At 46.8% G+C, this 288358-nt stretch overlaps 6 protein-coding genes and 1 long non-coding RNA gene across 15 annotated transcripts; 4 read left to right on the forward strand and 3 right to left on the reverse strand.

Annotated features, from left to right (window-relative positions):
* Positions 1 to 511: 511 nt before the first annotated feature.
* Positions 512 to 12639, reverse strand: LOC149357319 (astacin-like metalloprotease toxin 5). The gene is made up of 6 exons (XM_089577906.1): positions 12539 to 12639; positions 10653 to 10719; positions 7656 to 7728; positions 6954 to 7071; positions 3241 to 3416; positions 512 to 738 (listed from the first exon to the last, which is right to left on the reverse strand). The coding sequence occupies exons 1-6, from the start codon at positions 12637 to 12639 to the stop codon at positions 512 to 514; spliced, it is 762 nt and encodes a 253-aa protein (XP_089434032.1).
* An 8443-nt stretch (positions 12640 to 21082) lies between these two features.
* LOC149357320 (uncharacterized) lies at positions 21083 to 44207 on the reverse strand. 5 transcript variants are annotated; one of them, XM_089584539.1, is made up of 11 exons: positions 44124 to 44207; positions 42518 to 42604; positions 42366 to 42438; positions 41148 to 41192; positions 38912 to 39031; positions 35515 to 35604; positions 34962 to 34994; positions 33989 to 34094; positions 24850 to 25071; positions 24128 to 24252; positions 21083 to 21268 (listed from the first exon to the last, which is right to left on the reverse strand). In XM_089584539.1, exons 2-11 carry the CDS (start codon positions 42569 to 42571, stop codon positions 21111 to 21113), a joined length of 1026 nt encoding a protein of 341 aa, XP_089440665.1. In that variant the 5' UTR covers positions 42572 to 42604; positions 44124 to 44207; the 3' UTR covers positions 21083 to 21110. The 5 variants fall into 5 exon arrangements, with proteins under 5 accessions (XP_089440665.1, XP_089440662.1, XP_089440663.1 ...); XM_089584536.1 differs by lacking the exon at positions 41148 to 41192 and having other exon boundaries at positions 44124 to 44206; XM_089584537.1 differs by lacking the exon at positions 35515 to 35604 and having other exon boundaries at positions 44124 to 44206.
* Positions 44208 to 48117: 3910 nt separating this feature from the next.
* On the forward strand, positions 48118 to 131072 carry LOC149357321 (uncharacterized). Of its 5 annotated transcripts, XM_089584540.1 has the most exons (9): positions 48137 to 48493; positions 49899 to 49934; positions 69491 to 69542; positions 102479 to 102502; positions 103777 to 103902; positions 111374 to 111505; positions 122382 to 122481; positions 123920 to 123993; positions 130823 to 131072. In XM_089584540.1, the coding sequence occupies exons 1-9, from the start codon at positions 48484 to 48486 to the stop codon at positions 130926 to 130928; spliced, it is 660 nt and encodes a 219-aa protein (XP_089440666.1). In that variant the 5' UTR covers positions 48137 to 48483; the 3' UTR covers positions 130929 to 131072. The 5 variants fall into 5 exon arrangements, with proteins under 5 accessions (XP_089440670.1, XP_089440668.1, XP_089440666.1 ...); XM_089584544.1 differs by lacking the exon at positions 111374 to 111505 and having other exon boundaries at positions 48118 to 48493; XM_089584541.1 differs by lacking the exon at positions 49899 to 49934 and having other exon boundaries at positions 48141 to 48493.
* A 15879-nt stretch (positions 131073 to 146951) lies between these two features.
* Positions 146952 to 149719, forward strand: LOC149357322 (uncharacterized). Its single transcript, XR_016289899.1, has 3 exons — positions 146952 to 147567; positions 148285 to 148369; positions 149430 to 149719. It is a non-coding gene; the product is annotated as an uncharacterized LOC149357322 (long non-coding RNA).
* Positions 149720 to 171589: 21870 nt separating this feature from the next.
* Positions 171590 to 173626, forward strand: LOC149357323 (uncharacterized). The gene is made up of 3 exons (XM_089577907.1): positions 171590 to 171862; positions 172571 to 172697; positions 173169 to 173626. The coding sequence occupies exons 1-3, from the start codon at positions 171591 to 171593 to the stop codon at positions 173565 to 173567; spliced, it is 798 nt and encodes a 265-aa protein (XP_089434033.1). The 5' UTR covers position 171590; the 3' UTR covers positions 173568 to 173626.
* Positions 173627 to 188926: 15300 nt separating this feature from the next.
* LOC149357324 (uncharacterized) lies at positions 188927 to 204062 on the forward strand. The gene is made up of 2 exons (XM_089576563.1): positions 188927 to 189655; positions 204027 to 204062. Exons 1-2 carry the CDS (start codon positions 188927 to 188929, stop codon positions 204060 to 204062), a joined length of 765 nt encoding a protein of 254 aa, XP_089432689.1.
* Positions 204063 to 212339: 8277 nt separating this feature from the next.
* LOC149357325 (regulator of G protein signaling 8-like) lies at positions 212340 to 216902 on the reverse strand. Its single transcript, XM_089577908.1, has 5 exons — positions 216846 to 216902; positions 214673 to 214743; positions 213850 to 213965; positions 213129 to 213292; positions 212340 to 212676 (listed from the first exon to the last, which is right to left on the reverse strand). Exons 1-5 carry the CDS (start codon positions 216900 to 216902, stop codon positions 212500 to 212502), a joined length of 585 nt encoding a protein of 194 aa, XP_089434034.1. The 3' UTR covers positions 212340 to 212499.
* Positions 216903 to 288358: the final 71456 nt, after the last annotated feature.

The following is a 288358-nucleotide window of genomic DNA, read 5'->3' on the forward strand; positions in this document are numbered from 1 at the left end:
GATGAAAATTAGGCTGACGTGAAAATATATGTTTAATTTGGTGAACTTTGCCTACGTTTAAAAGGAGTGCCATACGTCGTGCGATGGCGAACAAGAGTGACTCTTTCTTCCGCTTCCTATTATAGAGCCGCGACAATGTCCGTCAACCTTTTCGAGAATAAACCGACACTCTTCTTATTTTCGTTTCAACATTTTAATGTATCGATGCGGTGTGTAAATAGCATGGGCGGAAAAAAGGCCGAAAGGTGTCGGGGGGCGGGGGGGGGGGGGGGGATGCAGCGCTCATAAAATTTCGGGGTGTGTTCTGACATCGAACCCCCCCCCCCCCCCGGCTACGCCCTGCTTCCCGAACAATCTTTTGGGGTCAATCACTAATTTAACTGCCACCTGCCACGGTTGGCAGTTTGCTCACAATACAAATATACCATATTTCAGTGTTTAGATGATGCAGGCCAGGTACACATCAAATTTATAGAATAAGTTATTGCTTTCATCTCATGCAGGTGTAATGTCACTTGCGACATTTGTACAGGATTTTGATGCGCCGAACATCGCTGGGACTGAGTCCCTTCTTCTGGTGGACCTCTGCCAGGAGTTTTCCGTCCTTGGTCAGCATGGTTGCCAGGCCTGGGGCGCGGGAGAAGGACTCCGAGCCGTACAGCATGACCGATTGTTTGTCAAATGCTGTGATCAGTCGGTTCTTACTCGGCTGCAGCTTGTCGAAGTTGTACAGTTCGCCTGCATGTTGAAGGAAAGTTGTAGCTATGAAGAAGAAAGAACTGACTCTTCCTCTGCTTTGCTGAAAAACAATGTATTTTTCACACGACCCACTCAAAACGTGGCCAGTGCTCTACGGCATACTAAATTATACGAAGAATCTCTCATGCGCGTTGTACTAGATTACGCTATACTAACCTGGAACCATCACAAGCAGTGAAATGTCATCATATTTGAGACCGTCCGTCCGAGAATAGGGCATCTGTTTTATTTGTCGTCGATATGATTACGAATTCTCGAAGTCATTAGTCATAACTTCGTAACTTCACTGAGCATAATTTCGCTCGCTGAATGCCGGTACAACAAATGTCTTTGAAATTTATTCTTTGCATTAACTATTCATCTTGTTGCTTTCCAGTTACGAGTACGTCACCCTCGCTAAACAATCATAAACCAGGATATATCACGGGCTTAACGTGAAACCTGTTGATGTACTATCAGCGTCAAATGAAACGCGAACAAAACACCTGAAACGCGAGAACAAAAAATCAAGCATATTAGAGGCTGGTGATGAAATACAGGCGCGGGCTATTAACATTTCAGAACAGCGGTCTTTTCGGCTTCGATGAGAAAATCAACTGCTCATGTATTTTGCCTCCCTAGTATAATACCTGCGAGTTGTGCTGTTCGCGTTTCAATTGGCTTGTTCGCGTTTCAATTGACGCTGATCGTACGTACGCACGAAGACTTTCAAATACGGTTTTTGCCTTCACATTGTCGGATGTCGGAACTCACTGTCAGGCACTGCTGGCTCCTTTCCGCTGAACGAATTAATCTATGCGCCTGCAGCTAGTGTCTTTCCGTTCTCTGTAACTTGCATGTCGAGCATTCTTGGGCAAAAAAAAAAATTGAGTACTGGAAACCTGTAAGGTACTGGTTTAGAAATATATAAAATAATGGTCCATTCTTCCGATATGTAGCAAAATCTTTCTTCTATAGTGATTCCATCGCTCGAATCGAGCAGTCAAGACTGCCACCGGAAACCAATCAGGAACGCTTTTGACGTTAGCGAAAACATTAATAGAATAAAAACTAAAAGCCTGCCGACGGGAGATCAGCGGTTATATTGATTGTCACAGTGAAACCTTACAATATAAGAAAAAATTGCGCTCATAAACTTTTTCCCGTTCAAAAATGTTTTTGTCCAGAATTGTTCGGTATGATTATTACATTTTCGCTTTGGTTTGTTGGTGTTTAACGTCCCGAAGCAACTCAGACTATAAGGGAGGCCGTAGTGAAGGGCTCCGGAAATTTCGACAACCTGAGGTCCTTTAACGTGCACTGACATCGCACAGCACACGGGCCTCTAGAATTTCGCCTTCATCGAAATTCAGCCGCCACGGCCGGGATCGAACCCGCGCCTTTCGGGCAGCCGAGCGCCGTAACCACTGAGCCACCGCGGCGGGTATTTTCGCTTTGGTGTATCCATTTACTATGCATTGTCTCTTCCATAACTCCTGTTTAATAACGTCCTTAGGCTACAGTATGTACAATAATTAACTCAAAATAAGGAAGTTTTATTATTTGCAACCGACTGGCGCAGCAGTCCGTACCTTTTCCGCACATTGTTTCAGTAAAAATGACGAGCAACCAACTCGCGCCCGTCAACATGCCACCTTAAAGCACACAGCGACTTCGACAGAGAGTGATTTGGGAGGCTGAACGACGCAGTTTTAGTGACTGGGTAGTTCCGACACGAAAACAGAAAATGGAGGTTATCAAATGAGATCGCGTGTAACAGGCACGCCGGTAAAATTATGGCACTTCAAGAGCTTCGCCGACATTTCGCAAGCCATATGTTAGCCTCCCTTTCTCAGCCCCTTTAAACCGCTTGTTGTGCTTTGTTTGAAAACACTGCCTAGACAGTGTTTTCAAACATTGCAAGCTTCCACTGTTTACCATGCGCTGGGATCCAGATGTGTTCTTTTCCTTAGTGTGATCGTCACTGTTAACCTCGCGACGCTCTTCGAGCGTCGCGAGGTAGCGAGGTAGAGCTGCAAGAAACTTTTCACGAGAACACGCGTCCCGTAATATTTTTACCACGATAGCGCAAACCATTAAAACTCCTTTCTGGGCGAGTTGGTACATTCTGATTCTAGAAAAAAAAAGCAGCGCTGACACATGCAACTCCAGTTTTGACGTTTGGATTTTAATGTGTTGCTTGCTCACGCGTGCGTTCTTCGATGCTGTTGGTATCATCCCCGACTGTGCCGCTCCCATATCCTTTTCCCATCTGTCCCTTGCCTTTATAAGGTGTTCTCCTTCCATCAATAAAATTCAGCAGACAGTCAGCGCTTGCGTCTAGCATTTCGTCTCTCGTTCTGTGGTTGCATGTGTTAGCGCTAGCACAAACCAGCTCGCCCCCTACCGGGACTTACAGGCGCTGTTTACGCGTCAACCACGGCCACACCACACGCTTCTGGACAACCACAGAGCTGTAGTGATGCGAAATAATGTCCGTACCTTTCGCCACGTTCTGCGGGAAGATGTCCACGAACTGGTCCCTGTCGGATCGCGTGTGCTCGTGGAAGAAGCCCACGGCGTGCAGCAGCTCGTGTAGAATTATGCCTTTGTAGTAGCAGCCGGAGCCCAGGGACAGCCTCTGCTCTCCACCCTGGCGGCCGATGAGCGAGGAGCAGCTGCGTACCACAGTTAAGGGCGGCTGTCGTTCACATCGCACCGGTCACTTTTTGGAGCGAAGGCAGTGAGGGTTAAGCTTTCATATCAGGCTTGAGCAAAATGCTGGCCGAGTCGACGGAGTATCCGTATAGCTAAGAGCGTGAGACATGATGAAAACTATACGCTCAGTAGAAACGGGCGAGAGAGCACGAGTTGTGGTTGACCTTCGTGCGTCATGTACAGTATTTGCTCGTACATTGGTCGATACGTCTTGTAGGTCGACCTTCTGAATCTGGGAACCGGTAAAAATCGGGAAAAAATTGTGGTCGATTTGCGTAGTTCGGTCAAATGCGACTTAGGCTTTCACTTCGGTTCCGCTGTTCAGATCCAGTGTTCACGGATGGCGGTTGTTCGGATATCGATATTGGGTTAATGCCCACGTATGCGGGATTGGTCATTCTCTATTTTACATTCGTAGGTCCCTGAGAGTTGAGAGTCATTATACCACTCCTGGCGCAGTCCCGGTGCGCCATTGCCCTGCGATGGCAGGTGCTGCTATCGGTGGGGCTTGTGAGACCTATAGGTTGCTCATTAATTGAACTGCCACGTGCCACGGTAGGCAGTATATATATATATATATATATATATATATATATATATATATATATATCAAAAAGGATTTCTTGGACGCTGATTAATCAATATCAGATCAATATCAATTTTTGGTCACTTAATCAGATATATATATATATATATATATATATATATATATATATATATATATATATACTACGATGAAAAAACTTGCTCGACTGCTGATAACATAAGGAAAGAGTTGAAGTACACTTCTTAGAGAAACATTTATTTACCGACGGTTTCGGACGGTGGACCGTCCTTCATCAGGGACGGTCCACCGTCCGAAACCGTCGGTAAATAAATGTTTCTCTCTAAGAAGTGTACTTCAACTCTTTCCTTATATATATATATATATATATATATATATATATATATATATATATATATATATATATATATATACATATATATATATATATGCACACTGCATACCGTGGCACGTGGCAGTTCAATTAACGTGCAACCTGGGTCTCACAACCCCACCGATAGCAGCACCTGCCATCGCAGGGCAATGGCGCACCGGGACTGTGCCATGAGTCACGTCGTCGTGTCGTGAAAATAATGAAAGAGTACTCAAGGATTTTCTGTAGAATATATTCTCCACAGGGGCAGCGGTACCGTTTTTCTCGTAGCTGTGAAGGCAGGCCTGCACAATGCCGCTTCAATCCCGCATACTTTTAACGAAATGCTTACAGGGGAAGCGGGTTCCAGCTTTCTAGTGGCGTATTAGTACCTTCTAAAAAACGCAGCTGCACCCATTTTTTCCCGCAGCTGCACATTTATATACCAGGTGTCCCAGCTAAATGTAACCAAACTTTTAAAAAAGGCGAAGTGTCCTAGTCCAGTGAAACCAACTGAGGGTTGTTCATAGTCGCGTGGCCTAGTCTTGAATATTTTTTTTCGCTCTTCAAAGTTAAATAATTAGTAAGTTTAATTAGCTAACTTTTAAATTATTGACTTCAGGAAGAAAGTGTGAATGAAAAAGTTTTAGATCGCCTCGAAAAACCGATAGTAGTGCTGTTTCCGTCAAGTTACGATTTACGTAGCTTCATTTATTGGCCTTAAAAGAAAGTTATCACGTGACCAGCTGCTCGCTCACTTCTCTGCCCCAATGTGCACCCTAAGTCTCATCGAGGAGAGGACTTAAGATAAACCGGTTTTTATTCTTTAAGGCGCGTCTTTGGATGTTGAAGTGGCACAGTTGGCATGTGGAAGCTTTTTCTTATTGTGCGGGTTATGGTTAAAGGCGGGTAAAAAAGCTACTTTATGTAAATATTACTTTGCTGCAAATGTCTCAGTAAGCTGTTTCTCAAAGCGATCTACAACTTTTCCATTTACACTTTGTTCCTCACGTCAATAATTAAAAAGTTAGTCAAGTAAGCTTAACTAATTAGTCAGCCTTAAAGAACGAAAAAAATACTGCAGACTACGTCACACGACTCTAACAACCCTCATTTGATATATATATATATATATATATATATATATATATATATATATATATATATATATATATATATATATATATATATATATATATATATATATATATATAAGATAATGTCACCAGAACATGAAAAACATAAGATTTAATTCACGACGTTTCGGCTGGAGAACCAGCCTTTTTCGAATATATATATATATATATATATATATATAAATGTGTAGCTGCGGGAAAAAATGGGTGCAGCTGCGTTTTTTAGAAGGTACTAATACGCCACTAGAAAGCTGGAACCCCGCTTCCCCTGTAATCATTTCGTTAAAAGTATGCGGGATTGAAGCGGCATTGTGCAGGCCTCCTTCACAGCTACGAGAACAACGGTACCGCTGCCCCTGTGGAGAATATATTCTACAGAAAATCCTTGAGTACTCTTTCATTATTTTCACGACACATTTTTTCAGACTGCTGCGAAGTGCTTGTTAGCATTAAGGCATACAAAGTCTCACTATCAAGAGAGTGCCTTCACCTGTCTCATCAGTGACATGTGCCTGTAGCGATTCACAATGTATAGGTGATTTTGGTTCCCTTTAGTCAGCTCATCGCCATCGCAAATTGCAATAGAGGACGAAGCCTTCTCCCATTCGCCTTCCATACGCCTCCGCGGCTGCCTTTAGGGCACATTTTCTAGTCGCATCTCATCGTTTAGGTCGTAGTCGCCCTAGGCTGCCTTTCGCATTTCTTTGAATCCGCTCGTTTACCCGAAGACATCACCGATAAATCTGGCGTCCGCAATGCATATCCTACCAAGCTGCTCGGTTTGAACTCAGATAGGATAAAAGCTGCTCCTTTCTTTCCCCCTCTGAACACAATCACGACAATCTTCCGCAAAAAATCTTCCCCGTTCTTCTTATACTTAATTAGTGTTCAGAAAATTTCAGAAAAATATGGCGTAGTCAAGCTTTTCTGTTTACATCAAATTTTTGACCCTCAAACAACCGATAGCAGTATAGATAGGTTACACGTTCCACTAGTATTTTTAAGTTGTTCCTTCGATTCAAAATGCCTCCAAAATGAACGAGTCTATTTTTATTGCCTTACCAGTTCCCCTCTCCTGCTCTGATCCACTTCGACTAATTAGCCTTGACATGCGTAGTCATTGACACTTTCGCTACCTAACTTTCAATCGACAACCTATTTTCCAGCGCCACGATGTTGAATGACAGCGTAGTTTTTTTTCAAGTTATTTTAAGATGAAATCGTTACTAGCCCCCATTAGAGGAAATTCTGCCAGCGACCGTCGTTGTTGAGGCCTAGAGATGGTCCCAAAAAGATGGCTTCGGAACAGCCGTCGTCTAGCCACTGAAGCGGCGAGTGCGACCATAGCATGCACAACAGATACCACCATTGATAGCTGTTGTCGCGGTAACGCCACGCAGCGTTTTTCTCTAGGCCGCGAAGAGAAATCGACAGTCGTTCTCACGCTGATCCCCTGTAGATTAAGACGTAGTCGTCGTCTTCCTGAGTGCGGTTCACGAAGCGCAGGCAGCTGACGGCTTCAATCGACGCCATTGCGCTCCGAATGAGGTGTGCTTTCTTGGCTGCCGATAAAAAGACGCGAAATGTAATAACGACATGGCGATTCATTTGAGAAAGAAAACACTTGTGAAGGTCGCTCTTTAACGCCTTCTGCAAAGTAAAGGAGATTTTATATATAAGGGAAATTTGACTGCTGTGAGAGCGCTGCGTAGCGAGAAATCGCAGCTAGCGAGCTGGGGCATGGTGATTGATACAGGGAACATGATGCAACCAACCCAAAGTCGCGCACACCCACCCACAAATGCACACAGCGCCGACACCGTGACAACACGAAAACAAGTTTCCCTTGTTGTTTCTTGTTGTTTCTTGTGATTTCGTGTGTGAGTGTGTGTGTGTGTGTGTTGTGTGTGTGTGTGCGCGTGTGTGTGTGCGTGCGTGTGTGTGTGTGTGTGTGTGTGTGTGTGTGTGTGTGTGTGCGTGCGTGCGCGCGCGCGCGCGTGCGTGCGTGCGTGCGTGCGTGCGTGCCATCCTTCATGCTGCACATCGGTCATCCCGTCCTAGCCACAGGCCCAAGCCTCCGTGCAAATTTACCTGACTACATGCACATTTTCACATATTATGACACCTCGCTGGCATGCTCACTCACCTAAACTCCTGTGGATGGTGTAAGGAATGTCACCTTCAGGCCACAGCTTCGCCGCTTCGGGAACCGCAGCCCGCTGCACAAACGTGCAAACAGTTGTAAGGCTATACTATAATAAAAGTCACGGCATTTCGGCTTGCAAATCGTAGAGCATGAGCGACAGACGTTGCCGCAAAAGTCGCTCATATGAGTGAACTAGATTTTGCAGTAGTATTGTTACGGACTAGAAGACGTCGAAAGGGGCAATGGCCCGCCAGCCATTAACCATATCATTCACATCTGTCACGTGGTTCTATTATTCGGCTTTTCTTCACATACAAGTATATTCACAAAGTTTAATTTCGTGCACACAAGGATAATGAGCGGAAGTTTACTGAAAGTTGCCAAATTCGTTTAACCGCCTTACACATAAGAGCAAGCGCCCCCACTAGCGGAAGTTGCACGCACAAACGGTTCAGAATCCAAGAGCGCAGACTGGGGAGGGTGGGAACGCATACGATTCGATGCCGCTCATATAAAAGTGATATCGTCAGTGTAGAATTGCATGCACGTAAGTGGGGGTGAGGGCAAATAAACGATACCTCAGAGTTGGAAATACCATCCCTTTGAGCTTTTTCCTCATTGATATTGCGTTTGTGTACAGTAGAGGCGAAACAATGCAACACCCGCGTACTGTCGTCAAGTTGAGGTGCAAGTTAGGTGGTTAAAGGAATGCCGAGAACTGCACCCATTTTTTTAGTAAAAGTCGATTGTATGGATCTTTCTAGCTATGCTTACCATACAAAGATTTTTTTTGCACAGTCCATATAGACTGTCCATAGACTTCTGCCTACAAAGTATATATACTTTCTATAGAGAAATCCTATAGACTAGTCTATACACAATCCAACTTCTGCAGACTGAAGACGATCTACAGATTTATGGCCATACACTTTTGGTAGACTTTTTTTTGCTTGAAGGAAATGATGAGCGCTAAAAACCATGGAAAAAGGACTAACACACAGGACGAAGCGCTTTCTAACAACTGTTTTAATCTCAAAAGGAACATGACTATATACACACATTTGACGTCATATCATGCACAGATGAGGGTGGAACGCACGCGCTGACAAGACTGAAAATGAAAAAAGGAAAAACATGTAAAAACTACGCGCGCTTACAACAGCCGAAGATTGCTATTCTTGAGATATGTTAATTCAGTTCCCCCTAACATCACCGAAGGGGAGCTGACGCATTGCTTATCCGGAGCAACGTGCATTGCGAAAGCTTCGATAATTTCTCTTTCCCGTCTGTTTCGAGCCCTACCTATAACCTTGGTGTTTTTTAGCAGTGGTATGCATTTACAGTGTGCACAATGAGGTGCCAGATTCCAGGATTTTGCAATTTGTTCACATAATCTTTCGTGTTCCCGGAGCCTCTTGTTAAGGCATCTGCTCGTTTGCCCAACATAAGTTTCTTTGGCAGCTGAGCGGAATGCTGTAAATGACGTTTTCGTCACACTTTACATAGGTGTTTTCGTGTTTGATATTGCACCCAGGCTTCTTTTTGTGGTCTTCAGTCTCGTTGACCTTTTTGCACAATCCAATGAGCTTATTGGGAGCTGAGAAAACCACCTGGACTCCGTACTTGTTGGCTGCCCTCCTTATTCCGTGGGAGAACATACGGCATCACGGCAGGGCGTCCCTCGTAGCTCGTTTTCTTAGTTTTGTGGGACCCAGTAACTTCTCTTAGTAAGCTTTCTGCAATGCTGCAAAGTAACTGCTCCGGATAACCGCTCTCCTTCAATCGGGAGACCTTTTGGTCTGCGCTGTGAATTAACAAGTGGCGGCAAGATTTTTTTACAGCTAGTTTCAGGCAAGACGTAGCTACAGCTCGCTTTACAATTCTGGAATTACCGGAGTCAAACCGCAGCAGCGGTTTTTCTGCTCTAGGCTTGTAAGCCCAGCAAGTGTGATTGTCACAGCAAGTCACCAGCAGGTCTAGGAATCTAATCTAACTGTCCTTTGGGGTTTCAGAAATGAACTTGAGGGCAGGAAAAGCTATGTTCCATTCATTAAGAATGCTTTCCACGTTTATAGAATCAATTGGGCTGTTGGGAAGGCTCGCTCGCTCTCACACACACACACACACACACACACACACACACACACACACACACACACACACACACACACACACACACACACACACACACACACACACACACACACCCACACCCACACACCCACACACACACACACACACACACACACACACACACACACACACACACACACACACATGCGTGTGTGTTTAAATCTCGGAAAAACAAAGATATCGGTTTTTAATTGGTCTAATGAAATCAAAACTTATTTTTCTTTCCGCAAGGCACGAGGATGGAGCTGCCGCAAAAAGCTTCTGTTACCAGCAGCTTGACGAGGTGACGGCCCCAACTCGTCACAGCAACACAGGCGAAATGCGAAAATTCTCATTCACGAAATAACAAAAGAACAGCAAAAATATGTGTCATAAGAAAATAGCATTCACAGCTTCACATCAAGAGAAGGAAAAGCATCAGGCTCTATACAGGGCATTGGCGCACTGCATTAACCCTGTTACAAAAAAATTGTGGAAATATCTATATATTTGGCAGAAAAATCATGATGCAGTCACGGAGAGGCAACTGAAAAATTGCGCGGCCATCATGAATGGAAGTGCGGCTTGTGAATTTTGAAAATGGTTTCTGAATAGTTGTTTTCTGCTTTGCTGTCCATTAAGATGCCTAAGGTATTGCGTGAAGAACTCGAAACATCAACAGAAATTAAAAGCGATGGCAAGCCTTTGAGGTTGCGGGGTCCGTTCATTCGTGAAGTTTATCACGTTTTCCAATTTCGCGTCATCTCGAGCATTTCCGGCCCTAAACGTGCGAGTTAGTGGCAGACACACGTGGGTCACGTGTTCACCTATTTATTCCAGCAACACTGAACCCCCGGCGAGTAAAAAGATAGAGAGGCGGCTCACGTCTTCCGAGGCCACTTCAGGCAGCGCAATGTCGCCTTCGAAAAGCCCCTGCGCTTCCAAGATGCGGCTGCCTGCGTCAGAAGAAACAACCGTCAGCAAAGGGACGTCCTCAGTTTCTTCCCTTCCGAGGCGTGCGTCTCAGCAGTAGGCAGTTCGACGGCCCTCTTGAACCGCAGGAACACCGGCACTGAATTTCTTCGCATGAGTTATTCCTTTACAACAGCGTTATACCATTTTACAGCCTGCTCGACAGGTTCTCCAAATCGTGCTTTTGTTCCACAGTCACAACAGTCACGTATCCTCGTCGGACACGAGGAAAAAGTCCGGTTTTCTAGCGTTAGTCCAAACATACTTCCCAAGTCTCTGTGTTCCCAGCATGTTCCCATGAACGAACACAAAATATTTTGCAGCTAGAGGTTGATCTGTTTCATCTCTACAACCTTCCTCCGCGGTCTGTGCTACGGCTCTCTGTGCCTTCAGAAACTTGCAACGAAGTCTTATGACGCATATCTCAAAATATGCGCACGCGACAATATATACAGGGTCTGTTCTGAAAGTAGTAGGACTGGTTTTTTCCTGGGTGAACGGGCGGACGAGAGGTGGTCTGCGCGTGCAGGATCGTTGAAGGGGGATATTGGGAATGCTGGGGAAAATCGGCAGTCGGCTCTCGGCCGTTGATGAGAGGAGGTCGCTTGTACTGTGAACCCCTGTCGAAACGTCTCGTCACGCAGAATCATCGAGCGTTTACTGGATCAGCGATACGTGATAAAATTTTGAGTAAATCTTGGTAAAACGGGCAAAGAGACTCACAACATGATTAAGGAGGCCTACGGTGACGCTTCCATGGATAGATAAGGGGTTTTTGAGTGGCACAAGCTGTTCCGAGAGGTAAGGAAAGAGTGGAGGAAGACGACCGCTCCAGACGCTCTTCAACCAACAAGACGAACGAAAATGTTTATCGAGTGAAAAATTTACTCAACAGTGATCGTAGAATGAGTATCAGAAAGATTGCTGATGACTTGAGCATTCCTCAAACCCAAGTTTGTGAGATCGTCACAGAAAACTTATCCATGAGGAAAGCGTGCGCGAAGTTGGTGCCGGGAGTGTTGTCAGAGGAGGAAAAGGCCAACCGGTAGGATCTTCTTCATCATGTTAATGGGGAACCCGATTTTTTGCCCAGCACAAGGCGGCAACGCTGCCTCAGCCCCCCCTACAGTCTCGACTTGGCCCCGGCAGACTTTTTTCTATTCCCGAGAATAAAATCGACGCTCAAGGGGAAACATCACGGATCGGTAGAGGTGGTTCAACAGGCCGTGACGAGGGAGCTAAACAGCATTACGGTCCAGGGGTTGCTGGAGGCGTACGAAAACTGTAAAACTCATTGGCAGCAGCGTGTAGGTGAAATATTGTAATCGTTTGTACTATTCTCTTGAATAAATTTTGTTTAAAAAAATGAGTCCTACTACTTTCAGAACAGACCATGTAAATCAAAATTACACATTATCTCGCAGTGAAGCGCGAAAAAAAGTTAACAAGAAAAGCTATTTAGCCACTGGATGCTGCAAGCTGTTTGAGACGAAGGAACCAACTTGGAGGGCTGCTCATACTGGGCCCCATTGCTGCACCACTCTTGAAAAGACGGCTACGTGGGAGCACAGTGAGTATATACTCTGCGACTTCCAATCGCACTTGAGCAGCAAAGTTTCCACGTTTCTTGAAAACGCCGCAATACACAGACGTACATTGAAATCTGTGGGGTTTTACTATATAGCAATGACTGCAGGGAGTTGCCGAGATAAGTTTAATTCTTCACCGTCAAGCGTGCAACCTTTTCTTCTGTACGCTCAGCTGGAACACCCTAGCTGTGTATTAGGCAGGGAAACAACTCGCCTTCATGCGTCTGATGAGTGGAGGGAGCTGCCAGAACCTGCCACGCCAGTGACGTCAGGAAGAGGAAGTGAACCCACGATGCCGGCTGGAAAAGCATGCTGCAAATACTGGGCTTTAGACCCTGAAGAATAAACCGTTTCCGTCGTGCCGCACCTCTCGCAAGGTAGTCTGCGCACGTTCTTGGCAGCCTTCGGACAGGGCATTTATATACAGGGCAGCCAAGTTCATTCATGTCGGACATTATTCACCGCATTTCTTTTTTTTCTTTTTCGTGATTACGGCGACTGCAATAACTATCAATGCAATGAAACCTGGTGCCGTTCACCTCGCATGTCCCAGTGTGCAGTGTGACGGAGCCGGTTATCAACAATAGCACAATGGACAATGCATTGACGCTTCGAGCCGTTCGCACCGCATGGAGCAATACACAGTGGTAAAGAGTCGAGGAGCCTGATAATGAGAGAGACAGAGATATAAAGGCATATTATTGAATTGCACTGATAACCGGCTCTGCATGCAGGTTTTTCAACTCAAGAACTTTAATCGTACCAATATGAGATCGATACAGGACGCTACGCGGGCAGATATGCCCGCGTAGCATTTGATAAAGTGCCACATAATAAATTGTAACAGAAACTTTACGACATGGGAATAAATAGCAGACTTATCGAGTTCATTGGGGGTTACCTAGAAAACAGGTATCAGTACGTCCAAGTTGACAAGTACTGCTCGGAGGCACTGCAGGTGACATCAGGGGTACCACAAGGCTCGGTTCTGGGACCGATTTTATTCCTTATTTATGTTAATGATATCGTGAAAGTCATACACAGTGATGTTAAGATAAAGCTTTTCGCATATGACTGCGTTCTTTACACCTCGGTTAAATGTGCAACTGACCAAATTAAACTTAACAAAGCCCTTGCTGACGTTTCAGGTTGGTGCGCAAAGTGGAACATGTTTTTAAATGCTGATAAGTGCTTAGTCCTCCGCATATACAGGAACAAAACCGTTTTACAACATTCTTATTCTGTAAATGGCACTGCACTTAAGGAATCACCGTCTGTTAAATACCTCGGAGTTACTATTACACACAATCTGAGTTGGGGTTTTCATATTAATACAGTCTGCACCAAAGCCTTTAAATCTCTCTGGTTTATTAGACGCAAGCTTTCAAAAGCCCCCATGCACGTGAAACTAGCAGCCTATAAAGCGTTGGTCCGGCCATGTCTGGAGTATGCCTCGTGTCTATGGGACCCTTACACAAAGAAAAATATTTCCAAATTAGAAAGGGTTCAAAGAACCGCGGCCAGATTCATTTGCAATAAATATAAACGCACTGACAGCGTGACAGAAATGATTGATTATCTTGGTCTCGACACACTACGAGCGAGGCGTTCCGAATGCAGATTAAAATACTTGTATTTAATATATAACAATATAATAGGCATCAACAATCATAATTTCATTACCCCTCACACACTCCGCACAAGCTCGCGTTTTGATAACGGGAAAATGATTCGGGAATATAGCCCCCTGAACGATACCTTTAAGTACTCATTTTTTCCGAGAACCATACGCGCTTGAAATAAATTGCCTAGGAATACTGTCGACAGCCCCAGTGCGCAAGAGTTCGTTACAAACCTGAAAATGTTGGGGCGAAGTTGTACTTGCATCCTTGTATTGTTTCTTGTATTCGTGTATTCTTGATTCTTGTATTCGTGTATTCTTGATTCTTGTATTTGTTTTTTTTTGTGTCCACTCCTGCTTGGAGTCAGGCGACTCTGCAGTATTCCCAAATAAGTAAATAAATATGCAGTGTTATCCTCAAAGGTCAGTGGCATCGTGTGTCTGTCGTTCCTTCGTATGTTCCTTCGCGCTGTTTCTTCCTTTTAAATTTCAGTGGCACAGAGTCTGGTTGGATGGGGTTCCATTCTCAAGTGACCGGAAAGTTGCTCCTTTCTTCCTTGCTTGCACGAAGAAGGAACCAACATGGCTTGATGTGTATAGGCATGTCTACAGGCTTGATTTTCGAGCAATGTGCACCTAATGATGGTGTACACTCTAAACACGAATAAGCCTGTATTGCGGCAAAAAAAAAGCAGTAAGCTGTCCTCTGGTGCACTCTATTTTAGGGGCACGCAGGATATGTTGCCCAAGTCCAGGGGTAGGTTTTGTGGGCGATTCCTCTGCGCGGGGACGCACAGGCAGTGACTCGAGGCAGGTCTTTGTACAAAAAGGTTTTATCTCACAATGCAAGGGGGTCGGTCGTCGTTGGGGCAGCGGGGTCAGGTGGTCCTCTGGCAGGGAACACTCACAGTTGGCAACGGAGACAGATTCCATCTTCAAAACATGTCTAGCAGTTACAAAGGTTTTAACCCATGTTTCGACCTCCTTTATTTGCTAGCTCTAAAATCGTTGGTGCCGTGTTTAAAAGCTTCCTTCTATTGCCATACCCGCATCCAGTTACCATGATTTTCGGTGGGAATATGCCTCGTTTCCAAGCACTCCGTACATTTATTGTGACCGAAATCTACCCGGGGACTTGGGGAAGCATACCTTGCCCCTAAAAGGGATGTTCTAGAAGACAGCTTACTCCCTTTTAACTCCTATATGGGCTTATTTGAGTTTGGATCTTTGTGGCGCCTCTGATTGGTCAGAGAGCTCCATTGCAAATGCGTCACAGAAACGACGTAACCATGCTCATTTTTCGCAGGCGGTTTGAATGTGAAAAAGCTTCGGGACTTTCATTCATTTGCGATTTTATCAGCAACGCAGCCACCTTTCCACGCACAAAAAACATCGGTAGTGTTCCCGAGGAGAAATCTATCCGTCTTGTCTATTTTGATATTTCCCTCTAGTGTCCCTTTAAAGGGCAACTGGGGCGTCTTGTCTACCTATTCAGATTTTATTGAAGATTCTATGTACGTTCTCCTGTTTTTTTTTTGTTCTTTGTGCCATATTTCGCAGCGGGGCGGTATTTGGTTGCTGCGAAAACGAATTTTAAAATTTCCCATTTCGTGGCCTCAATCAGGTAGATTCCTGCTTACATCCCTGCGTGTGTGACATCACTGGACGCACGGCCGTCGATATTCGCCCTGCGTTTGCTGAAGGAGAAAATTTCGAGCTTGCGTTTGGTCATTTCAGTCAAATAATGACTCAAGCTCTCACTTACAGTCGCTAGTTTGGCCAGTCAACGCGCACACGATAGGCTTTGTGACAGTACTCGTGACGTCTTAGGACTGCCTGTCGTGACGTCATTGTTTGGTCAAAACCCAGTTTCAGTTTCCTGGTTTTTGCTATATTTAAATCTTCTACTTGGTATCCTGAAAAACGCTTTTTTTCTACTGGAGCGAGGGGACTCTATGAGAAATATGATGTGATTATCCACTAAAATGTTTAAAAAGCCCTCATAGTTAGCCTTTAGCTTTCCAAAGCGACTCAGTAAGCTATGAAGGATGCAGTTATTTAATTATATGAGTGAGGAAGAGAAATGTAGATGACAGGAAGTAACAAACGCATGACAGACACAACGCTTTTGCCAGAAAAGGGTATAGCTAAACATAGTGAATATTATGGAGATGCTGTTTTATGCAGCGAAGTGAGTGACGTTACATCCGGCTAAATATCATTTAATTTTTACGTAACGATTTTTCCACTGGGATTACAAATTTCGGCAGTGATATATTAATAGTGGTACAGGAGTCCAAGCGAATTCATTCCCTTACTAAAAGCGGGGAAAAAAATGAATGCTACTCAGTGCGGAACGAATATATTCTTTAAGCGGTGATGACTGCTTATCATCTGGAAGGTCTGGATTCCGCTAAGATGTACAGGGTCACCCGCTTTTAGCTTGAACGCGAGAGCGGCATGGCTGCGCTCTTCACGGCGCCAGTGTATCCATCACATGTGTGCGTCAGAGGAAGCGAGGAGTGGCGGGCGACGAGGAGCACTAGCAGCCCCGGGTCCCTCTACGCCTGCGCCACTTAGCCTCCATGCGTGGCCGTGTCCGTCCGAAGAGCGCAGCCACACCTCTCGCGTGCTCAAGCTATAGGATGGACGGCCCTGCGCAGTAAAACGATGTATCTATGTTAGTGTATTGCCTACTAATAGCGTCACGTGGTTGATGACAACGTCATAGACAGAGAGAAGAAGAGTGCGTTAATGAACTCTTTATTGGGCTCGCTTGTGCCAAAAAAAGAGTTAAACTCGGTGGCGGCGGCGATAGCGGTCGTCAAAAAACAGAATCACCGCCGCTCTCGGCCGCCTGCCCTCCATTGAAACCTTCGGAAGGGCTTTCGAGATGAGGCGCTGAAAGAACCTACAACAGTTTGGAATATGCAAGTATAGCTGCGCAGCGCTACAAGCTTTCCAGGTAAGTCTGGTCGTATCCATCGTCACAAAGCGATAGAGCCGCGTGCAGGCGGCTTTGAGCACAAACAAACAAACAAACAAACAAACAAGCATTACATAGCTTCTTGACATCACCCCCCTCAAATAAGCATTGACCCAATGCTTAAAAATGAAACGAAATGTAGCGAAAATAAACCCGCTAAGGCTAACAATAGCGTATCAGCGAGCGTAATGAAACAACTAAAATACACGCTGAAAATGCAAAAAGTAGTGCCCATCAAGCGTGTGATAGCGTTTCAAACGCACAACATGCGCCACTTCTGGGCGTGCGCGGCGCCGCTGCGATGACGTCGCTCCATCGGCAACGACTTCGTAGTCGAGTTCATCTATTCGTATAAGAATTTTGTAAGGTCCGAAATAACAGTTTTTTGCTAAAGCCTCGACGGCGGTTTGGTGTCCACACCAAGACTGTTACCTGGATTGTACTCTGCGTCGCGTTGTCGTATAGCGTCGGCCTCGCTGGAATGCTGGTCTTCGATCCGTAGCCGGGCAAGACGTCGGGCTTCTTCTGCGCGCTGAAGGTATAGGCGGCGACGTGGAGGTTCTCTTCTTCGGCGACTTTTGGGAGCATGGCGTCGAGCGTGGTTGTTGCTTACGCGCCGTGGAGAAGCCGAAAAGGAGCTATCTGGGCGGTCTCATCTACTGCGGGGTTGTAGGCGAAGACGATGTAGGTGAGGACGACATCCCATGTCTTGTGTTTCGCGTCAACATACATGTCTGCGATGGCCTTGTTCAAGCGCTCCGTGAGGTTGTTTGCCTGGGGATGGTACGCGGTCCTCCTCTGGCGGCTTGTTTGACTGTAGCGCAGGATGATCCGAGTTAGCTCGGCTGTAAACGCTGTTCACCTGTCCGCTATGAGTACGTAGGGGCCCCGTGTCGCCCTTCTCGCGAAGACCCGGTCGCCGATGGTCGGCAGACTATAAAATAAAGTTTTGTCGGCACCGCAGGCATCGAATCATGTGACACTGCGAAGACATCTGGCCATCTGTCGCGTTGGTGTCGTTGTCGGCCTAGTGTGACAGCTTGGTCTGCCGATCGGTCTGCCTGCTGCGCGGATTGAAAGAGGGAAAAAAAAGCCGACGATTACGCTTCTCGGTAATGCAACTTTTGAACGCAGCTGCAGCGGTACTCGAATCTAGGAGACCGCACACAGAGCAGGCAGTGCTGAACAGAGCCGGTCCTGGCTTTCGACTTCGGCAGCGCGCACTGCGTTCCGCCGCCGATGCGCTTACAGCTGAACCTCTTTTCAGCCAATCCTCACTGGAAACATTTTTAAATGGCATTACAGCATTAGTCACGTGACAACGACGCAAGCAAGTATGTCAGCTCAGGCTAATGCCATACGTCGGAAATAACATCAAATTCGCCGCCTGACAAGGGGCTAAATTCAGCGAGTTATGTAGCACGATTCAGTACCTTATTCGCAGTCTCCCCTCGTCTCCTCCAGATTCCCTAAATTTTGAGGAATTGGTCATCAGTCGCGCTCGTAGCTGCTCACGTAACACACAATATTACCCGCTATTTGCTCTTACGCTGCACCATTTAACGCAAAAGCTCACACACCACTGTTGAACGGTCGCAAACGGGAGGAGGACGATTCCGCACATGCTAATTAAAACAGCGCGGCAAAATGCTGCGGGCATCGGCGGCACAGCTGCCCTTCAACATGACTTCGATAAGGAGCCCATTCAGCCAGTTCTGAGGGAAGAGACGATCGCCATGACACACCGAAGGCGGTAGCGCATACAAGCCTTCGACGCGTGCTCCAGAACAATACTTTCCTTTCTGCCGCCGGTCGCCGCCGCACGGCCTTCATTTACGCTACCGCTTTCCTCCTTGCGCTCTTCGGTATCGTAGACTCTCGTCCTCCGCTGCGCTCTGCTCTCGTTATCCTCGGTGCGCCGAGGAACGCCGCTCCACGCAGCAACGGGCGCACAAGAGCTGCGCTCCCCTCCATCAGACGGAGAGAGGTGTCTCGTGCCCGCGGAGTGTACTGTCCGTTCTGGGAAGGCTCTGGCTCTTCTCCTGCTAAGGGCACGCCGCTGTTGTTGAAAACATCTTTATTATCCACAAGAGCAACGGGTGAGTCACTAGTACAGGACAGCATTGGACGAGGCTTCATCAAGGGCCCTGGCGACCAGCCATTTCTGGCAGTCCAGGTCAGAATTGAACAGAGCGGCCTTCGGGTTTTCGAGCGATAGCCCTACTAGATGCATAAGTCTCCGTGTCGGTGCGATCCTTGACCTTGACTGACCTTGATAAGCAAGCATAGCAACAGAATCACTTTGTCAAGCTGCGCATACCATGGCCAACACGATTAACCATGACAGCAATGTCCACCATGGTTTGCATTCCTGGATCCAGTGACATCGTTAGCAGTCTTTTACGCTGAAGAGTTTAACCCTGCAAAAGTTTAAGGTGGGGTGAGACTTTGAAGTCGAGTTTCAAAATTTGGTTGTACTGCAGTAGCAATAAAAGCTATGGTCATAAAATTTGAAAAGAATATTAAAGATTGTCGCAGCTTGCAGTAGAGTTAAAAATTAGTTTAAAATTTTAAAGCTGTTTTTTTATTTTTGTTTTTTACTTTTTTATACGTTTGTACCTTTTATTTAAGATCTACTACCCACAGAGTGTTCCAATTTTGTACAAAGGTAGCAACAAATGCTTCACAGAAGTGGAACTAGAATTATGTTCCTACAACAAAAACTAGATTTGTTACATTTTTTTGCTTTTGCCGATGCATGAAAATTGCCACTTTTGACCGGTCTTTTTATGCTAGAAAAAATAAAAATGCACCTAGACTATTTATTCTAGTTCCAGTTATGTAACTACCACTAATGAACGCCTCAGTGAAATTGTGTTTGCTTGTGCCCTATAGTTCTCGAGAAAAAGGTACACAAAGTTCCAAAAATGTTGTTTTGAGAAAAACGCCTGTAAAGTCCTTGAAAACATTTTTATTCTTTAAAAATTTTCTGGGCTGTAGTCTTTTGTCTTTTGAAGTGGTAGCATCGCCATACCTTTCTCATTGTTTCTGCGGTCCTTTCTTTCCTGTTTCGCTTCAGATCTCAGCTTGAAATCATTTTTTTTTTACCCTCCGTCTGTCTATAGATGCTAGCGTTGACACACACCGAGGCCCAGGGGTGGCTCCCAAATGTTTCAGCACCCTTACTCGTGCTACATTTCCATCATTAAAGAACGTAATTGCACCATCGACAGCTGTCTCAACTGTTTTGAGACTGGAAAAGATGGTTTCAGGACACCTCACCCAGAATAATTATTAGTGCATCGACAGCACAAGGGGACAGCGTCAAAGATTAGCGCGCAGCCATAAACAGAAGAGCAACAGAAGGATCCCTAGTGGCTTACAAATGGACTACTCACAGGAATAAATTCAAAACCGAAACCTTCAGAGCATTGACTTTCTGCACGTATCGGAAACGAAGAGATTGCGTCGAGATCACAGTGGAGATCAGTGGTCGAGATATACCCACTTTTCCTGTAAACGTGTCGAAGAAAAAGGACAAAAAAATATTTTTGGAAGACCGAATACCCAAGTGTTGTATATTTTCTGAAAGATAAAGAAATTCTCTATCAGATGACTGAAAAATCTCAAAACTGAATTTTTTGACCAAACAAAGTTTCACCCCACCTTTTAAGTGTGGCGACAGTTTTAAGGTTCGGCCACAACGATACCACAAAAAGTATTCATTCCCCTGCGACTTCCTGTCAGTTTTCAACGCGGGAAGCCCCTCAGATTACTGTTTTTGCTTACAGGCACACAGGATGTTTCAGCGAAGCTCACCAGGAATATTTAATGCATTTAAAGGTATAAGAAGAAGACGGCTTTTGCAGGCTAGGGATGCCAGGAACGGGTTAAAGAGTAGCTTGCAAAGGCGACAGGACAAGTTAGCCACGCGGCAGTTGAGCGCGCTCAGCCACAGGCAAACGACGTTCGGCGGCGCACATGTCAGGTGAGGTGGCCGCTTCTGGTGCAGCCGCCCGGGTGGGCACACGAGCCAACGCAAAAACCATATGGCATGCCCTTGACTGACACTGTCTGCGTACGCCCCAGGCCTTACAAGCCAACTCGTTTTTGCTGGCTTGTGTTGCCGTCAGACAAGCACAACAGGCAGCCGGAGGAGCTCGCTTTTATTGCCTTCAGTATGTGCCGCGGCGGTTCCAAAAGCACCGGCTGGCTCCCTTGCCACGCCAGCCTCTGTGCCAGTAGGCCTGGCTGCCCTGCCACCCGCGGCGGCCAGACGAGGAATGGCCGCCGTCGCCACCGTCGCTGCGGTGCTGCTGGCGGAGGTCTTCATCTGCGCCGTTCAAAAAACACATCGAGGCATGCAAGGCACTAGCGCAGCTGCACTAGCGAGACGTCCACGCCAACGCGCCAGCGGACACCTCCGCTGAGAGGCGTTTCTACTCTATACTCGACGCCGTATATGGAAGGCGCCTCTGGTGAGCGTCCCTGTTTTGCTTTGTGACGCGAATTTACTACCCGACCAGACAAGATGTCAAACCTTAGATTTAATCCAGCCACGACGGTCGTATGCATGCCAGCCTTTCTTCGCTCAAGAGTAAACAAGGCTTCCGTATACAGGGTGATTTTTTTTTAACATTTACAGATTGTTATTTTAAATATTGTGTGGGATACGTCGGTGCGGTAAGCTGAGCTGGATTGTACGGCAAGGCGGTCATTATGTACCCCGTATGGATCAAAATTAGAATATTTTCGAAATTTAACTAACTTTTATTTTTAATTAAGGGGACAAAGTTATACTGCGAAATTGATGACCGTCAACATCGAAGGTGAGCTGTATTTTTATGTTTATTTAATCGACAATGTGTTTCGAAATAACGAACGTCAAAAATAAAGCATTTTCAAGCTCGTTGAGTAGGCTACCCTGCATTGCACATTTATAAAAGGACTTCCTTCGCACTTCTTACGCATCAGATGCAGGCTCAGCTGGTGTATCTGATGATGTAGAAGAAGCTAACTTGATTTCGGCGACGATACCACGCGCAGCGACGTCATTTTATAATTGGTTAATGAGAGAAAGCCAACTAAACAAGTGTTCAAATGCGCATTTTTGGCGTTCGATATTTGGAACCACATTGCCGATTAAGAAAGTTTAAAAATCAGGGCTCACCTACTATGTTGACGGCCATCAGTTTCGCAATAAAACCTTGACCCTTAAAACCTGAAGTAAAAAAGTTTATTAGTTAATTTAAGTTAATCGTTTAAATATTGATGCATATGAGGTACATAATGTCCGACTTGCTGTGCAATCCAGGTCAACAGACAGCACCGAACTATCTCTCAGTTTTTAAAATAAAACTCTGTAAATGTTGAAAAAAATCACTCTGCAGAAGACGGAAAGGCCACTTTTTTAACAACCACCTTTTTGTCGGCGTTCCTCTTTCCCTGACTTGAAGGTACACTAGGAACAAATTTAATTGACCTGCGTCGATAGATTACCGCGTACCACTAAAAATTACAGGTATCACCATCGCCAACTGACTCCATATCCTAACCGCAATGACGTGAACACAATTTTAAAAGCGCGTATCTCTGAGGCTAGGCTACTCGCTATTCACTTCAAAACTGCAATCAGGAAGCCCTTTTGGCCTTTATGTCACAAGTTGGAATCAATTTTATGAGAACATAAACTTTATGGAGCTGTCCTCAGTGTCCTGTTAAGACAGCGGTCGCACTGAACCAAAACAACTCAAACTTGGTGCAAGGTTACACGATGTACTACAAGGGCGACACAAGGCGCTTCACTGAAGCACTTGAGAGGACAGCTCAATTCGACCTAAAAATATTGAGGGGGCAGTTTGACTGTCTTAAGTGCGTAGAGGCGAAAGCGTTTTCCGCACCACTTTGACTTCCTCTGTGGCAATGGTGACGTCACCACTGGATGACGTCACACATAACAACAAATTACTAATTAATGGCTGATTACTGATTAATGACTAAACACTAATTAACCGCAGAATAATGATGCTTAAGCTTCGCCTCTAGGAGTGGAACGCGACAGCGTGTTGTAGCACTGCCAGGGAGTCCGCGGAACGCCACCACCCGTTCGGCACGATGCCCTACCCTTTGAACGTACCACGCCACCTGGGGCTGTGAAAAAAGCCCTTTGCTACCAAAGGTAAATAGCCCTAGTCTAGAGCAGTGGGAGGCCCTCCTGGCTGACTCCGACCCGAGCACACAGCTTATGCTGGTGACGAGGGCCAAGGCAGCGGCGGAGGCCAACGGGATCCTGGACTAGGGAAGACCGACCACTGAAGCTCCACATCTATCTATCCCCAACCCCCTACTCCCTAACTCTTCCTTTTGTGACAATAAATGTTTTTACTACTACTTGAACGCAACGCTTTTTGAGGAAAGGAAATGGCGCAGCAATTCTCTGTCATCTCGGTGGACACCTGAACCGCACCGTACAGGAAGGGAGGAAGTGGGAGTGAAAGAAGAAAGAGAAGTAATGAAGAAAATGAAAATTAAATACAATTTTCATTTTCTTCAGGAAAGGAAGAGGGACAGAGAGAGAGACTGTCGGCGAGGCGATGGAGAGGGCGCGGCGGCGGCCCCAGCGCGCCAGCTGTGCCCCGTGTGACGTCACCCGCTCCTCACGCATGCGCAGCTTGGCCTTTTCAGAGTTCCGCGAAATGACTCAGCGACTAGCGTAGTGTTTCTTTCGCAACAAAAAGGTACGCCTTCAAAAATGTGATGGATGCGGGGGTAAAAGAAAGGCGAGCCACGGTCATTGGTCCAGCGCGTAGACCTAGGTCCACTCAGACAGGAAGCGGCCACGGGCAGCTACGGGTTCTGTTTTTCTCTTTCGTGTTTTGGTTCCTGCCATGATTGCTTTCCGTTTTTTACCTTATTTAGTTTCTTTTTTGATTTCACTCGTTCTTTATCTTTTCTTCTGTCCATACCTCTTTTCACATTTATCCTGGTTCACTTTCCTCCCTTCCCCATTTTTTTTTATATACCCCTACTGCTTTGTGAAGCCCATTGATCTCCTGTTTTTTTTTTCTCTCTTTTTCGTCCTTCCTACAGATCCCCGCACCTTCCCTCCTCCTCCTCCTTTTTAGCATGAACCAACAAGCCCTGCATCGAGTACTCTATAGCATCGAGCAGAGCTGCCAAAAATGAGACCTACCGTCCTCTTCCGGGCGCTCCTTTACGAGACCGAAGCGCACGGTGTGCCCATCAATGGAAGTACTCCCGGGTCTTCTCAGGGCTCGTCGGACTTCCTCGACGCTGTCAAACTCGAGACGAGCGAATCTAGAAGAGGCAAACAACCCGAGCTGCACAACGACATCTATAGCCAGCCAGTAATTTCGACCACACTGCCCGGAATTTATCCGACAATAACACCGCGGTCGCTTCCGCGATCTCAGCGTGTGCAGACAACAAAATGGTCGCTCGGCATGTTAGCGGCAGCGTGCCATGTATTCGTACGGAACTCCCTCGACACCTGCTAGCATGCCGTGAATGAAACCATGAGGTGAGCTGCTTGGAGAAAACTATACGACAAGGAAAGCTACAGTATGCGCGCACAGCCGCGACGAAAAAGCGCTCACTTGCAACAAACCTATCGTCACTGCACCAAAATATATGCCTGCATTTGAATTCTGCATGGCAAGCAAGGAAACGTGCGCAATAGCACGGTTCTGGACACGACTTAATCGGCGGATGGGGCAGGGCGCGCGATTGGCCACGCTGCTCACATGCGCCTTCCATCACCGCCACATAAATTTCTCAGCGATTTGGCCTTTCTTCACCTACAGGTTATAAGACAGCAATGCATCCTGTCCAGCCTCTGTGCCAACTGACATCCACAAATGGAGGCTGTTTGTCAGTCATGCGCAAGGTGCTCACCCATTCTTGATGATGAGGACCTGGGCCCCCGGAAAGTGCTCCTTGAGGCGGCGCACGGAGCAGTCATAAGGCAGCCGGAAGACGTCCAGCATGTTCTCGACCGTGGCGGACCTGTTCGTCACGCACTTCTCCACTTGCAGCAGCTTACCTCCAACGTGCTTCTGGAGGCGCTTCAAGTTGGCCGCGGCTATCGCCGGGCTCAGGTAACGGGCGAAGGCCTTCCTGCGGCCAGCGAATACGAGGCAGGTGGAAAGCACAGTGTCTCTGTAGTAACTCTGTATATAGACCCAGCGAGTAAGGCCGTGTTCCGGGTTCTCTAGCAACGGCGAGGTTGGCTACAGTAGCCCTGCTTGCGGAATTTCACAAGAGCTCTGATATGCCACTGTGCCTTGAGACACCACCAATCTCACTCGCAGTGAGGTATAGTTGCGCGATGAAGGGCTGCGATTCCGGCCATTGGCTGCTATACAGCAGCCCGTCGTTCTTTCCTGCGGCGCGCAGGTACGCTGATGCGAGGAGTGAACTCTTAGCTCGACTTTTTTTCTCCGCTGGCACAGTGACACTCGCCAGTCGAGGCAGTTAAAGCGTCACCAATGTGTGGACTATCAGTGCACTGAAGACCCAGGCTGCGCGTAGTTCTCAAATTTTGTTTCAAGCGATTTTTCTCAACCCCTTCTAAAAAAGCTTTATAGAATATATTTGCACTTAACGCGATGGAGTCCCGCGTAAGCTTTCTACGCACGAGTAAAAAGATGTGCAAGAGGGAACTTGGAATTTGCGATCGCTTTTATGGCAGCCGCCGCAGTGGCTCAGCGGTTATGGCGCTCGGCTGCTGGCCCGAAAGACGCGGGTTCGATCCCGCGGTCGCATTTCAATGGAGGCGAAATGCTAGGGGTCTGTGTACTGTGCGATGTCGGTGCGCGCTAAAGAACCCCAGGTGGACGAAATTATTCGGAGCCCTCCACTACGGCGTCCCTCACAGCCTGAGTCGCTTTGGGACTTTAAACTCGCCATAAACCAAATGAAACCTTTTAAGGCGCAAGACTTAAAAAAGTTATAGCTACTGCCTATTAAAACAAACTAAAGAGGTCAAATTTATCCCTAAATGCATAGCGTCCATTTGTGCAATATGGCCGCTATAATGCTTCCACCTCAACAGCTTCCCATAAGCTCGCACAAATCAGCGCGTACTTTTAGTCGCGCATTCAGTATGAAACGAAGCAGATTTCGAAGGCAGGAGATTGCACTCTGCTGTAGCTGTGTAAACCTGATCCAATTAAGGCGCTTACATGAACTCGATAGTCTCGGGTCGAGTCGGTCTGTCGGGTCGGCCCCAGTCAGCTCGACAGCAAGGACTGGGCTGGCTCGCTGGGCCCTTTCCCCTTATAATCGCTTCCAGGCCTGGGAATAGGATAATGTGCTGGGCAAAGTGCATCAGGAGCCGATTTTCTACTCCCGAGGGCGCGCCGCAAGTGGTATCGAGTTCGTGTAAATGCCCAGTCGTCGAGTTGGGGGGGGGGGGGGGGAGGTGGGGGGAGAATTGCTCATCTCGACGCCTGACTCGAACCGCTGCGGCGGTCGGGTTCATGTAAACGAAGAGGGCTTCCGAGGCGCCCCTAGAATTCCACCTTCCGAGAACACGGACGCAGTGATATCGTCTCAGACAACCACAGCTTGTTCGCAAGTCCTTACGTGCTGACGTGCTGTCTGGTTGACGGTCGACCGGTGGTCATGGTGCTGCCTTAACGCCACTCACACGCTGGTGTGCCTCCTATCCCCTTTGATACCGCTCTCATGGCGGCACTCAGACGATTTAAATTGGCCAACACGCGAAGATGCTAACACTGACGCTTAGCATCTTCCGCTAAGGTCTGCATCAGCTTTTCGTTCTCACTGTTTTAGCACTAAAAAATAGTAATCAAAAGCATCTCTATTTTGAAAGTACAAGAAATTCATGCAAAATGTTTCCACTCTAGACATGATAGTATGCTGTCCAATCCAAAATGTATTTCATCAGGCATCCGTAATGAGCACAAACCAGTAATCGAAAGCACTCGCAATAAAAACACATAGGAATACAAAAAAAGAAACAATGATAAGGAAAAGTACACAGTAAATGTTCACAAAAGAAAAACAAACGCACCACCAAAAGAAAGAAAAGCAGGGGGGGGGGGGGGGGGGTCAGGGCGCTTCCTAGCTGCTGATATAAACTTGCAGTTCATACTGAAGTCACGTGCAAGTTTCAAGTTTATAGGCAATTCCAAAATTATGCACCGAAGTAATGAACTAAGCATTCCATGCGTGCACATAACCAGCAGGTAGATTGAAATTCGCATTTTATGCATGGCTCGTAGTTACGGTATAGTAAAAAAAAAACTCAATCGTAGAGGAGTAGTGGTTGGTTGATTGGGTTTAACGTCCCAAAGCGATTAAGGCTATGAGGGACGCCGTAGTGAAGGACTCCGGAAATTTCGACCATCTGGGGTTCTTTAACGTGCACTGACATCGCACAGTACACGGGCCTCTACAATTTCAACTCCATCGAAATTCAACCGCCGCGGCCGGGATCGAGCCAGCGTCTTTCGTCTCAGCAGCCGAGCACCATAACCACTGAGCCACCGCAGCGGCCGGCGAAAGGGTGCTGGTACTAGTATTATTTGTCAATAATGAGCTGAACCTCGTTACAACGAAGTTGGAGAATCTCCAGGATTTCTTCGTTATAGCTACTACTTCGACATAGCAAACGCGACTTCGGTTGCAACTGTCGCATGCCAGTGGGCTTACGTACCACTCTGCGTAACGAGAACAACAAAGACGACGTTTAGCGTGCCGCCGATGTGCGTTGCGGGCGCATTACTGAACCGAGCGCCCACCACCTGGCCGAATATGCGTACACCAACCGAGTAAGTCAGCCTTGCCAATGCGCGCTCGTGCCTTCCGCAGGCCGCATGAGCTTCAGAGCCAAGAGGATGGGTCTTCGAGGACCGACCTATTCGGAATGATGTTCAGCTGCGTTCGTTCTTGGTGCCGCTATAAAAGAGGGCGCGCAGCACCGATTTCGTCGCGAGTGCTTGCTTTGTTTGCCTTCGCGGCATAGCTCACGAGCACGCGGGCGACAACACTTCTTCGCACGACAGGGATATGCATACATGACAGACCGAAAGCTTTGATGATGGCCGCCTTCGGGTCAACGGAAATTGTTTTACGCTTTCATTTCCCGTTGCTTCTCGATACCGTTATGCAGATCTAGAGCACTACCGAACGGGTTTCACCTTGAGACCATAATGCGAAAATGGTAACTGATCTGCACATGGAACCAGAGAAGCAGTGCGCACTCGCAGTAGGCCGTACGTAGCGAGGAGGTTTGCGCACGGAGGAACTGCAGTCTGTTACTCTGAATAGGTATGCACGTGTTAAGCACCGTTACGAATTTACATGCCCAGCGCTAAATGGCTTGTGGTGTTCACTCGAAGTTCGTTCTATCCCGCTGAAAGAAAATTTCACTTCGTAAAAACGAGATGTCAAATGGGCTTCAAAGGGGAGTGGTTATTCCTTCGTTACATACATTATTTCGTTATAATGAGGGCCGACTGCACATATTTTGTATTGTCGCAGCTCGACAGCTCGCAGTCTGACGGTCCCATGACAAATGTAAAATCCCCGTGACATTACTCATGTTGCAAGTAAGCACAATGGGCTCGGTCCTCGTCACTGAGCAGTAAAGAGAGCCGTACTGAGACGCTCTTCCTCGATGCCTAAGGCACATCATGTAAGAACGCGAGTGGTCGCTCTTCCAGTCGGTCTGAGGGCCGCAGAGCGATTACAGCAAATACATTATCCGCCTTAAAATTACTGTCAGTCCGCGCGACCACATGCGAGCTCATAAGACCCGAGGGGCACCAGCAGATTGAAAGCTGCACGCCAAGCTTTCTGCGGAGGGGGGGGGGGGGGTCATGTAGAGGTGTGGCCAAAATATGGGGGACACTTAAGCTCCGCCTCTAAGGGTATGAGGCAATAGCGTTAATGGGTCGCGTCAGCGACTGCGGACACTTGTCTCATTAGCATATTGCCTGATCACGTGCTCTATTGATGTTGCCAGATCCCTAGAACACCAATGTCACGTGACACAAGAAGAAGGTCGTTCGTGTACACTCACCCCTCACCGACATGCTCTTTCATAATTAAATTCAAAGGCGCCAAACCATAAGCACACACACACACAGGAGAAGAAAGACGAGACAGAGCGCCACTCACAACTGATTTAATGTGCAGAAAAACACGTACATATATGTCACTGTCGGCGCATGCGCAAGGAAGACATCCAGCTTCATGAAGATAAGCAGCGATCAAAAAACGCTTTTTCAGCCTTATACAGGTTTATCGACGTTTCACTGACGCACAAGTTGCCCCTCTTTTCGATATGGAATGCTTCTATCAGTTCCCTGGCTTTTGTCACACTACTCTTTGCCAAAATCCGCACATCAGAAAAGCATGGTTCACAAGTACGCGACGGGCAGGTTCTGATGTGCATGGGCAAATGGGGGCCATCTTTATTCTGTTCTACATTCCTTTGGTGTTCTCTGATCCGCTCATTGACACATCGCCCGGTTTGTCCGATGTAGGAACTGCCGCAGGAGAGGGGAACTTCGTACACAACCCCTACCGCACATTTCGTGAACGGTCGCCCATGCCTGGTTCCGCAGCCACTTTCTTTTACTTTTTCTTTTCTTTTGGCTATTCGAGAGCAAAGGCTTCCGAGCTTTTGGGGGGCGGTAAAAACGAGTGGCACCCCATGCCTACTCGCAACCTTCTTCAGATTGTGGGCCAACTTGTGCACATACGGCACAGCCACCGGTCTCACCTCTTCTCGAGGGACCTCCTCCCCTACTCCTACTACCTTCTTCTTCAACTTCCGTAGGAGGCTTTCGGCAACCTGTGTCACGACCGAACCAGGGAACCCAGCTGAAGCCAGCCTAACCAATTGATTATCAAAACTCTGTCGCATTTTGTGAACACATGACTTCCCTAGAGCAGACTCAAGGCAAAGTGAAGCAATTCCTCTTTTAACTAGTTTTGAATGCGAAGAGTCGAATGGCAGAAGCCCCTTTTTTGCACGTTTTTGGGCATATGCTCCACGTGCAAAAAAGGGGCTTCTGCCATTCGACTCTTCGCATTCAAAACTAGTTAAAAGAGGAATTGCTTCACTTTGCCTTGAGTCTGCTCTAGGGAAGTCATGTGTTCACAAAATGCGACAGAGTTTTGATAATCAATTGGTTAGGCTGGCTTCAGCTGGGTTCCCTGGTTCGGTCGTGACACAGGTTGCCGAAAGCCTCCTACGGAAGTTGAAGAAGAAGGTAGTAGGAGTAGGGGAGGAGGTCCCTCGAGAAGAGGTGAGACCGGTGGCTGTGCCGTATGTGCACAAGTTGGCCCACAATCTGAAGAAGGTTGCGAGTAGGCATGGGGTGCCACTCGTTTTTACCGCCCCCCAAAAGCTCGGAAGCCTTTGCTCTCGAATAGCCAAAAGAAAAGAAAAAGTAAAAGAAAGTGGCTGCGGAACCAGGCATGGGCGACCGTTCACGAAATGTGCGGTAGGGGTTGTGTACGAAGTTCCCCTCTCCTGCGGCAGTTCCTACATCGGACAAACCGGGCGATGTGTCAATGAGCGGATCAGAGAACACCAAAGGAATGTAGAACAGAATAAAGATGGCCCCCATTTGCCCATGCACATCAGAACCTGCCCGTCGCGTACTTGTGAACCATGCTTTTCTGATGTGCGGATTTTGGCAAAGAGTAGTGTGACAAAAGCCAGGGAACTGATAGAAGCATTCCATATCGAAAAGAGGGGCAACTTGTGCGTCAGTGAAACGTCGATAAACCTGTATAAGGCTGAAAAAGCGTTTTTTGATCGCTGCTTATCTTCATGAAGCTGGATGTCTTCCTTGCGCATGCGCCGACAGTGACATATATGTACGTGTTTTTCTGCACATTAAATCAGTTGTGAGTGGCGCTCTGTCTCGTCTTTCTTCTCCTGTGTGTGTGTGTGCTTATGGTTTGGCGCCTTTGAATTTAATTATGAATAACTACCAACTAGCCCAACAACAAGTTCTTCTAAGACATGCTCTTTGTTACTCACTTAATCACAACTTAATTAGTGCCTCTCTAATCGCACACAGACAATAGCGCAGAGTCGTAAGCTAACACAGTTATGTGAAAGACCACACAACATATACATATATAAGAGCCCGCTTTGACCAAGCCTAAGAACGTGCTTGCGTGGCCTAGGGATAGCGTGTCTGACTAGAAATCCAAGGGGCAAACGTACAGTTCTCCACCATAATTAACCGTTTCGTTTTCTGCGCAGTTAACTTACTTTATATGCTTATATGTCGTAATGACGCTGGGTCATGTTGCGAACTTGTAATGACGATTTGGTTTGTTTTGATTTATTTTAACGTCCCACATCGACTCAGGCTGTGAGGGACGCCGTAGTGAAGGGCTCCGGAAATTTCGACCACCTGGGGTTCTATAACGTGCACTGACATCGCACAGTACACGGGCCTCTGGAATTTCGCCTCCATCGAAATTCGGCCGCTGCGGCCGGAAAGTAGTCACGATTAATGTATTGTTTAAATGACTCCACATGTGACGTCAAACATTTTCGACCAATTCGGAGTTTCGCGACACAAGAACGTCGGACGCCGTATTTCCCGCGGAACGGGAGCCTTACAGCTATCGCTTTAAAGTATGACTGAGCACACTTTGGCGTTTGAAATTTTTTCATGCGTTTCGTATGGAAAAATTGGTTCCTTAGATTCATACGCGATCGCAACAGCGGCACGTTCTAACATTATAATATAAAGCGCAGTCGAATCCGGATATATCGAACTCGAAGGGGATCTGGAAATAGTTCAATGTACCGATAATTCGATGTATAAAAAATGGCAGTAGATAAGCCTATCTGTAAGCTACAAGCAAGAATACTCGGCAACCACGCTAGTGAGACGGTTCTTGCAGTGGCGTGCCGCCCGCCGGCGTGCTGGCAACGCGCCGGTCACAGGCATATGCCTGACCTCCTTAATCCGTGGCGGAAGGTTCTCTGGAACTAGGCACTTCCCATCATAAGATCCCTAGTCTTGTTGCCAGCACACTGTAAATAGAATAATCGCTCATAAAATTAGGGTACAGCTGGTTTGCGCAACTCCTTCGGCGGCGAAGCGAGCGTAGCACTACAGCGAGGGCCGCCGCTATACCACATGGCAACTTTGTGGCGTGGAAAACAAATACAAGAGATCGGGGACCACTCTCGACCACACCTCACGTTCACCTCGTAACATGGTTTCACAGCGCTATAGCGCGTGCAGCAGGTGAACAAGGTCGCGCAGAACTCCGCGCGGGAAAAGTCACCGATGAGGGCTGTTTGGAGAAGCGCCACTTGTAGGAGCGCGGCGCGCAGTTCGATATATCGTATACATGACCGGCGAAATTGGAGTTGAGGCGCGTTCACATTGGCGCGACTGCTTTGGCCGACTCGCGACGGGCGCCGAGCGTTTTCACAGGCGAGTCTCTACGAACGAGAATTGGCGGGGGAGTGCCCTCTCCGCCTTCAGCTCGCACATGAAGGTATACGAACGGATTTGAAAACCCCGAAAGCTGTAGTGCAGTAACGACGAGACCAGAGGTGCCTGTGTGTGCGCATGTGCTTGCGGTGGCGGCAGGCATAGCCAGCCACGCGAGCGTCTCCATATCCAGCGGCGTGCACACAACGAATTCTGCCACCGAAAAGTCAATTTCCTGCGTTCGTCTCACCATGTATAACACACTGTACCTCTACTGCCACACGTGGACGAAACGCAAAGGGTACATACGCGTTACCTTACAACGCATAGTGAGAGCAACTTAATCGCGAATAACCATATCTTTAACTGTCAATCAGGAAAAATTACTCGCAGTAATCGTCCTGATATCACGAAAGGCAGCATGCATGTATAAGCACGCATAACCTTTGTCTGCGTAAATATTCAAGACAACTCCGACATCTCTTTCCACGTTTCCGTTTTTTTTATCCGCACATGAAATTGAGGTGCTGCTTATCATAAGAATGAGAAAAATATTTTACGACGTCACAGATTGCCTTTGAGGAAAATTTCACAAGAGAGACACGAACGTCTCGCCAAAAGTAGAAAACAGCGTATGCAGCAGAAGGCGCAATGCTGCCGCCGAAGCGTGTATGTTTGAACACGGACGCCTAAAACGGGGCGGCTGCCGCCCGCCATGGCTTGAATTTCCCGGCGGAGCAAGAACCCGGATATCAATGTCAAGTGACGTGACGCCATACCACGCCACGCCACGGATTGGTTGAGGAGCTCTGCGACATGTCGCGTCGCAAGAAATCGATCAGTCAGCAACTGCCCCGAAAGGGTCACTGGCGACTTGTTCGGGGCTCCCCCTCCGTGACGAATCGGCTCAATTGTGTCGCGCGACCTCCACGACTCGCCAGTGTGAACGCGCCTTCTAACTCAGTCTACACGCTCCAAGCATTCTTAGAAACTTGGAATTATTGTCCTGTGCAGCCGATTTCCCGATTAAATCGAATTAGGCGTCCCGGCTCCAGCATTTTTTTTAACCTACCGCCGCAGGTAGCAGGAGTCAACGAACGCGTCGAGTGCCTTTCAGCCAGTCGCGTGGCGGCTTGCCGCTCTGCCATCGGAGGAGTAATAATACTCGGAGTGATCTGCGAAAGCAAAGATTCCACGCGTTTTTTTTTTATTTCTGCGGGCCTAATTTGCGGCTAGGTTCTCAGCGAATGAAACTTTATTCATAAACCCCCTCCCCCCAAAAAAATAAAAGCGAAAGCGAAGCCGCCCTACGACTGACTGAAAGGCACTCCACGCGTTGGTTGATTCCTCCTGCTCTCGGAGGTCAGTTAAATTTAATCGGGAAATAAGCCGCGCAGAACAATAATGCTAAGTTTCTAAGAATGCTCGGAGCGTGTAAGACGTACGCGGGCAGTTCCTTCTGTAATTCTATAAAAGGCTTTCTGTAAATTCTGTAAAAGGCTTTCGCGTCTGAAGACAACGTGCGGACGAGCGCACACACTGGAAGCGAGTTACTGAAATACGAAGGAGTCTGGTCCACTCACTTCCCCCTGAAAACCAACTTGACGATGTCACCAGAAAGCTCCGTAAGGTCAACGGAGCGCGCGTTGTATCTCATGGTGACTGCCAGGCTGCAGCTGTCCCTCTTCTCTGCAAAATGGAAACAAAAAGTTTTCCGTGAGAACGGCGCCCGTGGTGCGTCGTGTATCCCATTTCACCGTTGCCACTCGCCCTCCACCTCCCTCAGTCTTTCGAGCATTGTATTTTTCGTCGCAATGAATTGCTTTCTAAGCCCCTCCCCGCCACAGCGTGGGCACTGTTGCCGTGTAATTTTAACCAGCACGTAAACTACTAGGACTCGCCGCCTGGCGCAGCAAAACCCACGAGGGGCGGAGTACACCTTCACGCGACATGTCCCCCCAGATAATTCACCGCAAAATAAACGGATACAAGACGCGACACGCGAGAGGCGTACGTGTGGGTTCTCTGAAAAGTATTTCAAACCTGAGAAACGATCTAGGCCGCCAAAAAGAAGTGCAATGGGGCGTCAGAAAGAGCAGAGGCCAAGCGTATGCACGAACAGTAAAATATAACTGCTGCTCAAGACTCTCAACACTAACACTCAAGAGCGAAGCAAGGTATTGCTGATGAGTTGTACGGTTCTACAACCCAATGAAAGCTGATCGCGCAACTGCCACGGTAATTTTCTTCGCTTGTGTGCCATTTGACCTCACACCCATAGAACACGGCTGCCGTTATTCTACACCGTTACATCGGCTAGAGAAAAAAGGTGCAAACTTCACGCCGTTAAGTTCACGTCTTGCGAATTAGCTACAGTTAGTTGGGAGTTTAATGGTACAAGGACGACAAGGCTAAAACAGCACCGAAGCAGTGTTTATTTAACTCTGTGTTATACTAAGTAAAATGGAATGGAATCATGATACGCTGTGCATTAAAAACGAGTCTTAAAAATCCTGCGAGGTGAAAGTGAGGTATACAAGAAAGCGAGACACCTACCCAGGCTCTCGATACACTCCTCCGGCACATAGTCTGGAAAAAAAGAAAAAAGAAACGCACACACACACACGCGATTAGAAAACGCTAACCACGTTTGCAGTGCGATTCCTTGGCGCATATGAGGTGCTATAGGTGTCCATCTGGAGGCTGCTGGCTACAGAGCAGCGGAATTGTTGCGCCACTTGGAGCGACTGTTAAAAGACATGTAAAAGGAGCCGAGTAGGCCAGGAAATGTAGGCTGATTAGTGACATCCTAGTTGAAATCAAGAAGAAGAAATGGGCATGCAATACGGAGACAAGGTAACCGATGGTCGGTAAGGGTAGCGGACTGGATTCAACGCAAGTGCAGCAGGGGGCAGCACAAAAATCAGATGTGAGGATGAGAAGAGGAAGTTTGCTGGTAGAAGGTGGCCGCAGCTGGCATGGGGGACATGGGGGACACTGGACATTGGGTGATGACGATGATGAAGCCCAGTAATTGCACTGCCTCAGTATCCAACGCTCATGCCAACAGTGTCGCGATACCAAAAATAATGTCGGTGCGCGTGCTTACCTTCCAAGCGCAGCTCGTTGAAGTTTCTGGTGCGGCCCCCGCGCTTACCGCCCTTCTTGCCGCGTCCCTTGCCGGCCTTTTTCTTCCAGTCTGCGCACCCAAACACTGACTCGTTAGGCGCGACACGGACTCTGTGTTGCTCAGTGTTCATCGGCATAGTGAGAGGCGCTGTTCGTCACAGCCCGGACCACGTGATGCGTTTAGCCTAGGCAAAAATGTGCCTCGAAGTTACAAAGAGTGTGCGCATTCACAATGCCAAAAGGTGCCTTTGTTCGGGGCGACAGATAACTGGGCACTGACGACACTTGCTTCGGACAAAAGGACTTTCCCTTGACCGGACTTTTGCTGCACCACCTGCGTGCAGAGGTGTGTGGTACGTGCTGACGTCACAAAGCTGCAACACGGGCTATCAGAGACTATAGTGGAGGGCTCTGGATTACCTTCAGCCACCTGTGGTTCTTTGACGTGCACTGACATAGCGCAGCACACCTGCGTTTTTTTCCGCGGAAAGCGAATGCATTATCGCACTAGCGATCGGAATGGGCCGCGCCGTCTTCTACACACGACGTTGTGTGTCAACATAAAAAAGAGAAGTCGAGACGACACGAAGACCGAAACATTCGGCGCCTCTCAGTACGACGACGAAAGTGGGATAGTGCTCACAACTTCCAAACCACACTACCTGCCTTGTGCACGCTCGTGCTGCGCAACTCTGAGAGCAAATCAGATCGTTTTTTTTTTTCAAAATGAGCAAATTGCGGAAACCTAAACTATGGTAGATTTTTTTTTCAGGAGTCAATGCCCAACGCCGCTGCCCGACCAACATCAGCCAATAAGGGTGCCCCATATCGCTGGAAAAAACGCGTTTCGAATAAAAACAGAAAGTACTAGGACTGTCAACATGAAAAAAGTGCAGGGGGCCAATGGGAGGCCTGCTATGACGCCACTGTGTGTCAACAACCCGGCCGCTGCGCCGACTGTGTTGCGTGCCAATACCTACTGTCCAACCATGGAAGTAACGGGTACGAAAGAACGAAAGTATCCAAGAACCCGACATAGAAACTACAAATGCCGCATAAGACGTACGACTAAAGCAGAGGTTCTCGTAGCGGGTTATGTGGGCTATTTGGGCTGCTTGGGGTGTTTTTCGGCTCCCAGAGCGCTAAAATTCACGCGTAGCTCAATTTCTGCCCACTTTATTTTGGGGCTAATCATACTGCAAGTGCTTACAGTTGACGGTTTAGTACACAGCCACACATTATGAATTAAATCTGGGCACCTCAACAGAAAGAGGAAGGGTGGGAGAGGGGGGGGGGGGGCAGGGAAGTGCTGGTGCTGTGTGTCGGCCTGCAGAAAGAAGATGCAGATTTCAAGCAAGTTAGGGCTCCTCAGCATGTTTTGAAAGCTCGGGGGGTCGGGAGGCTTCCTTTCCCTCTGAGGGAAAATATATTTCCCTCGTAAGATTCACAGATTAGGACACACGTGAGCAGGCGAAACCTCTCTAGTCTGCATGATGCCTTATGATGCCTTTGGAGTGTAAAACTTATTGGAAGTTGGCGCTGTTCGTTTCTGTCGATGTGTCCGTTTTCCTTTGTCGCGCTACAGTGTTAAAAGGAATGATGCACCAACAAAGCCAACCATTCCACTCTGCTGAGCCTCTGTGTAACCTGACTGTGTGCGCTGATATGGAGACCACCTAGCTACAGATCAAGGAGATGAATCCTGATTGGGCCCCGTCGCTTCCCCCTGGGTAGTGCCAAGCATGAACACTGCTAAAGTCACCGACGCACAGGAACCCGGAACGGCATGCCGAAGCCGACGCGAGAAGTGGGGGGGATAGCGACCTAGCTTTGTGCCTGTGCCGATCTTACCCCTGCCGCCGCAGCTGACTGGAGAAATCAAAGTTTCATGGTATATGCTCTGTGCTTCAGCGACCATAAAGTTAAAAGGCATCAGACACCTATAATCAGACACTAAATTCAACCCGCTCAAAAAGCTTAAAATTGAAAAAAAGCTGGCCCTCTCCAAGCAGGAGAGCTTTTCCTTTGCTACACACACGCACTGAGGAAGTAAATGTGCGATTACAGAGGTTTGTACGCTTCCGTACGAGGGTCTCAAAGAAGATAAAAACGCCAAGTAGCCCACAATGTCATCGTGTAACGAAAGGGTTCGAACAGTCCAGCGCTGGCGCTTTTGTCTTTTCATCGTGAGGGGTATTTTTTTTTTGGTGGTGTGTGCGAGTGCGTGTACTATATCTTCTGTTCGTGTACTATACTACTGTTCCCGACTCATATGCATTTCTCAATTGTCCTCTCCGCGAATATCGCCTTCAGTCCGTCTGACATCCACTTCTGCCAGGGCACAGTGTCAAGTGGCTGTACAAACTGTCAGTGCCATCTTATGCCCCTTCCCACCAATGCATATCCTATCCTATATACCTCGCCCTAAGTGTCACGCCCACAGTGCTCCTTTCGCCATCACTGGAACATACCCCATTCATGACCGGCCACTGCTCTTTGAGTGGTTGTCCCCCCATAGACGTCCCTCCACTGCAGTGTTCTGCTCCTTTTGTCATGTGCCGTGTGGTGTCGTATTATTTCCTGGCTCACCCCAGTGCATAACTCTTCTACTGTCCAGTACCGTCCTGTGTCGTGGCTCACCCCAGTGCTTAACTTCTTTCTGTGCGAGTGCACCTTGTCGTGAGAGTCACGTCCTACAGTGTTCCAGTCGCTCTCTCCGGACCACTCCTCATACGGGAAGGACGGCGGAGAAGGACGGCGAGCAACTTCGCCTCATCTTCCACCACCTGACCTACAGACCTTCAAGCGGATGCTTTCCTACTATGGCGGCCCATTCTCCGTTCATCTCCATCATCCCCCAAGCATTCTCATCCACTAAGGACTGCTCTCCAGACCATCCAACCTCTTCCTCAAGTTTGCACAAGCGGACTTTCTCACTGCCCTACCCCGGAGCCGAGCTGCTGTTAGTGTGTGTGCGCAAGTGTGTTCACGCAAACTACCTACCGTGCTATTGTTGTGCACTCGCCCACCATCTTCGATTACCATACTTGTGCTTGGAGTGTTCGCCTACGCTTGCCCTTCTCCAGTTGGACTGCCAAAATTCGGACCTGCACCAGACTTGTCACAGTCCCACCTATTCCTACCGGACTTACCCAGCCTGCGTATGTCTGCCAGCCCCTCCCTTCATGGATTACCAACAGTCCAGCCTTGAGAAGGCATCCCGACTTTCGCATATGCGGTGTGCTTCGCGCGCGCCCGGGATTCGTTCGCAGACTTCCTCACCCCCTACATCCTCTACCGCCCGTGCTGTGCGCATCCCACCAGAGTTTGGTTCGTCCCACTTTTGCACGCTCATCGCACTGCGGCGCTGCACTCACTCTTCACGTCCTCCTCCTCCTCCTCGGAACTGAGGCCTCCGGTGACGTCTACGATCTCCAAGTAGTCGTCATCATCGTCCGCGGCTTCACCTTCCTCGGGACTCTCCTCGCAGGGAACATCTGGGAGGGAAGAAGACCGCTGCAAAGGATGAGCGCAACGGACACGTGCAACTAGCGAGGGGCTCGTTTTTTTTCCCCCGGAATCGAGCAGAGCAATCATGCAAGTTGACCACCTGATGTCACGCGTTTGCATAACCCTGCGAAGCGGTACACCGGCGGACTATGCAAGGCATTTCCCTACGCAGTTCCATTCTGGCCTTAGGGTGGCACGATCGGATAGCACAGCTTTCTGCGCGAGTGACGCTTCAAGCGTAAGCCAAGTGCAGGCCACACACGTGGAACACGATTGACTCGCTCGTCGAGATGCGCATCCGTCGTTTCTGGCGCGTATGCAGCGCAGTCTTCGCGCGATGCCGAAACCCAGCATTTGCAACACTGTGATGCAGCAAGACAGAGTGCGACAAATGTTGCTTCGCTCGTGCGCCTCACTCGAGAGCACGCGAGTATATCCACATATTCTGTATGTGCGCCGCAAGGGACTCCAGTGAGCAACCTGCGCTAGAGCTAGCCTTTCCGAAACACACAAAGTCTGAGACAAATAATGAACTAAGCGGCATTTAAAGGTGCACTAAAGAGGAGTCTGAACTCGTGTTTTTACCGCGGGAACTCGATGAACACGTTCCGAGCATCCGTAAAAACTTCGAATTATGTTGTCCTGTGCGGCCAATTTCCGTAATTTATATCGGATTAAACGTCCTGACTCCCGCCTTTATTTGAGCTCTCCGCTGACGGTAGGAGGAGTCGACCGACGCGTGGAGTGCCTTTCAGCCAGTCCCGTGGCGGCTTGCCGCTCTGCCATCCGCGGTGATACGTAGCGATCGGCGAAAGCAAGGAGTCTAAGCGTATTTTTATTTCCGTGGGCGTAAATTGCAGCTATGTAGTATCTGACTGAATCTATCTATTCACAGAAACCTAAAAAAAAACAAAATAAAAGCGAAAGCGAAGCCGCCACGCGACTGCATGCTTGAAAGGCACTCCACGCGTTAGTTGACTCCTCCTACTTTCAGCGGTGAGTTCAAAAAAAGGCGGGAGCAGCGACGCTTAATCCGATTTAAATTAGAGAAATCGGCTGTACAGGACATTAATTCGAAGTTTCTGAAAATGCTCGGAACGTTTAGATAGTTCTCGCGGTAAAAAGACGAATTAAGATTCCTCTTTAGTGCACCTTAAAGTGCTCCTCAAAATGCACCCTCCAGCCAATGGCCGCGCTGCCTGTTGTCAATGACGTCGCAGTCAACCGCCCAGCAGTTGCCTTTGTCAGGTGCAAGCCGGTTGACGATCATTACAATAGGTCGATGCCATTAACTGGAGAGTCCTGTGAGGCGCACTTGGCGCTTCTCGAGTGTCTGTCGTAGTTCAGACCGTGGTCTCGCGCTGATTGGACCAGAGTCCAGTTGATGACAAGGGAAAAGAAATGCAAGGACGGGATTGTTACTGCAAATGCTACCTGCCGAGAATTCATAAAAGTATAGGCAGCACGTGCTTTTCTCCGAGCACTAGTGAGGAAGCAATAACACTCGGAGGTCAAAGAAAACGATAACTTCAAGGAGACGCTCAGGAGAACTCATCCAATATGTATTCTCAGTAAAAATTGATTCTGTGTTTATTATTTTTGTTATGCCGATGTTTATTCGGCTGAGAAAATTGGACTTAAAAATGGAACAGTCTTTTCTCGCCATTCAGTTCAAACTCATGAAATTGAACCCGAAAGGGACTCCGTGATCCCCGTGAGGAAGTGGACAGCGGTGTTATACACTGGCCTCAGGGATCCGCGTCTAAGAGCAATGAAATCTACTGGGGGGAGATACCAGTTGGCGGGATGACATACCCCCGCAGTTCGCGCAAGCCAAATACCATCAGGCATCGAGACGAACTAAGACAACAAAGATGTGCTACTGCGAACCAGACTTTAGTTGGAAGCAACGCTTGTGCGTCTCCCTTTTGTGCATATACGCTAGAGTACACATTGCGTTGCTAGGAACGGAATCTGTGTTCCGCGCAGAGGGTATGTGATCGTATGAGACGGCAGTGAGCAGCGGAAACAAAGGCGCCGCTAGCTGTTCCTAAAAATATGAGAGTGCTTTTGAAAGGCAAGAAAAAGTTCTCCAGCACTTACCAACGGCGACGACACTTTCTCTGCTGCGTTCCATCGGGGCCTTGGCTAGAAATGGACGCAAATATAGGCAATTAGGGATACGCAAAAACCTGCGCGTTCAGCTCACGATATTTCAAAAGGGGAGCCTTCAGGCTTGGCTACACCTGTGGAACGATGAGCCGGTACCGAACAAGTTAATCGCAATCTATAAAGAGGGAGCAGACAAGGGAAGGGAATCGTCGGGGGAATCGCTACTAATGGAAAGTTTCTCTGTGATGTACTGCGTCTGAATGTTCCAGCCCTCGACCACCAGACGAGTGTCTGAAACATCCGACTGGGCGCCTCTAATCGTTGCTGTTAACAAACTTCCAGCAGTAGTACCAGGGAATGTGCCCCATACGCCCCGACCGCTAGCGGCGTTTACACGAAATCGACAGGGTCGAGTTAAGTCTTCCGAGTAGGAAACCAATTACCGGGTTCATGTAAACGCCATCGAGTCGTGTCCGGGAGTCGAGTAGCCGAGTAGAGTCAGTCCGACAGCAAGGAGCGGCTCGAATTACACGTACGTAATCACACGTTACGCCTGTGGATAGGATTAGCGGCAAAAGAGAGCGGGTGCGTCGGTTTCGCTACATGCGCCGCGACAGACCTGACCCGTGGCTTCAAAGCGTGAACGCGCGTTGGCTTGCCGCAGCACCAGTCCGTTCAAATTCATAACTGTGGCACCCACGGCTCGAGAACGCCCTTTGGTGAAGCCGCGTGCCTTTCCCGTCTCGCGTAAGGGCGCGGCGCCGTGGCCGAGAAGGCGCGAGAGGCAAGGTCTACACGCGCCGGTCCACGACCATGTCGGCTTGTTAGAATATCCGCAAACGTCCTCTCTCATCGGCACTTCTGCCGAGCCTCCCCTGTAGCACCGCTGCGTCGCACTGCGCGCGCGGCTACGCAGAACACAGCGGCGCCCCAAGTCGGGTCGACGAGCGCTCTCGTACACACCAGCTCGCCAAGACCACGATGGAGGCATGCGTCGCGAAATTCCACCAAAGCGACCTGTTGGCTGCATAGAGTCCCTGCGGTATGGTCGGTGGTCGTCCGGGCTGTTTGAGCTCGCCGATTTCAGACAGCCCACTTTCGACAGAGTCCACGTCGCGTTCGAGTGTCCGAACAGCTGACTGCGTCCGACACGCAAGCCCGGTCACCGCGCCCAGTGCTGGCTTGAGCGCGCCGTTAAGTTTCACTCACCGGCTGCCGAATTCCGTTCGTCGTTCTTTGAGTCCGTAGTGCGGAAGACCTCGTCCGCCACGCACAGCGAAGACTGCAGGAAAAAAGAGGGGGAAAAAAAAGAAGGAGCGTCGGCGACGGTTAGCGGCGAATCTAGAAGAATCGCGGCTTACGCCAACACGCGACGGTCCCGGGCCACCTTCCACGTCGGCTTTCTCGAGAGGCATTAGGACTGCGAGCACGACTGGACGCCGGACGAGCTGCGCTGGCGCAGGCTCACGAATCAGAACCCGAATGCGTGGGCGCGAGGCAGCGGATCGCGCGCCCTCGAGGCGACTGAGACGTGGCGAACATCCATTCGTAGGGTGCACTGGCGACGACGACGACGACGAAGAAGATCGGTCGAACCATTTTCCTCATCGAAGAACGCAAGAAAAGAAGAAGACTAAAAAAAGTGCGGCAGCGCACACAGTGTCATAGCCTGCGGCACCATCCTCCAACATGCCGAACGCAAACGAAAAATAAACTAGAGTTTCCTATACCCAAGGGCACGAGGAATTAGGATGCATTGTGGTTAAGACCACATTCACAACGACTGTCGTCGATCGTCCGTGGCCTAGCTTATTCGTTTAACTTTCGTTTTTGCAGCTGCTTCAACATTTTTTTTTATTTCTTGATGATTTTGCGCGAAAATTTTTCAGCTGATAGAAATATTAATATTGCTATTTTGAAAAACGCCATTGTTATATTTCAACTTTTTTTATACGATACACCTTTTCCCTTGATTTTTGTGAAAAGCCGGCAGAGCCAACGAGTGGCAGAAGGTCGGTTCAGCATTATTTGCGTTTTTACTGGCATGCTACAGGTCAAGACGCGTACATTTTTTTCCTGGAAAGCGGAAATATTCAGGTACGAAATTTTGCGATGTAGTTGCCGTACACATGTTTAGACTGAGAAGAAAATTTCACGCAAGACATTTATAAATCACAAAACTGCAAAACCAAGAATGACTAACGAAACAAAAAACGCGGTCAAAATGAACAAAACTGTCGCAAAAAAAAACAAAAAAAATGGCTGCACGAAATCAGCACCGAGAGAAAAAACAGCGTTACAACTTCACAACGTCGGTCACAATACGAACATAAAAACCAAAAACCAAAACCAAAGTTCTCACAGTCGTCGACTATTCCCGCCATGGAGGAAGAAAAAAACGCCATGATATCCGCGTATCGGAATGCCCTTAGAAACAAGTCACTTGAACACTTAGCTATGGCCCTGTCAACAAAGCTCTAGAAATGTAGCCAACAGCACCTGCTATGCTGGACCTTATGCATAGACTTGCTCGCTGCACCAAAAAGAGGTTCCCATGGGCAATCACAGATGACTTCAAATAAAACGTAAATATCTCAACGAAAGCCCCCGAGAAACAGCGTGCCTTCAAGCCGTTTCATCAATGTCTCCGGTTATAGCATGACTTGTGCAGCATTTGATACTTATGTTCCCAATATCGCACGGTTCTCTTCCTTCTGGTACATAACCAAGGCTTCCGAGTTCGATGCTAAACAGGTCGTGTATCTTCAAGGATCCAAAACGACGCTGCTGTTCCGGATGAAACAATTTTTTCCTGCCTTGACGGTCATTTAGTCCGCAACAAATATGGCTGCGCATGATCGAAGGATCATTCGCCTAGCAACGCTCATATATTATCCGCAGCTTTAAAGAGAAAATAAACCACTTTAGAGCGGTTTACTATAAGGAGTTTAAGCATGAAGTGATCACCTTCAAGTCGCGCTCGATATGCTGTCCTGCAAAAAGTTCCTCTTGAAGATGATGCTCCCGAAAAGCAAACCCCGTCAAGCGGAAGAACGCAGAAGACGAGTAATTTTCATCACTTCCTCCACTATTCTCTGCGCATGCGCCGCGTTGCTATAGCAACTGATGCACGGCCAGGCGCGTCGTCTGCCTCTCGCGGCTCCATAGCCGTTCATGGGGCTTGTAGCATGCCCTGCGCAAGTTTAAGTCGTGTGCTTGAGCATTCTACTTGAGCAGCGCCAGGAGACAAGGCTGAGAAAGTGGAGTCGTCTGCTTCTGTGGCGGCGTTACCTTAATACACACGTAGGTAGTGAGCGTTACCGGATCGCATGGATGGCTTTGCAAACACAAAAGCAGTGACGAATGCGCGGAGTTCTCCATGCTTCTCGGAGCCTCAGAGCGCAGTTTTTTTTTTTGCATTCGTATGAATTTTGTTCTAATTTGCATTTATTTGCGAAGGGCGAGCACTCCGCCGCTCCCCTCCAGCACCGCGCTCTAGGGGTTTACTGAAAGAAAAATACAAAAAGGAAGGAAACAGTGCTGCCGGCCGCGGCAATTGCTTTCTGTATCTTGTGCACTGGAACTGCCGCCGTCGAAAATGAAAGTGACTGGTAGGGGACAGCTAGGAGAAGTGGGTGCAATGTGCAGTATTTACAAAGTACAAAAGCTGAGCAAGTTCGCACAGCCCGCGCGTGAGAGTCTGCAGGTACTGTCCAAAGCATAACCGTGCACGAGCGATCACAGCCCATATTTACACAACGCGAAAAAACGTTGCGCGTATATATATAAAGCCGCGCGGACGTTGTCCTGTCTCTAAATCGCGCGAGCGGCACACTGCATAAGCTGCGCTGGTTGAGGCGTCCTGCCGCATATCGTCCAGGTAGCACACACGGAGTGTTCACGTCACTCGCGCACTTCCTGGCAATGAGCAAGTGGAAAGTCAAGACCGCCTTGAGACTATAGACGGGATGATAACTCTGCACAGGAGCAGGTGCTCCAAAAAACTCAGGGGAGCACTTCAGTAACCTTACGTGCGTTTAGGCGAAAACCTTTCTGACACGTACCTTCGTGCCGCCTTTAATGTTTGAGGTAGTCGTTTACTTACCAGAAGCACGTTGTTCTTGGCGTTTCAGTCGTTCCCGTTCTGCATCACGAGCGCGCTTGGTCGCAGGAGACACTGGAACTCCATCGAGCGTTCGTTCAGTCCGGGGGCCGACCGAGGAAGACCAGAGCCAATATACGGTGATGGTGGATACTTTGGATATTCTGGGGGGGGGGGGGGGGGGATACTGGTCCCGACGTATGTTGGCCAGTTAATGGCATCACTCTTGGGACCAGGGGGAAGGGAATTGGGAGGTGGGTGTGGTTAGGGGGATTGGTGTCTCCGTCGTCGCTGAGCTTGCTGAAATCCAGGGCTCCTCGAACAGCTGGCTCTCCGCAGCCACAGTAGGATCAGCACCAGGGGGGGGGGGGGGGAGATGAACGGGCGCGCGCGCGTCGGGGGCTTGCTGGAAGCAAGCAGCATGGCCTCCAACCAGCCGGCTAGCCAGAGGCGCAGCAAGGATTGCAGGGCAGGGCTGTCAGCATGTAGCTGTCACGTTGGTTGGGCCACGCGACAGCAGGTGAAGACCGCAGAAACCTGCTCCAATGTAGTAGCGCGGCGGGGGGGCGCTGAGTACCGGCGTTTTTGCCGGCTCGTAGGGGGCTGTGGACACAGCAGTGGCGCTAGGAAGCTAGCACAACGACGGCCAGCGGGCTGTAGCAGGAGCACAGAATACGGGTAGTCCGCTGGAGGCTGCACCAGGGGGGCAGCAGAATGAACTCGCTGGAAACCGCCTTGAATAGCGGCGCGATGAGGTCCACCAGTGCGCGTGGGATGGGTAGAGGGCAGCAGGAAGGCCGCTCTCGCATGCATGATCAACACAGCAGTCTTTGATGTGGTGGGCAGGCCGCCGCCATCGGTGTCGCTGTGCCAGCTGCTGGGAGTATGCAGGAAGAAGGGGCCGCCGCCGCTGCAGCTGACGACCCGGAGAAGCTGTCCCGGTAGGCGTAGACTACACGGCCGCCGAAGCGGCCGACGGCTGGTGGGGTGGCCGCGCGCGGGGTTCCTCGAGCTCGTCCAAAGGGCAGGCAGGAGGTGCGGCCGGGCGCGGCGAAGGCTTGAGCTCGACGGTAACGTCGGCAGGCGCTAATACTTCGCGAGTGGAGTGGCTGAGTACATCTGCTCTCCTCTGGGAGAGACTATAGAGTTACTGTATATGCTTGTATATGCTAGTAGCATATACAGTAACTCTGGGAGAGACGAGCGCGCGCGCGCAGCTAGGGAGCAGTGGCGCCACCTGTGACGTCATCAGTCACCCCACCTGCGACGTCATTTATGACGTCACACGCGCATGTGCTGATCACGTGATAATTTCGCGTGGCGACATACTACGTCTTCGCTATATCTGGAATTTCGTTGTAAACAAAACTTATCTCTTCATGAATTGATAATTAAATCGTAACTCTAGTGTCATTGACAGGTTGCGCGGATACTTTCTGAGGACGAACAAAACCTGCTAAAATTTGCCGACCCGTGAGCCCATAAAGGCTTTCGCCTAATATCTCTATTGCACCTCAACCATTGCCCCCGTCGCTGGGCGAAAGTCCATGGCACATCCGTTGTGGGTTTTTTGCGCAAAAGACACGACACAGAAGAAACGAGGTAGACAGGACAAGCGTTTGTCCTGTCTACCTCGTTTCTTCTGTGTCGTGTCTTTTGCGCAAAAAACCCACAATGCTTAGGCACCAACTAGCCTGCAAAAACATACTCGCAAGGCACATCCGTCTTTCCCCGGGATACGAGCAGCCGACGCGCATTCGAATGATCATCCTTTGGAACGCGCGCCGATGACAGGGATGCGCTGTGATCATTGCACGAAGCGTGTATCCGGGTGTTGCTGACGGAGGTGACCCTGGAACACCTCACGGACGTCCTCCTGGGCAAGCAGGATGTCGCTAGGAGGGAGCTGAAGTGCGGCGGTGATGAGATCGTCGGCCTCATCGTTGCCGCCGATACATCAGACTGGGCATTCACTGCGCACGAATACTGCAGGCATTCGTGCTCCGCGTGGGGCGCAATCTCGGACTAGCTGTTCGAGGCTGCGCTGATTGTGCCGTAAGCGCGTTCCGTGTTGGAATTTCTTTTCATCGCGATAGTGTCCTTTGCTTCGTAATACCGCCAAAGACGTTCGGGGTGCACGCCGCATATATCCTTTCAGGGTACATCTTATAAGCTGACTCGACGGCGCAAGCTCAATGTCAAGAGGCATGCAGCTTTAAAAATTCGCACTCACAAATTTCTTCAAGGGTGCTCAGTCTAGAAAGTTATGCAGAGGCGAGGCCCAAGGTCCACAAACGCTTGCGAGATCTCCGCGCATTTCCTTGCTTCTTTAAATGCAACAATAATCTAAAAATTTGTTCTTCAGATGCCGTTGACACGACACCCGCCATGGCAAGGCGCGTGGCGCAGTGGTGGTAAAACGGACGCTTCTGTACAGCCGCCTGCAAATTTGGCGCAAATGCGCAGCAACGTGACGGACTTACAGTGCTCGCTAGCAGCGCGAACTGTTTTGCGGCGCTCGGCTACTCAGCCAGAGTTATCAGGTTCGAACCCGGCCGCAGCGGCTGTGCTTCGATGCAGACGAAACGCAAAGGTGCCTGTGTGCTGTACAATGTCAGTGCACAAGATCCCCAGGTGGCGGAATTTATTCCGGAGACCTCCACTACGGCACCTCTTTCTCTCTTTATTCTTTCACTCCAACTTTGCTCTCTTCCCTTTCGGCACGGTTCGGGTTTCCACCGAGATTTCAGACAATTACTGCGTCATTCCCTTTCCCCAAAACCAATTTTCAAAGAGCAATTTTCATTTCATGGCGCCGTGGAAAGCAGACAACGCCCCCAGCCGCGCATCGGCTGCTACAACAACAGTGCGCATGCGCTCATAACCCTTATAACAGTAGAGGCGAGATGAAGTTACTCCACCACCAACGTTTTTAGATCTAAAAACGTTGTCCACCACTACCCCATTCCCTGAAGCCGCCTTCACTGAGGATGCGAGACGTAGAATGTTGTGTCTGCGAAGAAGAGTCGTCGCCCGCAATTGCACCTGTTTCGAAATTCTTTGCAACCGCTGCAAATGCTGTTTCTGCTATTTGGGGGAAACGCCATTATCATAAACATCTGTACATTCTAATCCACTCTAGTCTAATTCAATCCAATTCAATCTAATCCATGGAAGCGGATTCGGATTCTGAAATTCTACGTTGAAAGAGGCATAGCGGAGAACATGGATCAAGGTGAGTGTTTTAGCGTTTTTTTCCGAGTAATGCATGATTTAAAGGTGACGAGGAACAGAATGGACAAAATGAGAAGCGGTGAATGTTCGTACCTTGCAGCATATGTGTGTTTTTATGAAGGCTCGGTTGTATTTCTGAACGTTCGCGATCTGCTCCCATGAGTTGTCTGACGGCGCAGACAAAATGTGCGCAGCGTGGTTGGCGGCAGGACGTACTGCTAGGGATTCGTTGGCGGCCGGTGGCTCCATAACTAACTAATTGGGGTAGCCGCGTGCACTGGTGGCCTGTAAAAAGCGCAGACGAGCTAAAACAACTTGTTTACAGGGGATTCGACATGCCGCGCTAGCACAAGAACGTCAGCCTGAAACGCGTGTGCTCTGCCTTGTTATGCTGGAAACGAACGCGCCGCCGTTCACCTGTTGTGGTGTTCTACTCTGGAGGTTGCACCTGTTCGTTGCTGTTTGCACTTGGATACTTGTACTGGTCGCAGTGTTATGTTTGGCGTTATTGTTGCCTCGCAGAATTCGTCTCAGGTGCACCGTTTCGTCGCAGTCTGCCTCCTGTCTCGATCTTATAAGACTGCGCACGAACCTGTTCGGTCGCCGTGCTTTTTTTTCCCATGACGCCTGCGGTCTGAATGGCAGGACTATAACACCCTGCCTTTTTTAGAGGTGAAAGGTCATTAGTATGTTAGTTGTTCAGAAGACATTTTTAGAGGTGAAAGGTCATTAGTATGTTAGTTGATGTTCAGAAGACATTGCTTCATTTGTTTTACCTGTTCGCTTTTCAGTTGGAACAAGTAAACATACGTCGTTAGAAGAGTTACTTTCTTTAATGTTAAGGGTTGTAATGGGCTAGCTCTGATTTCTTGAACATGTACTCCTTTAGCAGTTTATACCACTGGCTCTGCCAATTTGGCTTCCTGAGCTCAGCTGTCCTCCATTGTCATTAATGTCAGGTGAAGGACTGCTGTACATAGAAAATTGAGTTTTTAATTTCTTTACATGACATTTGCAGATGTGGGTGTCAACTACTGTTAGCTTATGTTATGGACGTTAGCTGATGCGGGTGTTGTGTATGTTAAGTGTCAAAATCTTCCGTTGCAGTTAACTGTGACAAGGAAATGCTTTCCTTGAAACCTCATTAGGTTCATGTCGATTCTTTCCCATGGCTGAGTTGGTGTTGGGTGTGGCTGCAGAGTTTCCTCCTGGTGCTTCGCGTATTTAACACGTTGGAATTTGTTGCTTCACTTGATTTATTTTTGTAGAGGACGTACATGCACTTTCACAGTCCTCTGAAGAAATTTTCAGTTATGTGATGAGTGTACTGTTCCCTTAATTACCTCACATGTTTCTGGAGATTGCAACATGCTGGCTGCTGAAAACCATTCCATCTTGTACTGCAGGTTCATCTACGAAGGTGAAATACTGCTCAACATCAGGTATAAGGCTTTCCTTGTCTGTGACAGCCATCAGCTTGCACAGTGCTTCATATATGCTAGAATACAACACATTTCCTTCCGTGCATTCGTGGCTGCCTTTCAGTGTCCAGAAGAAAAGTTCTAGCAAATATCATGTCGCCAATGACCAGTTCTTTGCTTGGGCAGTATTCAGCCTTACCCGATGTATGGCCACACCTGCAATAGCACGTCTTGCAGTCTTTATGGCAATTTGTCTAGCAACTTCTTGATGACGGACTGCAACGATTTCTTATCTGTGGTCACTGTCACACAAGCCTATGCATACTGGTGAAACTTTCCTGACGCAGAAATAGTTGGCCACGTTTCTTGTTCGGTATTAGCATATTTCTTTTCTGCTGTGGTGAGTAGCTGGTAGGAATTTGGCGCTGTAGTTCACTATGCCTCACAGTCAAAGGGCCCAGGGTCTACCGCAAATCTCTTCCTTGGCAGCTTATTAACTAAGAAGCTCACTGCTTCAGTGTTGAACTCTAGCATCTGTATGTTTATTTTAATTTCTTGCTGTCTGCATCTCTTGAGTAGTTCCTTTAGCTTCCAGTCATCATCCTCTTGTTGTGTCATCTCATTGATCTGTCCTGTGCTGTACACAGTTATGTTGTCTGTGACATTGTGACATGTTCAAGTCATCTTGGTGCTGTGTGCATTTGTTGGAAGTATTTCGATGCTCATAGCCGGACAAAATAGCCGAAACTGCATTGCTCAAACAGGGTTCAGGAAGTGTTAGCACACTTAACTCTTGATCCAGGACAAGATGCCAATATCTGTGTTTCAGATCTTGTTCAGAGGAGACCTTGGCCTGTGAAAGCTCTGGAAGCATGTCCAGCATTGGCAGCAAATATTGTTCACACCTGAGGGCTTTGTTGAAATTCTGAACCTGCCAGGTTTGTTCTTAGCAACTGCCTGGAGCTAATTGTATTCATTTTGGCATTGACCTTCTTTGTCAGAGTTCATGTACCTGCTGTGGTTGGGTGTTTATCTTTACTGGTACTCAGCAAGCTGCCAGAATGTGGCTAGTATGGTTATCCACTCAGGGTATGCAGTGGTTGGAAAACTTCCTTGATCTTTCATGACAATTTCTGGCAGGTTATCCATTATGGGGATTTTTGAAAACAAAAATGAGTTTAGCTGGTCTTCTGGCACAAACTTGTGTTTGACTGTCATGAGGCTCATCTTTTTTGACAGCTTTCTAGTGGTGTGAATTGAATGTCTACTATGACAAAATCAGTGGAGTATTTTTCCTGTGATGAAGGGTTCCTGAGGGGTAACCTGCACTTTCCTCATGGAGCAATGGTTGCCCTAGTGTTCATCTTCAAGTGTGAGGGGGCTTTATTAGAGTCACAGCCTCTCATATTTGTTTTGGGAATGATGTTCACTGAAGCTCTGCTGTCAGGAGGAGGAGGAGGAAAACCTTATTAAAGAGAAGGGGAGTTGTGTGAGCTTGTGGGTGGGGTCCTCTTTCCAGGACTCCACTGGCTTGAGCTGCCCTGTGGACCTGTTGTATGAGGGCCCGTTGGTTCTCCAGGTTATCGCTGATCAGCAGCGCCTCCCAATGCTCAAAAGACATGTTTTCCGTCTGTGGAGTGTTTGGTTTAACCCCACATCCCCACAAAATGTGGAAGAGTGTTTAGCGGGCCTGGCACCAGGGACAGGTGTTGGAGTATAATGTTGGGTGTATGAGATTTAGTCTATGGAGGTCTGGAGATGTGTTCATCTGTATCTGCTGCCAAGCGACTGCATCTGGTGTGTCTAATTTCCTATGAGGTGGGGGAAGTGTCTCCTTTGAACACGCTGAAACTCGAGGCGCTCGTTATACCTAGAAGGTAGAAGGGTAAAAGAGGGCGTGGTTTGTGGCCCCGCTCGGTTGATGATGTCTTGAGCTAGCATGTGCCCTCTCATGTCCCTCCAGTTCCTCGTGGCCTGAGGTCCAGGTGATTTGGGGGTGCTTGGTGAGGGGTGTAGTGCCCATGAGCCAGCTGACGTGCTTGGGAACTCGGCCGTTCAGGAAGTTTCGACACGCGTGTTGTGAGTCTGTTATCACATGAGCACTTTGGCCTTGGGACTTGTAATACCTCATGGCAATGGCCATGGCGGTGGTCTCCGCGGCTGCTGGTGTTTTGGCTCTTAAAGAAGCAGTGAATAGAGTGGAGAAGCAGTGGTCCACTGCCGCCACTGCGTACTTGTCATGGTCCGGGTATGCTGCGGCGTCAACATAAACCACGTTCGGGTAATTGGCTAGGCGTCGGGGTAGGTAGGATACTTGCGCTCGTTGTCTGCCTGTGTGAACGTCTTTAAGCATATGTTTTGGTATTGGGGCCATGCTGATGTATTTCATGTGTTGTTTTTCTAGAGAGGATTGAGCATCCAGGGCACGGCTGGCCGCAACTGTGCCTACTCGGCGTAGGATAGCTCGTCCAGCTTGGGTGGTCTGAAGTCTTAGTGTCTGAGATGCACGGATAGCTTCTGTTAGTTCGGTAAAGGTGTTCGAGATTCCTAGTGCGGTCAGACACTCTGTCGAGGTGTTTTCAGGAAGGTTAAGGGCCGTCTTGTATTCCCCCTTTATGATGGTGTCAACTTGCTGCTCCTCTTCCTTTGTTAGCATGTGAAAGGGTAGTCCGTATGTGATTCGGTTAAGTACCAGTGCTTGCACCAGTCGAAGATTGTTTTCTTCTCACATTCCTTGGCGATGCTTGGTAATGTGGCTGAATATGTGAGCTATCCTGTTTGCAGTGGTTTTGAGAGTCTATATGGTGTGGGTAACACGGAAGTTGCTCTGTATTCAAAGACTAAGAATGCGGATCAGGTTAACTTCCCTGATGGCTTGAACCTCGATCGTGATGTAGATGGGACCTGGAGAGATGTATCTCGGGCCACGCATTCGTATCACCTCCGATTTCTCTGGGGTGCAGTGGAGGCTGCTTTGAGAGGCTAAATCCTCGACGATCAGGGCTGCTAATTGTAGGGTGGTTTTTTTTGGCCCAGCAACCCTTTGTAGCCCATATAGTTAATCATCCGCGTATATGGTGAAGCCTACATTTGGAAGTGCTTGTAGTGCATGCGACAGCCTGAGCATAGCATTGTTGAAAAGCAAGGGAGAAATAATAGCTCCCTGATGTGTGCCTTTGTGTGGCATATCTTTGACATCAGAGAGGGTGTGACCGATGCTTGTAGTGGCCGTGCAGCCCGTGAGTAACGCACACACGTAAGCAAAGATCTTTTCTCCGCCGTTAAGGTCATTTATTGCTTGAAGGATCACCTCATGGGATATGTTGTCGAAGGCGTCCTTTGAATCTAAGGCCAAGATGGGGTGTTTTTGACCCCTGGGGATGTTGGTAAGCACTTCTCACAGCAGCAGGAAGGCGTCTTGGGCCGAAAGCCCTGGTCTGAACCCAACCATAGTAGGGGGGAAGAGATCATTGTCTTCAATATAATTTTGGAGGCAGATGTGGGTGACCTGTTCATAGAGTTTTCCTAAACATGATGTTAGGGAGATGGGCCGGAGGGAATCAAATGACGGTCGCTTGCCAGGTTTGGGAATGGTGATGATTTCAGCATGTCGCCAATCCTGAGGTACAACGCGCTTCTCCCAGAGTTGATCATTGAAGTAGTCAGTGGTGGCTTTGATATGCGCATAACTGAGGTTACGAATAATAGTGTTTGTGATTTTATCCGCTCCAGGAGCTGTGTTGCGCTGCGATGCACGGGCTGTGGCTTGCACCTTGGCTATTGTTATTGGGGCATCAAGTGTTGGGTTTGGAAGGCTGTTGTAGGTGGTTGGACAAGGTGGTATGTGAGCGTCGCCAATGTAACGCGTCCACAAAGCATCCGTGAGTTCCTTGTCGGTCCCATGGAATTTTTGAGCTATTGTTTGGAGTGTACAATTTGTGGCTGATTTGGCTTTGTTGGGTTCAGTGAGACTGCGGAGGGTGAACCAGGTTTGAGCACTACTGAGGGTTCCTTTCAAGGCGTCATAGAACTGTACCCAATTTTGTTGGGCAAGTTGGGTGGAATATTGCTGAGCTTCCTCCGTGTTGGAGGCAACGCGCAGCTTGAGTTGCTTATTGAGTCTCTGCTGTTTCCAACGTCTTATGAGTTTCTTTCTCGTCTCCCATAACTGTAGAAGATGTCGATCGACTTCTACAGTTGTGGGAGATGAGAAAGAAACTCATAAGGCATTGGAAACTGCTGTCAGCCTAGAACCTTATAAACTGTCATTTCCAGCAGACAAAGATTCCATCATTGTTTTTTTTCTGCAGAACAAGAACTTGTTCGGAACTTCACTTGCTTTTGGGAACAATCCTGGTTCTACCCTTGATTTTTGGATTGTTTTTGGCAAGGGCTTTTTTTCCCCACATTTTTTCCATTGATCATCGAAGAATGGAACAGACTGCCACGTGATTGTATCAATGTGGGCACACTTGAATTGTTCGTTGAGAAAACTGAAAGCCTGTTCAGCCACTGAAGCCCTCTAAGACATGTACGAAGCCTTTTATTTATTTGTTGATTGTAACAAAGTATATATTCTCATGTGTATTTTGTTTTTGTGACTGTGCATTTTACGTCGTGTAACTAAGCAGTGTCTGCTTGGATGGAACTGCAAAACCCACTCCTGTATGAGCCTGGCAATCAGGCTCACAGTATTGTCAAATAAATAAATAATTTGTTGCATTCACTTCCCTGCACTGCACTTTCACTCTTTTGCAGTGGCTACATATTTTTGCAGGCAAAGATTTAACTGCTGGAAGCTTTTAGTTCTGACATTGTGGAGAGGATTTTCATCATGTTTTGCCACACTGGGTTCAGGCACATAGCCAGAGATTTTTTTCCGGGAGGGTTCCAAGATTGTTTTTTGTACTAGGCTGGAGGGGGGGGGGGGCTTAGCTTAGAGAGGGGGGAGGGGGGGGGGGGGGCAGGCCTCTCGGGCCCCACCTTAGATACGTGTCTGACTGGGATCCTTCTTGAAAGCTTTGGGCTGCTGTTCTGATGTCTGCCTGTATGATTTTGTGAGTCTCTTGGGCTGAGTCTTGAAGAAAGCCCCTTGGGCACCTCTTCATTTGCGATTACAAAAGTCACCTGGTCACGGATCATCTACTGCTGACTGACCTTCATAGTTGCGTCAAACTTCCTTTCCCAGCTCCTGATTTCTGCACTGGAACAGGTACTGTACATGTAGCTGCTTCCTTCTCAGAGCAGAGCTGTTGTTGAATAGTTCAACTTCACTGCTAAAGGCCTTTCCTGACCTCGCAACTGTCTGAGCTGGCTCGCCAAACTGCTGTTCCACTGACGGGTAACACCAGCAGCACTTTTTGCCCATTAGACCTGCTGCACTGTTGCTGCATGATACAGCTCGAAACACTGCTTGAAGCCCTTCCACCTAGTGCCCAGGTTACCTGAGAGCCACATTCTCTGTGGGGCCACAATTACTCAGCTGCTCACCATTCACTGTCAGTAGGACGTGGTTGGTGCAACAGGCCATGCACGGCTGTCATGCTTGTCTATTTTCTAGTCAGAAAAGAAGCCAGTCTTGCACATGGTGTAGCAGACAGAGGGACTGATAATTATTACTTCAGTGCACTTAGGACATTGATTTACATTGTTAGACCACAGCAGTGGCACAACTGTTTGAGCAGCTGCCTCGTACGCGGGAGTTGCCGGTTCCCGTTGCCGCCAGGCACCCACCGGTGATACAATGGGTGCAAGCTTTCCCCTAGCCTAGTGCTCGGCTTATCTGGAGAAATGCTTGGGAAATGGGTCTTTGACCCCACCTTCAGTAAAAGAAAAACCTTGTGCCATGGTGCTTTTTGGCCACAGGTACCCTTGTGCCATAAAAATTCATATTTTTCACGTTTTACATTGTTTATGAATCACCAGCTCAGAAGAGAGAGGCTTTACCATTCAGAAGATGGCATATTGGTGTGACCAAAGTTGATAGTCCTAGATGTCTGTGCATGTAATTATTCCGTAACATATCAGTTTTAGTGCAAAAGACAGAGCAGACAAGCAAAAAAGATGCACACAACGCTGGCACTAACTTCCAAGTGATTTATTATTGAAAAAACTCGTGGCAAACTTTAGCCCTGTAGTGCCCAGGCATTGAAAATGTCCGATAAAAGTTATGAACTTCTACGATTTCATCGCTGTGGCCTCTTGAAGATAAAAATGTATAAAACTTATGTATAAAAATGATTACAGCATAAGTGAATTGAGGTAATTTTGTTAATTTCTGCATGTCGGAGGACCACAAGACCATGTTCAAATATGTAGGCTTATAGAGTAAGAAGTGAAAAATGTGAAACATTTCCTTAATCTGTGAATGCAACATTATGACCACAGACATTTTGTGCTGTTCTGCTGTTAGGGTTAGATTTTGCATGAATTCTATCTGTTATTGGGCCTTCTGCATCTGTGGCAGTTTACACTTTGACCCTGCTTTGATAAATATATTGAAGAATGTTACTTCAAGTATGCTAGCAATTCACATACAGTAGACTCATTAATTCAAACCTCATGAGACCAGAGATTTTTGTTTGAGTTATCCGAAGTGCATCTTAACAAGATCCAAAACTAAATGCAGTTTGCTTTATGGGTATCTGTTCGTGCTAATAGTATTTTGGATCTATTCCTCTATGCAAATGCAGCTTAAAGTTTTAGCACCACGTGAAATATGGGTGAAAGGCTTTGGTATGTTTACAAGTGTGGTTGAAAAAAAGTTAGCAGTGATGTGCTGGTTTCCCAGTGGGGACTGGAAAAATGGTCTGAATTGAACGAAGGTCGAATAGTGGCTTCAAAAAAAATTTCAGAAGCAGTTTTGCACCACAGGAAGTTGAATTGAAAAAATAGGCAATGTTGTCTGCTTTTAAGAGAAAACTGCTTGGCAGTGATGACTTTCGCAATTCCGTCATTGTGTGCCACGTACCCACTGTTGGGAATACCAACACAGAACTGGTCCATAATAGGCCTTCCGTGGCCTCTCACAACAACTACACAGTAGTGATGGAGCCTCCGCACAAGTGGCAGAGTCCATGTAAGGAGGCTTCACCACACAATGAGCAGCTCGTGATGAGCGCACATTATTGATACACCACACGAACAGAAGCAAGGAGAACGAACATTTGCGCCAGAATGGCGAGAAGCCTCTTAAAGGGACAGAACACTGAATTTTAAGGACCCAATTTTTTTTTCACCCCAAGGGAACGCTTGTTGTCTAAGGTGCTGTATTTCGCTACGGTTTTATTGTAAATGCTGTAGGAAATTTTCACCGGGAATTTTTAAATCTGCGCATGTGCCCGTTTTTATGTATCCCGATGCTGGAAACCATGATCAGCGAGCGCGATGGCGATTGCATGTCGGCAAAAGCGCTTAACAAAATGTAATATAAATCCTACCTGCTAGACAGTAATAGATATATTTAGTATATGGAGTAACTTCCATTTCACTTTCCATAACCAAAGCTGTTATGACACGGGTTTATGCCTCATCGATGAAAGTTTTAGTAGATCGTGGTTTCCGCTTGATCCAAGAAATTTAAAATACTGTGGTGCCATTTAGCTACAAAAGCTAAAAGCACATGGTCGATGATAAGAAGGGAGCGTTGCTTTTCATCGATTGGTGCACTGGAGAGGGTGTAAACTACAGTAAAACATAAATAAAACTCCCGAAAGAAAAAACACTGTGCACTTAATACAAATAGGCGATATTTTACTGAGATGTGGTCATGGGGTGGACTGCTTTGATAATGGCGGGTTTCGCTGGAAGATGTCTTTTTATGCTATTTTCGATGTCAAATTAACGCTATAAGTCCTCGTTTCCTTGATATTGCAGTACTTAATTCTTAGAGTTTGAGGCATGATCTTTTCATTTCCGCCATAATATTATGGCACGTTTTGGTCAGTGTTCGATCCCTTTAAAAAGAAAAAAAACAGTGACGCGCCAGATAGCGTCCAGACTGGCGCACAACTGGGCAAGCTCAAAAAATGAAACTGTACTGCATCTCAAATTCCTTGCAGCACTATGGAAGATAGAGATCATCTTTGCCAATCAGGAGAGCACATCAAATGTGTTCCTCTGTGGCTTGTCGTCTGCTAGTGGTGTGCACAGATATGGTTAGAAAAGAGCTTAAATTGACACTCTGCATACCATAACCATATACACTTATGTACGCTAAACGCAGACATTTTGCGGGATGTTACGCCATTTGTCACATTTATATTTTTAGTTCTTTGTATGCAAACGGCGACGCAACTATCTGCTCAGACCAGTGGCGCCATCGGACAGATCAGGAACCATTTTGTCAACAAAACGGCGCTTCTTTTATGACTACGACTGACAGAATTGTCACTAGAAATAAAAAATAAAGTGAATTTATCGCTCATATGTTTTGCTATGGGCACGATGAGACGAAGGGAAAGCTTAGTGGCCTATTTACTGCCAGTGAACAGACTGAAAATGGGAGTAACAACAACAAATTCAGTCTGAAGTATGGGGTCCTGCTTCGAAGGGGGCTGCTATTTTGGAAATGTACGCAAGAGTTGCAAGCGTACGCAAGAGTTGCGCATGCTAAACTCGGGAATTTGCATATGTAACGCAAGCTTACGTTAAAGGGCAACTCCGGCGATTTTTCAGCCATTTTAAGTTAATGGCTGTTTTGTGTTCCTAGGAACCTCCTGTAATGTGTACGATACAAGGTTTTCAAAAGCAACCGTAAAATAATTTTTAAACAGCAAAAACGCAAAACTCGAAACCGAAACCGCAAAACCGAAACCGGGAGGTGCCTTCGTGCGGTATTGACTGTGACGTCACGAGCGGGTTCGCCGCGCTGTGAAGCCCCCGAAGATATCACAACTACCCTGAGCCGCGCTGTCGACACGACTTAAAGCGCGGAGGACAGCTTTTCCGAGACCAGCGAGTCTTTATAAGACGACTCATTCGACGATTTTGGACTGGACGAGTCGCCTTTTAGGTATGATCCACCGCCGAGCGAGCCAGCCGAATCACACCACAGGCCGCGTCACCTGCAGCACGGAGACGGTCTGAACTCGGAGAAGTGACTACTTGAGTCATTTCTCGTGCATGCATTTGTGACAGAGTCGTCAGAACGAAAGTTAATGAGATGCACCCGCCGACAGCTGTTCGTGTGGCCAGTGCCGGCCGACCCAGCCTGATGAAAGAATCTGCTGCCGGAACGTTGCCGCGGTGCACAACGTCCTTACAGGGGCATGCATCACCAACAGTCCTCTCTGCGAAGCTTTATCTCGACGGCGAGCTTTTCGAAGTGAGTTCACGCCAGCTACAGTTATACAATCCAACATACCGCTTCTTGACGGCCGCGCTTCGTTCAGCTGGCCGCTGCGATAGACGGTTGTACTAGAATAACGTTGGCACAGAATATTCTTCAAGCGCCAGTTGAACGAAGCCTTAGCGAGTCCAAAGCTCTCTTTGAAGTACACGCTGTCTTCATAGCAATTTGGCGCGAGCACAAGCGGGTATGCTTCCTCGGAGACCAGTTTACACGGAGGACAGCTCTCACCAACTTATCGCGAAGGTTCTTATCGCTAGGAAACCTACGCTAGATGACGCCCGTTGTCACAGATCAACAATTTGTGCACCCCACAGCACAACAGAAGTTGCCGTGACCCATCTCTCTGGCGTACACATCACATCAAGCACGTTGAGATGGCGCGAAATTGCACAGGTGGTCGAAATAATTCCGGAGAGCTCCACTACGGACCTCTTTCTTCCTTTCTTCTTTAACTCCTCCCTTACGTCGCGGTTCGGGTGTCCATTGCTGCGTCATTTACTTTCCTCAAAACTAATTTTCAGTTTTCCCCTGCACTGCCAGCGCCAGCGCGCGCCCAACCAGCTTGACACGCCGCCCCGCCAGTGACGTCACAGAACAGGGTGGCCTGTAGAAGTTGCTCGATCAGTGGGTGCCGCTCGCGTCGAGGAGCTCTTGTCTTCAAAATTCGCTTGCGGAAAAACTACGCCGGTTTCAGGTGCGAAATTTTACATGAGGCATCAGACTATCATAAAGAATACAGACTTAAAATTTCATTTCAATCGCTGCACATCGAAAAATCGCCGGAGTTGCCCTTTAAGGCTCGATATGAAATAGCATTTAGCGCATGCGCACTGTAAAGCACGCTATCCTATATACCCATACGCCTATTTCATACTGGCACTGCATTCTGCAGCGTCATAATGTTGGCTGTGCACTCATCACAGCTTTGGTAGTGCTGCAAGGAACTACTGAGATGGAGTATACATGGCGGCAGAGTGACTCCGATTGTTACGTCCCCCTTCGGACCACATATGAGTTAACTGGTTGGAGGGGCCGAATTTTTAGCTCACTTGGTCACCGCTCTTACGCGCTCTGGGATCGTAGGAATAAGACAGTATTTTGATTAACCAAATTAAAAAAAAATCGCAGTACGAATTAAGCGGCTTTAAAATACGTTGAAAATACAGCCAGCCAATCAAAATTATGAAAATGTTTGAATTAACTGAAAGTACGAATTATCTGAGTCTACATTATTGCGAGTCTGCTGTAGTTATATGAGCAGAAATGAAAATTATTCACATTTCTACGCTATCACATTTGATATGCTGGGTGTTAGGGGGTAATACAACGAGTGCATTTGCCAAGAAAAATAAAGAACAAACAAAGCATGCTATTAGGATTCGTCAGTGGGTAATTCTTAACACTTTAAAAGTGAAATTATGAAAAGAATCAAAGGTAAAAAGTAATTGTGGCATGATGCAAGCTAACATGCCCACAGAGAAAGACTCAGTCCATCAGTTTGTTAGTGCCGCCTGAAAATAAGGGTGTTGGCTTGTTGCAAATACTCAGCAGTGGCGTTTGTCCATTTTTTGCAAGTCGCTCAAGCCAAGTGGATTGTGTGGAAGCCTGCTTGAAGGATTGTATTTGTAACGAATTCATACAAGCATAGCAGGCACGTACAAGCGTGAAAAAACCCGGACAGAGAAAGAGACTTGGATAACATGAGCGCTCATGTTGTCCATGTCGTGTTGTCCAAGTCTCTTTCTCTGTCCGGGTTTTTTCACGCTTGTACGTGTCTGCTGTGCATCAACTAGCCCAAAGGTTTGTGCTCTTGAGCTTCATTTCTCATACAAGCAGTTGTTTTTGCTTTGACAGAGGCGTAGATTGTATTTGCAGCAACGAAAATCTGTCTGGCCGTTGTACTGCATTTTCTTGCACCCTCTTGGTGATGTAATGTTTTCAGCGGTATCTATTCTTGTCTGCTTTGCAAGTTCTTTCCATTGTTACGAAGAACAAACTCGGACATTCATTGGCTTTTGACGAGGTCCTCCACGTCGTCATTTCTATTGCCCGTCTTCAATGATTGAACCTTTTCTGAAATGCGCATGCAATCTGGGTGGTCAACCTTGTGGTCACTTGTGCAGCAGGTGATGGTTGAAGAGAGGGAAAAAGATGTTGCATGATGCACAAACTTTGAACAAAGAGTGGGAGTGCGTGGAAACTGTTGACCAAGGTCTGCTCAACAAAAAGTTTTCTTTGTCTGAGCAATTGTCGTCCCTGACAAGGATTATATAGACCTTTTCATGTTAGGAAGGAAGATCAAAGTGAGATTTATTTATTTATTTATACAAATACCTCACAGGTTCCACACTTGGAACATTGTGTGAGGGGAGGGGTTACAATATTTAGCAGACAAAAGATGGTACAAAGTGGAAAGAACAAAAGTAAACAATATTAAATACTTTGGACTGCAAACAATTATTACACCGTACTTAAAAAAAACCGTAATATATTGACACAGAGGAAAAAACAGCAAACAAATAGCGGCACTGCATGGATTTGACAACACATACGAACACAATTTATGTACAATATCATGGATGCATGAAGGTGGTCAATTCGTTTTGAAGATTAATGGGTCACGTATGGTAGCAATGCAATCCGGAAGGCCATTCCAACACTTGATAGCACGTGGCAAAGCAGAAGAATTAAACGCGAGTTTTCGGCCGAATAGACGTTGGAAGCTAAGATTATTATGTAGGCGACGTGAAGTGCGCATTGGGCGTGTAAGTGGCAGTGTGGACGCGTGACGACTGTATATTAGTTTCTGTAGTAAGCAAAGAAGTGTGATATCCCTACGTGTCTGTAAACTTGTTAGCGACAAAGATAACTTGATGCTTGTTACGCTTGAATGACGGTTGTAGTCGTGAGAAATAAAACGCGCTGCACGGTTCTGAATTGCTTCGAGTGATTGAATTAAATAAGCCTGATGTGGTGACCAGATGGCTGATGCATATTCTAGTTGGGGACGGACAAATGTTAAGTATGCTAGCTTGCGGGTAGAAACAGGGGCGCTATGAAGATTTCTTTTCAGGTAGCCAAGCGTGCGCGATGCTTTGGCAGTTATGCATTGAATATGTTCCGCCCAAGAAAGATTAGAAGTCAGATAAACGCCAAGGTATTTATAGGAAGACGTGCGGGATAGTGTGACACTGTTAAGGGAATAAGTGAATAGCGAGTTTGAATGCTTCCGGCTAACTGTCATGATTTTACATTTGTCAGTATTAAGTGTCATTTGCCATGATGTGCACCAGTTAGTTACACATTCAAGGTCCTGCTGAAGAATTGCATGGTCAGTGGTTGAGCGGATTTGGCGATAAATTATGCAGTCATCGGCGAACAGTCGGACTGATGATGTAAGATGCGATGGCAGGTCATTTATGAAAATTGAAAATAATAAGGGACCGAGAACACTTCCCTGAGGGACGCCAGAAGTGACGTCACTAAGGGGTGATGAAAAGTTGTTTGTTACTGTGAACTGCTTACGAAAAGATATGAAGTTCCGGATCCAGGAGACAGTTAGCGAGTCTAAATTAAGCGACGATATTTTAGCTATAAGGCGACAATGGGCAACACGGTCAAACGCTCTGGAAAAGTCAATGAATATGCAGTCAGTCTGGTAGTTTTCATCCATGTTCTTAAATAAATCACTGGTAAGTTCAATTAGTTGTGTATCACAGGAAAACCCTTTTCTGAATCCGTGCTGGCGTGGGAAAAAGAAATCATTGTTCTCGAGATGGCGCGCGACGTTAGATGCAACGATATGTTCAAGTAACTTACATGGAATACTCGTTAGTGATATGGGGCGGTAGTTACTGTGTTTTTGTCGCCAGATTTGTAAACAGGGATTATTTTGCCAATCTTCCAGTCATAAGGAATTTCGCCGGTTGCTAAAGATTGCCTGAAAATATGACACAGAATGATACTAGAGGGATGTATGGTGTGTTTGAGAATTTTTGTATTTATTCCGTCTACCCCTGAGGAAGTTGATACCTTAAGACTGTTAATTAGAGATGCTATGCCTTCTGCTGTTATATCTATTGTAGTCATGAATGGGTAATTGAGTTCTTGGGGTTGAGGTAGGTTGGAATAGTCTTCGGTAGTGAATACTGATGTGAAGTAGTCATTAAACGTGACTGGACAGTTCTCTTGGGGTATTGGACATTTGTTTTCATCAAGCAATGAAATGGTGTTCGACGTGCGTGACGGGGAAATTGTTTTCCAAAATTTTGCGGGGTTATTTTTTATGAGCGATTGAAGGTCCTTTGATAAAAATTTATGTTTGGCCTTCCGGATGGCATGGCAGTATGATGCTTCACACAGTCTGTGCTCAGCATGCGCAGAATCAGTGCGCAATCGTTTCGCGGCTCTGAAAAGACGTTTTTTCTTGTTTTTCAATGCTCGTAAGGAATTGTTGTACCAAGATTTAGATATGTTGACCCGTAATGTTATTCTCGGAATGTGTTTGCGCACCAGTTTCGCTATTTTTTCTTTGAACACAGTCCAGTTTTCGTTAACAGACCGGGATGAAAAATCACGCACAAAAATTTCGGAGAAATGCTCGAGATGATTAATAGCGTCAAAGTCAGCCTTCCTGTAATTTAGAATCTGTTTTGGTTGGGTGCGGCGTGAGTAATAAGGGGCATTAATCGATAACTCAAGAAGCTGATGATCACTGAACCCGTCATTATAAGATATATCACTAACCCTCTCTGGAGCAGATGATAAAATAAGGTCTAAAATATTAGCATCGCGTGTTGGAGCATTGACTAGTTGAACAAAAGAAAAGTCGAGTGTTAGCTGCATGAACTCATTAGATGCAGATGAATGTGAACATAGGTTCACCCAATCAATGTCTGGGTAATTAAAATCCCCGAACAAGAAAATGTCAGATTTAGGAAATCTGGTTCGAATAGCCGTGATATTGTCATGTAGGTCAGCGACAAACGTGGCAGGGCAGTCCGGGGGCCTGTAGCAGATGCCTAAGACAGTGTTACCGAGGCGGGATGCTATTGCTACCCATATGATTTCCAGTTCACATGGAATATCCACAAGGAAAGACAAAATGTTATTATTAACTGCAATTAATACTCCGCCGCCCCTTTTGCTTATTCTATCTTTTCGGTAAATTTGAAATCCGTTGCTATCAGGCAGAAGTTCCTCGTCAGTGATATCTGGACGCAACCACGTTTCCGTTAAAAGTAGTATATTACAGTTGCTATTATCAAGATATGAGCAGAGTTCGGTGCGTTTAGGAAGAAGGCTGCGTATGTTAGTGAATGTCAAATGGAGAGGTGGGCTTGGAATGCTATCTATAGGCGACTGGATCGTGTTTTTGTTAACACGTGCATTGCTTCGGCATCTTAGCTATCGTGAGACTTCTATTACTTGGTCAGTGTCAGAGTCGTACATGTAAACTGAATCACCCATGCGCAGTTTGTCTACGCTGAGCTTGTAGGCCGTTTTTTTAGATTTGGCAAATTCCAAGAGCTTTTTCCTGGCGAGCCGCGTTTGTAGTGAAAAGTCCTCACGCACTGCATAATCGGTGTCTTTAAACTTGTTTCCGTTTTCGAGAATAAGTTGTTTATCCTTAAAATATGTAAGTTTTACTATGATTGGCCTGCATTTCTCAGTCTGAAACTGCCCTAGACGATGCGATCTTTCAATTTGTGTAGATTGAAGATTAACCCCTAGTTTTTTGGAACAGAGATTTATAACTTTATTTTCTGCTGTCGACCATGTTTCAGACATCTCGTCCGGAATGCCAAAAAACAGCAGATTGGATCGCCTAAGTCTGTTTTCCGCGTCTTCACATCTCGATTCGATTTTTCGAAGCTGTGCGCCAATAGTACCTGACATATTCGGTCCGGACTCGGATGCTGCCGAAACCTGCTCAATCTTACGTTCCGCCATATCAACTTCGACTGTGCGAATCCTTTCAGGTAGTTGCTTCAGCTCGACGTCAACACAGGCACGCCAGTGCTTAAGCGCAGTCAATTCGCTCCGAATGTCGTTTTGACCTAATTCTATTCTTTGTACCATAGCGAGCACAGTTGACAGTACATCCTTGTTTCCGGGGTTGGGACCAGGGTTTGTCTCCACGTCGCCGCAGAGCATCAAGAGCAGGTTACTAACGCTGTGAGCGGCTTTGCCGTCAAGCAATCCTAACACATCACACAACACTTCAGGGCACGACACCACAAAGAAACAACGATTGCTGGTTCTAACGCAACGGCAAGCGTTTAGGTAACTGACCTTGAAGAAGAGGCGAGTTGAGTGCACCATTCTGAATGCGGTGTCGTGCCCCGCAGGGGCGGCTGCTGGAGGCTGCTTATATTCCCGGTGGTCATCGCTGATAGTGGTGGAATGCGCTCGTTGTTGCCAGATTAGCCGCTGGTGATCAGTCGTAACTGGCTGCTGCGTCCAATCCTCGGGCCATTGCGTCGAAGTCAAGGCACAGGCTCGCAGGGAGGCCGTGTCAGGCGTCGCAGCAAGTATTCCGAGTACAAGGCCAGCCTGGAAGAAGAGGCGAGTTGAGTGCACCATTCTGAATGCGGTGTCGTGCCCCGCAGGGGCGGCTGCTGGAGGCTGCTTATATTCCCGGTGGTCATCGCTGATAGTGGTGGAATGCGCTCGTTGTTGCCAGATTAGCCGCTGGTGATCTGTCGTAACTGGTTGCTGCGTCCAATCCTCGGGCCATTGCGTCGAAGTCAAGGCACAGGCTCGCAGGGAGGCCGTGTCAGGCGTCGCAGCAAGTATTCCGAGTACAAGGCCAGCCTGGAAGAAGAGGCGAATTGAGTGCACCATTCTGAATGCGGTGTCGTGCCCCGCAGGGGCGGCTGCTGGAGGCTGCTTATATTCCCGGTGGTCATCGCTGATAGTGGTGGAATGCGCTCGTTGTTGCTAGATTAGCCGCTGGTGATCTGTCGTAACTGGTTGCTGCGTCCAATCCTCGGGCCATTGCGTCGAAGTCAAGGCACAGGCTCGCAGGGAGGCCGTGTCAGGCGTCGCAGCAAGTATTCCGAGTACAAGGCCAGCCTGGAAGAAGAGGCGAGTTGAGTGCACCATTCTGAATGCGGTGTCGTGCCCCGCAGGGGCGGCTGCTGGAGGCTGCTTATATTCCCGGTGGTCATCGCTGATAGTGGTGGAATGCGCTCGTTGTTGCCAGATTAGCCGCTGGTGATCTGTCATAACTGGTTGCTGCGTCCAATCCTCGGGCCATTGCGTCGAAGTCAAGGCACAGGCTCGCAGGGAGGCCGTGTCAGGCGTCGCAGCAAGTATTCCGAGTACAAGGCCAGCCTGGAAGAAGAGGCGAATTGAGTGCACCATTCTGAATGCGGTGTCGTGCCCCGCAGGGGCGGCTGCTGGAGGCTGCTTATATTCCCGGTGGTCATCGCTGATAGTGGTGGAATGCGCTCGTTGTTGCTAGATTAGCCGCTGGTGATCTGTCGTAACTGGTTGCTGCGTCCAATCCTCGGGCCATTGCGTCGAAGTCAAGGCACAGGCTCGCAGGGAGGCCGTGTCAGGCGTCGCAGCAAGTATTCCGAGTACAAGGCCAGCCTGGAAGAAGAGGCGAGTTGAGTGCACCATTCTGAATGCGGTGTCGTGCCCCGCAGGGGCGGCTGCTGGAGGCTGCTTATATTCCCGGTGGTCATCGCTGATAGTGGTGGAATGCGCTCGTTGTTGCCAGATTAGCCGCTGGTGATCTGTCGTAACTGGTTGCTGCGTCCAATCCTCGGGCCATTGCGTCGAAGTCAAGGCACAGGCTCGCAGGGAGGCCGTGTCAGGCGTCGCAGCAAGTATTCCGAGTACAAGGCCAGCCTGGAAGAAGAGGCGAGTTGAGTGCACCATTCTGAATGCGGTGTCGTGCCGGAAAGAGGAGGCTACGGAGATGTAAGAGGCTGGGAGGGTGGCACACTTGTCTTGAAAAGCTCTCTTCCAGGTAAAGGTCATGTATTGGTCAGTGTTTTAAGGCAGGACGTGGGGTTCAAATTACCAAAAATTCAGAGAAAAAATCGAATTTTAGAAAACATCGTATTTGGTGTCTGTAAGGTATTTTTAATCCCATTCCAAAACATTTTCTCTGAAAACAGCCAAGAAGTGATGTGTTTTTGTGACCATAGGTGGCAAAAATATGGCTGCTTATGCAGCTTCAGTACAAGTTTTCTCAAAAGTGTTTTTTGGCCCAACTTCCCTGCTTGCAGAAAGCGTAGCATGACAGTGGCTTCACGGATTTTTATATGGTTTGCTGCATTGTGTTCCTTGATAAACTCTTTATGCAGTGACATTTCTATATTTTTGAATTACTTTAGTATTTTTTTACTCTGCGACTACTTTGACATGACACTAATGAGCGTATTCTGCAAGCTTGCATATAATGTTCTGTGTACACATAAAAAAATCAGGCTGATAAAAATATTTGGAGGGTGTCACTGCATGAACTATTTCTTTGGCTAAAATTTAAGAGTAACTGCAGGCCCCTACCATTTTTTGTTGTCACGTGAAGTTTTCTGCAAGTTTGGTATAACAATAAAACACATAAAAATGTAATATCAAAATTACTGAGTATATATCATTGAAATTTCGGGTTTAATTATTTAGTGCACTTCCCAAAAAAGGCTACCAAAATTCATCAATGAATTTTGTGCAGAGTGATGCTGTATGCCAAAACATAACAAAATTCCACCTCCAGTTCCCACGTATCCTCTTAAGGATCCCCCCTCTGTTCTCTTGTTCAAGTTCGGGCTTTGTGCAACAGTCCCCGCAATATTTTCTGGCAGAACGCATGTCCTTTAGCGCACTGGATGCTTACTGGGATCGTGCAATAGGTTTCACCGAGGTTAAGGAAAGCCAAAATACTAATAGGTATTGAATCGCCCAATATCCTCCCGCAAAAATTTTCGATATAGCTTATATTGCATGAGAGGTATGGGCAATTACAAACGGCCTTCTGCCTTTTCTCTCTCAACTCATACACGGGAGCAATCCACTAAGATTGCAGGCCGGTACCCCACCTCATCGATGAAAGCATCATCTGACCAACTTGGCTCGGTTCTTTACTTTCTTTTGCCATTTGCTCCCCCGTCACTGTATGACAATAAACTAGGTCCCTACTCGGCTGTGTTTACCCCTTCCTTTGACTGCTTCATCTATGAACGTTGTTGTGGTTTTAGGTGAGCTAATGACAGCCCTTCACTGCTGTTTCACGTGTGCCTTACGAAAAAGTTGAGCTTTCTTGTGAAAATTCGTGTGAAACACCGGCACCAGACGTCGCCACAGGTGAGGGAATGGGAGTTTTAAAAGAATATTTGTAAATTATCGGCTTACTTTTCAGAACCTGTACATGGTTTGTGAAAGTGCAATAGCCTTTACCCCACGTAATGCATACATTTTATAGCCACCTTGAAAACCATTGCACAGTCCCTTTAACAGCTTGTGCTACACATTATGTTTCACAAGAAGTGAGGCAATTCTCCAGTGGAATGACTTTCAGTATATTTTCTTCCTCAGATACAAAGTAGCACAAATATTCATTGTTGCTAATTGGTGACAAATCCAAAATCATCAAGGTTGCCAAAAAGAAGCATTTTAGACGTCTGGTCTGGGATGTTGTATAAAATGCCATATGTGCATTTCACGCACCTGGTTTGGTGGCTTTTGCTGCACTGATTCTTTTGGGGCTGCTTGTCTACAGGAATTGTTTTCTTACATCAGGAGCTTGGTTTTTCTGGCACTGAAGGAAACCATTCGAGCGTACGCTTTTATCGCAATTTTTTTCAAGTTGTGTTAGGTGATGAAACTACAGTGTGACTGCTGTTTCTTTTTTTCTGTGCTGAATGAAAGATTTCCTATAAATTTTGCATTGCTGCACTGACTTGAAATTAAATCTTTTGGGAGTTTTCGTGACAGGAATAATTAATAAAAATGGCTTGAGGTAGTGTAGATGGTAAATTAGTAGTCTGAACCCAAGCTGGGTTTGGGTACTGTAGAAGACAAGAAAGTTAGGAACTGTTACCCTTCAATGAGCATTTTATGATAATATAAGAGCTCTTTATGCTATATGTTCAGAATACTTGATAGCTAGGTTGGTTGATAAATAGTTGCTGCTGTACCAAAGAATGTGTGCTCATGCAAACGGTGTGAAACTGCATAAAGCATATCCTGTGCTGTTACTCTCTTGTTCAAGGGGAAAGTTCGGAAATACGGAAGGTCATTGGAGGACGTGGACTTCTTAAGTGGTAAGTGGATATCGGTTTCTGTTGCATTATCTCTCTTGTGCAGAGTGCTTACAATGGTTACTCAGACCAATGTTTTGGAAACCTCAATTGGTGGAGAGGATTGTTTCAGTTGGGAGTTCTGACAAGCATCCATAACGAAGCCATTTAAGGAGGGACACAGGTTTCAGAAGTGAAATTTAAATTTTTTTGTGTCGAGCAATGCAGTTTGGCACATTTTTTGGAAAGTGTACTGAATGCTTCAATGCGAAATTTAACTGAAATCTCTTAGGTACTTTTACCGTTATAAATTTTAATATGCTACATTGCTTTACCAAACTAGCAGAAAGCCTGGCATGACAACAAAATGCAGTAGGAGTTTCTCTTAAGTTTTACCCAAAGGAATGGTTGATGCAGTGACATTCTCCAAATATTTTTAGCAACCTCATTTTTTTCTACACAAAATTTTATATCCATGCTTGTATATTGCACTTGTTGTAGTTATGTGAAATTAATGACAGAATAAAAATGAGAAAGTAATTAAAAAATACAGAAACGTCACTGCATTAAAAATTTACCAAGGAACACAGTGCAATAAAACACATGAAAATCTGTGAAGCCATTGTCATGCTATGCTTTCTGCAAGCGGGGCAGTCGGTTCAAAAACGCTTTGGGGAAACTGGCGTTTTCATGGAGATTTCAGCCAGTCTTTTGCTACCTACAGTCACAAAACATTTTTTAAAACCACTTCTGTGCTTTTTTTGGAGAAAATTGTTTGGGATATAATTAGCAAGACCTTATTGATTGGAAATTTGGTGTTTTCTAAAACTCATTTTTTTTAGATTTTCGTGATATTAAACACGAGTCCCCCCAAAAGATGCTCTACAGCACTTCCTAAACTGATGCTAGCTATGCCTAATGCCCTAGCATACTTGGACGAGCCAGGCTCGTCATAAGCTGTCATTTCTGGCTCATGACAAGTCCAGCTTGTTGTGTGTTTTCTGGCACTCTGTGTCCGGTGTAAGGTGAGTAGGGTTTGTACAAAGCGTTCTTTTTGATTGGCTGATAGATGGCAGCACGGGTACTGCTGTAAAATAAAAAAATGTGTCCATTAGGGGTAAAGTGAATTCGCTGTCGTGCAGATACCAATTAAAAAAAAGAATTACAGGGATGCACAGGAATGGACTCTATTTAATTAAGAAATTTAAAAATACGAGCAAATAAAATGTTGCACTCAACTGGTTTTTGTGAGGCTTCCCATTTTCATTCACTCTTCTAATGATGTGATTGGTTGGAACCAACCAAAACAGTCTTTCTGAATATGGTGTGGAAGTTTTCACTCCATAGTTGCCTGTTTGCAGTAACACTTGGTGTAAAGGTTACGGGTCGAATGAGAGGGTGCTAGTGGGTCACCCAGTCATCATCATGACCAGCGGGCAGGGGAGGAGAAAAGGGACAGAGAAGTGCAATAAAGGTCGTCGGTGTTAGAGTCTATGTGTTTTGGAGTTGTGAGAATGTGTCACTGCCAAAGCATGACAACGTAATAGATGGAAAGTTAGAAACTGCTAAGTTGGACATATTGCAGGCTGTTCTATAGCTTTCTAATTGGAATTTTTCACTGAACTTCATTGCTTGCAAAGATTGTTAATTAATCTTGACTAATTATTTAATTAAGCAGAATAAAAAAAATAATGTGACTTGCTCTATACAATAGCCAGCAAAATGCATTTGGTCGCATCGTTCTAGAGTGCCTTGGCATATTTTTAAACCGTCTAAAGTTAGCTGTGACACCCAGTATACCTGCGGAGCACACTTTGGCTCTCACTTATATACCTCAACCTTGGGACCCTCCAACTGGATCCATTGGCATTTTGTCTGATGAACGAAGTTATTCATTTATTCATGCCCGCAGTTAGTGGAAATGATTAAAACAATTGAGCAGATAAAGCTGTTATCTTTCCACAAAAGCTTAATTAGTTCACTGTTCAGTGTTAATCGAGAGCAACATTCAGATACGAATCAAGGCAATTGTCACTGGCTTCCAGTTGCATTTTTGAATTGGAAAATTTCCATTTGTGTTTTTGGAACCAACTGGAACTCCCAAATTGTACCATTTGGGGCAAAGGTAACAGACCCTCCTTCAAGTTCCAATCCGTGCCACTCGGTGGCCCACCTGACAACACTTCTGGTGTCGAGACCGGCGCAGTGGACCCATTTCGACACCAGAAGTGCTTGGTCAGGTGGCTTTTTTATGCAGAGTGGCACGAGTTGCAACGTAGAGGGGGGTCTGTTATTTTGCTCCCGATGATACCTTCCTGTTGGCTCACTTGCAATGCAATGCTCTCTTGTAATGCCTGCCACTGTGTATGAGGGCGGCGTTGGTGTGCACTCTCAAGGTTAGTTTACACACAGCATTAATGCAGAAAAAACTAAACACATCAGATTCTCTCCTGTTCCTGGTTCCTGGACGGTTATGCAACATTTACACAGTAAACAGTAGAAATGTCAAATCTGTCTCATGCATAAAGTATCTAGGAGTTCATTTGCATTCTAAACTTTCATAGAATATTCACATAGATCACATTACGAGTAAAGCATTCAGGAAACTTGGCATGCTAAGACACCGTTTATACCTTGGAAATTCTAGCACAAGATATCAAGCTTACACTTCATTGATCAGACCATCCTTAGAATATGCTTCTATTATATGGCATCCTTATCAGGACTTCCTTTCTAGTCTTCTTGAACCTGTTCAGAACAAAGAAGCAAGGTTCGTTTCATCATCATACTCATGATTTCAAAGCGTCGTCATCATCATCAGCAGCAGCAGCAGCCTGACTATGCCTACTGCAGGGCAAAGGCCTCTCCCATGTCTCTCCAATTAACCCTGTTCTTTGCCAGTTGTGGCCTCTGTATCCCCGCAAACTTCTTAATTTCATCCGCCCACCTAATTTTCTGCCGTCCCCTGCTATGCTTGCCTTCTTTTGGAATCCACTCCGTTACCCTTAAGGACCAGCGGTTATCTTGCCTTCGCATTACATGCCCTGCCCAAGCCCATTTCTTCCTCTTGTTTTCCACTAGGATGTCATTAACCCATGTTTGTTCCCTCACTCACTCTGCCCTCTTATGATCTCTCAACATTACACCTATAATTTTCCTTTCCATAGCTCGCTGCGTTGTTCTTAACTTAAGCTGAACCCTCTTTGTTGGCCTCCACGTTTCTGCCCCGTAGGTGAGTACTGGTAAGATACAGCTGTTGTGTACAGCTGTTGGTAAGATACAGGTGTTGTTATTTCAAAGCATATCATTACTTAAAGAAAATTTGGACCTGTCATCTCTTGCGACCCGGAGGAAATTTGCCCGATTATCATTCTTTCATACCTTATATTATAGTAATTCGGAATTCGCTTGCTCCTATCTTCTTCCCGCTCATGTTTCATCTCGCATAGACCATGCAAACAAAACCTGCCCAATTTTTGCACATATAAAAAAATACCAAAATGCACCGCTAAATTTATCAACAAATGATTGGAATGAATTGCCATCTAATATCTTCTTGTTAACCGATTTATCAATATTCCAAGCAGCATTACTTGCTTTTTTAGGTGCTTTGTAATTTGGTTGTGCTGTTTTGTTATAGATTTTCTTTCTCATGTTTTTGGTGCTATCGGTGTGTCTTTGTCGCGGTGACACCACAACATCTTCGCTTCTGTTATCTAGTTTCTGTGTTACTTTTATTATTTCTATGCATTCATGATCGATTTAATTTAAGCGTCTAGTGTTGAGCTGTCATGCACTGTGCACTTGTTTTTAAAACTTCCCAACACCATTGTTTCCTTTTTTTCACAGTTCTGTTATCGTAGTTGAGTTGTTTGTTTGCCTATTTACCCTAATTTTATTCTAGCTTACTTGCCATCTTATTTGTTACTTTGGCTTTTCCTGACAACACCACATCTTATGTTTGTAGTTATGACTTTATTTTGCTTTCATGTTCCCCCCCTATGTAATGCCCTGCTGGGCCTTGAGGGTACTTTAGTAAATAAATAAACAAATAAATAAATAAATTGAGAGCAGAAAGTTGGACAGCCGCTGTCATAGCTGGGTCGGTAGAGCACTGTGCGTAAAATTCGGGGGTTATGAGTTCAGATCCCAAGGTGACATTTGATGGTTTTTCTTCAGTTTATAATCAGTTATCTTTCAGCTGCAAAATAATTACGCTGCTAATTTCCCATTGAAAAAATAGAAACATTCCCCTATTCTTTTCTTGGTTTTGATGGCTGTTGGCTTCCTTCATTTGTATGTCGTAACGAGCCCCTCAGATCTCAACCCTTGTCTGCTCAATAGCTTAACAAGAACCCCGGTTCTGGCATTCTTGATGCCATAGGCAGCATAAAACAGTTCTCGTACAGTTTCTGCCATAGAGTTTCTGAATTATTACTTAGAGGGGGAGATGCTGGGGAGATGAGGTTTTGTATTTGGTTTGGCTATAGTTGTGTATGAAATGTGCATTCAGTCATAACAATAAGACTCTTCTCACTGCAAACCTTGAAGAAATGCTGTTAAAGTTTTCATACCAGCCTAACACTTGTGGCAAATTTATTGAAGAAGTGAAAAACGTACTTTTGAAATTTTTTCGTCTGTGTGCAAAGGAGAGCATTGCGTGCAGCTACCAATGCTGAGGCAGAATCCACATTTTTGGCACAACACTAGCCAAACCAAATGTGGAGTCGTGTTTTAACCTGGCAGTCCTGTGGTGGATGAAGTGCTCTTTAAGAAACTTGCCGTGTTTTAGTGCTAGCATGCCAGTGGTGCCTGCTGCTCCTGCAGGTTAATGAGAAACTCTATTGCTTCCACCCTCACCACTCGATCGCACTCTACATGAAACTCGCGGTAATACAACACATACTACACCCATTGCTGTGGACAAGGGCAGCACTAGTGAACATTCTCAAGGTTAGGTTACATGCAGCATGTGTACCCCTGAGAGTAGAAGATTGGACAGCCGTTGCTGTAGCTCAGTTGCTAGACCACCGTATGCGACATTCGGAGATCGTGGGTTTGCATCCCACAGGTGGCATGTGGTTGTTTCCTCATGTACTTTATAATCAGTTATCTTTTAGCCATAAAATAACGAGGGCAATAATTTCCCATTGATCACATCACTGATGAACAAAAAAAAAGAAACATTTCACATGCTTTGCTTGGGTTCGGTAACTGTGGGCTTCCTTCATTCGAACGTCATAACAAGCTCTTCAGTTCCCTACCCTTGCCTTGCAATGCTGAAGGCATTCCATTTGGACATTCTAGTTGTAGTGTCTGGTTGCTTGAAAAGATGTGATTATGAATTTTCTAGCTGGCAGCGAAATTTTTTAGTGAGACGTACACCACTTAAAATCTTAGATTTGGTGGTTGTGCTGCCGCAGCCAGTGGGGATTTTCATGGGACCAGTAGTGAGCATTATGAATGCTCACAGTTCTATTTCTGCAAGATCTAGCCTCGTCAGTCCACATCACTTTTTTTAGGAAATGCTCATCTTGGTCAAGTTTTATTAAGACCCAGTTACTGAAATCTACTAGTTTCTGAAAATCAGCGTCACTTAAGTCCTGGTGAAAACTGACATGGTAAGGATGATAGTTGTGCTTTTTGAGGACATTTAGCACTGTTGTGACACTTTTCCCGCATCGTTCAGAAATCTCCCTGACACTTGCATTTGGCAGTGCACTCACATAGGCAAGGACATTAACTTCGAAGTCCTCATTGGTAATGTTCTTCTTTCGCTGTCTTTTTTGGTGAGCTGAGCCTGTTTTACAAAAACGTCTGAAAATACTGTAAAATGTAGGCTTAGTTGGAACTTGCCGTTTTGGATGGCGAGACGCGTATAGGCTCATCGCCAATGAAGCGTTCCCATTCATCTCTGCTATCGATAGCACAACATCGACCTTTTCTGCTGTTGACTATCTTGACCCAGCCAATTTCCAACGAAGAAGACTCGAACGCAGGCTCTGGTTCTTTCAGTGGCACGGCAGTAGTAGATGCAGTCGTTCGCAAAGGCCGCACAGAACAAAAAACTCGAAGTTGCCACCCCTGGTTACAAAATGAGGCCCGTCGCTTTCACCACTTTTGTGAAAATGCAAATATTCGTCCCGTATATCACACCAAAAAGTGCATTTTACACATCACCTCACAGTCGTTCTTTGATTTTCTAGCAGTTCCTCAGATGAAGAGAATGAAGGGCCCTCAAATCAGACAGGTGTGCCGAATATCCTTGCTGCCACACTGCTGTCTACGAGCAGTCTAACAGCAGGTGGCACCAAGCCTAGTCAGAAAGTCATCACTCGCTCTAATCCCCCTGCATAGTGATTCATCGGTTTCGCACGCCAAGAAGGAAATTGCTGCCGAGAACGAAGTCATCCACGTTGCCACTCGCTGTACACTCTTGCAAGGCAGAGGGCCATACGTAACAGCTGTGTCACACGAGGGAGGTGCTTCACGTGGAGAGCCGCGGTCTTGCATGCGTAATTATACGAACTGGGACGAAATTTTAGACGTGCGTATCTCAGGGCCCAGGCGTGTTACTAAAATTGTACAAAATGGAATAGCCCTGAAAAGCAAATGCCTCCAAGTTCTAAATATAAATATGCATACTAACTTCAGGCAATAAAAAGTTAATTAATGATTTTTAGTTAATTACTGAATTAATGCTGACAATTTTTACCCCAATTTGTGTCCGCCTGGCCGCATTACCAAGGAGCAAAAGTGGCAGTAGTGTACGGCATTTCACATGTTTTAAAAAAATTGTCAAAGTCTAACTTTGAACACCCTGTATAATTGAATTTCTTCTTTCATGCCATTTCAGCTTCAGCAGCCGAACGATACCAGTGATGCCTAAGCTCAGTATAGGTTATGTGAGGCATGAAAAAAATAGCCACCTTACCTCAAGCGCTGGAATAACAACTGCAAGAAGTAGCGTTTGTATCGCAGTTGTTTTTCATGCCTTGCGAAGTGATGAGGATGCTGCGACAATTGTGCCAACCTGCACCGTTGCATTAAACCTACTACACGCTGCTACAAATTAGTTTTTTTTTTCATGAAATTGCATCAAGGTTGTGCCAAAATACAATTCCATCAACCAGTAGCCGCAGCCAATGTAAGGCTGAGGCTACTGCCTAGTGTGCACAGCTGCTACTGATTAATGTGCAGAGCCATGACTGTGATTCCTTCCCCCAATATGTCACGAGAAAGATGACTGATGGAATCCAACCCCATCCCGTTTCGCGGCGAATTCACCGCGAAAGGAAAAATTGCTTGTAAGAGTCTGAGGCAGTGCTAAACATTGGTCTTGCGGGATTTGTATGGTTTTGTGCTGCAATGTTACGTGTCCATAAGATCAGTGTAAGACTTTGAGAAATGTTTTGTATGCACTCCAGCTGATACAGCACGATTCCATGGACCTTATTCAAGCTTGCTAGCTGTAGCAGTACCTTAAACATCCAAGCTTCTGATTTGTTGGTGCAGTGGAACACGTGAAATTTAATTTTCAGTGTGTTGAGTTGGTTCGTGTAAATAGGATTTGTAACTAAATTTAGCCACTTTTAATGATGGGGTGACATTCTCCATGGGTTGGCATAGGTGACTACATTGTGCATGCGTGATGCCAAGCTTGTGCCGTTACCGGACACGTTCAGCTCAACAAGCTTGAATGATATGTTACGGTGCAAGAAAGTCGGAACTGAATCTCTCCGTCGCAAAAATATATGAAGAGGAAGCAGTGAAGCATGGAGGAAGCACACGGCAATCTTAGCACAGGAAAAGAGATGTGATTCTTGAGATGAGGATTGTGCAAGCACGATAAAATGCTTTGCCGCGAGAGGCACGGCATGGCCATGTTAGAACGTGAGAAACCTGTCACAGCCTCCTGAACTTGTGCAGTGCCTGGGCACTGACCTGTTATGTCATGAAGCGGCGATGGTGTGGTCACACTCATGTTGCGGCATCATAACTTCAATACCGTGCTCATCCCCTAACGACTGCCAAATTCCTTTGATCGGAGCACTTTTCGAGTGCTAACATTATGATGTAGAAGTGCAAGCACGAGCCAGTTTTTAAATCTCTCCGGCTTTTTTTAAAAAATTTGGCAGAGAAACCACACTAAGGGGATGCTAAATGGGCATTTTTCAATGTTCCCTGTAACTTTTGCACAGAAAAATTTCCGCTCATGTTAACAGTACAAAGTTTCGCTCAATATCATTTGTTTCATCGTAAGTAAATCTGGGTGCATTTTAAAAAGAATACATAGAGCTAACCAAGACGGCAGTCTACAACACTGCACCACTGAAACCTTCGTGCAGTATGTTGTCATTTTTTAAACCATGGCATCACAAGGCAGTTGCTCCAGCTAGATTCAATTTTCGCCTGTTACAAGGCTTGCTCCAAAATTCTCCTGGCGAATCCTTCCACTGCTCACGTGAATATACTGAACTGAATGCGCACTTTGGAGAGAATTCAAGCTGCAATGCTGAGTGAGGATAAATGCTCTTGTACGAGTGAATCAGAAAACTAAAGTGCAATATTGTGCATTTAATCCTTAGGGGTGAGTAATACCCAGCTATTGCAGTGATACCACCAAATGCGCCAAACCACCAAGTAAGCTGGGCCATCGTGATAAATATTGAGAAAATTGTGCCAAACTGCTCCAGATTGACTGCTTTTGAATTGGGCATTGCTATGTGCTGGCTGTCCAGGCAGACAGCCTTAGTTGTCGCCCCGCTTCGAAATGTAAAGGTCTGTTTAAGCTCATTTATACTGAACATTACCGTCACGCGGTATTTGTTAAGTATGCCTTGATGCTTGTAGCAACTAAACTATTAAAAAGATAAGCTGCAATGTGGACTTCCATGGTGTACTTTATATGCTATGCACACCACGAGCCACCATTGGTCTGGCAAGGTTTCGACACCTGTTTTCGAGTGGCTGCCTCTTTCTCTACCAGTTAAAGAACAACACAAGGAGCCCATGCATCAAGTTGGTGGCTGATCAACATGCTCAGGCTTGCTGCCTGTAGAACAGTGGTTTAGCCAGAAATATTTTGCAGGGGATGTTTTACGTCGGCGATAAAAAAAATAAAAAGAGAGGCTGCACCCAAGTAATACCTTAGTCATTTTTCCGCTTTGATAAAGCTGAAGGGTAGTTGTTTTGTTCACTTTGATATCTACATAAAAATACGAGTGCTCACAGGACTCTGAGGACTTGATTCGTTAAGATTATTTTCTCACACACAAAAAAAACACTCATACGGAAGATTGCAGCTATTTACAATATTTTCACATAATATACAGCAGAAGAACTTCTGCTCTATAGCAAATTCAGCAACTGCGAGCGAATGTTGCTTGCTGTCTACGTCCCAATGCTTACGTATGCTAAATGCGAGCGTTTTGCAGGAATTTACGCTGTTACATGTGCACTTTTAGTTCAGTGCATTGTAACAGACGCGATGATAGCATCAGCATAATGGTGTCATCTGGTTTTCAGAACAGGAACTATTTTTGTCAACTAACTGACACTCTTATTATTTTCATTTTTAAATTTTAATATATCGGTGCGGTGTATGAATGGCATGGGTGAAAAAAAAGGCCAAAAAGATGGGGGAGGTGGGGATGCTGCCCTCAGAAAATTTCGGGGGTGTTCTGACGCTGAAACACCGCCCTGGCTATGCCCCCTGCTGTAGAATGTACCTTTCATATCGGCATAATTTTGACTGGCTGGCCGATTAGGCTTACCGTAAGTCAAGTGTTCGAAGATGGTGTTTAATTATAATGCAGGAATCATTTCGTCATGCAATTCACACGCAAAAATATGATGATTTCTACATATTCGACACATCATATTTGCCAGAATATCGTTTTTGCTGAGCGCTGATGAGTGGCAGCTTGTGGGAAGAATCCGTGCTGACGCAGGTGACGACGCATATAGAGAGCATTCCATGCCATGCAGTCGATTTTTTCATCCAAATAAATGCGTATGGAAAGTCCGTCTGAAAATCTTGCAGGCAGTGCGGCCAATGGCAAAAATGGCCATAAGGCATGATCGGTCCATGCACATTATAGTGAACTAGAATATTGATAGTGCATATTAACAGCCACACAGTTGCGCAGTTTGGCGGCAGGCTTTTTCGGCTCTGCGGTGTGATCAGTGAATGCCTACTGTAACGTAAAATTAGATCTTTTCTTTTGTTGGCTGCGGTCGAAAGTATGTCTGTCACATCTGGCTAATTTTTTTTTTGGGGTACGTCAGACGGATCTGTAGGCTGCTTTAAGGCTGCCGCAAAAAGAAAAATGGGAGACAGAAGACGAAGAGATGGTGGGAAGCAACAGGTGGTGGATTGTTGGGTTGGATTGGGTGAGTGGAGCGGGGACGGACTAGACAAGCCATGCACCCATCAGTGGCTGTGGCTGCTTCGTCCTGGTGGGACACTCTGCCCAAATCGCATTGATCGTCGATCTACACGACTTTTTTGTATTTCGCCCAGCCATGATACATTTGTGGTTCGGGCGAGGTCTTCTATCGATCTCGCCTCCATCGAAATGGCTGCTGTGACCGGGATGAAATGAAAATTAGTTTTTGAGGAAAGGAGATGGCGCAGTATGTCTTGCATAACGGTGGACACCTGAACCGCGTCGTAGGGGAAGGCATAAAGGAAGGAGTCAGAGAAGAAAGGAAGAAAAGGTGCCGTAGTGAAGGGTTCCAGAAATTTCGACCACCTGGGGACCTTTAACGTGCACTGACATCCGACAGCACGCGGGTGCCTTTTGCGTTTCGCCTCCATTGAAACGCGACCGCCGTGGCCGAGTTCAAACCCGGGAAGTCCGACTCAGTAGTCGAGTGCCCTAACCACTGAGCCGCTGTGGCGGGTTAGGCCGGGATCCCGCAACCTTGGAATCAGCAGGATCCTTTTCAGTAGAAAAGACCGAGTGCCACATTTAAAATGAACCATCAGGAAATGCCTCCATTGCGCGAAATTAGCGCAGAGGAGCCATCCATGTGACGCAGTAGTGATCGGCTTTTATTTTCTCGCTCCTCTGATGAAGCACACAATTATTGCCTTACTGTGTGCTCAGCTTATGTTTGGCGTTTATTATTTCGATTTAAAAATGTTTTGCCCTTAGTATACCCACGTGTCAAGAAGGCCAATTCGGTATTTTTCCAATGAGGAACACGAGTGATTTGTTTGAAACTGTCAAAACTTGGCAACTGCAACGTTAAAACATCAGGATTTCTGAAAATAATTTCCAAGAGATCTTGAGTGAGTTTGAGTTTCGAAAGTGCACATGGTGCAAGAAATTCAGAAAAAAAAATGAGAGCAGTGTTAATGACAGAATCTGTCAACAAGAAATGGCACAGGACTTGGTACTAAGCTGACTCGTTTGTTGAACATTGTTTGTTGCGTTGTCTAGTTGGCAAGGGAAGTCACCCTATTTGCAAGATGCAGGATGATAATTTCACCTGAAATGAAGAAATCTGCTAGTTAAAAAAGAAAAAAGCTGAGAAAAAGGTACTAGTTTGCAATGTACACAATTGCGTACAAAGCCAATTTGATCACAGCGCACAATAAAAGAACAAGGACCGCAAAGTAGACACGACAAAGCGCTGACTGCAACTAGTTTATTGTCATGCAAAGCGCCTGCATATATGGAATTCGACGTACATGCGCGCACAGAAAAAAACACCAAAAACAAAATAATACGTCAAACCCCTCCTTGATAGTGGCGAAGAATCTCTTGTGAAACAAAGTCACGACGACAACAAAGCAAAAACTAAAATTAATACTGCACTCCAAACGGACTCAGCCAATGAAGTCGACACGTGAACCGGCAGCCTTGAAACAACTGTTACAGGGTCACTATGCCTAAGAAGACGCTCCTTATTACTTAACAGCACCGATGGCGTGGTGACGCAGTCCTCCAAGTTTTGCAATTTCGCCAGTTTTGACTATTTCCCTCGTGGTCTTCTCGATGCACCTGCGCAAAATTGCGGTCTGCTCAAAGAAAGGCCCCTGTTCCTTGCAACGTTCGCAATCTCGGCAATGTATGCATATAGGTGTCTAGAGATAACAGCGACGTTGGTGCTGTGCTCACTGAACCTGTTTTTTTAAACATCTGCCAGTCTGGCTGATGTAGGTGTGGCCGAGCCTACATTGGTGAAACTTGCTGCTGGTTTCCAAGTGGGATCCTACTGGTTCCAGTAGCAATGGTTTTATTAGCACATTCCCTGTAGCAGAACCAGCAGCTGATGGAACTAGTTGGTGATGAAACCACCAGCTGCTGGAGCCATTACCTTCCATTATATCATCGAAACATTAAATTTAATTCTGTTTGGATAAACCGTATTGATACAATGTTAGTTTTCCAACCTTTCCGAAGTGTTAACAACAAATAAATGTTGCAGTAACTTCCGAAATGTTCAGCACACACAAAATATCAAAAAAACACTTGCAACATATAGTAAAATCATCCTGCAGGGCCGTCAACATCTGCCCGTAGTAGGAACACAAGTAGAGCTTTAAACCCTACTCAGAAAGCAGCAACTAGAGCAACAATAAAACACTACATAATATGCACAAGTTGCATGTGGTACTCATATGCTCACATTCTAATACCATAAGGCTCATGCTTATATATCCCCCCACCCATTATGCGTTCTCCACAGGTGTTAGTGGGTAATAATCAATAAGTAAAGCTCTTTCATAAAATTTTGGCTCTATTCAATTTTTAGTGCTCACAGTTGAAGAGATTTAAGTACCAGATTCTGTTAGCTGAAGATTATTATTACCACACAAACAAAGACCTCTTCAAATGGAATAGCAAAAGGCTATTTTACTGGAACCTGTGCAACCAGCAGAAAACTGTAAGCACCCTGCTGTAGCCAGTACAACCATCAGAAATCAGTTCAAACCAGTAGCATCCCATTGCAAATTTTCACAAGGGAATTATTAAGTAGACAACCTTTTGTATGCTTGGAACCAGCAACTGTTCTCAGTGATGGAAGAATTGACCTTCTTGCTTAGTTCTGATAACTTTTCTGGTGCTAAAAAGACTACATCCACTCCTGCTTATCTGCCTATATTTGTGAGGTTGTGAGAGATAGCATGGAGGCAGGGTATCACTGTAACCTTTTTCCTGCGAGTTGTGTCATCCACGTTTGTGTTGGGAGCTAGTCTTTGTAGATCTCTGATCATGCCTTCCGCTACAGAAAGCAAAAGCCTACAGGGGTAGCATGAACTCTTGAGTCGAGGCACCTTGTTATAGAAATTTATTTCAAGGTGGTGCTTGCATGTCTTGGTGAGGGCGTTACTGAAGCATGACCGGTCAGTTCCTCGTTTGAGCAACTTCGAGTGCGCCGATCCGAAGGGGACGGGTTTGTTTCCCCTAGGCTCTTGGGCCCAACAGTCATGAAGTACAGAGAAGTAGAGGCCTGGGTCAAAAATTCTTGTCAAGTTGTTAGCAGGGATCTCGTGTGTTGGTGTGGGTAGAGGGTGGTGGATGGTGGGTGGGTAGCCCCTAGTTAGGCGGGGAAGTGGGTGGTGCTTCTGCATTGTGCAGGCTCCTCGCTTGGGCTCGAGGCTTCACTTGAACAGAAAAATGAGATTCATGGGAGAGGGGGTATAGTAATATGTACTGCTTTCGCAGTATAACATATGAGGCACTCACACTGTTGCATAAAGTTTCATGACAATGACACATGTGCGGTCATCGCGAAAATGTCGCAGAAGAGGCCGTTGCATTCGTCGAGCCTCTTGATGCGAACTAGCGGCCAATTAAAGCAACAGCTACAAGCGTGGCTCGCTGTGGCGGTCAATGTCTTGTACAGCCCTCTCCTGTTTAGCCCCTTCAACACGACAGTGTTTGGTCACACCCCCTCATTACCATTATGATATTGCCCACGGAGCAACCCGCCACAGACGGTGGCTTTGGCACTCAGCTGCTGAACCCAAGATCGTGTGATCCAATCATGACCGCGGCGGTCTCATTTCGATAACTGAAATTCTAAGAGCCCGTGTGCTGTGCTTTGTCAGACCGCGCTACAAAACCCCGGGTGTTCGAAAATTGATCAGGAGCCCTTTACTGTTGCCTCTATAGGAAATTTGATTTTCGGATCATTCTGAAAAACACTCACTAATTAAAATTTTTGGAATTGGAACTTCTGCGGAAAACTCCAATTTTGTAGGGTGTCTGGCTTGGAGATGTCAGCGCATGCCCCCTCACTGTTGGGCATGTTTCGTCACAAACACCTCATCGCATTTCTTCCACTGATAAGTTTGCGACAGAAGTTAAGAGAATGGGTTTGCGCAGTTTGGCAGCTTAAATCGGGACAGCTTGAAAGAATGAACTCTCAAGACAGTTACCCATGAGATTCAGTGACAGCTGGTGAGGTATTTTCGTTTCGAAATATATTGAGGTACAAAATTCGAGAGTGATATGCACTCTTGTTCTTCGACTTTAGCACCCCTCTCCAGTTTGCCACTCCTAGCACACGGTGCCTAGAGTTACTGTATGGTTCTCAGAGTTGCAAGTGGGTCTGCCATATCGCTCTCCGAAGCATCCAAATTATGAGGGAACGCCGCAACTCGTACATGCTAGAAGCAGACTTGGTGCTGTGGTTAAAGCGAGTGCATGATCAATCTGCTTGATTCTGGCTGCCGAACATAATTCTAGGCAGATTACTTTTGCATTGAATTGCAAAGCTTGCTAGTAATGCGTCGGCTGCACCAAGGCCTGTCTCAATAAGTTACGACAGAGGCTTGGAGCCCTCCACTATGGTGTCCCTCATGGCCTGAGTCGCTTTGGTACGTTAAACCCTATAAAGCCAAACCAGTCAATGAATTATGAACAAAATACTCGCCATTTGGATGAGTGGCACCATCTGTTGTAAATGCCACAAATTACAAACGTTTTCTTTTAACATTCAGCGAACACTTGCAATAAAATTGCATGCATTGATAAGAAAACAACCTTTTCAGTGAACATGTGCACTCGGACAAAATACAGTGTCGCAAAGCACGAGAACAGAGGTGTACAATAGGACTGTGGCATTAACCACCTTCCGGGTTCTTCCCGTGGCAGCCATGGGCCATGTGCTTAAAGTTTTCTCTTTATCCTTGACATATAGAACACGTACTGAAACTTGAGGACAGAAATTATGTGCAGTTTAAATAAATGAGTAAACTTCATTGTATTTCGCTCTGCTCTGAACTTTAGCTAGCGCTTCCTTAGCGGCACAACAGTCTGCGTCCATGTGAAGCGGTGGGCAGAATGCTTGCTGCTTCGTTTGCAGTGGCAAGTTCTGTCATTTTGGCGGGGCAACTTCCGTGGACAGTTATCAAAGGACCATATGGTACAAGGTAGAATATCGCTCAAGTTATTAAATGACAAGTTAATAGTGCAAAAGAAAGAAGAGCCACGGGGAGAGAGAGAGACAAAAGAAAGAAGAGCCATGGGGAGAGAGAGAGAACAGAGAGGACAGGCGCTGTATACGGGCTAACCTAAAGGTTGGAGGACAGGCCAAGAAGTCCTGCACATGCGCCAAGGTTTAGCAATGGGAAAGCACGTGTGACGCACTTAAAAACCCCAGAACACCCTGCCTGGATGACGCCTATTTTATCATGCTTTGTAAATGCCTTTTGCCACTGAAAGAAGGTATAGGTGGTATGCACTGGCGCACAGCCTTGGTGGTGCGGTGCGCCGCTGCCGGCTGCCATGATTGAGGTGCATGTGGCAGACGAACTCCTGCTCCGCAACCATGTTTTCTTCGCATGTCGCATTCAGACTGCCATTTGGAATCCACGTGCATCGGAGGTTCGACCAGCAGTCGCTGGGCACGATAGCCACACTTAACTACGTCGTAAATGAACAGCACTTCAATTAGGCAGCTGTGCTTGTTAGCGCTGCTCGAGCCTGTTGAGGAAACAGGTGCAGCGACTGCAGCTGGTCGCAGGTATGGTTCCCCTCGATTCTGGGATAGAAGCTCGGATAGGGGTCAATGACAGCAGTGCTTCCGTGAAACCGGAGAGCCGCATGTAGTTCAGACGTATTTGCGTGGAAGAGATCAGTGACTAGGCACTACTCGATAGCTGCAGCACATCTGCGGTGCTCCTTGCATAAGTGTGGACTGCGTATCTACGCAGAGCCATTGATTTTTGAGCTCTGCCGCATATCTGACCTTGATATAATACTTAAGATTTTAATCTTTGGTTGTCCTGCAAAATTTTTGGACAATGTGCATCCTAAACAAGAGCAGGACTGCCACTGGAGTTTGCTTAAATGTGGAATGAAAGGATATGTGTGACCTCGTGGTTTCTTTGATCTTGAAATGAATTCTTGGGGCATGTGCTTCGTTTTTCGGTTTAGTCATAACCACCCAGGTGGCGTCTTTTTATCGTGGATGATGCAAAATCTGCATTTGCATCAGGGTGATACTGCAAGCTCGCGAGCTGGTGCGGCAGCCTGGATCCCTACCAGAACAGCATGCTGATTTTTGCCCCATGTGCTGTGTTGTCAGATGCCGACACGAAAAAGAAACACGACACTGACGAAACAGGGACTATTAAGTGTAGTCTCGTGTGGAATTTTGGCAACACGGCGCACAGTGCAAAAGTGAACAGCTGCCTAACCCAGTTTTCTGCCTTATGAACGGCCGTATTGACAATCTACGACCATGTACCTGTGTGAAAAAGAACAACTGCTCCAGAGTGGTAACAAGACTTTCCAAGTCCAGCCTTCTACATCCGGAGTGTGCAGAGGATTCTCACACAAGGTATAATCGGCGCCTTTTGTCCCCGATGTATCTGATGTGCTCATGCACCGCAGATGCGCCGCAGCTATCAAGTGGCTCCAGGTTACTCATCTCTTCCCTGCGAATGTGCCTGAACTACATGCGGCTCTCCAGTTTCACGGAAGCACTGTTGTCATTGACCACTATCCATGCTTCTATCCCAGAATCGAGGGGAACCAAACCCACGACAATCTTTCGTTGCTGTACCTCGCAGGGGCATCTGCACCATGTAGATATTGGTGAATTGCAACACCACAGGCTCCTGAGCATCCGCAGGGACATCCCCGCAATGGGATGATGGTGAGCAGTGGCTCACCACAGACCCGAGCACCAGTGCTTAGCCGTGCGTGGCATCGCCGTGTCCGGGGAAAAGGGGATCCTGGTGGTTGAGCTGATGCCGAGCGTTTGGACCATTAATTAAGGCCCCTCGGCAGAGTCAACACACCACTTTGGCCCCCGCTTTCTGTAGACGGCACCTCTGGCCTGACTAGACCAGGGGAAATCGGCAGTCACCTTTTCCTATCCTCCCCACTGTCTTTCACTTTCCTATTCCTTTCTCACAACTCTCCTGTCTCCTCCTCACTTCTTTGTTTTTTCCTTCTTTCATGGCAGCCAGGGTTAACTTTGTGTGGTGTTACTACCCTGAGTTGCCCCATACTTGTTTATAACAGTGGTGTATAGCTGGCTTGGGCAGGACTTGTTTTTAAGTTCCTGTCCGGTCCCCTAGTTGGGCTCTATGGTGGATGGCTGGCACCATGGCCGAAGAACACATATTTTTATGTCTACCTCCTTTCTTTCAGAAATGATCATCCTCTGAAAAGAGGGCGGACTGATGTGACCTCAAAATTTTTCAACAAAAAGAAACCAGCTTTTCCAAAGAAATATATTGTGCATAGTGAACAAAAAGAAAAACCTGTTAGGCTAATATTTCCGTTCATAGTTTCAAAAGTCCTCGCAGACTTCTTGGGCCCGAAATACAATATAACAAAATTGGCTAGTGGAGACCTCTTGCCATTTCTATCCTGGAAGGTTGACTCTAATGCATTTTTTGCTTTGCATTAGAGTAAAGTGCTCAGTAAAGCTAAAATCAAAGCGCAAAAACTTTGCAAAAAAATTAATCTGAAAAACCTAGCGGCGTCCATTGACAAAAGTAAAGGATCATGCTCGAAAATCTTCTTCACAGCAAAAATGCACAAGCTGGATTGCCCTCTTTGAGCAATAGTTACTGAAGGTGGAACATGGCAAAAATCTGTAGCATTATTCCTGCAGAACAAACTGAAACTTTACCCAGTGATGATCCATACCAGGTAAAAAGTTCCTGCCAGGTCGTCGAGTTCCTACAAGAGAATCCAGAAAAGTGCTTCTTGGCATGCTTTAATGACTTAAAGAATCTATATTAATCCCTTCCCCAAAGGAAGCTGCTATCTTGTGTACAAAAGTGCATTGACTGTTACGGCGTGGTAGCATTCCAGAATGCTGCAGGTATCAGTGATAACAACTTCCTTGAGCTCCTGAATTTTTATCTCAGCTCGACGTTTTCTGCCTGGAATGATTTGGTTTTCCTTCAAACAAATGGCGTATATATAGGGTCATGCATTGCTCCGCTCATCAGTGACATTTATCTCGTGCACCATGACAGGATTCTTGAAGGAAAGCTAGTTGGCACCAATGTGGTTTGTGTTTTTAGATTTGTTGATGACTTTTTAGTTTTTATGACTTGTACAGCTGTTGACGCCGAGGCTTCTGTCTCGAATGTCTTAGCAATTTTTTCCAAGTGTCTTGACGCGCTTGTATTGGTGCTTGAAATGCCTTCTGAAGGAACAGTAAGGTTTTTAGATACCTCCATGCGTTTTTCTGATTGCTGGAGGTGCGAACCAAGAAGACAGAAGCCTCTCACGCCATTTTCTTCTGCTCATTCAAAACTTGTCAAATGTGCAAGTGCAAAATTATGTTTTCAAATGCCTTGGAAAAATCGTGCAGTCTTACATTGCAACAGAGCCTTCAGTGTCAGGTGGAGCACCTTGTGGCTGCAGGATACCCAAGCCATGCTCTGATCGCTGTTTCAGAAACTTTGCTACGAGATATCCTGAACTCAGCCCGCAGGGGAGAGACAGAGCAGCAAACAGAAAGAAAAAGAAAGGTCGTGGTTATACCGTACTTACACAGGATTTCTCATAATCTCAAGAGGGTGGATTCACGCGCCAATGTGAGCGTTGTTTTTTCAGCGCCAGCTAAGCTCTTGATGCTTTGCTGCATTGTAAACGCAAGCAACAATGGCAAGATGGGCTGTGCAAAGAAGCTCCAAAAGAGATTTGTTCCATGCGCCAGTGATGTTGTCTACAGGATTCCGCTAACATGTGGCAAGCACTAAACGGGACAGACTGGCAGATGCCTCAATGACGGCTACGGGAGCACAACAACGTGAGCGACAGTATGGCTGGTCATAACCATAAAACAAAAGAAAAGTTAACATTTAAAGAAGCAAGAAGGCGCTATGCAATTTCACAGAGCGCTTTTTCTTTCATGCCTCATACAAACTTTGCTGATGTGGTATGTGGGTGCAGCGCGCCACACCGGTCTTTGACATTTGCCTAGCTCACAACCAGTGAGGCTGAGACAGGGTCATCCGTGCCCCTGACAGATGCAGCGAGAGCTGCTATGCCACCCTGAAAAAAGGGCCCGCTGGCCACCAAGCCTGCAGCCTGCAAGGCTTCCCATTCAGGAGAAGCCCACAACCTCTCTGCCCACGGGCTCTCTGCAGAACTTCAGCGCGCCTCCAGTGAGGTGATGGGCACAAGTTAGAGCTCGCCTCTGCCACAGCGGCGGGGTGGAGCTCTCTTGAACGAAAAAAGAAAAAGCTCCAATAACGGGCCCCAAACAAAGAGGGACCTAAGGTTCTGAGTACCTCCCTTCAAAATAACTATGGCGTTCCTTATTCACTGGAACTGCTGTGGAGTATTTAAAAACTAGGGTGATGCAACAGATCCCTTAAATTCTCTGTCTCCTGTAGTAGTGTGTCTGCAGGAGACCAACTTGGGACTTTTGCATAAAAATATTTTTAAAAAGTGTAAAGTCTTTTGCTGTGACTGTGAGCAGGCGAGTAGGCTCACTTGTGGCATTGCCATCATAGTCCAGAACGGTGTCGCAACCCACGAAATCAAGCTCCAAATGAAATACAAAGCAGTCACAGTCACTGTGCTTACTTTTAAAACAATTGCCATATGCTCAGTATATCTTCAACCACAACTCACAGTAACACTCTACGACTTAGAAGTACTTTTTAATCAGTTACCAGAGCCATATCTGGTAGTAGGCAATTTTAATGCCCACTCTGTGTTTTGGGGAAGTGAACAGACTAAAATCTTCTAAAACACCACCTCTAGTGTCAGTCTGTGCAGCAACGTTCGCCTGTTCAATACAGGTAAACCCACATATTGCTCTTCATCTTCAGGAAAAATGAGCTGCATAGATTTGTCTTTTAGCTCTCCATCCGTTTTCATCGATTTTTAGTGGGATGTTCTTGACAACCTATACGGAAGTGATCACCTTCCTGTGGTGATTAACTTTTAATCACCGCCATTTCATCATTCCAACTACTAAACCATGCCATTGGAAGCTGCACTTAGCGGACTGGCCGCTCTTTCGAGAAAAGGCCAGTCTGGTAAAAGTGTTTTTGGATAATCTTAGTTTTGACAAAATAAATGAAATTTTTACAACATGTATCATTGCGGCTGCACATCTAGCTATTTCATAGTCATCAGGAGTAGTACAATGAAATAACAAGCTTTGGTACACACAAGAATCTAGAGAAGCAAAAAAGATAAAAAACAAAGCCTGGGGAATTTTTCGGAGATACCCCATGCATGAAAACATCATACATTTTAAAAAGGCGAGGGCAAAAGCACGACACATCCGTCACAATGCTGAAAAAACTTCCTGGAAAAACTATGTGTCTTCTATAAATAGTTCAGTTACATCCAAAGAAATGGGAGAACAAGTCCACGAACTTTATGGCAGCTTGTCTCCTTTAACAGTTTTTTCTAACAGCTCCGGATATACAAACAAGTGTAGAGGAACAAGCAGACATCTTAGGTGAACATTTCTCAAACATTACCAGTTATTCACACTACACAGAAGCATTCTTTAAATATAAAAATGCAACGGAGAGTCATAGACTTCCAACAACTGGTTGCATAAATGAACCATACAATAGTTTAATTACAGTCCAGGAAATAAACAAAGTGCTCTTAACCGTAAAGAAGACTGTACCTGGCCCTGTTAATATGCATTACGAAATGCTGGCACATCTTTCCCAACCGTCTGTGGAAGCACTTTTGCAATTTTTTTTACCAAAATATGGGTACTCGGAAAACTACCGGAATCCTGGAAGAAAGCACTTACTGTACCATTCCTGAAACATGGTAAGCAACCAACATCCCCCAGTAGTTACAGGCCAATAGCCCTTACCGGCTGCCTCGCCAAATGTTTCGCAGGTGTCCTGAATATAAGACTAACCCTTTTCCTTGAATCCTGCGAACTTCTTGACATCCTTCAGTGCGGTTTTAAAAAAGCATGTTCAACAACAGTCCATATAGTGTGCCTTGAAAATAATGTCTGAGAAGCTTTTATGCACAAACAGCACTGTCTTGCAGTCTTTTTCGACCTCGAGAAGGCATACGACACGTCTTCAAATAGTCTGCACATCCTCAAACCTAGTAACATGCGAGAGACAGATACAGTTGACAATGAATAAACTAATGAAATGGGCTTATCGGAACGGTTTTCAGTTTTCTACACATAAAACAGTGGCCATTCTTTTCTCGCTCAAACGAGGCCTACATGCTGACCCATTCATACAGCTGAACGAAACTCAGCTACCCTTAAAAAATGACCACAAATTTCTAGGCATAACCTTTGGCAAAAAACTCACTTTCCTGCTTGACATAAACGCACTGAAAAACAAAGCCTCCTGATCCCTTAACATACTCAAAGCACTGTTACGAAAACATTGAGGTGTCAACAGGACATGTCTTTTACAAATTTACCACTCTGTAGTCTGCTGTACCCTTGATTATGGAAGTATAGTGTATGGATCAGCAAGACCATCGTACCTTAAACGACTAGATCCAGTACATATGTTAGGTTTGCGTCTTTCCACTGGTGCTTACAGGATGTCGCCCATAAACTGTGTTTATGTAGATTGCAAGCAACAAACAGATTGAATTTTTTAGATTTCTCAAAAGCATTTGACAGAATTGCACATAGCCGGCTGTTTACAAAATTATCTACCCTTTCCCTTGATTCCCTCGCATTATCTTGGCTTTGAAACTTTCTCTCATTACGTCAGCAATTCACAGTTGTCAACGGCTCTTCCTCACCCCTATGTGACGTAACCTCAGGCTTACCACAGGGAAGCGTACTTGGACCCTTACTTTTTCTAATCTACATTAACCTTCCCACTAAAATTTCATCCCGCTTACGTCTTTTTGCAGATGACTGTGTTGTTTACCGTCAGATCACTTCTGAGACTGACCACCTGACCCTTCAAAATGATCTTGACACTATTGTTGATTGGTGTAAAAACTGGCACATGATTCTTAACCCTAACAAATGTAACTTAATGACTTTTAGCCGCAAAGCATGCTATTTCTAACTTCATATACTCTATAAATAATACCTTCCTATCAAGGGTTATGTTGTACAAATACCTTGGAATTCAGTTTACACCAAATCTTTCATGGTCTCATATTTCTACAGTCTGCAACAAGGCATCGAGGATGTTCGGTTTCATAGGCCGGAACCTTCGTAACTCACCTAGCTTAGTTCGGAAACTAGCATATTTTACATTTGTTTGCCCACAGTTAGAATTCATCTCACCTATATGGTCTGCCCATCAAAAATATCTCGTAGAAATGCTTGAGTCCATTCAAAGCAGAGCTGCCCGGTACATTTTTAGCAATTATAGTCCCCTCACAAGTGTCTCCCAGCATAAAAACTTCTATGTATCTATATATACATTTATTGCCCTCGTAATGTTCGAAATGTACCGCAATTTCATTTGCTCTTAACGGTTTTTTCTGATTTACCACTGTTTCTGTTGCCCCTGGTTACCTTTTTTTCATATGTTCGTGTTTTGCTCTTTTTTTCTTTCTGTTTTCGTGTTTGATGTTATTTTAACTCCATTTTGTATCAATTTCGTGTTCCTTTCGTGTATTTACCTTGTACCACATCCGTTGTGCCGTTATTATGGTTTTTCCGCATATTCCTTTTTCGATATGCCCCCCTCACCCAATACTCTTCGGGGCCTGTGAGGTACAAGTACATAAAAATTAATAAACCAACGAACTGTCACTTACAGACAGAAGAACCATGCTCACATGTTCGTACCTTTTGAAAATCCGTTCATTGCAGGAGCATATATGTTACCCTATTGCTACAAAGTGCCTATCTAGAACACTGTTCAACAACAAACCGCTAGCTATCAAGCCACTCCTCCTACGTTTTGAAGAGATGTGCCATAACCCCGGCATACTACATACATTATCTGGCATTGCTCAAAGACGAGATTCACTGCGTCCATGGTACAATTTTTCTGGAATCTGTGATTTCACTCTTACACAGTTCCATAAAGAACAAACTACACAGCAACTTATAATACAAGAATTTCTTGCACTTGAGGAAAAATACAGTACTTTAACAGCTTTTTATACAGATGGCTCAAAAACAGATGTTTACGTAGGAAGTGAAGTGTTGCAAGGGAATTCGGAGAAAACAGTATGACTTCCGCAGTGTCATCCTTCTTCACTGCAGAATGTTACGCAGTCTGTACAGTCATAGAAAAAATAGTAATCGAGAACTTCACAAACAATAATATTTACAGAGGCCACTTAAGTGTACTTAGAGCTCTTCACTCTAGGAACGCAGTCACCCCTCTTCTTGGTGACATGATACACAACATAGTAACGGCCACAGCTTGTGGACAAATAATAAAACTCTGCTGGGTCCCATGTCATGTCGGAGTAAAAGGCAATGAGAGAGCAGACTTGTGTGCTGCTCCAGCTTGTGGTAAGGAAACAAAAAAGTGAATACACCCTTTAAGGATTCATAAGATTGGTACAACAGAAATTAAGAAAAAAAATGGCAGTCGGCTTGGAACGGCGAAGTGAATAAACTACACTTGGTAAGGCCAGTTTTAGGTGAATGGAAGTCGTGAGCACCAGGAACGTTTCAAGGAAGTGATTCTCTGCCGTCTCCAAAGAGGCTGCACACACCTTATGCACAACTTCCTGCTAACAAAACAAAACAGACCTGTTTGCAGAGAATGCGTAAATGAACTTATGGTTGACCACATTATATTCTCTTGTGTGAAACTGGAAAAACTAAGAAAGAGTACTCACAAGGAAAACAGTGGAAACTTCATGAAGGACGCAGAAAGGGGAGACGAGACACAGGCGCTGCATCCCCTTTCTGCGTCCTTCGTGAAGTTTGCGCTGTTTTCGTTGTGATGGAAAACCAACTAGCTCGTGATGTGTACTTTACTCAATTTTATAATGAATGCATTCCTTTTCACACAACTCTGCTTTTAGATAATGCCATTGTTAACATGCCTTCTCTCTTTAGCCTTTTAAAAGAGACGCTCTTGAAAAACTAAATTTTGATCCACTGTTTCACTTTATTAGATACACCTCAGCCACTTTCTCATTCCTGAGAAGAAGGCTGAGGGTTTTATTTTACTGGTTGGGAGCCTCAAGATCCTTGCCCAGCCAAGGATAGCCGCTGAGGCTACCTGACCTTCTTTAAGGCTTAGCCGTTTCTAAATTTTTTTTCTTTGTTATTACTAGGTAGTACAATCTTTTTAGGCCATCTACACCACCGATGATTTATTACATTTCTAAAAATCTTATAGAAAACTTATTCTATATATATTTTGAGCTTGGCGCATGATGGGCTTAGCTGCCTATGTGCCATAAAACCCAACACCCAACCTTTCGTCGCTGTGCCTGTTTCCTCGACAGGCTCGAGCAGTGCTAACAAGCGCAGCTGCCCAGTCAAAGTCCCAGTCAAAAAAAGCCACTGGGTTCAATTGAGATTTCCAATTGGACCCAAATGGATCCAGTTGGATCCAAATGGATCCAATTGGAAGCCATATGGACCCAATTGGACTCAGGAAAACCAATTCAGGAATCCAACTGGTTTCCCTAATTCCAATTGGACAGTCCAATTGGTTTTTGAATTTCCATTTGGACTCGGGAATCCAACTGGGGAGTCCAGTTGGTTTCAGAACTTCCAATTGGACTCGGCAGTCCAATTGGGGAGTCCAAGTGGTTTCTGAACTTTCAACTGGACTCGAATCCCATTGGGGAGTCCAATTGGTTTCCCTCATTCCAACTGATCAGTCTGATTTGGTCTCTCAGCTTCCAATTGGGGTCCAGTTTGCTCTGCCATTTCAACTGAATTATCCAACTGGTTCCCGGGACTCCATTGGCTTCATCATTTTTGGTTGGACTGCCCAGTTGGTCCCCTAGCTGTGTTCCAAACTAATGGTCAAATCGTGTAACGGCAGAGTTGGTTGTTCTATTACCAAGTGGCTAGTCCACTAGCCAGGTCTGCTAGCCTTGCTCCAACTGAACAGTCCATAGCATATTGCAAGTGAGCCAGTAGGAGGGTCCAACTTGGTGCTCCAGTTGGTTAAAGATGCAGGATTGGAAAATTTCCAATTGGAAAAAACCAATTGGAAGCCAATGATTGCCTTGATTTGGATCAGAATATTGCTCTCTAGGAACGAAAAACTGGGAAGTAATGAGGTCTTAGTAAAAAGATAGCTGCTTTATCTACTGCATTAATTTAATCATTTGAACTATCACTACCAGCAAGAATCAATGAAATGACTTTGCTCAACGGACAAGTGCCACTAGCAGTGCCTCATGAATGGGTTATATAAGTTGGAGCGAAAGTATGTTCTGTGGATATATATTTGTGGTCCTTCTGTGTGATATTGCAGGCTTGTTTGTCTTGACTTCCCTGAATGCTTGGAATTATCACAACTTCAGTTCCCATGTAAAAATGTTAGCACTAAATGCTCAGCATCTCCTAAACTCCTGGGAGTAATTCACTTGGTTCTACACCATTCGAATCAAACTGCAACTGAATGTGAAATCAATTGACTCGTTAGTTTTAACCAAAACACATGTGCTGATGACGTAGGCCGAGAAAGGTCCACTGGATCAGACCAAATTAGGTCTTTCAATTGGGGTAAACCACTTGGTGCCTGCTCAATTGGAACTGACCATTTGGTGTTGGCCAATTGGAGTGGTCCAAATGGTATTTTCTAATTGGTATTCCCAATGGTGTCCAAAACACGTTTGGAAATATCCAATTGGTTCGAGTTGGTAATTTCCAATTGGAACCCAGTGGTTTTTTTCGACTGGGGTGGCAATCGTTTATGACATAGTTTCATGTGGCTATCGCGCCCGGCGACTACAGGCCGAATCTCCGATTCACACGGATTCCAAGCGGGAGTGCGACACGCGAAGAAAGCATGCTTGCAGAGCAGGAGTTCGTCTGCTACGTGCACTTAATCATGGCGGCTGTCCTTGGCGGCGTTAAAACCCCTTGATAGACGGCATTGCACCGCAGCGCCATTGCGCGGCGGTGTCTCTGATGTAGGCGGAGCCCAGATTTTGCGAAAAAAATCCAGCTTTTTTTTATTTGCGTGAATCTTGGCTTACATTTACGATATTAGACAGTTTTAGTATAGCGTTTGCGTTTTTTGCGTACGCAACACGCAAGATGTTTGCGTACGCTAAATTAAAAGCGCGAACAACACCTTTAGGTGAGCGTTTGCGGACCGTTCCGCAATAGGCGCTAAGTAGACATACCACATCCAGGTTCAGCCCCGTTTGGGTAAGTACCTAGCGCCACCACACGTCGAAAAAAAAAATGAGGTCGTTTTGAGAAGTGCTAAAAATGGCCGTTGCCATGACGACAGTGTACACAACCTGTCGTTAGGCTTACGGGCTTGAAAACAGACTGCTATCTCAAGAGTACCGGCAAGTTATCGCACATAACATTGCGTCCCAGTTAAACGACAGAAAGCGGAAGCGAATACCACCATTTATTGCTTGTTGAGCGCCGAATAACTCAATGACGAGGTATTTTAGAACCGAAGCGGGCAAACAGGGCGCCGCCATGTTTCCACAAGCCCCGCAAAGACGCTACGCTATTTCCAGAAAATTGCGTGCGTACGCTAAACGCTAAGCTTCTTTTGGCGTTCTGCGCATGCGCATTCTACATGCGCTATTTTATTGCGTACGCAAAGGTTTTGCGTACGCTATACTAAAACTGTCTATTGGCTGCACTGTTTTATGTGATGCTTATTCTGATAGCTTTTGAGAGAATGTAGCTCATCTACCATCTGCAGTATTATTTTGCCATTTATTAACGGAGGTTTGGTCTAGAGGGAGTTTTTTCTTTGAGCGTGGCGCGTGATTGGCGGGCTGCATGACCTGGTCTGTGTGAAAAGCGCTCGGACTGCGCTTTTGTTGCTGCGGACTGGCTGGTTGGCCCAATTTCTGCGAACTAAGCTTACCAGCAGCGTCGCCATGGCTTGCCCACTATACAGGTCAGCCAACTACTGCTGGCATCTGGTACCGCGTCTCCGTTGTGACGACCCAAAAGAGGCATAGATTCACAATTCCTTGTTCGTTGTTCGCAATCACGCCGTGCCGTAGGGGTGGGGGACTCGATCGGAAGCCTCGCCCCCGGAGCGTCTCTCGTCTTAACCCTGTGTAGAACGAAGCGCACTACGGCCGCCTCCAGTTGCTTATGACGTGCCGAAACGCCGTTTTGGAGCGCATGGGTCACTACAGCTTGTTCGAGGGCACCTCTCTCTCAAGTTTCAGGTTGCGCCGGGCAAAACGCCGTAGTGTGTCGCGTAGCTGCTTCTGTGGGCCTCTTCTGCGCCAGGCTGCAACGATGTCTTTCGGCTTTCGAACGAACCGGATGCATCTCGATCACGTTTGCCCCAGGGGGGACATAGGGTGCCTTGATGTCCACTTGCCTCCGCTTCATACCACCACGCGCCGCCGTTTCCCCTCGCAGCGGCATGTTGGGCCCGACGCGCCGACCGCGTACTGCGCGCTATGCGTGTGGCGTGGTTCGTATCGCGTGTTGTGTAAATCAGAGAAAATCAAAAAAGAATTCTCTGGGCCTAACCGTACTTTTGTTCGGGCTCAAATTTCGCCCAGAGGTTGCATTTGGTGGTCAGTTTTGTTTTATACTACATTTAGATGCGGTACTTGCCTGAATCGGTCAGAATTATCTGGAAATCCCCATCGTCTGTGGCGACGGAGAACCAAAACCGGAAGGCTTCGCAGCAGTTGTACCCGTGGTGCCATCTCACACCCACCGGAGACACCCAGATGTGCTAAGTTGGTGAGCAAATTATCTTTGCTTCGTGCTCTCTGCTGCGAAGCAGTGCAAGACATCACCGAAAATGCGGTCGTACAGTGATCAAGAGAAGGCCATGCCCGTGACTTGGCTACGCGAGTCCAACTCCTCCCCCGCCACCACCAGCCGCCCACCCCGGTAGTTACCCTGTAGAGGGCTCGTTTCTCCGGTGGGTGCGAGATGGCGCCATGGGTGCTGCGAAGCCTTTCGGTTTTGGTTCTCCGTCGCCGCAGATGATGGGGATTTCCAAATAATTCTAACCGAATCAGGCAAGTACCCCATCTAAATGCAGTATAAAACAAAACTGATCATCAAATGCAACCTCCGTGCGAAATTTGAACCCGGACAAATGTGCAGTTAGGCCGAGAGAATTTCTTTCGATTTTCTCTGATTTATGCAACAGTCGGTATGCTGTTTCTTAGCCGCTGAAATCGTTCGACCGAACTGCAAATAGGCAGCACCGTGTGTATTATGCTCGGTGCAATCGCTGACTACACGGCAGTGGAAAAATTATGACAGACTGCTGTGTTCCCCCCAGTCAAAAAAAGAAACCATTGGAACCAATTGGATTTCCAATGGTTCCAAATGGTTTGAATTGGACTAGTTGGGTTTCCAACTGGTACCAATTGGAATGGTGTTCCAACTGGATGATCCTGATGGACTATCCATTTGGACCAGTTGGGTTTCCAATTGGTGGGCCCGATTGGTCTTACCCATTGCATCCAATTGGACCTCCTAACTGCACCCAATTTCTCCAATGAATGTTTGCATATTTGACAAACAAGGTAGAACTAATATGGTTCTTATAATAAGAGCTATCAGCAGCCTGACCTACTAAATTGTATTCATCATCTACACCACCACTGCAGCTGAAATTAAATAACTGTGCTCAGTGGGCAAGCGCCACTGACCCCAGCATGAGAGGCTCATAAATTGGGTATATAAGCTGGAGCAGAAGTATGTTCTTTGAGCTAATAATTGAGCTAATATATGCTACTAGTGCCTGAATGTGCAGTGTTGCTTGTGTGTGATGTATGTGTGCCTGTTGGCTTTGATTTCCATAGAAACATGTTAATTTCAATTCCTTAAAAAAATGTTGATTGGCACTAGGCACAGCATCTCCTTGCAGTCCTCATAAATCAGCTTTCCTTTTGCATATTATGTGGTAAGTTGTAGAAATATTTAACCCAGATCCTAGAGCACATTATTCACAAACATTTAGCTACCTCTCTTAATGAACATAACATATTTTGTGAATATTTTCTGGGTGAAATAACTGCCTGGCCTAATGGGTCCAGTTGGCTAGTCCAGTAGGGTCCAGTTGGTTGGGTGGCTAAAAACACAACTGGAACCAATTGGTTCCAATCGGGAAATCCAATTGGAACGAATGGGAATGTCCAATTAGTTCCATTTGGTGTGTCTAATTGTTTCCAGTGGTTTTTTTGACTGAGCCTAGCCACTGGCTGCACTGAAAAAGTGCAGCGGTTATTGAGTCTTCCTTGATAGGGATAACAGACTATATCATGGTTGCTGAATTTCATAGAATTTTGCTGCTTTTGTTGTTGTGAATGTAAGGGCTGTTCACAAGGCCCTAAGTTATTTGGGCATGCAAGCAGCATGTAGGATGACCTTGCCGAATGTAATATATTTTTTGTAGTTAACACCCACTTTTTCAACATTCTCTGGGGTGCCTTTGTCTTAATACGGCACCTTATGGGGAAAATTTAATTTAGTAATGGTGGATTTTCCTTCCATGCGGTCCATTGCCTCACTGCTCTGGAGTGAAAAGCTCAGGACACGTCTGAAACCAAATGGTCATATTTTCTGAACTGCCTCCCTTAGTGGCTTGTACCACAGTAAAATAATGCAGGTTGTTGCGTTTCCTTCTGGGTGTTGTTCACTGCACATAGATTGATGATGTAATGCGACGATGTCGTCCTAATTTTTAATGGGAAAGCAGCTTTATTCGAGGCCAAATTTAACGAAATAATTAATTTTTTTTCTTTCAAAATATAAAAAATCATAAAACGACTAATTCACAAAGAGACCTCACAAAATCCTCTGTCTCTGATAGATACTTCTTTTGAAGCCCATTGTCCCTGCTAGGCTAAACTAACAAACAGGAGTCGGAGCAACACAGGCTACCTTACTCGCTTCCGCGGAACTGTCTGGTCCAGTTGCCAAGAGACGCTGGCTTGCTGACTCAATTGATTGTCATTGGAGAGGGCAATAAATCTCTCATTAAGGTATGGGTCTGGGTTAGTTAGAAAACCACATTTCAGGTAAAGCGCGCAGAAAGACATGGGCTAGTGAACACGACAGAGAGGCACTCATCCCCGAAGCGAACCTGAACGTACTGCACAAGCAATAGTAGACGGAGCAGTCGACACGGGTGCACGGGCATCCTTGCCGTGATGTCACATCGGCTGGCCATGAGAGGGCACCACTCAAACTTCTCGGGGCTAATTTCGCTTTGCTTGCGACAGCGCGCGCAGAAAAATGTGGCAATCGGAGGTGAAGCAAGACGGCTAGACCAAAAGTAAACTTCTAAGTATGCGAGGTAAGGTGTGCGGAACGCTTGCTTTCCATATCTATTTCTGCTGGGGATGGTGGAAAAAAATTGGAGAGAACACTTAAGCTCCATCCTAAGGGTATGATGCAATAGCGTAGTGGGTTAGGCTTTCTATTCTGAGCAATTAGGCACCTTTGAATGCATTTTTCATTTTTTTCTATTGTTTAAGGTATTTAATTGATCAATTACACACTATAAATTTTCTTAATGAGCATCATCAAGTTTTGGCTTTTCATTCCGAGCATTTTGACACCTTTGAACCCCCTTTTTCATTTTTTAATTTCTTTTATTCACAAATTAATGAATTACAATTATTTCATTAACTCATCATTGCCTGTCACACACCAATCAGTCATCAATCCCTGGAATCACAAATTATCATGATACGATGTTTTTATGCAGCTCTATTATAGATAGGTCTCTGGCTTGAATCCCTGCTGTGAGCCAGGCTCTAACTTAACTAGAGAAACACTGAATCTTATAACAGCATCCGGAACATTCTGCGGCAAATGGTTGGCATGAGATGATTTTTTTTACGCAGCCCCTGATTATTTCCGACACGTGGCGACTGCACCGACGGCTTTTTGACTGAGCGGTTTTATACGCTGTCGCATAATAATGCACAACTTAACTTTGCATCCTCATAACTACTCAAATTAGCAGCCATAAAAGGTGCCTTCTCGCACTTGGTTTCAAGGCAAAAGAGATGCTGTTTAATGGCAATTTTTGGCAAATACGCAGCTGCAGCTGAAAATAAGTAATCCTGATTATTAACAAGGTAATATAAAAGTAGGGTGTCCGGGTCAGGAGATTGTACTAGAATATGCTACGTACATTATAAGAATGCTATTACAGAGGAACGCAGTGCAGGAGAAATGGGACAGAAGAGAACCAACACACATGAGCGCACCGACTGTCCACAAGGCGCCGACTTTCTTGGCAGATTAGCTGCAAAAGATGGTATACTTTAGAAGAACTAACTCTGATTCATGTTTAAACAATCTCTGGTACCACCCTCTCTCGCTAAAATACCAGATTTCCTGAATTCACTGCAGCAACTGCAGTTTTCTCTTCGAAGCGGCCTGCTGCCACATTGTACTCAATGCAACCGAACGGGAGAGTGGGACCCAACATGCCCCCGCCGAGAACGGTGTCTTCACCCTGATAGCTGCACTGGCCATCGAGGCACCCTAGGGGGACGTGTGGACATGCGCCATCTGGGGGTGATTCGCAATGGGTGGTTTGGAGGGTGTCAGTAACCTGGTGCCAGCCATAAAACGGCAGTCATGATCGTGCCTTGGTAAGGTGACCCTGCACAATGGGAGCATCTCCTGGCCATGACTAGTCCTATTGAACTTTAGTTGGGCATCTACTGGATTAGTTGTGCTTGGATATTTTTATCTTGTGCAGAGTGATGTCACTAGCAGAAGGAACTGGTGAGCATTGAAAGTGAGTTGTGCACATGTGATACAGGGCTCGTACTGTCAGGCATTTTCTACACATGGTTGGTAGTTTGTAGCTGGTGGTTGGTAGTTGGTTGGTTGGTGGTTGGTAGGGTGTACATTATTTTAAAGCTGGAACTGCATTATCCACTGTGGTGTTTTTGTGTAGGCTGGGGTTAAATTTTGTCATTTACCTCCTGCAGCGGCTCAGTGGTTTTGGCGGTTGACTGCTGATCCCAAAGTTGCAGGTTCCATCCCGGCTGTGGTGACCATATTTTGATGGAGGCGAAATACAAAAATGTCCATGTGTTGTGCGATATGATCTCACATTAAAAAACCCCAGGTAGTCTAAATTAATCCGGAGCCCTCTACTGCAGTGATGTGTTGCTTTAAGACGTTAAAGCCTATAATTTACAATTTGCTTTTCATCATTTCATTTATGTCTTGTGTACAAGTGTTTCAAGATTCCAGTTTTAAGTTTTTTTAGACGTCTACTATTGCAGTGGAGCGTTGTGCTGCACTGAATTTTTTATACATTTGTTGAGTTTGGTCTCACAAAGGCAATATCAGTGCGTATTGAGTCAATGCACATGAAATTCTTGTAAAGGCCATTTAAGTATTTACTATTTTGGAGTAAAAAAATCGGTGGTCATTGAGAAATGTTCTTCTTACAGGCGCCTCCTGGACTTGAGAAATTGGTAAGTTGCATTTAAAGAAAAATATGGACTTGGAGTGATCAAAGAAGTAAACCAAAGGGTAGATGCCAAAGTAAGTGCTATATCAATTGAATGTAGTTTAGAAAAAGCCACTCAAATACTACTGCTGTACAATGTACAAACCAAGGTGGCCGACTGAGGATAGGCAGCACGGCACACTTTATTTCAGAAGTGTGCGTTTTTTGCTGGAAAAGCTACCAAAAAACATTGTCTTGTTTACATGTGACAAAAGGCCGCTGCAGTGGCTCTGTGGTTGTGGCACTCGGCTGCTGACCCGAAAGACGTGGGTTCAATCCCGGCTGCGGCAGTCGAATTTTGATGGATGCAAAATGCTAGAGACCCGTGTACTGTGTGATGTCAGTGCATGTTAAAGAACCCCAGGTGGTTGAAATTTCCAGAGCCCTTCACTGCGGCGTCCCTAATAGCCTGAGTCACTTTGTGTTGTTAAACCCCATTAACCATAAACCAAACATCTGACAATGTTTGCTACAGAACTTTCATTTTGACTCTAGTATGAAAACTATTTGAACAAGTTAATGGGGTTTGTTTTATTTTATTTGCTTCAAATTTTCATATCCTATGTATTTTAGTGTTTACTGAATAGGATATCTGCTTGCAAGGGCCCTTTGAATGATAATTAAAAATTACGATGTGGTTCGATGGCAGTATGCTTAATGGACTGCCTTTATGATAAGGGTATAACACAGTCATCTTTGGTCACACAGCAGTGGCTAGAAAATTCAAAATGCTTGCAAAAGATGTGTTACTCTGGTTGATAGCATTCTGTCTTGTGTCATTCACGCAGACTTACTTGGGTTGCCACCACTGTGTTGGCTCAGTGGTTATGGTGCTCGGCTGTTGATCCAAAAGACGTGGTTTCGATACTGGCCTCCGCGGTCACACTTCAATGGAGGCAAAGTTCTAGAGGCCCCGTGTACTGTGTGATTTCAGTGCGTGTTAAGGAACCCCGGGTGGTCAAAAATTGTCAGAAGCCCTGCTCTATGTCGTTTCTCATAGCCTGAGTCGCTTTGGGATGTTAAGCCCCTGTAAAACTAAACCAATGCAGTTATTTGGGTTGCTGGTTGAAATTACCGTTTGGCTTGAAATGTCATGGAGGTGGGTATAACAGCACATTAAACTTTCTTCCCTAGCAATTAGATTGTGGATTTGACATGTGGGCGCATTTTGGCAGAGACATTTAGTGTGGTGCTCAATATGGAGAAGGTAGATGGTTGAAGTTTGAACCCTGCTTGCAGTTCAGACCCGGTGACACCTGGCAGTGCTGCTGCTTCAGCCATCATTCATACACCCCTGAACCGGCCATATTTTCTAGTAGTAGAAGAGCTGCTTCTTTCATTATGGCCACTACTCAATGATTACTGGTAAGTGGTATTTTGCATCCTATGCTTAAGGGACGCCAAGATGGTGGACCTTTGTTGACTTGCTTCTGAGCTCATATCTCAGGCATACTTATGTGGTGTCTGAAATAGCCTGGAGGGGCTGTAATATCTTGATAGTCATGCTCTGGAAATCATTGCATACAGTCTGGCTGCTTTGGCCCGGGTGGTGGGCCTTCTTTTAAGTGCATTTGTGGAAAGTCACTGCACCAACAAATGGAGGGCCCAAGATGAAACCACTGACGGCAAAATGCATGGGTGCATGGTGCAGCAGAACAGCCAATGTGCCTATGGCAAGCACTCCACTGGTGACTTTGGGACGTGTATTGCAGCTGTTGATATGCTCTTGTCTACACTTTGCAACTTTTCAACACAGAGAAAATAACTGGAAAAAAAAGCTGTAATTATGAAGGATTTTGCTTCAGTGCACTGTATTCGTTTACAGCAGCATTATAATTTTATTCTTTGGGAGCATTTCGCGCAGCCCTTTCATGTACAGTCGTGGTCAAAAGTCCTAAGGCCACACCGTTCTCCTGCAGAGAAATGAATGTCCCTAGAAAGCTCTGTGTAGCAGATCATTCAAAACACAAGTCAAGCAGGAAGCTTCTCTACATCCAGAATAAACCTTCTGCTAGCTTTTGAAGGTCCTTCGGTCTTTAATAATGCCTTAATGGCTCTGTTATGGGGCTGAAGCGAAAAACCTTTGGCCTTAATACTTTTGACCGAGACTGTACTTCACTTCCTCGCATATCAAGTGCAAAGGTACACAGCAGAGAGGAGTTCATAGAACGGCAGCTAGAAAGTTCGTGTGGCAATAGGCAATCATAAGCCACCATGTGCCAGTCAATGCGTAAGTTTTGTATGCCCTGTTTTTGAGAAGATGAAGTGCTGTTAAGCTATGTAGGCATCTTAATGTAGCTTCTCATTTGGTCCATGTAACCACTCAGTGCATTCAAGCTACATCGCAACGTGATACCAACTATCGTCTTGTCGCCTTGCTATCTGTGGATGATTGAAAGTCAACAAATTGACTGTCTTACATGTTTTCTGTATTATGAAGTCAGTTCTCAAGTTCAGTCTTGACTTTGCGAAAACTTCGTTTAAAAGGAAATCCCGCTGTGAAAACTGCTACTGTTGGAGAAAATTTGTTGCATTATTATACACGGTTAGTTGACTGGGAAATGAGTGTTTTGTTGTAGTGTAATTATTCTGCGGCGATTTTGTAGCAGCCAAGTTCAAATGTATCTGCTGATAAAATACATTAAATTAGCAAATTAGTTTGACTGTGATGTTAGATCAATGATCCTTTTGTTCACTGCATTTATTTGCTGCACAGAACCAGTCATCAGATATTAAGTCCAATTCACTCAAAATAATTCTGTTGCAAAGCGATAGAAAATTTCTTTGAAATGTACGAGGATGGAATAAGCAGAGCCTTTTTAATGCAGTTGATGTCGAGACAAAGGCATCATTATGAATAATTGGAAGTTTGAATTAAATGAGTGTCAAATAATTGCTCTACTAAACTATCAAACTTTGTGGGAGTTCTGACTGATAACAGATGAAATCTCGTGAACCGCAACACATGTACATTAAAATACCTCAGTGATAAGTCTCGAGACTGCTACTTTCAAAGGAAAACTACAATGAAAGTTTTCACCCCATAAAGCCTTTTTTTTTCTAGTTCTATGTCAAGGGGGAGGGAGGCCTAAAATCAAATGATGTTTGTAATGAAGCTGAGTGCTTTGGGAATTGCTCACAAAAATCACCCAAGTCGAAAAAGGGGGCCATTGCCAAGTGCCATAAATGACTATAAACAGGAGCACTCTGAACCTCTTGGTCTCGTAGTTGGCATTTCGGTGGCTTGTACTGCCAAAGAACCGCAGCAAGTGGGTACACGTGTATTGTGAGCGACACGAATGCTACATGCTGCGCAACATTTGCTGTTTGCCATACTTTGGAAATGCAAGGGGCATGCGCGTTTGTGCCTCTGAGGGCTACAAAGTGTTTCGACATACTAATCGCACCAGAAATTTCAGAAAACTTTACCACAGTACTGAACCTGGTACTGTCCAGCCACTTTTAAGTATCCAGCATTTCACTCCACATCACCCGTAGTCCGTTCACTTCCAGTGGGTCTGGCTTGAGGAGATGCCTTGGTTTCCTGTTCCTATGTCATATCCGGTAACATTCCTAACTGTGCGACTTGCCGCCAGGTGCATGCATTGTCTGCTACAGAGCTTTTTAAATGCTTGTAACGACAGTACTAGTTTCTAACAAGCATGGAACATTTTCATGATTAGTTTCATGACCTACCCACTGCATTGAGAGGTATTCTAACCAAAGTAAACGTCGTTGCAGTTGGCTTTTGATGATGCACCTGTTGGCATTAGCATCAGTTCATGTAATCTTCGTGGATGATTGAGATTAAAGCACTAATTATCAAAATGCTTCTTAGTTATATCATGATGTTGAGAATTTAGTTCCTGCATTGATTTTTTATTAATGTAATGAATGCAACTAAGCAGGAGGTCCTGAGGGCATCATATCCTTCATCCACTGTGACGCTTAACACCTCTTATTTTTTGACTTGCCGTAGAACCCAGCTACTAGTAAACAACAGCTTTACGTTTGCATGATCTGTAACTTTTCTAGGATATGTTTATAGCATGTGTAATGATATCACTTATGTTTTGCCTTCCTGCTTACTGGCCTGCACTGTGTATTATTTCCGTTGATCATCAGCGCCACTTGTGTCTTGGCAGGTCTGCTGAACTCTCTTGCTACTTCATGGGCTCATTGGCCATTTTCGGTTGTCATGGAGGTGCTGAAAGACATTATACGCTGTGCTGTGATGCATTGCTCGTGGTGTAGTTTAGACAAATCAAATGAAATAGTGCCTTAGTATGCGATATTGAGTGATGGCAAGGCTTTCCGCAAGTATTAACCTGCCATGACTGTGGCTTTCACCACTGAGTTGGAGATCGAGATGGGTCCTTCAATTAACTATTTTTTGATCTGCTTTTTAAGCATGTGTAAAGGTAGCGTGCATGCATTTATTTGCACTCTCAGATATTACCACGTAAAAGTGGACCTTTTCTAGCGCGAAAGCGTTAGTTCATATGTTCGGAGGGAAAGCTGTGTGCATTTTCTAATTCAGGATTAGTTGAGAAGGTTGCGATGTCACACATTGAGCTATGGAATGAAAATGATTAAAACTCTGTAGTTAAGTCAGGACTATGAGGCCTTAACGTGATCGAAATGTCATTATGACATGTAAGGATGTAAACCAATCACCCTTGTGCTCAGAGTTGCAGGTTACCCCTAGACTGTTGAGCCATGTTCGCTAGATTTGGGTAAAGAGAGAGCTTTTGTGCCTTGTGGTGTATCTAATGGTCTTGTTACCTACTAATGTATGTTAATTAGTGTGTTTTTAAGGGGCACTAATTAAGAAAGTTGCAAATAAGCATTATTGCTGTCATGTCATACCGTTTAGGCAGAGCTTAAGTGTTCCCCTAATTTTTTTACAAAAGCGACCACCTGAAATTGGGGGCTGTGTCTGTACTCAGAGCTTATGCACCTACTGTTACGTAAATCAGAGAAAATCGGAAAAAAATTGTCTCGCCTAACCACGTTTGTTCGAGCTCAAAGTTCGCACAGACATTGCATTTGGTGGTCAGTTTTGCTTTATACCACATTTAGGTGGGGTACTTTCCTGATTCGGTCAGTGAACCAAATCCGAAAGGCAAGGGCAAGCAAGCAAGAGAGTTTAGCAATGGTACCGATGGCGCCATCTCGCACCCATCGGAGAAACGAGCCCTCTACCGGGGAGGGCGTGGGGGACGAGTTGGACTCGCATAGCCAAGTCACAGCCATGGCCTTCTCTTGATCGCTGTTTGACCGCATTTTCGGTGATGTCTTGCTTTGCTTCGCGGCAGAGAGCACCAAGCAAAAATGATTTGCTCACCAACTTAGCACAGCTGCCGTCGGGGACAGAAAAACGAAAGCAGATGACACAGAACGAAGATTTAAATGCTTTATTGTTATGTGGTAGTCAGAAATCGAACTCGTTGAAATTGCGGCAGTTTCGTGCGAACAATGTTTTCTGTGTGCAACACTGATAATGTAGTCAAGAAAGTTCTCCCCCCCTGCCCTCTCTGGTAGAGGGCTCGTTTCTCCGTTGGGTGCGAGATGGCACCACGAGTACCATTGCTGCGAAGCCTTTCGGTTTTGGTTCACCGTCACCGTAGACGATGGGGATTTCCAAATAATTCTGACCGAATCAGGCAAGTACCCCAACTAAATGTAGTATGAAACAAAACTGACCATCAAATGCAACGACTGTGCGAACTTCGAGCTCGAACAAACGCGGTTAGGGCGAGAAAATTTTTTTCAAATTTTCTCTGATTTACGCAACAGTTGGTATATTGAAAGCACGAGCTGATGGGTGAGTTAGTTATGCATTGTTTGATTGAAGCAGCGCAAGGCCGAAGGCCAAAGAAGAGAGCAGAGAAAGAAAGAAATGGACAACATAGCGCTGTGTTGTCCGTTTCTTTCTTTCTCTGCTCTCTTCTTTGGCCTTCGGCCTTGCGCTGCTTCAATCAAACAGTTGGTATATGCGACGTCGCAAGCCACAGGTAGTGTGTGCCCCGTTCCAGTGCCTGCTTCCTGCAGGATGCATGAAACTCCATGCGTAAAAAAAAATTGGTTCCACTTAGGAAAATTCGACTTGTGTGCCATGGCTCGCTCACGCTAGCAGTCTGCTTTTTCTGGCAAATGATAAACAGTGAGAGAGCTAACTTCCGATAAGCTGCGGAGCGTGTACATCGTTCACTTCCAGCTTGAGGGCGGCTTCCAGCCACCGACGTTTCGCGGAGCGCTTCTCTTGCTGTCGCTTGGGGACCTATTACGCAGGCATGGTGAGAGCTGTAGACGTGTCCTCTGGTGTGCCGTTTGCTAGAGCACATCGCTGCGCTTGCCTGCAGGCAAAGCGAACATCACTTTGGCATTTTGCTCGCGCAAGCTGCCGGTGGGATCACTGTTGAGCTGCAGAAAATTGCCGAGGAGGACGATGTGCGTCTGGCTTAATGCTGCAGCCATGGTAGCAATGGCTTCTGCTTATTGTTTATAGATGCACTACTGAGGTTAAGGTCCAGCTGATTTATGAAACTATTCCTAATTGATTCCAGCAGGAATAAGTTGGGAATTGAATTGGTCCCATCTGAAACCAGCTGGGAATTTTTCCATAAACCATTTGGACTGGTGAAGATTTTCACCAAAAACTATGGGAAAATTTGCTTCCCTTTTCGCATGAGTTGAGGCTTGGTACTGTGACGCTGCTACTTTGCTGTGCTATTGTATACATACGAGCACTTTGTGATTTGCAGCCAGGATGACTGGCAGCTATTACGGGGGGTTAGCCCAGCGGCAGACGGTACAGGTCACAGTCAGAAGGCACACCGAGCTAAATCACTCCAGCACAAACTGCCACGTCCTCGTCGTCGTTCACTGCCGAACGTCCCAAAACAACGTCGTCTTCTCCTAGCAACTATGCACCGTAACACTACCCCCCCCTCCTCCGCCGGGCGGAAGGAAGCACAGTCCATGGGTGTCCTAAAATGGTGGGTTTGGATGGTAGGGCTTAAGACGGGCGACGTGTACGAGCTGTGTGGAGGAGGCCGCTAATGAGTGCTTTCATTTGCTCTAAATGCAGCGCTGCAAAGTTATTATTTAGCATAGTCTCGCAAGTGCCAATATATTTTCCCTGATTCATTAATTAGCTTGAGACAATGAAGCAGGTGGCAGTGCAGATTCACCGTAACCTATGAGTACAGCCAGCACCTCAGCCTTAGTGTGCGTGTGGATTTCTGGGTCTAGTATTTTCATGTACAGACCATATGCAAATGGCTCTATATAGATTTTGATCAGAAGCTTCTTTTAAAATCTAAACTTATCATCATAGCTTCTGAAAGGTGAGGCTGGAAGTGTTTTCACCGCTATGCATGATGGTGAGTTATCACTGCAGCGGCGAATGCTGTCATATTTCCACTCCGATATGCAATTAGAGCATTCAGCTGTGTGCCTGTAGCCGGGGCAGAATTTTTTTCCTTTGTTATTCAGTGATTCGAAGCTGTTTGCTCTTTCCATGCCAGGAGTGTAAGCACTGAACTCTTGGTATTTTGGCGCGAAATAGTTTCCTTTTTAATGCTGCCTGGCAATAGGGATGATGTATATATGCAGTCGGACTTCGTTTCCTTCTCTGCTCCTAGCCACACCACAATGTCCTCAGTGCTGGAAGAGCAAAGGCGGTTCATTGTTGGCTTTATAAGAACATTTTGCAGCATGCAGTTTCGGTGATGACCAGTTGCCTGCTAAGAACTGTCAACCACGACCAAGATGAGGATACTGGGTGTCTTCACAGCTGTGTGCTGCTACTTCTTTTGGAAACACTGATCCCATTGGTGGTTTGCATGCACAGACGAAACAAGGTTGTCACAGCAAAGTGAGCATAATTCGGTGGCGTAAGCATGCTGTAGCAGACGATGTGCCAGAGGACCTGCCTATGGGTTTTGCCACGCCTGCTCAATAGCTCCCCCAAGTGCTTTGCAGAGTTCTGGCGACACTGAGCTAGAACGGAGTTTGGAAGTAGACAAACATCTACAAGGTCTCTCAGTATAAAAGGGAACACCTGAGTGCATGGCCTCCGCACTTCGCGAAGCACTGTGTTCCCTTTCCTGTGTTCACTTTCATATTGCCACTGTGCTGTACATGCGTCGTGCAGGAATGCAAAGCTACAGGGCCATTGGCTGTTCTGTTTGCAGCCTGGTCAGCCAGGCCACACTGGAGGGTGCAGTTTTATCGCCTTTGATCTCCATTTGTGACTGCTGGCTTCGTGATTGCGTCATTGCACATGCATAGCTTAGAGCTTTAGAGCTGCCTGCGCACCGTTGTGCCATCTTGTGGGAAATTGCATAACAGTGTGTGGTGGTGGGGAGGGGGTATATGTCGACTTATATGTGGCAATATACAGTAACTGCTTATTTTTTTGTTGCATCACTGTTGCTAACAGCCTGCTTGGAAATGTGGTATGCTACCTGTGTAATTTTGAGGCGCTTCCGCTCAGTGCCAGTTTGCTTCATGTCTTCTGCAGGAGCACTGTTGCTTCTAAAGCATTTTGTGAGCTTTGTTCAGCTCTTTGGCCGCAAAGTGTGGACTGTAGAGTTGCGGACAGGGCTGTGGAGACCACACTGTACTGCATGCAGTCATGACTAATTCCTGTGTGTGCCTGTCTCATGAAGCAAAGAAAGGGTGCGCAGTATGGGGGCCGCAGGTATTTGTTGCCTGCTGCAAATTATACTTTGTTTTGTTTTTAAAAAAGCGGAAGTGGTGAGGCTGGGATGTGTCATGTTCCTTGGGGCTCTAAGCTCGAAATAGTATGTGTGTGTCACCTCTGCAGCGGCTGTATCAACAAGCAGCTGGGCAAGCAGCACCCCACCAGCTTCTGTCACTGGGAGACATTCACACTGGAATGGAGAACCCTGTGGGAGGTGTATAAGCATGTTGGCCTTGCCCAGGAGTTCATGGGCAAGTGAGTGTGCTCCGCTTGATCTGCATGTCTACCTAATCAATGGTTGGCTCGACAAAGGGGCCTGCTTTGCAGCAAGGCAAGCTACTAAGCAGTGGAGGCTTGGCCACTGGGCTATTGGGTCATCTGCAGTGTGGTTTCTCTCAAACTCTCCAGCAGTTTGTGCACTGGCAGCTTCTGTAGCCATTTCTTCCTAAAGCTTGGAGCCTCAGATTCTTGCATTGTCAAATTACTAATGTGTGTGTGCATGTGTGTGTGGCAGAGAATCTTTGAACACTGGCCGCTCGACCAGCTGCAGTGTCAGACGCTACATGAGTGTTGCTGCAGCTGCTCTGTTAAGAAAACGTTTTGAAGTATTATGCTTGATGATCAGAGGCAGTTTTTGTTATTTTTTTTTTCATTGAACCCTCACTGCCCAAGGCATTAAGGAGAGTGTGCCGTGTTTTCACACCTGCCCTTGTAGCCGCTGTAGCTTTGATTTATGTAGCATTTTTTTTAGTGGTGTGCAAATATTTTAATGTGCATCAAATATGATTGTTATTTGGTTATTGTTACTTTTTATTCCTTATGGAGAAATATTAACTGGAGGCCTGAAAATTCCAATTTTTGATTGTGAAAGTGAATTCTGCAAAAGCTCAATAATTCTAACTTGAAGGAACTGGAAAAAATGTTTAGAAATATCCGAAAGGTTGGATTATCCGTGAAAGACATGAGAGCGCAAGACGGCAACACAGACGAGTAAGGGAACAGGACGAGTGCTGGACGCAGCGCTCGTTCCGTTCCCCTACTCGTCCTTGTTGCCGTTTTGCGCTCTCATGTCTTTCACGAATATGCACCAACAAGCCGAGCTTCAAGTACTTCTTGGTTGGATTATCGACTGACCCCGAAAAAGTCAAGAACTGCTTGTATTAGTGTTCATAGCTCTCACCTGTCATTTGCCGCCACGGTACCTAGTGGTTATGGCGTTCAGCTGGTGACACCAAAGACGCAGGTTCGATCCCGCTGCGGCAGTCGAAATTTGATGGAGCCAAAATACTGGACGCCCATGTATTGTGGGATGTCAGTGCACGTTAAAGAACCCCAGGTGGTCGAAATTTCTGAAGCCCTTACTACGGCGTCCCTCATAACCTGATTCGCTACCAGCCATGAACCATCTCTCCTGTCCTTTCTTGCTATTGCTCCCCTCTATACTTTTCCTTGCTATCCTCTCCCTTTAACCTCCACCGGCTGCAGCTCGGGTGCTTAAGATATTAGATAGCAATTGCTGTGGCTGGCAACATACTTTTCCTTCACTTTTTTTCCTTTCTTTCTTTAGAATAGACCATTACCTCCCACCAACTGCTTGCATCTTAGTAAAATTGTTTGTTGAAAGACTGGACAATGGTTGCCTGATTTGGAGACCAGAACAGCGTGGTGGTGCCTGTTTTTCACTTTTCCATCAATGCTTATCATGCGCATACTGTTGTTGGTAGCATTGAAGCAGAACTGCTCCAAAATTATAAGGCCTGGGCCTCCCACATCCTTTATGTGCGGCACTGTGGAGCTCCCCCACTACTTCGTTATGCCCATCATAAGCGGCCCAGTCGCTTATGATGAGAATGTGCAAACGGCTAATGGCACGTGACGAGCGTACAGTTTCGGCATACTGGAAGAATGGAACCACGTGGATGCAAGTGAAGGAAACGGTGCCAGAGTAGTGAGAAAAGGCAGGGGGGGGGGGGGGAGAGAAAACATCAGCGATGCGCCAATCAGCATCCGAAACGTGGTCAGCTGGGCTAGCTTGTTTGGCTGATGCTGGCTGGGGGAGTCACTGTCGCCGCTGGCTTGCACGAAGCTCAGGTAAGCAGAGCCGAAACTAAGCAGTTGACTGTTCTCGGAGACTGGGTGATTCATTCGTCATCACATGCATGTCAGAGTTGCAGAAGCAACTCCGCAGCACGAAACTCAAGTTTTGAGTAGTGTTGTTTCGATGATCTCTTGTCACGACTGTCATATCTGGACGTGGCTTCCCTTGGCCTTTGGGAGCCTGTTCGCATGAGTTTTGGAAGCCGAAACTGGTGTGAGACCCGTAGCGTCCGGATCAGAGTCTGACGCCATAGACTTACTTTGGTGTTAGCTGGGACCGAGCCGGCAGTTCGAATTATCCAGATTTCTCAACAGGGTCAAATAAACAAGCTTTTATCGTATTCGAGAGCTCTCAAATATTCAGTGGCGATTGAATACCATGCTGACATTTGTAAATTCGACCGTGGCAAACCAGAATATCTGGGAAAATTATCCTAAGATCGAGTTAAAAATTTCAGGGAAACTATAAGTGTCCTCTTTGCTTTCTTTACTGTTTATCACATTGACTGATCATATTCGGACACTGATAGGCTTGGATATCACGTGAAGTGTGCTCTTTGCTTTCTTTATTGTCTATTGCTTTGACCGGTCACATTCGGACGCTGATAGGCTTGGATGTCATGTGAATTTCCACAAGCGGACTTTCCCACATATCAGCGTGACGAGAACAAGATGGTCAACCACCCATTCCGAACAATTTCAGCATGAAAGGGCATGGTTTCTTTTTGCTGTGTCCTTCTATAATGTGTTACATACCTAAGAGCCGCACCCATGGCACTTGTTCTTTTGCCTTCACAACTGTTCTAGCGAGAGGTCTGCCGCCTTGTTTTGGTCAACTAACATGCGTGGGAAAGCCAGCTTGTGGGATTTCGCATGCAGGAAGGCCAAGGAAGAACAAGTCGAGGAGTCACCAGCGGGACACGGGATTGTGTAAAAATCCTACCTGTTGCAAGGTGTATTGTAACCCATGCACCTTTGATGTGTGCGTAAGGGCAGGTGTGACGGCAACAGGACTGTCTCTGTCGCTAAGCAAAAAATAGCCTGGCCCCATAGTTTCGGCTTCCGAGCTTCGCTGCCAGCCTGCAGCGTCAGTGGCTATTGGTTACACATTTGGCAGCCATCCGAACCCAGCTGCACGCTGCCCTGACACTGACTGGTGTGTTGCTATGCTCCGCCTCATATATCAGGTGCAACGCTGTCAACGCGCCTTCATCTGTGATCAAAAGGAACTGTGTTCCTTGTGGGAAGTGGAAAATAATTGCAATAATTGCTTTGTCTCCAGGCTTATGAAGTGATACATTTCTTATGAGCTTGATAAAACGCACCCTTATTGCTGACGAAACAGTACAAATGTGTAATTTGCTTTTTTTTTGCATTTGTTGTTTTTGGCAGTGTCAGGCTTTTTGCAATCCTAGCAACCGTGCTCTCACCAGTTTTGAAGATTAAGTCCAGTACAGCAACTTTACTTTGAAGATATCAAAACGTGACAAACAAGTGATTATGAATGTCTAAGCCCATATGCAAAGGTCCATTTGTGGAGAAGTTTGCTTGAAAAATTCTGAATTTTGACTGAGGGCGGAGCATATGTGCGAGTCTCTGGTGTCTCCTATAAACGCGTTACTTAGCAGTAAGCTCTAATAGCATAGAAAGCACATTTGAAGGACATATACAGCGTTTGAATTTAGGCAGCAGATTTTGGGCCACTCATATGAATGCAGTATGCATGAAAGGAACTAATATCTAAATGGAGTGCAGTTTTGCATGTGTATATATTTAACTCGAATTTGAATTAAAGAGGATTTTGAATTAAAATGTTGCCAAATAAAAAGTTCTGTAAAGAAAAAACAAAGCCCCCAAAATTTCTTGCATGGCGGATTCAAACCTACGCACCCTAAGTTCTGTGTAGTATTCTCCAATAATGCACCTTGGACCACTCAGATGCAAACCAAGCGAAGAGTAATACGCCTCTATTTTTTCATTTAAACTACTTCCGTACCTTTCACAGCATTGCACCTGATGTATGAAACGGAGTATAATCATTTCTTTCTAGAAGCAGTCTTGCTGTTCTGATGCCAATTTTTGTTCCCTTTCTCTTAATTACATCCGTATTGTTCTTCCTGTGTGCCTAAACTGCATGCTGAAACTGCACACTCGTCACGGGCTTTTCATTTTTTCTGCGATGTAACTTCGTCACAAGGCTTGTTACTGCATTTTTGAATTTTCGGCATTTTTTTTTTAGGGTGAGGGACTATTAACTCGTCCTTCTTATAATTGGGGCATTTGTTCCTCTCTGTCTCAATTAACCTTGCAACCGCCAAATGAGGTCATGAAAAACATATCAAAATTGGCAAATTGTTTTGGTGATTTTTGGCAAAATTGACTGCTGTCAGGCTTAAATCATGTGCTAAAGGTGCAAAATACGTTTAATGGACCACTGCCACCCTCTAGTGTTAAAAGTTGCAACAAACTCAATTGCCGACAGTATCTCATCTTAGGCAGTGGGAGCAGCGTAGTAGTGGGTTGGATGAATGTTACTTGCCATTGGTGATATTGGTACAGTCTCCCATAACGAGTACAGTTCAGGGATTGGTGCTTAAAGGGTTAATGAGGTTTTGCTACCCATTGTTATATTTAGTTACCAGTGACGTGTTATTCGTGGATTTCATTTCGTTACCTTGGATGACTACAGTACAGGTTGCATTTGTGTGCACATTTTTTCCTTGTGGTGCTGAGTCAGTCTGTGTACACAATTTTGAAGAAAATAAGTACTTTTGCCTAGTTATCTTTTTCTGAAAATTTTTTTCATACTGAACACATACTCGATATTTTGAAGGCATTTTGTCTTCATATTCGTATTCATTTCGTATTAGAAAGCTTCGGTATTCATATACCCCTAATCTTTTTTCTTTTTGCCTGTGAAATTAATGATCTGCATCTATCTCGTACTTTCAGTTTCATGATTACCCCATTGTTTTCCCCTTGATGTTTGCGTTTACATATTGGCCAGCAAGTTCTCCACGCAGTAGTATCGAAAACAGTTTCAGCCTATAGAACAGGGCTCAAACAGTGACAGAACCAGGAGCAGATTTGGCCTGGCATTTGCAGTGCAGACTGCTTTTTAAGCTGCTGTCATTTGAACTTGCATGCCTGGCATCATCCAGTACTGACCCTTAGGATAGTGTGCTGCCATAGATTATGGCTCCTTGATAGCTGCAGGAAGCTGAATTTCATGATAGTGGTGCTTCCAGCACCCTGCTAAATTTTCACATGTCCGTGAAAATGTCCCATCTCTGCTGTGCACGTGTCTCTCAATCCTCTAGTCAAGTGATTTCAGCTTCTTTGTGTGCAGGTGTGGACCTGTATGCACTGTGTACTTTTTCTGGATGTGTGAGGAAGGGTAGAATTTGCCTATTTGGCAAATTCTAAACAGAGGCAAATGGAATTTGCCTCTGTTTATCAGTACTGGGGTGTCCGCCAGATCACCCAGCTATTTCATTTAGGTGTACAGATTGCTAGGTCTAGACCAGTAGAATTCCAGAAGACAATGTTTTTGTACCACACTTTATACTGTGACTCTACCACTAAACCATGAGAACATGCATTGAAACCTACATGGCAATGAGTTTTTCTAGGGCCATTTTAAGGTCCAATAATTCAGTGTTCACAGAATGCATCAAAATCCACACTTCTCATCCCAGTCTGAAAGTGGGCCCTGTCCTCAACGTATGTTCCTTGCATCAACATTTTCGCTTTTTTGGGAAGTGGTTGTAGAAGGGGGGGGGGGGGGGGCGGTGGCAGGAACCTTGCAGACAAGTGCTTGGAACTCTCCAGTGACTGTGGATAGCATTGAAGTTGAATTCTGTGCCTACTGATGGCTATGGTACTGCAACTCTGTGATTGTATGCAGATTCCTTAATAAATGTACGAGGTCTGTTAGAAAAGTATCGAACCTTTGGCCGAAGAAAAAAAAACTTGCATAACTGGAGCGTTGGAAGCCTAATCACCTTCAAAGTAGTCTCCTTGGGACTCCACACACCTCTCCCAACGGTGCTGCCATTGTTGGAAGCATTCCGGGAAGGTCTCCTTTTGGAATGGAGTTTATCTCAGCTGTCGTTGCAGCCATAATGTCCTCTCTTGTCTGAAATCGCGCTCCTTTCAATGGCCTCTTGATTTTGGGAAACAGCCAGAAGTCGCAGGGGGCCATATCAGGAGAGTAAGGAGCCTGTTGAACTACAGGAGTCTGGTTTTTTGATGCAGTAGCGATGCAGTAGCGCTGCTCCAGTCACTCCACCATTTTCCTTGCAATAAAAAACCGACGAGAGCACTGCGCACTGCCTCACTCAAACGCTGCGTCCCAGCGACTGACGCTGTCGGTAGGCGGGAAACAATTCACGCATGCGCACGAAGGTTCAAGGTCGGCTGATGCAAGCGCACTTGTTTCATATCCATCAGGTGTTTGCAAAAAAAAAAAAAGGTCGGATACTTTTCTAACAGACCTCATGGAAGGTGCTAAAGAAGTCAGCTGAGCCTTTACCTCTTTTTGTGTGTTATTCTACTTGGAAGGATCATTATTCAAGTTCATTCACTGCAACTATTAGTAGATTCAATGAAAGATCGCCTGCCTCATTAGGACTTAAAGCGGGTAGAACAGATTCTCTTCTCTGAGTCACTGTATGACTCTTCACTTAGTCACTGTTCTCACGCACTTCCCACACAAAATGAACAAGACTATCAAGTTTACTGAAGGTTAAGGTTTCACACTTAAACCTGGCCTTTAAGGCATTTGAAATACCTTGCTTAATCTTGCCCAGCCAGGTGTCTGATATTTTTCTGCCTGTACACCAAGGTGTCCCAGCTAACTTCAGCCAAATTTAAAAATCTGTAGCACAATAGGCGCAGGCATCTGCAACCATGTTATGTAACACTGTATGAAGTAATTCAGAGTGTTTTTGTATTTTGCTCAATTGAATAATCAAATGAATTGAAAAATTATCTTTCTTAATTATCTTTCTTGCTATTGTGTTTCCTGCAGGAATTCCAGTGCCAAATTGTAGAGGCGTCCTAAAGGTGTCTAATTCATCAGTTCTTATTTTGATGTGTACTATAGGCTAGTTTTTCCACATTGAGAAGAAAGCACGCACTGTATGAAAAAATCCGATGTGACCATCCACTCAGTGTGCTGTGATAGCATCACTATCAAACACTGAATTGATGAACATAGCCACATTCGATGGTGCGACATATGTGATGCTGCAAGCAATGAATTGGGCGCTGGTGAGAAAATTGAAAGTAGCACCTTTGAGCTGGCCATCACGCTGGTTCCCTGCAGTTACTATACGCAGGCCAAAACATGTGAGCTGCTTTCCTACTTGGTGAACGGTGTTTTGCATCTGGTGTCTCGCATGTAGCATCTTTACGTTCTGATGCATTGCTCTGCTTCTGAAATTAGTAATTTTTCTCCAGCCCAACAGAAATGCCCAACAGATGACTAGGCACACCGCTTAGTGTTTCGACCTGTTTACCTACAGGGAGCCAATGCGCCCGCTATTTTCTGCAGTGAACATGGCCAGGCGGCAGGTGTTACTTTCAGTTATGTCGCCAGAGCCCACCTTATTGTCTTTGCCCCGTCACATTTGCAACTACGCTCATTAATTCTGTGTTTAAAAAGGGCTCCTGGTCTTAGAAAAGAAATTTTTATTATTGAAGTCACAACTGTAAAATTTTTAAGGAGAGTATGTTTTTGCATGCTGCTTCCACTTATGCCGTCTAATTTCATGAACTAGTGCTTGTGCACTTAAGTAATATGTAAGGCTTTGAAAAGAAAAATTTTGCTGCTGGGAACTTGCCAAAATGCATGGCATTAGTCTGTCTTGACGTCAAGGATTGCAATAAGTGTAAAATTATCTATCACAGAACTTTAGGTTTGTGATTTGAAGTTGCCACTTAGGAAATGAGAACAAAAGTTTTTTTCCTGTTTTTGGTGTACATGACGGAAGCCAACAGTCACTGAAACCAAGAAGCATAAGGGATGTCTTTTTTTTTAATGTGTGGTTTTCATCAATGGAAGATTGTTAAAACCAGAAGAAATAACAACCACATGCCACCGGTGGGATCCGAACCCACGGCCCCCAAATTTCGCGTCCGGTGCTCTACCAACTGAGCTACGGCGAGATCTGTCCAATCTTCTGCTTTCGGGGTATTTATCTGTAGTGTAAGTGAACCTTGAGAGTGTTCACCAGCACCAACCTCGTCCATAGCGGCGGATGTAGTATGTCCTGTATTACCTACCGCAAGTGCCCCGTGACACTTGGTCGAGCGGTGAGGGTGGAAGCTGAGCGCTATCTCTCTTATGCTGCCTATGGCATCAAGACTGCCAGAATCGAGGCCCTTTTAGGAGGTCGTGGGTTCAAATCCCTTTGGCGGCATGTGGCTGTTTTTTCTTCTGCTTTTATCAATCTTCCATTGATGAAAACCACAAATAAAAAAAAAGACATCCCTTATGCTTCTTGGTTTCGGTTACTTGGCTTCCGTCATTTATGTCATAATGAGCCACTCTTTTCGCTTCCCTTGTCTGTTTCCGGTGTAGCGATTTCAAAACCCGGTAACTCAAGTTCTATGATAGGGAGGAGAATTTTACCCTTAGTAGATTTCTTGATGTCAAGACAAACCAATGGCATGCATTTCAGCAAGTTCCCTGCAGCAAAATAACATAAAACTTAAATACAAAATCTTATATACTACATAAGTGCACTAGCAGTAGTTCTGCATGAAATTAAATGCATATTTGGAATTAGCATGAAAAAATGCACATTCTCTGAAAATTTCGTAGTTGTTACTGTATGAAATTTTTTTTCTGGGACCAGCTGCCCCTCCTAAGAGCGCTGCTGTTGTTGCGCAAAAGCATATGGTCACATGGGATTTTTTCATATCTGACCGTCTTTCTTTTCAACGTCAAAAAGAACCTTGTTTGTAGACCTTTTCAAAAAGAGGGTGATGGGCGGCCGCCATATTGGGCATTGGGCTGTGCTCGTAGTACAGAAAACTCCCCCATGTTCTCCCCACAGCCCAGAAAACCAGTTTTCCCTGGGCTTGTGAAAAGGTCTATAGCACACATCAAAAATAAAAACTGATGAATTAAGTGTTTTTTGGGACACTCTACAATTAGGCACTGAAATTTTAGTCAGAAACGCAATAGCTAAAAAGTTAATTTTGTATTTATTCATTTATTTATTTGAAGGCAATGTGAACACTGACTTACTATGTACAGTGGTCAACAACACAATTAAAGTTGCCTCCTCCATGTATTGTGCCTCTGTATATATGTTTTTAATCTTTGCCTGACATTAGTGGGTAGAAATAGCTTGGTAGAAATAGCTGCCATGGCAGACAGATGAGTCTACAGATTTCAGTGCCTAGGTTGAAGTCCACTGATGACTGTGTAGTGTCAAAGCAGTTTGTTTTGAAGGAGCGGACTTGTCTGTATAGTTGGAAAAGTGTCGTGTGAAGAGATGAGGTAGCTGTTATTGTAGGTAAACCAGCACTGGCCGAGATGGGGGGAGACAAGGGGAGAGACAGGCAGCACAAGTGATGGCTTGCAGCTTAGGGTTTCATAAGGTAATACTGAACTGGTAATCATTGCCAAAAAATAAAGTGCGCACGAGCGCATGCAAAAAAAAACTAAATAAAAGAGAATTTCTTTGGCAGTGTGTACAAGTTCTGTGTTTTTGAGCCATTTTTTCTGTTCCTCCCCGTGTCTTTTGTCTGTCTGCACTGTTTTTTAAAGTGCAGTTAGAAAAAAGATTGTTCAGGTAGCATATTTACCAGGAAGGGCAAGCAGCGAACTTTTTCCATGGGACTGCTGGAGGTTTGTTGGAGTTTTGCTCTCTGCAGTGGTCATGACTGGCAAGGGGGGCTGCAACCTGGGAGTTGACAGTATTGCCAAACAGAGAATGGTACTTGTGACAGAAAAGCATCGCTTCTGAGATAGCCGCAAGAGTTGCAATCCAGTCTTTGGGCTTTAACTTCCCGAAGCTCCACATGGGCCACGAGATGAAGTTGGGGGGAGGGGCACTGGATTGATTTTGACTGCGTTCAACGTACACTTGCATCGCTTAGCACATGGTCATGTTTTGCATTTTGTCTTCTTCGAAATGCAGCCACCACAGGGAAACACTCATGGGTTGTTAGGGTGGTGAGGTGACTAAATTTATAAGGCGCGCTTTTCTTCTGTGTGCAGTTTTTTTTCTTCTGTGATGCACACGTTGTGTTTAGGTGGGCTATTGTGAAATAAATGCACCCTTCCTTTCATAATAAGAAAAGTGCATAATTTGGATGCAGCATTTCACTTTTTTCTTCTCCTAAAGTTTGAAATTTCTGAGTCACGGATCTTGGGCCTTGATCGGATAGGTGCAGTAGATCTGTGCTTTGTTTGCTGCTTGTTAGTTGCTAAATTTGGGAGTACAATTTTAATGCAGTAGATGTGCGGTACAGACCTATAGTGCTCGTAGCTTTTACCCTTTGTGCAAAGTGAAAGTCAGGCAAACACATTACCATTCAGTTACTTACACTGGATAGCTTGCTGAACAGGGTGTGACGTATGCTGCGTGATATACATCCGTGAATGGCATCACACGTTAGGAGAACACAGTTCTGAGATGGGACTTCAGGGCATATTGGGCCTGCAAGTGTCGTTTCAGCACCTGGTATGTGTGCCAACATGTTGTGCCTCTAAATTTCTTTTACTTGAAATGCCAGTGCACTCTTACCATGGAACTTTCTTCTTTGGCTGTCATTGAGTTTACGTTGCAGCATTTTTGTTCACTGTTGCCAGAAGGTGACTTTTGTAGCCTCTATGTTGCCAGGTTGGACACGCTTCCAATGCAAGTGTGTGCCATCTGTGGCGGTCAAGTGGACCTGACCCTGGAGCATACGGCACACACCTCTAGGGCTTCCTCACATTTGAACTACCCCATGACAGTGTACCAAACTGTTATGACCACAAGTGGTGAAATGGCCATTTTTCCCTTCTCTGCAGCCTGTTGAAGAGCTTTGAAGAAGACAAGGAGAGCCTGAGAGATTTGGCGGAAGCCTTTGTGGATGAGCTGAAGAAGCTTGCTTCAGTCCTTCATCGCGCGGTATGGCTCTCTCTATCTTCTTTTAGTGTAGCTGAATGTCGGGGGTTGGGGGGGGGGGCTGTGGCAGGCAAACACTGTTGGATGACTCTGAAGGAGAGTATAGCAACCTGCTCAGTGGTGAAAGTGATTTTTTTCAGAGTCAGTCTTTTGTCATTTGGGTACCTTCATTGTCATCCATTCTACAAAATACCTTGTTTTTATCCTCTTGCCCTTACCAGCCCTTAAACCACTCGCAGGGCTTTGCTCACACCTTCAGGGGATTAGTGTTAGCCTGTGAAACTTGTGTGGGTGCAGCATAGGTCACAACTGCATGTCGCTGACATGACATGACAAATTACAGGGGAAATGAGCATATCTTAGGGCCCCTTGTTCTGTTTACAGAACTGAGGAGTTCTGACTGCGTTGTTGGGTTGTCTTATGAGAGGATGGAGTGTTACTTTGCTGATGATGCCTCGACATCACTCACAAAATTGCAGGATCAGTCATTAAATCCCTTGTATTGAGCATCAAACTGAGGGACATGAATGCTTTCCTGGATAGACATAGCATGGGAGTTAATAAAGCATGCCACTGATAACATGGCATGCAGTGACAGTATCAAGTGATTCAGCTTAGTTTAAATTTCCTTGTAATGGGCATTGAATTGTCCCACTGCATTGAAGTATGGATGTCATATGAATACATCACTGATGAGTCAAGTGACTTTGCAAAAGTAACTGGGTAAGGCAGCATGTTGTGAACCTTTTTGTGTGAGGTACCTCACTGATTGGGTCTGAATGCTTTTCCTGGTAGGCACAACATGGCTGTGATCCGATTTCTGCACTGATGTCTTAATACACGAGTCAAATCACAATGAATTTCCTTGCATTGGGGTTAAACTGGTCTATTCTGAATGCTTTTCTGGATTGACTCGAAGCGAAAGTCGTAAGAATGGGCCACTCACGGCTCAGAATATGCTTAGTCACCGTGTGATTTCAGTTGGGCCACGATGTCATTAGTGACCCATGATGACATCCGTCTCTTGTCTGTCCAGTAGAAGGGACAAAACCTATTAGTTTCATGCCCCACACAAGGGGGATTGAAGTATAGTGATCAGCTGTGATTTCACTACTGTAACCTGATGTCACAAGTTATGCAGTATGACAGCTATGTCATTCCTTTTGAATAGATTATTCAGACCTAGTTGGTTCCATAAATAACATGAGAGGATTGCCCTGTCACCCTGTAATGCCTTGTGACCTCGAGCGTACCAGAAGCTTGGAATGCTAACATTATCTTGATTCATAAGTAATTGGGTCACTAAGAAAAATGTGATGGTAGGAACCATGTCAATGTTGTGAACAGCTGCAGCACCTTGCTTGATTGTAAACATGCTGTTTTGCAGTTGTCAGAAAGTTCTGTTCAGCAGCCTTTTTCGTTTTTTCATGCATGCTCACAGGCAGGGCTGGCAGAGATGGCATGGAGTGTGACAGCATCAAACATGCTGGATTATGTGCTGGATCCCACAAAGAGGTAAGTTTTCTAATGCGAGGCTTTGTAAGATGTATTTTGGGGAAGGAATGGACAAAGGGACGCTGAGGACAGATTGAAGTTGAGAGATTGCCACATTCTAATGCCAAAGATGCTACTCTGACTAAAAGTGGAGCTTTTTCAAGCAATAAAAGGCCAAGAAGTAAAGTGCAAGGTATTGCCAGCCTCGGCCATTTTTTCAAGCAAAGTACAGTGACGGTGGGACTGATTTGTGCATGTATTTCTGAGGCTAGGCTGCAGCAGCATTTATTTCCAGACTGCGATCCCTGTCTTGATGCCATGAGTGGCCGCCACGGTGGCTGAGTAATTATGGTGCTCGGCTGCTGACCCAAAAGACCCGGGTTCGATCCCAGCCATGGCGGTTGCATTTCGGTGGAGGTGAAATGCTAGAAGCCTGTGCAGTGTCAGTGCACGTTAAAGAATCCTAGGTGGTTGAAATTTTCTGAGCCCTTCACTATGGTGTCTGTCGTAGCCTGAGTCACTTTGGGACGTTAAACTCACATAAACCAAGCATGCGCAGACTGCCCTGAGGAGCACACACTTGCCACTGTGTCAGTGCTGCAGGATCCCGGCAGAAGTTTATTGCGCTGTGTTAAAACTTTCTAATAATTCTGTTCTTTTTCTTTTACTCATCGATTTTCTTTTCAAACACTGTTACTGATGCTGCTGAACCCATAATAGGAAACATCATACATAACATAGTTAAAATCACAAAACATAAACAGAACATTATATTCGGCTGGGTCCCTAGCCATGTTGGAATTGTGGGTAATGAGAAAGCGGATGCATGTGCTGCACAAGCCCGAATTGGTCAAATAAAACAAGTGAACATACCACACAGGGATTGCTTGAAATAAGTGGCAAGTTGCATGGGAAGAACAGGTAAACAGCAAATTGCATTCTATAAAGCCCATTTTAAGAGAATGGAAATCATGCAGGCATCAGGAATGTTTCACAAAAGTTATTTTCTGTCGACTATGCATTGGACACACACACCTTACACACAACTTCCTACTGACGAAACAAGACAAACCTCTCTGCAAAATGTGCGGCAATGAACTCACATAAACCATGTTTTAGTTTCATGACCAAAACTTGAACAACTAAGAAAAAATGTTTTATAACATTCTGCCATGAATACATTCCATTACACCCCACGTTGCTTTTAGGTAATCAAGCACTTGATTTTTCAAGTATTTTAGAGTTCCTTAAACAAGGCAGTATTTTGAACAAACTTGATTATCTCCTTTAACACGATGCTCTAACCCTATGTTTCACACATCATAGCCTTTGTTGCTTTTGTGCCAGAAAACCCAATATAACTAACTAAACGTTGCTGGGAACAGCAAAAGATGACAAGTGGTGGTGCCATGCCGGGCTCGTTTATACAATACACCTCACCAGCTCTGAATTTGTGATGGACAACGTGTGCTCTCATCTTGTTGCCCTTTTTCTACTGAATGCTGCTTCTGTTGAAAGCCCTTTGGCACAAGCTCCTTAGTGGTGCGCTGCTTCATTAACCTGACGTAACCGACCTTGGCCACCGCTTTTGCGTGTGCTCAAAATTTTGACAGTATGAAAGTGCCGATGGATTGCAAAGAACTTTGTCAATAAACAATTGAGTTACATTGGGAGTAGTGTGCAGCTATATTGTACGAATGACGAACCCTGCGTGACCAAATTTAGGGTGACTGGCAATGACGTGGCGACCGCGATGAGCCTAAATGGTCTCCTGCTGTAGGAGGAGTTAATAGTGCACCGTGATTGAGTGCAATGGTGGCATGATATCAGTGAAAACCCGCTTAATTTGACTATTTCGTGCGGTCCTACAGCTCTAAATTAACGATGTTCTACTGTAATTCTTCACTTGCCTATTCAGTTAAGCTCATTTCTTTTCGCAAACAACGAGTATAGTAGGATGCAGCTTAATGGTAACACTAGGCCACGGTCCACGGCATCTTTTATTACTGCACTGGCCAATTACAACAGCAAACGAAACCAACTTTTTAATGTTTGGCTTTATTAAACAAACCATGCATGAAAATTCTAAAACTTGTAATTTTTTCTTGAGTTTAGCTTTGTGTTTTGATAGCAAAAAAAGTTCAACGCACCACTTTTTGGTCGTGGAGGAATTCTGTGCAGTGGTCTTGCAGTCTTAAGTTGTATCGGCCTATAATTTTCTATCTCTGTTTTTTTAATGAAAAAAAAAGCACCCATAATAGCCCAGCTCCTCAAACTAAACCAACTTTCCATCAGAATTACTGGTTTGCTTGTGCTCAGATGTGTTGTAGCCTTTTATGAAATGCCGTTCCTTTTCATGACCCTGTCATTTTCTGCTGCGTAAGTTATAGTTGAACCATAATTTCAGTACCTTGCTGAACCTGCTTTTCTAGTGTGAAAGCACAATACTTCACAAGGTCTCATTGGCTCACCAAGTTTGTGTGAAGCTTGGCCTTGAAGGTGACCTTGGTTAAAACTAGCGTAACAACAGCCCATGCAGAAATAAAACAAATATTACCGTGTCTTGGTTTCGAACCCGTGGCGGCGTGAACAGATCAGCCTAGCTGGCCACTGCACGAGAACACTATGCTGTCACCGAAGCCGATCATGCGCACACAACACACACTCGCTGTGCATTGCAGGTCATCGTCTTCATCAACTTCCATCTGCGGCTCAAACAGATCACGTCAGCTTAACCTCAATTAGAGCTCAACCCTAACCTGAGTCTAGTATTGTCACCAGATGTGCAGGCAACCCAGCAAAGCAAAGCCATAAGTGAGCCAGGCTAAACACATCCTTTCACACTTTTATGTTTAGCTACGTGAAAACCCTACCACATTGTTTTAAATGACAAAATATCTACGCCACTTAGTTGTGCACTGGCATTGTTGACTATTGGTAATAAGCTCATTAGAATGTCTGTTTACGGCCTAAACAAGCAAATAATTGTCTGTCTTTTCTGGTAGTTAATTGCTGCAGCATTAAAAACAAAAAAGATGAATTGCTTTGTCTTATTGAACTGACGAAACCATCCGTCATTCTTGGATGTGAGTCATGGCTGCATGGTGATATTGCTGATTGTGAAGTGTTTCCAAGTAATTACTGTAACTATAAAAAAGATTGTGACACGCATGATGGTGGTGTTTTCATCTTGGTAAACGAAGGTGTTAACTCCCAGAAACTTGATATTGATGTTGGAACTTGTGAGGCTGTTTGGGTTAAAATACGGTTAGAAAATCGTAAATCTGTCGCTGCGTGTTCATTTTACCGGCTGCCAGGATGTGCATCCAAAACTTTAAGCGACTTTTCAAAAACAGTCGAATCGGTTCAGTGAGACTATATGGTCATCGGAGGCAATTTTAATCTCCTGAAGTTGTTTGGTCACAAGCAGGCACAATATAAAGTAATGGTAATAAGGAGACTCAAGCAATGCTTAATATTTGCACCTCTTTCGCTTTGATCCAAACTGTGACTCGCCAAACTCGTGGGACCTGTATTCTAGATATTTTTTTAACCAACATTCCTGAGGCTGTGTAGCCTCATGTTATCTTGCCAGGAATCAGTGATCACAGTTTAGTCCTGTGCGAAATGAAGCTGGATTACGTCAGAGTTAGTGATAGCGGGCGGCGTCGTATATACAGCGATGGTAAGGTATGTGTTACTGATATTTCCCCTGCTCTTGAATCCTACTTTCATGTGTTTGAAATGCTGTCTGAAACGATGTCAGTTCACGAGTTGTGGAAAATATTCAGAGCAAAAATTCTAGTGTTACAGGAAAGGTATGTTCCTAGTATTGACAGGCTGCTTACAGGGCGTGTAAAAAAGATCCTTCTTTACATAACAAAGAAAAATTAAAAGATGTAATGGATGCAGTTAAGGTAGCGGTTAAACAAGCAATAGACTCATTTTTTCTTCTTTTCATTTGCGCATAAAAGAGCACCCTAAAGAATTTTGGCAATTCATGAAAAGAAATGGCAAGGATCAAGTATCGATTCCATCTTTTGTACATGAAGGTTCCATTATTGATGAAAGTATTGATTAGGCTGAGTGCTTCAACAGTTTTTTTCTTCAGTATTCTCTACTTTTTCCAACACTTCTCACGATGAGCTCAATTTTGGTCGAGTTGTTACTGATCCCATGCATTGTGTCCAATTCAATCAAAGAGGAATTGAGTCGATACTCAAAGGGCTGAATATGCTGCCAGTGCTCTTGGTCCTGATGATCTACCAACTGCTCTTTTCAGTGCATGTGGGTGTGAGTTGCCTGCATATCTGAAAGTAATTTATACATAATCCTTAGAGGATGGTGCACTGCCTTCTGACTAGAAGTTGGCCAATGTGGTACCTGTGCACAAATCTGACCCTCAAAATGTTGTTTCCAACTATCGTCCCAACTCTTTAACGAGTATTGCTTGTAAAGTTTTAGAACACTTATTTTTCACTAGCATTATTAATCATAGGAATACGCATTCCTTATTAAGCAAACAACAGCATGGTTTTCTCAAAGGTCTTTCTTGTGTAACACAGTTGACTGAACTAATTCATGACCTGACAAGTACACTTGATGAAGAGTTTTCTATAGATTGCATCTTCTTGGACTTCAAGAAGGCATTTGATGTTGTTGCTCGTTCTCTTCTGCTTGAAAAATTGTCTTGGTACAACATTAATAAGATTATGATTGACTGAATACACGATTACTTGCATTTAAGGGAATAAAGGGTAGCAATTAATGGAAAATTGTCAAGCGAATACATTGTATCTTGTGGTGTACCTCGAGGATCAGTGCTTGGACCTTTATTATTTTTTATTTTTATGAATGACATTTGCTCTAATATTGTTTCTAATATTCGTCTGTTTGCAGACGATTGTGTATTGTATTGAGTCATTGACAGTCCGAATGACTGTGTGGTGTTACAGAATGATTTGAATAGGGTGTCTGAATGGTGTAAGAAATGGGGGATGTTTATTAACTTGCAAAAACCTGTGTACATGCGAGTCACAAAAAAGAAAAAACGCATGAATTCTCTTATGCAATTAATGGGACACAACTTTCTTCAGTACCAGAGCACAAAATATTTCGGCGTATACATAACTTCTAATCTAAGTTGGAGATGACATGTGGACTATGTAACAGGAAAGGCGTGTCGCGTTCTTGGTTTTTTAAGGCATAACAGCAAGCAATTTCCTTTAGAAGCAAAAGAGTTTCTTTTCAAGACTAAGGTTCACTCGGTTCTCGAATATGCTTGCGCAGTGAGGGACCCTTGGCATAAAATAGATATAAATAAACTAGAAAGGGTACAAAATTTTGGTATTCGATATGTCTTTAAAGGGACAGTGAGGAGAGCTCTATTAATAGTTTTTTTAAAGCAAAAGCCAATAGTTAGGCATTTCATGGCTTTGTTGCCACTTGGCCGGCAGCGAAAGATGCATTCATTTCTAAGAAATTTTGATTTGAAGTTGAAAAAGTTTTTCCCGCCGCTCTGATTCAAACTTGAGATTCTCTTATGACGACACAGGACTAAGTGACGTGAAACATGACGTAACGCAGACTCCGTGATTTCTGACGGCCAGCAGTGCGGCCTAGCAGCAGCCGAAAAGAAAGCTACCGCCGGCCACACGTTGAAGGCATCTATCGGCTATTGTGGCCGTTGCTACCGTCGCTTCGTTTACGTTTGCACCGGCGTTTTCACAGAGTTACGATGGATCCCGTTCTCGAAGTCGGCAACGAAGTTCTCGCAAATAGACACCTTTAGCATACCGTGTACCTTGTTACCGTTAGTGGAATACCGGGAGCCCGCCTACTGTCGGTAAGCAGGCGCTGATTGGACCCGATGCTGCAGGCGCGCGCGTAGCTGCCGGGTACGTGGCGCCACCTGGCGACGTCAAGGAGATTTGCGCATGCATTGGCTGCGCCTCAGTGATTCGTGGCTTCTCGTGTCCTAGTGTTGTTAGAACCATTGGTTCTAGCAACACTGTTTTGTCCTATGACGTCATCACGCTTGTACTTGCAAGTTTGGCCTGTGGCGGCGATACCTGTATTTCGGTTCTTGCTCTTTTCTACGTTACAAGAGCTTTGTTGTCAGTATGAGTAGCGTTTTTGTAATCAGGAGCTGGTATTCTGTCGATACAAGCCAACTTCAATTTCTCCTCAGTGTCCCTTTAATAATTATACCAGAAACTTTAGCATTTCACATACAATTAACTTGCTAGGATGGCAGATGCTAGAAAAATGCAGATATTGTTTGAGGTTAAAATTTTTTCATAGTATTTACTATTGTAAAACTGGCATAAACCATGCCCTGTATATCCATGCACCAAACTATGTTTCGATACGCCATGACCATCCATTAAAAGTGAGAGAAATCAACTGTAAATCAGAAATGTAGAAGTATGCTTTTTTTCCAAGGTCTATAGAGATTGGAATAGGCTTTCTGAAGAGGTAGTGTTTATTACGTCATGTGATTTATTCTCTGTGAATGGTGTTGTTTGGCTGTAATGATGCTGCTTTCGTGATTGCATTGTATGTGTAGCAGTTTGTTGCCTTTTTTTCGCTTGCATGATATGTTATTCCCCCCACTGTAATGCCATTTGTGGCACTGTGGGTATTGCAATAAATAAATAAACGACTACAGCTTGCCTTTTTGACTTATCTGCAACTGCTGTGTGGCATGTTTCGAGTTTGTCCTTTTTGTGAACAAATTCTGCAACTGTTTTCTTTCCTCATAGTGTGTGTGCTGTAAAACCTGTATTTGGCTGCACTTTGACCTGGAGATAATTGGTCGACATGTGTTGTTCTTGTCTTGCCTGTGCAGGAACTCGGTGCTTGATTATCATAGCCAGATTGTGACTCTCCATGATGAACTCGTGCACTGCACCATAAAGCTCCTACCCAAGCCACGCCCAAGGCAGACCCCCTGAGTGACTGTGGGAGCTTCTCTCAATATCTACCATCTGTCTTAAAGGTGCACTGAAGAGGAATCTGAACTTATCTTTTTGCCGCGGGAACTCGATCTGCACGTTCCGAGCTTTCTTGGAAACTGCGATTTACTGCCCTGTGTGGCCGATTTCCCCAATTAAATCGAATTAACGTCCGGCTCCCGCCTTTTTTTTTTTAATTCTGCCTCATACGGTGGGCGGAGTCGACCAACGCGTGGAGCGCCTTTCACCCAGTCCCGTGGAGGCTTGCCGCTCTGCCATCGGCGGAGTAATACGTAGTAGTCCGTAGTAGCAAATAGTCCGCGCGTATTTTTATTTCTTCGGGCTTATTTTGCGGCTATATTATCTGCGAATGAAACTATTTATTCATGGAAACCTAAAAAACAAAATAAAGCGAAAGCAAAGCCTCCACGGAGCTGGCTGAAAGGCGCTCCACGCGTTGGTCGACTCCGCCCACCGTACGAGGCAGAATTTAAAAAAAAAAGCGGGAGCCGGACGTTAATTCGTTTTAATTGGGGAAATCGACCACACAGGGCAATAAGTCGCAGTTTCTAAGAATGCTAGGAACGTGTGAATCAAGTTCCCGCGGCAAAAAGGCATGTTCAGAATCCTCTTCAGTGCACCTTTAAGTGCTGAGTGTGCTTTTTTTTTTCAGCTCTGTCAGCCAAGTGGGAGGATTGTAGCTGGGCACTCAGCGAAAATAAATATTCTAGTCTCCTTTTCTCATATTTGACCCCAGTTGTGAGGATCACCACTGCTGTTAATAGCCAAGTAGTATACTGTATTTACTTGTGTAATGAGCCTACTTTATTCCAGAACAGCTGACATCAATTTTGGAGGAGGGTTCATTAAAACGGGAGAAAAAGTTTCAAAAGATCTTTTGTGAGTCAAATTTCTATGAGATCCATCTGGCCGTCATACACGAAAACACACGGTCAGCCACGTTCATGTCGTCGGTTTTCAGCATCGTTCGTTTTGAAAGATTGTTGTGTCACTGCGTGATCGACGGATTTGTGATAGCCGACAGCACCGGCCAATTATGGCATGAAAAGCAAACATTCCAAACACCGGCACTGAAGGCACGATGTAAGAATATTTTAGGTGTTGATGCTGACTGCTCGCTGCGGCGGAGAGTGCGCACAGATCGTGTTCACCCCCTAGTACATGCGCTGACCGCAGCGGCGGGGGGGGGCACTGCAGAGTAGGGGCCATTCGCTTGAGGAATGGTGGACGCGGCTGAGCGATTTGTGTACGGCTTTCGATGCTGTTTTAGGCTGTGTTTGTGGGTGTTTTGCATTGCCAGAAAGCATCAAAAGATGTGGACGTTAGATTCTCGGCTTCCACGTTGTGGTAGATATCGTGCGCTAACAAAGTTTGCTAGAACTAGCTTTTTGCGTTGCAGTTGGGGCTAGCCACAGTGATCGTTGTGCAAACGCATGTGATGGCGCGGGCCGACGCTATGGGCAGTCGTCGTGGCCTACGTATATAGTGGCTGTGATATGTTGGTTGCTGCTGTGGCACACCTGAGGGGTCCAGCCGGTTCTAGAAGCCGACTAGACGTGATTATGCTTTGTACCCAACTGCAGATCGGGCTACCAGAGTTGTCCGGACCAAGTGCCACTTTTTAAAGCCTCTGTCGGAGCCTGCTCGCCTAGAACTTTGGTGCCAGGCAATCCCCAGAGCAGATAGGGTATTTCAATCGAGCGACTACGTCTCGACTATGTAGTTTCGGTCGGTGATCTCGTAGCGAGTTTCTGCCCGCTGTACATTTTGGTGCCAGAAAACATGGTAAGACATGCCGGTGACATAACAAATATGCAGCTGTGTGATTTGCTGGACCCTAGAACGCTCGGTGGAGAATTTAGTGGCCCGACATTACTGAGGTCAACAAGTCGCTTTACGATGCCAACTGCAACTGTTCTCAACTGAGAGTTGCGTATTTTACCCCTGCACGTGCACGCCAGTCTTTCCTTGAGGGAGAGAACAGCTCAGCATCATTGGTAGCTGCATAAAAGATGAGCTTGGTAGGAGGAATGCCTGGGGAAGTTTCACTAACCATTTTTGCGTCGCGTAGCGAAAAGTGCACTGAGCTAACCTTTTGAAACGTCGCAAATGCACACTTGGTTTCCTTTTGGTCCCTGTACTTGTTTGTATAGTGGTGGAGGAATTCTGCAACGCAGCACAAGAGCACGAGTTCTATTCCTGGCTGCAGAGGCAATATTTCTGATGCAGGCGAAATGCGCAAATGCCCATGAAGTTTCCCTGCGCATTGAACCCCAGTTGACCGAAGTTAATGTTCTGTACATGGCGGGCATCGTCTTAGTGTCTGTGCATTACACTGCCCAAGCAATGTCTGAATGTACGCTTAGGCTCTTTGGCCCAAATATGGAAGCATGTGCGTTGTGGCCGACCTTTTATATTTAAGAGTCTGTATAGTTAATGCTCTCAGCATTCGTGCGGATAAATGAAAAAAACTTTGCAGGGACGCGAGCTCAGAAGGATAGCAAGGCAGCATCCTTGCTGCTGTCCCACCCATTCATGCAGTTCCAGCAAGTAAATAAAATACGAAGGCGCCCAAAATTATTCGGGGTCGACAGCAGTTTCAATCCTTCTGTGCCTTGCCACACTTAACAAAGCGCATGTACACGGCCGCCGCAGCTCGCCGACTAAAGTCAACTAAAGTCTGCAGTGAAGCTTCGCTCACATTCAGCCTCTGCGCAGAGAATTCCTCCACGACGAAAAAGTCTGCTGGTTAAACGTTTCTTGTTTAAACAAGAAACCTTGTTTAATTAAGGCTAAATAAGAAGCTTATCACAAGAAAAAGATTAAGAGCTCTGGAGTTTTGATATGTGGATTGATATAGCCAGACATTAAAAAGATGATTTCATTTACTTTTGTGATTGACTGGCAGAGTAATATAGGATGCTGTTAACTGTGGCTCAGTGTTAGCAACTCCTGTTTTTATTAAAGTTGTATCCTACTATAGCCGCTAAAGCCCCTATTTCACATATTCCTACCCCTAACTATTTGCAAACTATCCCAAATTTCAAATATTCACACTCCCCTAACTCAGCGGTGGCTCAGTGTTTATGGCACTCGGCTGCTGACCCGAAAGATGCGGGTTTGATCCCGGTTACGGCGGTCAAATTTCGACGGAGGTGAAAATCTAGAGGCCCGTGTACTGTGCTTTGTCAGTGCACATTAAAGAACTCCCGGTGGTCAAAATTTCTGGAGCCCTTCACTACGGCGTCCCTCATAGCCTGAGTCGCTTTGGGACGTTAAACCCAAATAAACTAAACATTCATTAAAATGCACATTACGCTGATACAACCTTTCCCAGCTACTCTTGTATCATTCTTGGCAAACTGCAAGTGCTTTCTTGTTACCGTAAATTCAACACAGCAGCTCTCTGCACGTGGCCTTGGTTCCCAAGTGACATGCAGAACAACCACCGCAATGATGACATCCGTGCACGTCTTTTCTGAACCTTCATATTAGTAATTAGAGTCAAATATTTGTTTAGATTCGGCATTTGAGTTTGGCCAGTTAAAAAAATGGCAGGGTTTTAACGTAGCTGTACCAAGTAGACATGCGAAAGCATACCCAGCCAACCAGGTGACATCCACTGGATGTTCATATAATATCCTCCACAAGATATCAGATGTCCATATGGCGTTCACAAAAGCTCATATTACGTTCATATAATATCCATACAATGTTCATTTTGATCATAGTGGATGTTGATATAACACTCATATCGTGCCCACATGTGATGAAACCTAGACATTAGAGAGCTTTAGTATAGCGTACGTAGACATACGCGAAGGCATAGCGTACGCTATAAAATAGCGTCAGTCGTACTGCGCATGCGCCAAACGCTATTTCAAACCGATGTCTTACGTACGTTCGCGTTACGTACGCTATTTTTCGAATTTACCGTGCGTGCTCTTGTGTACGCCGGAGAAAATAGCATTGTCAACGTGGCGGCGCCCACGTCGCCCGCTTTGGAGAGAAAATGTCATGTTATTGGGTTTTTAGGCGTATTCATTGCCCTTAAATGGAATGTGTGATATTCGCTTTGCCTCCTCTCGCCGAACTCAGAACGAATGAGTGATAAACTTGCCCTATTTTCGATTCTGTGTAACGATTCCACCGTTCCTAACCCTAACAAAACACTGCCGACTGTGGATTGGCTTGATTTGGATTTTTATGTCAAGGTAGTCATTGCATTGCCAAAAGTAGCCGTTTCGGCTGTAGGCCAGTAGGGGTCCAAAAGAATGCTAGTAAGTATCATGACATTTTTAAAAACCTTGCTGGTTCGGTTACCTAAAAAAAATAAAAGAAAGCTAGGCCCTGCCTCGACTGCGCAGTGCGCGACTCATCGGGGACACCATGCAACCCGCTATCTACGTGATACGACTTGGATCGGCTTGGCCAATGCCTTGGCTAAGCGTGAAAAATACGACACAAAATGTTTTTACATTGTAACACCAGATGGCGCCACTGCGGCCTTAGCTATCGTTGCGTTTGGGCACTTGTACGGTAAACTAAAAGTGCTCTTGCGACTTCCACAGTAACCTCCCGCTAAATGCTTGCGTATAGCGTACGTAAGCGCTCAAACGCTATACTAAAACTCTCTATTAAGAGGACGTTCTGCAGATATTCAGGCAACCAATTCCCGGGCTGCGGCGAGGTTCCATGCCATTGATTTTATGTGCTGTGCAGCTTGCAACAATATGAATTTGATGCAAAAGACTGCAAAGAGGGACAGAACAGAAACCAACTGCTGCTCATTACACAGGAAAATTCCATGTTTTGTACACGATCTAGGAATGACATTTCAAAAACCAGATGCACAGAGAGAAATTACTCAGTGGTGTCAGCTCAATGCGCGACTGCATAAACATGTCACAAAGAAGTGCCATTTTCCTGGTATGCATGTTACCTGAAATGTCATTCCCAGTTCGCAAGAACATTAATGTGTAATGAAGTCGTTAGTTTGTGCTGTGTGACTTTGTGATCTTTCACCGTATACTCATTCTGTTAGTATAAGCTGTACAGTGCATAAAATAAACCGAACAGCTGCAGTTTTCATTTCTTAAGAATTTTCACCTCGTTACAGCCGCGGCAGCTGAATTTCGGTGGGGGCGAAATTCTAGAGGCCCATGTACTGTGTGATGTCAGTGCATGCTAAAGAACCCCAGGTGGTCGAAATTTCCGGAGCCATTCAGTACGGGGTCTCTCATAGCTTGTGTCACTTTGGGACGTTAAACCCCGATAAACCGAACTAAATTCCACCTCGTTGCAGTACATGGGCAAGGAATATGCACAGGCACAGGCTTTGAGTATGGAAGAATGTCAAGGAATGCAATCACTTGTGCTTTGACCTCAGCCATATTTTATTGCCTAGTAGAGATAATGATCAGCGTCTGTTGCCGTCCATTCTTTAGTGCCAGGTCCTTGGAGGTCTGTGGATATAACAGTGCATTTTGTTGAACAGTAATGATGACACAGTCAGCAGGAAATATGGACAAGAAATGGGTGCACAAGAATAAGCAAAAGCTAATGTTTCACCCAAATGGCTTGGCATCTTTACTGAAAGGCAATAATGACAAGAAGCATGCGATAAAGCCAAGTAAACAAATGTGCATCCACCGTAATCTTTTCTAGCCTTACCCTCTAAGTCAGCTAGAGGTATCATGGAAGAAAGTAGCACTAACAGAAAGCAGATATGGCACTAGAGGAAAGAAAAACTGGCTGTGGCTTAGCTTGGTTAAGCCTGGTAATTGCGAAGCAATACGATAGGTTCTGACGTTGTTTCTACCGAAGACGTTGACCGTTTTCGTCGGGCTGCATATTGAACACACCGCTTGGAAAGTCATTCTTCTCCTTTTACTGCTGTCTCCGTAGCTCGCTGATGCTTCCTCTTTGCATTCTGCCGAAGTGTCTTGCTTGCTTGAGGCGGTATCTGACAGGCTTGACGAGAGGAGCGAACCGGCGTTGGTGCCTACCAGCCTCGTGCTGCGACGGCGCGAAATGGGGCCCCGTTTTTACACAGATGGTATGACGTCATGGCAAAGGTCATGCCAAAGGTAAAGTGGTGCCTACTACCGCCTCGCGCTGGAATGAGCTGAGGCGGTAGCTAAAGTAGTATTGCTTCGCAGTAAAAACTGACCAGTACCCAAGAAAACAAATATTCATCAAGTATAGGACAGTTCAAATAAAAGAACATCCTGAGTTACTAAAGCAGACTAAATCCAGATACCGGTTTTAGAGTACAAAGGTCAAAAGCGATTGCCTGAATGTTTAATACAAAAAGAAGAGCAAGCCATAGCAAACTGAAACACATGTTATTAACAATATTTATATTTAATATTAGGGCTGTGAAGCGTCTAGAATTTTAGAAGCGTTCAAAAACCTCTGTAGCAGACGACGCAGACCCCTAGCGGTGTGCTGAACAACTAACAAACCTGACCGGAAATGACGCACAGTTGAGACACCGGCATCGGCGGCTCGCCAGTTTCAGGCGTTCTGAAGTGAGTCCGCGCGCCTTGTAAGCTCTTTTTCTGGCGCGTTTCTGGCTGTTTTCACCGCGAAGCTCGATGGTATCCGAGAAAAATAAACTGCTGGCATCATGTAGACGAAGTGCATGGCCGCGGAAGGGAATACGAGGAATGCGGAAAGTACCATGTATACCTCTCGTCCACTGCCCTTCACCCCCGATCTCGAAGGCTGGTGTCAGCTGTGTGGAGCTCAGGTTTTAACGCGAATTCCCCTCTCTTCTTCAAAAAAGATAATGGTGGGTGACTGACGCTTCTGCCTCGCGCTAACCCCTTTTGTGGGTTGGGCTTTGTCAATAGACCCGGTCTACATCATGCATTAGAGCACCTATGTCTTTCTGGCCCGATCGGCAAAGCATGCCACGAACCGAAGGCTTCACGGCGTCTCTAATCGGGAGAATAGAGAGGAGGGGGGAACCACTTGTCACAAGCAAGCTAAGCCGGTCCAGAAGTTAAAGTGGACGGCTTTGCTCATCGAGCAACGCCCTTTTGACGGCACGTTATTTACACCAGGCAGAGGTCTAAGGAGAGGTCTGGTTCGTCTGAAAAGGAATCAACATTTGCACACCCGTTTATTGCAGGTACAGCTCTGCCCAATGCGCAATAATGCTGTCGTGCGCCAAGTGTATCTGCTGCCTCGAAGATTTGGAGGCCGGGCTGAGAATCCTGGAAGGCCACACAAGCGTTACTGAAAACGTCGACTTTCTTACTGCCTCACGCCATTCACACTTGAGGTCGATTACAAGAAGCTTCAGCGTTACCATTCGAGACGCGTCTCCAAGACCCCAGAGAACTGCACGCATGTTAATTATTTGAATGATAATCTTTTCAAAGAATTTTGATTTTATTCAGTAGGGTAAGGGTGCGGGCTAGTTGGTGATCCATAACATATAAATATCAAATTTATATGTTTGGTTAGAAATACCTACGGTAATTTGCGCGGTGGGCGTATACGGTCGACTGGGGTTCGGCAACCACGTCGTTCTGCCCAGCTGCGTGGTTTGAAAAGATTAGAAAAACCTTTCCGTCCCTGCAGTACACGGGCTTTAAGTGGTTCTAGGTAAATACTGTAATGAACGCAACGCATAAGTTTTTGTTCATTTGAATCGACATGTATTTCGCAACGCGCAGTGGCTTGCCCGACCGAGGCGCGCAAAGATAAACCAGCCCACCATCGGCACCGCACTAATGCCACGGTCCTCGAAGAGAAAAATATATATTTATTTTGCAACACAAATTTTGCTTCTGGCATATTCTTTCGCTTAACGCAGCACTTAATTCTCTTCAGCTCTCTTTTTACACATCCATCCGTTTTTATTGATTTAACTGGCGTTCACAGCACCTGTTCAAAATTTCTGTGCACAGGCAGGAATACCTTTCGACGGGGGAGAAAAATGAGAAGGAAAAGGAGAAGGCAGGTCATTTTTTTTTATCAAGACAACAAAAACCATATTGCACGCACAGCAGAGCGCACATGTGCTGTTGGCACGCGCGTGCCCGCTCAAAAAAGCCGACTTTATAATACAAGCACTTCTACTTGGCCTCCATTTGAATATGCTTCCTTCCTCCGCTATATCCGAACTTTGCACAAGCTGTAATCGAATACTGCCAGGCAAACAGCGCTCACAAGCATTGCGGCGCAATCATCTTCACTGAGGTTGAGCCAGGACTTTTCTAGTCTACTACAGCAAATAAAACACGTTTAAAACTTTTTCTAGGGCGTTTCATCCGTTTCAAGATGTGTGTTTTCACATATAACCAGTATTTATCGCACAAAGTGCTGCACGCGCTACCGCTACCAGCGCTTTGCTCGAGCCGCAACTAGAGTTCCTGTATATATGCATATACAGGAACTCTAGCCGCAACGAGCAGACGCTCCGAACCCGTCCGGAGTAGTCTCAAACATGCGTCACTTCCGGCGGGCGGCAATGGCGCCCGTTTTTCCAGTTTCGGTTTTGAAAACTCCGATTTTTACGTGCCTTTTTCACCGTAACTGCTTGAAACTGGAGCGTAATGTTTTGAGGGTAGCATAATACGGGGGTGTACTATGAAAAAACAACCTTTTTACGGTTTGAAAAATTTCGGTCAAGTAGGCCTTTAACGTTGGTGACTACAGTGGGATACTACTCAAGAATCAAGCGACAAATGCCTCTCAAAGCAGGCCCTCCACCCAATGGCGTTGACCGTTTCTCATGATGTCGGGGTTAATCCTCTTGGGCCGGCCAGCGTGACGTCACAGGGAGTGCCAGATGAAAGAGGATTATCCACTGCCTCATGAAAACTGATGCATGCTATTGACTGGGGGGCATCCGTTGAGGGACATCTGCCACTTCATTCTTTAGCCGTATCCAACTATACTTCTAATCACTGGACAGTGCTGCCAATCACGGCATGTTTTTAGCGGAAATGAACATGCATATGACCATATTTGGTGAGATATGCTGACTTCATGAGGGTGGTTGATGCACGGAGATATCAAGTATCAGATGTGACAAAAGTGAAGTCAGGGCCATTTGTGGTCTTATGAAAGAGACAAGACACCTTATGGCAGAGTCAGGCAAAGAGACCTTATGGCAAAGAGACCTCGACTTGCCGTCCCTCGCATCACGCCACATCATATCTCGTTTGTGCCTTCTTCACACATTTTATTATCACCCGCAGTCCAGACATGAGCTACTAACAACACCACTAAGATCTTCCCGTTTAAGCCATAGCCAGTCTCTAGCATGAATTTCTACCCTTGCATTCATTTTTCCCTCATGCAATAGTCTTATGGAATTCCTTACCCAAAAACATAGCCAAATGCTCAGATAGAAATCAATTCCGTAATAAGCTAAAACTTCCGCCATCCTGAATAGACTGCCCCCTTTGTATTCTTTTGTTACATCGCCTAGTTGCATTTCTGCGCCCTAGTGTAATTTTTGTTTTTCTTGCACTTGCTTGTTTGCTGTTATTTCACTTAGATGTATTTCTGCATTTTTTACTGTATCTTTTTTTCTTGTTTTTTTTGCTTGCCTTCGTTGTATTTTATATCTTTCTCTTCACCTTTTTCCACGTCCAAGAAATATACATTGTGATAATTCGCCTCTTCCTTATGTAATGCCCTCGGGCCCTTAAGGAGAAAATAAATGAAATGAGGCTTTTTTCATTGGTATGGTGTTTGTAGTATGCTAAGCAAGCAGGATGAAATGCATTGAGCAAGTGTGCACATTCTTGAGGCAATTTGTAAGCAGACCAACCAGGGCCCACATAGGATGAGGATATCATACATCAAGCAAGACATAGGTAGGACACAAATACTTTTTCAGTGCCATTGCAAAAATTGATTTCTAAATGCATCAGCATGCAATTAGATTTTGATATTATGTAGGCAATATTAGTTGGACTGCCTTGAATTTTTGTTAAAGGTAATATGCATGCATGCTTAAGTAGCTATATGCAGAAAGAAGTCATACAGGAACAGGGTGCCTGGTTATGAGAAATGCTCAAATTTGTAACAAAGTAAAACTCCAAATTCAAGAGAAAGCATTATACAGTGCTATTGAATTCAGTCTGAAGTGATGCAATGTCAGAACCATCATTATTTTGCAGTAGGTGACACAATCAGCAGCGAAAAAATAATAGAACCAGAAACACTAAATGAACTACTAATACAGGTCAGAAAGAATTAACATGCTAAGGCACATCTTTTAGGCACGCCCGAAATGGTGGGAACATCACGAGAGTTGGCTGCATTAATAGTCGCATGATGTGCAGTTAGAAAGGGAGTCAGTGATCCTGTAGAAAACCATATAGTGATTGTTGAGGTGCCTTAGTTTTATTGTAGAAACGTGGAGCTTAACACAAAGAAATGCCTTGGAGACATCTAAAAACAAAGCTCTTTCCAGACCCAGAAACTATAAATTTATCTTAGTCATTGCCGAACATTAGAAATTGTTATTCAAGAAAGCATTTGGGGAATCAAAGTTGGGATGAGTGGGAAAACAGGTTTAACTCAAGCGAGTTAATGAAACAAGTGAAGCATGATTGCCTGAAATTTTTATGTGTTATGTGAGGACAAAATATGTGACAGTAGTTGGCGATTAGCCTGTCTTCAGTGAAGAACTAGAATATATTTGGTGAAAGCTATGTGCTTTCCATAGGTCATAACTAATTACCTAAAAATAAAGCACGAATAACAGTTTCATACCAGCTGTTTGTCTTGATGGAGCAGAATGCAGCTAGTGAATGACAAGATGCACGAGGCAGTCACTTCTCTGAACATGCTCTCCAAAATACCTGAAAAAGAACAGGAGAGAAGAGAACAGTCACGCCCAGCTGCATTACAGGAGGTTTACATTTTGCAACTGTCATTTTATACTTATAATGTAAACCCTTGCTGGGGCACACAAACAGCAGCAAGAATTTTCACAGCAGAACTTGCATTGTACACACTGAATAAAAAAAGAAAATTTCAGCAAAAGTTATAGAAAACCACAAGCTGAAAGAAAAAATATTCAAGAGCCAAATATCATGAAATGAGTAAGAATTGAAATAGGAGGAAATTACAAGTTAGAGAAGACCAAGTTCCCACAAAGATGAAAAAACAATGCCAGGCCGCAAAAGGCAAATTTAAACAGAAGAGCTTGACTAAAAACAAAGCAGCCCACTTAGTTTTGAAGAGAAGAGCAGCAACGAAAGGGTACCTGTTAGCAAATTTTACACCAACATAAGATCTGCCAAAACTGTCTTCTTGAGCCGGAAACTGGACTTTAAACTGTCTACTGCCAGGTGGCCGTAATGTGCTGTGGAATGTGTTCCATCAAAGTGCAGGTTATTCCATCAGTTCTTAGAAGGCACAGCTAAACTGCCGCCAACTTTGCTGGCCTTACAACTAAACACTGAAGTCCCATGTGTGCAGGTCGCTGTTTAGAGGCAGAGAAGTGGCACAGAGCACAGCGGTTTCACGCGCCACTACAGTAACATGTCTCCGCTTCGGGGACAAATCGAGCTAACTAAACACCATGCATTTTTAAACCATCTATGCACTCCGTGAACTGATAAACCAGCTGGTGAAATTGCCTGCACGAAAATTGCACAATGGCAAAAACGAACACTAATACTTGTTTGACAGAAGAGTGTCGTAAAAAGTCATCATTATTGCTGTTCTCCATGTAGTCCCCCAGTAGATCGTGCAATGCGGGCACAGGACAGTGTACAACGTGCACAACAAGCTTGCCACCACAAGGAAGAAAAAGTGAACACGCGAAAGAAAAATAAAAACGAGTGAAGAAATGCTGAAAGGAATAAAGAAAGGAAAGGGATCCTGCCACACGTGTGGCAACAATGAGGTAGGGGGGCTAGTTCGCTGCTGCCACGCACGGAAGTACGTTATAGCCACGTGACAACAAATTATAAACAAAAGGGCACGTAAAATCGACAAACTTTTAAAATATTCAGTTACAGCTTAAATACTTACCTACAATAATACAACTGTTAGTTTTTCTTCTATTTAGTTGAAATATTTTTGAAGCGCATCAGTTGAGGTACAGTGAACTAGAATATTGGGTAGTGTGCTCACAGGCCCGCTCGGGGTGACCCCGCCGGTGTCGACAGGGCGCGGTGGCGCGTGGTGGCGTTGCACGCGTCTTCACGGGTGAAAGCGAGTGGCGCATTCGGCTGGCGTCGCAGTAGCCGTGGTAGCCGCGCCGACAAATTGAATTATTATCGCAACATTCGCGTGTGTGTCATCGAAATGGCTCGGCAGATCTTGAATGGAACTTAATTTCTGGCATGTGCACATGTTTATTTATTTCTCAAAGTTCCACAAGGGACATTGCATGAGGGGTTACATTAGCAACTTTTATCAGTATACGCTTGGCACGCAGGGATGATCACGTATTGTCACTCGTGCCTGCAATGTTTCCCTGCAGTTACAACGCACTGCGTACCGAGGGGTCATACAGCTTTTTGTCTTAATACTTAAAGTTAATAGTAGTAGCATGTGGTGTGGCGGAATTTGATTATATGCCAGGGACAAACGCGGAATGGAGAGTGTGTCGGCGGCAGCAGTTATTTCTATTCGCAAGGAGCCAATTAAGCTGCAGCACACATAACACAGAGGGGCAGGGAAGTAGAAGGGAGACACATAAGTGAGCGAAAGTACAAGGAAGGGGGGAGGGGGGCATATACATTATTTAAAATTAGCGCTTTGCGCTAAATACGATCGAGGCACGCGTACCGAAACAATTTCGACACAACAGTAACTGACTTCACATTTTTTTGAACAGCCATGCAGCATCCACTGCTATTTAAAAAAATAAAGAATGAGGCAGATATTTGTCATCACTGCATGCATTTATGCTCGCTCATTTCGCCTCTGGCAGCGGTGGCTCAGATGGCGCTCGGCTGCTGATCCGAAAGACATGGGTTCGAACCTTGGTTCGAACCCGGCCACGGCTGTCGAATTTCGATGGAGGCGAAATTATAGAGGCCCACGTACTGTATGATGTCAGTGCACGTTGAAGAACCCCAGGTTACAGTGAGTTGTACCCATGTGGTGGAAATTTCCGGAGCCCTTCACTATAGCGTCCCGCATAGCCTGAGTCGCTCAGAGACGATAAAACCCCGTAAACTAAACCACTTCGCCTCTTTTTCGTTCAACTTTTTCTAGCACTTCAGAGCAGCGTCAGCAACGGCTCAGTTTAAGGTGCTTCGCCCGTTCGAGTTTTTCTTCGCTGCAATGAATTACATTCCGAAAGCATTCTTCATATGTTGGAAGTGGTTAGAAGCAGACTTCAAAAAGAAGTTGGTTCTGTGAGGTTTTCTGTGGAGAGGTTTTCAAGCTTCAACACAAATCCATAAAGCTGCGCCGGTGGGTAGAGCAGTCCTCCATGGTCGCGGTATTTTGTCAGCCTCGCAGGAAAACAGTTTTCATTGGGAGACTGCATTGTAAGCAAGATAATGCACATTTGGCAATTTGTCTCCAGTACACACTTCCGTGCAACATACCCTATTACGTAGAAAACAAGTCTACAGTCACTTCTACCTACGTGCTCATCGTGGTCATGCGCAGGCACCCAAGTTTGAATATGGAGGGCCCTGCATTTGAAGGCCGCTTATCTGGGCAAGCTTGAACAAGCACTGGCACCATACGTGAACAAAAACGTGAAATGACCCCCCGAGAAGCGCTCAAACCAGTGCAAAACCGCACAACAGAACAACAACGAGCCCACAAATACACACGGCGCACTGACGGCGACGGCAAATCCTACCGTGAAGTCTACTGTGGCGCCACCTCGTGTCGGCGCCGCGAAACAGAAACCTGTCGACATTCGCTGGGCCACCGCTCCCCCATTGAGCCGGCGCGGAGTGAGCACACTACACTGTAGTTGAGGCGAGGTGGCGGCCATGAACAACACTAGCAGTCCTCCGTACAAACTTATATGTGCTCGAGAATGGTGAATTTCACTATCCATAGCCGGAGTTTCTAGCTCCCCTGGAAATGATTTCGGCGTTTTTTGAAAAGGCGGTCAAGGATCTCCTGCGATCAAAGATTCTCGAAGCCTTGCAACTAATTGTTGAAGCACATCTAGAAGACTCACCCCTCCTATGCTGCCCGGAAGGTGTTGACAGAAGTCACACCAAACGCCTAGCACATCTCATTTTTGAAAATTTTCTCCAAATTCTTCTCGTCAACTACACAAAGAAATTCACAAACCAAAATTACAAGCCGCCATGTTTCATCCACAAGCAAATGCAAAAGCATTTCAGGCTGTAGTAACTGACATCCCTCGGAACTGAGTCACACGACAATGTTGTATAAGTCATTATAAGCCTGATATTGTTTTCAGTCCTTCTAAGTAAGTGAAACGATGTCGGAGTTCCAAAAAGCAAAGGATCGTTCTCATCTGGCATGTTTCGCACAGTGAGAACAGATGGCACAGATACATTTGAATGTTTCCAAGTGGCAAGTGCTAGTATTTTCTTCATACATTTCCAAGTACAGACAGAGACTGTGCGAGCCTTGAAGATGAAAATAAGTTTCCTAACCCTGGTTTCTCACTGAAACATCTTGCCTCACTTTTATTCCTGTCAGTCACAAATGATTCAGCCCTACCCGCATTGCATGCCAACTTCAATGTTTTGAGATCCGTCTACTAGTTCCCTGCTTTGCTTGCCGATAGCAGTGGCTGCATAAGATATAGTTGTCAAGTTCTTGTTCAGTGCTCGGAGCAGCCATTCAGCAACATGTGCAAAGTAACCGAACCAGCGCGCGCCGAGGCTACCTTAAGGGTACATTTCAGAGGCTCCCCTCGAGCTGAGAGGGTTATGGTGCCTTGATGCGCAGAGAGGGTTGGCTCGCAGCGCCCCCGGAGAATTGCGGCGATAGGTATACCAACTGCCTGTCATGCACAGGCCGTAAGAGAGAGCGAGCGCGCGTGTCGAGACCAGCCGTGCCATGGCTTAAGGCGGAGTACAAAATGAATTTCCTCCAGACCATCGGTTCGAAGGCATTTAGTTCGCCCACACGGAGATACTCACTGCCGAGCAACCGTACAACAGCGTAACCCCATGCCATGCTTTGCTTTTATTCATGTTTTTACCTCCCTGTCGGACCTGGGGCTTCCGGAGCCTCTGCTGGCCAACATTCTGCATCTCTGTGAGGAAAACACTGTCATCGTTCACTTCAAGTCCTTGATAGGCCCCATCGCAGTGAAGGGTGTCTGCGCCAAGGGTGTCTGGCGTCTTTTGTACATTATATACAGGGTGTTTCACCTAAGACTTTCTGCAATTTTTAAAAATAAGCTATTTGAATTAGATGCGCGCTTTTTCTGGCATAGCATTGTCAGTGGTGTAGTACATCATAATGCAGCTAAGACGTGCTAACTAGCAGGCTTGTTAACCAATATTTAATAGTTAACTTTTAAACTATTACCGTTCGGCTCCTTAATTATTGAGAGGCATGCAGCCCACCGTAAGTAATGTCCATAGCCGTTTTTAGAATTTCGAGAACGCGATTATCCTCGGCGCTGTGGCCCAACAAATTTCGCCTACATCGCGCCAAAATGCATGCGGTTTGAGAAGCTTGCAGGCAAAGCAACCTCTCCAGTGAACCTAACTCGTCGAAATAGCCAAAATTTGTTGGGCCACAGCGCCGAGGATAATCGCGTTCTCGAAATTCTAAAAACGGATATGGACATTACTTACGGTGGGCTACATGCCTCTCAATAATTAAGGAGCCCAAGGGTAATAGTTTAAAATTTAACTATTAAATATTGGTTAACAAGCCTGCTAGTTAGCACGTCTTAGCTGCATTATGATGTACTACACCACTGACAATGCTATGCCAGAAAAAGCGCGCATCTAATTCAAATAGCTCATTTTTAAAAATTGCAGAAAGTCTTAGGTGAAACACCCTGTATATGGCGAGCATCGAGCGAGAGTTGCTTCCCAGCAAACCATGAATATGCAGAGGATGTCCACTAATGGTCCTAACGGCCAATGTCTATGTATGATATCCTCTGCATATTGAGAGGACTATCGGATTCAGATATCAGTTAGTGGATATTCAGATGACATTCATACATGTTTTTCTTTCAGCACAGTGGAAGATTTGGAAATGTGCAAACAGCTTACCAGGAAACACATTAAAATTATGTTGCCTTTAGATTTTAATTTTTCTTGCTTTCGCAATCTGAAGTTTTCAGGAATGAATTATTTAATCAGTCAGCAATTACATGCTTTGATTTTATTTTATGCAAGCAAATGCATGTGCAGTTCGATTATTTGAAGAAACTTCTCAAGTTAGACTGAAAGCCACAAACGCCGCGAATTTCAAACCAGAACCGTAACTAGAACTCTATTGACATTAGGCAGCCCAACGGCCATGGGCATCATCATTAGCCGCGGCGGCCGCGAAGCGATGTTTTCTTGGTTCCTTTCAGCGTTCCTTTGCACATTTTATTTTTTCGCGTGTTCGCATTTTCTTCGTTGTGGCGGCAAGCTTGTGCGCGTCGTATACCGTCCTGTGCCAGCATTGTGCAGTGTACTGGGGGACTACGTGAAGGACGGCAATAATGGTCAGTTTTTGCACACTTTTCTTTCAAACAAGTGTTAGTGTTCGTTTGTGCCATTGTGCAGTTTTCGTGCTGGCGATTTCACCAGCCGGTTTATCAGTTCGTGGAGTGCATAGATAGCTTAAAAATGCGTGGCGTTTAGTTAACTGGATTTGTCCCCGAAGCGGATACATGGTACAGTAGTGGCGCGGGAATGCCTGTGTCGGCCGCCTGGCATGCTATCACCCTCACTACAAAGGTAGACAGTTTCCAGTCTCCGGCGGCTCAAGAAGACAGTTTTGGCAGATCTTGTGTTGGTGTAAAATTTGCTAAAAGGTCCCCTTTCGTTGCTGCTCTTCTCTTCAAAACTAAATGGGCTTTGTTTTAAGTCAAGCTCTTCTGTTTAAATTTGCCTTTTGCGGTCTGACATTGCTTTTTCATCTTTGTGCTTTTAAAAAACCTTTGTGGGTTTTTTCTTACTTCTAATTTTCTCCTATTTCAGTTGTTGCTCACTTCATGATATTTGGTTCTTGACTATTTTTGTCTTTCAGCTTGTGGTTTCTATAACTTTTGCTGAAAAATTCTTTTTATTGCAGTGTGTCAATGCAAGTAGTGCTGTGAAAATTCTTGCTACTGTTCGTGTGCCCCAGTACGGGGTTACATTATATAAAATGAGAGTTGCAAATGGTAAACCTGTAATGCAACTGGGTGTGACCATTCTTCCCTCCTGTTCATTTTCAGGTATTTTGGAGAGCATGTTCAGAAAAGAGGCTGTCTGTATGTTGTCACTCACTAGCTGCATTTGCTCCATCAAGACAAAGAGCTGGTATGAAACTGTTTTTCGTGCTTCATTCATGACCTATGGAAAGTCATGACCTATGGAAAGCAAATAGCTTTCACCAAATATATTCTAGTTTTTCATTAAAGACAGGCTAATTGCCAACTACTGCCACATCTTTCTTCTTAACATAACACAAAAATTCAAGCAATCACGTTTCACTGGCCTAATTAACTCACTTGAGTTAAACCTGTTTTTTCACACGTCCCAACTTTGGTTCCGCAAATGCTTTCATGAAGCACAATTTATAATGTTCGGTAGTGATTGACATACATTTATAGCTTCTGGGTCTGGAAAGAGCTTTGATTTTAGACGTCTCCAAGGCATGTTTCTGTGTTAAACTCCAGGTTTCTACAATAAGACTAAGGCACCTCAACGACTATTTGGTTTTCTACAGGGTCGCCGACTTTCTTCCTAACTGCACATCATTTGACTGTTAATGTAACCAACTCTTATGATGTTCCAATCCTTTCAGGCATGCCTCAAGGATGTACTTTAGCATGTTAACTCTTTCTGACCTGTATTAGCAGTTCATTTAGTGTTGTTTCTGCTTGTTTTTTGCTGCTGATTGTGTCATCTACTGCTTAATAACTGATGGTTCTGACACTGCATCACTTCAGACTGAATTCAGTAACGCTGTGTAACGCTTTCTCTAGAATGTGGAGCTTTACTTTTTGTTACAAATTTATGTGCATTTCTCATAACCAGACACCCTGTTCTTATTTTAAAAAATAGTTGCCTTGACTTTCTGCTTATAAGTAATTTAGCATGCATTATACAACTTTTAGCAAATATTTATGGAAGTCCAACTAGTATTGCTTAAGTAATATCAAAATCTAATTGCATGCTGATGCATTTAGAAAACAGTTTTCACAATGGCAATGAAAAAGTATGTGCCAGCCCATTCCAGTTTTGTTCCCATCCGTGTTTCCTCATGCTGCATTCCCCGTTTATGATCTGCCAACCAGACTTATTACAATATCGACCATTCACGGCTCTTTTTTCCATATGTGCTTTCATATTGAATGTGTCCTATCGTTCTGCATAGATGCTGTTCGATCGAACAAGATTTCTCAACACTGGCCGAGATAGAAGGAGTGGTAAAAAAATGGCTGCAGCATGCGTCCTGCAGGCGGAAGCAGCTGCAGGAAAGGCACGCAAAGAAAGCTGAGGCAAGTTGATTCTCTTATACCTTTTTTGAGCTTGAGACTGTTTTTGTGTGTACAGTGATGACCAAAAGTGTGCTCGTCTGCATAGACCTGGCATACCCAAAGGTTACATTCCACACCTCGTGTTATCCACTTTTATGGAGAAAGATACTTTTGATTTTTGTGAGCATTTGTGTGCACACTATTAGTTTTTTGGTTTGCTGCCTCATGTAGCCTAACATTTTTAGTCCCCTGGTACAGAATTAGGTGCGCTGCAAATTCACAAAGCTTGGAGCATAGTCTGCGTAGGTTAGATTGTTTCATTTAAGGCTAATTAATTGAGCAGTTAAAACGCTTTGTATACAACTGAAAGAGCAAATATATTTCACAAAATCGTAAGCTTGGCACTGTGACCTCCAATGTTTTGGTGATAGATTTTGGCCCTATAACTGATGTCATTTGTTTTTCTCAGAATTCGGTTTGATTTGGTTCATGGGATTTAACGTCAAAAAGCAACTGGCTATGAGGGACGCTGTGTGGAGGGCTGTGGATAATTTCGACCACTCTGGGTTCTTTTTATCGTGCACTGACATTGCTACACAGGCACCTTGCATGCACACAGGCACAGCCTCCACAGCCGGGATCAAACCTTGGGTTGCCTGGCTCAGTAGACGAGTGCCCTAACCACTGACTGGTTAGAACCCATACGCCCTTACATCACATCTGTCTTCAAAATGATTTGAAGATGCCTAGGGTGACAATTTCATAGATCTCGATTTAAAAAATTTTGTTTCCAATTTTTTAGCAGTTTCCATACCTAGAAAATGTTCGCCATTTTTGTTCTCTCTCCGCTGGAATGATAAGGACTGTTTTGAATCGAAGTTTGTTTTATGGGGTTTAACGTCCCAAAGCCACTCGGGCTATGAGGGACGCCGTAGTGCAGGGCTCCGGAAATTTCGACCACCGGGGGTTCTTTAACGTGCACTGACATCGCACAGCATACGATAAATGGCGCCTAAATGCAGTCACTTTCTGAAAAGTTCTGTGATTTAGTACAAATAGCACGTCATTGAAGGTTTTGATTCCTAGTTGCATTTGTATTCGCCTGTACTGTCATTCTGGAGCTTATTTTTTCCAAGCAGAAACTGCTTTAGCATGCACATTTTTCTCCACACAGTGCATTTTTTAGTTACTTGACTACTATTTAATACTATGTATTGTGCTCTATTATATTCACAGGCCACTTGAAATCAAGTGGGGACCTCTCCAGAGTAGTCGTTCGCCATTCCTCATTTTGCTTGGATTGTGCCTGCACCTTGGCTTTGTCACAGTGGTGGGGTACCTGACTAGGTAATAAAGATACATAAGAATAATGGTGGTCTTGCCCAGTGCTTTGTTATATTGACACAGCATCATTACATTCAGCGTAGAACACCCGGCACCTCCCTCCACAACCCACAAAAATATTGGATGAATATCTATTCAGCGTCCTTTAAATATCTCAGAGTGACCATATGTGGCCAAAATATGGGCATTATATAAACATCCACTGTTATCAAAATGAAGCTCATATGGATATTCTGTGGACATAATATGAACTTGTAAGAATATTATATGGACATCTGATATTTTATAAATTATATTATATGGATATCCCCTGACTGCCAGGTACAGCCTTTGTGGACGATCTAGTACTGCGTGTAGAATATCGCCCAAGGATTCACAATTTCTGCTAAACAACTGCGAGAATGTGGTTACTCGTTTGAACCGGCGGCTCAGTTTCAAGAAGACTGTGGTTGTCTGGCTGGAACCAACACGGCGGATTAAGAATTAACCTTGAAAAATAAGACCTTCGCCTAGAGCTCATAGTTCCGATGTCTGCGAACGGAGATGTTCACTGAAAATCCCCTACGGCCTTCACAGGGCTACCGAAAGGCTGCCCTTACCTTCTGTGACGCCGATTTGATCAGCCAGTGGAGAGCATGCTATGCTGAATGTGGGGCAAGCAGACAAAACTGCGGAACACTTGGCTTTCTGCTGTCAAGGCCTTTCTAGTCTACTATGGATGACGAATTCTACAGGTGTTTGGGTCTCCATTTCCCACCCAGCTAGAGGAACTGGATTGCGATCGCAGCAGCAAATGTAATATCCGAGCCCCAGTGGAGACCATCGAGAAGCACCTTGCTGGGTGGTGGGTGCTGTGTGCCGAAAATACTTGGAGCACCTCCAAAAACACTGGTTGGGGGTGTCATGTGGCAGCAGTCACTGAAATGGCCACAAGCTTACGTTGTGCTGCTGTCATTTCTGTTCCAGTTGTATATATGTGTGCATGTATTCATGCCTATGCATGCATTCTGTGTAGGGAGTGACTAGTTGTGTGTGCTGTGTGCATGTGTTTGTGTACTCTGACTGGGCACCACACCAGCTGTGCTCGACTGATTCAAAGGGCAAGGCCACAGTCATAGTCAGGCTGTCCCGGCTAACTCGGCTCTCCACTGTACCACAGCATTGAAAGAATTATCATGCAGGATCTCAGAAGATTTGGCGTGCATAGCAATTTCATGGAGTGCAATTTCTAACGACATACAGGGCTTCGATGGCACACTGCACTCGACGCCACTGTGATGCTTCAAGCTATTGAAAGCAAAGAAAGCTCCTTGTGCCCGCCCCTTGCAATTGTTTTTTTGGGAGGTTATAAAGATTCCGTGACGCCTTCAAATACGGAAAACCTGAAGTGTTCTTTAGCCAGACCATTTGTCTGGCTTTCATTGGTTACTGTCACATAAAGTGAAGTGGATATCTGCACGTTTTTTTAAATAAGCTCTCCAGCAGTGCGGCTTGAAATAAAAGCCTCTATCTCCAACTTTTGTTTTTCAAATGAAGGCAGCCTCTTACTGGTCCTTTGCAGATCCTCATGCGCTCACCAACCCCGACCATGAATCTTGTCAACCGATCTTTTGGTCTTGAGCTGTTTCTAGGGTGCCTCGATGCCAGCGCCGCCATACAGGGTGGAGACAACATCGCGGGCGCCGCCATATTGAATCACACGGGATCAGCTGCGCTAGCGTGTGTAACGGCGCCACTCTTACTTTCGGCGGGCGTGAGAGTGCTTTTGACTGGAGCTGTCTTTTTGATCAACATTGCACTGCGTATCTTTTCACTCATAATAGCCATTTTAACATCCGAGGGTCGAAGAAGTAATTGCATGACTTAATTTTACAGCCCCATGTGGTCGAGGTTGAACATTTACTGTTCCGTCTGTTGGTTTGAAAAACGCGCTAATATTTTAAAGATCTGTTGCCGGGCAGGTTCTGCTGCTCCATGCGGATAGAAGAAATTGCTGCTTCTTTTTTTTTCACGATATTTTGGATTTTAATTCCCACGTTCTGTTAACGCCCGCGTGTCGTCAGCCGCTCGAGCGCTGCGGCTGGTTTCGCTATCGTCGTGCGGGCTGTTTCCGCTTCTTCTGCTCGCAAAAACTGGTGTCTGTTTGCTTTCTAATCTTTCAAAGGGTAACTGCGAGTTCCTCGCCCGTTTATTGCTCACAAGGGCGCAATTACATCTGCTTATGGGGCGGGCGCTGGTATATACAAATGATGCCGCCGTACACCGACGTTGCCACTGCTCCTGCGTTTTCTTTCTCGAGGCCAAAGAAAACAAATCGCCCCTCGTTGGCGATAGTATAAAGGATTATTGGAAGTTTCTCACTCGTTTCATTTTTATGAGGGGCGCACAACCACCGAATGTTCTTGCGTGCGCACGCATGCACACTTCGCTTGCGCCCTGGACATACGCACCGGTTGCTCTCCTGCGATTCCTCAGTTCGTGAAACACAATTCTACATATATTTTTCATATTTATTTTATTGAAGCCAATCGATATTCATTAATAAACCATGCATGTAAACCTGCTCAAAAAAAGATTGGATTTTAGTCATTAAAAAACTGCAGTAATAAATTGTGTGCTGATGGGTTAGGCTGTTCGAAAAATAACTCCTACCTAAAAGTTGATCTTTATTACTGAAGAAGACAAATATGTAACATAACCTTTCATCCTACCCTCTTACGGAGTGTACAGAGAAAAAAACAAAAGATAATGCAAATTAATCATTTAATGCCAACTGTAATTGCAGGTCATGAAAAAAACACGAACAATATAAGCAAGCAATAGACATTGGGACGGAAAAGAGGCATGTACCGTGGGGTGTAACCTTAAAGGAAAACATAAAAGCAAAGCATGAAAAAAGGTTCAAACCACGAAGTAAGTCAACAAGATTTAGGGGGAAAATGTTGTTGTGCACATGTGGTGAAAACCTTCGCCGCAAACATGAAAAAGTATGAAAAAAAAGATGCAAACCACGAAATAGCAGAACGAGACAGAGTGGTACAAAAGCACAGTGAGGTGTAACATTTAAACCAATGTACTCTAGAGCTGATCCCGCTTTACTTGAGCTTCCCATTTTTTCCTTCGCTGGGAGTCTCGGGGGAAGCGAAAACAGCGTAGGCCTTTACGCGTTGACCCGGCGCACATTGGCACACAACAACCCGTCATGCTGTCTCGGTGGACTTGACAAGCTCCTCAGTCATGCGGTAAAACACTGTCAAACAAATAAAGCCACCAGCGATCGCCCGCAGCCACTGGGCCTCGAAAAACGGAAGCTCAGCTGCTTGCACCAAGCAACTGAGACCAGCCCGCCCGACCGCTGTGATTCAAAATGGCGCCGCAAAGAGAGAGAGGCGGCGTTGGAGCGGTCAAAGGATGGCACCACCCTGAACGGCGGCGCTGGGATCGAGGCACCCTAGCTGTTGCCGAGCAACAGCGACACCACATTAAGTTCGTTGTGTGTGAAATAATAAAATAAATATTGCTGCGACTAGAATTCGAACCTGCAGTGGCGCAAATAGATCAGCTTCGCTGGGCAGTGCTCTAGAGCGCTATGCTATCGCCACAGCTGATCACGCCTCATGTTAAACTGCAAAACACTCTTGCACTCTGCATTGCACATTGTCATCTTCATCAGCTTCCAGGCGCGAATAGATTGGATCACCTTAGCCTCGATCAGAGCTTAACCTAGTCTTGCCAGATTTGCCGACGGCCTAGCAAAGCAAAACCATGAGCCAATCAGCCTAAACACATGCTCTCGCACGTCTATTCCGGTTGACTATCTTAAAACCCTACCCTTTTTCGTCTGTGTGCACAAAAATTTGATCATTATTTCTTGTCTGATAAAGTGAGAATGCAGTTGGAAATGATGCATTGCATATCTTGGTTGCACACATGATGATGTATGCGCTAATGTAAAATGCGTAAACTTGGTGAAGGTAGTTTTGGGTTCTGCTTTTCGAAACGCTAGCAGATTCATGGAGGGTGTTAAAAGGAACAGCTATGTACCACATTTGCCTAGCTGTGTCTTTGCAAGTTTTTTTTCTTTCTTGAGTCCTTTTCGCAAAATTGTTTTTCCTGCTGCTGTTCTATCCACTCTTTCAATTTGAACCACTGCAGTGTGTCAGTGGCCTTACCGTGCGCCTGGCCATGCCACTAGAATTTCAGTCAAGGAGAAATTCAGAAATCCTCATTTGTTGTGCATTGCGCAGGCACCCTAAACAAACCTAGGTAGTCAAAATAAATGTGGTGTCAACCGCTATGTTGTCCCTCATAGCTTATGTGTCGCTGACGGATGATGATGATGAAATAACTTTATTTGCACCCGTCAAGGAATCAGAGGGCGAAAAAGACGAGTCTTGACCGCCGTCATCTTCCTCCCCTTCCAGCAGGCTGGGATCCCTTGGGATTCAGCGGTGTCCAGGGCCAGACGGATGACTTCTTTTTGTTCTTCTTCTTTCTGGCTGCCCATTAAAGCCTCCCAGGATATACCGTATTTTCCGGTGTATAAGACGCACCCTTGTATAGGACGCACCTGCCGTATATGCAAGCTGTCACTGAAAAAGTTCCTATATAAGACGCACCCGTGTATAAGACGCACCCCAGTTTACCCAGTTAGGCTAGTGAGGCTTAATTAAACACGCTTGTGCGACTATCGCGAAATGCACCGTACCTGTGAGCAATTCTTAAGCAACGCTAAGTGATCGAAGAAAGCAACGCTCACGCCATACCCGTCCATGTTTTAGCAAAAAAGAAAGAAAAAACGATACAGCTCCCCATATGTCCATAACAACATTTTATTTCTACTTGAAACCTTCGAAGTCTTCATCTTCAGATGCGCTATCAAAAGGTTCACCCATTTCTGGAAGCAACTCGGCTGAAACATGCACTACGTACACGGAGCAAAAAAAGTTGCAAAGGGTGAGTGAAAAAGAACGCCGGCTTGTCTTGACAATGGCGAGAAGCGCGATTGTCACCATCTTTTGGCGCTTCTCATTACTTTTGCTTGGGGCCTCCGAAACAGCCGCGCGTTTGTGATCCCGGAAGTCGTCATCCCCGCCGTTTCATGATAAAGATCACCTAGAATGTAGCTCACGGCGGTCCCGGTATTGAAGCATTAACCGTGTTACAACCGCGTTATTGGTAGTGATATTTTTTAGGTGAAAAAAGCTTGAGCATGAACCGGAGTAATCGATGAACTCGCAAAAAAGATGAAAAATTCGCATATAATACGCACCCTTGTATAGGACGCACCAGCAAGATTTTCGAAAAAAAGCCGCGTCTTATACACCGGAAAATACGGTATTCCTGTCTGGTTCGTTGTGGCTAGGGCATGTCCACACCATGTGGATCATGTCTGCTATTGCATTACACTGTTTACACCTCGGGTCTTGGATCGCCGGATGCCATCTGCTTAGTGCGAGTGGGTTCGGAAAAACTCCTGCCTGTAACTTTCTCCATATGACCTCTTCCTTTTTGCTGAGGCCCTTGCATCCTCCAGGTAGTGTCTGTCTTCCTAATCTGTAATGGCTAAGAATATCTTTGTACGTGTTCAGCTCCTCGTCCCTCTGAAGGGGCTCTCTGCTCGACGAGACCGCATTGGGGTCCCGGTGTGTGAGTCCTCGGGCCAATGCGTGCGCTGTCTCGTTTCCCCGGAGGCCCTCGTGGGCCGGAGTCCAAACAAGGTTAATTAGTCGGGCCGGCAGTCAGAATTTTGACTGCTTGGACAGACACCCTGCCTGCGTTGTAGTTGCGGATAGCCGATTTGGAATCTGTTATAATCACCCTGACATTCCGTTGAGTTAAAGCCAGCGCAATGGCTACCTCCTCAGCCGCTGTTGCATATCTCTGTTGGGTGCTGCAGCACGAGACTCGGTCTCCGCCCTCCCTGGTCGCTAGGGCTACGAAACCCGTTCTGCCTTCATATTCCGCCGCGTCCGTGTAAACCACGTCCTGTCTATTGGCTAATTTTTTCTGCAGAGCTTTCGCTCTGTCCTTTCGCCTGTACCGGATGCATATTCCTTGGGAGTGGTGGGATTCTGATTTTTTTCCTTATGTCTGTTGGGATATTCTCCGTGTGTTTGAGCCACGCTCGAGGTTCGAAGCCTAGCTTTTCTAGTATTTTATGCGAAGCATATTTAGCCCCGAATGGCTGCGTAGGAGTCGTTGTTGTTGCGCTACTCTGGTAGCCTCAATGAGCTCGTCTAGTGTGTTTGAAATCCCCATGTTCAGAATTTTCTGGGTGGATGTGTACGGGGGGAGGCCCAGGGCGGTTTTGACGCCTTTCCTAATAAGGATTTCAATCTTGTTTTTTTCTGCTTTGGCTAGCCGTAGGTATGGTGCCACGTATGTGATTCTGCTGATTACAAATGATTGAACTAGTCTTAAAGGGTCAGTCTACTCACCGAGATGAGTGTATAAATAATGGCATATTCTGGTAGTTGGCACCCTATAACATCAATAACGAAGGATCTGCGCCCGGTTAAGGCAGGAATTTATATTTTATTTCGGCGTTAAAAGTCGCGTAAAAATGCATGGTGGCGACCCCAAAGGTTCATTTTGTTCAAGAAGGTGGTAGTCTTTTTTTGTAGAAGCATAAGTGAATATACTACGTACCATTTGTATGCCCCAATGTCAGAGAAACGCACGTTTTGTTCTATAAAACTGTAGAAGGCGTACCGCTCGCTTTTTCTGTAAATCACATGAATATTTATAGTTACACGTACGCAAAACGCAGGCACATTCCCACTTTTAGTTCAGCGTATGCTAACAGAGAAGAAAAAATAAACTCAGCCTATAGTGGCGCCATCTGGTTGTCAGGACGGGAACCATTGCTGTAAACAAACCGACTCTCCACTTAAGCCTAGGAGCGGCAGAATCGTCACTCTAATATTAAAATAAACCGAATTTACCTTTTATATGTGTTCTTATAGGCGAGATGAGACGAAGTGAAAGACAGGCGCCCCATTTATGGCCAGTGAAGGCACTGAAAAAGGCAGCAACAACGAGAATTCAGTCCGAAGCGAGAGGTCCGGCTTCGACGGGCGCCGCCATGTTTGTCTCCGCGAGGCCGAAATCCAGATGGTTGCCAGATGAGACTACCATCTCATACAGATGTGTTCCCACTTTAATAAATTCTATTTTAAAATGTTCTACCGCACTCCTTGGCACCACAGCTGGCTAAACGGTAATTTGAGTAAAGAGCTATCGGTTGCCGCAAAGAAATATGGTCGATAAAATTCAGTAGACTGACCCTTTAAGAGGTTCGTCTCCTTCACTCCCGCGTGTTTATTTGCTATTCTTTTGAGTAGCCTACACGTCTGGCCTACACTCGATTCGAGTTTTCGTATCGTTTCGGTGTTCTTACCGTTTGTCTGTATCCTAAGACCCAGTACTCTAAGCATCTCCCCTGAGGGTATTTTGTCCCCGTTTACCGTTAGCGTTATCCCATGTTCATGGGGCTTTCTTTGTCTCTTTTATGGGCCGAGGAAGAGCGCTTCCGATTTCTCGGCAGAACATTTGAGTCCTACTTGTTTTAGGTACGACTCAATTTCCTCGATCGCTCTTTGGAGGGTACCTTCGATGTGCGCGTCACTGCCTCTGGTAACCCAGAGGGTGATGTCGTCCGCGTATATTGTGTGGTTGAGTCCTTCTATACCCGCCAATTTCTCTGGTAAGCCAATCATTGCAATGTTGAAGAGTGTTGGTGATAGGACCGAGCCTTGGGGAGTACCTTTGTTGCCCAGCCTTATGCCTTTCTCTTCCTTCCCTCCTAGGCTGATAGTAACTTTTCTGTTTGAAAGAAAGTCCTTCACGCAGTTGTATACCTTTCCCCCTACATTTAGAGTTTCTAAGCGTTCTAGTATGGCTGCGTGGTCAACGTTGTCAAAAACTTTGGCCACGTCTAGGCCGACTATTACTCTGGTATAAGCTGTTTCGTTGTCTAGCACTTGTTCTTTAAGTTGAAGCATAACATCGCATGCAGAAAGATGTGTCCTGAATCCGATCATCGTGTCGGGGTAAAGTTTTTGTTCTTCTAGGAATCTGTTTAGCCTCGTTTGAATAACGTGCTCCATTAGCTTACCTACACATGAGGTAAGCGAAATGGGCCTCAGGTTTTCGAGGCTTAATTTCTTACCTGGTTTGGAATAAGGACTAGGTTGGCCTCTTTCCACGCAGGTGGGATTCGACCCTTGTCCCAACATTCCTGCATGTACGCTGTTAGGTTTCTAATTGATGCATCATCCAAATTCCTCAGCATTCGATTGCTGATTCGGTCTGGACCTGCAGCCGTTTTAGTTCTGAGTATGTTCAACTCCGCCCTAACCTCTCCGATGGTGATGGGCCCATCTAGAAGAGGATTTTCTGCGCCCTTGTACTCGAGGAGGGGTGTGGGTGGTGTGCACCTCAAGTACCTGTCCCTCACTTCAGAGATTAGTTGATCGCTAGTACCTTCGTATTTATATATCCGCTGAGGGATCTTAAGTCACACAATTTACAATTTATTTTTTTTTTCCAATTTCTAGGCAGCTCAAGTTCGTCTCGTAGTTTATGTAGAAAATCTCCATAGGAGAGTAGGGAGACATTTACACATATTCGCGTTTAATTGTTCTGTCGGTGGGTGACTGCTGCCATGGGTACGGCGCCATGAGTAGGGTGGGTGACTGATGGCACAAAGCATCATGGGAACACTTAATTTCTTTCTCTTCGTTATCCTTCGAAAGGATAGTGCATACCAAAGAAAACACCTGAAACATCTGAGTTCTAAGGCACTTTAGCTGAGTCCCAGAGGGAAAAATACTGTGCTTATATGACTTATTTTGCAGTTCTTATAGTCACTTCAGTATGCCTGCACTGCCAGATTTAAGAGAAGAACCTTGTTCGGTTGGCGGAAAAGCTCTTGGGAAAGCTGAAGAAAAAGGCTATGCCTTCTACTCAGGGGCACCAGGAAGAGACACGAAAGAAGGTCGTGTCCATCCCGTATCTGCTCGGTGTCTCTCATCATCTAAAAAAGATTGCAGCGTGACACGCTGTGCAGGTGGTGTTCTCCGCCAATCATAAAGTTTGGAAAGTGTGTGCTGCAGTGAATAAGAAGCTGGGACCGGCCTCTTCCAGAAAGGGCGTTCAAAGGTTTCAGTATGTTGCATGCTGACAAGTTCATTAGTTGCAAAGAAGGGGTGGTGTGTAGGGTTCCTTTGTCATGCGGGAAGATAGACTATGGTCGAACGGCTAGGTACGGGGACGTCAGATTTAAAGGGCACGAAAATTCCCTTGACAAGAAAAAATACCCTTCTTGTCACCTCGTGCTGCACTGCCACACATGCAAAGAACATGAAGATCATCCTTGACTGCCGGACTTGCATAATACGTCAATAGCATGCAAGACTAGTTACCAGATAAGCAGGGAAATTTCCAAAGCATATTGCATCACTACGAACTCTGACGTGTGTGGCAAAACTGTCTGTTGCTCTGCAGAGAAATGTGGCAGCGTTCCTTAAAGGGGCCCAGAAACACAATCTTAGTTAACTGTTTTGCCTGTTGATTGCATACAGTGAGTTATAATGGTGCTATTAGCGTCGGTAATACCGCGTATATTCCGTTTTTTAATATTTTAATGTCCTCCCAAAAACAACTTCATGGGTCTGATGGTGTCGCCACACAGTGGCAGGTTTTTAGCAGCGGATATGACATCACCTGGCGCGAGCTTGATGATCGGACAAACAGTAAATATACTGCAAATTGTGTGAATAAATAGAGACACATTTTGTCACCTGTCTGCGTTATATATTAGATCAACAAAAACAACTTGTTTGTCTTATAGCGTCCTCGATCGCCTCGCACCAGGTGCGCCCCGAAACCAGCGCGGTTCCCTGCGCACCGCGGCGGTGGCGCACCGGCGAGGGTCAACATCGAGGACAAGCTGCACCCCGCGGTGGCTCGTGCATGCAGCGCCGCCTATAGGGTGCCTTTCTTCTGGCGCGTGCATTTGATTGTAAACCACGACACCGGTCACACGCTTTCGGAACTGCAAATAAATCACACATTTCACATGTCAAAGGCCATGCACACTGCAGCTATATATGCCAAGCAGTGCAATGTAAACAGACGCTCACTCCGGTATCGGCGAGGCGCCTGACGACCCGATAAACGAATTTTCGGTCGTTCATCTCCTTGTTTAGGCTATCAAGTCGATTATCATGTCATCTTCGCTATCAGACGAACTTGACAGCAGTTCATCAATGGCGGCAACCAACCGTATTCTCTGCTCCATCGCGTGAGTCTGTGCGCAACCACGAGCAGGATAGTATGGGCCACCGTGTACGGCTAAAGGCGGCTTGTCTGCAGCACGCGTCCCGCAATGCTTGCCGGGATTGCACCCTTGCGAACCGCCGATTTTCCGGGTGCGAGTCGGGGCAACGAAAAACTGACCCGGTAGGGTGCGCTTCCGGTGATCGAAGACTGCGGGTGCGCACCGGTGCAGTTGATCGAGGATGGAAGGTGCGAACCAAGGCGCCCCGGTGCGCACCGGTGCGCACCGGTGCGGGCGATCGAGGATGCTATTAGATAAAAGCCCTGCAAAGCAAGTAAAATAAAAATACACCACCAGGGGCGCTCTGGCATGGAAACAACGCTGCCATGTCTCAGCAAGAACGAGTTACAGAGAGCAGGCAACCATGGAGTACAAACTTCCCCGACGTGCTCTGGCTGTTTTGATTGGTTGCGCCAGGTGCCGTCATTGGGAGAGCGAAATAGGAGTGGGAAACCCCGCCAAAATCGAGTTGAGGGCAGCGTTTTGTTTGCATGTATTTTGGAATTTCTTCACTGAATAACTCCCGTTCCTATGCATCGATTCCTGTAATTCTTTTTAAGTCAGCATCTGTGTGACATAAAGAACCCACCTGAAGTATAGCCGGTATTCCCCCAGGCAGTGTTTCGTAGCCCCTTTAAAGGGGCTGTAAAAATTTAAAAATGTTAGCATTAAACGCACAGCGTCTTCAACTGCAGGGAGAAAATCCACTTGGTTCTATACCATTCGAATCAAACTGCAACTGAATGTGAAATGAATTGACTCGTTGCTTTTAACCAAAACGCGTGCGCTGATGACGTCGGCTGAGAAATGTCTGCTGGATCAGACCAAATGAGGCCTTTCAATTGGTGTGGACCCCTAGCTTGGTGCCTGCCCAATTGGAGCTGACCATTTGGTGTTGGCCAATTGGAGTGGTCCAAATGGTATTTTCCAATTGGTATTCTCCAATGGTGTCGAAAACACATTTGGGAATATCCAATGGAAATATCCAAATGGCCAATTGGAACCCAGTGGTTTTTTTCGACTGAAAAACACAACTGGAACCAATTGGTTCCAAATGAGAAATCCAATTGGAACCAATGAGAATGTCCAATTAGATCCATTTGGAATGTCCAATTGGTTCCAATGGCTTTTTTTTCACTGGGTTTCCAAGCTCCCGCTCCATTGGCCTCGCAGCTTAAAGCGAGACTAAGGTGTCCACTGCTCGTTACAACGGACAACGCCGACTCCGCGAAGCACAGAAACGGGCGCTAAAGATCTAGAGCTGCGCTCTAAAATATGTCCTGAGGAAATTTTAAGCTATATGCAACTGTCTTCTGTTCTGTATATTGATCTCCCATGCTTTTATGCCTGCGATTTTTTCTGCCATTACCCTGTTTCCTTCTGCCACCTGTGCCACCCAAACCATCCAGTTCGGATGGTACTTGACTGTGTGCTTTGGCTGTGCGATATGTTTATGGTTTCTACGCTTTCTTATAGGCCGGCGTATAGTTTGGCTATCGATTACAACGTGGTTGTTTTATTTCCTTCGGCATGTGTTCACAACGTGCCAGTGTTTTGATAATTAAGATGCTGAGATCGCTCTATATACGCCTTTTGTTCCTTAATTAATTCGCATAATAAAGTTGTTAGTCTGCGTTTGTGTGCATGCCTATTTGCCGTCTGTGTGTCGTCTGCACAATTCTTTGTATCAAAGGGCCCTCTCTGTGTACTCATTGCAGTAGAAGCCTTTAGGCTGTAGAAAGTAATTTTATCAAATTGCATAAGTTACAATAATTTTTTTAGGAACAGGAAACTCCTTCATGCATACAAAACAGCAGAAAGCGCATGCAATATGCAAACATATGCACTGATTTCAACTTTACTTTATGTTCCTGGCACTATATGATGCAGCAATTAATGTTAACCTGCATCATTTTTCAGGGCTTCGTTATGTTAGAGGCAGTAGCATAGAGTGCTATATAATATAGAGTTTCCTTCAAAAACACAGCAGTTCAAGTAAAAAAACTATTCTCGAAACTTTAGTGGCATGTCACAGGTTTAAATCTGTTTCTTTCAAACCTAACACCAAAATACCCAGGTTCAAAACATTTCATGAAACTTCTTGAGCTTCATCACAAAAAATAAAATTACATTGTTTACAGTTGTTACAGTTTTTACATTGTGCTGGTTTGGGTGAGGGAACAAACACTGATTAATGACATCATTAGTCGAAATCAAGAGGAAGAAATGAGTTTGGGCATGGCATGTATGCGAAGGCGAGATCCTTAACGGAGTGGATTCCAAGAAGGCAAACATAGCAGGGGGCGGCAGAAAGTTGGTGGGCGGATGAGATTAAGAAGTTTGCGGGGTTACAGTGGCTGCAGCTGGCAAAGGACTAGGTCACTTGGAGAGATATAGGAGAGGCTTTTGCCCTGCAGTGGGCGTAGTCTGATGGTTTGATTGGTCCATTGGGGTAAGGAGAGTCTGTGCAATTGCCTTGCCACTGTGTTCTAAAGCGATAAGTATCCCCATGTCTGGGTAGTAGTGTCAGGTTGGGCGAGTTGGATTGTTCACCTAAAGAAGAAAATGTGAGTGCATGCTTGTCTTGAAGCTGCTTATAAGCAAATTTGCTTGCGAAAAGCTCGATTAAACCTCAAAGGCCTCTGGGCCACACAGGAGCATCTGCAACATATGCAGGTGATGGTGACTGAGTTAAGGCGCTTCCACTTGGACTTCTAGCTGGAAATACAGGGTGTTTCACCTAAGACTTTCTGCAATTTTTAAAAATAAGCTTTTTGAATTAGATGCGCGCTTTTTCTGGCATAGCATTGTCAGTGGTGTAGTACATCATAATGCAGCTAAGACGTGCTAACTAGCAGGCTTGTTAACCAATATTTAATAGTTAACTTTTAAATTATTACCCTTGGGCTCCTTAATTATTGAGAGGCATGTAGCCCACCGTAAGTAATGTCCATATCCGTTTTTAGAATTTCGAGAACGCGATTATCCTCGGCGCTGTGGCCCAACAAATTTTGGCTATTTCGACGAGTTAGGTTCACTGGAGAGGTTGCTTTGCCTGCAAGCTTCTCAAACCGCATGCATTTTGGCGCGATGTAGGCGAAATTTGTTGGGCCACAGCGCCGAGGATAATCGCGTTCTCGAAATTCTAAAAACGGCTATGGACATTACTTACGGTGGGCTGCATGCCTCTCAATAATTAAGGAGCCGAACGGTAATAGTTTAAAAGTTAACTATTAAATATTGGTTAACAAGCCTGCTAGTTAGCACGTCTTAGCTGCATTATGATGTACTACACCACTGACAATGCTATGCCAGAAAAAGCTCGCATCTAATTCAAATAGCTTATTTTTAAAAATTACAGAAAGTCTTACGTGAAACACCCTGTATAAACCCAGCTGAAACCATGAAATACTACAACCGGACATGATGTCCAGTTCCATAGCCTGCTGCAAATGGAAGTTTCCCGCTGGAATTTAATGGTATTCAGCTGGAAAAGGGCATGGCAGCAAGCAATGGAAACATTTTTTTTGTGTGGGACCTTGTGAGCAGTGCACCACGAACCCGAGCACCCACGCCTAGCCGTGCGTGACATACCGGGTCTTGAATATTTGGGGGCCGGGTTTTAAAAAATTCCTATGTAAAATCTGCTACCCCATTCGGGCTGAAATAACGTTCACAAATTTGGTCTACGTTATCTGATAAGTGATTCAACATCGGTGCTTGCCTAGATTTTCCGGAATGGACGGAAAACTGCTCTTGGCGGCGTGCACAATTTTCGCAGAAGCGAGTCGAGAAGCTGCGTTGACATGGTGCGCCATCTGTCGAGTGGCGAGGCAACCGCCATCTCCGGCAAGGCCGTTGGCACGCTTGCTTCGAAGGTGCAGATCGTCTGCTCGTTGAAAATAATGCCACAATGAAGAGTCACCGCTTCTCTTACTAAAAACCGTAGCGGAAATGATCAGCAGCATTAGAAACAATAATGAATGTTAACTCATCGCTTGCTCTTCCGCTATGATTCCGGTGCCATCTGCTTTCGACGGTTGGTCTGTTCTGACGACTCTTGTTCCGTTCTCATCCCGAGGGAAGATCGAACTTTTGTGTGTTCGCCCTATAACGCATTGTGTGCTGCAGAGATATGCGTTCATTTTCAGCGATAGGAAAGGCGGCAGCTGTGTCGTGGCTTGTTGAATCCGGGCCAGTTCGCTGCGTGCGCACGAAATTCAAGGTAAAATTTCGCCGTCGTCCTCCCTCTGAAAGGTCACTGCTAAAATGGAAGAAAATGTTCGAAGAAAGAGGCTGTCTCAAGAAGAAAGAAAGAAGTGATAAAGGGGGAACACATCGCAGCATTGCAGATGCCCTTGAGGGTGCATTTTATTCGGACCCGCAGATGTCCTGTACGCGCGCTGCGCTGTTGTTCGGAGTGAGCCTGTCAACAGTAAGTCGCGCGATGAAACGCAAGGGCTTCTACCCGTACAAAATGCAAACTGTGCAAGCCCTCTCACAAGACGACAGAGACCGTCGCCTTTAATTCTGCCACTCGGAACAGCAAAGAATAACTCGATCAAGACCGGGGACATCTGAACTTTTTATTATTCACTGATGAAGCCATTTTCCACCTGGGTGGAAAAATCAACGAACAGAACACACGGTTTTGGGCAAAAAACAATCCTCGTTTCTTTTCCACGAACGACAAGACCCCACATATCATGGTTTGGTGTCGATTGTGGCGCGAGGGGCTCGTTGGGTCTTTTTATTTTGAGGACACCGTCACTGCCGAATCATATTTGGAAATGCTGCAGTAGAAGATTCTGCCCGAGCTGGAAGAAATACATATGCAAAAGGAGATCTGCATATTTCAGCAGGACGGAGCTCCTGCTCATTACGCCAGAAGTGTCCGCAACTGGCTGGATGCAACATTCCCTGACATGTGGATGGGTCGAGGCTCGTCCAACACGCCATGGCCGCCCCGTTCACCTGACCTAACTCCATGCGATTTTTTTTATGGGGCTATCTAAAAAGCCGCGTGTACAGCCGAGGCCGACTTCACAGTTGTTCTGAGCTGAAGCAGCGAATTGTGGCTGCTTGTGCAGAAATCACGGAGCGCATGAGGGCATCTGTCTTCAAAGAATATCAAGAAAGATTGCAAAGATGTATTGACGCCGCCGGAGGACACTTTGAGGTATAAATCACAGCAAGCACTTCGACATCAACGCCTGAGTACTGTTCGATGTAAGTGCGTGTTAAAGTCTCGGGTGTTTCCACTACGATCTCTTTCATAGCCCATGATCAGCTTGCGGGCGTTGAACCACAGAAAATGATGAATCAAATTGGACCAGAAATTGACGGCACTGGAATCATAGGGGAAGAGCAAGCGACGAGTTAACATTTATTATTGTTTCTAATGCTGCTGGTGTAGCATTTCCACTACGGTTTTTAGTAAGACAAGCGGTGACTCTTCCTTGTGGCATTATTTTCAACGAGCATACGATCTGCACCTTCGAAGCAAGCGCGCCAACGGCCTTGCCGGAGATGGCGGTTGCCTCGCCACTCGACAGATGGCGCACCATGTCAACGCAGCTTCTCGACTCGCTTCTGCGAAAATTGTGCACGCCGCCAAGAGCAGTTTTCCGTCCATTCCGGAAAATCTAGGCAAGCACCGATGTTGAATCACTTATCAGATAACGTAGACCAAATTTGTGAACGTTATTTCAGCCCGAATGGGGTAGCAGATTTTACATAGGAATTTTTTAAAACCCGGCCCCCAAATATTCAAGGCCCTATATGTAGCCGTCTCCGGAGAAAAGATCTTGGCAGTTGAGTCGATGACGAGCATTTGACCATTAGGGCCCCTCGGCGGAGGCAACAAACCAGTTTGGCTCCGGCTTGCCGTAGGCCCGGCCCCTCCGTCCTGGCCCGACCGGGGGAAATCGGCAGTCGCCTTTTCCTGTACTCCCCTTCATCTTTCACCTTTCTTATTGTATTGTTGTTGTTATCCTAATACAATATGGCACATAAGCCCAGACAGGGGCACAATTAACTGCCCTGTCTCCTCCTCTTGCCTTTGCATGGGCGGCTATATGGTTAACCTCGTGTGTGGAACTACCCTGGGTTACGCCATATTTTTATATTTGGGGCGTAGCATATATGGCATATGCAGTCGCGGTGGCACAGCGCGTACCTCGTAGTGAGTCACGTCCAGCTGTTACTAACACTATCCTTGAGTCAGTAACATATTACGGCTACATTGGCGTTCATATTACGTCATACCTGTATCGTGCTGGGTCATGCCGGCATATGGCACGTGATGCGCACCGTGTTGCGCGTCAACCGAGAACGGCCTATATAAGCGCTCACAATAAACCCAGCGGCAGCATTGCCGCTCCCGGATGATTCGTAGTCGATTGTCAGTCCCTTATCAGCCTGTCTGGGGCTGATACAATACCTAACATGGTTCCTTCATATTAACAATATAATGCCGAAAGTTAATCGAATGCTCAGATATCTGCGAAGTGATTTTTCTTCTGCCCCCGTACCCCTAAAATTGCTCCTTTACAAAGCACTAGTCCGCACTAAGCTTGAGTACGCCTCCTCTGTATGGGACCCGAGCTGTGCTAAGCTAACCCACTCGAACTTGTTCAGAATAATTTTACTCGGTTCATTCTTCGTAACTACAATTGGACTGCCAGTATCTCTGTCATGAAACAAGCCGCTATAGTCCTCGCCTCTGCCTTTTTCACAAAATATACTTCCATAACACCCACCTGCCAATGAACTAATCTCTAATCCGTCCTATAGTTCTGCCCACATTGTCCACTCTCACAAAGTTGGAATTATTCCTTGTCGCACTGATTCCTGTTCCCACACTTTTATTCCGCGCACATCACAGGATTGGAACCGCCTTCCCGGACCTATCGCCGCCACTGAAGACCATCAATGTTTTAAAAATGCACTAGCTATCATTGTATGGTTAAGAGCCTAAAAACTTGTATTTTTTGCTGCATTTCTTTCTTTTGTTTAATGCGTTTCCATTTAATCACTCTCCTCTGTAATACCAAATGACTTTGAGGGTATTAATAAATGAAGTGAAATTAAATGAAATGAAAAATGATAGGTGTAACGTTAAGAGACACGAAAAAAACAGAGTGGGTCAGGGAATTAACGTGAGTTAATGATATCCGGCCATGTCGAAATCAAAAAGGAATGGGCGTGGGCAAAGCATGTATTGTGAAGCCAAGATAATCCTTAAGGTAACGGAGCGGTTTCGAAGAGAGGGCAAGCTTAGAGGGGGCGTCAAGAATCAGGTGGGCGAATGAGATTATTAGTTTGCGGGGATAAGGTGATCGCAGCTAGCACAGAACAGGGTGAATTGGAGGGATTTGGGAGAAGCGTTTCTCCTGCAGTGGACACATTTAGGCTTATGACGATGATATCACTCCTGGCGTGGGCTGCGAGACGTCTTTGGCTGCGCACCGCAGCTGTGTGTCATGACCTGAGATTCTATGGTCGTCGAGTCAAGCGCCTGCTGCACTTCTTCCCGTACAACATCCATGAAAGTCGCAGCTTGAGGCCGCGGAGAAGATGGCAGCAGCCGACGCAGTTCCTCGCCTGCGATTTCGCGAATACGGTCCCGCAAGTTGTCGTTGGTGGTGATGGCCATGTCCGGGTGAACTGCACAGGCGAGTCCGGACATCGAGGGTATCCTTGATCGTGGACGCTTATTGGATGAAATACGTGACTGTTTTGTGTGGCGGGCGTACGAGGCCGCGAAAGAGTTGGCCCTTTATGCCACGAATTCAAAATTTAACTTTATTTTCCTCGGTCATGTCGAGGTCGGCGCAGCTAAAGAGGCGCTTCATTCATTTGACGTAACCGAGGACGGGTTCGTTCGGGAGCTGGATCTTGGACTCGAGAAGAATTTCGGCTCTTTCCGCACGGCGTTCGTGAACGCCTTTAATCAATAGTTCCTTGAATGCTTCCCACGTCGTCAGAGAAGACACGTGGTCTTCATACCACGTACGTGCTAAGGTTTTCAGTAAGAAGAAGTTGTTTAGCTTCGTCGTAGTTCCAGGAGTTGAGCAGGGCCACTCGGTCGAACACGTCTAACCACTATTCGGCCGCCGCGCTGGCTCAGCGGTTATGGCGCTCGGCTGCTGACCCGAAAGACGCGGGTTCGACCCCGGCCGCGGCGCTCAAATTTCGATGGAGGCAAAATTCTAGAGGCCGTGTACTGTGAGATGTGAATGCACGTTAAAGAACCCCAGGTGGTCGAAATTTCCGGAGCCCTCCACTGCGGCGTTCCTCATAGCCTGAGTCACTTTGGGACGTTAAGCCTCCATAAAAAAAAACACTATTCAGCGCCTTCGTGCACCTTGGCGGATCCCTCGGCTGTTGGGACGATGACTATGCGAAATGCGACATCTTCGAGGGCGTAGCAGGTCAGATACGTAGTACCTCCACCAGATGTCACGTGGAAGTGACGGCAGTCCAGCAGTCAGGAACACAGTGAATGGCTTCGAAAAGAAACTTGAGTGGGCTGAGTTGCACCCACAAAGAACTTTGTTACGGCACTCTTTCAATCTTTCATTAAGGCAACGTCCAGTCTGCCTTACATATCACCCACCGCAGGGCAGCGGAATTGAATAAACAACAGCCTGATCACAAGCGATGAAGCGCTGTTAGTACTTCGTGGTGCACATAGCCTTCTTGTCATTTTCGTTGTTTGCGTAATTCTTCACGCGCGTAATTGTGTCTGAACGGGTTACTTGGAAGAAGTGCCTCGATGAATGTATTCAAAGACAACTTGTCCTATTTTTTGTAGACAATCCTTTCCAAGTAAAAAAATTCCGCACAAGTAACTGACTTCCTCACAAAAATTGCCGAAGAAATTTTATCCTTTTCCATTGACGTGAAATAAATGTTCTATTCGATTCCTCATGATGAACTGCTAATGTGTGTCAGTGAATGTGACACGGCGTGCTTGCCTATCAAAATGTTTCCGGAGTCTCCGTGGAAAGGTTTTTACACTTGCTTCCTGTTTACTTACAATAGACTTTCACAGAATGGGACTCCGTGATTTTACAAAAAAATTGCCGACCATTACGTTACTTCCTAATGCGAAATTTGTGCGCAGCTCATCAGCTGTTTCGGCTGTTCGACAGATTGAGGCAAAGAATTCGAGCAAGACATGTATGTACCATTAGAGACAAGTTATTTTTCACGCATATTCCTTCTTCAAGAAACACTCCACTAACAGTTCTTGATTGTCATGAAGGAAGCTTTGTGGTCGGAGAAATAGACGGCACGAAAAACTCGACTTGCTGCACCAATGCCGGGTTTTCAAACACGAGGTCTGCGCAAGTATTACGCGAGGTTGTCACAGCCGTGGGAGGCGTTACGAGCGACAGGAACGGGACAATCTCCCGTATAAGTCGTAAGGAATTCCTGTTTGTCTTTATATCTACATTGAAGTCCCCACCCACCCTGCCACCCAGGCAGGTGGCAGTTAATGGTTGATCGCGAGAGTTCGCTCACCATTGTCAGCGCTAACGCATGCAGCCAACCTCTCTCTCTCTCTCATCACCCCACGTACGTATAATCGCGATTAAGGCGCCCACTGATCAAGGGAGCCAGTTATACGCACTTCCTTTCCTTAAAATGATCGGAGTGTAAAATGTTGTCAGCGCGGTAGGGGTAAATGTACGATAGCCCACAGAAATAGGCTCACAGATTGTGACACAGGTGTTGTATATCGCGTTCCGCTTTCATGTGGTGAGAATTACGTCGGCCAGACCGGTCGTTGTATCAATGAGCGTCTAGTGGAACACCGTAGATCACTGAAAGGTGCTGTGTCCTCCAACGTCTCCTTGCATTGCAGGGGTTGCAAAGACTGCTTTCCTCACCTAGATAGGACAAGTATCTTGTTCAGGCACAGTGATAAGGTATGCCGGGAGATGATAGAAGCTTACTTGATTAAAAAAAAAGAAAAAAAAGAAGGAGACGCGTGCGCCGCATCACCGTCGGTCAGCGTGCAGGAAAAGGATGTTTCTTTTCTGCGCAGTTTTTGAACGCGAAGAGACAGTACGGGGGGTTGGCCTGATGCGATTGCATTTGTTATCCTGTTGTTGTGTTCTTATTTCAAGCAGGAATGATATTGTCGTGTCCGGTCGCTGTGTTCAATGCAGCGAAAGACGCACACGGTACTTTAATACCCTTGTCACACGGGCAGCCTAACCATGATTAAGGCTGACGGCAGTTAAGGCTAACTGCAGTTACGCACATTCACACGATAAACATAACCACTGTTATTCTGCCAACCATGGTTACCGCAAACTGAGGCTGGCCACCTCAGTCAAGCCTAGTAACTGGCAGTATGGCCGCCACCATGTCCGATGCTACCGACGCCTGCAGCTCGGCTCCCAGCGAAACATCTACCCCAAAGCGTATTATATGGTCTGTGGCGACGACAGAGGCGCTGATACGCATCTGGGAGGATAATCTGACGGCACTGCGCTCAAACACGCGCAACGCGCGCATATATCGCGTCATGGTGGACGCGCTGAACGCGGGCCTGCCGGCGGGAGAAGGCCCGTACACTGCGAAGCAAGTTCGGCAAAAACTTGAAAACCTGAACAAACACTACCGGTGAGTGGAATTCTCTTTTCCTAATAATGAAACGATGAATTCTGTCGGAAGTTTGTGTGATGTTGCAGCGTTGACGCTCAAGAGAGGGACGCCGCGCTGTTAGCATTGGTTAGCACTGGCGTAGTTAGGCCTTGTCCGCAGTCGCGACACCGCGCCGACGTGTTGTAAACGACGAAAGATACGCAACATTCCCGAGATGTGTTTTCATAAGGCGACATAGTTCTTGTCCTTGCGCGATCATGCGCCGGCATTTACTCTGCGTCTGTGTCAGTGCTTTATCGGGAGCCTTCATTTAGCTCACTAAAGTTAAAAGCCGCGCGGGCGCCTCTTGTACATGTTACTACACCAGTGCACCAGGCAAACATTGTGTGTATTGCATGTACCGCAGAGTTCATTTCAAAATTGTGGCATTTTCTTCCTTTTAAAATTTTACCTGCTCCTTAACGCATAAAATCTGTAACAAATAGATAATGATTCTATCTATTTCAGAGTGCCTAATTTGTTAAAATTTGCACATTGAATGTGTGAACTGTTCCTGCATTGCTGCGCTATTCTTTCATTTCTTGAGCCCGTTCTGTTCCTGGCTTAAATGGCAGGCGGGTGCTGCACTGAGTGCAACTGGTAGCCCGTTTTTTTTTATCCATAAAGGTAGCAACACAGCACATACTCATATTTTCATGCATGCATTCGACAAACCTTTCTTTGCAGGAAACTGAGGCGTTGTGGCACCACAACAGGCGCCAAAGGAATTGAATGGCCATTCTACTGGCAGCTTCATTCTTTCCTCGGATCACTGCCAATCAATGACAGAGGCCTTGTTGAGGAAAGTGTGGAGGTAACCAACTGTTCCAACCACTACAATAGAACTGTTTATGGCGCAGTTGTTGCTGTAAGCTGGCTTTTTGTGCATGATAAGCATGCATGTATACTTATCAGGTCTATTGTAATGTCGCAAAAGCACTATGCTGAAAATTATTTAACCACTACTGTGCCTTCAAAAACGCCTTCTCCTTGTTTTGTGATTTGTTGTATGCAATCCATCATGGCCTGCAAGATAGGCTAAAAGTAGGTTATATTCACCTATACTTAGCATGACTGCCACTTGTTTGATTTAAAAATATTCATATTTTGTACAAGGTGCAGTGAAATGTGAAGGTCCAAACAAAGAAGCTGCTTGCGTACCACATTTATTTGACAAACATTGATGCCAAGGGTTTTTGTTTGATATGTTGATGTTGCACTTTCCATCCAATTCTCTTAAGTGATCTCGTTTGATATTACATGCCTTTTTTCTTGTCATTCACAGCTGCCAGTAGTTGATTTTGCTCCTGACGAGAGCGAAATTGTGGCCACGTATTCAGCAGAGGTGGACTTCCCAGCCGCAAGCGGTAGTCCACGAGTGGAGAACACAGCATCCACTGCGGATGAAACTGCAGCAGCAGTGGCCAACCCAAGTGGCCAACCCAGCAGCCCAAGCGCAAGCAACAGCAACAAGGGAGCCAGCAGGAAGCGGCCCTACAAGTCAGCATTCAGCGACCTGATGGAAATGCATCAGAAAGCTGAAGAGCGTGCGGCCAAGGCTGCCAGTGACAGCCTTGAATTAAGGAAGGAGCTGGTGCAGCTGCAGAGGGAGTCGAATGACATACAGAAAAGTTGCCTGCAAATTATGCAGACATATTTTGCATCCAAAGAGAAAGAAAAATAAATTCTGTATTCGTGGCAACCTTTTGTGGTAAATGAAACACTAGCAGCTGCGGCCTCCAAAGTGACGATCTCTGAACCTCTTTCTATGTCACTGCAGGGCATTGAGAAGTTATTTTGCCTAAAGCGTCTTATGTTTTATTATGTGTTTCCCTCTGTGTACAGGAAATGTAGCAGTCAGCTACAGCACAAAATGTAACATAATGAAGACAACATGAGCATTACGTAGTGCCCTCCCACCAACTAGCCCTACCACAAGTTACATTTAGTTCAGTTGCAAGTTATTGCAAAGCACGCGTCTAAACAGGAAGGCACGAGACACTTCTCACCTTTCGAACCTAAGTGAACTGCCATTTAGCTAGCTGTACCAATAATGCGCAGTGAATGTCTCATGCTGGGCTGTGAAAACATACAACCGAAGTGACCCTGATATTTCCTGCACGCTACAGTGTCTGCAGTCACTACCTGTCATACAAAATAAAGCCATGCTAGTGCTGAAATACACATGTTTACATCATAGGCACCGCCAGAGTTCAGACCTTCATTCTTCCCAAAAGGCAAGTAAATGACTGCAATATATGCCTGCTACTCTGCACCTGATAGGATAATTTGTGTTCTTCTGTTATTATGTACACTTAATAAATCACAACTTTGCAAGACAATACACAAGCTGCAAAACATTTCACAAGGACAGGAAACAGTGCCATTGCTTACTTTCTGTACCAACAATATAAGGTACCGCCAGCACATTTTTTACATGCGATAAGAAAAACAGTTATGAGATTCAAGCAAGGTTCAGCTTGAGGCAAGGTAACTTGCCAGGGCATTTCGCACCGCAACACCTGATGGCTCAGCCCTGTTGCTTGCGCAGGACGGCTGAGGCCGCCCCTGGTCTCGAGCTCGGGCCTCATCAAACCAACTTGCATCGCAACTGTCTGACATCTCCTCACAGATATTGTGCACCACACAGCACGCACGGATTACACAGTTCACATTGGCTATGTCGCACTCGAGTCCTTTCAGCAAAATGCGAAAACGTGCCTTTAGTCGCCCAAAGGCATTTTCAACAATGCGTCTAGCCCTGCACAGATGATAATTGAACACTGCAGTTGGTGAGCCTGGAGGTCCTGCATTTGGAAATGGCTTGATGACGTGACTCTGCAGCGCAAATGTTTGATCAGCAAGCAGAACGGGTTCCACTGTCACTCCTGCCACAACTTTTGCTTCAGCTTGGAACAGTGGACCGGCCAGTATACTTGGCAGACTTGAGCTCTGAAATACGCCAGAGTCGTGATTTCGTCCAGGAGACCCGACGTTTGTGTACAGAAACCTGTAGCGGTGGTCGGCGATAGCCAGAAGGATAGTACTGTACCACCCTTTATAGTTTATGTAGTCCGCGGCATGCTCTTCTGGCGGACACACCTCAATGTGACAGCCGTCTAGGGCTCCCACGCCTTGCGGGAATCCAGTCACGGCAGTAAACTGGCGAAGGTGCTCCGCCAACTCATTTTGCCTGGGGAGTCTGATGAACTTTGGCCCAGTTCACGCACAACGACAGCACAAAATTCCCAGAATATAGTGTTCACTGTCGAGCGGCCTAGGCCAAAAGCGTTGGCGATCGTCCTTTCTTCTGCTGACGACGCGAGTCGATACAAGCCTACGGCCACACGCTTATCGAGGGGAACTGCCCTCCGCATGACCGTATCTTGCCGCTGCATACATTCACACACACTCAGGATATACCTGAAGGTGCTGCGGGTCACTCTGAAGTGCGCCCTAAACTCACTGTCCGGCAGGTGTGGCACCGTTGTCTCGTACCACGACTGCCCTCGCGGATAGGCCCATAATCGCCGCTCGCACGAACAGAGCCGCGCAGTTATTGCCACGATCCGGCGACATTCTCTCTCCGCGCGCTGTCGCTCCTCTTCTGCAGCATCGATGTCTGCAAGAATACGCAGCTGCTGAATACGACGCTGATGAAGAGCTGCTTGGTGGACGGCGAGCATTGCCCAGAATTCATCGTCGTCGTCATGTCGGTTTTCCGCAACACAACCACGCTGCGCCATGTTGAAAAGCAACTGTCCGCTGGAAGGTGCGGTAGCGCAGTCTCACCAACCTGCTTACTGCTGACCAGTGCGCTCCTCAGTCCTCGAAACGGAACACACAAGAGTTGTAGTCTCAACGATAGCGAATATTTCTAGTTAACTGTAGTTTCAAACTAGACCGCTACACTCGTACCACCCGCCTGCGAACAAAATCAACAAACTCCGGCTAATTGCGGCTGCAAACATGGCTACGTAGCCAACAACGACCACTGTTGAAAGACTGACTTCGCTAAAGCTAAAAAACAAACTTATTGTGCTACAAATAAAATGAATGTAGTTATTAAGAAAATATTATTAATTTGCCAGCCTCAAATGGTATTTTTATTATTGATAAGTTGTTAAAATTGTTGAAAAAAGGCTTTTACGTCACGACCATGTGATAGTTTTTGCCGCTGTGTCAGAGAGCGTGTAGCAGCGCCTCAGTTCGGTTTAAGGCAACTGCTGTTATGTCGGGTAACTGCAGTTAGATGGAACTGAGGTTAAGGCTGCCCGTGTGACAAGGGTATAAGACTTCGTTTATTTAAAGCTGATGAGGGTGCGACCAGCGTCGACCGAGGCAGGAGCCGAACTGGCCGCTCGAAGAAAGGAGGGAGCGGAGAAGCGTCCACGGGAGGGAGTGGCTTCCCAAAACAGGAGGAGGATGCGGGGGCGCACCGTGGGGGGGCATCTGGCGACAGCGCGCGAAGAGGGGGCAAGTGGCCGTTAGGACGGGACACTGCAGGGGTAACACACACACAAAAGCAATAAGGGGACACAACACTTCCTTCCCCCTTAGAAAGTTGTCTGGTAGCGTGCAGGGGGTCGGCGCTAACGCGTGGAGGCGCGCTGGCTTTGTGCGCTCGGGGGAGAAACACGTGTAGGCTGGCTGTTGTTCGCTGTGCCTTCCAGGTCTGTCCTGGGCGAAGTCTCTTCTTCCGGGGAGAGGTGCCAGGCTATGTGGGTCGATGGTGCACGTGTTCTCTCCGCTGGCGGACAGCTCTCAGACGGCGTCGTAAATCTGCGCAGCTGGTTGAGATGTCGGCGTGCTACTGTGCCATGTATGTTGACGAGCCAAGAGCGCAGGCCTATGCGTCTGACAATTGTAGCTTCCTCCCAGCGTGGCTTTTTGAGAAACTGGCGGGCGAGGACGCGCTGCCCCTCATTAAGCGTACCGCAGCGCGGAATTGGTTTTTCTTTCCGGAATGTCTCTGCCTTTGGCTCGGGGAGGATGGCTGTGAGCTGGGTTCGCATTTCGCGCTCGAACATAATTTTCGCTGGGGTCTGGCCTGTTGTGCTCTGAACCGTCGTGTGCTGCTTGAAGAGAAAGCGCGCAAGGCGGCGCTGCAGTGAGCCTGTCTGATCTCTTTCAAGGGCGCGTTTTAGCTCGGCCACGTAGCGCTCAGCTTGTCCGTTTGTCGCTGGGTGGTAGGGGGCCGATGTAACTGATGAGATCCCGTTGTCGCGATAAAACTTGAGGATCTCCGCAGACACAAACGGTGTTCCGTTGTCCGATACCACCTTGTGTGGCAGGCCGAACGTAGCAAATAGTGATTGGAGGTTGTCAATGACTGCTGCTGAAGTCGTCTGTCCCATTTGCCTTATCTCAAGCCACTTTGTGTAGGCGTCTACGACCACAAGGAAAGTGCAGCCCTCAATTGGTCCTGCAAAATCAATGTGCAAGGTGTGCCAGGGTGTGTCTGGCTTTTCCCATTCTGGGACAGGAGCTTTCGGCGGGGCGCTCCGGCTGCTCTGGCAAGGCTTGCATTCTCGCACCACTGTTTCGATGTCGTTGTCAATGCCAGGCCACCACATGTAGCTTCTGGCGCACTTTTTCATTGCAACGATGCCCCGATGTCCAGCGTGGATGAGAGACATAGCTTGTGGGCGTAGTTCTCTCGGAATCACAACTCGGGACCCAAATATGATACAGCCGCGATGGGTGCTCAACTGATCAGTAGCTCGCCTGCGGTAAGCGTCGAAGTTGTCCCCTTTGAGTTTGTGCACGTTGCCTTGTTGAACAGCTGTGTAAACTAGCCGGAGAGCTGCGCACTTCTGCGTAGATGCTGCAACTGTGCCTGCTGTAAGCGGAGGTTCTGGCAGTGCTTCGAACATCAGAACGTCTCCTGGTGGAAATGGTTCGTCAACAGTTGCGTCTAGCGGCTCAGCGCATCGGCGTTTTGATGTTTATTCCCATTGCGGTAGACCAGATCGTAGTCGTACGCGGAGAGTTTGATGCACCAACGTGTCATTCGCGGAGACAAAGTTGGTGGCATAGGCTTTTGTGGTCCCAGAATGCCTAATAGCGGTCGGTGATCGGTTATAAATGTCACCTTTCTACCAGCGATGTACTGGTGAAAGTGTGTCGCCGCGTAGACGATGGCTAGCCCTTCTTTGTCAAGTTGCGCGTAGTTGCGTTCTGCTTGCGACAACGTACGTGAGGCGAAGGCGATGGGGGCCTCCCTTCCTTGGTCGTCAGTTTGCGACAGAACCGCGCCGACTCCGTACGGAGATGCGTCGCAAGCCAAAAGCAGAGGCTTCCTTTCGTCGTAGTGGCGGAGGACTGTACATCTTCGAATCAGGTCTTTCAGGGCGTCGAATGACTGCTGATGGCGTGGCGACCATGTCCATGTCACATCTTTCCGAAGGAGTTGGTATAAGTCGTTGGCCACGGTAGCTCTTTGTTCCAAGAACCGGTCGTAGAACGTCAAGAGTCCGAGAAAAGCCTGTAGCTCCTGCTTGTTCGTTGGTGCTCGTGCTTCTGTGATCGCTCGCACTTTGTCCTCGGTAGGGTGAATGCCTTCCGCATCAATTCGGTTTCCCAGAAATTGCACCTCTGGCACCGCAAAACAGCACTTCGATTTGCTTATGCACAAATTAGCGTTTGCTAGCCTTCCGAGAACGAGCTCTAGGCGCGCTGCATGCTCTTCAGAAGAAGTGCCACTGATGATGACATCGTCAAGGTAGACACAAACTCCAGGAATGCTCTGAAGCACTGTCTCCATGAATTTTTGAAATATGGCCGGGGCTGCAGCTACGCCAAAAGGCAGTCGCTTGACTTTGTATAAGCCTTTCAGAGTGTTAATGGCCAATAATTCAGCAGTTGATTCGCTCACCTTGAGCTGCTGATACGCCTGGGTGAGGTCCAATGTGCTGAAGACTCTTGCGCCACGTAGTACACTGAATACTTCTTCAGGTGTTGGTAGCGGGTACGAGGACGCTTTAGTCGCAAGATTGACGGTGCTCCGGTAGTCTCCGCAGAGGCGTATGGTTCCGTTCTTCTTGCGAACTACCACAAGTGGTGTGGCCCATTGTGAATATTGCGTCGGCTCGATGACACCTTGCTGGTCCAGTTTGCTTAACTCTTTTTCAACTGAAGCTCGGAGAGCAAACGGCACCGGCCTGGCCTTCAGAAATTTTGGTTGCGCGTTGTCCAACAACTCCAGTGTGACCGGGGGCCCTTCGTTTCCTGGAATCTCTTCAGAGAATACTCTTTCGTATTTCTCTTGCAGTTGCTCAACCATGTTGCAGCTCGGCGTCTGGTGTATGCCGCATATCATCACGCCTAATGGAGAAAACCAATTTCTCCCTAGAAGGCTTGATCCTGAGCCCTTCACAACAAGCAGAGGTAGCGTATGGGTCTGGCCGTTGTAATTAACCTGCACGTTGGCAGAGCCCAATAGTGGCAGATTCTGTCCTGACCACGTTCGCAGGTGCGTGTCGTCTTGTTGCAAGGCTGGTGCGTCAGATGGCCATGAAGTTCGGAACGTGTCCTCACTGATCAGAGTACAGGCCGCGCCGGAGTCCACCTCGAACTTAATCAACTGGTGATGTACGCTTACTTCTGTAAAAATCTTCGGTCGCGTGCCGAGATTCATGGTGTTCAGGTCGTACAACACAGATGGTGTTGCTGATGTTGTTCCATGGAGATCAGATCGCGGCGTATTCTCTGAGGCGTTGACGCTGTGATTAGGCTGGGAAGGTGACTTTATCTTGGCAAGTCTTCGCTTCGTAATGCATGCTCTCTCGATATGCCCTCGCTTGTGGCAAAAATTACACTTGGTTGACTGGAATCGACATCCCTGGGGGTTGTGTTGGTCGTCACACCGCCAGCAGCGTTGTGCCTTTTTAACCGATTTTGCAACAACAGAAGGTTTGCGCACCTGGCTGCTTGTTTGGTGTACCGGCTCGGTGTTCCGGCGAATCCCTCTCTGCTGGTGACCGGCGCTCTCCGCTCGAACGGCGATGTCGTAAGCTTTGCTGAATGTGAGGTCCTTCTCAGCGAACAGGCGCTGCTGCAGTGACTCGTCACTCAGTCCGCACACAAATCTGTCGCGTAACATCACGTCCAAGGGAAGCATGGTGGTGTTAGCAGAAGAAGCTGCGTCTCCCTCCTGCCCGGTAGCTGTTGTCGACAGCGTTCCAAAATTGCAGTCGGCAGCGAGCTTCTTGAGCGCGGCTACGTAGGCGCTCACAGTTTCTCCTCCCAGTTGATCTCGTCGTTGGAAGCGAGCCCGGCTGTAGACCTCTGATGGCCTCGGGTCGTAGTGCTTTTGCAGTGCTGATACGATGTCGTCGTAAGACACTGCCGCTGGTGTGCTTGGCTGAATAAGGGCGCAGACAGTGTCGTAGGTCTGCTCCCCGCACAGCGTCAGCATGTTGGCCCTCTTCAAGGCTGGGTCTGTGATGTTGTTAGCTTCAAAGTAGAACTGAAGGCGTCCAACCCACGATGACCACGATGAGCCGTTGAATTCTGGTATCTGATTGGGAAACCCTCGCGTAGCCATGGCTTGTCAATAGCGTTGCGTAGCGCGGGTCGAATCCACTTTCTCGTCGCCACTGTCGTGTCCGGTCGCTGTGTTCAATGCAGCGAAAGACGCACACGGTACTTTAAGACTTCGTTTATTTAAAGCTGATGAGGGTGCGACCAGCGTCGACCGAGGCAGGAGCCGAACTGGCCGCTCGAAGAAAGGAGGGAGCGGAGAAGCGTCCACGGGAGGGAGTGGCTTCCCAAAACAGGAGGAGGATGCGGGGGCGCACCGGGGGGGGGGGGGCATCTGGCGACAGCGCGCGAAGAGGGGGCAAGTGGCCGTTCGGGCGGGACACTGCAGGGGTAACACACACACAAAAGCAATAAGGGGACACAACAGATATGTCATAGATTTCCTTTGCGCGCGTGGAAATGGTTGTTGTGTTTCGCTTTTGTATTTTCTAACGCCTTTAAAGCTTCCTCTTCGTGAATAAAAATTCAGTTGATAGTCTGCGCTTGTGTTGTGTCTCCTCGTTCGCTTTGGTCCTCGTTTTTTGCGCTGCTAAGTATGAATCCACACCAACTAGCCCAACTTTCTGTACTTGTCAGCGTCAATGCCAATGAACACAATGAACGCCAACGGCCTATGGCTGCAGCGCCACGTTTCTGACACAACGTTGTCAATGCCAACAGCCCGCATCTCTCTCACCACCGCACATGGTGAGAGAGCGATAAGCGCGATTCAGGCGTCCACTGACCCAGGGAGCCAGTTATGCGTACTTCCTTTCCTTAAAATGATGGGAGTATAAAACGTCAACGCCAGTGAACACAAGGAACGCCGACGGCCTATGGCTTCGGCTCCGCGTTTATGGCACAGCGTTGTCAATGCGAACTCATGCAGCGCACATCTGTCACTACCGCCACGCAACTTAAATCACGATTGAGGTATCCACTGTTCCAAGAGGGCAGTTACGCTCTTTCCCTCTGGTTCAGGTGCCCACCGAAATGTAGAGGCAGATACTACTCCATTTCCTTTCCTCAAAAACCAATTTACCAATTTTACCATCTACTTTTCAAGCCCCCGCTCCATCGGTTTCGCAGCTTAAAGCGCGACTAAGGTGTCCGCTGTTGGTTACAACGGACAACGGCGACGGCGACGCCGCGAAACGCAGAAACGGGCGCGAAGAAGCTGCGCTCTAAAAAAGGCATTTGTATTGACTAATGTATTGCTCCTGTACTCAGTGTTCACCCCTCGACATGTTTGCTGGGCCTTCGAGTCCCGAGGTAATAAGACCCTGCCCACGTATGGGTAATGCCACTCTCAGCTAGTCAAAACGGGTATCATACTGTCATGCTTCAAAAGCTCATTAACTAAATATTGTGGTCACAAACAGCGTTACAGCTTTCTAGAACAGGTGGAAAGACCGCTTTCGGCTGGTTATCCACTGAAACTTAGGACGTCGGTGGCTAAGTCTGCCCTAAGGAACACCATACCTAGCGTAGGAACACGCGATATCCTGGAATCGGACACGTGTCGCAAACGTACCTCATTGATCCCTTATCTGCGTGGAATCTCACGCAACCTGAAAAAAAGTTGCACCAAAAGCAAGTGTCGATACCGTGTTCTCGTCTGGCTCGCCTCTGCCGAACCGTAAACTACGAAAATGACAAGGAGGCTATGTGGACTACGAAGTACCAACAGCGCTTCGTCGCTTGTTATCACGCTGTTGTTTATTCAGTTCCGCTGTCCTGTGGTGAGCGATATGTAGGGCAGACTGGATTCGGCCTTTATTAAAGGTAGCAAGAACACAGTTGCAAAGTTGCAAAAGTCATATCTAGCCACCTTGGCATTCACTGCAGAGTGAATGCGCAAAAAAAGGCAAAAAAAAACAGTCCATGCCGCTGTATAGCGATACCACAGCGGTTGCAAGGAATCGTGATAGATGTACGGGAGAAATATTCGAAGCTTTGAAGGTTACAAGTCTGGGAAGTTCGGGTATCAGCACCCTTTTAGTTGCCCTGCTGCACACGGAGCCTTTCAAGATGAACAATAAAGTTTATCCTCCTTTATCTGGAAGAAGCTTAGTCAATGTCTTGCTCTTATCCTGAGTATTGGTTTTATTGTTTTTTGCTTGATCTCATCGCGTGTGCTTCGAAACTCTTTGGCGTCGTTGTGTATTCATATACGTGATGTTACGCAGTAAACTGCAGTTGTTAGTCAGCGCTGTGCTCGTCCATATTTTCGTTCCACTCCGTGCCAGATTGCGTTGTTTGCTTCATGACACATTGTATCGGTGCGTTATTGCTGTACCAAGACCATGATTCTTTGTATTTTGCTTGTCTAGACAGCCTGATGCGGTTGGGCGAGCTGGGAAACTGGTGCGCTGGGTGCCAACTCGGCATATACGTTCTACGTGCGTGGTTGTGCTCTGCGACATCTTGAAACGCTGGAGTCCAAGTACCGGTGCTATGAAAAGAAAATTTTCTCGGTGTACGTTTTTGCCCACTGCACTCACGTGTCGAGCGCCTCACCACCGCCTTTCTTGGCTCGATCAGGAACATCGGGAATGCTTTTACGGTGACAGACAATACGGCGCATATTTTCGCCCAAGCTAGCATACTCGCACGAACATTTTAAGGCAGCTTCAAGCAGTGCAGTACAACACAGGGCTAGCGCGGCGCGGACCGCCTCTTGGGCAGCCATATTGAATTTCCAGAGGCGCCGCCTATAGCCAGTGAAGGTTGCGAATTAGTGGCACCAGAGTAGTAATTGTTATGACCTTCACTCAAGGCACAGTTACTTGGCTTGTTAAGCGATCCCTGCTGAAAAAAAAGATTCCGCCTGGACACGTTCGCGGTATAGGCCAACACAAATTGTAGCCAACAAGTGGTACATGCTCCGAAATAAATAATCGGGGCTGAAATGTGTTCACTGCCGTGTTGGCTCAGTGGTTAGGGCGCTCGGCTACCGAGCCGGAGTTCTCGGGTTCGAACCCGGCCGCGGCAGCCGCGTTTCGATGGAGGTGAAACGCCGAAGGTGCCCGTGTGCTGTGCGTTGTCAGTGCACGATAAAGATCCCCAAGTGGTCGAAATTATTGCGGCGTCCTCGACTACGGCACCTCTTTTTTCCTTTCTTCTTTCACGCCCTCCTTTATTCCTTCCCTCACGGCGCGGTTCGGGCGACCATTGAGATGCGAGCAGTTACTCCGCCATTTCCTTTCCTGAAAAACCAGTTTTCAATTTTAATGCCAAATATGCACAGCTTACAGTTACTGGGGCTTTTTGTCTGTGCTTTGTTGTTGTATCAAGAGCACGTTTTTTTGTGTTGTGCTTGTTTAGGTAGCCCGATTCTATGGCGTATGCACACTGCTAAAAATTTTGCGGACCCCAGTGTCGGCTTTGGAGTCCTGTAGTGGAGCATTTTATGAATAATTTTAAAACTGGAAGTGGCAGACAGTTACACCATGAGTTGTTGAGTTGAGTTGTTTTAGTTGTTGAGTTGAGTTGTTTTAAGCTACAGGTGGAATTAGCCTTGCTTATTCTGCCGGCAATTGCTCCACCGTAGCGTCACTTATATGTTGATAATGTCCTAAAACAGGTCAGATCTGCCCCGCTATGCACACAGTCGCTTATAATAGAACATATACCACTCCCGCAGTCACCATCTATGCACAAATTCACTCACAGCGCAGCATTATCCACTCCAGAAGTCACCATCTATGCACATATTTAGTCACAGTAGAACATAGTCCATTGCAGAGCCACCATCCATGCACACATTCACTCACAGAATAATACAGACCACTCCAGAAGGCACCATCTACGCACACATTAAATCACAGAAGACCATAGATCGTCCCTGCTGTCACCATTTAGAGTCAAGATCAGTGTCCTGCAGGAATGTTAAAAGAAGGCGTGAAGCCTGTCTTCTGCATGAGTGGTCAACGTAGCGAGACTTTCACTTAGCTTTCAGTCACTCGATCTGTGCACGCAAACACGCATTACCTATTTTGTCTAGTCGGCTGTGACCTCTGAGGAAGGTCTGCTCTTCAAAGGTCAAGCAAACATCAATTCATCTTCATTTATCGTTCATCGCTAATCACTTAGGACAAAGTCAATCGAAGTTTCCCACACTCGCTGTGCATCGAGCGGATGAGAAAATCAGGCTTCGAACTCTCTGTATATAGCACTGCAACGTGCACGTGCTCTTTTCAGCGCAAGCAAAAAAACAACACGTGAATGCATGATGACGAGGGCGGAACAGTGTTTATATCATTACGCACACGCTAGCGATTGAGAGAAAAGCATTGCCTTATCCAGAAGTAAAGCAAGTTGCAAACGCCCAATATACGCAAAATATCAACAATACCTAAGGGATAAATGCAGTGACAATGCAGTGTCAACGCGAACTTGACTTGCGCACATATGACATTACTTGCACTGCATGCTGAATACCTGATCACGGGCTGCCCATTGTTTCGATCGATTTCTACCAGCCACAGCTGTCGTCGTTTGCACTGTGTCGGAAAATGAGACATTCTTCACTCCTGTCACGAGTGTCTCCTGCACTGGGGCACACAACACACAGGTATCTTGTCCGAAAAGTAGCGGCGTAATCCGTGCTAAGCCTAGACTGCACCCAATGAAAGAAAAGCCTGCTTGCTGACCTGTGTTCTTAAGGGATATATCTACACAGTTTCTGCGTGAAATTTTCACAGGTGAGTCAAAATGGTCCTTCCATCTGGAGTGCCGGGTGAAATCTGGGAAAGTTCCAACTAGCGCGAGTGTAGGCGACGAGCGCATGTTCGCAAAGAGCGTGTTCCGTGCGGACCGCCTGCTGGACAGCTCCACAGCACGCGCTCAGACAGTGCCACGGAACGGGGCTGAGGAGGGGGGGGGGGAGGGCTGGCCATGGGAACTGTGCCATGAAGAAATGAAGTAGGCAGGGAAAGAAATGAGGACGCTGTTGTGCTATAGCTTTTTCAGCACAAGTGCGTTCCACAGGCATCATGTTCAAGCCAGGCACCGAGCTGATCGGCCCAGCACCGCGCGGCAGCTCGCCTATCTCGAGAAGCCATTGTACTTTCGGCCGTATGTCGCACCTTTGTACTGCCGTGTAAATTCTGTATACAAAGCCCTTTTCGTTTGCTCCGATGTCGAATCTCTTCGGCCGGTCTGACCTTGCGTGGATGCCTCGTCGACTGCCAGGGAACTCAGCCGCTCTAGAGTGACGACCACAAGTCACAGCATTGGTAACAGCGTGGGATGCCTTCGTCGCAACAACGCTATCTTAGTAACAACAACAACAACAACAACAACAACAACAACAACAACAACAACAACAACAACAACAACAACAACAACAACAACAACAACAACAACAACAACAACAACAACAACAACAACAACAATAATATTAATATTAAAAATAAAATAGTAATAATAATAATAATCAGCCTGATTGCGGCCACTACAGGGCAAACAGCTCTTCCATTTCTCTCCAATTAACCCTGTCCTTTGCCAGTTGCAGCCACCGTATCCGCAAAAACTTCTCAATCTCATCCGCCCACCTTACTTTCTAAGATCCACCGTTCATTGATGGCTATGTCTGGGAAGGGTGCAAGAGAACAACAACGGAGGAGAAAGGGGGAGCGGTAGGTATGCTGATACGTCAAGGAACAAATCGGCAAAGAATCAAATCAACTTGCAAAGGACATGTTTGGGTGTCAGGAACAACTGCCGGTAAAAGTACACTGCTAGGGGTAGTAGTAGTAGTAAAAGACTTTTATTCGACCATAATTTATAGGCCGAGCATGTCGACCACCTGGGCGACCAGAAGCCGCTGTTCTTCTTCCCCTTCAGCGCCAAGCCAGTCGAGCCAAGTGGTGATGGATAGAGAGGGTGGGGAAGGAACCCGACTGCTGAGCAGCCGGGCAATAGAAGAGGCAATGGGCCAGGTCTGCATAGATACAGAGGCAGTTGGAACAGGAAGGGTCCGATCGATAGCGATAGAGAAAGAGGCGGGGCGGGGTGATAACTGCATTCATTTGGATGTGCCGAAGGCGAGACTCCGGCATCGTGAGTGATGGATGAGCGGGAGGGTAAAAGCGTTTGTCGAGGCAAAGTTCACGTTAGACCTCTTTTATGGTGCGGCGAAGGGTGAGTCTCCAACCGTCCTCCGAGGGCTTGGGCCAGGGGATCAACGGTGCCCGTAAAAGTGTGTCGCGGGCGAGCTGATGGGCCAGCTTATTGCCGTCAATCCCTGAATGCCCAGGGACCCAGTGGAGGAAAACGATGGAAGGCTGCAGTGCGGAGACCGCTTGTTCGACCTCCTGTTGAAGAGAAGGGGTCAGGGTGCGTTTCTGTTTATGGTGTATAGCGGCTTGTGAGTCTGAATAGACTGTACTCTTGGAGAGAGGGAAGGAGGGCAAATGACTGGAGGGCATGCGCAATGGCGAGGACCTCGAGGGACAGTGCGTATGGAGGGTGTAGATACGGCCCGCTGGTGTGGGTTTCAGGAGCAGGGAGGTGTGGATGGTACAGGGCGTAGCCACAGGAACCTCGAGGAGCCACGAAGGAGGCATCCGTATAGGCTACACCCTGGGTATCAAAGAGAGGGGAATGGCGCTGCGCGGCTGCATGACGACGGCCGGCGAGCAGGACGGGGGACATGTTGGTCGGGATAGGAAGGATACGAAGATTGGGAGCGAAGGTGGGAATAGGAGAGGTAAACGGGGAGATTGGAATGGGCGAGATACCCGCTTGAGTCAATAACCATTGACCCTGCCGGGTAAGGGAAAGCCGGGCAAGCTGCGAGTCACGATGGAGACTGAGAAGAGAACGAAGAGGATGGAAGAGGCCTGTGGCAAAGAGCTTAGTGGTAGAGGTAGTGATAGGGAGGTTGAGAGCTGCCTTGTAGAGGCCCACAATGGCAGTCTCGAGAGCGTTAAGTTGAGCTTGAGTGAAGGAAGCGTAGGGTGCGAAGGTCAAGACCTTGTTGAGGGCCAGCGCGTGGGCAACTCGGCACGCGTGAGCCTCGTGGAGACCTGAGCGTCGAGTGACCACGCGCCGCAGGAGGTGAGTTACCGAGTGGCAGGTGGTGACAGCGCGGTAGAGGGCTTGCACATTCTTGGCCGCATGCAAAGGGAAGCCAAGAACTTTGCACTCTGTGACGACAGGAATGGGAGAGCCGGAAAGGTGGAGAGAGACGAAGTGGTTGTGCGAGCGCTGGTAGGAGGAATGGTTGAGAAGGAGAAGCTCGGATTTCTCAGGAGCAGGAGAGAGGCCAGCTTGGTGAGAAAGGAGTCGATGAGATCTAGGCCACGTTGCAGGGTGTCCTGTACGTGACCGGGAGAGCCAGATGAACACCAGAGAGTGATGCCATCGGCGTAAAATATATGATGCAGGTCGGGAATTTCAGCTAGCTGGGAGGCGAGAGGGGCCATAGCGAGATTGAAAAGGGTAAGAGACAGAACAGCACCTTGAGGAGTGCCACGGGTGAGGTGGTGTGGGTTGGACAAGTGGGTGTCTACTCGAAAGCGAGCCACACGTTTAGAGAGGAATGAGCGGATATAGGAGTACATGCGGGAGCCACAATCCAAAGAGGCGAGTTGAGAAAGGATGCGATCGTGGCAAACACCGTCAAAGGCCTTGCGAACATGGACGGTCACAAGTGCGTGAATTTGAGTGGGTATAGGGGACAGGAACGTTTGCTGGAGAATCAGAAACATGTCCTGTGCACAGACGCGGCGTCGGAAGCAAATGATAGAATGGGGGAAGAACTCCCGTGCCTCAAGAAAATTAGAGAGGCGAGTCAGAGCCATTCGCTCAAGGGTCTTACCAACGCACGACGTCAGGGAGATTGGGCGGAGGTTAGAGAGAGAGGGAGGTTTGTCCGGCTTTGGAATCATATAAATAAGGGAGGATGTCCAGGAGCTTGGCAAGCAGCCGCTCTCCCAGGCCTCATTGTAGGTTTGAAGGAGGAATTCTTTGGCGCAGTCAGGAAGGTTACGAAGTGTGGTGTATGTAATGGCATCCTCACCGGTAGCCGAGCGTGTAGCATTAGCAGCCAGGGCAGATTCGAGCTCCCGCAGAGTGAAGGATTGGTCCAGATCAGGGTTAGGTCCACCTGAGTACACCGGGTAGGAGGATGCAAGAGGGGGCGGGAGGTAGAGAGAGGCAAGTTGAACAAAAACTTCGGAGGGAGTCCCCTGAGTGAGGGCTTTAGCTAGAGTGGGAGCAAGGGCAGGCTTAGTGCCAAGGAGGGATTTAAAGAGATACCACGCGGATCGCGAGTGCAATGCAGAGTCAAGGCCATCACAAAGAGCACTCCAATGAGAGTGCTCGAGGGAGGCGCAGTGGGCGGCGATCTCGGCCCGCAGAGCAGCCTGCTAGGTGGCGCCGCCCTGGTTAGCTGGCTGCCTATCGTGCTCCGCTTTCACCTGCCCCTGGCCTAGTCCAGGGCTTCGCCTGCCTCTGGATTTCCTCTCCATCGATTCAGGAAGGCTTCCGAAGCTCGTGGATACCATCGGCATGACGGCCCGCTGCCGAGCTGGCCCTCCAAGCGCCCCCAAAAGTCTGAAGCGGCGCGGCGCCTCGCTATCCCTAACGCGCCGGGCCGGCACCTCTGCAATGCAGCGTCTGACGAAGGCCCTGCAGCCCAGACCCACTGATGCCGCCACCGCGGGGCCTACTCCAACCGCCCACGTCACCGCGCAAAATCCTGTCGCAACCAACGCTGTGAGCGACGCTGGGAGCTCCGGATCGACGGCCGCGGCGCAGCCGGCAGCGTTCGTCGTCGCCGCAGCGTCCACTGCTAGCCAACTCCACGCTCTAAGGGACGCCAACACCTTTGGGCCCATAGACGCGTCGCGGCCGCCGGCGTTCGTCGACGCCGCCGGTGCCGCCGCGCCTACTCCAGCCACATTACCCGCTGACACCAAGACCTGCAGCCCGGCACCAGCGTCGCAGATTGCGTCTCAGGCTGACGATTCGTCGGCAGACATGGACTTCATGGCGTCCCCGGTAGACGACACTCCATCCCCGGAAATCGGCTGGAGCACCATCGGTGCCAGCCGTAAGCCTGCCTCCGCCACCCGACCCCGCTCCGAGCTCATCACTGTTGGCATCCAACTCCCTCCTGGTACCCTCAATCCCAAACTGTCTCTCTACGACGTGCTCGCCGCAGTCACCTCCGCTGCACAACTTTCCTCCAAGACCAGTGCAGACATCACCCTTCACGCCAAGCCAGCCCAAAGCCTTGTGTTTTTAAAAACTCATTCGCCTCTCTCCGCCCACCTCCTACTTTCTATCACGCACCTTCACCTTCACAGTAAGCCTGTCAGCATCAAAACTTATGCTCCCCATCCTCCCATCTCATGCCTCGGCATCATCCATAAAGTCGGTGGCCACTTCACTCCTGATGGGCTCATGCATGATCTAGAATCTTTCAAAACAGATAATCTCGCTGCTCGCATGATGGGATCCACTCAGTCAGTGCTCATAACTTTCGCTGGTACCGTCATCACCCACTTTGTATATTTCAAACGCGTTGCCTTCCGGTGCCGTCCTCATAAACCTAAGCCTCCCACCTGCACACGTTGTCTCACTCTTGGACACCGCGCCCACCAATGCCCCCAGCACAGCGTTCCGGCCAAGTGCCGTCGTAGTGCTGCTCCTCTACCCGCTGTCCCTGCCGCTCAGGTGTGTGCCCAGCCCTGGTGCGTTCATTGACAGGTAAACACCCACCCCTCCCTCGACCCCACTTGCCCTTTCCTCCTTGCTAAAGAGCGCGAGTGTGCCAAAGCTGCATTCCTCCGACGCCTAGCTTTGTGCCGGGCCACTCAAACCACCACCTCCTCCTCCTCCTCTAATCATGAACCTCCATCAGCTCCGATCACGTCAGCCACCAGGCTCCTACGCCGCCATAGTTAAAGGATCCTCGGTGCCAGCGTCCTTCTCTTCCACTACACCACCCTCTCCATCCTTGACTGACGAGAGCCGCTCCTTCGACCTCCGGCTCGCTATGCTGGAACGCCAGCAGCGAGAGCAGCAGCGCATTTCCCGCGATCTACAACAGCAGATACATGCCTTGACTCAAACCCTCCAGACAACCACCTCCTGTCTTACCTCCCAGCTTAGCAAGCTAAATGAGCACCTTACCACATTCACCACTCCTCCTCCAGCGCCCAGGTCGCCCCTTTGGCTGACCTTGTCGAAACCACCACACAGGCACATCACACTCGCTTGGTTCAGCTGGAAACTTCGGTTCTCCAGATTCTTACCACCCTCCAAGCACAATCAAAGCAATTGGAATCCTTCACATCTATGCTCCAATCCGTCCATGAGTCACTGCCCCTGGCAAAAAAGAAGGAACGCGTGCCATCGCGAGCCTCTACCTCTCCACTATCATAATGGCGTTTGGCGAGTACCTCGAGATTGTGCAGTAGAACTGCCGAAATCTTTGCCACAATAAGACCCCCCTCCACCAGTGTCTACTCACCCGCCCCTCCCTGCCTCATTTTCTCCTTCTCCAGGAGACCCGGACGGCCCGCACTGTCCCAGGCTACCGCGCCTATCATGCCACTACGGCCACACCACTTGCGTCTATTTATGTACGCAGTGACGTGCTCGTAGAGCAAATTGACATCCCTTCCACCCTCCTTAAATATTTAGTTGGTGTGGTTTATTACCACCCTTCTTCCCGCATCTCACTCGTCCTTTTGTCTTTTTACAACCCCCCTGTCACTTCCTCTTTATTCTCTGCTCTGGGCAAATTCCTTCACTCTCTTCCTTCTACCTCCCATCTCCTCTTTGGTGGTGACTTTAATGCCCCTCACACACTCTGGGGCTACCCACAAACCCTCAAATCCGGCCGCCTCCTCCATTGTCTGGCCCAGGAACGCCACCTCACCCTTCTTAATACTCCTGGCTCCCCTACTCGAGCGGGCACTGCCTCACAACGCCCCACGACACCCGACCTCACTTTCTCTCGGGGTTCACTTTCCTTTCACTGGCAGGTGACAGCCGAAACTCTTCTAAGTGACCACTTTCTCATCCATATCACCACCTCTCTCTCCCACATCCCTCGCTGCCATCCGTTTATTCACACTGACTGGCATGCTTTTCGCACTAATCTCGCCTCCTACTCCTTTCAATCCTACGACGACTGGACGTCGCGCATCTCTGCAGCGCTTACGTCCAGTACCCTTCGCGTTCGCTCTCGTCACCCAATCCAAGACCCAGATCCTCACCTTCTCCGTTTATAGCTTCGCCGTAAACGTCTTCAACTCTCCTTTCGCTCTCAACCACACAACGCCCAACTTTCCTCCCTGCTAGGGGTAGTTTATTTAGGGATAGGGTCTAAATGCAAGGAAAAAAAAACAAGGTTTAGTTAAGTGCCTCAATGACGATATAACAACGGTTTGGAGACGGTGCCGATATTATTCTACTCGGGTGCATGAATGCCCACATGAAGGATCTGAATGGATACACAGATGATCACGGAAAGTTAATGCTAGACCTCTGTTATTGTAAACAGAGAAACTACTTATATGTTCGGGACAAATCACATGGAAATTCCGGAGCAGGCAGACGGCCATTGACTACGGCCTAATGTCGTAGGGAACCTGGAGCAAGCTCGCAAAAATGGAAATAGACGAAGAGGGGGAGTTCAGTCTGGGAGATGATCATAAAGCTGTTAGTTCACAGATGGGAGCCCTGATCAAAAGAGAAATGTAAAAAAGACAAAAAGGGAACGTATAATTCAAAGACGAACAAATTGCGCTAATAGCACCAGGCGTTGAGGAAGAAATAAACGCCCCACGGAATAGTGAGGTTATGATCGGTTAGAACTACTCATCAGTACGAAAATTAAACAAGTATAAGCGGCAAACCGCTGGAAAGGAAAGAGGAAGCTACGAAGCTGGTGGAATAAGGAAATTAACGAGGCCATCAAAGAACGATGTTGGACTTCAAGGGAACAGAAAGAGGCAAAGTAGGCACAATTATCTTAAGAGGAAATAGACCAATAGTGGGAATTTTATCGAAAAAAGAAACTGGAAGTACGGGTCTTAGGCCAGGGTAAAATAAAGTCCATTGATCGCTGGATGGCTGAAGTTGGCGATGAAACTAATTCTGGAACCATATATACTCGCTCGATAAAACTAATTAAAGAAAGAAGGATTACATTCAAGATGAGGGAGACGACGATCTGAGGTACATTACATCAGTTATAGCTGAGTCATTTAGGAGCGATGATAGGTTAATCTCCCCAAATGAGGGAGCAAGACAGGAAAGCATAATGAAAGCAGCTTTGAATTCACCATTCTTAAATGAAAAAGGCCGAAGCAAATATTCCTAAATGCCCATCCGCAGGGGTATACGAAATTCCAATCAAGCTGATTAAGGAACTTGGTCCAGGAAGCAAGGAAACGCTGTTGCATTCGAGACAATCATAACAAATAAGTGAATTTCACACAGCTGGTGACAGAGCGAAATGAAATTCATTTATAAAGGGAAAACAAATAGGATGCACATAAAATCATTCAGATCGATTAGGATAGTATCTGTTATATAAGGTCTGGCAATGGAGGCGGTGAAATTAGAAATGCAGTCATGGATGGAAAGTGATAAGATATTCGGTGAACTTCAGAACGAGTTCATAGGGTGGAAAAGAAGCCTCTGTATTTAGCCTTCCTGGACATAAGCGGTGCATACGACAGCGTGAACAGGGAACTTCTGTGGAACATACTGAAAGGTGAAGGTATCGGTAATGAGGTAATTGATTTCCTGCAGAGAACATACCGAGATAATAGAGTTGAAATTACATAGGAACGAGTAAGAAGTACGACAACTGTCGAGGTACGCGAAGGATTACGACAAGGTAGTCCTCTATGCCCGCCGCTGATCATGCTTTATATGGTAAATATGGGAAGAAGGCTACAAGACAGTAATCTAGATTATAATCTGTCGTACAGATTAGGCGGAAAGGTCGTAGAGCAGCGGCTCCCCGGTCTGGCGTATGCGGACGACATTGTATCTGTTAACAGATAGCCAGGAAGATTTGCAAACTTTCGTTAATTCTCGTGGATACGAAGGAGACGCTCTGCGCCTCACTTTAAGCGCAGTTAAATCAGGCCCAGTTACTTTCCGTGAATCAACTGATCAAGTGCTTACAACAAAATGCCATGAAATACAGTGGCGCAAAAGCACTAGGAAACTAACCAGCAAGTACGCAGGACAGAAGCACGGAGAAATAAAAAGCTATAAACGAGAGATAAAAACGCAGAAGGCAAAAACTGGACTAACTGGATCAGACTGCATCGCTTAGAAACGTTGTTTATTATCGTTAATAAACAAACAAAAATAGATTCCGATATTTACATTAATTCTAATATAACAAGTGTCGTCTTCTCATTCCTGAGAAGAATACTGAGGTCTTCACTTGATGGGCTGGTAGCCTCGGGATCCTTGCCAGCCAAGGATCGCCCCTGAGGTTACTCGACTTCTTTAAAGGTTTTAAAACTGACATTCCTAAATTTCTTTCCAAGCATTACAGTGTAGCAGGAACTAAATTTTTAGGCTCTTTACACCACCGATTTTTTTTTTGCTTTTTAGAAAAATTCTACAGATATCAATTTTCCTCCACCTTAAGCTTTGCGCATGATACCCTTAGATGCTTATGCGCCACTAAACCCAACACGACACAACACAATAAAACAAGTGAGACCAGAGGCAAGCACAGCAAAACAATTGTGATGCCACAGACTAAAACTACCGCTTATCGCTTCTCGTTTTTCTATGGAACTGTTTCAGAGTGGAATGCTCTAGTGCAAGAAGTCGCTAGTATGTCCTCGGTCGAATCGTTTGTGTCTGCCATGCAATCCTTGCAATGAAGCGCGTTAGATTTAGAGTCACCAGTTTCCTGTTTTTGAACATTGCATTGGTTTGTTGCTTCTTTTTCCTTCTTTTCATGACGCCGCTGTAGGCTTCATTGTAATTTTCTATCAGCTGCCTTTACCATGGCAATAGTCTGTATTTCTAAGCATTTTTCTCATGGTTCCTTGTAACTCATGTTTTTGTTATTTTGAGTTGCAGCGCTGACTTTGTACTGTTAAAGATCAGGTAGCATGGTCGGGCTGGAGAGGGACTGAGGGAGGTCGGAGACGAGGATGCAGGAAAAGACAAGGAGAGAAAACTTTATACAGCAAAATTTACATTATTTACAGGTGAGCTCGGTAACGAGACGCTCAATGCTGAAACGCTGCATGAGGAGAGCACATGATGAGACCCGGAGATGAGACCGTCTGATGAAAAGCACTCGGCCGTACTCGCTGCCGAGTTTTTAAAGTGTTCTCTTTGCCTAGGTTCCCTAGATGGGGGCCGGGCCTGTCGAGGAAGGAAGTTCACAGTGGCACCAATCACACACACACACTCCTGAGGGATCACGCCGCCGTCACATGTTGGGAGAGGGAGAAAGATACTGTTGAGGTATTAGCGGGGTCGCAGTGGAGCACCAGACAGAGACGACCAGCGTGGCAGGCTTCTAGTTCCGGACTGCCCGTGCCGGGCGTGCGCCACGAGCACGCGCTGTCCGACTTTATTTTCCTCTAGCGCGGGAACGCCGATCTCAGCGCCAGCGCCGCCGGGCGCTACAGGGCCCCCCGCCTAGACGGAACGTCGGAAGGTGCGCTCGGTAAAAGAAAAGAGAGTAGAAGTGTCCAGTAAGTTCATGTCAGGGTCCGGGAAGAGCCGTCGGGTGAAGGGCGCGGATTCAGGTGGACGAGCCTGGCTGCTGCGCAATGGGCGAATGATGGAGGGTGCCGAGCTGACAAAGCATATTAGGGCAATGGAGGCCATGGTGGGGCCGTCACCGACTGTAGTGCTGCCCGCTGGCACAAGTGTCATTGGTGCTGGACCATTGCAGCTGATTTCGGCGGGAAACTGGCACACAGAGTACGCCGTCACAAGCAAGGGAGCGGTCGAAACGGCTCCGTGGACAGATGTGGTCTTTAGCGTGGTGTCGTGTCGCTGCTGTAGCGCCAGCTTCAAGTCGTTCAAATAGGTTGAAATGGCTGGCTTACATGGCTCAGGTGCCCCTGATGTAGGGCGCGAGCAGAGCGGTCCGGCCACTAGGGTTGGAACAGGTGTGACCGACGAGACAACGGTGACAGCTGTGGTGATGACGGAGGAAGTTGCTGGGTTCAATTCCAGGTGCTGGGGCAAAGCGGGAGTGGCCGTCCGGAGCGACTGGCCAGTGCTGATGCGCGTGTGGGCATGGTCGGGCTTGAGAGCAAGCGCTGACACTGGGTCAGGAACTGTTTCAGGCAAAGTGGGGCTGGAGGCGATCGCCGTGCTTGTTACTGCTGTCATCGGGTTGGCTTTCTCATCCTGCTCCTGATGACGAGTAGTGCTCTGCGGACCTTCTGAGGGGCTGGGAGTGTGACAAGCAGGCTTGGTCGTTGTCGAGGGCTCTTTAGCATCAGCGGGCGACGGCTTCAACCGCACAGAAGAGGCCTGCAGAGCTGTTGGCGGTAGTGACGGGGTAGATGGAGATGCCGGAAGCCTCGGCACGGCTGCTGCCGCAGAGTCGTCCTTGGCTGCAGGAGGCTCTGGCGCCAACGCCACTGAAGCGCAAGGAGGCAGAGCCAGAGACGCGGGTCGGATAGTAGTGGGAGCAGGACGCGAGGCGGAGCTCGTGCGGATCCCACCTGGTATGGCGTCGAGAGAGACAGCCGGGCTGGAGACGCTGGACGGGAGTGGCGGCGATGCGGCGAGGGGCTGCTGAGGCGGGCCGGGTTCTGATGAAGGCTGCGTGGGCGCGGGCGAGGCCGGTGCAGGGGCAGAGGCTGGCGGCGGCGAAAACGGGTCCGCTGCGTCGTAGAGCGGCGGCGGAACGTAGTAGGCGCCGAAGTCCGCCAAGACGGCCGCACGCAGCTCATCGTATGGCCGGCCGCCGAAGGCAGAGTAGGTGAGCCGACGCAGGAGGTCGGCCGGGAGGATGTCACAAAGGACTTCGTGTTTGAACGGCTGGATGGTGATGCCGTTCAGGTACATCGCAGCCTCCAGTTGGGCGAACCACCCACCGACGCCTGCAGGCCGGAACGCCGGGAGCGGCGGGTCGAAACTTGGGTGCTGCCAGTACGCCATGCTGGAACGCCGCTGGGAAAGAAGGCACGGTTCGCCGGGTCACCACTGTTGAGGTATTTGCGGGGTCGCAGCGGAGCACCAGACAGAGACGACCAGCGTGGCAGGCTTCTAGTTCCGGACTGCCCGTGTTTCGGGCGTGCGCCACGAGCACGCGCTGTCCGACTTTATTTTCCTCTAGCGCGGGAACGCCGATCTCAGCGCCAGCACCGCCGGGCGCTACAATACCATCCACGTCGCACAGACGCTGGAATGTCCACGAGCGGCGTTCCGGCTCATTTTATGCGTTCGAACGGGGAGACGCTCGCTCAAAACTCCATCCTTGCAGACGGACGCGGCTTCCTGCGGGTAATCAAGGCGTTGACCCAACGTGCCTTTCAGGGCTAGTCGGCGTTCGCTGCAGCCATGCCGTTTTCTTCCACGCGACGAAGGCGAATCGTAACAGTACTCACTCGCTCTTGCCTGGACTGCCAAAAGGCAGTTGGTAGTATTTAATAAATAAATAAATAAATAAATAAATAAATAAATAAATAAATAAATAAATAAATAAATGAAAAAGAAGCATAGCGCACAACTATATTCATACTGGAAAAAGAGTCAGGAATCGATAGTTCTATGATAACTCCAGAGGCAGTGCCCTACTCTTTGAAGCTAGGTCACGGTGGCTTAGAGCGCGAAGCTACAAGAATAAATGTAATCTGGAAGATGAAACATGCGAAGCGTGTGGTAAATCTGTCGAAACAATTGAAGATTTTATATGATCTAATGTGATAGTATCCATCATAATGTCGATGCAGGTTAAGTCCCTTTATGGGGCTCTTTATAAAGCTGATCTGGGGACTTTAGATGCAGATGCAGATTCACTCTTCCTGAGGCCCAAGGGCTCCTAGAGTTTAGTTACAACAATGGGCATATGAACGAATCCGCGGTAGAAGTTAGCAAAAGCAATCCGAAAATTGGTGGCTCAAAAGCAAAGAGGGGACGTAAGGATAGAAGTGCAGCATTAAAAGTGTATTTAAAAAAATGGAGAATTTATAGACCGACTTATAAAACATATATATATATATATATATATATATATATATATATGGTTGTTTTTCTTCTGCTTTTCTAATCAATTAGCTTTAAGCGATAACATATTCAGTAATATTCTAAATCGAACAACAGTACAAAATAAATAAATTAAAAATCCCCCCTGTCCCTTAGTTTCGGTGGCTGTTGGCTTCTCTCATATTTATAACGAGCCCCTCATTCCCCATCCCTTGTTTGCTTAATTGCTTAGCGAGGGCCTCGGTTCTGGCAGCCTTGGCGCCATAGGAAGCATAAGAGTGTTCTCACACAGCTTCCACCCTCGCTGTTCGATGACGCTACGTCTGCTACGTCTGCTGCTTAAGAACGTGGGTGGCGCTGATGAGCACTCTCAAGGTTAGGTTACTTGTAAACATAACTACCCCCGAAAGCAGAAGATTTGACAGCCGTCGCCGTAGCTCAGCGGTAGAGCACCGGACGCGTAATTCGGAGGTCGTGGGTTCGGATCCCACTGGCGGCATGTGGTTGTTTTTTCTTCTGCTTTTCGAATCAATTAGCTTTAGGCGATACCATACTCGGTAATATTCTAAATCGAACAGCACAAAATAAATAAATTAAAAATCCCCTCTTTCCCTTGGTTTCTGTGGCTGTTGGCTTCTCTGATTTATATATATATATATATATATATATATATATATATATATATATATATATATATATATATAGCGAAGTATACGCTTCGTTAAAGGAAACATATTTATTCAACTCGACGTCTCGATCGGAAGACCGATCTTCCTGAAGATCGGTCTTCCGATCGAGACGTCGAGTTGAATAAATATGTTTCCTTTAATGAAGCGTATACTTCGCTATATATTCTTTTAAGCAGTCTAGTACTTCACGCTTTCGCAACCTATTTTCTTCAATGGCTGCCATTAACGCTTCAAGGAAAGTTTTCTGGAAATTCCCACTCCACGCACCAACATTGGCCTTAATTGGAGATTCGCAGACCAAGCATCTGTACAACCATTTCGACACTTCAAGCTTGTGCGCCCCGGCCTTCATTTCGCTACCCGGAGCCGGCATCAACGATGTGAGAGACCTGCTGGACTTGGTGTCTCCCAGTGTCACCGGACTGATCCTTCATTTGGGTACGAACGACATCTACGGTTCAAGCACGGACACGGTCCTTCGCCACTATGAGGAGGCCCTAAAGTTTATCCGCAACGCACGGCCTAAAATCGAGGTGGTGTATGCCACATTAGTATTACCCCGGGCCCCTAACCGCCGACGAGGTTCCGGAAATAGGCGGACAGTGGAGAAATTCAATGAACGAGCCATTGAGTTCAACTGTAGACTGGTCCAACTGTGCGCCAAAACACACTCCTGAAGAAGATCGGTCTTCCGATCGAGACGTCGAGTTGAATAATTATGTTTCCTTTAACGAAGCGTATACTTCGCTATATATTCTTATAAGCAGTCTAGTACTTCACGCTTTCGCAACATATATATATATATATATATATATATATATATATATATATATATATATATATATATATATATATATATATATATATATATATATATGATGCCATCAACACTGCTCCGCTATCGCCAGCACCACACCAACTGTGCTGAACCGCTCGTCATTCCCGCCTTCTGCGCATCATCGAGATCGACGGTGACGTCAACCACCGCCCACAATATAAGACGCTGCCAGCCCGACGGTTTCTTCGGTGGGCGCGGGGCCATCACCGACACCATGTCTCACGCTCCGCGCTGTTGCGCATTACAGGTGTGTAATATTTTTCCTATGTACGCCAGAAGGAGCGATGACCGTTTCTTATTATTGTTCCCGCGCCCACAAGTGCTCTGTGACATTGCTGTTGACTGTTTCTCAATGGTTTTTTTACTACTGTGCTCTGGTGATATTGAATTGAACCCTGGACCCCCGACTCGCTTCCAATCCCAAATGGCTGAACTACAGTCTTTGCCTGATGAGCCATCGGAGCAGATGAAAGTCATATTTCATATCCTAAAAGATCTTCAGGCTCGATCCGTGCAAGCAGCAAGATGCCAAACCGATATGGTCGCCGACATAAAGGCTATCAAAGCCAGTCAAAAAAACATTGAAATGAAAATTGGCGCTATCGAAAAGAGACTAGACGACCTTGAAGATAAAACTAACTCGCTCGACCAAATTGATGACGATTTGGCTACTGTACAAACCTCAGTACAATCTTTAGCTATCGATTCCGCCTCTTTGCAATCACGGCTGACCGAATCTGAGGATCAATCAAGACGGTGCAATCTTATTTTTTATGGAATAGATGATTGTCGGGAATCGTGGGCAGAGTCATAAAAAAAGGTAAAAGCAGTTTTGGCTGACGTGTTTGATACTCTTCCAGATTTAGCTTTCGAACGCGCTCATCGTCTAGGTCAATACTCGCCAGAAAAACAGCGCCCAATCATTGTTAAATTTTCAAATTTCAAATTCAAAGAAATGGTCCTTTCCGCCCGCAAAGACCTAAAGGAGAACGGCGTCACAGTAAATGAAGATTATTCACCTGTCACACGTCTTGCTCGGAAGAAATTAAACGAGTATGCCAAAAGGAAATCCGGTGGCGCTCCTTTTCAGCTGCGACACCACAAACTTCTAATGAATAAGAAATATTACCTGTATGATCCTGAATCTAACTCTGTTAAAGAGCATGCGCAGCAGCTGCCGTCAAGTGATAACCATCCCACTAACTCAGCTAAAGAGCACACGCAACAACCGCCTTCAGTCGATGATAACCCTGTAAGTTCGCCACACGGCAGTTCGTAGGGACGCGCGAGGGGATGTGGGCGTTCCTCTTCAGAGATATCCGTTCTTTGTACTAACATCCGCAGTATTATAAGCAAACGTGACTGTCTTAATTCCGCCATCGACACCTGCAGCGCTGATATTTTAGTACTAACAGAGACCTGGTTGCGTTCCGAAATTCGAGACCACGAACTCTTCCTGATAGCAAACAATTTTTCTATCTATCGCTGCGATCGCATTGAGCGACAAGGAGGAGGCGTTCTGCTCGCTATCACAAAACGTTTCACCTCGCAGTGCATTCACGTTAACACCCCTTTAGAAACTGTTTGGGCATGTGTCACTTTGAATCATAAGAAAGTTATTATTGGGGTCTGTTACCGGCCCCCTACCTACATAAATAACTTCGTTAACGAATTACATGATGTCATTAACATCGTTTCTTCTCGTTATCTAAACTGCCCTTTACTTCTGCTCGGAGATTTTAATATGCCGAACATAACCTGGTCTAACACTGCCCCTACAATGCATCCACCTTCCACGCTAGCTAAAGAATTTTTAGATATGTGCTCGGTTTTTTCTCTCGAACAGCTGGTCACTGAACCGACAAGAACAACGAACTCTGTTCTAATACACTTGACCTTGTTCTCACTTGACATCCCGACCTTGTTTCCAACATCATTCACGTTCCAGGAATGAGCGACCACTCCTTACTTTCTTTTGGGTTATACCTCGCTCATCCTACACATGTCAAAAGACCAGTAACTATCCGTAATTACAATAAAGCAGACTTTGACGCGATTAATAACGAATTATGTTCATTTCTGTGACATTTTTCTTCAGGACTTTGACCAACGTACAGTAGAAGCTAACTGGGGGATGTTCGTAGAAAAAGTTGCGCACCTGACAGACAAGTACATTCCTATACGCACAATAATTAACAAACCGGACGCTCCTTGGTATAATGCTCACATAAGACGACTATCAAACAAAAAGAAGCGATTGTACAGGTCAGCCAAGCTTTCTTCGAGCGAAGCTCGTTGGAGTGCCTATAAATTAGTTTCCAGCGAATACCTATCAGCGCTAAAGATCGCTAAGAATAACTATCTATGCCCCACGCTGCCGTCAATGTTAACAAACGATACTAAGAAATTCTGGCGCGTTATGAACCAAAAAGATGATGACACTATAACCCTCGTTGACAACTCTGGAATTGTTATACCGCATAATCAGATCGCGTCCGTTCTTAATGATACATTCGCCCAAAAGTTTTCTGTAACCCGAAATGTCCCGCTACCCACTGCACCTTGTTACGACTACCATGATATGTTCCCGCTTACAATTGAACCGTGTGGCGTCGAAACTGTGATTAAATCTTTGCTTCTCTCCTCTGCTCCCGGTCGTGACCTAATTACTGTGAAATTTTTGCACAGCACTGTTGCTTATTCATCCATTGTATTAGCAAAAAGTTTTCAGCAATCACTTGAGACGGGATGCCTGCCCCTTGACTGGAAAGTCGGTAAGGTGATTCCACTCTATAAATCAGGCGACAAGCATTGTCCTCTCAATTACCGACCTATATCTCTAACCAGTATCCCGTGCAAAATATTAGAACATATCCTATATTCATATATTGCAAACTTTCTCGAATCTAACTAATTTTTCTCGAAATCACAGCACGGCTTTCGTAAAACGTATTCCTGCGAAACTCAACCCGCCTCTTTCACACACAAGCTAAACATTATTCTTGATAACCGTTCAATGGCAGATTGTATTTTCTTTACTATTCTAAGGCTTTCGACAAAGTGTGTCATAAACTGTTACTTTACAAATTACAGCTAATGAACATGGACCTCAAACTTCTTACTTGGATTGAATATTTTCTCACTAACCGTTCGCAGTACGTATCAGCCAATAATCAGAACTCTCAGTCAAATCCCGTTCACTCCGGCGTCCCGCAAGGCTCCGTCCTTGGTCCTCTTCTTTTTCTAATTTACATTAACGACTTGCCTCCTTCTGTTTCCTCACATATCCATTTAATTGCTGACGATTGTGTAATCTTTCGGGAAATAACATGCAGCGACGACATAACTACCCTTCAATCAGACTTAAACGCTGTTTCTTCGTGGTGTAAAACATGGCTAATGGAACTTAACATCAATAAGTGTAAATCTCTTCGCGTATCCAGGACTGACAGAAGTATCCCCACTTATTTTCTGAATCATATTCCCTTAGAATCAGTACACTCATACAAGTACCTTGGTGTGCACATCACTTCCACTCTCACTTGGTCTCTACATATCACATACATAGTTAACAACGCCAATCGTATGCTGGGTTACATCCGCCGCAACTTCGCCAGAGCTCCTTCATCCCTCAAACTGCTATTGTACAAGACATTAATACGTCCAAAACTAGAATATGCCGCATCCATCTGGGACCCTCATCATGAAAACCTTATTCATTCACTCGAAATGGTCCAACATAACGCAGCCCGCTTCATTATCTCCAACTATAATAGGACCGCTAGCATATCTTCAATGAAATGAAGCCTTAATCTGCCATCCTTAGCTTCACGTCGCAAAATGTTTCGTATCTGCCTATTCCATAAGATCTTTCATCATCCACACCTGCGCAGTGAATTACTCTCTTCCCCGCATCACCTATCATCAAGATTAGATCATGCCTACAAAGTCAGTGTCCCATTTTGCAGAACTAACGCTTTCTTTCAGTCATTTTTACCTCGAACAGCAGCAGAGTGGAATCACCTTCCCGCACCAACAGCAACCATCAAAGATTACCAGCTTTTCAAGAACGCCTTAGCTAACATTGTATGATTAGACACATCTGTAACTTTTTTGATAATAGCCCCATATCGTTTATTGTATTGTTATGTTTTTTTTCACCTGTAACCACTCGCCTCTCTAATGCCAATGGCCCTGAGGGTATTTGAAATAAATAAATAAATAAATAAATAAATAAATAAATAAATAAATAAATAAATAAATAAATAAAAGCAGACCATGGCGGCAACTGCCACTACCTTGTTTTAAAGGTGTCGCTTCTATCTTTCATCCAACCATACAGGGATCCTAATTTGTGGTTTTTGAGGGGTCTAACGTCCCAAAGCGACTCAGGCTATGAGGGACGCCGTGGTGAAGGGCTCCGGAAATTTCGACCACCTGGGGTTCTTTAACGTGCAGACATCGCACAGTACACGGGCCTCTAGAATTTCGCCTCCATCGATATTCGACCAGCGTGGCCGGAATGGACCCCGCATCTTTCGGGATTGCAGCCGAGCACCATAACCACAAAGCCACCGCGACGGCTTTATTATAATTTGTCTCTACTCGTCGCGTCGACCCAGCTCACGGGCACGTGGCGTCATCTGGCGCCCTCACGGTAGACTTTGAAGGTCGTGCCACCGCCGCTCGAGTCCTGCATATTTTTGCTGTCTCTGCTTGGCCTTTTTAGTACAATAATCCTCTTTGTGAGGCCGTGCATATCTGCCTTCGCAACTCTGTTACTGTAGGTAACTTCAAACACCGCGTTGTTCGTAAGCTGAAATCGACACCACTGCTAACTAACGCTTTCAAGAAATAGGAAACGACAATTTTGCAACCCTGTTCTGGAGCACCTTGTGCACTTATGCAGGTCGTCGAGGACGGAATATGGGCATGGATGGGCTGAAGAACGGAAACTGGTGGAAAGCTTTTGCTCTGAAAGGAAGGTGAAAACGCAGCCGTTAATATATTAAAAAAAATCGGAGGGGACACGTAAGCTCTGCCTTAAGGGTACGACGCGATAGATAATAGGTTAGTGCCCATATATGCAGAATTGGGCATTATCTACTTCACATTCGTAGATTCCTGGGAGTCCTCATACCACGCCTAGCGCAGTGCTGCAACGGTTAAGTGACGCGTCACTGTCCTGCGATGGAAGGTGCAGCCACCGGTGAGACTTCTGCGATCCAGGATGCTCTTCCCAGCCGCCTCTCGCGACGAATCATTAGTTTAACTAATGATTGTAATTCATTTAACTAGTTAGTTTGCTCAGAATCCGGTGGGCAGGTTGTGATGACGCCTCAATATCACGTGACCTAGCTGGCCCACCTGCCTCCTAGGTTGGTTCTCCGGGGATTTTTCGCCCACCACTGTCGCACCCCTCACGCGGGCGAATCTTGATGCCCATCCTTCGCTTGCCGGCTGAAAGTGGAACCACCCTGTCGTGTCCGGTCGCTGTGTTGAATGCAGCGAAAGACGCACACGGTACTTAAAGACTTCGTTTATTTAAAGCCGATGAGGGTGCGACCAGCGTCGACCGAGGCAGGAGCCGAACTGGCCGCCCGAAGAAAGGAGGGAGCGGAGAAGCGTCCACGGGAGGGAGTGGCTTCCCAAAACAGGAGGAGGATGCGGGGGCGCACCATGGGGGGGCATCTGGCGACAGCGTGCGACGAGGGGCAAGTGGTCGTTAGGAGGAGGATGCGAGTGGTCGTTAGGAGGAGGATGCGGGGGCGCACACACACAAAAGCAATAAGGGGACACAACACTTCCTTCCCCCTTAGAAAGTTGCCTGGTATCGTGCAGGGGGTCGGCGCTCACGCGTGGAGGCGCGCTGGCTTTGTGCGCTCGGGGGAGAAACACTTGTAGGCTGGCTGTTGTTCGCTGTGTCTCCTAGGTCTGTCCTGGGCGAAGTCTCTTCTTCCGGGAAGAGGTGCCAGGCTATGTGGGAAGATGGTGCACGTGTTCTCTCCGCTGGCGGACAGCTCTCAGACGGCGTCGTAAATCTACGCAGCTGGTTGAGATGTCGGCGTGCTACTGTGCCATGTATGTTGACGAGCCAAGAGCGCAGGCCTATGCGTCTGACAATTGTAGCTTCCTCCCAGCGTGGCTTTTTCAGAAACTGTCGGGCGAGGACGCGCTGCCCCTCATTAAGCGTGCCGCAGCGCGGAATTGCTTTTTCTTCCCGGAACGTCTCTGCCTTTGGCTCGGGGAGGATGGCTGTGAGCTGGGTTCGCATTTCACGCTCGAACATCATTTTCGAGGGGGTCTCGCCTGTTGTGCTCTGAACCGTCGTGTGCTGCTTGAAGAGAAAGCGCGCAAGGCGGCGCTGCAGCGAGCCTGTCTGATCTCTTTCAAGGGCGCGTTTTAGCTCGGCTACGTAGCGCTCGGCTTGTCCGTTTGTCGCTGGGTGGTAGGGGGCCGATGTAACTGATGAGATCCCGTTGTCGCGATAAAACTTGAGGATCTCCGCAGACACAAACGGTGTTCCGTTGTCCGACACTACCTTGCGCGGCAGGCCGAACGTTGCAAATAGTGATCGGAGGTTGTCAATGACTGCTGCCGAAGTCGTCTGTCCCATTTGCCTTATCTCAAGCCACTTTGTGTAGGCATCTACGACCACAAGGAAAGTGCAGCCCTCAATTGGTCCTGCAAAATCAATGTGCAGTGTGTGCCATGGTGTGTCTGGCTTTTCCCATTCTTGGACAGGAGCTTTCGGCGGGGCGCTCCGGCTGCTCTGGCAAGGCTTGCATTCTCGCACCACTGTTTCGATGTCGTTGTCAATGCCAGGCCACCACATGTAGCTTCTGGCACACTTTTTCATTGCAACGATGCCCCGATGTCCGGCGTGGATGAGAGACATAGCTTGTGCGCGTAGTTCTCTCGGCATCACAACTCGGGACCCAAATATGATGCAGCCGCGATGGGTGCTCAACTCTGTAGCTCGCCTGCGGTAAGCGTCGAAGTTGTCCCCTTTGAGTTTATGCACGTTGCCTTGTTGAACAGCTGTGTAAACTAGCCGGAGAGCTGCGCACTTCTGCGTAGATGCTGCAACTGTGCCTGCTGTAAGCGGAGGTTCTGGCAGTGCTTCGAACATGAGAACGTCTCCTGGTGGAAATGGTTCGTCAACAGTTGCGTCTTGTGGCAGACGGCTTAGCGCATCGGCGTTTTGATGTTTACTCCCATTGCGGTAGACCAGAGCGTAGTCGTACGCTGAGAGTTTGATGCACCAACGTGTCATTCGCGGAGACAAAGTTGGTGGCATAGGCCTTTGTGGTCCCAGAATGCCCAATAGCGGTCGGTGATCGGTTATAAAGGTCACCTTCCGGCCGGCAATGTACTGGTGAAAATGTGTCGCCGCGTAGACGATGGCTAGCCCTTCTTTGTCAAGTTGCGCGTAGTTGCGTTCTGCTTGCGACAACGTACGTGAGGCGAAGGCGATGGGAGCTTCCCTTCCTTGCTCGTCAGTTTGCGATAGAACCGCGCCGACTCCGTACGGTGATGCGTCGCAAGCCAAAAGCAGAGGCTTCCTTTCGTCGTAGTGGCGGAGGACTGTACATCTTCGAATCAGGTCTTTCAGGGCATCGAATGACTGCTGATGGCGTGGCGACCATGTCCATGTCACATCTTTCCGAAGGAGTTGGTATAAGTCGTTGGCCACGGTAGCTCTTTGTTCCAAGAACCGGTCGTAGAACGTCAAGAGTCCGAGAAAAGCCTGTAGCTCCTGCTTGTTTGTTGGAGCTCGTGCTTCTGTGATCGCTCGCACTTTGTCCTCGGTAGGGTGAATGCTTTCCGCATCAATTCGGTGTCCCAGAAATTGCACCTCTGGCACCGCAAAACAGCATTTCACTTTGCTTATGCGCAAATTTGCGTTTGATAGCCTTTCGAGAACGAGCTCTAGGCGCACTGCATGCTCTTCAGTGGAAGTGCCACTGATGATGACATCGTCAAGGTAGACACAAACTCCTGGGATGCCCTGAAGCACTGTCTCCATGAATTTTTGAAATATGGCCGGGGCTGCAGCTACGCCAAAAGGCAGTCGCTTGACTTTGTACAAGCCTTTCAGTGTGTTAATTGCCAATAATTCAGCAGTTGACTCGCTCACCTTCAGCTGCTGATACGCCTGGGTGAGGTCCAATGTGCTGAAGACTCTTGCGCCACGTAGTACACTGAATACTTCTTCAGGTGTCGGTAGCGGGTAAGAGGACGCTTTAGTCGCAAGATTGACGGTGCTCCGGTAGTCTCCGCAGAGGCGTATGGTTCCGTTCTTCTTGCGAACTACGACAAGTGGTGTGGCCCATTCTGAATGCTGCGTCGGCTCGATGACACCTTGCTGCTCCAGTTTGTCCAACTCTTTTTCAACTGAATCTCGGAGAGCAAACGGCACCGGCCTGGCCTTCAGAAATTTGGGTTGCGCGTTGTCCAACAACTCCAGTGTGACCGGGGGCCCTTCGTTTCCTGGAATCTCTTCCGAGAATACTCTTTCGTATTTCTCTTGCAGTTGCTCAACCATGTTCTGGCTCGGCGTCTGGTGTATGCCGCATATCATCACGCCTAGTGGAGAAAACCAGTTTCTCCCTAGAAGGCTTGATCCTGTGCCCTTCACAACAAGCAGAGGTAGCGTATGGGTCTGGCCGTTGTAGTTAACCTGCACGTTGGCAGAGCCCAATAGTGGCAGATTCTGTCCTGACCACGTTCGCAGGTGCGTGTCGTCTTGTTGCAGGGCGGGTGCGTCAGATGGCCATGAAGTTCGGAACGTGTCCTCACTGATCAGAGTACAGGCTGCGCCGGAGTCCACCTCGAACTTAATCAGCTGGTGATGTACGTTTACTTCTGTAAAAATCTTCGGTCGCGTGCCGAGATTCATGGTGTTCAGGTCGTACAACACAGATGGTGTTCTGATGTTGTTCCATGGAGATCAGATAGCGGCGTATTCTCTGAGGCGTTGACGCTGTGATTAGGCTGGGAAGGTGACTTTATCTTGGCAAGTCTCCGTTTCGTAATGCATGCTCTTTCGATATGCCCTCGCTTGTGGCAAAAATTACACGTGGCTGACTGGAATCGACATCCCTGGGGGTTGTGTTGGTCGTCACACCGCCAGCAGCGTTGTGCCTTTTTGACCGATTTTACAACAACAGAAGGCTTGCGCACCTGGTTGCTTGTCTGGTGTACCGGCTCGGTGTTCCGGCGAATCCCTCTCTGCTGGTGACTGGCGCTCTCCGCTCGAACGGCGATGTCGTAAGCTTTGCTGAATGTGAGGTCCTTCTCAGCGAACAGGCGCTGCTGCAGTGACTCGTCACTCAGTCCGCACACAAATCTGTCGCGTAACATCACGTCCAAGGGAAGCATGGTGGTGTTAGCAGAAGAAGCTGCGTCTCCCTCCTGCCCGGTAGCTGTTGTCGACAGCGTTCCAAAATTGCAGTCGGCAGCGAGCTTCTTGAGCGCGGCTACGTAGGCGCTCACAGTTTCTCCTCCCAGTTGATCTCGTCGTTGGAAGCGAGCCCGGCTGTAGACCTCGGATGGCCTTGGGTCGTAGTGCTTTTGCAGCGCTTTTACGATGTCGTCGTAAGACACTGCCGCTGGTGTGCTTGGCTGAATAAGGGCGCAGACAGTATCGTAGGTCTGCTCCCCGCACAGCGTCAGCAGGTTGGCCCTCTTCAAGGCTGGGTCTGTGATGTTGTTAGCTTCAAAGTAGAACTGAAGGCGTCCAACCCACGATGACCACGATGAGCCGTTGAACTCTGGTATCTGATTGGGAAACCCTCGCGTAGCCATGGCTTGTCAATAGCGTTGCGTAGCGCGGGTCGAATCCACTTTCTCGTCGCCACTGTCGTGTCCGGTCGCTGTGTTGAATGCAGCGAAAGACGCACACGGTACTTTAAGACTTCGTTTATTTAAAGCCGATGAGGGTGCGACCAGCGTCGACCGAGGCAGGAGCCGAACTGGCCGCCCGAAGAAAGGAGGGAGCGGAGAAGCGTCCACGGGAGGGAGTGGCTTCCCAAAACAGGAGGAGGATGCGGGGGCGCACCATGGGGGGGCATCTGGCGACAGCGTGCGACGAGGGGCAAGTGGTCGTTAGGAGGAGGATGCGAGTGGTCGTTTGGAGGAGGATGCGGGGGCGCACACACACAAAAGCAATAAGGGGACACAACACACCCCAAACAGCCCTAGGTGCCGCTAAACGGAGCTTTCAGATGGAATAGGAAGACGCCTGTCACTCAGCGTAGGTGGTGATGCTCACCGCGTACAGACGATGACATCGCACTGTAGCAGGGTTTGTCTGAAAACGCTTGATTTCGGTAGGGACGCCTTTCACCTGCTACGGGCGTCCAGTGTAACAGTACACACTGTATTGTGCAATTCATGGAGTATGCTAGTACAGGCGTAGCGCGGATAACCCTGCGAACTCTCCCGTGCTATGATGATGATGATGATGATGATGTCCCCAGGCTGAATGGCACATACCCATCCCGTGCTTTGCAGTGTTTGCAAGCCTTTCACTTCTTTCAGTACACCTGGAATAATTGATTTCTCAGCACTAATCCTACTGCGGTTACTTAGGTGAATCTACAAATCAGTCACAACTGAGTATAGAACTGGCAGAGCCATCAAAGCTAATCAAGAAGCGCAACGTAACTGACATAAGGAAGTACTGTAATATGGCGATAATCGAGTATGCTCTAAAGAACGCAGGTAGCATAAAAGCGGTCAAAAGGAGACTGGACATATGCAGAAACCAGATGTATGCGCTAAGAGACGAGGAGGGCAATGTCATTAGCAATATGGATAAGATTGTTAAAGTAGCCGAAGAGTTCTACAGAAAGTGTGCAGTAGCTAATCACGTCGTTGCAGTGCGCAGCAAGTTCACTTCTCGTCAGTAATGAAAGAGAAAGTGAAGAAAGCTTTAGGAGCAATGCAAAGGCGAAAGTAACTGGTGAGGATCAGGTAACAGCAGATTTGTTGAAGGACGGTCGGCAGAATGCGCTAGAAAAACTAGCCACCGTGTATACGCCATGCCTAATGACTTCGAGCGTGCCAGAATCTTGGAAGAACGCTAAGATCATTTTGATCCATTAGAAAAGGGTCGTCAAGCACGTGAAAAATTACCGATCAGTCACCTTACTGTTCGTTGCCTACAAGGTATTTAATAAGGTAATCGCTAATAGAATCAGGGCGATTGAGGCTTCAATCGAGCAAATGAACAGGCAGGTTTTCATCAAGGTTACTCGGCAGCAGACCATATTCACACTATCGATCAGGTGATAGAGGAAAGCGCAGAATATAACCAACCCCTCTATATAGCCTTCATGGATTAGTAGAAAGCATTTGACTCAGTCGAAACCTTAGCAGTCAAGCAGTTGTTGCCGAATCATATTGTAAAGTATGTAAAAGTATGCAAAAATACTGGAAGATATCTATAACGGCTGCACAGCCACCATTGTCCTCCATGAAGCAACAAATTTCAATAAAAAAGGGGTGATAGGTATTTAGAGAACTGGATTGGGAGGAGTTGGGTATAAGTGCTAATGGATGACACCTTAGTAATCTGCGATTCACTGATTACATTGCCTTGCTAAGACACTGAGGGGATGAATTGCAAAGCATGATCAGTGACTTAGACAGGCAGAAAAAATGGTGGGCGTAAAAATAATAAACTAATGTTCAACAGTCTTGCGAGGGAACAGCAGTTTACAACTGGTAGGAATGCGCAGGAAGTGGTAAGGGAATACGTCTACTTAGGGCAGGTACTGGCCGCAGATACGGACCACGAGAGTGAAAGAAGAACAAGAATGAGGTGGAGTGTATTTGGCAGGTATTCTCAGATCATGAATATTAGACGGGGATGAGAGTAAGAAGTTTGCGAGGATAAGGTGGCCGGTGCTGGTGGAGGACAGAGTTAATTGGAGAGATATGGGAGAGGCCTTTGGGCTGCAGTGGGCTTGGCCAAACTGATGGTGTGGATGACAAATCAGCATGGAATTGCTTTGCTGCTTCAATTATTGCTGTTGGCATTGCTGCCCTTTTCACTAGGTGTGTACATCTCATTTTGGTCCATGAATGGTCGCCCTTTGCTCCTCTGAGGCTTCCTTTGGTCGCCTGAGTGCTTCCTTAACCGTGGAATGGATAGAACAGCTACTGTGTCCCGCCAATCTGCGATTAGCCTATCGTGCGCCAGCTGCCCTATCCGAGCAAATTTCTTTAATTTCATCTCCACATTTGACGTTTCTGCTAACCTTAGCGACGTTGACGGATCATCGATCATCTGCTCTTCCATTACATGATTTAGAAGTAACTGTCCTGCGTCATTCTACCGCTGTCTGTGTAGGCGCTATTGTTTCCTTTCCAGTAGCATGCCTCGCGCATGCCAATCGCGGCGTGGTTGTGTCTTGGATATTATTATTTTCTTTGATCCCTAGCACATCTTCTTCACGTCTCTTAACATCACACCTGTCGTTTTCTTTTCTTGCTTCCAGTTTCCACCCCTTAGGCCAGCAGTGGGACGACAGAGCTATTGTATGCTTTTCATCCGTGTCATTTGCTCCGTTTCTGAACTTGACGCGGTCCTCTGAGGTATATGCCCGCGCTGTGTACGCGGAGTTCGCATACGAGAGCCAGGGCTTGAGTGAGGTTGCGCAGTCAGCTCCTTTGTTAGGTTCGTCGTCACCGAATCGTCTCAAGGTGGGGTATTTACAGTGATGACACCAGGACCAGCAACAACTGCTTTGCCGCTGTAGAATAACCCGAAACAACCTGTCTGTAGCGAGCCTCTTCTGAGGAGGCCTACGCATTGTGAATTGTGTAACCGTGGTCAAGTGTGTATGCACTCATTCGCCCTTCAAGAAGCTTTACGGCGATTTCTTCAGGCTATGGGACGTTGATGGGGGTTATGGTTTGTGGATTTTAATTTCCCGCATCCAGACATAATATATGAAAGACGGCGTAGTGGAGGGCTCCGGATTAATTTAGACCACCCTGCGCTTTCGTCACACAGCAGTGTATTTTTCATTTCGCCTCCATCGAAACGAGGCCGCATGGCCGAGATCGACGGAGCATTGGTGGGCTTGGTGTTTGTGTCCAGAGTAGAAATTCTAGCTCACGAATACGATTCATGCGCGGCTGGCGACTGTCGTGGCTGTCAACATTCGCCGCCGTGCGAAAGCAGAGCAGGCAGTGAGTGGGCTCTAGAACCGCGGTTTATTTCTCGGGGCTTCCGCTGCTGCTCTCTACGTGCACCGGGGGAGAAGAGGGTGCCTCGTGCAGCGCGACGGGGACGAAGAAGAAGGCACCAGTGGAGAGCGATGTCGAATGGTGTTTGTGGGAGGGCGTCGGGCGTGTACGGCTGCGTGCTAGGGCGCGGGCGGCCGGCACAGCTCCAGGTACAGCTCGCACTGGAGGAAGCGCAGGTAGGCGTCCCTCTCCAGCAGGCCCTGGACGCGGCGCTGGGCCAGATCTAGGCAGCTACGGTCGGGCCTCTTGGCCAGGCTGGCAGACACCTCTGCTCGCGTCAGGGCGTCCAGGTTCACCTGTGCACGGAGGGGGCAGTGTGAGCACCCTGGCAGCATTTGAAGCCCTAGCGCGCTGGTTTCTCTAGCTTCTGGTCAGCGACGTGCAATTAATAGGGTGTCGAAGACTGCCACATGCAAAACACCGAAGATAGAGAACAAACGATGCTTTCACCTGCTGCACTGTAACGAAGATTAAAAGGACTCATCAACCTTTTAGTAAACAATTAACATGAACGGCGGTCAGCTGGTTGACTGCACAAGCACTGCCAATGCGGAAAAAAGAAACCAAACTTTCTCCAAGTTAGCTTGCACCATAAAAAAAAAAGAAGCAAAGCGCCCGCCCAAGCTCAGCTTTTCCTGTGTACAGGGGGTTCGGACGCAAACCCTAAATATTCTTCAATGTTTCTGTATAAGCTGACCCTACTGAGTTTATTTCACAGCCATGCAGTGATAGTGAAATACGTGCACACCTCTTTCGGCGAGTGCGGTGCGATGAACTCGTCAAAGATGCGCTGTGCTTTGACGGAGAGCTTGTTGGGACGACAGGTCTTGAGCTCTTCGCAAGCCAGCCAGAACTCGATGTTCTCCTCGCTGTACTCCCTCGCCAGGAACACATGGAAGAGTGCCAGGCCATCTGCGATGGGCAGAAAAGAAAACGATCCTTCAGAGGACAAGCCACAGCGGAAGCAATGTTGCACTTGCTATTGTATGGCATCTGCAGTGCGGTAGTCAACCGAAAACGCAGCCGTGCCCACATGGCACGGCCGGCGGCGACGGGCAATCCGTGCATCACGACGGTGTACCAATGAACTTGTGCACTTTTCCCCTCAAATGATTTCAAACAAGTCTCGTTCGGAACAGCAGCAAAACAGCGCGGTTTCGACATCTCAGTAAGTCGATGCGATGCCCCCTCGTGTCGTTTTTATAACGAAACAAACATGAAGCTCAGTGAAGACGGTGATTGGGCTTTCAGGGGGAAGTCTAGCGCGGAACACATTCAGTCGGTATTAAGTAAGACGCCGGCGTTTCAGAGTTCGTCTCTCAGTAACCTGCCCTGACAGCGCCAAGGGACTGCATCGTGCCCCGTCCCTGGCTATTCACTCCGTTTCGCGCATCGTCTCGATCGATTTCGTCCACAACTGAACAGGAGAATAATTCGAAAATTATGAGGCAGTCATTTCCGTTGCTTACATTTTGATGAAGTCAGGTGTCGGAAGGATCGGGCCCATTCCTTGGCTTCTTCGGGAGAAGGCCGCACCGATGGCGCCTGGCGCCTCTTGAGGAGGTTCGCCGGGAGCAGCTCAATTCTGCGAAAGCAAACAAGAGAAGAAGGTCAGCGAGTGCTGTGCCGCCGAGTCTTCAGTCTGAATAGTTGTCCGATGAGGTCGCTCAACTGCTGAGTAACAAACCTTGGAATCCATAACATGATACTCTTCCGCCCAAATGTAGAAAAATGTGTGGCCTCCACATTTGCTAGTCAGCAAGGCGCATATGGAACAGCGCGTTTTTTCGGTCAACGCCGTGCAGCACCGGAACTTAAGAACTCGAGTTCAATGGTTTCAGTGTGGTGGTGGAGTTTCAAATTCGTAGCGTTGCTTTTTAAGGCCACAGCTGTTCACATGAAAAGGTCTTTGCGCCCTCGTTTGCTGTTTAATATATTATTACTGAACGCAGTGCAAATGGTGTGATTTCTGGCAGAAGATACAAGCAAGTGTGAAAGTAGCATTGCTGGTGGGGCTGCCTCAGTGCATTGGTGTGGTTGCCAGAAGAAACGTCGATAACGACTGCCGTCAACAGATTGAAAGCTTGATAAGCGGTGCGCTGGATAATTACTGCATCGGCGTGGAAATTATGCTCGGCTTGCCAAAGCCAGACCAACTGGCCCATTTTGAGAGCCACTGCAAAGCGTCCGCTAGCAGTGTCAGAAAACGCTTTTGTTCCCTTCTCGTAATACAAAAAACAAACAAATGAAACATTCGCGAGTGCTAATTAAGCGTTAATTAGGAACACTTACAGGCAGTTTTTGTGCAGCTTCTCCTGCTGGGGCTCGCTGGTTATGCAGCTGGAGGACATCTTTTTTGAACTCTGCAGAGATAGAAAGAGAGAAAGACAACCGACGTCACCACACAGGGCTCCACTGCCAGGTATAAACGAGACACTTTATCGGGACTGCAATCATTTTCACAAACATTTCCTGCAAAATTTCGGAACGCGCTCAATTCTCTCCTCCGAACCAGGCCTAAAAGCGGGGCTGGCAGGGGGTTGCGCATCTTACTTTGGAGAGGTGGTACGGTGCGCTAGCGCTTGTGACGGGAAAGATCTTCCGACTTATGACATTCGTAGAAAGGGATGTTAGCAGTGCAGGCTTGAGGCGTGTTTAGAGTTGCATATTTACGCGCAACTCAGACGCGTAGCAGACGGACGCCGCCATTTTGAAAAGTGAAGCGCTCCACGCGCCACCTGCCGACTGCTTGAGCAACCACATCTCGCACACAACTGCGCCCCCTTCGAGGTTTCCGTGGTATTGCCTGCTGCCATGCCTGCTGCTGAGAGCGCGGCGCCCGCGTCGTTGCAAAGCGGACTTTGCCGCCGATTTCGACACCGCGCAAAATTAACTTCCTTCCAGGAGCAGTAGAGTGTCGCTTATTGAGCGGAAGCCGCGTGTCAAGCATCAAAAACGTCCTGCGCCTTGTTGAGAGAGCAAGTTTCTCTTGCCCAAGCGCGCGCCCGAGCGAAATTATTCCTCGAAATTAAGCTCTTCACAGGGCTCATCTTGATGTTTACGCACCGACCATGCAACGCCGCCTGGAAATTGGCTGGAGCAAGCTTGAGCAAGTTTTATGAAATTGGATCAACTGCAGTGTTCTAGGCAAGAGAATACCTATTGCGTAGTTATTGAAAGGTTGCCACTTGGAAGGAGTCGGGGAAAAAAAAGTGATAAGAGAGGGAGACGCAGGAAGAATGGAGCGGAAGACACATTTCTGCTCTTGCACTGATACTACCCATTGCGTTGCCGACTTGAAACGCTGCCATGCAGAGAGCGTGGGTTGGAATTTCCTGACAACGACTGTTCTGCGGTAGTGAAATGCGGCACCAATGCTATACGAATTGCAAAACGACTCGACTTGGGGAAGTTTAAGCACGGGACATCATTTGTGTGGCGTGCGAGTGTAGAATGAACTAGTCAGATTATGGCTTCATCCCGCGAAGAACAAGTGGTAGGCGCTGTTCAAAGTTGGAACTGCTTCAACATTGGCCGCTCCCTGCAATCCTTGTCTAATGCCCTCCTCTGTATACTGCTCATATAGTTCTTTTCATTGCGGCTAGGCCAGGGAATCCTCCTCACAATTTGTGAGTTAAATTCACTGATGTCTGTGCTCTTATTCCCAACTCATGACAAGCGAAAAAGCCAGCGTGGCTTCATGGATGAATATTGCTGTCCCGACAAGTGGTCGCTGCACGTGGCAGGCGGCCAAGCGATGCAAGCAGTACGCAAGTCGCGACAGCAGCGGCCATGCGACTCGTAGCAGAGGCGGGCCCAGCACGGGTGAACAAGACGGAAGGAATCAAAAGGGCCAGCGCTGCTTTTCACACCGCGTAGCGTCAGGTCAGCCAAGTTTGACGCTTCGCAGCGTGAGAGCTCGCGGGCGCCTAGGTGTCCCTGACCGTTTTTACCGGCCTCGGAGTGTGCGCTGGGTCAAGGTGAGAGGGGCGCTGAAAAAGCCGCGAGGAATGGAGAGGTTGCGTGAGTTTTTGCATCCTATGCGCGGTCCTCAGGGGTACTAACGGGCAGCCTTGCAGGCACAGAGGTGTTTTTTGCGACCTGAGAGGGAGCCTTCCCGCAGCACCGGTGCCAAGGTTCAGCCAAAGAAACGGTGCCGCTCTAAAATGCGCTGCGAACTGCTGAAAGATCGCGCCCTGTTTTGCAAGCGGCCGTATCGGAAAGCTAGTACCTTGCACGAAAAGGATCTTTTGCTTTACATAAGAATTTGGCCGTCTCACTATGCACGCATTCAGTCATGGATGCGAAGAAGGTTCTTGAAAACGAGCGGCTTTCCTCAGTTCGCCTACGCGCACCCTGATTGGTTCCGCGAGTGCGCGACCACTCTGTGCAGCTGTTCCAAGGCGAGCGTTTGGAACGGCCGCAGAGCAAGCGCACGCCGAGGAGCACGCGGCGGACCGCTCACCTGTCGCTGGGAAGGAGGCACGGCCGAGTCCGAAGTTACCTCAGGCATGTCTCGCATCAGCTGAGTGCTCGGGGCCCGAGGACGTGTCCATATAAGGCGGCCCATCTGCGTCATCGATCGATAATCTCCGGTCCGCGTGACGTAAGCGCGGCTGAGCCAACCAGGACGCGGCCAGCGGACAACGCGAACCTTCTCCCGACACTCTCGCCGTAGTCGTGAAACGCTCTCAGTGAGACGAGCTGCTGGGAACGTGACCGCGAGAGGGACGGTCGGGTGGCTGCGGGGAGGAGAGATCCAGGCGGGAAGCAGATGGCGAGGGGGTGCCTTCCTGCTCTTGAGGGTCATCTGTCCGCTGCACTTTTATTTAAAGTTCTCTGCGAACAATTACGAATCGCTTGCAAGCACGTGCATGCACCCAAGAACACCGCGCCTGCATGTTGCGGCATTTTTAACGGGGGGGGGGGGGGGAGATTTGACCAAGGAAGAACCCCTGCGAAGAAAGCAGACAACGCAAGCAGAGCCTTCCCGGGCAGCTTCGTACTCATAAAGCCTGTCTAGAGCGAAGCGTAACTCATTGATAACGCCACAGTTGCCGGGCCCACGCATTCTCTGCTGTAATTTTAATACATTATTCTGTCGCACCTCTCGCGCTACGTCGCTGCTTTATTTTCTGCCGTTGTTCGTTAACTTCAGACCACATAACTGTTGACGGTGTGTTTGACTGCTCTGACAACAACCCACTTGCTCGTGTACAAAAGCACTCGTGGTCCTCCTCACTCTCAGTGCAGATGACAGCCGCCTCTAGTACGCTGTCCAGCCGACACGGGGCGCCGCAGTCGACAGTCTCGAAGCACTCGGCCGCAGTTTCTCCACTAGGGAATTGAGCAGCCGACGCTCTCCCCCCCCTCCCTCGGGAAGCCCGTTTTCCCGCCGTGACCCAAGCTGCGTGTGTGGACGACCTCAATGAACGGCCGCCGTGGAAGCGAAGGGCGAGGGGCACTCCTTCCTCCTCTCCACTCTTGGGACCCCCATCCGTCCCCCTCCAAGAAATGGGGTCATGAGGGCGCGCCAGCGAGCGCGATTAGCCTGGTAGAATGCCATCGTATGCGGTGTCGGTGCAGGGCTTATTTCCGCGGAAGCATCCGCACAAGCGCGGGGAATTCCTCGCTGGACGGCGGAGAACGGCGAGGGTGCTCTGTCGTTAAATCGACACCGCGGCCGCCGTGGGGCGCGCGCACCTTGGGAGCGCTCCGAAACGACGCTCATTTCTTTCGTCCGGCCAATGAAACGGGCTGGGCTAGAGAAGCGGCGAGTGGCCCAAACTTTTTGTATTATTCTTTTTCTGGCAAATGATACGGGCTTACGCAGCATGCGTTGACTTTGAATCTTTTCGGTTCTTAATGCGTTGGAAGCAATTACTAGGGCAATCTGTTCGTGATGAAATCAGCTCTGTTGAACGAAGGATGCGGGCTCGTTTCGAATTATTGTTACATCACCAGCTAATTTCTGCAAATTGCGTATGAAGTATGAAGCTGCTATCCTCGGCAACCTTCCCAAACCCGACGGGAAATTGAAGCTTGAACTGGAGACGAAACCAACTTCTCTCGGAAGAGCGAAATTCAGAAGTGCTTCGCATACAAAAAAAAAAAAAACTATTCCTAACTGTATTTGACCCCACGCCGGTCGGAGCAAATAGGTTTAGGTTTATGGGGTTTAACGTCCAAAAGCGACTGAGGCTATGAGAGACGCCGTAGTGAAGGGCTCCGGAAATTTCGACCACCTGGGGTTCTTTAACGTGCACTGACATCGCACAGCACACGGGCCTTTAGAATTTCTCCTCCAAAGAAATTCCAGCCGCCGCGGCCGGGATCGAACCCGCGTCTTTCGGGTCAGCAGCCGAGCACCATAGCCACTGAGCCACCGCGGCGGCGGTCGGAGCAAATAGTGTGGTTAAAAGACTGCTTAGACAATACTGCCGCCACTGATTTTTATATTTTGCACGCGTTACATTTGTTTAACGCTTTTGCCTAAAGTAAGTACAGAGCCGTTTAATAAAGCGATGGCCTGTGCAAATCTCCCCTGTCTCGGGAACTGAACATCTCCGGAATTTGTACCCACAGCTTACCTTGTTCACGTGGGATACTATGCGGCATACTCGTGCCGGAATGCTTCTTCAACGTTTCAGCGCAAGTTGCGCAGCCCGTTTCGTGAATGTACGCGTAAGCAAGCATTGCCTTGGTGTTCATGTGTGCTGTTTCAGAAGCATTATAAAAATTACATTCAGGGTACACCATAATCTTTGTCCGTGAGGAATAACAGCTTGCAAACTATTCGCACTACTTTGGAAAGCAGCAGCCCTGCGTAACAGCCGTACACCGTGATCGGTTACGCTGAAGATGTGCAATATACATTTCTTTGAGCGTGCCGCGAGAGGGAATATTTAGCGCACCCATTGCAAAATATGCATCATGCAAGGTCCTCTGAACCTCATCAAAAGCGCAATACTTTCTACTGAAATTCATCACTGGGTTTAGTAAAAACTCAGCGGCGCAAAACAAAAGTAGTCAAATATATAAATGCTCCCGATAAGGGAACTATTGTATAACACCTTGTAATTTAAAGGGATACTAAAACGGAACACTAAGCTGGGTTTACCAATAGGGTATCGCCACGTGATAGCAAATATACTTTTTTTCCTGGAACAAAGCTGCCATAAGCGAGAGAACTGCGCTAGAGTGAAGTACACTCTTGGCGCCGCCACCCGCGGATTCGTACAACAGCGGCTAGAGGCGCATTTGTGCGCTTTCTGGAGGGACGCTATTTTGTCGCCAATGGGCAATTTCAGTCGAAATGCGAGGAAAGCAGCGCGGTGAGTGTAGCGAAGAATGCGAAGAGACTCGTAATTAAAACAGCGCAATACAGACGGCGGAGAGAGACGTTAGTCGCAAACACGAGCGCTGAATCCTTCGGCTCGCATTCTGCGCACAGCCAGGGCTGCGTTTGGCCTGTCCGCAGCAAGTTCACAACTCCAAGCTCTCAATAACATTCAGGCTCTGTTGGGCCTGCTAGGCGGCCACTTAAGCGGTTTCGTTCTCGCTTCAGCCGTGCAATCGGCTACTTTATGCAGGCTGAGGGCGTTCTGAAACAAAGAAAAAAAAGCACTCGCTCTTGTGGTCAAGAGTAGCACATTCTAGAGGCAAACACGTCCATCCCTCCGTAGCGTTGCTTGGGCGGCAGAATGCAATGCCTTCTCCATTTATTACGGGTTCCGCCCCGCGCCAAACGATGACACCATCCATGGCTGTGCGTGGTACCATGGACGCGCGGATGGCGCAACGTGTGCGGCGCTCTCGGTTCGCTCACACGTCGCGACGACTACGCGCGCATGTGCCGCTCGGGCTGCAGGACAGCGCGTAGGCTCCTTCGCGCCGCGTGCTGGCTTCGCCCACCACGGGACTAGGAAGACGCTGTTGTTGGCGCATGCGCTGCTCCGGCGGCAGCGTAGCACATTGGCACCAGGGGGCTGAGGGAAAGGTTCGCCAAGCTTAGTTTAGGTTCACCTCCGTGTTCTTCCTTCGGTTCGCCTTGTGTTCTCTCACCGTCCTTGCACCACGGTCGGCCGCGACGCGCCGACAACGGGAGCTAAAAGCATTTCGTGCACCCAAATGCCTTCGAAGGGGCCGCATGCGCGTGCACCGCCATGGCCCTCTTTTCCCGGATACCTTGGCGGCGCGGCGAGTGTAGCGGCAGAAAGCCCTAGTACGATCGGAGCAACCGGGCCGGCCTCCTGACGGCTGCCTCTTTCCCAGCTGCTTAAGCTTCCAATTCGGTTCGAGATGTTTCGCGCGGGTTCCTCGCCTTTTTCCGTGCGCAGAGATGACATGTCTACTTCGGTCTGGCCACATGGCAGAGGGGGTGGAGAGGGCTAGCACGCGGAACGAAGAACTGCAGCGCAACTGTGTGTTTTGTTTTTATTGCGAAAGCAATACTACGCCAGGTCTAACCGCTCGTCGCGTGGTCCGTGGACCCCCCTGCTCCTCGAGGAGCCGCCGCCGCGCCTAACAGATGGTGTGACGTCAGCCTGTCAGAGGCTATGCCGACGCATGAGGTCAGCTTGCTCTCTCCACCGCAGCCAGGAGGAGCCGGTCGTGCCGCGCTCCTCGAGGCAGTGCCGCCAACCTCGAGAGCCGCTTCTCCCCCAATTTGCATCCAAAAATTCCCTAGATTTCCCTAGATACGAAAAACGGTGTTGAATTGTGAAAAAAAATATATATTTATGCGTAGTTCACTAGCAAGTTTTATCATGCAGCTGCCCTATTACCAGAAGTTTGTAAGCAAATTAGCTCTAAATTTTAAATGAAGGATCTAAAATGAACTCCTAAATGAAGTTACAAAATAAACCGTAGCGCTCTTTGGAAATTATAAAGGCCCTATATTGTGTCTGTGTATTTTTTCTGCACTGTACGCAAGATAATAGTAAACATGCATCGGCATGTTGAAATAACTGAATTTTCTTCCCTCATGTTGTGTCAGTTTTTACTTCAGCCGAAGGATACTACGCACAAAATGCCTGGAGGTCGCTTGAGGAGTGTACGAAAACTGCAATATGAAAGCTGGTTGTTCATTTGCTGCGATTGCTGTAGAGGGTGGCTGACGTAACAGAGTTAATTAAAACAATGAAGCAGTGATTGTTACAGCTTTTGTATGCCTCATGTGACCTCAACTCACTTTGCTCGCCGTGGTAAAATTGGGAATTATGGTTTATGATTTTGGAGGGTCTGACGTCCCAAGCGACTCAGGCTATCGGGACGCCGTGGTGAAGGGCTCCGGAAATTTCGACCATCCGGGATTCTTCAACGTCCACTCACATCACACAGTACACGGGCCTCTAGAATTTCGCCTACATCGTAATTCGACTGCCGAGGACGGCATCGAAGCCTCGTCTTTCGGGTCAGCAGCCGAGCGCCATAACCACTCAGCCACCGCGGCGGGTGAACTTGGAATTGCTTTGGGAAGACTGGGAAGATTTTCAACACGGCGCTCCTTTATCAAAAAATGGCACCCTTGTTCTGTTCTAGTTTTCAAAATAAACATGCAGATATGCTTACTAAATAGGAATTTCACGTCGTGCAGCGAACTCCAAATACAGCGTGAGGAAGGGGCACGCGAGTTTAGGGAAGGCGGTGGCGCTCCAGATCACAGCAGCTGGTGCCAGTGGCCGGGACCATACATGTCCGACTACGTCCGTGTAAAGGCTGGTTCACATGCATGCAAGGGACTGAAAATTAAGCAGCGCAGCTCGGCGAAAAATTTGTAACTTGTTGGAACATCGCAGCTTTTACTGCTGGAGTCGCGATGGCTCTGAACAGCTTTTGCGCCGCAGCAACAAAGCGTTCTCACTTGAATGTGAAACAGGCTTTACTCGAGCGCGCGGCGGTGTTGTGGGGGCCTCCGTCAGTTGTGGAGCAAAAACAACGAAAAGCTTGTACTGCATTCCTAATTTGAGAGAGAAAAAAAAGAACTCACCGAGCAAATGAAATTTCCCTAGATTATACAAAAAATCCTTTTCCCCCTAAACGACGTCCAAATTCCCTAGATCTAGGGAAAAAATTCTAGGGTTGGCAGCACTGCCTCGAGGAGTCTCGCCATGGAAGTCACCGGTGAAGAGTCTATATCTGAATCTAGTTGCTCTACTGCTTCTGAACAGTTTAACTCTAAGGCGACAGCCAAGCAAGCTAGGCTTACTTGGCTTACCTGGCAACCGCTAGGCTTACTTGGCAACCGCTTACCCGAGTTACTCGGGTGAGATCGGGTAAGTTCGGAGGAGCGTCGCGCCAGCTGCACGAGAGGTTTCTCGGGAAGATCAACATGGGTCGCACAAAGCCTACGGGTGGCTGCGACAGAAACAGCCACCTGCCAGTGCAGTGGAAAATCTCTTAATCGCTGCGCCACTGCGCTGGTAGGGGTATGAGGACTCGCTGCCATCTATGAACGTCAAGTAGAGAATGACGAATTCTGCATACATGTGCATTCACCCTCTTCTCGTATCGCGTCGTGCTCTTAGGGCGGAGCTTAATTGCCCCCTCCAATTGAAGAGTGAACACCTGCTTTCGCACGTGTTCTCGGTTCCATTTTTTTTTGTGTGTGTACGTGTGCGTGTGTAATGCTGCAATTCTCCGTCATGGATGAAAACCTAGCCCCACCCTTATTGAATGTTTGTGTTAGGCTGAGTTGTATTTCTTCCCCCGCGCCAGACGACGCTGAACATTCGCGTTACTGTCTCGTAACCGTCTTTCGAACATTGCTTCACTAAAGTAACTACGCTTTTTGAACGCCTAGAATCATAGCTATGATGTAACCACGGCCAGTGCCAGCTTTCTTGGACATTATGAAACATGTTATTTACTCTCGCACCGTAACCTTCTTAACGTCCACGAGATTTTTTTGCGCTGATCCGCACAGTTTTCAGAAAGCCTTTCTTGCGACACCCAACTCTTGTTCACTGCATTAGTTCTATCTTATACCTCAATTTTACTGTTGATACCGTCTTCTTAGAAAGATTGCGATAAGGTTTTCCGCAAGCGACTCCTGCTAAAGCTTTCTGGAGACTAAACTAAACACTTCTATATATCATCTGGATCATTCTCTGGAAAGATTTTCTCACCAACCACTTCCAGTTTGTTCATGCGAACGGTTGCTCTTCCAACTCCTCCTCTGTCGTTCCCGCTGTGCTGTAAGGTACCATCTTCTTCATCTAATACATATTGATGACGTACCCAAGTGCATCGCAACTTAAGTACGTCTCTTTGTCAATGGTTGCATTGTATACTGCCACGTTTATCACCCTACTGATAGTCTAGCTCTTCTGCGGCACCTGTAAAAAATCGCGGAATGATGTCGAAATTGCAATGAATTCTCAATGTTATCAAAACAGCCTTAATTTCCTTCCAGAGACGACAGTAATACTCGTCGCATTACTACTTACCTAACGAGACGGCCGTCTATCCGGTCTTCTCTTTGAATTGTCTGGGTGATCGCATTTCCGGCGATCTCAAGTGGTTTCCTCAAATTATAAATGTTACTGACGATGCTCACCAGCCCCTTGGCTTCCTCGGAAGTAATCTAGTTCACATACCTCCTTCCCTAAAACAAATAGCATACGCAACCATCGCAAGGTCTAAGCTGGAGTACGCCAGCGCGATGTGGGACCCGCATAATCATAACCTAATGGTTGAAAAGAAGAATCGGACTGCACAGTTTTGAATCTATGGAATAGCTGCCATTCAATGCAATCAAAACTGCGCAGTCCGATTTTCTTTTCAGACTATTCCCGCAATATAAGCGTTACTAATCTAAAAGCCGGACTTCCAAGCCTACAAGCACGCCGCAAAATATCTAGACTGCTTGTCTCGAAAATTACATAATTCCTTGTCACCGAATGGCACAGCCATGAAGCCTATTCACTGGACCTCGAGCCACATCAGCCACACCATATCCGTTTATCCGCCACATGCCCCAACGACGAAGAGTATCAACTTATTTTTTGTAAGGACAGTCATCGACTGGAACGATGTTCCTGCCTTCGTCATCCTTCAAGGGTGATTATTCGAGCTAGTGGGTAATTCACATGAGGTTCCATAGCGCAAAAAACAGGGACAAGACGGAACACAAGCGCCTGTGTTCTGTCTTGTCCCTGCTTTTTGTGCTACCTCATGTCACCATTCACTCGAATCCCAGTAACTTCAAAGCCGCCATTGAACACTTTTCTGTTAATCTTGTCTAGTCCATCTCTCTAGAATCCCCTGCCTCTGGGGTCTTAATTTAAGTATTAAACATAAATAAATAGATAAATACTATCCAACATAATCAACTAGTGCCATCGATCGGCCACCAGTCGTGTGCACTGCGTAATTTAATGCGGGATATTTTACACCTGCAATTCTGCGAAATCTACAGAGTGCGGTGACTTGCTGCGCGAACATGCTGATACGAATGGCCTACTTTTCCTGAGGGCTGGATAATCTGACTTGTAAATGTGGTTCGCATACGCTTGCACCGACAAGTTCTGACGGCCGCAGAAAATCAACGGGGTGTACCAAACATTGGACGACAGTGTCGTGCGGCACGTGACGATATGCGCGGAAATAAAAAGCATTCGTTCATTTTTTTTCCTCGGCTTGAGCACGTCACGAAAAAAAAGTAGGGTAAGCCGGCCGGATGTTGGCTAAACGTAGACATTAATTGTTCGCAGAAAAGCTGATAAGTTGCCAAAGCAACGGTCAGGACAGAAAATATTATGAAACACCAGCCTCGGCGCTAAGGAAGAATGCATCAGTAAACAAATGCACGAAAAAAAAGTGCATAGCTAAGGCTTTCAAGAGTTGCACGGGTAAGACGAAGCGAGCGAAAAGGGACTTTGCCGAGGCGAGCACCGCTGAAGGCGGGTGTGAAATGCGCCGTGACATTATGTAAGTTCTGCAATCTACGTACAGGGCGGATGTTTACTGGACAAAAACAGATCAATCGAAAGGGCAACGTACCGTACGCGCTAAGCCTGATAGAATGAAGAAGGTTGTCACCTCTGGATAACTCAGCTCGGAATGACGAGGTCAACGCGCGCTCGCGCGCAGCGGACAGAAGTGGGGTCTAGCCAGCCGGAGGCGCGCGTTTCGAGAAAACAGTGCTATTAGGTAACACCTTTTATAAACTCCTTTCAACTGCACACACCTCTACTCGCGAACAGCAGTGCGGTGTCGGACTTGTTGTGCCCAGTCATGTCTCGCTGAACAGTCGGGAGACGGGACGTGTTCTCTTTTTCGGTCCGCCATCTGCGCTACTTTTCGAAACATATCAGCCACTTGCACTCCCAAGTCTATAGATCAGCGAATGTTCAACGTGGTGTGGGTCGACGGACTTAAGACACTTGACCAGCTGAAACAAAATCTTTAGTTAGTGCGAAAATTTTAACATCGTATCAACGAGACAGACTCCCAAGATGGTGATAAATGCGGTTCAGAAGGTGTGTTTAAAACGCACACACTGAAAAAACGGTCCGATGGTGTTGTTTTCATTAGCCAGTTAGATTGTTTCTTAAAGGAATACTGGCAGTAGTAGCTCGAAAAATAAACACAAAAAGCAGTCAACGAGTGAGCGTTTCTGACCACATTTTATTACTTGCGCTTGTTATTTAAGCTATCTTTAGATGTCCTGATATCATGCACAAAAAAATTGCGTATGTGTGTAAAGTACCGCTAAAGAGGGTAGAACATCCGTGCGTTGAATTCATTCACTGAAATTGCAATGGAGGCGATCTGTAGTATCAGGAGCTGTGCCAGGTGAAAGCCGCTAATGTCCACCACATATCGCTTGGCTATAGCACATAGTCAGCATCATCACCAGCTTGACTGCGCCCACTCTAGGACAAAGGCCATTCCATATCTCTCCAATTAACCCTGTCCTGTGCTAGCTGCGGCCGCCCTATCCCTGCAAACTTCTTAACCCAACTGGCCATCTAACTTTCTGCCGCCTCCTGCTACGCTTGACTTCTCTTGGAATCCACTCCGTTATCCTTAACAACTAGCGATTATCTTGCCTTCGCTAGTCCTTGCCCAAGCCCATGTATTCTTGATTTCGACTAGGACGTCATTAACCAGCATTTGTTCCCTCACCCACTCTGCCTGCTTCCTGCTTCCGGTATTTTAAAGTTAAAGCTATCATTTTTCTTTCCATGCCTCTCTGCGTTGTCCTTAGCTTAAGCTGAACCCTCTTCGTTAGCCTCCGCATTTCTGCCCCGTACGTGAGTGCCGGTAAGATACAGGTGTTGTATACTTTTCTCTTGAGGGATATTGGTAAACTGCCGTTCACGATCTGAGAGAACCTGCCATATGCACTCCACCCCATTCTTATTTTACTAGTTATTTCTCTCTCATGATCCGGATCAGCGGTCACTACCTACCCTAAATAGACTTATCCTCTTATCATTTCGAGCGCCTCGCTACCAATCATAAACTGTAGTCGCCTTCCGATGCTGTGGAACTTTAGTTTAAGGTATTCATGGTTAACTTCAGGTATTAATGATAGGTTTAAGTATTCCATATCGGTAATTTATTCCTCTCTATGAACGCTGCTAATAACTACCCCTGTTATTCATAGAGCCTATGCCATAGTAGCTCACTTCCTTGTCTTTAGCCTGCTTCTCGCCTACCTTAGCATTGAAGTCACCCAGCACTATAGTGTACTGTGTTTTTACTTAGCTCACTGCCGATTACATATCTTCAGAGAAGCTTTCGACGATCTGGTCAAAGAAGTACTTTTGTTTGGGCTAGCTGGTTCGTAGGCATGTTTGAAACAGAAAGGCGCAAATGAGACGAGGTCAAAAAAAGGAACGTGAAGCAACAGGACAGGCGCCAACTACCAACTCAGGTTTGTTGCACCGCACCCTGCATTTATACGCAGCACTCAGCCCTGTCACCGAAGCCAAACACAAGGAAAGCACTCAACAGCAAAAACTATCATCCACATTCAGCATACAGATTACAGGCGTACGAGGTGACTGGCAGGAAAACACCTGAATAGAATAGACACGTCTCCTAAGAAACCGAAAAAGCACCTAACGTGAAAGCTCTCTCGCGAAAGAGAATCGCACGTGTCAAAAGAGTTGATAGCTGGTGCCTGTCCTGCTGCTTTACGTTCCCTCTTGTGCTCGTCCTATTCAAGCCTTTTCTGTTTAAAACATGGATCTGGTCATCATGGGTGGATGTAGGTGCGTAGGCCTGTGCCACATTCAGGTTGTGCCTCTTATTAAGCTTAATTAGGATAACTGCCACCCTCTCGTTAATACTATAAAATTCGTCTATGATGCCAGCTATATTTATTTATTTATTTTATTAATACTGTAAGCCTTGACAGGCTCATACAGAGAGTGGGAACAAAAGAAAACACACATTTCTTGCAATACTACACATTCAAACAATACATATAAAGTCACATAAAATACAAAAATAAAAACAGTACAGACTAACAGAAAAGGGTGCACGTTATTCACATCTAATTAACAAAACAGACTACGAGCGGCATTCACAGGAAAAGGCACAGGTGCCGCCAAAAGTAAATGGAAGGCAATATTCAAGAAAAAATTTAATCATTGGCCCCTCAATTAATGCATCTTTGAATACATATGTGCATCCTAATTCTGATTTTGCGAATTGCACTGTGCACCAACAAGCATGGACCATTATGCTTTAGATTTAAAGAAATTCAATTTTTTTGACAAAGTCGCCTTCCATTTACTTTTGACGGCGAGTGTACACTGCTTTTTGACCACAATAAATGTTTTTTTTTACAAAGACGCATCCTGTTCCTGAAAGAAACTTTCAATCTTAGCGACAACTGCATCAGCAGATACCGAGGTCACAAAGTCGCATGGCAGTTTATTCCATAATTCTATGACTGACGGAAAGAAGGAATACTTGAATGTGTTACAGTGGGAAATGAATGGCCTGATACTCTTGTCGTGGTTTGTTCTGCCTGAGCGCGGGTATGGCGGTTTTAGGTACTCGTGTTTGTTGATATGAATGCAGTCATGATAAAGGAGGAAAATAAACTTTAAGGCAACAACGCGTCGCCTGATCGCCAAAATTTTAATCTTAGCTCTGTTGCGTAGTGCGGTTATGATGACGTTACGTGAATACTGCGAATATACAAACCGAAGTGCTTTGTTCTGAATTCTTTTCAATTGGTTGGTTTGGTTTATGGGGTTTAACGTCCCAAAGCGACTAAGGCTATGAGAGACGCCGTATAGTGGAGGGCTCCGGATATTTCGACCACCTGGGGTTCTTTAACGTGCACTGACATCGTACAGTACACGGGCCTCTAGAATTTCTCCTCCAAAGAAATTCAACCGCCGCGGCCGGGATCGAACCCGCGTCTTTCGGGTCAGCAGCCGAGCACCATAACCGCTGAGCCACCGCGGCGGCCGTCTTTCCAATTGGTTAACAAGGTACGTTTGGTGAGGGTTCCAGATAATACTGCCGTATTCAAGGATTGGTCGTACAAGTGCCTTGTTCATGGTTGAAAAACAGCGCACAAAAGACTAGACACAAGAGTAAAGGGACAAGCGCTTGTCCTGTCGTCGCCTTTACTCTTGTGTCTAGTCTTTTGTGCGCTGTTTTTCAACCATGAACCTATACCAACTCGCCCAACTTGACGTTCTACTAAGTGCCTTGTAACTTGCAAGCCTAGCCTTGGCAGGCGCCTGTGCAAGTTTCCTACGAAGGTATCCCAACGGCCTACATGCCTTCGTACAGGTCTGTTTAATATGAGCCTCCTATTTTATTGTGTTTGTGATGTTTACCCCCAAGTGTTTAATCGCGTCTGCTTCTATTACATGTAATCCCATTAGGTAATACGAAAATTTTAAAGGCATCCTTTTTCATGTTATGCACATGGATGAGGTTTTTGCCACGTTAATTTCCATACCCCATTCCTGACACCATCTGGCAATATTTGCTAAGGAAGAATTGAGTCGTATCTGGTCATTACTTGTGCGCACTATAGTGTAGATGACGCAGTCACCCAAAAAAATCCTAACCGCTACGCCAGGTTCAAAGTGGGAGTGAATGTCATTAGGGAATATGAGAAAAAGGATTAGGCCCAGTACAGACCCTTGTGGAACACCGGAGTAGACATCCAATACTTCAGATGTAGTATCATTTATTTTAACATACTGACTGCGGTTTGAGAGGTAGGCGGCTATCCAGTTTACTATGTTAATGTGAATCCCGATATTTTTCAGCCTGTCAATTAATTTGGGATGGGGCACTCTGTCAAATGCTTTGGCAAAGTCTATGAATATCGCGTCAACTTGAAGTCTCGAGTTAATTACTGTGGCAAAGTCATGCGTTATTTCCAGAAGTTGAGTTACGGTAGAAAGCCCTTTACGAAATCCATGTTGTTTCGGGTAAAGTAGGTTGTTATCTTCTAAGTATGTTGTAATTGCCTTGGTGATGATATGCTCCATTATTTTCCAACAGCAACTCGTGAGTGAAATCGGCCTGTAAGTGTTTACCAGTAACTTGTTACCTCCTTTGTGGATCGGAAGTACCTTTGCACAGAGACAGTCTGTCGGCAAGGTGGCTGTTTGAATCGAAGAGGTAAATATTACAAAATATTACATGCAGGAAGGAAGTTATCTGCTTGGCGTAACGCCGAAGGAAGAAATTTGAAATATTATCAGGACCCGAAGACTTTTTAACGTCAATTCGTAGCAATAAGTTGAGTATACCTTCTCGAGTTATGACTTTATCAGACATCGATAATGCAGACTCCATAGCAGTTTCACTTTCTGTAAGCGCCGGTGTACGCATAAAAATGGACTGAAAGCATCTCTTAAATGTGTCAGCGACAGTGCGAGCTTCCTTGATTATAGTTCCACTTACTTCTAACTGAGTCACGCGGTTTGCCGGCCTGGAAAAGTAGCGCCAGAACTTTTGTGGGTGCTGTGTCATAAAATTTATGAGCGTTGTTGAAAAGAAAGCACTTCTTGCGTTCCGAATAGCGGTTTTCTGCTCGTCACTAAATAAACGGATATGTTCGGGATAACGTTTTTCTTTCGCATCCTTTGTAGTTTTCTTTTTAGGTGGATCACACTGCGCGGTATCCACGGGCTTCGGTGTTTGGTACATTTCAGTCGCGTGGGAACGAACTTTTTCTCACAGTGTGCTATTATGTGTTTTAGTTTCATCCATAGACCATTAACTGTGTCATAATTTTCAAAAGAAAACGTTTCTGAAGCTAAGTCGAGGTAGTCAATAATGCTGCCATCGTCAGCTCTATTGAAGTCTTGAACAGATACACGTGATTCAGTTACTGGACGTATACAATGCTATAGAAGAACTCTAGTTTGGGCTAGTTGGTTCATGATTCAGGAGCAAAACGGCGCAAAAAAACATGGACAAAAGAGAGACAAACAGGACAGGACCAGCGCCAACTGGCAACTGAATTTTATTTCGCGCCAAACCCGCCTTTATGTAAGCCGACACGCAGTAACATCCGTGTAATCACGCACACGCAGTAGAATAGATCACTGAAAGGTATCTAACACATGAAGCACGATAGCAACCACGTAACACACTATCATGGCTATCCGGAAAAAAAAACACAACAAATGCATAGCAAACAGCACTATAACACTAAACAGTCATGACCAAGCAACTCTTAAACACCGAAAACGATACAAACGCATGAGTGATACGAGATGACCAACAAAAAACGTGGAAAAAAAGGTGAAGAATGAAGCGTTAATACCAAGGGTGACGTGGCAACGTCTTGTCAGTAGCTACCTTCAAACCCATCTTGGATGCCTTTTAGGCAATGACCCTTTTCTTGTGCGCAGTTCGTGCGAGGTGCAAAACCACCAGGAGTCTTTGCCCCCCGAGCACTACACAGGGTTTTCAATCCATGGTAAAACAGCGCGGAAAAAACACGAGGACGGAACAAACACGACAACACGAGCGCTGACTTTCATCTGACGATTTATTACGCACATGTGTACATATATAGCATTCCCGCCAAACACTAAACAGAACAAAAAAAACACTGCATCATCACTGAAAATATTAAATCTACATATCTACAAATGCATGCTCCAAAAAGGTGATTTCGCGGTTAGCCAGTGATAATGAGGGCTTACTAATGCATGCTGTACCCCCTTTGTCAATGTGATATGCCTCTACTATTTCCCTTACTATCTGATCCTTATGTTTGATAGTAATAACCAACTTGCCCACCCCTCTGTACTTCTAAACAGGGTTTTCCATCCACAGTGAAGAGTTGTTCTATTCCGTTCCCCATCAAGGACTTTTAAAGGCGGTCAAAGATACCATCCAGTCCACCGGCGAAGTCCGTTTTCAAAATGCAGCAGGAGTGAGCGTTGACAGTTTCATTTCTTTGTTAGAATTTTACCTAAGTTTGACTGCTGTTGTGTATGATGGAAAGTTCTTTGTTCAGAAGAAGGCAATATGCATTGGCTCTTCTGTAGCTCCCACCCTTTGTGATATTTTTCTCTCCATTGTAGGAGCTGGCATCAGGTGCGACCCTGTTGATCCGCACGTAGTTTCTGTACACAGGTATGTTGACGATTTCTTTGTTATCCTTAAATACATTTCTGAGCATGAGCTAGACGCTGCGGTCGCAAGGACTATGTCCGTGTTGTAAAAACATAGCCAAGGTCTCAGTTTCACTAAAGAGGTCCCGACAAATGGCCAACTCCAGTTCTTGGACCTTAGGATACGGTTTTGCAAAGATGGCTTGTGTTGGATGTATAATCCGCGTTCAAAGAAAGGTTTGCTCCCCTTTGACCGTGCTCATTCGAAGCTTGTGAAGCGGGCAATTGTTTAGAACTCCTTGCAGACGTCTTTAAAAAAATCATGCCCCCGTATGGTCTCGTCAAGTTTCAGCGCTCAAGTTCTGCGGTTAAAAGAAGCAGGATACCTCCCTTGTATGGTTTCTTCCGTGTGTGAAGCCATACTGCAGAAGCTGAAGCAAGTTCCTAAGAGCAGAGATCCAGTTTCACTCAACCGTATGGCGGTAATACCGTACATCCACAAGGTTTCGCACAACCTTAAAAAAAGTAGCAGGAAGACATAATGTTCAGGTCGCATTCTTAGCCCCCTGCAAACTTTCTAAGCTTTGCGCCATGACTAACGGAAAAAAACAACCGACTTGTACAGTGAAACATCAAAACAAGTTCACACAGTGCAGGACGCGGGTTGTTTACCAGGTTCCCTTAAGTTGCGGGCTCAGCTACATTGGCCAAACTGGTCGATGTTTTAATGAGCGCGCCAGCGAGCACTGCCGGAATTTGCGGAGTAACGAAGGAAGCCTCCTAGTGGATGACTGCAAAACCTGCAGGGATTGCCGTCCGGAGTTCGAGAAAACTATTTTTTTTTGAGGAGTGGAAAGGAAGATTTTAGAGAGAGGTGGTCGAAGCCTTTCACATCAGGAAAGAAGGGAGCAGATGCGTCAGCAAGCCATCCATTACGCTTAGCAACGAGGAGTACACTTTTCTAGAACGTTTTTTGTAGGTTGTTCGTTTTGTTTTGTTGTGCACGCTCTTCCCTTTGGCATTGGGTGCAATTCTTTTTTGACGATGTGCGGTTTTTTGCGCAGATTTATGTTCACGTTTTTATACCTTTGACGCTGACTTTGGTCTGAGCTCCGCGTTCATCATTTTTGCATATTTCTGGTTGGTCATCGGTTATCATTCATATGGCTGCTGGTTGTTCGTTTCCAGTTTTTAAGGCTTTACACTCATCATCCATTTCACCCCCTTTTTTTACCTTTGACACTATTTTGGTGTTAACACTTCATTCTTCACCTTTTTTTCTACGTTTCTTGTTGGTAATCTCGTATCACACGTGCGTTTGTATCGTTTTTGGTGTTTAAGAGTTGCTTTGTCATGACTGTTTAGTGTTGTAATGCTGTTTCCTATGCATCTGTTATTTTTTTCGGATAGCCATGATAGTGTGTTACGTGGTTGCTATCGTGCTTCATGTGTTAGATATCTTTCAGTGATCTATTCTACTGCGTGTGCGTGATTACACGGATGTTACGGTGTGTTGGCTTATATAAAGGCGGGTTTGGCGCGGAATAAAATTCAGTTGCCAGTTGGCGCTGGTCCTGTCGTGTTTGTCTCTCTTTTTTACACGTTTTTCGCGGCGTTTTCCTCCTGAATCATGAACCAACTAGCTCAAACTAGAGTTCTTCTAGAGCATTGTATACGCCAATCGGTCCTCCTAACCTCACTAAACCCTACGACATCCCATTCAACTCCCGCTAGTTCCTCGAACAGCCCTACCAGGCTATTCTCACTGGATAAGGTTCTAGCGTCAAACGTTGCCAGGTTGTCTTCTATGGCGGCCTTTCCACAACCGGATATTCTTAGCGCCTTCCACTGTATAACAGGTCTCACCGCATCTTGGTCAGTGACTCTGCAGCGGTTGGGGACTGAGGGCCGACGGTTAATTGGTGTATTCATAAAATAGGTCGTGGGCAAGTACTACACCAGCCTGGTGAGATCCTGTTCTTCTGAGGGAGTGCATTGTCGGCTGTGGTCACCGAGGTCCGGCCCCGAGCCTGGTTATGCAACTGCATCGACATCAGAATTTTTAATCCGGCGGAGAATTGCATGGCACTGGGATTCGAAGTGCGCTCCTTTTGCGCGCCGGCGGATGTTCTACCTGTACGCCATGGCTGCTTCATTTATACCGCAGAGTGCTTTGCTATTCATTATCACTACGCCTTTAATAGGACAACCAGTTTCTACTCCAAGATTTGAACTGTCTTCGCGGTGTAGCCTTTTGCAATATTACCAGCGTGCCTCTTCCGGCTCTGAGTGAAACGAAGGACAGCACGCCTTTTACGTTACCACCCGCAGGCGAAGGGATTACACTCGCGAGTTACCCATCTAAGAACGAGATTGGCGGCGCGAGGTCAACATGCCGCAGTCTTCAGCATAGCATAATATACTAAGCACTTGGTGGTCAGAACGCTACGCTGAGGTTTAATATGTATTCAGTTCCACACTACGTATTTGCGGCAATCATTCGCGGACAAGCCGACGTGCTGGCGATCCCGATACCTTTGAGTCCCCAAACCTCTATGTTGCAAAGTCCGCCGGCTTTGGAGTATACCCGAGAAACCCTCTACACGTGGAAAGATCTGTACTCAGCGGGAGTTCGGTTCTTAAGTTTGCTGAGACAATCATGGTGGGTGTTTCTGCTTATGCTTTTCACTGTTATTGCTTCCTGGCTCGTTCTCGTCAGCGGCAACCTCTTCGAATTCGGCCGGGCTTCTGCGAGCGCGGATTCGGCGCTGTTTCTTGTAGCGTCTTTACTTTCCACCTCTTCGCCCATGAACACTGGACGGCAGGCAAAGGCCCCTTCCCGCAAATGGTCGTTTCGGAAAGTGTTCATGCTTGTTTGGCTTGCAGCGATCATGCCCTTGTCGGTCTACTTTCGGGGAGAACTGACCTCCCGTCTCACTGTAGCCGCGCAGCCAAACATCATGGACACCTTGGAAGAGGTGGAGTCTGCTCTCGACGAAAATCGACTGACAGCCTGTCTTTACGCCAATTATACCCTACTTGAGGCACTTGGTAACAAAAGCGCCTTTGCTCATCACGGCCTTTACTCCAACCTGTGGCACGCCTTCGAAAAGACGACGAGAAACACGCCGCTTCTGTTCAATACAAAGCAGAAGTTGTTTAGCTACGCGCGGCGGCGGGGCTTCGCCTGCTTTGTGGTGGGATTGGAAGAGTAGGAGCGCGCAGTGTACAGTCGAGAGTACGTCGATTTACGCGAACGGCTGAAGCTTTCCCTTTTGACATTAGGCATCCGGAAAGACTATGCTTGCGTAAAAGCGGTTAACAATATCTTACGGCGGTTAGTGGAAACTGCACTGTACCCTTATTTCGCGCGGGGGGGGGGGGGGGGGGGGAGGGGAAGGAGTGCGGTGCCGGTGATGTTTTCATCGAAAATTGAGGAGACGGTAACGCAAAAGCAAGTATGACAAAGATTCACCAACTGTCGGGATTTTACGATCTCATTGGCTGCGTGTTGCTACTTTGTTTGCTTGTGTTTTGCTTGGAGGTGATATTTAGCAGGAGGAAGACACCGGAACATTTCATCGCTAAATTACTGCAACTACGTGTCGAACGTTCAAGAGAAAATTCTAATCATCCAAACAGCTTTTACACCACTCATTTCTTGAGGACTCCATTGGTCTGCATACCGCTTGGTAGCGGTGAACTAAACGAGTTTTCTGAAGAAAACGTTCGGTTCAATGCGAACAATTATTAATGGGGAGAGGAGGGAGCTCAGAAAGCTTCCAGGATGCAGGCGCCCAAGCAGAAAACTTTAAGGGATGCATTAGCCGTTTGAGTGAAGTAAAAAAAAAATACAACTGAAATTGGGTAGAAAAAATGCTGCAATTACCCCAAAAGAGAGAAAGGAATTTTAATGAGGGATGGAGAGGTCGGCCGGTGGTAACATGGCCCTGGCCTGCTACTCCACACAATTACCCCAAATAAAAATAGCCTTCAAGGACTCCAAAAACAGGCCATCTCTCCTGATTTTTATGCGCCTGCAGTTTTTGAGCGTGTTGAGATAGGAACAAGGCAAAATATTTGTTTCCCATCCAAACAAGTGCGAAAACCGAACACGCTTCTTCAGCTCAAAAAAGGGTGCCGTAAAAAACAGAGCTCCTTCTCACGTGATGGTTGCAATCAAGTGCACATGTACGACACCCCTCTTGGGGGCAATGGCGTCAAACCTTTCCCGATGCCACTCGTCAAGCTGCAGGACAGGGCGTTTAGAGTGCATTGTAATGCCGAAGTAAGCAATTACAAAACATCTACCTCTTCTATACAAATGTCATCTCGTGATGACTGTAAGGATGCACTGAGACTGTAAGGATGCAAGCATACGAGACTGAGATCATTATAATACAAAACCGAGGCAGGCAAAAAGTAATGAAACTTAAGAATAAATAAAACGCCTGTTTCTTGCCCATGTTTTGCTATGACACACCACCCTACGAAGTCTCCAATCTTTATCCAGCTGCAACATCTTGGCTGCATCGCCTGGGAAAAAGGTCGATGCATAAACATTAATACGACTAAGATATCTTCTACAACCTCGAATTATTTTTTACCCGAGAGTGACACAAAAGAATTTGCACCTGAAAAAGGTAAGTGTATTCCAACCGTACATTCCAATCGCCGGATTCGGAGCGCTTCCTAGATCAACTTTTTGTCCTCTTTTTGGAGCAAGGCTATTCCAAAGGAAGATCGAGATCGAGCATCGATTGTTCCAGTGGTAGAGTGACGATGTAAAATTTGATAAAAATTTCAGTTTTTTAGTTTTCTTACTTTTTCGTATTTTCGTACAGTCCGTAATACTTCGCGGAAATCAGCGGAACCGACCGGAAGTCTCGGAGGAAACTCGCGGGAGAGCGCAAGTAGTCACTATAGGGCAAGAGACGCTGGGTATACTTTTCTTTGTCAGCCACACGCGAGTGCTTCAGGGTTGCTCTGGCCGGAAAACAAGTACTCCAAAATCAGACTAGGGGCGGGCGCTCTCTGCAGAATCAGGCGCTCTGTCGCGGAGCGGCCGGACAGCTTCGGATCTGCGTTTGGAAATCATCATCAGTGAGCAACGGAAGTTGTTTTGCACACTCTCTCTGTCTGCACTGAACTGACGAACCTCGCACAACTGCGTGACTTTCCTCATATCGGGGAAGACAGAAATGCCCATTCTAGACCGTCCTATACGCCGAATCACCTGCTGCGCCTCTTATGTTGCATGCCATGCGACACCTGTAGCACGGAAAAACTTTGTAGTATCCGAACCTGCCTGCGAAGCTGCCTAGCTGGCTGGCGGCTGCAGCCCGTCGCTGTCAAACGAGTTGGGCACCCTGACTGCTGTATCGTATGCGTGAGGGACAGCATGCGCAGTGCGGCCTCGAAATGTACAACTGATACGCAACAGCCGATACGCTGCTGTCCAAGCCATTTGTATAAATACGCGTTGCTCAAATAAAGCTGCGCTCTTTTCCCCCTGGCATTCGGTGTACCATGACGTCGATACTTGGTGTCAGAAGTGGCTAACGCCGACGAGCAGACCGAAGGAATAAGCCACGAAATGGATTTCTTAAGGCCACCGGACGCACTTCACCTGAAAGGGGACATCGCAAAGAATTGGCAGCTGTTCAAGCAGAAGTTCCAGCTTTTCCTGACGGCGACAGAAACAGCAAAGCCTCGACCAGAGCCAACGAAAACAGCGCTACTGCTGACTACCGCAGGTGAAGAAGCAATTGAGGTATTTAACACCTTCACTTTTTTGGAAGATGAAAGCAGCAGTGACTACGCGACGGTAATCAAAAAGTTTGACGAGTATTGCGCAGCCCAGAGCAATGAAGTATATGAGCGCTACTTATTCAGGAGGCGAGTGCAGGAACCCGGCGAGCCATTCGAGCACTTTTTGAGGGATTTGAAGACTCAAGCACGACTTTGTAACTTTGCCGGGTTACTCGATTCAGTGATCAGAGACCAAATTGTTTTTAGTATAACTGACGACAAGATACGCGAGAAGTTATTGAGAGATAACAAGCTCACCCTCCAGAAAGCAGAACAGATCTGCAAGGCTGCCGAAGCAGCCGCGGCGCAACAGGAAATATGGGAACGAGACCATCATCAGGTCGACCCAGTCCAGAAAACGAGCTCCACCCATCGTAAAAGGCAGCACGCCTATATCTGCCAAAGCTGCGCACGAACGCACGCACCGCGAAGCTGCCCTGCTTTTGGTCGTACTTGTTATAAATGCCAGCGGAAAAACCACTTTGCGGTCTGCTGTAAAGCAAAGCAGCAAATAAGTGAGCTCACTGGTTCCGAGGAAGAGTTCGATGTACTCAACGTGGCTGTCAGAAACACTGTTCGTGAGCGCGATTGGCTTGCTCAAGCACAAGTTGGCAACTTGTCGGTGTCCATGAAAGTTGACACCGGTTCACAAGCCAATATTCTTCCCCTCAGTGTCCTAAACAAGATGCTGCCAAAGCCACCGCTGAAGCCCAGTTGCGCGACATTGCGGTCCTTCGGCGGAAGCGAAATTCAACACTTTGGCACGATCACTACGGAAGTGAAGCTTAATGGTCACAACGCCGTTCTACAGTTTTTCATTGTGCGAAAAGGGCAAGCGATACTAGGCCTTCAAGCCTGCGAACGCCTTAGACTCCTTTCGCGGCAAGTGCACGCCGTGTCTCAAGATACAACACAAACAGTGGTGGACGAATTCCGTCATCTGTTCAGCGGCACAGGTTGCGTTGAGCGTCGACACCATATGGTACTCCGCGATGACGCCGTGCCGGTAGTGCAGCCAGCGCGACGAGTGCCACTAGCCTTGCGGGAACCACTACGGGAAGAGCTGCAACGCATGGAACAGGGTGGAATCATTTCCAAGGTGTCGGAGCCCACTGACTGGGTAAGCCCTCTTGTGATAGTACGAAAAAAGGATGGAAAACTTCGGGTATGCATGGACCCCAGGAAGATTAATGAATGTATTAAAAGAGAACATTACCAGATGCCAACGCGAGAAGACATAGAGGCGGAGCTGACCGGGGCAACTGTTTTTTCGCGCCTCGATGCGAACGCCGGGTTCCACCAGATACCCCTGGACGAGGAAACGTCAAAACTGTGCACATTTGAAACGCCTTTCGGGCGGTACCGTTTTCTTAGGTTACCTTTTGGGATTTCATCTGCTTCAGAGGTTTTCCAAAAGATTCTGAATGAAATCTTCGATGGACTACAAGGTGTTAGAGTGTACGTTGACGACGTATTAGTCTGGGGCAAATCGATGAAAGAGCACGATGACCGGCTGAGACTAGCGTTAGAAGCGGCAGAACGAGCTGGCTTGACTTTCAACCCGACCAAATGCACAGTTGGCGTGACAGAAATAGAATTCCTAGGTGACACAATCAGCAGTGAGGGAGTAAGACCTAGCCACTCATTGATACAATGCATGACGCAAATGCCTGAGCCGAAGGACAAACAAGCAGTGCAAAGAATGCTCGGCGTAGCAAACTACTTCAGCAAATTTCTGCCATCGTTGGCGCGCAGGACAGCACTACTACGAGGTTTGCTAAAGCAGGGAACTGTGTTTGAATGGACGGCGAACCACGCCAAAGAGTGGAACCAGCTTTGCGACAGCATGAGTAAACAACCACTCCTATCGCTTTTCGACCCTGCAAAAGAAACTAAAATTTCATGCGATGCATCGCAAAACGGCTTAGGTGCTGCATTATTACAGCTTCACGATAATGAGTGGAAGCCGGTCGCATACGCATCTAAAGCTCTGACGGAAACCCAGCAGCGATACTCGCAGATAGAAAAAGAAGCCATGGCGATTGTGTACGGTTGTGAAAGATTCAATCATTTCACATACGGTCGTCACATTATCGTGGAAACCGATCATCGACCTTTGATAGCGATATCTCAAAAAGCGATTGGTGACATGCCGCCAAGGCTGCAACGCTTCTTTCTGCGACTGCTTCGTTACGATATCAAGATTGTTTTTGTCCCAGGAAAGCACCTCTTCCTGGCCGATATGCTGTCCCGGGCTTCACTCAACTGTGACAAGATCGACATCGACAGCCAAGATGCAGAAGTACACGCCGTGAGTGTAGTTTCGTCTCGCGTGAGCCATAGAACTTTAACTCGACTGGTCGCCGAGACAAACAAAGATGAATATCTGTGCAGTGTACTCAAAAGTCTGAGAGAAGGTGCACCGGTTGAAGGCCAGCTGAAGCCATTTACTGGCGAGCTCTCGCAAGTTCAGGGCGTTTTGTTAAAGGGTTCCAAAGTGGTGATTCCCACTAGCATGAAGCACGAAATTCTGGAAAAAATTCACCAAGGCCACTTGGGTATAAGCAAATGCAAATCCAGAGCCCGGGAAGCGATATTCTGGCCAGGCATGAATAGTGACATTGAAGCCTTTGTCCAGAAATGCGCAGTCTGCCGGAAATATGCATACAGCCAGCCGCGTGAGCCGCTGCAGATGCGCTCAGTGCCCACGCAAGCGTGGTACGGAGTAGGAATCGACATTTTTTACTATGGGGGTAGACCTTATCTTTGTGTTTACGATGCGCTCTCAAACTTTCCGGAGGTGGAATTACTTCAGGATACATCGACCAGGACTGTCATTCAAGCAACAAGCGCTATCTTCGCTAGATATGGCATACCAATGGAGGTATGCTCAGACAACGGACCCCCTTTTTCAAGCTACCAGTTCGCTGCATTTGCAAGAGAATATGATTTCCAGCACATTACTTCTAGCCCTAGATACCCACAGTCGAATGGCCTGGCAGAAAAGGGGGTACAGGTGGTGAAGCGAATATTAAAGAAAACTGCTGAAGCCAATCAAGATTTCTGGCTTGGTTTGCTCGCTTACAGGACAACCCCACTGGAAGGTTCTGCGGCACCCGCAGAGATTCTTCAGGCCAGAAAGCTACGAACAACGCTACCAGACACTCAAGAAGGTCCCAGTTTGCATATTGCCAACAAGTACTCCAAAATCAGACTAGGGGCGGGCGCTCTCTGCAGAATCAGGCGCTCTGTCGCGGAGCGGCCGGACAGCTTCGGATCTGCGTTTGGAAATCATCATCAGTGAGCAACGGAAGTTGTTTTGCACACTCTCTCTGTCTGCACTGAACTGACGAACCTCGCACAACTGCGTGACTTTCCTCATATCGGGGAAGACAGAAATGCCCATTCTAGACCGTCCTATACGCCGAATCACCTGCTGCGTCTCTTATGTTGCATGCCATGCGACACCTGTAGCACGGAAAAACTTTTTAACGTGGAAGCTATAGAGCTGAAAGAGGATTTGTAGTATCCGAACATGCCTGCGAAGCTGCCTAGCTGGCTGGCGGCTGCAGCCCGTCGCTGTCAAACGAGTTGGGCACCCTGACTGCGATATGCGGCAGAAAATCTATTTCTGCGAGCCTCGGGTCCAAAGGCTCCGGAGGTGATCCTCCACATGTAATGTGCCGCCCTTTTAAATTTATAATTTGCCACTTAAAGAAGAAGCGGAAACTTACCCATCACCATCACTTCTCTTGTTTGCCTCGCCTTCTCCTTTCTAAGCTTTTGTTTCAAATTGTCCCACAACTTCTTCAGCCGTCTGGCTTCTCGTGGGCGAACGTTGGGCATACTGTTGCAGTCCGTGCATAAGCGCTCCTGCGCTCTTGATTGCGCGTTGAGCGAAACGGCATTATTCTTCTTGCATTCCGCTACATTTTTATATTTCCTTAAAAGCTCGATATGGGGGCGTTTCTCCTCTTCGGTGAAGTATGCTTTGCTGGGCATGACATCGTGACTTCGACCGCCTACGGCCTTCACAGCAAGTACTTGTTACGTTTTAGAATCCGGGCCTAAGACAGCCCTGCGGTAGGATAATCATAGCCCCTCACTGGTCTCATACATAGGGCTCTCATAATAATGAAAAATATCCGAGATGTTTTTCCGACATAGTCTCCATATACGCTATGCCCGCCTAGTCGCACGACAGTTTATATAAGCTCGACAGGTGACCAAATAGCAATTTTGATCACACTGCTTGCGGTTTGATACGATAATAATGAGGTCGTGGGAGATAAGCAGCGACCAAGCTCGGCTGAGAAGAGGTAATAAAAATCCGACATTTCGGAAAGTTGAGAAACCCTTGCCTGTTCTCTGGGACAAAAGTTTGCGGGTGCTGTAGCGCACATGATTATGAAGGAACTCTAAATACCAGGTTCGGCACCGTAGTGCATGCTTTGGGAATTAAAGGATCCTCTGGAATGCACGACGCTCTTTACGGCACAGCCCGAAATAATTGTTACGTAGAACGCACAAAATAAGCATAAAAATGAATTATGGATTATCGAAGCTGCGGAAGGTGGCATGAAATGATGGCCTGTTAGCGTTTTTAGTTTCATATGGAGGCAGTAGTCTTTAGTTGCGAAAGTTCTAGAACACTTGCTTGCAACCTGCGTAATGTTGTCTAACTTTATGAACAGTCATAAGTCCGGTGATGGCGCAGCAATGCATGCAACCCCGGAGAGAAGGAAGCGGGCAGAAATGAATGCAGGCATACACTATGGGGCGTCTTATTCTGGTTACGCACTTTCCACAGTAGCAAAAGTAAAGGCCTTCACCGAAAGCAAGTGAAGAAGCGAATGCTGCTCCTTGGAACAGCCTTGCTCCCGACAGCACGCCCCCCTCCCAAAAAACCAAAAAACCAAAAAAAAAACAAACTAATGAAAATGGATGTCATCTGTTATTTCTGTGGTATATAAGTTACAGAACACTCGGCTACACACAATATATAAGACAAAAAGCACGCGTCAGCCATACCACCATAACGCACTATCTTAGCTGGCGCGCGGCTCTACTCAGAGTGCTACGAATATTATTCTAGCGTGTTCCAAACATATCGGATGGAGGCAAATTTGTGCTCGTGCTCTACACCTGTGGCATGCTTTTTTTTTTTTAGCGACTGCAAAACAAACGGCACTCGAGTGCCTTTGCGCGGTGTTCTCCACGCAGTAATGGTGATGACACTCCTCCTGGAATTTTATACTTTGTTCAATCGATCCGCGTTATAATTTACATGAATGCATACGTATTCGTTTTCGAGCCATTTAAGACCGGGACTCAATAATAATGACCATCGGCAGAACACAGAGCTCGCGAATCTACGAGTGCCAAATCGGGGAACTGGAAGGACAAGCATCTGCCTGCGACAGTCACTGCGACGGACGGATCAGAGCGGTGAGCTACAGTAAACGCTATGTCCTCACATCGCGAGCCTTTTTGACATAGTTGCGAGAGGCCGAAGGAACCGCTCAAGACAGGAGCACTTTCCTGCCAATAACTTTATCGCATTGAAACCAGAGGGTTTTGTGGTCATCCGCCTGGCAGTGAAACATAAAAAAGCACGATTGAAGCTTTGTTTTTGTCGGTCTGTCTGCAGCTTAGCCTTTCTGTCGTTTTACAACACGAAGTAAAAATACAACTTTACTATGAGCATGATGTTGAATGGATAGCGCGTTTTGAAAAAATGAAGAGCGCATACTCAAAAAACAAGGCACGAACTGTGTTTATGTTTACGGACATTTACTGGGTACAAGTTCAGAGCTTCCAGCAAATAAAAAATTGGAGGCACAAAATAATTGTTCACAGTAAGTATGCAGGTTAAAAAAATTATACAACAGTTTCTTTTGTACGTTAGAGGTGAGAGAATGAAGAATTCACGTCGTTTTTTTCTCCAGTTTATTCATTCATTCATTCGATGAATCAGTGAACGAATGAATGAAGGTATTATCGCTTTATTAAAGTCATCAATAAATATATTCGTGTTTATTTCTTCTCTGCAAATATAATTACTAATAATAATTAGTAATTATTAAGTAGAAAGACCGCCATGCTGTCCTGCGTTGCTGCAAGAACACAGTCGCCGTACGTGGCAGGGCGGACCGCAACAGTGAGTTCTGCGAGCTGCATTGGGCGTAGCTGCGAATACTTCCACAGCGGCGGCACATCCTTTTGGTGGAGCCTTTGTTGGAAACCTTGTGCCTTAAGGCCAAGGACAGTGCAGTATTGGCTGTGAGGTGGTGCACTGCACTCTGCTGCCCTTCGGTACCTCCTCCGTCATACGGGTAATAGGGCGTGCTTGCTCCTCAGAGTGTTCCTCTCATCCACCGCAAAGGTGCCGAAGGGCTTTGCATTATCTCTTTTTCACGATTTGCTGGAAAGCTGAGGGATCCAGCGGGCAGATGTGAGTACCAGATGTGATAGGTGTGTTCAGTACTGCAGCCATCTTGTATGTTGCTGCTCGCGGCTCCTCTTTGCCCACTCACTGCCTTAGATGCCTGCGTGTGCAGGCAACCAGGAAATCGTCGCACAAATGTTGAGTCTGAGGTTAAATTCTTGAAATGTACCTACTAAAGCATCGACTGTGCTTTTGTATATGGCCAGGCTAGCGCTCACTCGTGTGCACGTTTCATATGCGCGACACGAGTCCGTTATGGGGTACAGTTAGTACCTGGAGTCTGATGGAGATGTTTGTAGGGCCCACTGCGCTATGCTGCTTTGAGGAGAGCTGTCAGCTCTGCCTGCGCACTGCTGATGGCATCGACGGTTCAAAGTACAGCCGTATTAATCAAGAGATGAATGGTGTAGAGTGAGACCACTGTCCGTATACGCTTGAGAACTCCATAATCACCGCTCGCAGTATATTATTCGTGAAAAACATGAGAGCGCAATATGCATTATTAGCGCTCGTCCTATTCCCATACTTTCGCGTGTTGCCATTTTGCGCTCTCATGTCTTTCACGAATACGCACCAACAAGCCCAGCTGCAAGTATTTCGCAGTGTATTATCACTGGTAATATAACCACCGCTTTCAGGAGCAAAGTCTCTGCCGCACAGGTGTATATCGTAGCTGGAGCAGCAGGTGGGTTGTGCGCCGTGCCACGGTTGCGCTCCTAAGCGCATCTCTTACGTCACTCGTGCAGCTATATTTCGTCGCAGTGGTCGACCTCTGTGAGGCAGTGCAGCTGCTGCGGCCCACATGGACGTAAGAGGACGAGGAATGCCTTTAGAACTGGTCGGCCACGGATGCGACTCGCTGCATCATTAAAAAACCAGTAACATGGGAAACTCGTTACGTCACTTGTTTTGTCTTTGCTTCGTATCCCTCATTGGCATAGTGCATAAGCACAGCTCGCCTTATTAGCGATGTTGAACAGACCAGCCGCTTTTGTAGATATAACTCAAAAACTAGGAAATTTTAGATTTTTTTTATACAGAGGAGCAAAGAACCAGCTCTTGTTTTTACGCTGAAACAGTCCTTCGTTTGCCTGGCATAGGGAGTTCGGCTGTCTTTATATGTCCTGGTCATCAGTGGCATTGCGAAGAGAATTTTGAGAAATGAAGTGTTGCACGGCCAGCCGAGTGTGTTGACTTTCCCCGCTCAGCATCGCGTGCTTCGTTCTGGCGCCGGTGTCATTTTCTTACTGAAATCTTGTTACAAGCCATAAATGGTGCCCTTGAATGATGCTTGATTTTTTTATCCTGTCACTGTCTTCGTATAGCGAATAGAGAATGCTCACTTCTACCTGCTCTGGAGGAAGCACTGTTTTTTTCTGTGTTTAATAAAACCGGCGTTTATAATGAGCAGAAAAATACGACATGACGCGCTCTGCTAAAGCGACATTTGAACTGATCGTTTACTGCAGAAAACGCGGGAGTTTTTTTTATTAAAAATCTTTGCAATTTTTGATACAAAACATACAAAACATGTTCGCATTTAGGAGCGTGGAAATAGACTACAATGAGACTAGGGCAATTCAGAGTAACGTAGATACGCTATTTCTTGCATTTACACTCTCTCACGGGCAATTGTTAACTTATTCCATTTCCTGTTTCCTTCGAATTCACTCGTCTCATTCCTTCTATTGGTGTCCTACGGGTGCCTAATATCCTATATGGCATGACGCCTTCCTCCTGACGACTACGGGAACAAAGTGCCGCAATCGTTACAGCACTTATTATAATTAATCACTGCTGTCCAACTCCTTCGACTGATACCTAGATATGCCATATCATTTTACGAGACATATGATGCACCTTGAGGGCAATATTGCAGTCGCGCTTGCATCCAAATTCACTTGTTCGCAGCCAGGTGTACAATACCCGTTACAAGGCGCGTGGTGCACTTGAAGTAAATAACGCAGTCATGCTTGGATTAAACTAGCCTATTCCCATAGCGAGATATGTCATACTCTGATAGAAGGGGAATGACGTAACATAACGTAGTTGTGCTTGCATCTAACATTGATGCTCCCAGCTTCAAGGGGCGCGAGAAACATAACTTATGCGATCGTGCTTAAGGTACTCAAGGTCGAACTCAATAAAGCTTTTATCAGACAATCTTCACATTCATTGTTGTCGATAAAAGTACAGTCCGCAACACATCAAGGTTTTCAAAACAAGAACTGAGCACGCCATCGATGACCATGTGCCCTGTGCCGCCGTTGACTACGTTTCTTTATGAAAGATCATATTTCTTATTAGTTCAGGTTAACTCAATTTTTTTAGCGAAGAGCTTTGAATGCTACAAACGCACGTTGCAGACGCAGCAAAGGCTTAATACTTTTGCTGTCAGATTGTAGGCACCATATCTTATAAAAGTTTTCTGGCACTCCATTAAACCGAAGGTAAGTCGTGCTTTCCATGCAGAAACAAAACGCTTGCCACACACACAAAAAAACATGTTGTACACACTATAAAGCACCTGCAATTTAACTTCCGGTTGGGGAGAGCGTTTCGAGTACTTCAAGGCTGTGTTTTTTTCAACCAGGAGTTGAAGGACTACAAACACTCGTTCCGCACACAGATGGTCTGAATACTTTGGTTGCTGCTTATGTACAGGGGGTCTTCCACTCTTAGTGCAAACACACGAGCGCATGGCCGCGCTCTTTGGAAGTCCACCGCGTGCGACAAGGCCGCTCATCGCCACAAAGTGGCGAAGGACTAGATGGGCCTGGTCGTGGTGCTTCACTGCCACTTCACATCGGGGCGCGGCTACAGACACGCGCTCGCTTGTTCACACTAAGAGCGGAAGACCCTGTACATGCTGAACTTAATTATGAGAACTACTGCGCTAAAGGAAACGTATGGCGCGTGTGGCATGCAGAAGACAAAAGCGTTGCCATGAAATACGCTGTTGGATACTACTTCGCACGGCTATAACTTCGTTTATGAGTGGATATTTTATCCATGTCAAAGAACGTCAACTCGAACCGTGTATCATCGGCCTCCTAATGCCACGGGCGAGCACTTGTACGCAGTTTGACGTATATGGTTTTGGAAGGTTCTCACGGAACACCTGGACACAGACGACTCGAAGTGCCGAAGAGCAGACAAAAACCAGGGGAAGTGCTGGCCACGGACGCGTGCAGCTTCACTGTCGCCGAGGAGGGCACACGTTTTGGACACTACTGCCACAAGCGCCGGTTTCATTTTAGTCGCGCTTTACGCTTGTATTCTGGGAGGAAACAATCTAATTGCGTTAAATATAGTGGTGGCAGCTTTTAATTTGATTGAACGAATTCAATTCTATGAAAAAGTTATTGCTGCGAAATAACGTTCTATGTACCGTCACCCATATACGTGACAAGAGTGCTGGAGCGTGTGGCTTGGGCTGCCATTACAGCTGCGGAGAGAGAGAGAGAGACTCTTTAATGAAGTACAGAGAATTTATCCGGCGTTTAAAAATCGCTGGCATGCTACTCTGCGTAGGGAGGGGAATTTGGGAGATAAAGACGGAAGGAGAGCAGCGTGGAAGAGGTAAAAGAAAAAAAAACGAAGTTAAAATGCGGCCATGCAAATGGGTACTAAGAATGCAATGGCGAGTATTGATGTAACTTACGGAATGATAGAGTGCATAGTCCGACAAATGGGCTGACGAAGTTCACTGCATGAAGAATGCATGAAGGTAACGTGCAAGTGAATTTAGAGCTTATCGAGATGTCCAATGTCTTTTAAATATGTAAAAAGAAAGTTCATTGCTAGTCTGTGTTGCCTGAAGCAGGCTAAGGGACCTAAAACTTCATCCATTGTTAGGGGCACTGGGCAGAGCTTCTGCATGCAATGTTCATAGTACGCACGCTGGTTAGCATACGCAGGGCACTCAAGCAGGATATGTTCCACAGTTTCTATCGAGGCACAGTTGTCACAATGCGGACTGTTCATTTGTCCAAAACGGTATCGCAAGCCGTTTGTATATGCAGCATTCAGACGAAGTCGGTGCGGAGAATTGACTGCCGAGCCTAAGGCCTTGCGGAACAGTGTTTTCCAGTGGCTCACGATAAGGGCGCCCTGCAGCCAGCCTAATCGGGAGCGGGACTGAGCAGCTCTCTGCGTCGTATAAGTGCTCCAGTAGTCGTCTTAATTTCGCGGGCAGCGGTGAATAAAGTTTTTACGAAACCTCCGGCATATCTGCTTGTAAACTCGATTGGTTTACATTGAGCGTTCGGAAGCGACTGCTTGATAACAAAAACGTACGGCGCAGAACCGAATCAAGGAGCGAATAGGGGGCATTTACGTGAAGTTATCGACGCCAATTTGTTTTCCAGCGCGTAGCTTCAGCAATACAGGCCGGGCCAGGAAGTGATAATTCCTTTAGATACGCCGGCGGCCTTTCGAGGTGCTCCACAGACGTAAAATGGCGTCAAAATGGTGTAAAATTTAAAATGGCGGCTGCAGTTACCACGGTGAATACTCCCAATAAAAAAAAGCGGTACGGCCGCTACATGGACCACTATAAAAATTTGTTGGCCGCATCGAGCACAGATATACTCAACAATTCTGGACAGAAACATTTTTTAGCAGGAAACCGTTGTGAACGCATTTTTTTTATATAATACAAGATTTCACTATAATGATCAATATATCCACAGATCACCCGACGGGAGACTCGCATTTTTTTTCTGTTACCGTTTTTGCTATTATAAAAAGCGTTCCCCATTGGTTTTCTGTGAGTCTTAACTGTCCGTTGCGATTGATGCAGACACTAAAATAAAATTTTGCAAGATATCAGAAGAATGGACCATCGCCTTCAATATTTTCATAAGAGTATCTTACAGTTTTCAAGTTTTAAAAAATTTTTGACCGAGAATGTTGGACATGAAAAATCTAGGCTAGAATGGGCGAAAAGAAATCTCTCGAGATTTAGTCCGGCGTCACGAAAGACAGGCCGAGGAAGGAGAGGGTCAGAGTCTCTAGCGAGGCTGAGGGGCAGCTGTGTCGCCTTCTTCGCCAGCAGTAGGCGAGAGCCGAGAAGCTGCGGACATAATTCGTAGTGGCGTATCCAGCACGCATTCCGGCCAAGCCTTCACCACGTCCTTCGACACTTGTCTACAAAACCCGCCTGATGAGTGGACAAGGTTACATTAGAGATCACTTGGTCGCTCTCTTGACGGACAGACAAACAAGCTCAGCGAATGCAGTGCAGATAGGTTTTGTTTACCGCCAACGTTCGGGATGTACACATGATAACTTGGACATGTTACTGCAGCGCGAAAAAAAAATACGACCAAATAGGGAAGAAAACATTCAAAATACGGACAAACGGTGCACTCACAACAGATCCATTTCGCCAAAGTATGAGAAATAGAAATGCTCCACTGCGCATGCGCACAGAATACAAAAGGAAAGAGAGAAGGAGAGACTGTTGCCAACAGAACATTTTATATCGTGTGATACATGTTGTCTTTTGGGAGGGAAAATGTCGTATTCCGATCTGTAGAAGTGAACTGAAGTGTCGCTTACGCAATTATCGCCCCATTTCTTTATATGGTATGCTTCCAGTAGTTTCTCTGCAGTTTGATCTTTGCTTTTTCCTAGAATCTTTGCACTATCAGAATGCGGCGAACCGTCATTGCAAGACCTGCAATGCTTAACCAAGCTCACATCCTCGTAAGCTTCAAAATTTCGTCCGTGCTTCCTTAACCGGCCGCTGACGCATCTGCCAGTTTGGCCGACATAGGCTTTTCTGCACGACAGTGGAATCTCGCACACCACTCCTGACTGGCACTGCACATACGGCTTGGCATGCTTTTTTCCGCATCCAGCTTTGGCGGTCTTCTGGGGGCTGAGTACTACTGCGGGATGAGACCAGCAAAAAGAAGACATTCGCTTCGGTTATCTTCGCTTACTTACCAGCTGTTGCTGGGCCAAAGGAAACGGAAAGCACGTGGTGAGCTTTTTTTGGCTACGTCGGGGATAATCTTGTACATAGCAGTGGAAACTCACGATCGCAGGCAGACAGAATGGTACCAACCTCTAGAGATTCCCACGGTTAGCGGAAGGCTTGACAGTGAGGAGGAGTTTGCTGTATAGTTACAGAGAGTGCGAACAACTTGCAATGAAAGCCGCATATGAGCGATCACAAGCCAGAGTTATCTCGTTTCAAAACGCAGGGTTGCTGCGCCCGTGCACCTGACTTATTTTCGTCGGAAATAATGAGCTAATGACGTTGAAAGAAGTTAGGAAGCTGAAATGTCTTAACAAGTACGTACAAAATTCTTTTGTAAATTAACTTTGCAATCAAGGTAATGGTTATCTGAATGAGTTTGCATTTACTCTATCATCACCGCTGTTTGCAACTGGCGGCTGCGAATTTTTCTGGGCAAGATGGCCAGTACTGAATAAAACATTCATTCAAGCAAGTAAGCATGTGGTTATGGCTTAACCACCGTCTTTGTATTACCAAAAAATATTCCACCCTCGAAAAAAAAAGCACTGCACTCGTCAGTCTAAAATTTCATTTCTCACTTTGCAATCGAAAGTTTAATTTCAGATCCGGTGACTACCTGCGCCCACGCTTAACCCTACATGCTAGGCACATTCATGACCACAGCCTCACACCATATTTCGCCCGCGCGAATCTCCTCAAATATTCTTTCTGTGCCCGCACTATCGCTGAGTGGAACAGCTTGCCAGCGCATGTGTTTGCCGCGCGTGATGTTGCCGATATTGAAGAGCGCGGGTTTTCTCTCATCTGCATGGTTAGTATCTTAACTCGGCTGTTTAACGAAAATGTTTTTCTTAGCACTTGGCTGTCTGCGCCGTTTTCTTTTTACTTTTGTCTCCTTTTATTCTCGGACAATGCTGTTTTTTGAGCGATCCGTGTTACCCCTTATTGCCTTAATGTTCTTCGTGCGCATGTGAGATTTTTTGTGAAGAGCGTTATTCGTTTAAATTTTGTACTGACAATTGTTGTCTCCTCGGCTGTTCTTGTAATATTTCCCACTCTGCTTGGCTCTCGGGCTCCAGTATTTTGTTAACAAAGTAAACAAGTAAATGTGGAACGTTTCTTTCTTAATGTTTGTGTGAAGTGACAGCAAAAACTCTTGAGTTTGCGAACCCTGAATGGACTACCACAAGTATTCAGCATGGCTAAGGATTTACTGCAGCGAGCATTACCAGGAGCTTGCGATAGCTCGCAGCTGCGCCACTGGTCGTGCAGCCTGTTGCGTAAGAATAGGAAAGTTTTTTTTTTTTCAGTAACTCACCGTAAAGTTCAGCGGTTGGGCACTTCCACAAGATTTAGGTTCTAGGTGAAGCCCGCGCACATCAAAGGTAGCGGTGTCTTGATGTCACACCCGACACTTGTTCCAATATCATACAAAGCCTGAAGAATGACAGTCTGTGGAAGCAGTTGAAATAACGAGTTCCGGCGGACAGAAGCGCAATTCGTGAAAAATGTCCCTCTGCGATCGCTTTATTCCAGTACTCGCAAAAAAGGAAAACAAAATCGGATGGAACAAAGCTTTCCATCTGTCGTTGCTGTGATTGTCAAAACAGAGGGCAAAGTTTCTTGAACGGACGTCTTAAAAACTCGATTACTCCACGTCTTTGCCAGGTTTGAATCCAATAAGTCCACGTGTGCCGCATTTTTTTTTTGCCGTAGCCAGGTGGTTAACACTTAACCACATGGATTCGGAGGCCGTCAGATGACACATTCGCTACTTCTGAGCTTCTTTTTTTTTTTAATGCGAGATCCAGCCGGTTTATTCTCGTGATGCAGCACGTCATAGCAAGGCAAGTTAACTAGACCGCATTTCTGGCAACAGGTGCATTTAAAAGATCGTTTCAAGAGGCATAAGCACATTCAGGGAAACGCTAGAGAGGTTGCACACAAAGAACGGAAGAAAAATTAGCTCTGGTTTAACTCCTGTTGAATCTGGTTAGAGAGTGAACGCTGTGGTGTATCGGGCAGCTGTACGCGTCTTGGCGTCTGTAACGTTGAGTGCGCTCTGGGCAGCTTCGCTACTCGCTTAATTCAAACGTCTGCAATTTAGACGCTCATAATTAGATTATTCATGACCGCCTCGGTACATAACTCGAAGATACGTTTCTAAGACATCTGTGCATTCACTAGACGCGCCCTCATTCACCCCGAAGAGTCGAACAGTCGTGACAGAGTGGAAGCGTTCCCGTCTCGCATGCCGGAGGCCCGGTTTCTATTCTCACCTACGCACAATTTTCTTCAACCGAGGCCGCCTTAAGGTCGTATCTGCGCCGTAACATGACCTTCAAGGTTTGTACGCAAGAGGTGTAACCTTCGGCGCAAAAGAAGTGTAGCGCCAATTATTCTTACATTTTTAAAGCTTAACCCTCGCTTCATGATCGATACAGTACAACAATAGAAAATTTTACACTTCAGAGCATCTATTTCGACTCCCGTAACGAAATGGCTCTAGAGCATTGTAAATTATGACCATCTTTTCGAAAGGCACTACCTCATGGACGAGCATTCGAAATTTCAGTGACATTAGTGACATTCAGTGACAGAATTAGCACGTATTTTATAAGGCGTAATCGCTCCCAGCTTCCACCCTCACCCTTACACATTTCCCCACACCCAAGCGGAAGGAGAACTGAGTGCACTGGCGTGGTGGTCATCTGATTGGGGATTGGGGGGGGGGGGGGGGGGTGAGAGCTACGCATCGGCAATAGTCGAGGATGTTCCATACACATCTCTGGCTGCGAAAAATCCAACGAGTACCATCTTTGATGGCCCTGTATGCCGGATTCAGGAATTAGTGAAAGTTTGCAAATTTTTTTTCGTAGCAAATTAAATAAGTGTGCACAGTGCTTTCTAGCGACGTGCATTTGTGTTGTGTGCACCTGCAAAATCAATAATCCAAACAAAAGATGAATGCGCATTGGATTCTCTTATCGCTGTCTGTGTAAGAGAACTTTTTGTTTGTAGAAGTTTGAGAAGAAAGGTCACACATTTCAGACAAAAAGATGGAATTCATTGAAATATGTGATCCAAGTATCTTGGCCGTACGCGGAAGAGCTCAAAAACTCATTTCAGGTGGTTCCGAGTCAGTGCAACAACTCCGACAGCACATCAGGTGATTCTCTAGTCCGCTCGGGATGTAAGAGAACGGTACATGCCTCATTACTACGACGCAGGGTGGGGCGGGTAACGAAATACGTAAGATGTCTGCCGTGACCTGGTAGGAAAATGTTAACGACTCTACCATGCTTTACATACCGGAGTGTCCTATTTTCGTTTTTATCAGACGTACCCGCTCTGTGGAAATACATATGGCGCCAATACGCCTGCGCAGCATTTTGTTTAGAATAGGTGCAGCTGACAGTGCGACATATTCCTACGGCGGGTTCGAAAAAGACACTGAGCATATACTTTTCCAGTGCCGGTGGCATGCAGCAAATAGACAAAGCCTATGCTCCGGGCACCTTAGCAAGACTTCCCCTATTTATTACTCGCACACATCTTGGGACGATCGGCAACCAATCCAATGCGAACACGCTAAACAATCCGACAGAGACTTCCTAAAGGCTTCAGATGTTTATTATATTATTAGGTCTCACCTGCGGATTGTGTCTGTTGGCTGCTACGAGTGCATCCGAGCGGGCAACAAACCTCAAGAATCCATTAACTAAGTGTTATCTTTAATTGTGTAAGTGAACTCTGTTATCAGAAAGTGTTTGTTTTATGCAGACATGTGTGTATGCATACTGGAAACCAAGAGTTAACCTAAATTACGAGTATTTACGGCACCTTTTTCTTCCATGTGTGAAATTAGGAATTCCACCCCAGACAACAAGGTAAAGCTAACTTGAAGGGTGTGTGTGGGCCACTTAAAGACTAAAATTCTGACGAGATAAACGACAGAGGTATAAAGGGCAGCGCGCTTTTACACGCGTTTATGACACAAAAATGAGAGATAACTCTACAATTTTCAAGTATGAAAGCAGAATACAAAGCATCAACAAACCCTAAATCTCGTCATATGTTTGAGGGGAATTTCTCAATGTGGAGTAGATTTGTAATAAGGGAGTAATTACTCAGTGGCATCCACCCAACCGCAGCCATACGGCTACAAAGGAAAGCTATACAGGTTTTTCAGAAAGCATTGGTAAATGAAAATTTGTTTTGGTCCGGGGCTCGAACCCGGGACCACCGCTTCGCCGGAGCAACAGCTCTACCAACTGAGCTAACCAGGACAGCAAGCGGGAGTACTGTTCCCGGATTCGTACGTCGGACGTGGACGAAACCTTTATTCTGAGGGTGCTTTGTATTCTGAACAAAATGAAACCTCAGACCCTCAAGAGCTTAAGTAAAGTAGTCGTTTATATCCGAGATATGCTTATTAAAGACATTGAAATAGTATTAAAACCCACTGATATATGCTCTCTTTCAAAATCTCCAATTTCCTGGAAGCACGGTCATTCCTCGCCAACCGACCTTGATTTTGCGCTCGACCACCTTACATTTCCTGCAAAAAAAAAATCATGATCCATTGCATTTCCATGGTAAACATTACCATGCGAAAGGAATTTCTCATGCCGTCATAAGTTTCCAAATCGTAGTTAAACGAAGGCTAACAAAACAATTTGTAAAAAGTAAGATATTTTACGCATTATTGAAAGTTTTCATATGAATAAAATACACTACGCTTTCATACAAAATAATTTGCAATTATTTTGTTTTTTATATAAAATACAAAAGCAACAAAACTCGAAAACATTAGAATTTTTATCAAGTTTTATGTCCTCACATTAGTCATTCCAACTACTTTCTCTGGTTGTCCAGAAGGCAAAGAAGCCGATAAAATATTTCTAGGTTGGGAAAACGTAAGCTATGTAAGAAGAAAATTCAAAATTTTAGAGAAGTTTTTTGTGGCATATTCAGACTTCAATTGCACAGTTGACGTCAGACGTCAATTCAGACGTCAATTCCACAATTTCGCCGTGCCTGCTCTACGCTACACATTAATTGCACATTTATGCGCTGTGAGTACGCATTAATCAGCGAGAACTAATTATTGCACTAAGCCACTAAGATTAGCTTTGCAAATTTTGTTTTAAACTCTTTGTTGGTTGTCATCCCACAGGTTTTGCAATAGTAGGCGTTACGATGCTGTCACAAGAAGGATGCACCTACTCTTGTTTCACAGCTTGCCGTCGCGACTCGGTGTCGGTGGCACCGCCAACGGGGATGTAGAGGCGGGGCGTAAAGAGAAGTGCACGTGCGCAGGAGCCGTGTGGACTTAGTAACGTGCGTCTGCACGTAATTCCACCAAGCCGGGCCTGGAAAGAACGTTCGGCTTCGGCTCCTTCCTCCCCACGACATGCACCAAGCGCAAAAACATGAGTGGAGATGTTTTGGATGAAAGGTGTTGCGGGCCATGTGGCAACATGAAAGGGAGGATCAGCTTCGATGCTCTAGGCGAGAGATGTCAGATGAATTCTGCTGGTAGCTATCTGCTATCTTGCTGTTCCTGCTATCTTGGGCTACTGCACGCTGGGTTCAAGCACTGATTACACGGCTACCCCTGGCTCCACTCTACCGACTGCCCCAAAGGACGCTTTCTACTGGCAGTGCGAGGATGATAGGCGCCTTTCGCAAATGGTGCACACTCGGGAGGTGGAAGAGTGGCCGGAGAATATGCGGGTTGAAGCGACATTTTGTGACTGCCTCTTTAATCGTTCCACCGAAGAGCTGTAAAAGCCATGATGACGCCTCGGGCCTCTGGTCGACGACAATGGTAGACCATGAATGGTAGACGTCGCCAGCATGGTGCTTTCTGAAGCAATCACCCGGTGGACTCTCAAGCGTGTTTCTGAAAACGCTAACAAGCCGCGACGGGCAGTGCTCGGGAGCCGGAGTTAATTGCAGGCCGTGCTCAACGATCAGCAAGGCGCGCTTGGAGGTAAGGACGGGAGCGGAGGTGACCCAGTATCCGTCGCCTCGAAGCGCCACGTGACGTGCGATAATTGTAGTTATGAGGCAAAATGAAGTCCTACGCAAACGTTGCATCGGGCCCTGAGCGCCTTCCTGCGAGACGGGTGCAACGCTGATTGCCTCTCTGTAGTCGCCCGCAGAAATGTCAGTGCACCCTTGACCTTTTCGATGTTTAACTGACAATTCAGCATCTATGTAATGTCGGGCTCACGTTGCGAGTAGCTCGTGCGTCCGGAGTTTGAAGAAGTGCGTGCAGATCAGGGACTTTCGTCAAGAAAAACACCCGATGGAAAGCTCGTTATGGCATAAATGACAGAAGCCAACGGTCACCGAAACTAAGGAGCATAGGGATCCCTTATGCTCCATGCTTTCGGTGACTGTTGTTTTCCGTCATGTATGTCATAATGAGCATCTCTTTCCATTCCCTTTTCTGCTGGACAGCTTGACGAGGGCATCGAATCTGACAGTAGGCTCCTTGGTTTCGGTGATGGTACAGGCTATATGTTATCGTATTCACGGGCCTGTATGCCGTGCCATGCCATAATTTTCCCGTTTATAATACGTGAATCTATCATCTATTCAAATTCATATGCTTTGTGAAATTCTTCATGAAGTCACTCGTTAATTTGTCAAAAGCACATAAATGCTTGTGTTGAAATTGTTGCCTCTCTTTTCATCCAGCACCAAAGTTTTTAGATGGGCTTCAGTTAGCAAACTGCCTGAGTGGAATCGGGTCCGCTCTGTTGCCGACCGAGAGGTGGCGCTCGCTTCTCTCACGTATAGCTATTTTGTTTTCGGTGCGAGGTTTTCTGTGTTTGAGTCTTTGTTTGCTACGACTGCTTAAATGCATAGAACAAAGTACGCTTATTGTGCGTTCGTTAGAAACTAACTCCTGTGAAGGGACACAGGAGATTTTGAACATGCCAATGTGTATATGGCTCCGGAGTGCATGCGGGTTATGCTTTGGAGGAGTCAAGTTCGGTGCAGAAGCATTTCAACGGATAAATTCATTTTCGTGCGAGTGCGAGTAATTCCAAAAGCTATAAGACCAAAGCTTTTCTCTGAAGACCTCATTATGAGCCTCAGGACATCATTAGCTGCTGCAATCACGTCGTTAACGGATAAAAAGACAGGTGGACGCTGAGGTAGCGCACGGTGTGTCACGTATTTCTCCTAACGGTTTGGGGTACCTCTCCCCAAAAGCACGTACGGCCGCAAGGCAATCTTGTCCCGCCTTCTTTCAAAGTGCCTGCAATGGTCAGCGCCTTATTTCTGCGGCGTGCATCCCGGTAGGTACCAAATATGACAAACATGCCGAACTCACCACTCGTGAACATGCGCAGAAAATGTATCTTTCCTCTCTTTAAATGTGGAAATCATTCCATGTTTTCCACGCGAGATTTATATGGTCCCACTTTTGCCGAATAATCCCAGTTGGTCGAAATCAATCTGGAACCTTCCAGCGCGGCCTCCCTCGCTATGGGGCATTGAACCCCGTATACCCGTAAGCCCTACCCGCATATTTTTTTTTCTTTGTAGCGTGCACCAACGTTGGCCGTGGTGCGTAAAAGTCTCGACCGCCCACGTATGGAGTCGTGAAATTTCCTTGAACTTGTGCAAAAAAATAAATAAACAAACACATTTGTCCCGGCATGCATGAAACTACGGTTAAAAAAGCCCGAACAGCGAGCTTACAAGCTTCATTGAGGAACGCGACATTCCCTCAATATATCGGCTTCCTAAAGGTTTGCACAGCTAGGAAGTCACGACAAGATTTTTTTGGGGTGTTTCGAACTGCAAGGCCGCCTTGAAATCTCAGGTGTTTGGTATGCCCGTCTTGCAAGAAGCAAAGCCGCGACTGTTAAGAACATGACAATAAAAGGGCTCAAGGGAAAGGTTTGTCCCAAAAAAGATTAAAAAGTGACGGACGATTTAGCGTGGTTAGGCCAAATGCGAATTAGGTGCGCTAGAACTTCGGTTCGAGGCTCAGTTCTCAAGGCCAAGCAGGCTTCAGACTAAGACTGGCGACTGGAAGCCCTGGCGCTAGCCCACTAGAACTTAATATCCACATATGAGCAATTAGTCCTTCTTCACTTGACATTCGTAGATCACTGGGAGTCCTTATACCACTTCTGGTGCAGTAGTGCAGTGCTTAAAACGATGCGCCACTGTCCTTTGATGGCAGGTGCTGCCAAAGGTGGTGCTTGTGAGACCCAGGTTACTCTTCCCGAGCTTCCTCTCTCGACCTATTTTCTTAATTACTCATTTCTAACGCGCACATATTTTTCCCGGAAAAGCTCCTCTAAAAACAGCCTGTGCGGTAGAATCGAGCACGAAAACGAAACTATGCCAGCGACACCCTATTGTCATCGGCGCATCGCGAAATGGCGGCTTGGTAAACAATCGTGCGTACATGCGGTAAAAGCTCGTTAATTTCAGAATCGCTTTTAGGGCGGGCAATCTTGTGCAGCTAGCGATTACGGCTTATCAACACCATCTACTTTTTTTTATTCCCGTGCGCGTTGTTGAGGACGGAGGGGCCCAGCGAGTTGGGGGGTGTCGTTCAGGGCAGCAGGTCCCGACTCGGAAGGACGAGGGCGAACTCCATTTAGGAGATAGCTGTACAGAAGGTTTATTCACATATTTACAAGCGTAAGAGATCGGAGGTGAGAGACCGGAGTGAGAGACCGAAGTGGGAGACGATTCTGCCGCATTCGTTGTCGACTTTTATACACTTCTTGGTCCCCAAATTCCCTAGGTTGAGGACGCCCACGCCGGAGTGGGAGGGGCCTATAACTTTCACCTCTGCGCACAAACACAACACCGCACTTAGGATCACGCCCCTGTCACGTGTTGATTCCGAGGGAAAGGAGGTTGCCGTCGAGACGTTGAATGCGGTAGGTGGTGGTTTCTGGCCAGCTGAAAGCCCCGCGGGTCACCGACATCTGTGGTTCATCAACTGGTACCCGGCGCTCGAGGCCGGAACGAAGAGGTCATGAATGGCCGGAAAGTGCTCCTTTGTCCTTGCCCACCAGCTCGTCGTGGCGCTTGGCACGCCAAAGAGCCACAGCCAACGAAGCCCTTTGTTCCCCCGGCATGCTCACAGCAATTGGGGAAGATAACATCAGTCTCCCCGCGGCGGCGGCGGCGACACTTGAAGAGACTTCGGAAAGGCGGTCTGTTTTTGCTAAAACTTCAACCCCTTCTTTATGGTTCTGTACTCCGACCGGGAAGGGCTCGGTAAATGGAATCAGCTGTCACCTGGGTCCCGTGTGTGGTCCATGACGGCAGGCTTGGGGCAACGGTCGCCGAGTAGAAAGCAGGTACTCTCAGCCACCCAGGAGACATATGTGTGCTGGCTGCTTCCGCCGCTGCTTAGCCTTCGCCGTACCTTGCTTAACGACGACCCACGTTTGGTGGTAATTTCTCCCAGACCCGCGTTCTTCGACCCTGACACCGCATCTGGCTTCCCGATGACACACGTCGGGAAGTAGTCTTTCCAGGCCCGTGTACTAGGACCTTAACAGCTCCTCCGCGGCCAGGAGAATCTCGACCGGCCAGTGGTCACAATCACTCGCCGAGGAGAGATGGGCTTGAGTGGTAGAGTGGGATGCCTCTCTTGATTTTCTCTGCACACAGCACACAGCAGAGTCCTAATCCTCGCACAAGGGAGGCATTAGTCGAAAACAACCACACAACATAGCGCCACTCCCCAGGCAGTGCAAGGAAATTCACCCGAGAACCACCAGGCTGTTAAGCAATACAAACGGGAAGCCTCAAATTGAACTCAAAATTTTGTAGTTGACAACAACAGTCGTGGCCATAAAGCGAAACTACATGTAACCTCATAACGGTCGAAGACAAACCGCCACGTAGCACGATTTAGGCATGGTCTCTCAAAGCTTTGACCCACAACTAAAATTTCGTTCAAAACTGCAAAGCTTAAATCACCCCAATACTCTCTGTCAACTAAAAGGGTCTTTCTAAGTTCAAAATTTTGCCCAGCTTGTCCCACACGAGCTTTTCGAGGAAACACGGTCGGAAAGCTTGCTGTCTCGAAGTTGAGAGTACATTGAAGCCTGCAGATATAATTCTGCGTCTTGTTATGGAAGCCACGTGCCCGTACACTATGCTCTGCCGGTTTCTTTCCGTTAGAGTCCATGGCTACACTATCGGCTACAAGTTGTAAAAGCAGTGTTGCAAAACTGCACCTGAAATGCACTCGCCAGACACAATTTATTCTCAATTTCCCTGATTTGCCATAACATCACATTCTGTCTTAGCATGACAGTTCACTATACATGTGAGAGGGATCCAAGCCTTTGACAAATTGAAGTAAATTTACTTTTCACAGTTGTCTGCCTTTCTTTCTACGGCAAAATCATACACAACAAAAAAGGAAGCTCTTGGTCCGAACAAATCACTCTCCAGGATCCAGCATAAACTTTCACTCTCATTGAGTCGTAGCCTGTCCTCTCATGTTCGAACCAAACAAACAGCTTTCAAAAAGGTCACAAAAAAAAGAAAAGGATAAGCAAAATTTCCCTCTCCTTTGCGCTCAAGGTCCTTTCAGCCGCGCCCTGCGTGGTCGCGTCCGTCTGACCTTCCCTCGAGCTGCGGAAGCGGGACGAATGAAGCCACCCCTCGCGTTTCTGTCTCTGTCTCCATGCTCCGTCGAGACACTGTGACAGCCTCGGTAGCGCGTGTAGTGCCGAACCCTACTACACAACAATGGTCTTCCGGCGAGGGGATTGCTTGTCCCCCCTTCCCACTTTGAGCCCGCTGCAGTGTGCCCCTTCTTACTCGTCTGTTGACACGGCAGACGCAAACGAGTTTTCCGCGCCCTTTTTAGTAGCTTGGCACCACAAACTTGCCGTGATAGCTTTCGAAGTCGTTTTTTTCGCCTGGGGATCGTGCCGCTCATTTTCAGGGAATCGTGTGGTCGGATATTTCTGCAGCGAAAGTTGTTTACTTTTACTTCTCTCCCTTTTCGAGAGCTGACCGCACTTGTCTTTAGACAAAACGATTTTGCTTCTTTCGCACGTCGCGGCCTTTTTGTGGGCTTACTGCCACTTTCATCTTTGGATGACAACTTCCTAGCAATTTTGGAGGGGTTGTTCTCTGACCTATCCGCACGCGTCGCACGATCAGAATTTGCTTTCTGACACGCAATGCGGTTCTTTCCTTTAGGTTTTAAACCAACCCCATCTCTCTTTACGCTAGTGACAGATAGCACTGCAAGATGAGAGCCTTTCATTTCTTTCTGCTCCGGCAGTGGTGCGCTCTTTTCTCCCAGCTGCGAGCCTCCCGCGTGCCCCTCGGGATCAACAACCATTTCTTTACGTTCCCCGCACTCACTAAGGGTACACTTCTCTCCGGGTTGTCGCGCTATCTCGCTGGAGTCGCAGCTACGCACTACCTCTACGCAATCGACCGCGGGACGTTTCACTGCCTCTGGTTTAGGCGACTCATTCCCCTGAGTATTGTCCTCTGTCGTTTGCGCGTCTTCTTCACTGCCTTTGAGCACACCAGGCTCATCTTTGTCACACACCTTGCGGTGGCACCGCTCTGCACTCTTTTGTGCACACTTTTTAAGGCTAGCCTCGATTTTACATTTAGAACCTGTAAATTCGGGCACCTCTACTTTTTCCTTCTCACGCCCGTGCCGCTTGGACGCCCAAACCAACTTCTCTCTCGTGGCGTCGCGCTTGTCCAACTCGGCCACGTTCTGGCATGCCTTTTCCTTAAGCTGTCGGGTCGGGTGTTCCCTTTTTTCAGCTTTACCTCTTTGCCGGTCACACGCTTGCACTGACCCCCGTTTCATGTCAACGCGCTGACCCGGCTCGGCAATGGTTTCGCGTGCCTTTTTCTTATACTCTGGTGTCAGGTTCTCCCCTTTTCCTGCACCTTCTCCCTCTATCCGAGCGTCGCCCCGATCCAGCTCTGCAACGGTCTCTCTGGCCTCTTTGGAACGTTTCTCTGCAGTTGTCGCGTTTGGTTCCCACTCGGGCCAATCACGCGTCTGTTTCGTTTTTGCAGCGTTGAGATATTTACATTCCGCGACAGTCTGATGCTTTACGGGTTTTCTCTGGACAGAAGCAGCCTCGGATCTAAATGGCTCCTTCACTCTCGCATCGGAGCGCATCCGGCCGCCTAGGTACTCTGTCCTAACTCCGAAGTGACGGAATAGAGCTGCCTTCGCTGTTTTGTAGTCATCCATCTCCTCATCGGACAGGCTCAGTACGACATAAGCAGGCTGAGTTGGCAAAAGGGACACAAGCATGTGGCTCCAAATCTCATTGTCTAATTTAGTCTTCTCACAGATGCTTTCAAATATGTCAAGAAATTTTGAAATGCTTTCGCCTGACTTGAAAGCTCGCAGCCGAGATCGCGTCACATCCCAGTCTCCCCTGACAATGCTTTGGTCGACTTTTGCTATTATGCGCTTGTGCTCTGCCTGTTGCTCCTTTTCGCGCAGTTTAAGACTACCTCCTTCTTGTGCAGGTTCTTGGCACTCTGCTTTCTCGCTCTCTGCTTTTGTCGAATTTCCGCATCCTTCATTCTTGACTGCGCCTCGTAGCGTCTCAACCCTAAGCTGCAACCTTTTCAACTCTCGTTCCTGTTCCTCTATTTTCCGCTCCTGTTTCTCTATTTCCCGCTTATCTTCTGCTTTCTTTAGCTCGGATTTGAGTAGCTCCCACGTAAACCTGATTGTTTCCTCATCGGCAGTTTCTAAAAGCGATTTACAAATATCGGCTTTCTCCATCTCTTCCTGAACCACCGCACCCAACTCTTCGCACAGCGCTAGCAAATCTGCCTCCGGCCATGTCACGAGATCCATGCTTGCTGCTCCTAGCCCCGACTTTGCTATTCAACTGTTGTCGTGAGGTTAACACACACACGCCTCATCGAACAACTTCCCTCGATTCCCAGCAGTTCAAAGTTATTACCCAAACATTTGAAGCCTGGCAAATCTCAAGCAAAGTCCGAGCACTCACCCAAAGAAGCAGCACCACGAAGCATGGTCGATCCAACCGCTGCCAACCAGTTGTTGAGGACGGAGGGGCCCAGCGAGTTGGGGGGTGTCGTTCAGGGCAGCAGGTCCCGACTCGGAAGGACGAGGGCGAACTCCATTTAGGAGATAGCTGTACAGAAGGTTTATTCACATATTTACAAGCGTAAGAGATCGGAGGTGAGAGACCGGAGTGAGAGACCGAAGTGGGAGACGATTCTGCCGCATTCGTTGTCGACTTTTATACACTTCTTGGTCCCCAAATTCCCTAGGTTGAGGACGCCCACGCCGGAGTGGGAGGGGCCTATAACTTTCACCTCTGCGCACAAACACAACACCGCACTTAGGATCACGCCCCTGTCACGTGTTGATTCCGAGGGAAAGGAGGTTGCCGTCGAGACGTTGAATGCGGTAGGTGGTGGTTTCTGGCCAGCTGAAAGCCCCGCGGGTCACCGACATCTGTGGTTCATCAACTGGTACCCGGCGCTCGAGGCCGGAACGAAGAGGTCATGAATGGCCGGAAAGTGCTCCTTTGTCCTTGCCCACCAGCTCGTCGTGGCGCTTGGCACGCCAAAGAGCCACAGCCAACGAAGCCCTTTGTTCCCCCGGCATGCTCACAGCAATTGGGGAAGATAACATCAGTCTCCCCGCGGCGGCGGCGGCGACACTTGAAGAGACTTCGGAAAGGCGGTCTGTTTTTGCTAAAACTTCAACCCCTTCTTTATGGTTCTGTACTCCGACCGGGAAGGGCTCGGTAAATGGAATCAGCTGTCACCTGGGTCCCGTGTGTGGTCCATGACGGCAGGCTTGGGGCAACGGTCGCCGAGTAGAAAGCAGGTACTCTCAGCCACCCAGGAGACATATGTGTGCTGGCTGCTTCCGCCGCTGCTTAGCCTTCGCCGTACCTTGCTTAACGACGACCCACGTTTGGTGGTAATTTCTCCCAGACCCGCGTTCTTCGACCCTGACACCGCATCTGGCTTCCCGATGACACACGTCGGGAAGTAGTCTTTCCAGGCCCGTGTACTAGGACCTTAACAGCGTGTACCGCGCTGTCAACGTTAAAGGCATCTCCCGCAATGCGTCCAGTCAGCCTGCACCCGTGCAACTTTTACTGGAACCCTTACTCTCAACAGCCGTTTCTTACTAGCGTAAAAAAGTAAACAAACGCGCCTAAACACCACCTTTGGTACGCAAAATTTCTAATTCCGCAGCAAAATGCTGACATGAAATGTGCTAATATAGTTGATTGTACCGGGAGCAAGATTTGGCGCTTTTGTTCGAGCCTGTGATGTACGTGGCATCGATAAGCAACCCATGGCACTGAGTGCGCTTCTTCCAGCTAAACGCGAATCGCATCGGCATTCCACGTGAGCGGGCATGGAAGAGAGTGTTGCATCTGATGCAAAATCTCCGCGCTTTAGGTTGCACATACAGAGGACCTGAGTTATAAAGCGCTCAGGTGGGAACGGTCGGTAGCACGGAGTTGAACCGCCGCAGTTTGCGTCACTTTCACCCTCTCGTGATCACCACTGCTGCGGAAATGCTCCGCCGCATCACGCCGTGGTTTCCGCCATGTATGCATACACAATCTTTTTCATCATTTGTTAGCACACATGCGCCCACTGGATGCAAGTAGGACACTCTCGCTCCTCGACACCCGCAACTAGGTCAAGCTGCTGACGTAAGAATGGTCTGGAGGGGGGGGGGGCGCTGCGTTGTGCTTCGCTGATAACGGATCACCGCTCAGCAGGAATTTGCGCACTCGGCTCTCTTCGCCCGGCGCGGGTTTGACCCGCTTTTCACCTCGCCGAGCTGTGCTGCCGACGCGGGCAGCTCGTGCCTCTCATGAGCGCCGTTCTTCTGCCGCCTTTTCCCGAAGCTGGGTAGGCACAGTGTGACAAACCGCTTTTTTTCCATTCCATTCTTTTCGTTCTATTGCGCTCTAATCGACGGGTCTCGGTTGATAGCAGGAGAATGGCGTCGCTGAGCCAATGAAGAAACGCATGATAAATAGACTGGAGCTAGAATGGAATCGTTTTGCGAGAATGGCCCAGCATATTAGACTTCCTATCTGAGTCATCGACTGCTGAGCTGTGTAGAAACTTACTGAGAATACACCGCCGTTGTTAAGTTTAAAAAGTAAGGGCTTGCCCGGGTATGTTTAGACTGGGTAAACATGTTCGGCCAGTCGTCGTTTCTCTATCAATACCTTCGAGCGCAGTACTCCTACTGGGATCCTTCTAGAACCATCTTGTACAGAATCATTCAAAAAAAGAATAAAGAATATTCACGGCACTCTGTACGATAGGCAGGACGCTCTGCAGGAGCAGCTCTGGGAATTTTAAGCCGATACCCTTTATTGGCGAAGAAACCCAGCGGACGCATATGCGTTCGCATGACAACATCCGGAACTTGGAAAGGAGACTTGAGAAGAGGCGTGAAGAGGGAATAAAAGAACTATGAGGAAAGGTGCAGTATTTTCTTAATTCTTGGTGGACACCAAGAATTAAGAATTTGCTTAATTCTTGGTAAATATTAGGTGATGATGGGGAAGCAAAAAAATGCGTTTGAGGAAAGAAAAGGCGCAGTAACTGTCGCGATTTCTGGTGGACACCTGATTCGCACCGTGAGGGAAGGGATGCAGGAGGGAGTGAAAGATGGAGGAGAGAAAGAGATGTCGCAGTTTGGAGGCCGCGGAATAATTTTAACAACCTTGCATTCTGTAAAGTGCACTGACTGCAGAGCGCACAGCAGCCATTTGCACTTCACCTCCAACAAAACGCGATCGCCGCGGCCAGGATTTATCCAGCGCCCTCTGGCTCAGTAGCCGAAAAACCGAAGGGGAGCGAGGCCACAGAAGAAAAAAAGCTGTATTTCATCCCCGCGTCCATGCAATCTTCAGGTGATTGCCGTAGAAGACGCTGGAATGTCTGTAACAAGCTTGGAGTGCATATGCGTAACGGCTGACACAAAACCAACCACGATCAATCGTGCGATGTTGAATTAGATATTTGGAAACGACCTACGCAGTTTGTACTGTCGAAATTGAGCCACACACTTCAGTTATCAAGGGCTATTTGGGTGTCGCCACATTGCTCGCTGGGCTGTTGTGTGCACCCCGCGCTAGTGCGGGGGAAGCGGCAGCGCAACAGGTTTGCAGTAGTCCCAGAGAGGAGGCTTTTCGGCTTCCTCCTCGCCCCGTGGAAAGTTCTCCTAAGTGCAGTGCTCACTTCTGCATAGTTCTGGAGAATATGTCCGGGCAGCGTAACTCTACGTGTGCATAACAGCGTGCGCTGTCTGGGCTGTCGCCGCTATTTATTTGCAGGATACAGCAAGGAACCACGCACATTGTACGACGAGTCATACATGCTACCATTCGCACTCATCGAATCAGTCTCAGCCAGGCGTCTATGTCGGTGGTCGTCCACTTCTTTACCCTCATAGACGCGTCAGGCCCCCTTCCAGACCACAATGCTGCCGTTACTGAGGGCCGAGCGTTTCTCTGTCGTCAGAGCCGCGTCGCAGTACAGATGCTGAAGACGCTTGGGGGCCCCCAAATCATCCAACCCCACCAACCGGTCCCAGCACAGCTGATGACGAGCGTATGGACGCGGTTCGTGCATGCAAATCAGGAAGGATCATTCGCAACCTCGCAGTAATGACTGAAACGCGTCAGCTAAGCAGCCCAGGGGCTCCACGCCGGAGTGGGTTCGAAACCCGCTCGGAAAACGCGAAATGTTTCTTTAGCTACATTAAAGGATATCGGGTCATTTCATGTGCCTCGAAAGAACGTGAGCTCTCCACAACGGCCTGATCGGTTGCCGCGCTTTCTCGACGTTCATATTGTGACTTGTGCACCCGGGCACTGTCTGTTCGCGGCGCTGTCCTAACTGGGTGAGTATTGGGTGTGTATTCACCCTTTCTATTTCGAGCCGCGTCCGTTGTGAGGCGCTTCGGTTTCGCGTTCGGACTGCCGACGCGCGGCAGGCTGTGCAGCTGTCCCTGTAAAACTCTAGCTAGGTTCATCCGCCGCACCGATTGAGGAAGGATATAGCGTCACAGCTTTGACCCTCCTTTCGGTGCGCTCGATACCTATTTGACAAGAATTAGCAGCCTAGCTGAAGTGTTTTACGATGCAGGAAACCACCCGCAGCTCCCGACGCAGCTTTTGCACACGAGCAATCCCGTACAATACTTTGTGTCCTGAGGAAAGCCGGGTAGTCGGAAGCATTTGCGCATTTTGTCGATTTTTTTTTCCAGGAAGGAAGCACGTCCAGCGAGGTTTGAGAACAATGCCTCTCGCGAAAATGAGGAGAATTCGGGCTTGATAATATCCGCATTTCAAGAAAAGAACTATGCGCAGCCAACAAGAAAGCGTAGTTAAAGCCCCTAAACTTCAGGACAGGCGCTTGACATGATTTATAAGCCACCACTGAGAAAGTGTGCTCGCACGAACTTGTAGAAGGAGCGGCGTGTTCCGCAATTAGGCAAGGATGAGAGGCTACACGGAGAAACTAATGGGAGTCATAAAGGTGTTAGAAAAAAAACAAACTGCTGCATACTTGCAGTGTGCTGCTCTATAATGGAAGCAAGGACATTGTGCTGCACACAGGGGTTTCTGTAGAAATTTAAGTTACGGGAGGGGTGTTGAAATTTGAACGGTGTGTGTGTGTGTGTGTGTGTGTGTGGGCGGGGGGGGGGGGGGTTGAGGGTAGGGCAGAAGCGGTAGTCATTTTGATTTTCTGTTTGTATCGCTGATGTGTAGCGTGGGACCAGCAAACTTTATGACTCCAACACTCATGGCAAAAATGACAAAAATTCCTCGTTGGTTCTAAACAAAAATCAGTGAAGAATTAAGGAGCTCCGCTAAGAAAAACAAGGGAATGTGTAGAAAAATCACTGGCCCCTTCAAACGCTGCGTCCTCATTTGTGGACGCCGCTGAAGCACTCTCAAGCCCTCGTATAGAAGGACCAATGCCTAAAGGTGTGGACGCAACACAATGTGTCACGCTAATAAGCGCCCCAAGGCAGGCATGTAAAACAAACGCAGAAAATCGTTTCTATTATGAGCGCCTCCGTGTATTACGGTAGTCCTGGCATGGTTCCGCTAAGTGTGTGTTTTTGTGGGCCTGTTTTGCAAGCGTGAGAGCTTTAAAGTGCCTGAAGTGTGAAGATTTAAAAAAACTGGAAGGAGTCAACGAAAGTGTAATAGAGGTCTAGCCCCGCCGCGGTGGCTCAGTGGTTAAGGCGCTCGGCTGCTGACCCGAAAGACGCGGGTTCTGTCCCGGCCGCGGCGGCTGAATTTCGATGGAGGCGAAATTGTAGAGGCCCGTGTACTGTGCGATGTCAGTGCACGTTAAAGAACCCCAGGTGGGCGAAATTTCCGGAGCCCGGAACTGCTTTCCGGAACTGCTACATGCTACCGGAGTGAAAGTGATGATTCTCGGCGGTTGCGTCTAACAGGCAGAATGTCACAATTTAGGGACCTTTTTGAAGTAATCAACTTTCACCCTATACTTACTGATTATGCGCGTGACACACTATCTCAGCGTGCAAACCTGCGTAGTCCTAAGCTTATGGCTGTTTACGCCAACAGTTCCTAACGCGCGTACCCCATTCGCTGTGCATGATAACCGAGAGGAGACCGCCGTCCTGGTGACACCACACGAGAAGTTCAGCGAAGAGCTCTCCATTCCGCGACCTCTCAAGAGCACAGACAAGCAAGCCGCCGGCGCTCTCCGAGCGAGGCGCGCAGGTATCCCGATCGTATCGCGGAGGGTAACGATTATCCACCGTTTTATTGCCCCACTTTCTTTACGTAAGGCCGGCACGGTTGCCAAAAATAGCGACGTGCCCCTTCTTTCACGCGGAGAGGGGCGTTATGCACCCCCCCTTCTTTGCGCTGCATGGGCAGGTGATACGATGACGACAGAAATTTGTGGCTGCTGCGCGGGAGCCGAGAGGAGGTTTAGAAACTGGGGCACGGTTCACCCGACGGGGAACCGAAAGGGATGGCGGGGAAGAAACCGCGCGCAGGGGGAGGGCAGACTCAACAGGGTGAGAAAAAGGGGAGTGCAAGGTGAGGACGGTGCAGGAGGGAGAGCATGGGGAAGAGGGACCCTCCCTCCGCCCGGAACTTCACCTTCCTCCCGCGGAGTCCTCGCGCGCGGTCGGGTCATGAATGGCGGCTGTGACGTCAGCGCGACCTCGTTTCCAAGTGTGGCAGGCCGTGGCTATTTGTAGAAGGAGGCCCCCGCCGGTCACCGCAGCCTGACGTCACATAACAGACTCGCCCGGCGTGTTCTTGTTGCACGCTTGCTTGTTACCACATTTTTTGCTTGACCCCGCTCCGAACTTTCCTTGTTGCTGCTTTGCAGCGCATAAGCTCTCGCACTGTCCCTTCCTCCTTTCCCGTACTTGTTTACATTTTGCGCATTGTCTTCTTCTTCATGTGTGTGGCAGACGTAGTTCGCGTTTCGAAACCCCTGACCCTCTCTCTGCAGCTCAATAAGTCGGTCAATCTGGGGCAGGGTAATTTGCTACTTAATTGCGTCGCGGTTTATACTACGCGCTGCCGCATGAAGCGCGCGGTATCGCATCTGTCGCGTAACGTGAGATTCGTTTTCGCAGCGGAGCAGTTTTGAACTTGGGTTTCATATCACTTGCTGCTTTCAACTCTGCACTCTGAATTATTTGAGCGAGCCTTTTTTTTTGCATTTTCGGCAGTTCCTTCAATTTGCATTTTCTGTACTGCCTACTTTCGCACTCTCTGAACGCACAAGAAAAAAAACAAAAAAGACAGACGTAAATGATGCAGCGAGCTTCAGTGTCAGCTCATGCTTGCTCCGGGCTGTGCATCTTTCCTGGTGCAATAATAAGACAACGTGTGACAGCGCGCTCACAAACCGCCGTGGAATCGACTGACGAGCCACGAGAAAACTGGCGTTCCAGAGCGGGCCGTGGCATCTGCGGCAGAAAGCATTCCGAGAAGATTCCGGAAGTTTGCGCAAAGGGGGCATGTCCACTTCAGCCCGCGACTGTTGGTTCAAGCCCCGTATGCGGAGCTGACAGCTGTGTGGCCACGGATGACGCGCCGTTGGCTGTTAAATCATCTCGGCTGATGCTGCACCTTTTGTCATGTTGTGCGGAAGTGAATATCGCGAAAACGATTGCCAGTCACTAACGATCTATATTGAAGCGTTCTGAAGGAGAAACAGGCGCCCGTGATTGACGTAAAGGCGATGCGAGCTTCTACGCGAAAACGCGTTCGGTGATGCAGGCGGCGACGCTTGCTACATTTTATGCAAGGGAACGCGCCCAGTTCAAGTCGCGTCTACCTAGACTCGTCCACTTAATTCGCGCTTCCACAATACAGATCCAATAGCGGTGCTTATTCCATATTTGCGAAATATGACTCGCAGGATGAAGGTTACTTCCGTTAGTCATGACGTCGCGGTGGTCTTCTAGTCCACCCGGGAGGTGAAAGAAAGGTGCAGGAAAGGGAACGACAGGAAAGTACGGGATAGTTTTGACGGGGCATGCGGCGTGAGCCACGTGTCGAAAAGTTGCAAAATGTGAGCAGAGCCTAGTGCGCAGCGGGCGAGCACAGGTGGGTCAAACGGGGTGCTGCCTCAGCGAGGGACGACGCGAGCACAGAAATAAGTGTGAGCAGATAAGCGCCCCAGTTTATCTAGCCGACCACTGCTGAACGTACAACTGCGCACCGGTATTCGAAGAAGGGGAAGTTCTGCCAAGCTGCAAAAACACGGAGGTGTGGGAAGCATTCTACAACGGCGAGAAAAATATTTGTGTTCGCTCCCCATCGCTGTCACTGAGCATTCGCGCAATCGCACTCATTTCCGGCTGTCACAGGCAAATGAACGAGACAGATATACAGGGTGCCCCAGCTAACTTGGACCAAGATTTATAAAAAAAACTAAGTGTTCTTCACAACTGAAATCGCGTGGACGTGTTTAAGGTTTATCTAAAGTTACAGTACCATTTTTTCGCTCCTCCTATTTGAATAATTAGTCGAGATAAATAAATTAACTTTTTAAATATAGCTTGAAACGTACAGGCGCCAATAGGAAGGTTGTGGAGCTCCCCAAATATCGTCCAACCCAGGCACTTCCAACGAGATAGAGCCAGCGTGGCCATTTTTATTCAGGAAAAACGAAAGCCCGCGGAGTTTAAAAAATACCACGTGACAGCGCGCTCCGTGCGCCCGGATGCGCCGCGATTACAGCGCTCTCATCCGTGCTTCGTAAGAAACATCACCCGCTTCGGGCCTTTTGTGCTGCCCAAGACAGGGCTTCGCGATGTGCATGGTTCCAAGATAAGCGCCAGTGGGTACAGGCGGCAACGGAAAGAAAGCGCGGCTCCTCTTTTTCAGCGTAATTCACACGACGTTATCAGGCTTGTTATATGCTTCTTTGCTTGTAGGGATCTTGCTCCCAAATTCAAACTCATGAGATTGTAATCGTTCCTCCGCATGCATTCTGCTAACGTGAGTGTGCAGTTATTGCCGCAGAAACGGGAGCCGCGCTTTCTTTCAACTCCCGCCCGAACCCACTGGCGCTTATCTTGGAACCAAGCACATCGCGAAGCCCTGTCTTGGGCTGCACGAAAGGCCCGAAGCGAGCGATGTTTCTTACAAAGCACGGATGAGAGCGCTGTAATCGCGGCGCATCCGGGCGCACGGAGCGCGCTGTCACGTGGTATTTTTTAAACTGCGCGGGCTTTCGTTTTTCCCGAATAAAAACGGCCACGCTAAGTCTATCTCGTTGGAAGTGCCTGGGTTGGACGATATTTGTGGAGCTTCCTATTTGACGCCTGACTTTCCTATTGACGCTTGAACGTTTCAAGCTATATTTAAAAACTTCATTTATTGATCTGGACTAATTGTTCAAATAGTAGAAGCGAAAAAATGGTACTGTAACTTTAGATAAACCTCAACAACATCCACGAGATTTCAGTTCTGAAGAACGCTTAGTTTTTTAAAAACCTTGGTCCAAGTTAGCTGGGACACCCTGTATATGCTAATCCGCATCTGTGGTAGGCGCTTCATCTACCACACAGGAAGCATTCTTGTCAGGATTAAACCAGCTGGTAGTTGCACTACACCCTGTGAACGCGTTCGCGTCTGTGTCCGTGTAGTGTGGGGTTACGGAAATAGCTATATATGAAGGGATCGCGTGAGCTGGGGGGAAGGCTGAAAGGTCAGTCTAACCTGGTCTGCTCATGTACACATGCTGTGAACAGCTGCACCCGCACAGATGCCCAAGGTCGCGAAACCGGCAACGTTACTCATACAGCTGAAGGTGCGCAAAAAAAAAGCAAGATAAATCATTGCCGTCAATTTCTGCTGTTTTCACAATCGCTTCGTTTCTGTTAGCATACCCCAAACTCAACAATGGCGTGAAGAAAACCAAGAGCTGGAGGGGCGTCTGAATGCATTTATCTCAAAAAACAATTCGCGGCGACTTAAGACACTGCGTGCTCCTTCAGTGCGTTCTAAGAAGCCGCAGTTTTCCGGGAAACCGCATTCCCCATGTTCAAGCACGCATGCGCCGGCGTATCATGGTGTGACCAAATTCATTTCGCATGCACAATCGAATGCACCGACATTCATGTGCACGGCCATTAATGAATTCTACATGCAAACTACCGCTCTATGCGAAGAGGCGAGCGGAAGGAAGGGGCAACTCACATTGCAGATGCTTTTTTATCGTGCACCGAATTTGAGTGCGCGCGCGTTTGCCTAGACTGGGGCTTCAATGAAATCCACCGCATTGGATTCCACAGTCGAACAAACTATAAGGGCCACTGTGTGCCACTCACTGTTTGCGCCGTGCTCTGTTAGAGTTGACTCCATTCCCTTAGGCTATAGAGCGGTCTATATTGGCCAAACTGGCAGGTGCATCAATGATCGCCTTCGTGAACACCACTGTAAAGCGGCGAATGTGGTCTCTGGGCACCTCGGTGTCCACTGCATGGATTCCGACTGCCTGCCGTCCTTCGGAAGCTGCTGTATCGGAAAAAGCGGCAACGGACTGATTAGGAAAATTATAAAAGCCTTCAAAACTATCAGCGCCAAAGACAAGAGGGTGAGCGCCTTTTCGATCACTATCTCTGAGAGTGAAAAGGCGTACCTTTCGCTAACGGGGATGGTCATCAAACTTAGGGCTTTTCTTTCTCATTTTCCCGTCTTCCGTGTACGCTTTTTCCCATCTGTCATTTCTGTCGCCAACGCTCTTGATTTTCCAGGGTTGTGTTCTTTCGAGGTGGTTCTTTCCCGTGTTCATATTTTTTCAAGCTTCTTTTTCATTTTTTTTCCGCTTCATCAACCGCCCTTCCTGGGGGGATTTGCAGCCATACTGCCTTAGCCCAGGTTCACTCCCGGCTTTTGTTCCACCCCCGCATCTCCGCTTCGAGACCCTGACTGCGCTCTGCTTTGCGGGCGTTCGTCTACGGCCTCACTCCGTTGTGCTCACAGATGTTTTTCGTTCTTCGCGCCTTCGATGTTTCTCGAAGGGTGCTTGCTGAGGGACGTTTTTTCGCGGCTGACCTTTGAGAAGAAGCGCCGCTCGTGCGGGGTTTAGCCCGGCGCTTCTGTCCTTTGCTTTGTCTTGTTTTGTGCACACTCCGAACTTATGAAGTGCGCATCGGTGGGCAGGTTGGCCCGAACAAATACGGCAGTGTCTCTGTTACTGGAAGCTGGGAGAATTTTCAGGCTGAAATTCTTCCGGTACTCACTTCTGATTGGCTACTTAGGGCGGCGTGAGAGGTATTCAGCGCGTTTCACGGCCCTGATTCTTTGGGACAGTTTATTTTGGCTGCTGCCGGGAGAAGTACCAGACTGGCCTGGCTGTTTATGGTTTAGGGTTTATGAGGGCGTCCCAAAGCGATTGAGGCTATGAGGGACGCCATAGTGAAGGGCTCTGGAAATTTAGACCACCTGGGGTTCTTTAACGTGCACTGACATCCCACAGTACACGGGCCTCTAGAATTTTGCCTCCATCGAAAATCGACCGCCGCGGCCGAGATCGAACCCGCGTCTTTCGGGTCAGCAGCCGAGCGCCTTAACCACTGAGCCACCGAGGCTCTGCTATTTCTTGAGACCATTCCTGGCTACTGAGAACTTCGGAGTGCTCAGCTGAAAATATCCATACGGCTGGACGAAGCTGACAGCGGACGCAGTGAATACTGATTTGTACCCAGTGCAACTCACTAACATCGACATTTAGCGGCTATAATGAAATACAACTCGAATGTTAAAACTGCTTACTGTGAGGGTGAGGGAGGGCTGAAAAAGTTAGGGCGAGGGAGGAGAGCAGATGTCACGAGTTGTGTGTGAGCCCGAGAGAGGGCCAGGATATTTTCCGAAGTGAGGGCGAGGGAGGGCCAAGGATTTATTGTTGAGGATGAGGAAGGAAAGGCTAAAATAAGGACATCTACTCACCTCTGCTTACTGCTACTGCTATGAGGAAAAGCGCGGAAGCAGATTTCCAGTGGATGTACACCTGGACCCTATCGTGAATAAAGGAATTAAGGAAGGGGCGAAATGGGCCGAGATTAAAAAAAAAATGGGGGACGCTTAAGCTCCGCCTGTAAGGGTATAATACGACAGCGTCAAGGAGTCCCGTCAGCCACTGCATTTGATCTCATTAGCATATTACCCGATCACGTGCTTTAATGATGCTACCAGGTCACATGGCACACCAACTTCACGTGACACAAGCTTACAGTCGTGCACGCGTACACTCGCACCGCGTCGATATGCACTTTGATACTCGCTTTATCAGTACTTCCTTAATTAATGCCTTCCTGGCCACACACCTACTCATTAGCATGTAATCTAAAGCTGCCACATTATGTTAAAGACCACGCGACATGCGCGCCAAATTCTTGACATTTCAGATTTGGCTAAAAAAATTCGTGTTAGATAAGACAAGTCCCAATATATACATAAACGATATAGTACAAACAGACATAGTGGAGTAGATTTTGTTATTTACACAGATGACACCAGTCTTTTCTTTTCGGGAAATGATAACAGTTTAGTTCAGTGGGCCAATGAAGTACTGGAGAAGCTTTGCCTCTGGTCTCGTAGCAATGCATTGCCAATCAACACGAAGAAGACTAAGGCTGTGTTTTTTAGGGCAAAAAATGTGCAGGTTTCCTATTGTGCGAGCTTAGTCTTAGGTGGTAACCAAATTGAAATAGTCAGTGTAGTTAAGACGTTGGGAGTTCTTTTCAATGAGCATATGCGGTGGGATAACCATATGCATTCGCTACGCATTAAATTAGCTCGAGCTGTAGGAATAATCAAGAGATACCAATGGATGCTTTCTACTAAAGTAAAGCTTATTCTGTACCATGCTCTTTTCGAGTCACATGCCAGATATTGGCCCTTGGTGTGGGGTAACATTACATACACTAATATTCAGAAACTTTTGACTTTACATAAACAGGGCCTTAGAGCTATAGCTAATGTAGATTATTTATCTCCTAAACAATCATTATTTTCCAGGCACAGGATTATGCCACTAAATGTTCTGCCCGTGTTTCGGCTTTTACACATTTATAAATCACAGCTTCACGATCAGGTCAATCATTTATTCAATATGACTAATCTAAGCGTCAACCCAGGCCCCGGATAACAAGACACTATGAACACTGGCACGTACCGCGTTCGAGAACTAATTACAGTCTGCAGTCTCTACGATACCTCCTTCCTTCTCTACTGCACAAGTTCGGGTTCACAAATGCTGGCATTTGCTCGGTATTGGCCAACTACATAAGAAATCTGTTTCTTTAGTGTGTTGTTTTCTGCGTGTGTGTACAGCGTAGTATACGAAATGCTTTTGCTTTCATCCACGATTAGATGTTGATTCCTTACAAATCATTTGTAATTAGGTCGTTTGTGTCTGGCCCTATAGTTTGCGTATTGCAAGGAGCCAAAAGTGCTGGCCTTTGTATTTTCTGCGCAATGTCTCGTTTTCCTTTCTTTTCTTTTCTGCTTTTTTTCTTTCTTTATTTCCCTACCCAACTGCTACTGAAGCAACATAGGGGCTGGGAGCTTCGTCAAGCCGCAATTGCGACTTTTTCCCCCTTCTCCTCAGTCATGTACCTCACTGAAAAATAAACCTTGAACCTTGAACCTCGAACCTAGAAGCGTAAAGGTCTCCTTTTAAAAAAAACAAATTTCTCCGGATATCATCTTTCAAAGAGTTCGAAATCGCCCTAATCTGGGCATTTTTAGAAAAGCATCGTTCAGGAACCTTTCCTTGCGAAAGCGCTTCTGTCCGAAGTACCCTGCCACTCCTTAAAAGCGAAACTTTCGGTGACGCCACTTCGGTTCAAAATAGAGGCGCCTAAGGCGAGAAAAATTTCAAGATATTCCCATTTTTAGAAGTAAACTTGGAATCTAAATTTTAAGACAGAACTTTTTTGGAGTATTGCCTGAAATCTGGTTATGGCACTGCTGATGTTAAATTTGAAAAAATTCCCCTTCGTTGTTTTGTAATTGAATTGCAAATATCTCAATTTCTGCGATAACGGCCACATTGAGGGCCACAAAACGCTACTTGCGCAAGGGTGTTAGACAAAACATAAATAGCCAAACGATGAACGCATTAAATTAGTTTTATATGTCAAAAAGTTAGAGTACTTTTTGTTGTTGGCGAGAAATGAATTTTGAAAAGGTGTCAGATCGATGTTGCGCCAGCATCTGTTGCGGTCGTGTAAAACCAACGTTACTGTTCTAGGAATGTTGGCTAAAATATGCGTTTTATTCCTGTCTCGCTTAAAGAATTGGTAGCTGCCATCAGCGCTGAACATATTGTGATAAGGCAGTTCAGTGGAGCGATTTAACGTTTTCAATTATTCTTAAAGATATGTTTGGGCACAATGCTCACTGTATACAGGGTGCGCCATGTTATTCACTATAGCTTCGTCTTAAACGCAGGATTTCGAAAACCAGTTCGAACTTGTTAGATGGATAGACATTTATTATTTACATTTCGCTTGATTGAGGCATCGGCCTGACAACATAATTCACTTCCAAAGCCGTGGTGCGTAGCGAATGCAATGTTTAATAAACAATTTGTACTGAATTAAATGAAACACCCTGTATATGCGCAACATGCGCCGATCTGTCGACATATTGAATTGAAGGCGGAATACCTGCAGAGTAGTGCCGTTTTTCATTGCATGAATATATAGTCCACATTACACCAAGCACTATTCCACCGCACCCAATTTAATTTATGAGCTTAACAGCTTTGGAAATTTAAGGGGCATTATGATGTCGGCGGCTTAAAGGTCGATTTGCTTGCCGTATGAATAATTAGACGACTCAGGCTGCTAGAGCAGCTTCTACGTTTTCAAAATCGGGCCGAAGGTGGTGCTTCCTCTGATTACCAGTGAATGTGTGTACATCACGTGCTGATGTAATGCCATCGAAGGAACTTGTTTCCCTCGGCCGTAGCGGACGCCGATACGCGTTACCAGCATAGTAGGCACCTGGTCGCCACATCGATGCGAGTCCATTAAAAAAAAAATCATTTCGCGGAAACCACAAAAAAGTACTTTTCCAATTTTTTGATATGTGAAACTAATTGAACGGTCTGACCAATTGGCTTTCTTTTTTCTCTAGCGCCATTGCCCACATAGTGTTTCCTGGTCCTCAATGTGGCCATTTTTGCAGAAGTAGGCATAGTTGTAATGAAATTACAAAAGAACGCAAGGGCAGTTTTTAAGTTTAACACAAACATGCTGTAACAAGGTTTCAGACAATACTTCAAAAAAGTTCTGTCTCAAAAAGATTCCAAGTTTACTTACAAATGCGGAAATCTTCAAATTTTTCTCTCCTTAGTCGTTTGTATTTTGAACAAAAGTGGAGTCAGCTATCGTTTATGGTTTATCTTCTGGGACACGACAGGGAATCTCAATACCTGGCTACATGCGGGGACAAACGTTTTCAGCAAGAAATGGTTCCTGAGCAATAATTTTCTGAAAATGCCCAGATTAAGGAGATTTCTTACGCTTTGGCGCATGATATTTGGAGAGAATTTTTTTTTCAAAAGAACACCTCTACACTTTGAATATGACTTGTCTTAACTAATATGATTTTTTCCAGACAAATAAAAAATATAAAAAAATGGCCCATCTCTTTTCGCGTGGTATGACCCCTCTACTATCTAGATGCATGTGTGTGCGTCCCATAATTTTGATGTTTGGGAAGGTGGGGACATGCGGGGTTATGATGGGCTCGTATTACGCGGCCTGGTGTTTTGTGTCGTGAGCATATTCAGATTTTCTTTTAAGGCTAGTTTTCCCTCCAATAAAATAAAAAAATGACTGTGTGGCCTAGGATTAGCGTGTATGACTCTCAATTCAAGGGTAAGAGGTTGGATTCCGCAATAATTTCTCCAGTTTTCTCTGCAGCGCAATTCATTTACTTTACATGCTTGCATGTCCTAAAGATGTTTGAGTCTTGTGGCGACTTTATGATCACAGTTTGTGTAAATGTTCTGATCCCTTTAACTTCCGCTGCTCCACGTGTGATGTCGTACCTTCTGGACTAATTCAGAGTTTCACGACACAATGACGCCAGGCGCCGACGGGATGACGCCGACTTTTCCGCTGAATGGCAGTCATGAAACTAGCGCTTTAAAAATAAACTAGTAATGTTACTGTATCCATTGCTGAGCATTATTGCATGAGCGTAGTCAATGTGTTTTTATGCTTGCGCGACAGTATTTTATATACGGAAAGGGAAGATAGAAATGAAGTGACAGCCACATGTGTGAGTGGTAGTGCCACTCAGGCAGAGCAGAACAGTGGGTCTTAAAATTAACACGCAGAAAACCAAAGTAATGTTCAACAGTCTCGCAAGGGAACAGCAGATTACAATTGGCAGCGATATGCTGGAAGTGGTAAAGCAATACCTGTACTTAGGTCAGGCAGTGGCCGCTGATCCGGATCATGAGAGGGAAATAACTGGAGGAATAAGAATGGGGTGGAGTGCACATGGCAGGTTCTCTCAGATCATGAATGGCAGTTTACCAATATCCCTCAAGAGAAAAGTATACAACAGCTGTATCTTACCGGTATACACCTATAGGGGAGAAACATGGAGGCTAACGGAAAGGGTTCAGCTTAAATTAAGGACAACGCAGTGAGCTATGGAAAGAAAAATGATAGGTGTAACGTTAAGAGACCGCAAGCGGGCAAAGTGGGTGAGGGAACAAACACGGGTTAATGACATCCTACTCGAAATCAAGAGGAAGAAATGGGTTTGGGCAGGGCATGTAATGCGAAGGCAAGATAACCGCTGGTTCTTGAGGGAAACGGAGTGGATTCCAAGAGAAGGCGAGCGTAGCAGGGGGCGGCAGAAAGTTAGGTGGGCGGATGAATTTAAGAAGTCTGCGGGGATACAGTGGCCACAGCCGGAAAATGACAGGGTTAATTGAAGAGACATGGGAGAGGCCTTTGCCTTGCAGTGGGCGCAGTCATGCTGCTGCTGCTGCTGATGATGATCAGACACCTGTTTTCTATCAACGGCTTCCCAGATTTGAGCTGCCTGAACCCCAGAGATCATGGCACCTTAGAAGAGTGTGAAACGACGACCGCATCATCGCTTGCAGAAGCACTAAACCATCAGTAGTCTAGGTGAGCAGCGGAGAACTGGAAGTATTTTCGTAGGTCTCAAGAGCCTCAAAACCTGAGTGGCGTCCAGGAAAGCCAGAGGTTCGGACATTTCGGCAGTAATCATGCTGGCAACGAGGCTTATTAACTGTACGAGAAGCGGAGCAGAAGCTATGGTCGGCTTTACTAGATCTCGCTACAGCTGGAGAAGTGCGCACCATCAAAAGAAAACAGAAAATGGGCATCTATTCGTGGTGTAACCGCGGACTGCCGTAACCGCCCAAAACTTCCTTGTTAGAACATTTTAACAGATGGTGCATGTCGTGGTTGAAGGTTATGGCGCAAGAAGACTCAGACGAAAGGACCTACGTAGGCAGCGCTGTGTCTGGTACGTTGAATTCGTCTGTCTCCTCGCGCTGTTATCTCCACCGGGAAATGGGCTTGCGTGGAACATGGAGTCCTGGCGTAGTGTAGACACGTTCGCAGACGCACTTTTTCTTGCCACGCAGAACGCCATCTGATGGTCATGCGGAGGAGAAGCTTGTGAAGAAGTGAATGACATGGACTGTCTCACTGCCTAATGGACGCGTGAACCACACTATTGGCTGAAAACGCCCACGGATTTCAACATTATGTGCCTCATTCATCTCACGCTTACTTTCTCTAGCGCTGCACTCACTTGGAACAATCACCGCAATTGTTATTCACATTTAAAAATCTATGACACTGCATTGGCTATTTCAGTTTTATGTTCATTCAAACTCTTTCTCCCACAACTTCACTTCAAGCGCAGTAGCAAATTCTTTTCTCACTATGGTCTTTAATTTTGCCTGCCCGAAGTTTCAACTTAAGAACCAAAACATTGTCTCTTAATTGGCACATAACACCCTTATGGAAGAAACTTAAGCATTGAAGGAGGAAGTTTGTTAAAATGGTTTCAAACCTTGAGCACAAGGCTGATTGGAAAGGTCGAAAGAAAGAGAACATGGAGGTCATACTAATTTCTCATGCGAGGACCAAGATTCTAGCAGGCTATTTCGCAAAATAATTGTTCCTGCAGGCGGCCTAGTTAAGAAAGCTGGCAACGAAGTCTGGTACCGAGTTCCCGCTCGGACAGCTGATTCCAAGTGAAACGTCGCGAACGTTTCGAAGAACCAATAAAAAGGACGCCTTGCTTGGCAAGATCCCAAAACATAGGATCTGTATAGATAGAACCAGGCGTTCATTCTGCATATTCATATACGATCAGCGTTTCATCTCTAAAGAATAATTCCGGTCTCGAAAGCCTTGAAACTCGCCGTCGCGTCGCCTGCATGTGTTTGCTCCACAAGTTTTCCCATAGCACTCTGAATCAGACACCTTACATTTCTCATTCGACCCGCATATCTCACCACACTGCACACCCGTTTCAGATCGCCCGGCCTCTATCGCACACTGCAACTTTTTCAGGTTCCTTTTTTCCCCGCACCATTGTTGACTGGAATGCCCTCCCCGCCGATGTTGCCGCCATCACGTGCCCATCTTCATTCTTATCTGCTGTAACCACTTGTATCATACTGCAGTGACATGTATTTATTATTGTTGAATATACTAACCCACCCCTTATGTAATACCCCCTGAAGGGGGTCTTTAAGGTGAATAAAGTGAAGTGAAGTGAAGCATGAGAAGAATAATCTAGTGTTTGTCTGTAATCACTATTGCCGCGGGTGAAGAATATAATAGAATTAGAATAGAATTGAAACAGATTTGGAATAGAATTACAAGGTTTTCGCATTCGTCGCACGTAAGTTCTTGAAATGCCCCATTAACTTTTAGTGTACCTGTCATGCATTATGTGCAAATATATGTAGAGATACAGTGTGGATAAAGGTGAACATATTGTTTTTCTGCTGAAACCAAAATGTACTGGACGTTTCAGATGGAATACGCGTTAAATGTTAATATTTGTAGTGCTAGTCGCCAACAGAAGAAGCAACAGATCTTGTGGCTGCATCCTGTTTCTCACCTTTAAGTGGCTCCTGTATAACCTGAAGACTGAGAAGAAAAACTTTAAAATTTAACAAGTGCTTCCATGCATCCAATGAGTTTAAATGCAGCGAATTAGCTTGTATGATTTGTGTTCGGTTTATTCCCAATTCGTACATTTCGCTTCTTTCAAAAAAGTGGAAACGATGGAGGAATCTGGCTGCTAATCAGTGGTCCTTGCTTCTTTTGAATGAGGGTGAGGCGGAAAATGCTAGTAGTATTTCGGCGCGTGTTAAAGAGGCCCGGGTGGCCGAAAATGTCCAGGAGCCCTCTACTACGGCATGTGTCATCAGTGTTGCCTACGACTTGGCACGTGAAAATGTAGCCAGTGGCTTTAAAAGAGTGAGAGCTGGACCCGGCTTGTTGAACATCGCTTACAGAAGGCGCTGTGCACCTGGCGGGGGAGAAAAAAAAAGAAGAAACGCGGACAGTGAACGACAACAACGCACAGAGTTCGCGCTTTGTGCGTTCAGCAGGCATTCCGACACCAGAAACCCGCCGACGCATCGCATGAATGAAATTCCTGTTTCTTCTTTACCACAACTGTGTAAATATAGATAAATACCTGAGACCATCCTTCCAGCATTCCAGCAGAATAAATCACGGATTGCGCATTAGGTCCATTGCTGCAAAATGTAATACAGTCATATATATTTCTTTGCGCTAGCCATTGAAATGTGGATATCGCTTCCGCATGGCATTGTGAAGACCATACTCGTCGATGTATTCACCGACAAAACTGAATTGTTATTTCAGACATGAAACGTCCCTGTTGCCTTTGTTGCGTTTCTCTCGCATTATATACCCATTGTTATTGGTTCTGAATCTCTGTGAATGGTTGTTTTCAATTCTTTTGAATTTTTTGAATTTTGAATTCTCGGTTTTCTGTCCTTGCGTCTGCGTCAACCTACTCTCTATGGTCCTAACCTAACCTCTATAGCCTAAAGTGTGAATAAATAAATAAATAAATAAATAAATAAATAAATAAATAAATAAATAAATAAATAAATAAATAAATAAATAAATAAATAAATAAATAAATAAATAAATAAATAAATAAATAAATAAATAAATAAATAAATAAATTCTCTTTGTTTAAACAGCGCAATTAATTAATAATGATTATGAAACTGCAGTTCTTCGAGAAGGCTCAGCTTTTAAAATCATATGCAGCACGCGGCGTCAGGAACTTAAGAAATAACATTAGTTCGCACAGCGATGACGGGTGTTGGCGCCGAATTTTGCGTGATATTCGAAGAAAACGGTGACCCTGAATGCTGCCATTGTCAAACAAGGAGTGCCGAATCTTTTACTTGACGTCATAGTAAAAAAAAGTCATGGATCTGATGACATCCAAAATACACTTATGTAACAATATGCATAAGGTACTTCGAGATAACGTTATCTAATTTTTCAGACCTCTGTAAGCAGCGGTTCGTCTGCCAGGGCATGGAAGCTTGCTAAAATTTGACCAATATATTATTTGGTAGTTTAGTAGACGTAGACAATTATCGCCCGGTTTAAATGATAAATACTTGATTAAAGGGAAGCTGAAGAGTTTTTCGAATTCATTAAAATGCTCACGTGTGGATGTGGGAACTTTGTAAATCATGCGGGTGAAATTTTTTTACAGATTCATAACTTAGGAGCGACGTAATCGCCGTTTAAAATTACGCGGTAGCCCCGCCCCCCGCGTCCGCCGAGCGCTGCTCATGACCCTGACGATGCGAGCCAAAACCGGAAACCGCGGAGTGGTGACGTAAACACCGGTGATCCGTCGCTTCAGAGCCTCCGCGGCCGTGCTTGTTTCTGCGTGCGTGCCATCATAAGCTGCTTCGAGCTGCCTTGTGTTTCTTTATTTGTGCGTATTTATGTTTGTGGTGGCGTACAGAAAGGTGTGCAGCATCGAATGAAGCGGTGGACCCATCCTGCCGGCGTTCTGCGCAGCCCTCGGCTGCACGAACATCCGCGGCCGCGACGATGTGGTCTTTCATTATTGCCTTCAAAAAAAGAAGCTCTCCGCGAAGTGAGTCACTGCTGTGAAGCGAAGGGATTTCAAGTAGGGGTGTGCGAATATTCGAAATTTTCGAATATAATTCGAATATTATATTTTTAGTTTTCGTATTCGATTCGAAATCCAAGTATTCGTGTTGTCTATAATATTCGACCCGACGCGAATATTCGTATCTAGCCGAATATTCATCGTGAGCACCGGCGTTCATTTCGGTCCGCAAGCCCTATTGAGAGAGACATAACAAGGCGGCGCCCAGAGCAATGCGCATTCCTTCCTCCAAGGGCCATGCCGTAGCTGACTGCGCTGGTGAGCTTCTTTGTGGCTATACCTGCGAAGCTGGTATAGTCAGAGCGGTGCACGAAGTACCTCGCAATACGTGCCAGTTCAGTGCCAAGTGAGAGGGCATTTTCTGTGGCTGGAGGAGTCGTTTCAGCTAGAAGGGAACTACTTCTGCCTGACCATGTGGAGCAGCGGGTTTTCCTTCACGACAACCTTTTATGTTCATCCCAGGAACGCGCGTTCGTGCTGATGGCAAGCTAGCCTTAATCAATGCTGTGTACCAGCCATCTTCTCTGATATTTCCACTCTTCTAAGAATAATGTTCGAGACTGATACTTTTTGTGCAGCCACACACACCTTTTGTGTTCATTTAATCATCGATAGTTGAACTGCGATGTTCTTGGGTGCTCAAATTAATGCTTTGTAGTGGTTAAATGCGCCAGTCCTTGATTATTCGATATTCGGAGCCAAGTATTCGTATTCGATTCGTATTCGAAGAATTTGATATTCGCACACCCCTAATTTCAAGCCGTCAAAGGCAACAGTGCTATGCTCTGGCCACTTTCGTGATTAGAACTATCACCAGAGCCTGTCGGCAATGCATTCACTGGGCCTGTCAACAGTCAGCTCGACTGAAACCCGGTGCAATAGCGTCTGTTTTCTGATAATTTCATCAATTTCTTGGCAGCACCAGCAGTCTTCTTCATTCCCCTCTGGAATGCAGCGGACGGAGGAACACCTGTTTTGGAAGTAGAGTGTTTACAATGACATCACTCAACTGCCAGGAATACATTTCTAATAACGCATGTAGTCGTAAAGAACTTCCGACTGCCGCATGGCTTCATACATTAATAATAATATTATGTAATTGTGCGCCAAGTGTTGCTACAGCCAGCCTTGCGATTCGTCCTGCAACACGAGTCCATCTAGTTAGTGAAAAAAAACCCTTTCCGCTAGATCTGAACAACAAGCACGATAAAGGCGGCGCAAGCGGATGAAAGTATTCTTACATGGATTTGTAGCATGAACCAGCTCGCCTAAACAAGGATTTTAATTTACTGCTAGCTCCCATCATGGCACGCAAAACGGGAGGCGCACGTTTGTCACCTAGACGAGTTTTGTCGCAAAGCGCTGCGTACTTGTATGTTATGAATCGAGCCGGCATGCAGCGACCATGAAGTGGTACAAGCATAAAATTTGCGTGCAAAAAGAGCCTGATAACTTATTGCGCATGCCAATGATCTTTGTGGATTACAAGCAGATTTGCGACAGCACTGACAAGCGGCAAGACAAAAATGCCGACGATCGCATCCCGCTTACAATGTATTAGGAAAATTACGTCGGGCAGTCCTATATTGCATTTGCTCGCCTTAAAATTCATCCATTGTATCTCTGAATGTAGTTTGGCAAGAAAAGTATACTTACCAAAGCCATTTCCAACACGTGGAGATGCTGACACTTCGCTTTCGTTCGAGTTAAAATCACGGCTTGCGCCAGCATCGTTTCTTTCTTGGAGAGGTTTGCTCTTTGCAATCGGTTCTAACATGCAGGGCATGACGCCAAGATACTACGGGTAATCTTCGATGTGTTCCATCGTCTTCAAATAAGCAAAATAACAACCTCGAACCGCCGAGCGCCGCGGTTCATGCACCTTGGTTCATGTGCAGCGGCGGCGGCCGAGCCGACCGAGCCAGCGCCATTGTTGACGTCACGAGGCGCCCAACCAATCACAGGCGGCAACGAGGCGCGCGAGCTCGCCCGAGGCTGCTGCTGCACTTCTCGCCAAAATAAAATAGGTTTGCGCTTTTTTTTGCCTAATTTCGACGAGAAATTCGAATTCTGAGGGTGGAAAACTGTAAAGTGCACCTCTCCACTCAATTTTTCTGGGAAACCTTTCAGCATCCCTTTATACGTAAAACGCTTGATCATATTTTATCAAAACTCCTTTAACCTGGCCAACAAAAGTATAATTTGGTATTAGAGTAATATGGCTTCGGTAAAGGGTCATTCACAACTTCAAGTAACTGAAAACTTTTTTGAAATAATTTACTGATGTTACCGGACTAATATAATTACCACGAATATTGCCTAAACTTTTAAGAAAGCGTACGATCCAAAATTATTGAAAAATAGGAGCTACTTTTAAAAGCAGAGCCACAAAACAAGGTATACCTCTTATTTTCATGGTTGTTCATGGTAATATGTTCAGTTCCGAAAAACCAACCAAATCTGTAGTCTATCATGCATAACCTCTTGGGCTGCCCAAGGTAGTGTCTCGGGGCTCCTTTCATTCGTTATTTTGAGTAACCATCTCCGCAATGACATGGAGGTGACAGTCAAAGTTTTTGTGAATGACTTCACATTAAATCGAAACCATAAACAGATTCACAACAGCGCTACGGAACGAGGACAGAAGGAACACGAAAAACACAGGACGGGCGCGTTCCTTCTGTCCTCGTTCCGTAGCGCTGTTGTGAATCTGTTTGTTAAGCATGAACCAACTAGCCCACACCAGAATCCTCTTAGAACGAAACCATAAGTGGCAGGTAAGATGAAAATACAACTTGCAGAGAAACAACAGCAAAAAACGAAGGGATGTTTTCCAGCAGAACTTTTTGCTGGGCTAGTTGGTCCATTCTGACATTGGTGAAAACAGCGCGAAAGAAGAAGCCCGGAGGCGAAACGAGGAAGTGACAGGAAAGAGCGCTGTATCAATCAGCGCTCTTTCCTGTCACTTCCTCGTTTCGCCTTCGGGCTTCTTCTTTCACGCAGTTTTCACCAATGTCAGGATGTTTTCCAAATGATCTTAAACTCAGTAAATACTGTCTTTATGTCAGTTACTAGAAGCAAAACTATTAGCGAATATTTCTAAAGAACTGAAAAATCTGGAAACTGCAAGGACTGAGCAGCACATGAACTTGGGCCTTTCATTTAGCCCCCATTATCGTTAGAACACGTATCTAAATTTGGTGTTTTCCAGGGTCCGCAAGGCACTGTGAAGCCTCAGGAGGAATTGACATTAAGCTAATCATCGTCTTTATCAGTAGCAGCAGCACCATCATAAGCCTAACTACGCCCACTGCAGGACAAAGCCCCTTATCTGTCAAGGCTATATATAGGGATGTCATCGGACTGGTGGTGGTAATATGGTCTATTTTAGAGTGGCCTTTCCGAAATCCACCCGGTCCTCTGGGTGACGGAAGTCTAATGCTGATCTAATTCAATTAGCGATGACCGTAGTAAATACCTTGTAACCAGTGGACAGCAAGCTGATAACTCTGAAATTTTTCAGGTCTTTAATGTCCGCCTTCTTATGCACTAAGATTATGTTAGCGTTCTTCCGTGATTCCAGTACGCTGTAAGTCGCGACACATAGCCTATACAAGGTGCGCGCTTTTCTAGCGCAATGTCCCTGCCATCTTTCAACAAACTAGCAGTTTCCTGACCAGCCACTTCCGTTTTCATTACTGACGGGTTGCCCAAACCATTTATTCCACTGGTTCGATCATTAGCATTCGGATTATTTCGGCTACTGTAGAGAGCTGTGTAGAATTTTGGTTATTTTAACCATCTTTTTCATATTGCTAATGACAATGCCCTCTGTTTCTGAGGGGGCACTGGCGATTTCTGCCAATTACTAATTTACTTTTCGCCGCTTTTAGGCTACCTAAGCCTCTTCAGTGCCTGCTCGATCTTCTCTAAATTATACTTCCTTATGTAGTATACCAGACATGGGAAAATGCTGGGGATGCGCCCATAAATATCTAGCAGTAAAGATATGCCGTTGTACAGGATTGGAGGGAAGCGAAGACAAATAATATGGATTATAAAGAATGTGCACTTTACAAAGGAAAGCGCAAAGGAAACCTTCGACATTTCGCCGCTCCGACGGGTGCCTAGACTGCACTGAAACGAAACGTGGGACGGGTGCTTTATACAGGGTATATAATCTAACACTTTGCACAATTTTTAAAAATAGCGTTTTTGAGATAAAAGAGCACTTTTTTTCGACACAGCATTGACAGTGGTGTAGTACATCAGAATACAGCCAATACGTGCTAACTAGCAAGATGGTTAACTAATATTGAATAGTTAACTTGTTAACTGTTGCTGTTAGGCACCTTTATTATTGAGACGCGTGTA

The sequence above is a fragment of the Amblyomma mixtum genome, chromosome 3 (assembly GCF_055824585.1).
Source record: "Amblyomma mixtum isolate Tamu chromosome 3, ASM5582458v1, whole genome shotgun sequence".
NCBI lineage: Eukaryota > Metazoa > Arthropoda > Arachnida > Ixodida > Ixodidae > Amblyomma > Amblyomma mixtum.

Excerpts from the sequence above, each read along its gene's own strand:
- LOC149357319 (XM_089577906.1), bottom strand. The coding sequence starts at position 12,639 with ATGCTTTTCCAGCCGGCATCGTGGGTTCACTTCCTCTTCCTGACGTCA. Across the intron at positions 3,417-6,953 it reads TTAATCTACAGGGGATCAGC|CTGCTCCTCGCTCATCGGCC; the intron begins GTGAGAACGACT and ends TGTGGTACGCAG. Across the intron at positions 739-3,240 it reads CCCGCAGAACGTGGCGAAAG|GCGAACTGTACAACTTCGAC; the intron begins GTACGGACATTA and ends TTCAACATGCAG.
- LOC149357320 (XM_089584539.1), bottom strand. The coding sequence starts at position 42,571 with ATGCCTCTCGAGAAAGCCGACGTGGAAGGTGGCCCGGGACCGTCGCGT. Across the intron at positions 34,095-34,961 it reads GGAGTGTATCGAGAGCCTGG|AGAAGAGGGACAGCTGCAGC; the intron begins GTAGGTGTCTCG and ends TCCATTTTGCAG. Across the intron at positions 24,253-24,849 it reads GTCCTCATCATCAAGAATGG|ATTCGCTCGTCTCGAGTTTG; the intron begins GTGAGCACCTTG and ends TGCCTCTTCTAG.
- LOC149357321 (XM_089584540.1), top strand. Across the intron at positions 69,543-102,478 it reads GGACGTGGACTTCTTAAGTG|GCGCCTCCTGGACTTGAGAA; the intron begins GTAAGTGGATAT and ends TTCTTCTTACAG. Across the intron at positions 102,503-103,776 it reads CTCCTGGACTTGAGAAATTG|TTCAGACCCGGTGACACCTG; the intron begins GTAAGTTGCATT and ends CCCTGCTTGCAG.
- LOC149357323 (XM_089577907.1), top strand. The coding sequence starts at position 171,591 with ATGGCCGCCACCATGTCCGATGCTACCGACGCCTGCAGCTCGGCTCCC. Across the intron at positions 171,863-172,570 it reads AACCTGAACAAACACTACCG|GAAACTGAGGCGTTGTGGCA; the intron begins GTGAGTGGAATT and ends CTTTCTTTGCAG. Across the intron at positions 172,698-173,168 it reads TTGTTGAGGAAAGTGTGGAG|CTGCCAGTAGTTGATTTTGC; the intron begins GTAACCAACTGT and ends TGTCATTCACAG.
- LOC149357324 (XM_089576563.1), top strand. The coding sequence starts at position 188,927 with ATGACGGCCCGCTGCCGAGCTGGCCCTCCAAGCGCCCCCAAAAGTCTG. Across the intron at positions 189,656-204,026 it reads CCAAGCCAGCCCAAAGCCTT|GTCGTCGAGGACGGAATATG; the intron begins GTGTTTTTAAAA and ends GCACTTATGCAG.
- LOC149357325 (XM_089577908.1), bottom strand. The coding sequence starts at position 216,902 with ATGCGAGACATGCCTGAGGTAACTTCGGACTCGGCCGTGCCTCCTTCC. Across the intron at positions 213,293-213,849 it reads ACACCTGACTTCATCAAAAT|ATGGCCTGGCACTCTTCCAT; the intron begins GTAAGCAACGGA and ends TGCCCATCGCAG. Across the intron at positions 212,677-213,128 it reads CACCGCACTCGCCGAAAGAG|GTGAACCTGGACGCCCTGAC; the intron begins GTGTGCACGTAT and ends CTCCGTGCACAG.